Source organism: Vulpes lagopus, chromosome 7, assembly GCF_018345385.1.
Source record: "Vulpes lagopus strain Blue_001 chromosome 7, ASM1834538v1, whole genome shotgun sequence".
NCBI classification, from domain to species: Eukaryota; Metazoa; Chordata; class Mammalia; order Carnivora; family Canidae; genus Vulpes; species Vulpes lagopus.
The window spans coordinates 12,062,234-12,341,864 of NC_054830.1; the positions used below are offsets into that span (position 1 = coordinate 12,062,234).

The 279,631-nt window shown below is 48.1% G+C and overlaps 8 protein-coding genes and 1 long non-coding RNA gene across 17 annotated transcripts; 4 read left to right on the forward strand and 5 right to left on the reverse strand.

The window, feature by feature from the left end:
- Positions 1 to 3,194: 3,194 nt before the first annotated feature.
- CALR3 (calreticulin 3) lies at positions 3,195 to 24,497 on the reverse strand. Its single transcript, XM_041763851.1, has 9 exons — positions 24,407 to 24,497; positions 24,063 to 24,164; positions 21,434 to 21,637; positions 14,668 to 14,762; positions 11,698 to 11,886; positions 8,296 to 8,403; positions 8,079 to 8,210; positions 6,983 to 7,075; positions 3,195 to 3,590 (listed from the first exon to the last, which is right to left on the reverse strand). The coding sequence occupies exons 1-9, from the start codon at positions 24,495 to 24,497 to the stop codon at positions 3,447 to 3,449; spliced, it is 1,158 nt and encodes a 385-aa protein (XP_041619785.1). The 3' UTR covers positions 3,195 to 3,446.
- Positions 24,498 to 24,761: 264 nt separating this feature from the next.
- Positions 24,762 to 43,928, forward strand: C7H19orf44 (chromosome 7 C19orf44 homolog). 5 transcript variants are annotated; one of them, XM_041763634.1, is made up of 9 exons: positions 24,795 to 26,186; positions 29,219 to 29,984; positions 32,828 to 33,140; positions 36,423 to 36,496; positions 37,395 to 37,812; positions 39,456 to 39,551; positions 40,666 to 40,832; positions 42,683 to 42,762; positions 42,836 to 43,928. In XM_041763634.1, exons 2-9 carry the CDS (start codon positions 29,220 to 29,222, stop codon positions 42,837 to 42,839), a joined length of 1,917 nt encoding a protein of 638 aa, XP_041619568.1. In that variant the 5' UTR covers positions 24,795 to 26,186; position 29,219; the 3' UTR covers positions 42,840 to 43,928. The 5 variants fall into 5 exon arrangements, with proteins under 5 accessions (XP_041619565.1, XP_041619563.1, XP_041619566.1 ...); XM_041763631.1 differs by lacking the exons at positions 42,683 to 42,762; positions 42,836 to 43,928 and having other exon boundaries at positions 24,762 to 24,855; positions 25,989 to 26,186; positions 39,456 to 40,807; XM_041763629.1 differs by lacking the exons at positions 42,683 to 42,762; positions 42,836 to 43,928 and having other exon boundaries at positions 24,794 to 25,162; positions 25,989 to 26,186; positions 39,456 to 40,807.
- On the reverse strand, positions 43,234 to 61,881 carry LOC121495736 (calcium homeostasis endoplasmic reticulum protein). 2 transcript variants are annotated; one of them, XM_041763628.1, is made up of 17 exons: positions 61,736 to 61,881; positions 61,253 to 61,426; positions 57,616 to 57,800; positions 56,431 to 56,568; positions 55,951 to 56,102; positions 54,192 to 54,303; positions 54,009 to 54,098; positions 52,341 to 52,593; positions 51,366 to 51,541; positions 49,405 to 49,840; positions 47,951 to 48,189; positions 46,889 to 47,022; positions 46,064 to 46,150; positions 45,658 to 45,801; positions 45,449 to 45,565; positions 44,874 to 44,968; positions 43,234 to 44,600 (listed from the first exon to the last, which is right to left on the reverse strand). In XM_041763628.1, the coding sequence occupies exons 1-17, from the start codon at positions 61,758 to 61,760 to the stop codon at positions 44,407 to 44,409; spliced, it is 2,751 nt and encodes a 916-aa protein (XP_041619562.1). In that variant the 5' UTR covers positions 61,761 to 61,881; the 3' UTR covers positions 43,234 to 44,406. The 2 variants fall into 2 exon arrangements, with proteins under 2 accessions (XP_041619562.1, XP_041619561.1); XM_041763627.1 differs by having other exon boundaries at positions 54,192 to 54,336.
- A 70-nt stretch (positions 61,882 to 61,951) lies between these two features.
- LOC121495741 lies at positions 61,952 to 65,740 on the forward strand. The gene is made up of 2 exons (XR_005989041.1): positions 61,952 to 62,576; positions 64,527 to 65,740. It is a non-coding gene; the product is annotated as an uncharacterized LOC121495741 (long non-coding RNA).
- Positions 65,741 to 65,941: 201 nt separating this feature from the next.
- Positions 65,942 to 85,591, reverse strand: SLC35E1 (solute carrier family 35 member E1). The gene is made up of 6 exons (XM_041763637.1): positions 85,138 to 85,591; positions 84,690 to 84,760; positions 82,449 to 82,586; positions 81,122 to 81,247; positions 69,508 to 69,753; positions 65,942 to 69,063 (listed from the first exon to the last, which is right to left on the reverse strand). Exons 1-6 carry the CDS (start codon positions 85,556 to 85,558, stop codon positions 68,833 to 68,835), a joined length of 1,233 nt encoding a protein of 410 aa, XP_041619571.1. The 5' UTR covers positions 85,559 to 85,591; the 3' UTR covers positions 65,942 to 68,832.
- A 367-nt stretch (positions 85,592 to 85,958) lies between these two features.
- Positions 85,959 to 141,939, reverse strand: MED26 (mediator complex subunit 26). The gene is made up of 3 exons (XM_041763635.1): positions 141,586 to 141,939; positions 91,368 to 91,442; positions 85,959 to 90,543 (listed from the first exon to the last, which is right to left on the reverse strand). Exons 1-3 carry the CDS (start codon positions 141,655 to 141,657, stop codon positions 88,891 to 88,893), a joined length of 1,800 nt encoding a protein of 599 aa, XP_041619569.1. The 5' UTR covers positions 141,658 to 141,939; the 3' UTR covers positions 85,959 to 88,890.
- A 14,900-nt stretch (positions 141,940 to 156,839) lies between these two features.
- On the reverse strand, positions 156,840 to 169,439 carry SMIM7 (small integral membrane protein 7). Of its 2 annotated transcripts, XM_041762011.1 has the most exons (5): positions 169,305 to 169,408; positions 169,181 to 169,222; positions 168,477 to 168,529; positions 164,111 to 164,201; positions 156,840 to 157,957 (listed from the first exon to the last, which is right to left on the reverse strand). In XM_041762011.1, the coding sequence occupies exons 1-5, from the start codon at positions 169,328 to 169,330 to the stop codon at positions 157,942 to 157,944; spliced, it is 228 nt and encodes a 75-aa protein (XP_041617945.1). In that variant the 5' UTR covers positions 169,331 to 169,408; the 3' UTR covers positions 156,840 to 157,941. The 2 variants fall into 2 exon arrangements, with proteins under 2 accessions (XP_041617945.1, XP_041617944.1); XM_041762010.1 differs by lacking the exon at positions 164,111 to 164,201 and having other exon boundaries at positions 169,305 to 169,439.
- An 855-nt stretch (positions 169,440 to 170,294) lies between these two features.
- Positions 170,295 to 189,394, forward strand: TMEM38A (transmembrane protein 38A). Its single transcript, XM_041762009.1, has 6 exons — positions 170,295 to 170,527; positions 182,096 to 182,252; positions 182,516 to 182,700; positions 185,138 to 185,225; positions 186,874 to 186,991; positions 187,785 to 189,394. Exons 1-6 carry the CDS (start codon positions 170,404 to 170,406, stop codon positions 188,010 to 188,012), a joined length of 900 nt encoding a protein of 299 aa, XP_041617943.1. The 5' UTR covers positions 170,295 to 170,403; the 3' UTR covers positions 188,013 to 189,394.
- Positions 189,395 to 206,345: 16,951 nt separating this feature from the next.
- NWD1 (NACHT and WD repeat domain containing 1) lies at positions 206,346 to 271,755 on the forward strand. 3 transcript variants are annotated; one of them, XM_041760524.1, is made up of 20 exons: positions 206,346 to 206,827; positions 208,735 to 208,873; positions 212,604 to 212,689; positions 214,446 to 214,562; positions 219,527 to 219,824; positions 225,983 to 227,255; positions 233,432 to 233,635; positions 234,845 to 235,004; positions 235,604 to 235,721; positions 236,396 to 236,554; positions 241,760 to 241,957; positions 244,975 to 245,097; positions 251,364 to 251,572; positions 255,108 to 255,380; positions 256,824 to 256,914; positions 261,056 to 261,210; positions 262,730 to 263,006; positions 264,618 to 265,168; positions 268,227 to 268,332; positions 269,902 to 271,755. In XM_041760524.1, exons 3-20 carry the CDS (start codon positions 212,606 to 212,608, stop codon positions 270,201 to 270,203), a joined length of 4,698 nt encoding a protein of 1,565 aa, XP_041616458.1. In that variant the 5' UTR covers positions 206,346 to 206,827; positions 208,735 to 208,873; positions 212,604 to 212,605; the 3' UTR covers positions 270,204 to 271,755. The 3 variants fall into 3 exon arrangements, with proteins under 3 accessions (XP_041616458.1, XP_041616460.1, XP_041616459.1); XM_041760525.1 differs by lacking the exons at positions 206,346 to 206,827; positions 208,735 to 208,873 and adding an exon at positions 209,163 to 209,168; XM_041760526.1 differs by lacking the exons at positions 236,396 to 236,554; positions 241,760 to 241,957.
- The last annotated feature ends 7,876 nt before the right edge of the window (positions 271,756 to 279,631 follow it).

The following is a 279,631-nucleotide window of genomic DNA, read 5'->3' on the forward strand; positions in this document are numbered from 1 at the left end:
AGTGGAGGGGACATTTATTGCTTTAGATGTTTTGTCTTCTATTGCCTAGGGACACACACTCATCTGTGGCTAGTTTCCACCAACAGGGCAGCCAAGCAGCTGACCACAGCTGCCTAAGGCCCAAGGTTTCCTTAGGGCAGGTGGGCCTCCCTTGCCTGGCCTCCTGTGATGGTCTCACAGTAAACCTAGCCAGGCAACCGTGTCTTAGGCAGGCAAGCCAGGAGGCCATGTGATCGCAGGGGTGGGGCACAGGTTCCTGTCCACCTCCTCCATTTTGGAGTCAAGCTGCTGCTGGTCTTAATGAGACACCCATGAGCCAATAGCAATGAAATAAGACCATGTGTCATCTGATCCTCTCTTGAGACTGTTTTGCAGTCTTAGTTCCAAGTTTTCAAGCTTAGCATGCTCCTTCACCCTTCTGTTCCATGTATAAAGAGCAACAGGAAGCCACCAGAGGGTTTGAACACAATCAGATTTGTGTTCTAGAATGGTGACTCTCGATGCAGCAGGCAAAGTGGCCTGAGGCTGATGGATGGATGGATGGATGGATGGATGGATGGATGGATGGGGTGGGCCAGCTGAAAAGCCAGAGCAGTGGTCCAGGTGTGGTAATAGAGGCTTTTAGCTGTCTTGACTCCTTTATCAGTCTGTGTTCCATAAGGAAATGTCATGTCATTCTAGATATTTCAGGCAGAGGACCATTTAATATAGGAGAATGAGTGTAAAAGTGTGGGAAAAACAGAACAGGAATATAAGGTTACCTAAAGACTAGTAACTGCAGGAAACTGCTAGCCCTTCTAGGGCTAAAGGTCAAAAGGGAAAAAAGTGTTACCCAAAACCCATCATCACTGGGCCCTGAGCAGGAACCCAGCTACTGCTGTTTTGCCATTGCTAAAGTCACTGCTATTTTTTCTCACCACTGCCTAAGGTGCTGGCAGAAGCCTGAAAAAAGAAAAAAGAAAAAAAAGGCCTCTCCTCTCTGCCTGCCTTCCTGCTTCTTTGTGACAGAACATGACAGGAAACCAATGGGTAAGGGTGTCTGTGAAATGTCTGTCATATGCAGGCTTCCAGCCTTAGTGTCAGAACCTACAGAGGCAATGACCACAGAGACTCTCCTGCATCATCCATGCATGGAAACAGAAGCTTGATGCTATGAGTCCCACCCAGCTAGCGGCCTGTGATTCCCTTTTCCTCCTGTACCCACCGCACCGGGCAGTGAGCCACCATCCTGCAACCTTTCTCGTCAGAGTCCAGAGCTACACTGTCCAACATGGTGGCCATGTGTGTCCAAGTGGCAATTTGAATTAATTACAATTAAATAAGGTTAAAAACCCATTTCTCCATAGAATGTAGAACACCAGGAGTGAATCCTAATGTAAACTATGGACTCTGGGAGGTAATGATTGTGACAACTGTACCACCATGTTGTGAGATATTGATAGTGGGGGAGGATGTGTGGTATACGAGTGGGAGCATATGGGTACTCTTTGTGCTTTCTGCACAGTTTTGCAGTGAACCTAAAACTACTCTAAAAACAGTGTTTATTAATCTTTTTAAAAAATCATTCCTCAATCCCACTAGCCACATTTCAAGGGATCACGTGTGGCCAGTGGCCACCATACTGGCCAGTGCAAGTGGGGAACATCTCTATCTTCACAGAAAAGTTCCCCAGGATGGCACTGCTCCAGGAGATGAGCTCTGCAGGATCTGAGCTGGTCTGACCCAACTTCATACAACTATTTCCAGCATTTTCCCTCTAAACCTGTCTCTGCTTCTTTCCTCAGTTCTTTCCTCAGTAGCTTCTTACCTGGTTCAGAGATTAAAGAGGTAGACTGTTGAATTCCATACCTGTACTTCATGGAAGTGAGTCTTTCATTTCTGAGAGTGATAACCAACCCCCAAGAAACCATTAGCCATCAGTCAAAAAGTCCACATTTAGGGGAAGCTGGGTGGCTCACTCAGTTGGGCATCCAACTCCTGATTTTGGCTCAGGTCATGATCTCAGGGTTGGTGAGAGAGGCCCCTCATCAGGCTCTGTGCTGAGCGGGGGGCTTGCTTGAGATTCCCTCTGCCCCCCAACCCCCACCAACTCACATGCATGCGTGTGAGCATGCGCACATGCACACTCTCTCTCTAAAAATAATTTTTTTTTTAGTCCACATTTGAAGGTCTGCCAACTTCAGCCAAAGTGAGAACAAAACTTGCCAGAATTTCACTTCATAGGCAGATTTTCCACATTGATCATCCAGCAACGTGCCATATATAATTTCCAATGTATCCAGCTTATTTGTAATATCACTGGATTCCAAATTCCAGTGTCCAAATTTAGTGTCCTAAATTTTATTACTTCCAACACAGATTTCTGTATGAAAAAAGTTGCCTTCAAGTCAGAAGACTAGGGCGGCCTGGGTGGCTCAGCGGTTTAGCGCCACCTTCAGCCCAGGGCTTGATCCTGGAGACCCAGGATGGAGTCCCATGTCGGGCTTCCTGCATGGGGCCTGTTTCTCCCTCCGCCTGTGTCTCTACCTCTTTCTCTCTCTCTCTATGTGTCTTTCATGAATAAATAAATAAAATATTTTTTTAAAAATCAGAAGACTGTTATGCATGACTTTTAAAAAGCAAATTATTGGGCGGTCCCTGTGGCGCAGCGGTTTAGTGCCACCTGCAGCCCAGGATGTGATCCTGGGGACCCTGGATCAAGTCCCACGTCCGGTTGTCTGCATGATGCCTGCTTCTCCCTCTGCCTGTGTGTCTGCCTCTCTTTCTATGTGTCTCCATGAATGAATAAATAAAATCTTTAAAAATAATAATAATAATAATAAAAAACAAATTATTTGATCAAGGCAAAAAAATTGAAGTGAGAAGTAATTACTATTTTCACTTGAGAAAATGAATTTCATTCCTCTGTCTTACAGAGAACAAAAGGCCACAGAAGTGGGTCACAGAGGGAAAAGAAGCAGTGGCTTCTGTATGGCACGTCAAAGGTCTGTGCACACACATCCGGGTTTTCCAAAATAACCAGTGTACAGGTGAAGCCTGCAAAACCTTTCTACACTAATGACGTGTAAAGTTTTCATATTGGAAAAGGTTAGCATATGCTGTTGGTAATTTGCAGCCTGAAGAAATAAGGCATCATTTTTCCTTTTTAAAAATATGTTTTACCAACTTTTATTTATAAAACATTTTAGGGGCTCAGGAAAGAGCATCGTATCTTTGGCCAGACCCTTACCGGCCTCTGACTCCTAGCACTCAGGTTTGTCGAGAGACAACATCTTGGTACGCAGGGCTGAGGCTGACGGAACACCAGGCCAACCCCACTGAGAAGCATAGGAACGTTTTCAAAGAAAACTGGACAAATTACCACATATGTTGACATTTGCACTTTTACATGTCGATTAAAGTAAAAGCAAGGTTTTACCAGTCATCTTTATCTGAGGTGGGAATGACTAAAGTTCATCCCTCTTATGAAATCTCTGGAAAATGTTTTCTTGCCCACCAAACCTGCCCATCAGCAAGTCCTGCTCATCTTCCTCACGGGCCTTCTTCACTTCCTCCTTGGCCTGTATGGCATCCATCTCCCTTTCGGGGCCCTTGGAGAAAGAAACAGAGACATGAGACATTAGCTGCTGGGGGTTATGTTTCCAGGGAGTGGATTGGGTGTCCACATTCAGCCTGCCTCTGCCTTCTTGCAAGCCTCCACACTGCCCCAGGGGCAGCTTGGATGAACTGCACCCCCCTACCCTGAGGATGCCAGGCCCTAATCCCTAGACCTTCTCTGGGAAAGGGGTCTTTGCAAATATGATTAAGTTAAGCATGTTGAGATGGGAAGATTATCCCAAACCCTAACTTCCATCACCAGTGTCCTCATGGGATACAGGCAGAGAGAGACTTGATACATACAAAGATACAAGAGGAACAGACCAATGTGAAGACAGAGGCAGAAATTAGAGCCACGTGGCCACAAACCAAGGAGCATCAGGAGCCACCAGCGGCTGCAAGAAGCGAAAGAAGGATGCTCCCCTAGAGCCTTTGGTGGGAGCGTTGCCCTGCTAAGGCCTTGATTTTAGCCCAGTGATACTGGATTTTGGACTTCTGGCCTCCAGAACTGTGAGGTGATAAATTTGTGTTGTTTCAAGCCAGCCAGTTTGTGGTAATCTGTTGCAAGAGTCACAGGGAATAAATACACCCCCCTCCACTTCTTTCTATTCCCAGAGTATCTGGGCCCCCATCCTTCAATAAGCTGAGCAGTGGATAGGCAATGAAGGAGTCCTCTGAGCCTAAGTGAAAAAGTTCAGGCACATGGGACCAACAGAAGGGCTAGGGGTACAGGCACATCAAGAAGGTTTCCACAGTTGTTCTTGAAGAACTTGAGTAAAGCTTTGCAGCAGAAATCAGATTTGAGAATAAAATGGCTCACCATCAACAAAATGAAAAGGTAACCTACTGAATGGGAGAAAAATAGTTGCAAGTCATATCTGATAAGGGATTAATACCCAAGGTATAAGAACTTATACAACTTAATAGCAAAAAAAAGTCTGATTAAAAAATGGGCAGAGGATCTGAACGGACATTTTCCAAAAAATACATACAGAAGGCTGACAGGCACAGGAAAAGATGCTCAACAGCACTCATCGTCAGGGAAAGACATATTATTTTTGTAAAAGATTTTTATCTATTCATGAGAGACACAGAGAGAGAGAGAGACAGAGACATAGGTAGAGGGAGAAGCAGGCTCCATGCAGGGAGCCCAATGTGGGACTTGATCCTGGGACTGTAGGATCACATCCTGGGCTGAAGGCAGGCGCTAAACCGCTGAGCCACCCAAGCATCCCAGGGAAAGGCATATTAAAACCACAATGGGATATCAACTCATACCTGTTAGAGTGGCTAGTACCAAAAAGAAAATACTACATAAGCAGTGTTGGCCAAGGATGTAGGGAAGAGGGTTCCCTCCTACACTGTTGGTGAGAATGTATATTGGTACAATCACTACAGAAAACAATATGACGCCCTCTCCAAATTTAAAAATAGCAATACCATATAAGCCAGTAATTCTACTTCTGGCTATTTATCTGAAGAACATGAAAATACTATCTCAAAAAGACATCTGCACCCCCATGTTTATGGCAGTGTTATTTGCAATAGCCAAGACACGAGAGCTACCCAACTATCCATCGACAGATGAAGAAAATGTGATAAATATGTATGTGTACATGTGTGTCTACATACACACACAGTAGAATATTACTCAGCTATAAAAAAAGAATGAGATCTTGCCATTTGCAACACCATGAGAGCATTATGCTAAGTGAAATAAGTAAGACAAAGAAAAACAAATGCCATATGATCTCATTTATATGGATTGTTTTTTAAAAATGAACTTACAGAAACAGAGAACACATTGATGGTTGCCAGAGGCAGGGTTAGGAGGTGAGTGAAATGGGCGAAGGGGGGTCGAAAGGTATAAAGTTTCAGTTATAAAATAAGTCAGTCATGGGGATGTCATGTGGAGCATAGAGAATATAGTCAATGATATTGTAATAACTTTGTATGGTGACAGATGGTAGCGAGTTATGGTGGCAAGCATTTCATAATGTATATACATGTTGAATCACTATGTTGTACACCCGAAACTAATATAATATTGTACGCCAACTGTGCTTCAATTAAAACAATAAGTAAAACACAGGCATTTCACAAAAGAGGATGTCTGAATGGCCACAAAAGCCATAAAACAGTGCCAACCTTCATTTGTCATCAGGGTAACACAACTAAAGCGAAAACTGGAGCTACTACTACCTACCTAGAGACACTCCCACTCCCCAGCACCGGTGAGGATGGGAGACAGCACAGCGCCCCTGGGAACAGCCTGGCAGTTTCTTATGGGGTTAAATATCTATTGTCGGACTCAGCTCTTCCTGGCTATTTATCCCAAAGAACTAAAAGCACACACATACACACACACACACAAAATGTAAGCAAATATTTATTAGAGCTTCCTTCATCTGTCAAAGACTGGAAACAACCCAATTGTCTGCCAGCTGGTGAACAGATAAAAACCCCTCGGCAATACAAAGAAACTAACTACTGACTGCTACCCCATCAACATGGACGGATCCCAGACACATTACGTTTGAGAAGTAGGCTCAAAAAAGACCGCATGCTAGGTCCATCCATTTAAGGACACTCTGGAAAAGGTGAGACAATAGGGGCAGATACCAGATCAGTAGGGGCCTGGAGTGGGAGAGGGTCTGGCTACAAAGGGCCCAAGGAGAGTTTAAGGGTGATGACACTCTTCTGCATCTAGATTGGTGGTGGTGGTTTCACAACTGGATTCATTTGCCAAAACTCACAGGCCTCTCCACTAAAAAAGAGTGTCTTGCAGTATGTAAATTATACTTCAGAAATCTGACTCGTCAACAACTAACAATAGTACCAAGCAATAGCCAAAGATGTGGGTAAACTGAGACTCTCCCCTACCGCACAAGGAAGCAGAAAATAGGATGACACCTTGAAAACTGTTTGGCTGCGTGGGATCTTGTGACCCAGCCTGTCCTCTCCTGGGCATACACATGAATGATGGTAATGGCTTTATTCATGAGGCCACAAGCTGGAAGCAATCCAGAGCCACATCAACAGAGAATGGGTACCTACCTTCTGGAATATTCACACGCTAAAACTGAGCTACTGCCATATTTGACAATATGAATCTCACACCACTGCCCAGATCAGTAAATATCAGATGGCTCCATTTATACAAATTTCAAAAGGAAGTCAAATGGTTGTGTGGTGGTAGTTCCTTTGGGGATGGGTGGTAGTTGGGAGGGGATGCAAGGAGGTTCCCGGAACCCAGCTAATGTTCTGTATCTTGATCTGGGTGGGATGTTCACTATTGAAAAGTCATCAAGCCCTTTCCTGTATGTTAGACTCAAGTACAGACATAAATGAATAATGAACAAAAAGTTCATTGTGTGCACTGTACCTTTGTTTCCCCCCAAGTAGCCTTGCCAAAATTCTCAGCATATTCTTCGTCATCTGTGATTAGGAAGTTATCGAAGATGGTTCCTGATCTCACCTGTGGATGAAAATGAGGCCTTCCTTACTGATGGGAGGAATATGGCAGCGTTCCACCAAGAAACAGTTGTATTTGGCTCAGTGCTGTCACAGTGATTGACCCTTGACAGTAGCACCTGCTTAAACCCATTTCTAAAACGTCCTGTTCCCTCTCAGGCACTGGTTCTGAAACTTAGCTGCATATTGGGGCACTGGTTGCCTCAGTTGGTTAAGCATCTACCTTCAGCTCAGGTCACGATCCCAGAGTCCTGGGATCAAGCCCCACGGGCAGCTTTCTGCTTAGCTGGGAGCCTGCTTCTCCCTCTCCTTCTGCCTCCTCCTCCTGTTCATGCTTCTCTCTCTCTCTCTCAAATAAATAAATAAATAAATAAGTAAATAAAATCTTAAAAAAAAAAACTTAGCTGCATATTGGGATGGCCAACAACATTTTAGAAACTCCTGATGCCTGTCCTTACCCCTGGGCATGCTGATTTAACTGGTCCTCAGTGCTACTTGGGCATGGAGACTTGGAAGAGCACCCAAGTGACCCGAGCATTCCGCGATGGTTGCCAACTGCTGCCCAACAACCTTACTGGGCAAAGGAGGCCATGGCCAGCAGCAGCAGCACCACCCAAACAGAAGAGTGACGAATTCCCAGGGGGCAGGGAGGCAGCTAGGAAGTGCCCAGAGGGCAGAAAGGATGTCTGTTTTGTCTGCACTGTATGTCTCAGATCCAGGTATGGGCGCCAGGCACACAGTACCAGCTATATGAATGAAGGAGTTTAGGCCGATGCTCAGAGTTCTCAAACTACAGCAAACTTAAAACCACATGATCAGGGGTACCTGGCTGGCTCATTGGTTGAACATCTGCCTTTGGCTCAAGTCGTGTTCCCGGGGTCCTGGGATCGAGTCCCGCGTCAGACTCCGCAGGGAGCCTGCTTCTCCCTCTGCCTATGTCTCTGCCTCGGTCTGTCTCTCTCATGAATGAATAAATAAATAAATCTTAAAAAAAAAAAAAACATGACCTGCCAAAGCTCCAGTCCAATGGCACCAATGTTCTCAAATTCGGAGAGGTCATATTCCGTCAAATAGTTGGTGTTTTTCATCTTCTGGTGGAGCCAAATGTCTTTGTCTATACCCTCTGGTTTCAGGCCATCCTGCAACAACAAACTCTAAGTGGTGGCCCCAAGGGACGCAGGCCAAGGCCGGGGAGGGTCATCCCCGGGAGAAGGTGCCATGTACCTGGTATGGAGGCTTCTGTAGCATGGGTGCCTGCCAGTCCCCATCCAGCTCACTATTCCAGTCACTTGGCTTGCTTGCACTGGCGTCCAGAAAATGCTTCTCCCAGTCCTTAAATGTGTGTAAGAAAAAAAATTGATTCCCAGATTTGAGAAAAGAAATTCTTGCCTACCAAGAGTCAGGAGCGGGTCCATGGCACTGATCGCAATCAATTTGGTGGTTAAAGGGCCAAGTGTTCAGTTCCCAGTCCCACCGAGGGTCTCAGGGGGCCACACACTGCCAGCATTTTTCCCATAAGCCTTGGCATGATTACACTACCGTTCCCACGCTGGTGAGAGGAACAACAGTGGGCGAAACTCAAAATAGTGGCTGAAGTTAAAATGAGGGGACAAGGGGCGCCTGTGTGGCTCAGTCAGTTAAATGGCCGACTCCTGGCTTCAGCTCAGGTCATGATCTCAGGGTCCTGGGATTGAGCCCTGTGCCGGGCTCCCTGCTCAGCACAAAGTCTGCTTGTCTCCCTCTCTCTCTCTGCCCCTCCCTCCCACTTGCACAAATTCTCTCTAAAATAAGTAAACAAATCTAAAAAAAAAAAAAAAAAAAGATGGGCCAAAAAGGAATGAGAAGTGAGGGGCCACACAGTCACTACTGGTTAGGTGGTCTTTCTACATAGCACTCATACATGGAATGTTCCAGAGAAGCTGGACCACCAAGGAATGTTCCAAGACTTATTTATCTGGGGTAGCAGGAGAAAAGCAGTTATGTTATATAGACCTTCTCTCTATATACATTAACAGTCACACTATACACATATAGATACATATGTACACATATATGCACATATGCAGGCATATGATACACATGAACACATCTGTATACACATATATAATACACATGTATGGTACATGTACACATACACACGTGTAATACACATATATATACACATGTATATAACACATACACATCTCTATGTATATATGTGGCTTAGTAGGTACTGAACAAATATTTGAATAAATGGATGAAGAAAAGGTGCCATGGATTAATATGCAGATAACATAAACACATAAAAGTTGTATATAAAGATACTTTCTCTTTTAGAATAACTGAAAAACAGTAACATTTTGCATTTAGACTGTGGCTTTTCCATGATATGTAATACTTCTCAATGATTGGTACCCAGGATTTGGTCACCTCCCCTACTGCTTTTGGCCCCTACCCCAACTGGAAACAGATGAACCACTCTTGTGCTGGGACCAGGAAATGGTTACAATTCAATCTGAGTCGCTGGCTCCTTATGATTGCGGGCAATTAAATCATAATGTCATCGTGAACTAATTTGTTGAGGAACTCACACGGAACCAAACATATGGACGAAACACAGCCAGTCTGGAGGCCAGCTTTTGAAAGGTTGATTAGGCTCCACCAGGGATCCCGCTTGCGGACGTTCGGCCCTGAGACACATAGCCCTGCTAGCTGGCACTCAGGCATCCAGGACTTTCATCCCAAGACCTTGTCTTCTGCACACCCAGAGGGCTGCAGGTTCAGTTCCTTTGCCATTCTCTGCCTTGTTTAAAGTAAGTGCTCTTAAAAAATAAATAAATAAATAAATAAATAAATAAATAAATAAGTGCTCTTGGGGCATCTGAGTGGCTCAGTGGTTGAGCATCTGCCTTTGGCTCAGGTTGTGATCCCAGGGTCCTGGGATCGAGTCCCTCATCAGCTCCCCACAGGGAGCCTGCTTCTCCCTCTGCCTATATCTGTGTGTGTGTGTGTCTCTCATGAATAAATAAAATCTTTTAAAAAAATAAAGTAAGTGCTCTTTCCAGGTGAAAACTACTATTTTGGTCTGTTTTGACGGTAAGCAAGGGAGGGAGAAACTTTGTTCTTTTGCTTTACAGATTACATTGTCCATGATGGCATATTTGATCGTCAACAGTGCCACCGATCAGTTTTAAGTTGCCGAAATTAATTGTAAACACAGTCCAGTGGTGCCTGGGTGGCACAGTCTGTTAAGTGACTGACTCTTGGTTTTGGCTCAGGTCGTGATCTCAGGGTGGTGAGATGGAGCCCTGTGTCACGCTCTGCACTCAGCATGGGAGTCTGCCTCATATTCTCTCTCCCTCTTCCTCTTATGCTATCTCTCTCCGGCTCTCGCTATCACTCTTAAATCTTAAAAAAAAAAAAAAAAACACATAGTCCAGTACTTTTAGTTATGGCAAAGACAATTGTCTTAAGATAAATGGCTCATGGGTTTGGTGTGGTGTTTGATGTTCAAAATAAAATGTTGCAACAATAAACACAAACTGAAAACAAAAACAAAACAAGACAGAAGGTAGCTCGCAGTGGGTTGAGCGGTGGTTCCCAGGAATCGTTTGTCCACATCCTAAATCTAGAATCTTGGAATGCGAGCTTATAATGAGAAAAGGATCTCAAGGCAGGTCATTATGGATTATCCAGTGGGTTCTAAACCCAAGGGCAAACATCTTTATAAGAGACAGAAAGAACACAAGAAGAGAAGGCCATGAGGAGGCAGAGGCAGGGAATGATGTCTACCAGCCAAGAAACTCCTGGAGCCAACAGAAGCTGGAAGAAACAAGGACAGATTATCCCCTGGATCCTTTAGAAGGAGTGTGACCCTGCTGACCCCCAGATTTCTGCCTTCTGCCTTCAAGAACCGTTAGAAAATACACTTCTGCCATTTTAAGCCACCTACTTCATGGTACTTTGTTATGGTAGCCCTAGGAAACGAATGCGTAGCCATTATGGTAATGGATTCTTGGTTGTCAGTGACAAGTGTGATGCTCAAAAAATACTTTGTTCAAATTCAAAATTATAAAAAAATCATTTTTATAAAGGTTGCTGATGCATTTTCCTTTTTCTTTTTAGAAATAAATGGTTAAAAAATAAAATTTACTTGCTTTCATCTCAAATATTATAAAACTATTCTACATCACTGGGTGAAGCTTTGTGATCAGCAGCAGATGCTCTGGGGAAGACCCATTTTTTAAGAAAGATCGATTTTTAAAAGTTCTTATTATTTTTTTAACAGAGAAAGAGTGTGAGCTGGGAGCCAGGGTAGAGGAGCAGAGAGAGAGAGAGAGAGAGAGAGAGAGAGAGAGAGAATCTTTTTTTTTTTTTTGAGAGAGAGAGAGAGAATCTTAAGCAGGCTCCATGCCTAGCATAGAGCCCAACATGAGGCTCCATCTCACAAACATGAGCTCATGACCTGAGCTGAAATCAAGAGTTGGATGCTTAACTGACTGAGCCACCCAGGTGCCCCCAGAGAAGACATTTTGTGATAATGTTGACATCATGATTGATTACTAGCATCACAACAATCCCACAGGACCTGAGTACTTACAAACCTCACTGGCACACTCTCTAGAATTTTTTGGGAAAAATCCACACCTGGGATTTGCCATCTTCAACTTGCTCCCAATCCTTGGACTCTGCAGAGGTCTTCTCCATCTTCTTAAGTGATGTTAAGTTCCAGTCATACTCGATGCCACCGGATTCAATTGACTGACCATCAATCTTCACTTCATAAGTGAGGTCGGGTCTTAAAATCAGAGCATAGAGATGTGTAAAACCATCAACCTGCATGTTTTAAGGGGAGAAAGGATAACGATGAGATCTTGGCATTTCAGGGCAGGTCTACGTATGTGGTTTAAGTCTTCAAAGGCTTGTTACAAATAGCAAAGGAGAGTGGTTCTAGGGACAGGGTTGACTTGACTTAAAAAAATGCGTCCTACAGAAGAAATCACCCCTTTGTACCAAACTTCCTCACTGCCAAGCAGACTTGAGTGGATGATCTCCTTTGGTGTAGATGATGGCTCCTACCTAGCTAGACCCCCCACAGGTGGTTACGACAGGGTGGTGGGCATACGCCAAGGGACCACTGCTCTGATTTATGACAAGTTACGTGGAAAACAACTTCCTGTTCGGTACTCTGAAAGATACCAAATGAAGCCCAGTCGATTTCTCAATACAAGGAAGAACTTTCTAATGCTCTGAGCTGTCCAACAATTTAAGCTCTGCGAGGGCAGGCCCAGTGCCTGTCTTGGTCGTAAAGCCCCAGACCAGACCCAGGGGAAGCATTCAGCAGCAGAGGGGACTCCTGCATCATGCTCCAGCAGCGGCCAGTTCTCGAAGTGGGGCTGGGACAGCATGGGGGTCACTGGGGATGCCTGGGGAATGTCCGTCACCAGGTCAGCATGACCTGCTGTATCTGCCCTAGGGCGGACCCTCCAGTCTCTTTCACAGACCCTCCAGAGATGCTGATGCTGCTCAGGTTTGGGAGCCATGGCCTCAGCATCTTAAAGGTTCTGTCAGGATTATCCTCCCTCTGCTAAGAGCCAAAGGTCAAAGTTCCTGCAGTACGCCTCTGCTCTGCCTTGCGGGATAGGCCACTGCTGTCCACGCCATGGCCAAATGGCTCTGTCTGTTCTGTGTCCCTCTCAACCTCTGTAGTTCGCTGTGACAGCTGAGTACACACTTCTTCCAACGCTCACTCCCTGATCCCTGCCTGTCTTGGTCTCCACGCACCTTTCCTAATTTAGACTTTGGCCTCATTGGCCGGGTTGTTAGGACCTTCCAGGACTTAACCACAGAAATCCACAGGTGCAGAGCCTCCTGAGAGAGAACATCCACCCCTGCACATATACAACAGCTCCAAGCCAGGATCTTTAATCTCAACCATTGGCCTGAGCTTCAGACCACAGTTTCCAACAACTTACTGGACACCTCTACCGGGATGCCTGCCAGGATTTCACAACCAACAGTTCTAGACACAAATCCCTGTGTTCCCTGGCCCCCTTACTGGCCTTTGCTTTTCCGGCTGATTAGCAGCAATGCTGCTGAGACTTAATGTCCACATCCCCAGTACTCACATTGCAAACATTGTGAAGTCCTCTGGGTCCCACCCCTGAATTATCCGTCAAAACGTTCCCCTGTTCTGCATCCCACTGAAGCCTTGGCCTAACAATCTCACATTTCTCTCTGCCTACTGATCACCATGTTTCTCCGCCCCTTGTCCCCAGAACACCTGAGGTATTTTTCTAACATGCAGATCTGACCCTCTCCTTGAAGACCCTTGAGGGCTGACCTGCAGGGGAGATTCTCAGCCATTCCTTCATGGCATCACAGAATGAAAAGAAGCCCCTCCCCGGAGATAGCTGCTCCTTACTTGGGAAGACTCCCTGCTGTCAGTGCTCCTTCAATAAAAGTATTTTATTTTTCTAACAGGTTGCAGAAATAGCACACATCTGAGAGTGTCATCAGCCTGAGGGTGCCCTTCTGGGTGGTGAGGGCTATTGGTTGGCTGACCTGAGCTGATCAAGCTCTAACCTCCCCAGCGTGGTCCAGGCCGGACTGCACAGCCTCCATGGTATCACCCTTGCTTCCTCCCAAACACCTGATGCGCAACTAGACAATTTCTTGGGAATCAGTTGCAAAATGTACATGCTAAGACAGGGGAGAAAGACTTGGATTTTGAGCCCTCCCTCACACCTACAGGAGGGATGTCAGGCCTTCCCATGTAGAGGGGACCCAGTGATCTTTTGTAGCCATGAAGTCAGTGGGTGGAACCCCAAGAAGAACCATGCTGCTGATGGAGACTCACCTCCCCTCACACCCCCAGCTTGGGTCAGGACTGAATAAAGGGTGGTTATGGATACTTCCCCTTCATGCTGTCAACATGCTCTGGAATTGCACTTTGGCCTCCTGCCCAGAATTGCCCAGATCCATGGAGGCCTCCCATGTAGGAGCTCTGAGCACTGGGAGTGCCCCTGGGGACAGGTCCCTGCTTCCTGGCGGCCACAGTCAAGTAGAGAGGGTGCATCAGGAAGTGTATTTCCCTTCCATGGGCCCAGCGCCCAGGACCTGATGCAAGCTGCCTCTTTGGAGAAGCCCTGGCTGGGCCTCAAGGCATAAAGTGTTATTTTCACAGGATCCATGGGTAGAAGGTAAGAAAGTATGCTCTCATTTTTGAAACACTCCCATTTGTAAATGCTTTGGTATTTTGAAGATTAATTTCTCCAGTACATTTTTTTCCCATCCTGAATATTTCATTCCTTAGTGAGGATGGATAGAGCCAAAATGAGACTATACTGTTGTAACCCTTACAAGGCAAATCATAATACCGCTCACAGTAAAAAGTGAGTCTGCCCTCCTGATGGGCACAAACTTCAGAAAACAAGCCACCAAAGTATATATGCGTCTCCAAAGAGCCTGCTAAACTGGAAACCAGAGGCAAGGGGCGTGTTGCTAAGATCCATCCCTGGTTCAATTCAAATTATTTTAAGATCAAAACTATTTTCTCTAAATTATGTTATCATTAAGAGCTAACACAATTACAGATTTGGCTATGAGAGCGCTTACCTTACACCTGATTGATTTCTTGTTTGAGTGATACTGATTCTTGAAATGTAAAATAACATGAACTTTCCTGATATCAAATCCACAAATATCGGGTCCTACAAAAAAAAAAAAATACGAGCTGCTCTCAATTTCCTTCTCTAATGCATCACCACAGGAAACCTCCAACCGTTCCCCTGGAGTAACATCCCAGGACGGAAGCTTACGTGTGCAGGAATAATCAGACTTTGTCGTGGATACAGTGACTCCCTTCTCCATTCAGGTTACTTCTCAGGTCACTGCAGCTACTTTGGACTCAAGTGTAAGGCAGCACATGAGTAAGAAAAACATTTAACAGTCTAGGAAGCATCCCTGACATGCTGCCTGAGGCTTGGGCTGGTTCCAAAGCTCTGAGTGGTGTCCTGTGCCCGGGTGAGGGCTTCAGAGCCAGACTAGCTGGCTTGGATTCCAGCTCTCATTCATTGTGCTGAGACATATTTGCAACTATCCAGCTCCCGATGCCTGTGTCCTGTTTTCTAAAATGGGGATGTTAATCTTCCAAAGCTATTTTGCCAATTAAATGGGCTAATGTGTGTAAAGCATTTAATATGGCAAAGCTCACTATTTGTTATTATTTTGTCCCAAGACCACCCCCACCCCTCCAAACACACACACACACACACACACACACACACACACACACACATTCAGATTAAGGATTTCTGAATATACAAAACAAGGTTTGCAAGAGGGATCTGGAAAATTTGTCAGACCTTCCGAGGATGTTTGGAATTACCCCGCCGCTGCTTTATTGACTTTAAGCAATAGGAATGTACTAGAGCATCCGAGTGTCTTTCTGTTTCAAATCAAATTCCACCACAACTGACCCGTGCCAGCACTGGCCCCTGGGGATTCTGTGAGGCTGTGTAAACACAGGCAGATGACTGCGATTTTTTTTCTAGAACTTGCAGTGATGAACCTTCCGAATTAGAGAGATCCAGGCTGCACATAATTACTTAAAGGATATTATCAATTTGCCAGAGTGGATGTGACATTGAACTTGGAAGTAGCATCCTGAGGGACCGACAAAGAACACCATGTCTACCTCCCAGAACTCTCAGAGGATGCTTGTTTATGTAATTTCCTTTTTTTTTCTTATCACTGGAAAACATTCCAGTTCAATTTTTAAAACAAAAGCTATGGTATGTGAACTATTTGTATGAAAGTCTACTACCTGGGGATTAAACTATGAAATTTTTCCTGCAATATTGGTCAGAATTTCCCTATTTCTAAGCACCTACATGCTTTAAATATTAAATTAAGCTTCACAACATGTCCAGACATGACCAGAAAATCTGGACATTTTTTTGTTAACAGCGATCATCAAATATTTATGCACATCATGTATTTTTATGAGGAAATGGGGCAGACAGAAGGGCTCTAAACAGGCTGACCTGCCTTTGGGCAAGAAAGTTTAATCTTTGTGAGCCTCAGTTTTTTCTTTTGTTATTTGCAAAATAGAGCTGTGTTACCAGTTTCCTAGTTTTTTTTTTTTTTTAAGGTTTTATTTATTTATTCATGAGAGGCACAGAGAGGCAAGGCTCCCTGTGGGGACCCTGATATAGGACTCCATCCCAGGACCCAGGAATCTCGACATAAGCCAAAGGGAGCCGCTCAACCACTGAGCCACCCAGGTGCTCCTCCTAGGGTTTTAAACGTAATCTAAGATTGCATTTGTAAGGCCCATGGCAATGGCCCCATAAAATATACTCTCTTCCCCATCACAAGCCTCAGCAAGCTGCTCTCCTACCAAGGGGGAGAGCTGAGGCATCACAGGGAAGTGTTCTAACAGTGACACGGTGGGTTTAAGTTAAATGTAACTGAGTCAAGAGCAAATATAATACAGGTAATTCACTTTTTTTTCCCTCCAAAGTATGCGGTTTCACAATTCAGATGCAGCAAATATGCTATGTATATTTAAAAGATGGGGATTCTGGCTCATATTTGGTGATTTTGTTCACCAAACCTAACTAAATCAAATATTTGTGAAATCATCTCTGGTTCAACAGGTAATATATATATATATATATATTTTTTTTTTTTTTGCCAGATATATCTGTCATCCTATTTTAAGAGAATAATAACAACCCAAACCAAGTCATTTTAATTTCCTTTTTAATCAAACTAAAGACCTTTTCCATTCCACATTTTAAATTCAAGAGTAAAAGGGAGACAAGGGAGAGTAGAGAGAAGTGAGCAGGGCTCAGGAACTATGCAGTTGGCGGAAACTCTACACCTACGTAATGCGGTGGCCTTGGACAAGTCACCTCACCCTCCAAGACAGGGTAGGATTGTATCTAAGTCCAATAAATAATCTAATATCTTATTCTGTCTGCTTCTGTATAACACTATGACCAGCGGTGTATATAAACACAAGTACAGCATAATAGGTATCCGAAACCTGATGCTGATCATGATAAATTCAGAGGAAATTTCTTCAAGACATCCATATCATGAGAGAAAAGAATTAAAAAAAAAAAAAAAATTCCTCAAATTTAAATTGCCAATGGATATTTTAAAACTACATCTCCATTCTTAAAAGATTTTTTTTTTCACTTTTTAAATTGTGGTAAAATACTCATAACATTTACCACCTTAACCATTTTAAAGTGTACCTTTGGTTGTATCAAATACATTCACACTGTTGCACAACCATCACCAACATCCATCCCCTGACTCTTTTCACCTTATAAAACTGAAACTCTATACCCATAAAACTAACTTCTCATTCCCCCCGACCCCCAGCTCCTGGCAACCACCATGCTATGTTCGATGTCTGTAAATTTGACTACTCCACGGATCTAAAATAAGTACAGTTGTGTAGTATTTGTCTGTTTGTGTCTGGCTTATTTCACTTAGAATAATGTCGTCAAGTTTCATTCATGTTGTAACAGGTGTCAGTATTTGTCTCCTTTATGAAGGTGAAAGATAATCCCTTGTATGGACACTACACTACATTTGTTCATCCATTCATCCACTGATGGACACTTGAGTCCTCCAGCTTTCATCTTTTTTTTTTTTTTTTAAGATTCATTTGAGAGAGAAAGAGAGAGAGAATGCGTGTGTATGTGTAAGTGGGGGGAGGGGCAGAGGGCAAGGGAGGGGGAGAATCCCGAAGCAGACTCCTTGCCAAGTGCAGAGCCCAACATGGGGCTCAATCCCAGGACCCCGAGATCATGACCAGAGCTGAAATTAAGAGTCAGACACTCAACCTGAGCCTTCCAGGTGCCCCTTGGTCTTCCTTTTTGAGATTATTTTGGCTATTCAGACTCCCTTGAGATTTCATATGAATTTTAGAATGTGTATTTCCATTTCTGCAAAAAAAAAAAGTCACTGGAATTTTAATAGGAATTAGATTGAATCTGTATATTGCTTTAGAATCTGTAGATTGCTTTGGCTAATGTTAACATCTTAACATTATTAAGTCTTCCAATCCATGAACATGGGATATGTTTCCTTTCATTTACATCTTCTTTAATTTCCTTCAGCAATACTTTGTAGTTATCACAGTACAAGTCTTTCATCTCAATTCCTAAGTACTTTACTCTCTTGGATGCTATTATAAATGGAATTGTGTTTGCAATTTCCCTTTCAGATTGTTCATTGTTCATATACAGGAAATGCAACTGTTTTTTTTTTTTTTTTGTATGTGTGTGTGTGTTGACTTTGTATCCTGCTACTTCAGTAAATTCATTCATTAGTTCTAATAGTTTTTTGTGTGCAATCCCTATGGTCCTCTATGTATAAGATGTCATTTGCAAATAGAGATAATTTTATTTCTTCCTTTCCAATTTGGATGACTTTTATTTATTTTTTCTTGCCTAATTGGTCTGGCTAGGACTTCCAGTACTATGTTGAATAGAAGTGGTGAGAATGGGCATCCTTCCTTTGTTCCTGATCTTACAGAAAAAGCTTTGTCTTTCACCACTGAGTAGGTTTGCTGTGAGTTTTTCATAGATAGCTTTTATTATGTTGAAGTAGTTTCCTGCTATTCCTAGTGTGTCAGCTGTTTTTGAAATGGTAAAAATTTTAAATTTTTCAAATGCCTTTTCTGATTATTTATGATGATTATGTGTTTTTCTTTCATTTTGTTGATGTATCATATAATATTGACTGATTTTCATATTTCTTTTTTTTAAGATTTTATTCATTTATTCAAGATTTTATTCATTTATTCACACAGAGAGAGGCAGAGACATAGGCAGAGAGAGAAGCAGGGTCCTCGATCCTGTGATCACACGCTGAGCCAAAGGCAGACACTCAACCATTGAGCCACCCAGGTGCCCCAGATTTTCATATTTCAAATCATCCTTGCAGAAAAGGAAGAAATACTACTTGGTCATGGGGTACAATCCTTTTTAATATGCTGCTGAATTCTTCTTGCTAGCACTTTGTAGAGGATTTTTGCATCAATATTCACAAAGACATTGTTCTGTAGTTTTCTTGTAGCATCTGGCTTTGGTGTCAGGATAATGCTAGCTCATAGGATGAGTCAGGAAATACACGTTCCTTCCTCTTCATTTTTTTTGGTAAAGTTTGAAAAGGATTGGTATTGGTTCTTCTGTAAATATCTGGTAGAATTTGTGAGAGATCAACAGATTTAGGACTTTTCTTTGGAGAGTTCCGCTTACTGCTCTCTATTTATAGCTCTCTTCAGATTTTCTGTGTATTCATGATTGAGTCTTGGCGGGGTTTGTGTTTCTAGGAATTTGTCTATTTCATCAAGGTTATCCAATTTTGGAGTGTACAACTGTTCCTAGCACTGTCTTATAATTCTCTTTATTTCTGTAAAATTGGAAGTAATATCCCATTCCTGGTCTCAGTAATTTGAGTCTTCTTTGCCCATTTAGCTAAAGGTTTTGTCAATTTTGTTGATCTTTTTGGAGAATCAACTTTGATTTTTATGATTTTTATTGGTTTTCTCTGTTATTTTTCTATTCATGATTTCATTTATCTCTGCTCTAATATTTATCATCCCTATCCACTTCTCCCTTCAATTTTACCATTCTTTGTTTCATGTTTATGATGTTCATTAGATGTGTAAATGTTTATAATTGTTACATCTTCTTGCTATATTGACCTTTTTACTAATATATAATGTCCTTTGTCTCTTATAGCCTTTTTGATTTCTTTAAAGTCGATTTTGTCTGATATTAGTATAACCACCCTGCTCTCCTTTGGGTGCTATTTGCCTGGAATATCCTTTCACTTCCTTTCACTTTCAACACGTGTCTTTGGATCTCATATAAGTCTTTTGTAGATTAGCATATAGTGGATCATGTGTTTTTATCCGTTCTGCCAATCTTTGTCTTTTGACTGGAGTGTTTAATCCATTTACATTTAAAGCAATTACTGCTAAGAAGGGACTCACCTGTCACTCTATTTTCTATACGCCATACCGCTTTTTGTTCTTCATTTCTGCATTGCTGTCTTTTGCTTTTACTTGATTTTTTTTTCAGGGAAACGTTTAATTCCTTTTTAATGTCCTTTTGTGTATATTCTATGGATATTTTCTTTGTGGTCACCATGGGGATTACATTTAACATCCTAAAGTTATAATGCTCTAATTTGAATTTATACCATTTTAACTTCAATAACACACAAAACTCTGCTGTTCACCTCTTTGTCTGCACATCTGTGATCAGAAGCAGCAATCAGCAATCAGAACTCAGATTTTATATTTGGAGGACAGGGTCCTTTTTGTCCACCCTCTCTGTAAGCTGTGTGTACACTGCTCCAGGAGCACATGCACAGCTGCCTGCTGAGTGACTTGAAATGGAGGTTACATATTTACTGTGCTAAGAGCTAGCTAAAACTAACCTTTCCATTCTTCCCCTGGAAGATGCAATCCTTCCACAGACATCAGAGTTCCAAAACAGTTACATCAGATTCTGTTGTTAAATAGTTGTCTAGGTGGGAAGATGGATTCCTGGTGCTTCCTATTCCATTTTCCCCAAATCCTCTTCATTCTGAAAGCTTTTTGAATCCACATCCTTCAGTTATGTCTAGTTCCTGTGGCCCAACATGGTCCTGTCCCAATTCTAGCACAACTTTTAATCAATTACTCCTGTTATCAGGAGATATTTAAAGCATTCCAGAGCTCAGCAGGGGCTAGACAGGAAACATTTTGCCCTTCCTATCATTTTCATGTGTCAAAAATATTATCCTTCTTTCAATTATTTTTTCAATGATTAAAAATGTTAAAACCATTATCAGCTCATGGGGCATAACAAACACAGGCTGTGAGCTGATGTGGCCCATGGCCAAGGTCTGCTGACTCCTGATATATTCCAATACTTGAGGCTACATTAATGTTGAGTAACTTTCTTAAAGTACAATAGGGGGCACCTGGATGGCTCAGTTGGTTAAGCGGCCAACTCCTGATTTTGGCTCAGATCATGGTCTTAGGGTTACACATCCTGGGACCGAGTTACATATCCAGCTCTGCACTCAACAGGGAGTCTGCTTCAGGATTCCCTCTCTCCCTTTGCCCCTCTCCCCCACTCACTCTCTCTCTAATATATAAATATATATATATTTTATATATATAATATATATATTTTAAAGAAAGTACAAGAGAATGGCACAGGTGTCTTTTTATATTAGTTTAAAAACCTTTGGTTGGATATATCCGATACTACTACTTTGGTAAAGTCTTAGTCTGAGGATTCTATGAAGTGGAAGGATTCAAAGTCACCAGAAATGGTGGTTTTGTACTATCTAAACTCACCAAACATAATATAGTACTGGGATTTTCCATTAAGGTTCTTCTGATCCACATCTGCAGGGAAGAGCTTAATGTAGCCTCCTCCACAGTCCATCTTCTGCTCATGTTTCACCGTATACTGAATGACCAGAGTCTTCCCTTTATTGCTAAATGGTTTGAATCGTGCAGAGATGGCATAGAATCGGCCATTTTGAGTGGTTTGCAGACCTTTAAACAAAAAATACTCATGAAACATTAGGAATGACACTGTGCTCAGTTCTTTTTTTTAATATTTATTTATTTACTTATGATAGACATAGAGAGAGAGAGAGAGGCAGAGACACAAGAGGAGGGAGAAGCAGGCTCCATGCCAGGAGCCCGACGTGGGACTCGATCCCGGGACTCCAGGATCGCACCTGGGCCAAAGGCAGGCGCCAAACCTCTGAGCCACCCAGGGACCCTCTCACTGTGCTCAGGGAATTAAATGGTGGTCCTCCCATCCCCAATAATAATAATTTATGTCAATTCAGAGCCTAAAAACACATTTTTACAATAAAACATGATGGACATACCACTAACAGCCTCTCTGCTGCCACAGAACTTTCCACACACAGTTGTTTTTTTGCTTGGTATACCACTGTCATGTCTCAAATTACCAAAACACTTCAGCTTTAAATGATAAATATGCAACCTAATTATGGATAAGAAGTGAATTTTGTTTTGATTCATCTTCCAAAGGGAGGGAATATACATTAAGGCTTATGTAGCAACTCAATTAAGAAACAGAGCATCCTACATCTTTTCTTTAAATTGCATCTTGAAATAGTTGCTTCGGATATACCACAGTGAATGGAGGACAGAATGCTGACCTGCAAAAATGTACTTCACTGCACGGAATGCACTGGCCTGTAGCTGCCCTCTTTTTACAAAGATACCACCCTGTTGTCACATGAATCATCTCATATTTTATAAGTTAAGGTGTTCACTTCAAGACTAAACCCTCCTTTTTTCAGTAGCCACCAGGCTCTGTACCAAATCCTTATTTTAACTGGAGTAGAAGATAGACTTGAAAATAGAGCCAGTCTTACTAGAATCTAGTCTTCCTTGCTCCACATTCCTGCCCCCATACCTGCCAATGCTGAGATCCATCATAAATGCACTTGGTATTTTCATTTTCTATCAATATGTCCAAGCCTGAACTCATAGCTGACTACCCACTATTACACTCATCTCTCTCTCATTCTCCCCCTTCCATTCTTCCTTTCTCATATAATTCATAGGTTCACCCCCTTCTCTACCACCTTACCATCTAGGCAATTCCTAAGGCCAAGATTCACCACTTTCCTCTCTCTCACCACCCTCCTCAACCATCCCCAACATCTCTCACCACTTCCCATCTCTGTCGGAGTAAATTCTATTCATCTTTCCATCTACCACTTCTGTGTAATGGCCCTGGGAGACTACAATGAAAGGGGCCAAATTAATTGGTATCCCCAGTGTCTTGCCCTTGTGCTCTCTTAGTAGATGTGTGCTGGAGTGAATGAAACACAGAATCTCGGGATTCCAGATTGGAAGAAGAAAAAACATTGTGAGGGAAAACCCCAAATGACTAAGTGGAAACCCCATCCTTGGACAAGCTTGATGGAACAATCTGTTAATTTCACTCCATTTTTGTACTATGGGGTGAATTTTGACCAACTCTTTGGTCAACATGTAACTTAGAAAACAATGTACATTCAAAAGAAAACCGGAAGCTGCCATCAAGACAACCCTGGAGTAATAGCCAAGGTAGAGGCTGAGTGGGAGGTTGGTGAAAAGTGAAACTTTCCATCTAAATCAGGGGTCTGCAAACCTTTTTTGTAAAGTCAGAGAACAAATATTTTAGACTTTGTGGGCCATATGGTCTCTGTCCCAACTTGCTGCCTTGGGGCAGGAAAAAAAAACCCATAGCTCTATGTAAATAAATGGCCATGGCTGTGTTCCATTAAAACTTTGTTTATGGACCCTGAAATTTCATATATTTATTGAATTTTATGTAATTTCTGCATGTCATAAAATACTATCCCCCTTTTGACTTTCCCCCAACAATTAAAAAAATGTAAAAATCATTCTTATCTCACCAGCTCTGTGCGAGTAGGTGGCAAACGAGTTGCGCTTTGTCCACTTTTTACCATCAGGAATGAGAAGAAGACAGAAGTCATCCTTGGCACCGGGATGACTTGGGGAGACGGGGGTGTGTGCACAAGGGGGACGTCTGAAAATGTTCCCTATCTTGAGCCGAGTGTACATATATAAACCTTTCTGTACCCATAAGACCTATGTACCTTTTAACCACAATTTTATTCTTCGTAAAGTGAAAACAAAAATGAGAAGTATCCCCTGACCTTTTTCCCTTTGCAGGTCAAAGACCTGGGGTCTCTAAACTCATGCGACCAATTGGTATACAATGAACTGATGTTGGGCAAGTAAAGAAAGGAAAGAAGAAAAGTAATGCCAGACCCTATGCAAGCCTTAGTGTCCCCAGTGGTGAACGGGCTGTAAGAGGTGTTAGGAGTGTGCCACACCTACCTTGAAAGGTTGGTATAGTGGTGGTGTTGGTGGTGTGTGTGTGTGTGTGCACTTAGCTCGATTTTCTCACCATTCCTGCACTGACCTTTATCTTTCTCTTTATGACCATAAAATTTCCCGGACGAGAGTCTAAAATGACCAATTTTAGAGTCATTGGTGGACTGCACCCATCGGTTCCTCCAGTGCTCTATGGGGGAAAACAACACCGGTTAGGGCTGAGGCTCCTTATTGGAGTCAGGGAGGGTGTATGTGTTGGGGAGGGGAGGGGAGGGGAGAAGGAGGCTCGAGGCTTCGAACCTTCGAAGCTTCGAAGCTTCAAGGATTCGCCACCACGGACCTCGCGGTGGTGGATCGGAGCCAGTGGGGACTCGGGCTATGGGCTGGTGAGCTTACACCCCCACTCCACCACCAAGGGGGTCGCCTCTTCACCTCCGTCTAGAAATTCCTCTTGAAAGTAGACGGTGGCCAGGGCCACCCGCAGCATGCAGACCGCCCAAAGCGGAACGTGAACCAAAGCCATGGAAGGCACGTGGCACTTCTTCTCGTAACCGCCCCTTTGCTCCCAGCTGTCTCCCAGGCGTGCCCGGCCGTCCCAGAACTACAACTCCCGTCACGCCTCGCGATTGTGATCTGAGGCAAGCATTGGCCCCCCAGCGCGCAGTGCACGTCGGGTCGGCCCCGGTACTACAACTCCCATGATGCACCGCGATTATGACCTGGGGGCGGAGTGGTGGCGCCCATTGAGCCTCAGAGCGCAGCGCGCGCCGGGATATGTAGTCTCTTCCGCCCTGGCGCTGTTGCCCGGGGCAACAGTCCCATCTGGCCAGAGTGGCCGGAAACCCGGCGGCGGCCTCTGCGGATGGACGTCGTGGGAGGAGGTTGGAAGGGTTGGCTGGGCTGCTCGAGGCTTGGCGCCCAGAATCGGGAGAGGAGTTGCGGGAGAAGGGGAGCGTCCTGCAGCTGGGCCGGGAGGGAGGCTGCAGGGCGGCCCGGCGCCTCGCGCCTGTTTCCCCTCGCGGCCCGCCTGGCAGCGTGGTCGGGGGTGGGAGCTCCGGGAGCTGGGCAGGAGCCCGATGGTCGGAGGGGCGCCGGGGTTTCCAAAGTTGGCTGTATTTATTTTTTGCAACTTTATTGAGGATTCGTTGGCGTGCCGTGCAATTTACCCCGCTTAAGCATATAACTCAGGTACTCGTGTTGAGTAAGTTGGCCGAGTGGTGCGGCCGTCGCCGCGAGCCGGCTGTTGGGCTTTACCGCCGCCCCGCGGGTGTCCCTCCCTCCTGGCCCTTTGCGGTCCCTGCTCGCTCCCACCCCGCGCGACCCCCGCGGTGCCCTGCGGCCCTACAGATCTGCCTTCTCTGCTTGGGATCCTTGTGTGCTCTCTCTCTCTCTTTTTTTCTTTTTTGCATCTCCTCCTCTCCCTTAGCATGATGTGTCGTGTGAGACGCACGGATGCTGGTGTGTGTGTGTGTGTGTGCGCGCGCGCATTTGTTCTCTTTTGTTGCTGCCTGGTGTTTCGTATGGATGGACCTCAGCCCTCCTCCATTCACTAGTTAATGGACCTTTGCGCTGTTTCCACCTCCTGTCTACTACCAGTGCTGTTAGGAATATTGGCGTACATCTCCATCATCTTGGGAACCGGCTGACCGTTTTCCAAATTGGCCTGGGTACCGTTTTCCAATCCCCCGTGACAGTGTATGAGCCAATTTCTTCACATCCTCGCCCACGTTTGCTCTCTGTAGTTTGGATTATAGGCATTCCAGTGGCTGTGAAGGGAGACCTGGTGGTTTTCCATTTGCGTTTGCCCAGTGGCTAGTGACGTTGAATGTCTTTTGCATGTGTTTGTTGGCCATTCGTATGTTTGTTTGTTTTGTTCAGTATCTGTTCATATCATTTGCCCATTGGTTTATTTTTTAATTGGGTGTTTTAAAAATGTATCTGTTTTAGTTGAGGTAAAATGGACCAAATGCAAAATTTGCCATTTTAACCATTATTGATTTATTTTTAAACCTAGGGGAACTTTCAGAAGAACTAGATGCGGGGGAAACCCGGCCTGGTGATCAGGCTTTCCCTCTGACCCACAGGATGGCGGGGACCAAGTCCTCTCCTGAGCCTCAGTTACAAAAATATTAATAAAGGTAGCTGTCGATGTGCCAGTGGTCTCCACTTCCCCTTTACTGGGTGGTTCCAGCTCAAAGCTCAGTTAATGCAGGTATTCTAAACGTTACTTTGTAAATCTTACTATTTATTCCATGCCCTACAATGAACATAGGAATTCCATGAGGGTGATAGTTACTACCACCCTTTTACAGATGAGCAAGCTGAAGCACAGAGTGGTCAAGTAACTTGCCCAGTATCACTCAGGCTAGGAATTCTGCACTGTTTCTCTCGGGTATGGTTTTGTATTCACTGACCCCTGGGGTCAGGCCTGTGTTAAGCATTGTTAGTACCCTGGGCAGGCCTTAATACCCAAGTGATTAAGATGAGGATAAGCAGGCAAGCACACCACGCAGAGAAACAGAGGGAGAGAAAAACAATTCACTCTTTTTTTTTTTTTTTTTAAAGATTTTGTTTATTTATTCATGAAAGGCACAGAGAGAGAGAGGCAGAGACACAGGCAGAGGGAGAGGGAGAAGCAGGCTCCATGCAGGGAGCCCGATGTGGGACTTGATCTTGGGTCTCCAGGATCAGGCCCTGGGTGAAGGTGGCGTTAAACCACTGAGCCACCCGGGCTGCCCAAAATAATTCACTCTTATACAGAATCTTAGTGCTGGGCTAGATACTTTTCCTTGCACAAAACATTTGAGTTCAGCTTTGAAAGGTGCAGAAGACATAGGATTGCCAGATTTAACAAATAAAAATGTGGGACACCCAGTTGAGTTTGAATTTCTGATAAATAGCAAATAATTTTTTTAGTCTGAAAGTGTTTGGAACAGACTAGTGTTTAGTTTAAAAATGCCCGGGCCAGGGATGCCTGGGTGGCTCAATCGATTAAGCATCCAACTCTTGATCGGCTTAGGTCTCAGTCTTAGAGTTGTGAGTTCAGGCCCACACTGGGCTCTGCTGCTGGGCATGGAGCCTACTTAAAAAAAATTGGGGTCATACTTATATTTTAAAACTTATTTATTATTTATCATAAATTCATATCACAGGACACCCAGGTGGTTCAGCGGTTGTGCGCCTGCCTTTGGCTCACAGTGTGATCCTGGAGTCCCAGGATCGAGTCCCACATCAGGCTCCCTGCATGGAGCCTGCTTCTTTCTCTGCCTGTGTCCCTGCCTCTCTCTCTCTGTGTCTCATGAATAAATAAATAAAATATTTAAAAAAATAAAATAAAATAAATTCACATCGCTGGGGGTCCTGTATTTAATCAGGCAATCCCAGTAAGCCTGTTTTCCAAGTGGACAGGGATGGGAAAAAATGGCTTTTTCAGGTCTCATAGTGAATTAAAAAAAATAAGTAAAATAATGCATGGCCTTGCTAAAACACTCGAATGGTACGGAAACAAGCAATGGTTGGTACATCTTGTCTTTTCTGCCTCACATGTTATTATGCAAACAGCTCTCCCTCGTTCCTTTTAATGGCTACATCGTATTCCCTCATGCATGCACTCTTCTGGACTGCACCAGGTCTCTGGATGGGTTCAGATTTTTTTTTTTTTTATTTGGGTTCAGATTTTTGACGAGTACAAACAATGCTGCCGTGACACTCCTTGAACACTCATCCCTGTATGCATTTCCGAGTGTAACTGTAGGTAAATTCCCAGATGTGGAATTGCCAGGTCACAGGGTCTCTGCATCTCCCACTTTCATTGCAGCCACCGTGTTCCTTATGAAAGGGGTTGCAGCAAACGCACCCTCGCTTGTGCCAGATTTTTCCATCTGAAGATTTTAAACTTTTTGGAAACCTTTGTAAATCTCGTAGTGGGTTGTTTTTATTCTTTTAGGGGCTCATGGAAATTCAGGATATGATGAGAGCACTGACCCCTCTCCCCCAAAGAACATACACAAGCATGTGCACACAACATGCAGCTGGTATTTGGTGGTGAGGGGTGGGGGTGCTGTGTCTGTAGCCCCCCCACCCTTCAGAGCAGTGGTTTTCACAATTAAAGTGGAGTACAGGTTTTCTGGGGGGGGGGGGGCTCCTTAAATATACAGATTGTATTCAAGCGGTTGTTTGTGAGAGAGCTGAGGACACTTGGATAAAGGAAGAGCCCTGATTTGGGGAGTGAGTCGGGAGCAGGACTCTTGGAGTGGTGATGGTGTAACTGGGCAGGCAGTAAAGCATGGTGGGAAAGGGGGCCTTTGGAATAAGACTTGAGCTTTGAATTTGGCTCTACTGCTCACTAGCCAGGTGACCTCGACTGGTGACCTTGACCAATGACCTAACCTTTCAGGGTTTTATTAACCTTTTATTTTATTTTATTTTTATTTTATTTTTATTTTTAATTTTTTTTTCAATTATTAACCTTTTATTTAGGGACTATTTAACCTTTCATTTCCTTCACCTCCTCTGTTAAAGGGAGATAGGGTCACTGACTCAGGGTAGCATGAAACTTAAATGATATAATGCAGTTTGAGCAGAGTGTGGGCACACCACTGGAGCCTGAGAAGCACTGGCTCTTCTATTTAATGTTTAACATGTCTCATTGAAGACCTGACATAGAGCCATAATTCAGTTGGTGGTACTAGGTGTTGACATTTTCTTTTTCTTTTTTAAAATTTTATTTATTCACTCATGAGAGACACAGAGAGGCAGAGACAGATGCAGAGGGAGAAGCAGGCTCCCTGCAAAGACCCAGTGCGGGACTCGATCCCAGGACCCTGGGATCATGCCCTGAGCCAAAGACAGCCACTCAACTACTGAGCCACCCAGGTGCTCTTGGGTGTTGACATTTTCACTGTCATTGTGGGGCTTGAAGGGAAGGCTCTAGCCAGCCTGCGAAGAATTTGATCTCTCAAATGGGAGGCATTGAGAGATGTGAAGGCACGATATAAACATCAGGTATTCTTTTAAAAAAAATTATTTATTTATTTGAGAGAGATAGAGAGCACAAGTAGGGTGAGGAGGGGCAGAAAGAGAAACAGATTCCCTGCTGAGTAGGGAGTCTGATGTGGGGGCTCGATCCTGAGATTCGGGACTGTGACCTGAGCCAAAGGCAGACAGACACTCAACCGACTGAGCCACACAGGTGCCTCAAACACCAGGTATTCTTACTCTATGTTTTCTCTCTTTACTCCCTAGAATGGCTTACATAAGAAGAGCCGGCCATCCCATGCACAACATTTTTGGTGATTTTAGTGACATTTCCTTAGAAGATTCAAAAATGGAAGAAATCAGAAACTTGAAAATCAGTAGAAGTCTTACCAAAATAGCTCCTGGTCATAGCAGGTTTCTAAAAGGAAACCAAACCATGGGTGTAGGACACTCACTCCTGAAAGACAAGGCTGTTGTGGAGGGTTGGCGCAGCCTGTCCTCGGGCAGACCCCCGACCACTGCCTCGAAGCTCAGGGCCAGCGCTGCACTCACGAAGCTGGCTCAAATAGAAACCAAGATCATGAATCGGAAGGCGCAGATGGATTTGTCTGACACGGAATCTGACCTGAAGACCTCTGAGGACAGTCTTCCAAGGAGTGCAGACATGGTCCTTCCCAGGAGTACAGCCAAACTTTCTCCACCCAGCCTGGATAAAACCTCCCAGAAACAAGCCCAGGAAATTCCTGTGGCTGAGAGCAGCACTCGGACTGGGAAGGGCAGTAGATTTCTAAAGAGGAGGGAACCACGCATTGAAAGTATCATCCCTGAGGCACATTTTGGAAAGGAGAGGAATTTTCAAACACCCAAAGAGAAAAAACCTACCAGAAAACTAGATTCTCCAGACAGCGATGAGGAGGAAATGAAAAAGTTGCTGGGAAGCTTGATAGAATCTTCTAGAGAAAAAGAAACATACACGAATCAGCGTTTCATCAGCCCCAAAGTCCATGAGAAAGAACAGACTAAAGTACTCCCGGTAAGGTTTGCATATGCACTTTTTCTTTTCTTTTTTTTTTTTTTTTCCTAAGATTTACTTATTTATTTGATAGGGGAGGGGCAGACAGAGAAGGAAAGAGAATCTTCAAGCAGACTCCCTCCTGAGTGTGGAGCCTGACACAGGGCCGGATCCCACGACCCAGAGATCATGACGTGAGCCGAAACCAAGAGTCGGAGGCTTAACTAGCTAGGCCACCCAGGTTCCCCTGCATGTACTTTTTTATTTGTTTTTTCAAGATTTTATGTATTTATTTTAGAGAAAGAGAGAGCATGAGCAAGGGGAGGAGAGGAGAGGGAGAGAGAGCGAATCTTAAGCAGGCTCCATGCCCAGTGCAGAGCCCGATGTGGGCCTCGATCTCCCGACCCTGAGATGACCTGAAATCAAGAGTCGGATGCCTAACCAACTGAGCCACCCAGGTGCCCCATGTGTACTTATATTTAACAAAGCGTTGCCTCTGCTCTTTATGCCACGGCGCTAGAGACTCGACCACGGCTGTCTCCCAAGAACTACTGAGGAGCGGTTGGGCTCCAGCCAATCACGGCTACCTGGTTTGGGGTCTGCTCTGTGGGTGACGGGATTCGGGACATGTTAGGCAGTTCGCAATATCTGGAGGAAGTGTGTACACCTCGGGTCAGCACTTTTTGTGACTGCTCGCCAGTGGTGGTCCACACCTGCTTGTCGGTGGCACCACCCGGGAAACGTGCTGTAGCTGCACTTCCATTCCTTTACAGTTGAGATGAAATTCACAAAACGTAAAATTAACATTTTTTTTAAAGATTTATTTTTATTTATTTATGATAGAGAGAGAGAGAGAGAGAGGCAGAGACACAGGCAGAGGGAGAAGCAGGCTCCATGCTGGGAGCCCGACGCGGGACTCGATCCCGGAACCCCAGGATCACGCCCTGGGCCAAAGGCAGGCGCAAAACCGCTGAGCCACCCAGGGATCCCCAAAATTAACATTTTTAAGATGAACAATTCAGCGCCATCTAGTTCATTCATGATGCTGTGCAACCACCACCCTCTGTCTGGTTCCAGAACATTTCCATCAGCCCCAAAGGTGACCTGTTAAATAATCACTCCTTGTTTTCCCTTCCCCCAGCCCCTGGCAACTTCTTTTTTTTTTTTTTTTTTTTAATTTTTTATTTATTTATGATAGTCACATAGAGAGAGAGAGAGAGAGAGAGAGAGGCAGAGACATAGGCAGAGGGAGAAGCATGTGTCCATGCACTGGGAGCCCGACGTGGGATTCGATCCCGGGTCTCCAGGACCGCGCCCTGGGCCAAAGGCAGGCGCTAAACCGCTGCGCCACCCAGGGATCCCCCCCTGGCAACTTCTAATCGGCTTTATGTCTCTGTGGATTTGCCTGTTGGGGATGTTTCATGTACATGGAATCATCCAGTATGTGGCCTTCTGTGACTGGCTGCTTTTACTCAGCATAATGTTTTTTTTTTCTTTTTTTTTTTAAAGATTTTATTTATTTATTCATGAGAGACACACAGAGAGAGAGGCAGAGACACAGGCAGAGGGAGAAGCAGGCCCCATGGAGGGAGCCCGACCTGAGACTTGATCCCGGGCCTCCAGGATCACACTCTGGACTGAAGGCAGGCGCTTAACCGCTGAGCCACCCAGGGATCCCCAGCATAATGTTTTTGAGGTTCATCCACATTTGTTCATCCACATCCTGCATTTGTCAGGGCTTCATTCCTCTTTATGGCTGAGTAACACTCCATTGTGTGAATATACTACATCCTCTTCATCCACCATCCGTTGATGGGCACCTGGATCTTTTCTACCTTTTGGCTATTTGTGAATAGTGCTGTTATGAACGCGTGTGTACACATATCTGAGTCCCTGTTTTCAGTTCTTTGGGGTCTATCCGTATGAGTGGAATTACTGAGCCCTATAGGAATTCCACGTGTAACATACTGAAGCAACACCATGCTGTTTGCCACAGCAGCTGCTCCATTTCACGTTCCCACTGGCAGTGCACGGGCGTTCTCCTTTCCCTGCATCCTCACCAGCACTTGTGGTCAGAGCTAACACTGGTGACTTGAGGCGTCTTTGTGAGTGTGAAGTGATGGGAAGGCTGCATTTTAAGGGGGAAAAAAATCCGCACGTACATACTGATTCTGTTGAAGGTCCCAGCTGTCATGGATCATGTACTCAGGGGACTTCATTCATTCACTTATTTATTGTTTAAAAGATTTTATTTATTTGAGAGAGGGAGAAAGAGAGCATGAGATGGGGGAGGGGCAGAGGGAGAAGCAGACTCTCCACTGAGCAGGAATCCCCCATGTGGGGCTCGATCCCAGGACCCTGAGATCATGACCTGAGTTGAAGGCAGTTGCTTAACCGACTCAGCCACCCCAGATGCCCCACAGGGCCCTTAATTTAGAAAAGGTGTAATTAAAAAAATATATTTGAAAGCCAAGCGATATTTCTGATTATTTGTGGAGTATTTCTGGTCTAAATGTTGTAGCTTGATTTCCAGAAATGAGGAGAGAAAGAGAACTATTTGATGGCTGCTCCTTGGCCTCATGCCTTGACCCGGCCACGTCGTTCAGTGATAAGGACTTCATTGTCGGGCAGCTCGGGTGGCTCAGCGGTTTAGCGCCACCTTCGGCTCAGGGCATGATCCTGGAGACCCAGGATCTAGTCTCACGTCGGGCTCCCTGCATGGAGCCTGCTTCTCCCTCTGCCTGTGTCTCTGCCTCTCTCTCTCTCTGTCTCTCATGAGTAAATAAATAAAATCTTAAAAAAAAAAAAAAGGACTTCATTGTTACCTGTTTGGTAATTAATTTCATTTATTTCCGCCAAAGTAGGATCAGATCCTAACTCAGCCAAGAATCCTTTCACTACCCAGTGAGGAACTTTCCAGCCCAAAGTCCTTTCGGATATCACGTGTGCCAGCCTCACAGTCCACAGACAGGACCCTTCGCAGCACGCGCTCAAGAGCTCGCTCCCCACGGACTCACACTTCAGAGGATACAGCCGCCCGCACAGCGTCGCTTCCCGCCACTGGCACCTCTCCACAGTCAGCCTCAACGCGGCTTGGCAAGCTCTCCTCTCCCGGAAGGAGTGAGGCTGGGCCTCATGATGAGTCGCCCTCAGAAGCTGCCGATGACAGCCTGAACGGTAACCTGCAGCCCCGTGCCACGCGGTCACCCTGGGCAGGAAGGGCGAGACCACCTGGAGGGGCTCTGGGAGGGAGGATCCCTGGGTATTGCCATGAGGAGTGCATGGCTCACGCTACACCCTCTGCTTCCTGACCTTTCCTGGAGGAGGGGTCAAGTCAGAATTTTGTTCTATCTTTAATGTCTTCATCCAGTGACCCTGACCAATTATAGAACGATAACCCGAAAACAAAGTCCTAGAGCCATGTACAGTAGAAGGGCAACTCAGTGTTCCTTTTGGTGAAAGACAAATTTGCCTCAATTTTTAAATTCAGAAAAGGAAGTAAATCTAACCAGTCACAACTAGACATTTTTATCATTTCAACATTATTCAACATTGTTTTTATCTTTTTAAAAATTTTGTTTATTTGAGAGAGAGAGAAAGGAGTGAGCCCAAGCATGAACAGGGGGAGGGACAGAGGGAGAGTGAATCCCAAGCAGACACCCTGCTGAGCACAGAGCCCCACGCGGGGCTCAATCCCACAACCCTGAGATCATGACCTGAGCTGAACCAAGAGTTGGACGCTCAATCGACTGTGCCACCCAGGCACACCAACATTATTTTTATCTTAATATTACACATATTTAGGAGCACCTGGGTGGCTCAGCAGTTGAGCATCTGCCTTTGGACCCAGGGTCCTGGGATCGAGTCCAGTATCAGACTCCCCAGAGGAGCCTGCTTCTCCCTCTGCCTTTGTCTCTGCCTCTCTCTCTTTATCTCTCATGAATAAACAAGTCTTAAAAAAAATTACACATATTTAAAAAACAGGAAAAAATGTGCAGCCAACACTTCTGTCTTCTGTCTGGGCGCTTCATCATGAGATCCAAGTTAGACTGTGTCTTGACGGTCCACTGGGCACTGGCACTCGCCTAGTGTCGTGTTGGCAGGAGGATGATGGCAAACAGGCCCGTGAGCACCCTGCCGCCCGTGTGCTGGGTGACCCGAACTCCGTGACTCAGTGGTAGGGGAGGAAAAATCACTTTTTCCTTGTCTTTGCAACAAAAGATAGATTAACCGGAGAAAAGCATACAGATGTTAAATAAATATTAAATAAACATCCAATCTAAGTCTCACATGACATAGGAGCCTTCCTAAGGAAACGAAGACCCGAAGAATCAGTTGTATGTGAGCGCTTTTCTGCTAGGCTTGATGGGGAGTGGAAAGTCGTGGGAAAACGTGATTGCACAAAAGGGAAGGAGCTGAGGGTGGTCAATAGGCAAACCCAGTGAGGCCTGCTGGGATGCCTCCGAGCGTCTGTCCATCTTAGAAAGAGGAGGCTCCTCGCCTACATTAGAGGGAGGGCCCTTCTCACACGAGGGTCTTTGGAACTGCTTCATGTGAGAAGGGCCGAGAATACTCACAGCACCTGCCGTTGCTCAGGTTCTTTCAGCCTGAGCTAATCAGTATGCCAAGGTGCTGGGTTTCAGGGTGGCGTGTCCTGAACACTGTCACAGACTCTTGTGGGTGTGCAGGCCCTGGTAGGGCAGCAGCAGATCTGCCGAGGTGTGTGTGTGGGGTGTTGCCAACAAAGGTGGCCCCTTCCAGGGTCCCTCGATGGGATCAGGGATCGCAGGGGCATGGGCTCGGCTGCCCATGTGAGAAGCCTCTGTGGGCCCCCTTAGTGGCTGCCATCTACTGGATGCCACATGGCACCTTGCTCACTGGGGCTCTGATCCTGGGGGCCACAGGAGCTGGTAAGTGGGTGTCCTTGTCCCCCTGGTCCCACGTCACCTCGCTCAGCATGTGGATGGGAAGGTGGGCATAGGCTGGCGTGGCAGGCTACAGACCCACCTTCCTGCCCTTCTGCCATTTGTCCCTACTGCCAGTCCCGCTGCCTCTCTGTCCTCCCTGCCGGCCTGGAGGGGCCTCTCCTGGTGGCCAGCCACTGCCCCCCCATGTCCAGAGGTAGCCTCTGGGAGGGGGAGGCAGTTGGGAGTGGCAAACACAATCTGAGTTTGGGCTCTTGTGAGAGGGGGACCTTCTGGGGTGGACGTCCTTCCTCATCTGCGCAGTGGGGACCGAGCCACGCTAGTGAGCTAGTGCATGTGAAGCACCTCGGCTGGTCCTCCGCAGGTTGGCAGCGTGTAAGGGATGGCCGGCGTGACGATAACATTGTTCCTCAGCCAGTGCCAGGCCTGTTCCCGAGTGCTCGAGTCCCAGATCACCCTAGTGCCTTTGCTCTGGGCCAGCTGGGACGCCTTTTGGTTCAGAGGCCTTTCCAGGGATGCATCTTTGGACCTGCCGGCCCTATGAACTGTGGTGACTGTGAGAGTCCGGGAGCTCAGGGGAGGGGTGAGCCCCCCGGACTGGGTGATGAGGGGGATTCATTCTAGGGCTTAGGACGGGCAGGTGGCAGGGGCAGGCAGGGGGACCTCGCCCTCTCACCTCTAGCTCTGCTGACAGAGGGCCCTGCTCCCTCCTGTGCCCACCCCGCCCCCACCACCCGAGTGCGCTTCAGGGCCTGGGCTGCACCTGTTCATGTTGGTCCAGTGGTTCCTGCCCGCCTGCCTGGAGGCGCGGGTTCATCCTTTGGGTCCACAGGAATCAAGTCCCACATCCGGCTCCCTGCATGGAGCCTGCCTCTCCCTCTGCCTATGTCTCTGCCTGTCTCACTCTCTCTGTGTCTCATGAATAAATAAATAAAATCTTTAAAAGAAAGAAAGAAAGTAATCTGTGTGGAACACCAGAACTCCACAGGGGATTCTGGACTCCCAAGTCTCAGCACCCACGTGTTCAGGCGCTGGCGCCTGGCCATTTGACGTGCCCGGTGCTGGTTCAGTTTAGCCTCCTGTGCTCTTGCCTTGCTTTCAGTGGGAACCTAGGACCCTTTGGGTCTAGCCCTGTGTCTGATGAGTTGTCCCCCCACTCCCACCCCCTGTACCGTGAGCACGCTTGTCACCACGCATCCTTCACTGCATTGCCATCATCGACTCATCTGGCCCAGGGTCTGTTTTTATGAATAAAGTTTTATTGGAACACGGCCACATCCATTTGTTTACACATGGCCCATGGTGGCTCTGGCACCACAAGGACCAGGTTGAGTAACCGTGAGACGGTCTAGGATACAAAGTGGAAAACACTTAGACAAAAAGCGTGTAGATCCATGCGCTGGCTCATTAAGGACAGACCCGCACGCTTCCTGTGTTGCTGTCCTTCGCCTTCACCTGGTGCCTTGCACGTAATGGTAAACACGTCGGGGTAAATAAATGAGTAAACGTTGCCATGTTACGTTTTTGATTACAGATTTTAAAATCAATCTGTTGTCCCTTGATGACCTGGCTCCAGCTGTCAGCGAGAACTCAGACTTGGAACAGAAAGTGAGTACAGCCCGCCTCCCTCTCCCTGCAGGTTATGTGGAAAGGCTCGTGGCTGTTGTGCTTCATTCGGGCCCTCGGTCCTTAGCCCTCAGGGACATGCGGCGTTTGGAGAACACACTTGGTTATCATGACGGGGTGGAGGCTGCTCGTGGTATCTCATGGGTGGTGGCCGGGGATGCTGCTCAGTGGTCTGCGATGCACAGGATGGCCCCACTGCAAAGAATGTTTGGGTTTTTTTTTTTTTTTAAGATTTTATTTATTTATCCATAAGACAGAGAGAGAGAGAGAGAGGCAGAGGTACAGGCAGAGGGAGAAACAGGCTCCATGCAGGGAGCCCGATGTGGGACTTGATCCCGGGACCCCAGGATCACACCCTGGGCCGAAGGCAGGTGCTAAACCGCTGCACCACCGGGCTGCCCGAATGTTTGGGTTTTAAATGCCAAGAGTGCCCTGGGTCGGGGACCCTGATGTAGGTGATAACAGGATAAAGCTACTCCATGTAGCAGACCACTGAAGCAGCTCCCACTAAACCACCCTGTAGCGACACCCCATGACCTGTACCCATCCCGGGGCCTGGCTGTGATTCTTGTCGAGTTAGTAACCTCCTCCCTACCGAAAGCGTGTTGTCATGATACGTGCTGACATTTTAGCAGACTCATCCACAGGCCACCAGCACGTGCTCACCCCATCAGTGTTAAAGTGCAGCAGCCCCGAGCCGAAGCATTTAACGAGTTCTGCTCCCCACACTGGGCCCGCCCAAAGCTGCTGAACGACCAGTGTAGACGCTTACCTGCTGGGCCCCCTGGGTACCCTGTACCCCATTCCAGTGCAGGGGTATTTTGAGCGTATTGATCACGTAAAGCCACTTTCCAGTTACCTCTCTCATTCTTCGTTTTAGAAAGAAGGCCAGCTGGAAAAGGCCTTCAGCCAACGCCCCCAGGCAGGGGGTCCCCCCACTGGCAGTGAGGTCTCAGAGTGCGTGACTGAGCCATCCGCCGCCTCCGCCAGGCCTGACGGTGCTCCTAGCCCGAGGCCGACGTCCCAAGAGCCCATGGCGAGCACAGTGAGCTCGGCTTACTCGGAAGATTTTGAAACATCCCCAGATCCAACGGCGTCCGAGTCGACGGCCCATCCTGAGGAGTCTCCCGACAGGATGCTGGACACTTCGTCAGAATTCTCTGCAAGCCTGCACACAGACCTTCCCCTGCCGACCGTCAAGCCTTGGAAAAAGCAGGTCAGGGACGTTACCAGAGTTGTGGTGAGGGAGATGGCCGTGCAGACCCTCGATCCCGCCTTCACCTACCAGTGGGCAGAGGGTGAGCATGCGGGCCCCAGGAGGGAGGCGCGGGCTCTAGGTGTGTGCCACGGGCATCCTGGCAGTACGGTGGAGAGCTTCAGGTCGTCATCAGTACCCAGCTGGTGGGCCTCAGGGCCCCATTTCCTCTTCCAAGGATGAGGGCCAGCTGCCCTGGCGGTTTGCCACTGCCTGCGGAGCTCGGAAACATCCTGAAAGGTTTCAGGATCAGTGACCCAGGAGGTGCTTCTCATGGTAGTGATCCCGTCCCCAGGGGACTTCAAGGTTGGTGCCAGTTGTGGATGTCGCTACTGGGTGACAGTGGAGTGGGTAGAGGCCAGGGATGCTCCTCAGGGTCCTGTGGTGCCCAGAATGGCCCCACCAGACAGTGACCCAGCCCCAAACATTGGCACTGCCTAGGTGAGCCTGGGGACAGCACTGAGAGCAGAACCACCTTCTGGGACGGTGTGTCTTCAGGTGGCTTGGGAGTCCCTGCACGGGGGCTTCCAGGGCAGCTGGGTAGCCAGTCTAGCTGGTTGTCTGAACTCAGTGTGTTTGGTGGGTTCCCTCCCATGGTGCAGGGGACATTTCTCTTCACGCCCAGGCATGACTTCCAGACATTTCTCTTATCCCTAGCTTCAGTCTTGACCCATCTGAATGGAAAGGTCCCTTTCTTTTAAACATTCTTCACTCTCTTCTCATCTAGATGGACACCCATGGTGTCACCAGAGCTTTTTCCTGGACTGTGCAAGGGGGTGGAACTCTCACCTGTGTTCATTTTGATTTGGGGGGGCTTAGCCATAGATCAGCCTGGGCTACACCCCAGTGTAGGGCATGCCCATTCTCTCGATTCTCGGGCAGGAAAGTCAGATGCGCCGAGTCACATTGCTGGAAGGTGTTCAAGGGTACTGGAAGCCCGGTTCTGTGACTCAGAAACCTGTTTTCCTCTCCACAGCCTCCTGCTGCCCGACAGCATAGCGGTTGTCAAATGCAGACAAATGTGTGCATTTCTGTCTTATTTTGGAATTTATTTATTTTTAAAATTTTATTTATTTATTCATGAGAGAGAGAGAGAGAGAGAGAGAGAGAGAAAGGCAGAGACACAGACAGAGGGAGAAGCAGACTCCATGCAGGGAGCCTGACGCGAGATTCGATCCCGGGACTCCAGGATTACACCCTGGGCCAAAGGCAGGCGCTAAACCGCCGAGCCACCCAGGGATCCCCATTATTTTGGAATTTAAAGGGAGCTTTTGTAAAGTGCAGCTGATGCTGTTTTCCTAGACCAGGCCTGACATTGAGAGGAGAGGAAAACAGCCTAAATAAACGGGCTTATCCGAGTCTGGGGAACAGTCTGAAGCCTGCATGTGACCCTGTGGAAGGAAGGCCAAGGGTGGGGAGAGCGTGATGTCTGGGTTACCTGCCAGTGTGACTGCAGTGACTGCTTGAGCCAGCTCAACTGACTTGTACCTGGAGAATCTACCAGAAAGATGGAGGCAGGCCTGGGGAAATTGTACAGGGGTAGAGGTTAACCGAGCAAGAAGGGTGGCTGTCCTGTTGGGAGGAGAAAAGATCAGACTTGTGGAGCCTGTTTCACATCCATCCGCTGGTGAGCGGCGTCCCTCCGCCTCCTGCCCACTCATCCCCTCCCCTCTGTCCCTGGGACAGGGGCCGGCGTGGCGGCCATCGGGCCAGCCCTGGGAGGTGCCTACGTGGATCCTGTGCCCGTTGCCAGTCATGTCGTCAGTGCGGACTCGATAGAAGGTAAGAGCCCAGCCCGGCGGGGCCTGGCGGCGAAGTGGAGGCAGCTTAGCTACAGATCCGCGCTCACCGTGCGAGGGGCGGGCCCCACATTAGTGCTGGATTCGGGGAATCTGTTGGTGACATTGTTGCAGTCATGGGCAACTGCCATGGTTCCTGGGATCCTAGAACCTTCAGTCCGTGTTGCCAAAGGACACCCGTGTCAGGTAACACAGGGGAGTCACGGGCAGCACCCGTCTGCCCCTCCGCGCCTCCGCGCCAGCGGGGCAGTTGCTGTGGGTTCCCCTCCGAGCCGTTGTGTCCAGAATACAGAGTCTTTCCTCAGCCGGTCCTGAGTGGCGGCCACGGGCCTTGGCACCTTGGCGAGTGCGGGGAGTGGCGGGGTCCCAGGCGGCCCGGCCTGCGGCGGGGGAGGCCCCAGCAGCCACCATCGGGAGCCCAGGCTGCATTAGGTCCCTGTGGGGCCCCTGGCGGCCTGAGGGACACAGACTAGAGTCCGTCCAGTACCGGTTGTGGTTCTGCCCTCTTCGGTTTTTTTAAAGCCGAAGCTACTAAAACAGCGGTACAACGGGAGTGTTTCCTCCCTGCAAACAACCTGCAAACAAGTCTCCCGTTTAGCTTCCTCTTACCCCAGGGAGTGGCCCCGGGTGTCATGAGGCCTCCCAGTGAGCTTTCCAACGCGGGCGCACAACTTCCGGTTTCCGATGAATTTTGAATTTAATTAAAACTCTTATTTTTAATTGTATTTTTACTTTTAATTAGTTTTGTGTTTCCAAACACATAACATTTACCCCTTTAGCAATTTTTAAGTGCCGGGTGAGCGGCACCGAGAAGGTGCCCATGGTGCGGGTGCGGCCCTCGTGGTGCCACTTTACTGGGCTTGTTCCCGCGGGTTGGACGTTTGGTTAAGACTTTGGTTAAGACCCGCGGGCCTGCCTGGCCGCTGGCCTCCCACGTATGCAGCTCCTGAGAGTCCCTCGCAAGCCATCGGCAGGGACGGCCGGGCGCTCTGGTCCCTCTGGTGGCCGCATGGTGGCGCTGCCCAAAGCGGCTGACCTCGCCCTGCCCTGGGGGTCACGGGGAAGGGGGTGCCCCCGAGTGACCAGCGCCGGTGCAGCCCTGACAGCTTACAGCCCGGCCGTGTTGGCGCTCCACGACATGCTGAAGCAGCAGCTGAGCCTGACGCAGCAGTTCCTGGAGGCCAGCCGCCACCTGCACGGCTCCCTCGTGCGGTCCCTGGATCAGGACTCGTTCCACTACCACACCCTGGAGGAAACCAAGCAGGTGACTACGGCGCACACCCCTTCCCGGGGGGAGGGCGGGAGCCTCTGCGCCTCGGAGGGGGCCTCGGCGCCATTGTACACCCAAGTCACCTGCGGTCCCCCCAAAGGAGCCCTGCTCTGTCCTCGGAGCAGAGGCAGACCCTTCCCAAGCTCTGCCCGCGGGCTTCCTCCTCAGTCAGCTGAAACGCAGAGAATGGCACACTCACTTCTTTCTCCCCAAATCTAATTTTTGTCTGATTATTATTTTTTTAAAGATTTTATTTACTCATTCATAGAGACACAGAGGGAGACAGAGGCAGAGACAGGCAGAGGGAGAAGCAGGCTCCATTTACGGAGCCTGACGCGGGACTCGATCCAGGGTCTCCAGGATCATGCCCTGGGCTGCAGGCGGTGCTAAAAAGCTGAGCCACCTAGGCTGCCCTTTTTGTCTGATTATAAACAATCCGTTCTTTTCATAAAAATGTTAGAGATAGGGGATTTATAAAGCCCCCCATGACGTCAGAGGTGATTGTTACCACCTTGAGGTTCTTTAGGTCTTCCCCGTGTAAAACATGAACTACATTGTATATAAAATGTACAACATTGCATGTTACTGTATATTCTAAAATATACATTATGGGATGCCTGGGTGGCTCAGCAGTTGAGCATCTGCCTTTGGCTCAGGGCGTGATCCCGGGGTCCAAGATCGAGTCCCACATCAGGCTTCCTTTCCTGCTCTTTTTTTTTTTCTCCTTTTCTGCTCTTAAAAAAAAATAAAGAGAATATTTTACCTATTGGGTTGTAATATATGTTTTATTTTTTTAATTTTCATTTTTTAAAAAAGATTTATTTATTCATGAGAGACACACAGAGAGAGGCAGAGACATAGGCAGAGGGAGAAGCAGGGTCCCCCACAGGAAGCCCAATGTGGGATTCGATCCCAGGACCCTAGGATCACGCCCTGAGCCAAAGGCTGATGCTCAACCGCTGAGCACCCAGACGTCCGAAATGTTTTTAGTGTTGTTTCTTTATAGAGATGGCATCATGCTAGATGAGCTGCTCTGCATGGTGCTGTCCTCGTACCTATAAATACTTCAGTATATGGTTCTCAAAACAAAGGACTTTTGAAAAATATGGTCACGTTACCATTATAGTACCAAAGCCCAATGGGATTAATATCCAGTTTTAGATTTTCCCTTGTCTTATGAAAGTTGCATTTTGTTGCTTTCTCATCAGAACCCAAGATTCACACACCAAGATCATCTAGGGTCTTTTTAGACTCCTGGTCAGAGCTGTGGCCCTCGGCTCTGGGCAGCGTCAGAGCCGGGGCGCCTGTGGGCACCCGGGACCCACCGTGAGAGCCCATGCCCTGCAGGTTCCCCTGCTCCCGCCACCCACCCCCCCATGCTTCCTTGCACTTTATTTGTTCAAGGAAGCAGGTGGTTTGTTCAGCGGTTTCCCCCATTCTGGACTGTCCATGCACCCCTGCAGCCCCTGCAGAATCCTTTTACTTCGGTTGATGGGCTACAGCTGGAGGGCTGGAGCTGCCACCTGCCTGCAGCCCGCCATGGCTCGGCACAGCCTGCTCTGGGCCCACGTGCTGGGAGTGGCACCCAGGCTCCACGCTCTGAGGGAACCCATAGCCCCACTCCCAGCCACCGTCCTTCCTCCCTTTCAGGCCCAGTCAGGGCTCGCCCCTCGCAGGCTGCCTGCCTGGAGCCCATCTGCGTTCATTGCATTTCCACAGCACTGTCACGCCATTTTATTTTCTGTCCGCCTGGCCGGGACCAGTGGGGACAGGCGCTGCCTCTAAAGCCCGCGGCCTCGGTAGACCGAGGCTGCAGGGTGACATGTCTGTCCTGTGCCCCACAGTACCTCAGGCGGCATAGGCCTGCCCCGCTGTCCATGGAGGACGCCTTGGAGGAGGTGAAGAAGGAGCTGAGTACCACGAGGTGAGGCAGGATTTGTGGGTTTGAGCTAACACGCTGGCCGGGCACACCGGCTCTGACACGTGTTGTTTCCCAGGTGATGGTGGCAGGAGCAGGCGGCACCCAAGACTCCCTTGAGTGGCATCCCGGGTCCAGCCTTTCGGAGCTGAGTGGTTCTCCCCCAGCCCCCACCTCCTTGGTGTGCCCGGCGCCCCGCCCGAGGGGACACACAAACCAGCGGAAACGGAACCCCGGGTGGCGCTGTCACCAGCCACAGCAGGACGTAGGACGGCTGCCTGTGGAGCCCGGCGCAGCAGCCATGGGGGCCAGGTGCTGGCTTCCTGATGAGCTGAGGCAGACGGGAGGGCGAGAAGCCCCATCTGCTCCGCGGAGCCAGCGCCAGGTGTCCACACCAGGGACATGTGGGACGCCGGGACACGCCTCTTCCGGACCCTGCCTGAACACATTTCTAACTCCAACACACGGAGAAAGAGGTCTTTAAAAAAAGTTTTTATTTGAAGGCAAAACAGTAAAATCCACAAGAAATCGTTAACAGCACGTGTTTACGTTTTATCCTGAATCAGACACGTTTGAACAATTCACAGCTACAGGAAATCTAGAACAAAATCAAATATTTTATCACATCAGGTCGAAAAGTTGGAGAGGACTTTGCATCTTATTGAAAAGAATTTTTCAAAAATGTTTCTGTACAAAGAGACGGCGCCACACGAGCTGCCCACAGACGCCAGGCGCAGCCAGTCCCCACGCAGGCCCCGGCGGCATCTGCCCTCCTGGCCTGGCCTCCCTGGGTGCTGGGCTGGCCGAGGGAGAGCCGGGGGCGCCCTCCACACCCCGGTCTGTGTGGGCCGTCCACGTGAGCGCTGGTGTCGGGTTCCTCTAAGTGAAAAACAGGCAGAGACGCTAAGGGTGCGGGCTCTTGGAGGGCGTCGCTCCGTGACCTGAAGATGCCTCAGATCAGTTTCTTTAGAACCCGTTTCTGCAGGGACAGCCAACGGCTAACATTTGGGGAAAAAAATTTCAACTCAACTAAAGTAACTGAACTACGGGCTGGCAGGTCTTAGAGGAATCAGGTTGCAACTTCTCCCTGGGATCCTCTGAGATCAACATTCCCTTCTCTCAAACTAAACATCTGGAGTAAAAACGAAGGCCCTGTGTCACTCTGCCAACCAGAAAGGGTCTGTTTTTCTGTTTGTCACCAGTGCCTGGCTGAGCTGCCGGGGCGCTCGCCCAGGGCCTGTGCTCCACACGCTCCTACCGGTCTAAGCAAGGGCTCAGAGCGGCCTGCGGGGGTGCGCAACAGCCGTGCCTTCGGGTGGCAGGGATTCTCATCCAGGGGTGGAGGTGGAGGGTCTCGTGTCTCACTTCTGTCAGGGGAAGTAAGCTCGTGGCCGTGCTGGCCGGGGGCACCTTCTGGTGGGTTCTTGCTTCTACTTTAGAGCTGGTTTGCAGGCAGGGCCCGGGGCCTCCAATGCGGTGGCGCATGGCACTCCTCACTAGGCATGCTGTGGTCTTCCTTCTCTTCTGTCGCTCCCCGGAGGTGGAGACTGTGAGAACCGAGGTGTCCCTACTGTCTGTCACTGCCAAGAAGCCAGGAAGGTCCCACGGCCCGACGCGGTGGCTGAGGAGTGGCTCCTGCCCATGGAGTGCCTACTTGCACTCGTCCCTGGCCTTCATGCGGGCGATGAAGGAGTAGCTCTTGTTCCGGCGGTAGTTCTCGTACGGATCGTCCAGGGCCACGCCCACACCCTTGTACTGGTCCCACTTGTCTCGGACGTCCCCCCCCTTGATGGGGTCCTGGATCCCTTGCTCTTTCACACCGAGGCCACCAGATCCACTCCAGCCTTAGGAAGAAAGGGGGGAGGGTGGTTACAATGCACAAAAGTCAAAATCCGGCACATTTATCCACGAAGTTAAACCAGACCTCACGTGCAGAGTCAAGCGACACGCACGTGTGTGGCTTACAAACGTCAAACTGTTGTGGTGAGAGACAGCGCCCAGCGACAACTCTACAGGCTCGGCTCGGCCTTTCCAGTTCTGGCCACGAGCTGGAACCTTCCCTGGCTCCCCAGCCCCAAAAGCCCAAAGTGGTTGATGGTTCTTCCCATGAGCCTTACCCATTTTCACCAGCATCTGATGTCCTTTGTTTTCTTCCCCGAGCCTTGAATCAGGTATAGGAGGTGCTGAATTAGAACCCAGACCAGCCGAGGAACTAAAATTAAGACAGGTTACGTTTTTTAAAAAAAGAGTCGAGACATTTATTGGAATGAAAACGCTTAGAATATTACAGCATGTGGCGTATGTGAACATTCACCAGTGTTAGAGGGTCACACACACAGCCCGGGGCTCTAGCCTTCTTCTCGGTCATCTTCGCCAGCCAGGGAGGGGAGCTCCCCAAGGAGGCCCCAGCCCCACACCGTGCAGCCAGGGCAGGCCACGCGGAACCCCAGGACCGGTCACAGCCCAGCCGCTACGTCAGGTGTTACAACTCTACCGTAAAAAGGTTAAGAGCGTGGTGTGAGATGAGGAGGTGCCACTGTCACTGTGCTAGAACTCAGGGTCCCTGAGGCACCGCCTCAGCACGGGCCACCGTGAGCACATCTTCTAGCGACAGGTTTCAACATTCACAGCAAAGCATCAGAGGGTTCCGGAGCTACCGGCGATCACTGGACAGTTAAGACAGATATCTTACGGCGGGGTGGGACTCCTGGAGCGTGACCGACGTCTCCTTCCGGGGGAGTAGGACTTGGAGCGGGAGCGCGAGCGGGAGCGGGAGCGGCTTCGGGAGGAGCGGGAACGGCTGCGGCTCCTGAGAGAGGAAAGGACAGCCGGGTCAGCAGGTGGTAGGCATGGGTGCTGGTAGGGGGTGGGGGATAGGGGCCTCGGGGCACACCAGCTTACCTGGAGCGGGAACGGGAGTAGGAACGGGAGCAGGAGCGTGATCGGGACCTGGAGTATGAGCCCGACGACTTGGACGACCTCGAGTTGGAGCGGGAGGAAGAGCGCCCTCGGCTTTTGGACCGGCTCCGAGACCGCGAGGGCCCACTGCAGGGAGAGGCCAGGTGAGCAGCTGGTCCCGGATGTGCTGCCCACAGAGGGGCGTGCTCCCCAATGCTTTGGGCCTTGTGGGAAAACCCACCCCCCAACCTACACGGAGGCCGAGCTGACCCCCCACTGCCCTGGAGGGACGACAGGATGGCCCTGAGTGTGACTCCAAGGTGGGTCTGCCGCAGCATGTGACGGGCACAGGCCAGGACGCACTAGCTGGGAACCCAGGATGGCTGCATGCGGGCACCTCCACGCTCACCTGTTGCGCTTCTCCTGGCCCTTCCTCCGCCGTGCCCGCATTTTTGCTCGAAAGAACTCATAGAGACCATTCTGCTCCCAGCCTTCGCTGTAAGACACGGGCGTCCCCTGCGTGATTCTGCAGCCTCCTCCCGCAGGGAACTCACGCAAGTCGGCAGGAGTTGACCTGCCAGACACGCGTCCCGGCATGTGGCCCTTCCATCCCTCACCCACTCGGAGGCTGAGCAGGGCCCAGCACGACGGGCTGCCCTTCCCCGCACGAGGAAGCAGGCTGAGGTCGGGCGGCCCACTGGGAAGCAGAGAGGCCAGGCCGCATGCCTGGTTCCTGTGCCTTTCCACACTGATGTTTCCCGAAGTAACCCAGGTGGCTCTTCTTGCCTGTGATCTTCCTAACCGGGGACAAGGAGCTCTGACTCCTAGATGGACAGGCCTGTGACCCAGCACAGGGCAGGAGGTGGCTTTAACGAGACTAGAGATAAGGCCGTGGGAGGGGGGTCAGGAGAGGGGCTGCCTGCACCCAGCTGCCACCCGTCCCTGAAACACCCCACCCGAGATTACAACTTGCACTAAACAGCTCAACAAGAGGCCCTGCGGTGAGGGCCACTGTCAGTGTGACACATGTTACCCATGGCCAGTAGAGAGAGGGACCCTGACTCGGCCTAGCGTTTCACAGGACACCCCATTTCCTCACCGGGGCCTCACACCACCCTGGGTAGAAGGCATGGTCATTTTAGAGTCTCATGAAGCAATCTGAGGGGAAGTCAGGTTAAGAGACGGGACAGAGGCCTGCCCATCCCCCCACCGCCAGTCCCTCCAAGCGCCATACCTGTTCCTGGGCCTGTCATGGGACGGGGGGCTGTAAAAGGCCTCTACAGCGGCCAGCAACCTCTCACTGGGCGGCATGGGGGGCGGGAGGCGGATGTCTTTCGGGTCCAGAGGCTTGTACTCATGGTCTTCCAGCTGCAGTGGAGAACAGTTGTCATGCATGCCCTGCCAGAGGCCCCCTCAGGCCCACCCGGGGTGCTACAGCGACAGGGGGAGCAGGTCAGGGGACATAGGGCCCTGGTACAGTATCAGGGTTACCCTGGGCATCAGAGCTCCTCCTCCCGATTCCTGGGGGACCCATTAGGGCTGCAGCCACACCAATGATCCGATTCCTAAGTAAGGTGGTGGAGGACTTCTCTGGGGCCAGTGAGGGCCTGAAGTTTTCTCTCCAGAAAACATGTTCTCCAAGTAGGACTGATGGGAAAGACCCCTGGGTTCATTCAGATGCAATGTGGATCCCAGTGGATCCCAGATGCCACCACCTGCAGACTTCTGCCCTGTGTTCCCTACCCTGGGGCCCCTCCCGGGTCAGAACAGCCTCAGCCCCACCCAAAGAACCCCTTGCTGCCTGCAGCCTGAGGAGTATGGCCCTTCTCAACTTCCGGTCTGACAGGGCCTCAGAGGGGATGGGAAGCGACTCCTCCGTCAGCAAGTCTCTCAAGCTAGAGCTGCTCCCGACGACGCAGCCTCGCTCCCCTGGCCCCCAGCACTGCCCTCCCCATGCTCCCTGCAGGCCTTCCTCAGAGGCCGCCCCTTCTGAGAAATCCCTTCCCAGTCAGCTGCTGGACAAGGTGGCTGCCCAGGGCCAGGATGGAGGGAACCCACACTTCACACCCAGCCTGGCACGGCTCACTCCGGGTGGCCACAGAATGTCCAACACCAGGGGGGATACGCGGAAGGAGCAGAGGGGACCATGGGCCTCAGGAATTCAAGTGGAGGGAGAGGCACTGGCCAGGGCACGTTTGCAATGAATAGTCAGTCACGTTCACCAGGCAGAGGAAGGAGCATCTCACGTGGAGGCCCTGGAAGCGGCACACTAGGAGGCTCGCCATGGCGATGTTACCTTCACAAGGGGAGCCATCAGCCCGGCAGGCAGATCGAAGTAGGGCACGTTGGGAACCAGGCTGGGGTCATCATGGTTGATGTGGGGAGGGCCCTGTCGCCGCATGTGGGGGGGCTGCCCGTTGAAGCCGTGAGGAGGAGGGCCGAAGTCGGGGTGCTGGGGCCCACCCCAGGGTGGGTGCTCGTTGATCCCAGGATGAGGCATGCGGTGGCCAGGGTGGTGGTGAGGGGGTCCCATCTCTGTAAAACAGAAAGTCCTCTCAGGCCTACTGGAGAGCTGTGAGCTGGGTGCTGCCGATGACGCAGTCTTGATCTGCAAGGGGACCCGAGCCCGTGGAGAGGCTTCAGTGAGTGCCAGAGACACCAGCACCTGCTTCTGGGCAGCCCTGCCTGGCACCTCCTCTCCAGCTGCTTCCCGCTGCCCAGAGTGATGGCACTAGATGGCAAGGAGCCAGGTTCCGGGGGGGGGGGGGGGGGGACCTGTCCTGCACCCACAAGGGAAATCATAAAACATTAAAGCAGCATTATGGGCCGAATGGACAGGACTATATTTGGAGACAGGGCACTGGACAAGGTGACTGGCTTGAAGGGAGACCCCGAAGGCAGGCCCCACCCCAACACCACTGGCGTCCTGGTAAGGAGCACAGGACACAGATATGCACAGGGGGAGGATGGCGTGAAGATGAAGAGAAGGCCCTCCCCCCCCCCACCCCCGCCCGACATCCAGCCCCTCGAGCTGGGAGGAAGCAGCCCTACCGGGGAAGCCACCCCGAGGAAATGTGTACTGACGGTAAATGTGCTTGGTGGTCTTGGCTGGATTTATAGCCAAGAATAGATTTTCAAGTAAAAATAGAAGCAGCAGCAGAGTAGAAATAAGTTTTTGGTTTTGTTTTTTTTTTTTAAGAAGAAAAAAAAAATCTAAAGATTCTTTGAAACAAGACAATAAAAGAGAAAAGCTGGTGAAAAAAGCGAAGACAAGGAAGTGGGGAGGGCCCACAGGCACCATGGGTCCTGCACGCCCTGCCCTGGCCGGCCCCGTCTGCTGTGGGGCTCGCGAGTGACCCTCCTTCCATCAGGCTCTCGTCCCTCCTCCTCTGCAGCCAGACAGACACAGTGCCCAACTCGCAGGGTCCATAGGAAGCGGCAACAGGACTTCACTCTAGGCCAGGCTGGCGTGGGCTACATGCTGGGACCAGGGCCGCCAGTCTGTCTCCCCACCTTCCCAAGGGCTGAGACTGGGCTTCCACACTATCCCGTGACCCTTTCTGCTTGTCACCTCCACTCTGGGGGACCTGCCAGGTCCCGCAGCAATGACGTCAAGCAGCACCATCAGCCCACTAGGAGGGTAGCCCGTCAGGTGCCCCCCCGCAAGCAGCTGCTGTGACCATCTCAGGGCAGGAGAGGGAAGTGTTTTGGGATGGGGGCAGTCCCCGCAGAGGGCGCCCTGGCACTCACCGGCAGGGAAGTCCCCCTGGGGATAGTCGAAGCGGTGAGGATAGGGTGGCCGCTCGAAGGGGTGCCGCGGAGGGAAGTCATCCTGCATGAAGCGGGGCGGGAAGCGGTTGAAGTTGTGGGGGTGCGGCGGCTGGTTGAACTGCGGGTGCTGCTGGTGGGGCGGGAAGGGCCCTCGGAAGTGTGGCGGCCGCTGCATGCGGAAGGGGGGCTCGCGCTGGCCTCCACCCCACGGCGGCTGCTCGTGCTGGCTGTTCCAGGGGCCCTCGAACTGGCTGTTCCAGTTGGGGTCTGGCTGGCTGTTCCAGGGTGCGTCGCGCTGGCCATTCCAGCCAGGGTCCCCACGCTGCTCGCCCCACATGCCCTCGTGGCTGTTGTTCCAGGGTGGGCAGTGGGGCGGCCCACCCTGATGGTGTGGGTAGGGGGGCTGCTCGGGAGGCTGCAAGGCAAAGAGCAGATATGACCACCTCTGGCCAGTACCAGCCGCACATCCGCAGAGTTAGTTTCCAACCATGGAGGCGACCTGGCCCTGACCCGGTGCAGCGGAGGCTACCCCTGGGCTCAGATGCTCCGATAGGGCACTTGCCTCTCAGCTGAATTTCCTGTGCCCACATCGAGGCTGGGCAGGCCCCAAGTGCTGGGGATCTGTGCGTTCCCAGCACGGCTACCGGACACAGAAGCTGGCAGATGGGGCAGAGGTGTATCCCCCAGAGCCTGCAGAGTGCAGGGAGGGTCTAGGCCCCAGGGACACACGGCAGAAGCCTGTTCTGACGACTGCCCCTTCCCTGTCACTTCCCCTCTGCCCTACATGGTCTTCTGGGTACCTCCCATACTACCAGCCCTCAAATCCTGTCTCGGGGTCTGCTCTCAAGGGCCCAAACCAGGAAATGTCTACCAAAAAATAAATAATATATATATATATATATATTTTTTTTAAATGTGGGAGTTACTTCGAAATGTGTAAGATATCAAATGGGCAGGCCAGGCCAAGTGTACCTCTGTCCCCGGGCAGACCCTCAGGGAGGGGACCCTTATCGTCAGGAGCCCATCCCACTAGTCCCCAGAAAGGAGAATGATCCTGGAGATACCAAGGGCCCATTTCCACACCTACACAACAGGTATGAGTATGAGTAAACCCATACCCCACAGACGATAGCCATAAAATGCTCAACAGTACATGGCTCATAATTAGCAGAGGAAGGAGCTATCTTCACAGGAATGCCCAGTCTTTTGTGAAATTAAATCTCTTCTCCTGAAGCTGAGGTTGGTGGGGGAGGTGACTCAAAGCCACAAGCCCCACTTGTCGGTCTGGAGCTGCCTCCCTCCCATCCTCTCCACAGTCACCTGGCAGGGCTGCAGCCACTAGGCCCCATCAAGGGAAAGGTGGATGTCCAGGAATGGCCCAGGCTCTGCCCAAAGGCTCCGTCAGATTAGATCCAGTGGCCAGAGGCAAGTGGATGTTTCCAAGGTTCCCCAGTCATACTAAGCTGAGTCAGATGACCCTTGCCCTGGTCTAGAAGTTTCTGACCCCAAAGAACCAGAGGGAGTGACCAGCATCTCTGCACCAGAAAGCAGTGCCAGCCTTACATGTCTGACCTTCCCTTTCTTTATGCAAGCACGATGTTCTTTCCAGGGTGACAAAATGTTGGCACCACGCTAGCTAACCAATGTTTAACCAGTTAGAAAGGGGAGGGAAATCCCTCATCTTCCTGTACTTGACCACGTGACTCTCTCAGACAGTGAGTGACCTATATTCCTAAGAGGCCTGGATGGCCAGCAGCAGGGATGGGCATGAAGTCCTGACTGGAGACTGCACCCACCCCTCCACCCTCAGGAAGATGAGGCAGGTTGGTCCCCACCACCTGCCCACCCCAGGCCCCACTGCAAAAATCTGCTTCCCCAGCGAGCCACCATCAGCCTGCTGACCCACACAGGAGACGGCCCACCCAAGTTTGGGAAAATACCTGCTGTTGGCCCCAAGGAGCAACAGGATGAGGCTGGTCAAACCATGGGGGCTTGTTAGGTGGGATTTGATCGTGGGGCCCAGGTCCCCGGGGGCCAGCGGCAGCAGGATCCTGGACTCCTCCTGAGGCATCATACTCAGAGGAGCCGGGCATTTGGATGGGAGGCTTGCTGTCATCTAGTGCCAGACAGGAAGGTGGTCAGTGAAGCAAATGTCCATGGACGCTGAGTGAAATGATGTTTAGCAACAGCAGGAAACCACCCAGACTGGGCCTTTACTTCTCGGGAAACCCTTGCTGCGTGAGCCTGCCTGAAACTGATGGCCCCCAGGAAGCAAGTGACAATGGGGAGGCTGACCTGACACGGGGCACACTCCCTCCTTTGAAACCTTTACGATAAAGATCTTACCTTACCCTGCTGCACCTGTTCTAGTTCACTCAAAATCACTTACAGAATTGTACTTAAAAACCCTTTCTGCATTTACTTGAAAGATTGTTTCTTCCCCGCCTCATCTGTTGTTTGATGCAACTTCTAAGTGCTAAACCATCCTTACACATTCCTGGAGCAAATCCTATCTTATCATGGTGTTTTTTTGTTTGTTTGTTTGTTTTGTTTTGTTTTTAAATACTTTGCTGGATTTCAGGTGTGGCATATTTCTGCATCTTTGTTCGTAAGTGACACTGCCTGATATCCATGAAACTTTCTCTTTGTCTATCTGGTGTAAGTTACCCTGGTCTTGAAAAATGATTTGGGCAGCTTTCCTCTCTGTCTTCTCTGGGATAGTCTGTACAGCAATCACCCAAGCTGTAAGGGTTTGGTTGCATCTACCTGTGAAATCCCTGGGCCTGGTGTTTGCAAACAGGTCAGAATCCGGCCTTAGGATCTGGTCCACAGAACCAGAGCCCTTCTCTGGGGAACGAAGCTGCCTTCTTAGACCACCCCACCCCACGGAAGGGGTGCCGAAGGAGCCCCCATACCAGGCTGGGTGGTTGGCGGGATGGCAGGGGTGGGCGTGGGGGCCGGAGGCGGGGCGGGCGGCGGTGGGGTGGCCTTGACCTCGGTCTCCATTTGTGGCATTTGAATTTGTTGTTGTTGCTGCTGCTGTTGTTGCTGCTGCTGGGCCAGGCTGTTGACAAACTCCTCGTGCTGCGTCTTAAGGGTCTGGATCTGCTGCTGGAAGGCCAGCTGCACTGGCTGGACCACCGAGGAATACTCGTTGATGAGCGTAGCCTGGCAGAAAGAGGGGGGAGCAGCTGGCACTCAGGATGGAAGCCTGGGGATCACTTCAGGGCCCATCCCTTCAGGCAGAGCTCAGGGACAGGGCCAGGAAAGCCCCGGGAATTCAGGACAGGGCCTCAGGTGCTGAGGCGCAAGAGCCCGGAGCAGGTGGCCACGTGACTGTCATGTAAAACAATTAACATGGTCTTGACAAGCACAGAGTGTGTAAATCTTGCCAAAACCAGTGACCAGAGCGCTGGCTGCAGTGAGGTGTGTGATTCCCTAACAACAGGAAGGAGCAGCGAAGCCATGCCCTGTCCTATCACACGACTATCAGAGATACGACTCAGACAAATGGTCTAGGCCGCAGGCATGGGCCATGGTGCTCACTTGCTATAGGGTTCTGAGCAAGTCACAACCTCCCTGAGCCTCCGTTTCCTCCTCTGTAAAACAATAACAGGACCTCCCTTCAAGGATTTGGGGGGACAACCCAGTGAAACACCACATAAAGTGACTAGGGCGGCTGAGTAAACATGAGCTGCGGCCACCAGCTTCGGGAGGGACGGGAACAGCTAACGCCCCTGTGATAGGGTGTGATAAGCCTGCTCTAACAATGATAAAATGATAAAAAAATTCACAACTGGACATGCACGTTCCTCATATGCCTTTGTGGGAGTATGAAAGCTTCCCCCCCTGTGCGGGCAGCCTCCAGGCTGTCGCAGAGGAAATGGGCAGCACAGCTTCTGAAATTCAACCTCCTCTTTTCCAAAACCACAGCTTCCGGCTGTGAGAAGAGGGGGTGTGAGCTCTGCCTTTATTCCAGCAGCTGTAGACGGGGCAGCCAAGCCGGTGTCACAGCAGAAGTGACCAAGGAGACCTGGCTGGCCCTCCCTCTCTGCCCTGCGCCACCATCATCTGAGCAGATGCCTCCCCAAAGAGAAGACAAATGCACACAGAGGACGTGACTAATGCACAATGTGGCCATGACAGCCTAGGTGACGTCCAGGCTGCTTTATGCTTCCATCATGCAGAAGCAAGCCCAAAGGACCAGGGCCGACAGGCCAAAGCCACTGCCATGAGCAGGGCCTGAATAGGGCCACCTGACCACAAGAACACCAGGAAAATAGTCAGGCGGGCTCACCTGGAAGGGGCTCGCTGGTCACTGTGGAGAGAGCAGGAGCCCCACCCACAGGCTGCTGCTCAGACCCTAGCCTCCCGCTGCTCACCATCATTCCAGAGACACGTGTGGGAGTCCCATGTCCAAAATGCTACCTGGCTTCCAAAATCACCACCCCACCGGCAGGTGCCAGCCCAGGCAGGGGCTGTGGGCCACCTGACTTCTGGGAATGTGTTGGGATGCAACTGCCCCACCCTCTGGGGATAGCCCCCCACCTTCTCGGTGCTGTGTGGGTGGGGAAGGTACTCACCTGGTACTGGCCGAGCCCCAGGGCTGGGCTCTGCAGCTGCTGGATGATGGAGTCGTCGAAGTAGCCGTTTTTCTCCCAGAGCTGCAGGAGCTGGGTGGGGAGGAGGGAGAGGCCGTGTCAGAAGGAAAACCAGCAATCCCCACCCCCACTCTGCCCTCCATCTCTCCTGGCTGCCCCATGTACCCGTGCGATCTTTTGCTGCTTGTCCTCCTCCACGGCCAAGAAGCTGGTGCAATAGATGGGCACCACGACTTTCTGCAGGGCGGCCAGCAGCTCCCTGGCCTGCTTGCGCTGGCTGTGAGGGAGAGACCTTCCGCGCGTCAGGGCCCTGGGGCGGGACCCGGCCACGCGCCCGTTACCATTGCGGCTCCAGCCACAGCACCCTCTGCCTTCTCGGGACACGGGCCCCCAACCCGGCTGGGACGAGGGCTGGGCTCCCCACAAGACCTGTGCTGGCGCCTGGGCCCAAGTGACAGGTAGATAGCAGTGGGAGAAGGGAAAGAACAGCCTGGGGACCTTCAGAGAAAGGGCTGTCACCCTGGTCTTCTGATCCGTAAAATAACCCTTCCCTCCCGGGGTGGCACAAGGACGCACAGACCCAAGGCCTGAGGAGCCCCAGCTGTCCATGTGGCCTCACTCAGCCCTGTCACCCCCTATGCACAATGAAACCACAGCTCAATCCCGCCTTTCAGGAGGTGGGGGAGTGTGTGGGGCAAGCCAGGCGTCTAGGGACGTGAGGCAGCCTGCTCTCACATCCTCCCGGGGTGGCTGTGGTGTAAGGGGGTGCAGAGGCCGTGGCCCCCATGGCCGTGCAGTGGCCCCCATGGCCGTGCAGTAAGGCGGCAGAGCCCGACAGCAGATGTGCTGCCTCTGACAGGAGGGAGGCAGAGGGTGAGTAGCCTGAAGCCCTCCCAGCACCAAGTCCACCAGAGGGTGCTCAGAGACAGCAGTGAGTGCAAGGCTGGGAACCAGGACGGGGAGAGGAGGGGCCGAGCACAGGGTGAGCGGCACTGGGCTTCTGCACAGAGCCGAGCAAGAGGAGTGTGGCTGGACAAATGCCAGAAACGGGGCTGGGTCTCAGCAGAGTGGCTGGTGGCAGCAGGAGAGCAGAGAAGGTTCTGAGCAGCTGTCTATTTCCCAACAGCAGAAAAATAAGGGAGGGGCAGGGTGAGGAGCAGCCAAGTGACAAGGGAGCCACCTATGTGACACAGGGAAACAGAGAGCAGAGGGTGAGGACCCAGGCTGCACCTGTGCGTAGCAGGAGATGGGGCAAGATGGAGAAAGGGGCAGGGAAAAGGCAGAGTCACTTCCTGCTGCTCTCGGGGGAGCCATCCCCTTTGGGCAGGCCAAGCTCAAAGCCAAACTTGGCAGCCAGTCTAGATGGCTAAGCACTAGCTTCGCCAGCGACATGTGCTTCTGCCGGCCCCCTGCCAGACCTGCTCTGGCCCAGGTGTGTTTTTTTTTTTTTAAGTGAACCTTTATCATAAGGTACCTAAAAGGCTATGTGGAAACACACACTGGTCTGGCCTCAGGAAGGCTGGTCTCAGCAGGGTGGGACAGAGGGGAGAATGGGAGCCCACGGGGGAGCGGGGAGGGCCCGAAGCAGTCAGGTGACTGGGCTGTGTCTGCGTGTAGATCATAAAGAGAAGTCGGCAGCCGATACAGATGGGCGCAGAGACACCCAGAAGCTGGCAGCCCCAAGGAGGAGGAGTGAAGGGACGGATGGAGGCCCGGGTGCAGGGTCCAGGAAGGGGCCAAGATGCGAGGGGGGGGGCATGTCCTCCCAAAGGAGGGCTCATGGCTCAGACCAACCCTCCTCTGTGGTCTTGGACAAGTGAACCCCACATCCCAGGACAGGCCAGGCCAAGCTACTGAGTGCAGAAAAGCAGCCCAGCAGAGGGCGAGGAGTGAGAGGAGAGGCAGAGCCTGGCGGGGCCCTCACCAGTGGTGCAGGACATCGTTGATCAGGTAGATGAGGTGCAGCCGCAGCTCAAAGTGCGCCCCGTCGGCTGTGATGCGGTTCCGGAGGTGGCCCGCCATCAGCTCACAGTGAGGGGGGGACTTGGCATTGCTAAACATCCAGTTCTTCCCGGCCTGAAACAGCCAGGCTGATGGTGAGCAGGGACTGGCTCCCTGGGGCCACAGTGTGTGCAGGACCCGGGAGGCTGAGGGCACACCCCAAGGGTGTGGCGTCCCAGGGGCCAGCGGCACACCGAGGCTGCCTGCCTGCCTGCCAGCTCCCGCTCAGGTGGGAGCACACCTTGCCCATGTGCTGTCCTGCCCACGGTGGTCAAGAGGGAAGGGGAGGGACAGACGGGGCTTCCCTAGAGCAGTCCCAGCCTAGGCAGGCTGCAGCGGGCGCCCCCCTCATCAGGAGCACCGGGTCCTGGGAGCACCTCCCCCTGCCCCCACCTGCCCTCACCGAGATGGCATCTTTGGTACATGTGTCGATGATGGGTTGCAGCAGGTTGTCAAACTCATTCATGTCCAACTGGGTCTCCTCCAAGAGCTTCTGCATCTGCTGCTCCACAGCATGGGCCACAGCTGCGGTCACCTGTTCCTGGGAGGCCGAGCAGGAGGGAGACTGCGTGAGGGAAGAGACCTCAGCCTAGGACTAGCCTGTCTGGTAGTTCACCAGGAGATCACACCCAAAGCCTCAGCCAGGCATCTGGGACAGTCATAGTCACGGCTGTGATCACAGCAGGCAGCGGAGGTAGAGGATAATAAAGCAAGATAGGACGGAGCAGGAGACGACGACTGCCCCAAGGCGACAGATGGAAAAAATGAACACCCAGAAGAACGAGAAACCTCAGCAAGTCAGTTCAATGAAAACAGAATAAAAACAGAATGATGGGTGTGGCCAGACGACAGCACAGAGAGGACGTGCAAACCGTCGCCAGTCTAGGGAAAGGAGAACAAGCGCACGAGCAGTCAGGGAAACAGGAATTAAAATGGGATGCAGGGCCTCGCACTCTTGATCTGCGCAATGGAAAGCAACTGAGGCCCAGAGCTGCTGCAGGCGTGGGCCATCAGCTCAGGGCTGGTCGAGCTGGGCCACCCAGTTCCTGACCGTCTATCTCTGTGCGGAAACTGAGGAGCATTCTAGAGCTTTTGTTTTCAGCAAAATGACAGTAATTTTACATCTTTTATTTAGTTAATAAAAACGGGGTTGGTGTTTTAGAGGTCTTTGTTTTAATTTGCCTTGTTTTTCTGACAATTCGTCCTGTTGTACTCAACCAAAAAATCAGACAATGACAAATCAGGAGAAAAAGGTTCCTTTCCCATGACAGCCTGGGGCAATCTAGCTAGTAGGACCTGGAGCCAGTGGCACCAGAGGCTACCTGGCATTCACTGTTACACAGTTTTTAACGTACAGCCCGACCTGTGGGTGTCCATCCCAGCACAAAGGGAGACCGTGGGTCGAAGAGCTTGTGGGATGATTTCACCAAACAAGAAGCAACCTGTGTCTACCATCAGGGGTCGAGCTGAACACATCCCAGGTGGTGGCAGGCCTGCCCTCAGTGCTGACATGTAGTGATGCAGAGGGAAGGTGGGGAAGAAGGGAGAGGAGGAGGAGGAGGAGGAGGAGGAGGAGCAGGTCCCACACCTGTCTGAGGGCTAACAGGTGCTGCTCCTGCTGCTGCAAGTTCCACTGGCTCTGCTGGATGAGCTCGTCCATGGATGGGGCTCCCTGGGCCGGTGGGATCGGTGCTGCAGGGGCCAGCGGGGGCTGTGGCAGGGGCGGCAGGGCTGCGGCCGGCTCCAGCTCTGGGGCCTGCTGCTTGCAGATGACTAGTGGGAGAGAAGGAAAGGTGGCCCCTGTGAAGAGGTGGCCAGGGCTGAGGGTCCCCTTAGTTGCCTCTTGGGCAGCTCCAAGCCAGAGACCGCCCCTCCCTATACTTGTCACCCAGAAGAGGACTCCCGTGCTAGACTGCAGCCCCCTCACTCTGCACTTGGGCCCTCCTGACCTGCCTGCCAGGCCCACCCTGCTCTCCACTCACAGGACCTCAGCCCTGGACCCTTTGCTGCATGACGTCACCTTGCCCCTCTTCCAGCCGACCATCTGGCCTTGCCCAATGGCCTTTATGTGGAGACCCAGCCCCTTCCCGTCTGTCCCTCCCCCAGGCCTGAGCCTGTACTGAACCCAGACCATGGCTGCTGGCAGACAAAGAGCCCTCACCAGAGGTATGTCCGTTCATCCATATCCCCCACCCACCACCTCCTTATCCATCTTTAAAATCTCTCCCTTTGTTCCATGCCCCTCTGGCAACCATTTTATACCTGAGACTCATCTTCAATTCTTCAGCTTCCATTTACCTTGCCCCATGGCAGTCTAGCCCTGCACTCCCCCCCTTCCCCTCCTTCCACCCCGGGTTGCTGTGGACATCCTTCTCTAGCCCTGCAAGCCCTGTCTCTAGTACTTGTCTCACTTGGCTTGTGTGGCCGCCCCAAGGCCCCTGGGTCTTTCTCTGCCAGACTCCTGAATGCAGGGATGCCTGGTTATGCCCTCTCCTCTGGGCCAGCCCACAGAGCAGCAGGACATAGGGACTCCGGGGCTGCAAGCAACCACTCCTACCTCTACAATCGCCATCATGGATTCCTCCTGCTATAGATCTGATTACGGACCAAACAGCCCATTGGCTTTCAAAGACACCTCAAACAGGCCCATGTGTCCTCCTGCCACATGCTCTACCTCCCCACGGCCCCTCCCAGCCCCCAAGGTTGGCAAGGTTATGCCCACACCTGAAGCCCAGGAGGTCTGGGCACTTCTTTCTCCCTTGCACCTTGCATTAACAAGTCAGCTCGTGTAGTCAAGTCAGGCTCCAGCCTGTGTCCCTGCCGTCACTGCTGTGGCTCTGCTGTCACCTGCATCACCCTTGGAACTGATCTCCCTGTTTCTGGTCCTGCCCCCTGTACTTCTCAACAGCACAGCCAGAGTGTTCCTGTGTGACCTGAGGGCCAGCCCTGGGTGCAACCCGGACCAGACAAGTATAGAAGAAATGCCAAGGGATCATTCTGTCACACTTACAGCAACTCGATGTTTCACAGATCACACGTTATTGTATTTTGCAAAAGTGTACTATCCACAATCGGTTGGAAGTTTTACAAAATGAAAAAAGCTAGTCCTTTACCAGTTTGTGAAGTGCCAGTCTAGCACAGTGTTGAAGGTCAGTCTTCTCAAACTACCAAGGTGAAGGGCCAGGTACACAGGAGTTAAGCCTGCTCTACAACAGTCCTGAAATCCTCCAAGACCTCCCCAGAAGCTTCCAAGAAAATTCCTAAGTCCTTGGCCAGCCAGCCCTCCCTCCTCTGCACCCTGGCCTCTGTCCACTCCAACCGTCCCTCTTTCTCTGGATTTAAAACACTCTGAGCTATTGCCCCTTCCACTCCCAGCCACTCCCAAGGCTCCTTCCCCTACCTGAAGACTTTCCTCTCCTGTGTTTCCATCAGGCTAACTGACACATTCTTTAACCTTAGCTGAGACATTGTTACCTGCAGAAGGTATTTCCTGAGCCCCCATCTTCTCCTGTTAAAAGCACCCCATCCTTCCCCCCATTATAGTACCAAGCTCCTGATTTCTGACCCTCCAGGGAGGGAACAGGCTCCCCTTGCAGGGAAAAAAAGCATCTCAACTCATGGTCACATGAGCTAAAGCACTGATCTCCTCTGCCCGGTTATGCCACCCTCATCAATATCCAACTGGTGCCCCAGTTCACGGATTCTACCCCTTAAATCCCACCTGCCCCCATGCCCACTCCCTCTGACTCAACCGCTGATCTAATTTAGATTTTACCATCAACTGCCTTGTTCGTTCACCTGCAGACCTCCCTGGTCCCAGGCTCCACTCATGCTCCCTCCAGCCTGTCCTCTAATTTTTTTTTTTTTATTATTTATTTATGATAGTCATACAGAGAGAGAGAGAGAGGGGCAGAGACACAGGCAAAGGGAGAAGCAGGCTCCATGCACCGGGAGCCCGACGTGGGATTCGATCCCGGGTCTCCAGGATCGCGCCCTGGGCCAAAGGCAGGCGCCAAACCGCTGCGCCACCCAGGGATCCCCAGCCTGTCCTCTACATAGGCCACACAAACCCGACTCACTCTCCCTTCTTTCAAACTCTTCTGAGTTTCCACTGCCTACAGGAGGACTTTTCAAAACGATGTGCTGGGGCTAAGGAATGGTTGCTCCAAAAAACACTTAAGTGCATACAACAATTTGCCTACAATTTTAGGCAAATTTCCCCCATCCCATCTCAAACTTAACTGGGCACCAGATGAACCCCTAGACTGAGGGAGAAAATCTGAACTTCACTCCTGGCATTTACCACTCCAGATCAAACCCTTCCCTCCTCTACACACGTTCCACACGTTCCATGCTCCAGCCATGCTGGGCCTCTCATGATTTCTCTTAATGCTCCCTAAACACACTGTATTTATTCAAGCCACCACACCTTGCTGTTTCTCACAAACTTTTTATTGAACATCTAAGTACCACGTAGCATGGAACAACAATGACCCAAACAAGGTCTGGCTGACCTCAGGGACCTTGTAGTCTAGGAAACAATTCACCTGTCAATGCCCATCTACTTGGCAGCCCCCTACTCCTTCAAACAATATACCTAGAAATGCGGTATGGAACAAGACAGATGTGGGCTCTGCCCTAAGGGACGTTACCACCTGGTGCCTATTCATCATTCAAAGGCCAGCTGTGATCCCTAAACCCACCTTAAACTCCTTAAGGGCAGGGCTGGAATCCCGATACCAGCTCAGTGAACAATGATATAAAGAACGGCCAAAAACTAAACCAAAGAGCAAGTCTTTTGGATCTGGACTGCAAACACCTGAAATGCACAATAATCTCGTTAGACCCACAGACAGCTCGAAGAGAGTGCTGGACAATGCATGCCAGGAAGGTCCCGGTCCAGCTTCTATCACTTCCACCCTAGAAATCATTGAAACAGCTGCTCTACCTTTGCTAACCTAAGCCATCCCATCTGCAAAAACAATAGGGAAATCCCTGATGCGGAGCCCAGGAGGAGGGTAGATAACCTCGCTCCGTATTACACTCGGACCCAGCAGCCGCTCGGTGCAAGGCCCTGGGAACAGCGGAAGGGATCATGAAGGCCCAGCTGCCCCATTTTCAAAGTCCGAGCATGCGGCCCAAAAGGCGGTTTACGGCAGAGCCCGAACTGGAGTCAGAGAAAGGAATCGCTCCAAGGGGCGGCCTGAGAGCTGGAGAGAACTCACGCTGCTGCTGCTCCAGCGCCAGCTTGCACTTGTAGTAACTGTAGAACTCGCCTCCGAACAGAAACGAGAATTTCGGGTTGTCCTTCTGCTTCTCCATCGTCATCTTCTCAAACTCGGGCCCGTTGCGAGCCACGAACTGGGCCAGTTTGTCGATGACATTTCGAAGCTCCTGGTCTGGAAGACGAAGAAAAGGCCACGCGGGGCGTCAGCGAGGACCGCCCAAATCCGGGGTCCCTGGCGTCCCAGCCCCCGTCCGCCGGGCCGGGGTCCCTAGGGCTGGGCTCCGGAGGGGCCGCCCTTGTACGGGTCCCGATAGGGGCCACACGCGCGCCGGGGATGCGGGGACCCGCGGGAGAGGCCGCAGGCGAGCCCGGGAGGCCGAGCCCCGCCCCCTCCTAGGCCCGGAAACCCCGGAAGGCCGGGCGGGCCAAGAAGGGGTTCCAAGGAGAGAGAAATGGTCCCCGAGCCCAGGCTGGGCCTCACCGTCGGGCGGCAGCGGCATCTCCATGGCTCCGGCCGCAGGGAACGTCCTCCGGCGCCTCACGATCGCCCACCAGCCCCGTCTGCGGAAGCCGGCCGGAAGTGGCGCGAGGGAGCCGTTTACGGCTGGTCTCGCAGGCTGCTTCCGCCCTTCACTTACGGCCGTCGCCGGGAAACCGCGGAAGTGAGGGCAGAAGGCGGGCGGGAAGGAGCCGCGCGAGGTCGGGCGCGCGGTGGGGCCTAGCGATACGCACGCGCAGGGGCTTTCCCGCGCTTGCGCGGACTGGGCCGCTGTCGCGCTACGCCCCGGAACGGCTGGAACGACGCAGACTACCGTTAGCCACGGCCGTGGCGTCCTCCCGTGTCTGCGTCGCAGCCGGAGGGCCCGGAAGGCCGCGTTCTCCGCTGGACCGGGGCTGTGGGCGGTTCCTCCCCGCGGGGCTGCGGAGAGAAGACTACGAGGTGAGGTGCGTCTGGGAGGCCCCCGGGCCGCGACGCCGGGAAGCAGAACCGGGAAGCGACGGGTGTGGCGGGGATGGAACCGGGTTCGTTGAGGTTCACAGGACCCTCCCGCTCGACGCAGTGCTTTGGTAAGGAAGACTCTGGGGCGGGGGACCTCCCCACCCGCGCCGGCCTCGCCCTGCGGCCCCTTGGGGCTCGCCCGGCTTCCGGGCAGTCATTGGAGCGGCGCGGAAGGAGCGTCCCCGTCCTGCGGGTGCCCGGCGCCTTCCTCAAAGATGCAGTTACCTTGCTTCTCAAACGATGACGAAGTGAACGTGTGCCGATGGTTGGGGAAGAGACGGTGACCAGCAGCAGTAGACGTTGGCGTAGACTGGACGTCCCGGTAATCCGACCTTCTGGAGATTGCCCTTGTTAATTAACACTTGATTGTACCTCCCCGCCCCCCCCTTTTTATCCTACGCAAATAAATGTGCATGTTTTAGATACATTTCTTTTTTTTTGTTGTTACAAATGTATCATTTAGACGGTTAGGGATTGCCTCCGGTATGCGAGATCGTGGTCTAGGCCAGGAATTGCCAAATATATTGTATAAAGGACCAGAGAGCAAATATTTAGGTCGTGTGGGCCAAGAGGCAAAACTGAGATATCATGTAGGTACCTCCATAACCAAAGAGAGAAACAGCCCTGATATTTTTTTATTGGTGGCCTTCAAAATATAGTAAGTTTTTAAAATATGGATCTACTAAGGAGGAGAATGGAATGCGCTTTTCTGCGTTTCTAAGTAGGTTTTTCCTGCCACTAATTGATTTTGCAAATGTTCACTAGTAAAGACTACTCCTGGTTCACAAAAGAAGAGGCTGGATGGAATTGGGCCTGAACTCTGCTCTCCTGAGTGTGTAGTCTAGGAGGCATAAATCAGTAAACAAATACATCATTACAACGTTATTAAGAAAAAGAGCAGGATTTTTGATAAGGGAGGAGAGTGGGGCTTGCTTCTGGGTGGTGAGGTTTGTACTGAGATCCTAATCAGGAGCAAGCTACATGAATACTCCAGGCAAAGGGAACGTACGGGATTGGTCTGTTTAGTAAGAAGCTCAGTAATTTGGATAGTGTGGGTATTTTTTCATGCCAGTAAAGAACTACATCAGGGTTTTAATTTGTGATCTGCCTTGGGTGGAATTCAGAGATAGCTATATCTCTGTAGCTATATGTATTTTCATTAAGATAAACAGATAAACATTTTTCGGATTTCTAATAGCATCTGAGAGCCAAAACAGGTTAAGAATCTGTATGGTCATTTTTAATGACTGCATAGGACAGGGTGGTTTGGATGTACAGTAATTCATTGAAGCTAGACTCTATGGAGTTTCTGGGGTTAGTTCCATTTTTAGGCCAGTATTAAAAGTGTCTTAATGTAGGATGTACACATTTAATACTGATAATGCTCAGCTGTCCCTGCAAAAGATTGTAGCCCTGTGACCACTTTTATACATTTATCTCTTAATGTGTAAAGGGCTGTTTATCTGACACTGACCATTGAAGCATCATGTAGCCTCACCCAAGCTCATTTCATGGGCCAAATTAAAATCCACCAGTCCGAAGAAAGCAGAGTTGCCAAAAGTAGAGACAGCTGCACAGATGGTTTCCAAGAACCTGGAAACATAGGTCTTAAGGGAACAAGTAAAACGCACACTTCTGGGTGAGATGAACTTGCTGAAGGGACTTACCTAAAAAGCAAAGTGAAAGAAGTTTAAAGCCATGTGTACTTTGATCTCAAACATGCCTTGAGGAATTTATCCCAAATCAGAAGTATGGGCTACACTATGCACAATAATGTTATCTCATAAAATGGTGTTTAAGTGTGCAGTAATAGGGGTTGGTTAATTACAGCACATCCCTTTATAGAATCCTACGATATCATGTACACAGACACACAAAATCAAGAGAGAGTATTTAATAAGATGGGGAAATGTTTCTGGCACATTTTTTGAAGCAGATTATTAAAAAAAAATATGCATATATCCTCTCCAGAGGCAACTGCTGTGTCCAGTCTTCTGTCCTTTCAGAAATAAACTATGTACTCACAAGCACATTTATAGATCATTATTTTGGAAATTGTTCTCGCTATACATAGATCTATCTCATTCTTTCTGATGTCTGTAGAGTGTAGATATCTTTTAGCATTAACAGTTTTTTTCAAATTTAAATACATAGGCAATAGAAGTTGTTATTTAAAAAAAAGTAGTGGATGACTAAGGAACTCCAGGCCCATTCAGACCTGTATCTCAGTTAAGGCAAAGCTTGGGTGTGACTGTCACCTTGTTTCCTGCAGTAACTGAACTGCCTGTGGTCAACCAGCTGAAGGCATGGCAGGAAGAATGACGTGGGAACAGAGAAAGTCCTGTTCTGTCCTGGAGCAGGCAGCAGCATTCCTCGGGCCTGATCGCATCACCAAGCAAGCCTCTGGTCACAGAGAAGTTGCCCTGGGGAGACAAACTGGAGTATTTCCATCCTTGGAGAGCACACGCCCAGGTAGGAGTTCAGACTAGTGTCTGGACCATGGGGCCACATGCAGCACGAACTAGTCTCTGCGGAAACAGGCCCTGACTTGTTGGTGCTGCAGTGGCAGGCTACAAAGCCACTATGTGGCTCAGACTGGATGGCTCCTTCAAGGTCTTACTGTGGCAGTGTGGGCCAGACCACTGCAGTGAAAGGCTACACCTTGGATGGCACCAGCTCCTCTTAGGAATATATGACAAAGGTGAGGAAAAACAAAACAGCTCACTTTATTTTGGCTGCTCTGCAGGGCAAAGGGCCCTGGCTTGGAGTCATACACTCCTGGATTCCAGGCTTGTTCCCTGGGCCAAGCACAACTTTTGTTTCCACTTCCCTCTGAAATGGGGCTAATATTTACTTGGGTGCTGATGGTTAAATGAGATGTATGTAATACAAAATACGCAAATAAAATATCCTGAGAATCGTTAAGTGCAAGTCAAAACATTTCCATTCTGCTCCCCTCAAATTAATTTCCCTGTACTTTGCTTAGCATTTTTCACATACCTCCAATCTAGTGTAGCGCTTATATACCACTGACTTAGTTAAATAGGTCTATAAATTAAGTCAAGTGTGTTCTGAGGCTTGTATCTGTCTCAGTTTCCTATACATATTAAGTGTTCAGTAAATCACTGAACGAAAGGATTATGAACTGAAAGGATGTGGGCAGTGGTTTTAGCAGAAACTCCTACCCTTTAACTGAAGAAAATTCTGTTGGGAACTGGTTTCTGAGTAATGTGGGGGGGAAACAGGCCCTGGAGGCCGACTGACTGTGTGAGTACAAGTGACAACTCTTTGAGCCTCGAAAATAAGGTTAATAAAGCTTAACACAAAGGGCTTATAAGGATTGTGTGAAAAATCCACCAGTGTGTTAGGCACGTAGTAGGTCCTCAGTACTAGCTATTACTCCTCTGAAATATGCTTCATATGCACAGCTGCCACACCTTCTTGGGTTTTCTGTGTTCTGTTCAATAAAGGCATGTTAGTTGCCAAGCTGTGATTCTAATTTTATTCTACCATCTCATAAATTTACAGATCAGATGTCTTAATTTTTGGCTTGGGCAGGGGGAAGGTTGCAGTTTACTCTGATGGGAGAATCGAGTTGGTTTGTTCTTCCTATCTCATGTTTTGTTGGTGGGCACACTGAAGACAGGGTCACTCAGAAAGACCCTGACAAATTAAGACCAATCGTGATTCCCTGGAGACCATCTTTTATTTTTGGTAAATGCCATCAATGAATATAGACACAGTATCATTCCCACAGAAGTTTATAGCATTTAAGTCTTGAAAACAGGTGACAACTGAAAAAAGAATTCACAATTTTCAGTTCCTTTAATAATTTAATATTTTATCCCTTTAAGGCTGTGAGGCCTTAAGGTATCCAGGTCTGGTTATGTCCCAGCAATAATAAAGGGCCTGTTCTATGGTATATGCCAAATACACAGCAAAATTCAGAAATCCCAAGGGCTTCTTCACTTCAACATATTTGGCTTCTCTCCTTTGTAAAAAGGGTTTGATTTCCCTAGAACGAATGACTTAAAATAAGGTGCTCAAAAAGTCCACACCGAGTCTCAAAATAGTGAATGAACACTATTCAAAAATGCCCTCTGATCCTAAGCTTCCCCTTCTGTAAAATGAAGGAGTTGGGTTTAGTTAGTGTCTCAGGCAAGACCATACCATGGATGGGTAGACAAATTTGCTACCACAAACCCCAGCAGGGAGGAGGGTGAGGGGAACAGAGCTGCGAATGTGCATGTGGGAGTGGGGTGGGGTTGGTGGGCCAGGGCCAAAGTGGCTAGAAAGCTGGCCTTCAGGAGGTCAGTGTCAGCTCTGAACCTTCAAGTCTCAAAAAGTATGTCTTTGTTTTTTGATCTGATGATTTGGTCTAATATGATTGTCTCATTCATTCCAGTGTATGTACTTGGCTGTAGATTTATGTACAGAATTAAATACCCCATTTATTAATTTATAAACCGTAATAAAACGAGTCATTTTCCCTCACTAGCAGATCTTGCATGGGAAAAGGAAAACAAATGAATATACAAATTTTAGCAACATCAGGAATTTCATTAAACCTGAAAAGACATGTAGTTGATTTTTGGAGTTTGGTTATCTGTTCAAGGAGTCTGTTATTTTCATCATAAAGACAACCACTATAATATCTTTGTGCTGCAAAATTCTCCCCATTTGTTGCTATATTCCCCAGTGAGAAAAGTTCAGCTATAGACCGTAGTGCCTCTGGTGGAAGCACTCAGCAAGCTCTTTTCAAATACCTTCAGGATTTCTCCTTCCAGTTTTACACAGCAACTGTCTCAAAACTTGGGGCCAAAATAATAATAAAGCAAATGAACAACACGGGGACCTGAGGCCGGTGGTGCATAAACTCAAGCCAGAAGGGGACCAGGTGACCTCTCCAGGAACAGCCTGTTCATAAGCTGACAAAATAACCAAACCAAGAGTCAATCATATGCTATGGTACCTCCTCTGACAGGAAGATGTCTCTCCCCAGGAGGTAAAGGGTGACCCACTATCCCATCTGCTGCTTGCTCCCAGGTGCCTATTCGACAAGTTAGGCACAGTGCTGAAGGAGGAAGGCAGACATCACCAAAGACCCACCAGTCAAGCCAGAAGTCCTCTCTGAGGGCAGGGTCCTCTTGTGATGCTGGGAAAGACGGAGAGCCTCACCTGAATCTCGGCACACAAGCTATCTGCTGGGGCCATATCATTTTCCTGATCTGTGATTTAGCCAAACCCAAATCGTAGCTTGGTGCTTGCCCCTTCTCCCCTTCACCAGGACATGATTCAGATCCTAATACAAACACTGCCAGATCAGGGCATGGAATCAAAAGTGCCGTGGTCTTGTCTGTTACACAAACTACTGAGATGATGTTCTTGATTCATTCCGCTTTCAGCAGCTAGGGCCATTAGAGAGGAGCTTGTAAACACTTCATCACCTCCTACTAATGCTGAAATGTATCAAGACAGGCATTGCCAGTAGGAGCTTTTCTTGTTTTTAAACATTTAAGAACAAAAGGGTTTTCAGTCCAGAAGCCAGTCCTCCCTCATGCGTCCCCCCACCCCCGCCACAGGGAACCAAGGCATAAATATACACAACTACAAAATATTCCCTAGAAAAATGCAAGATCCTCATGAAATTAACATCTCCCCACCAAATATCCTACTAAGTCCTCATAGCAGTGGTGGAAGACTCATCAGAAAAGACACAACAAGTATTACAGAAATAGAGTTTGAAACACTGACATGATTTCCTAATGCTCCTTCTGACAGCCCCGCAGTCACTTCCTCCTCCCTATCCCCAGAGAGGAGAGATACCCTGCTCTGGCAAGGGAAGCGAGTGCACAGGAGACGCAGCTGCCCTCCCTCTGGATCTGGACACAACACCGGCTCTGATGTGCAGGTCAAAGAATTAGGCTTCAGGTATTCAAGGCTTAATTGCAGCTTTTTTTCTCTTTGGGACATTTGCCAGTAGCTGCAAACAGCTATGGGGTAGACCGGAAACTGGGTCTGTCTTTGTTTCTGGAGATGCTTTTAATAAACTCTGGCACTCCTCTGCTCAATGCCTGCCTCAGCCCTTCAGCTATCTGAGCAGCAGAATGGAAGCGGCTAGTTTGTCGCTCTCAAGCACTTTTCCTTACATCCTTTCCTTGGCCCCCAGGAAACCCTCTTGCCTGCTTGGAGGTCTGTATCCACAGCGATCTCGCCCTTCCGGAGAGTTATTTGGAAATATTATCTGGAAAGCAGAACAAGAACTCTCAAATACATGACTCGGGGAATAAGTCCACAAAGAAAGGTTAAAAACCTGGCTAAGATCTCCATACCAACACAGCCCTCAGATGATAGACTCCAGGAAGAAAGGGCCTGGAACACTGGAGCTTGAGGGCAGTGGTCCTTCCTGCAGGGGCAGCGTCCTGCTACCCCAAGGGTGCAGGGAAGCCCAGGGTCTGCTGATGGTTATGCACCGTCCCCTCGGCTGGGTTGTACATTCACTGGTTGTCAGAAGTTTCTGGTACTGCTAGGGAGTGGGGGGAGGAGTCACACAATGGTACCGCCCTGCCCTCTAGACTCTACACGTCATAACGGTTCAAACTGTAGGAGTTTGGGTAGCTCTGCCGGCTGTACTGGAAGTGGTCTGTTAAGATGTTGTTGCGGCCATACTGATAGTCCCCATGCTGGGGGAAGAGGATGCCATTGTGGGGTTTTTCCAGGGGGTTCCGATGATGCTCCTTACTGCTCAGGTCCCCTGTTGTGACAGGGAGGAGGTGCTTCCGGGCTTGCTGATTGGCATCGTACTTGGTCTGCAAGGTCAAGAGAGCAATGAGACAGTTGGCTCCTTCCCTAGGGCATGCTCACAGGACAGAAGGGAGCAAGTGGCATCTAAGCAGCCCTTCACAGCTCAGTGAAGCACTGACCCAAGCAGGCCTCAGGCATGGCCGGCCCTCCCTCTTAGCCATCCAGGTTTTTACACTGGACTAAACAGGGCCTTCTCGAGGAGACAATGAAATCCCTGACAAAGCCTCTGTAGACCCAAGAGCCACGGCTGGAGTTGCACAGACCTAGAATCATCTACATGGGTAAAGGAAGACCGAGCCAGGTAGGGCCACACCACCATAAACCAGTCAGTGGCAGGGCTGAAGCCAGAGCCCCAGCCTCTTAGCTCCTGGTAAGGTCCCTTTCCTTCCCCCTCCACCAACTTTTGGTGCCTCCCTAGGCATCAAGGGCGGCCCCCACCCCAGACTCACTTTGTTGTATAGAAAGACCCCCAGGATAGCTGTCATCATGCCCAGGACGTTGGTGCTGGTGACTGGGTTTTGCAGCATGATCAGGGACACTGTGATGACCATGATTCTCTTGGTGGCATTGGCGACAGAGTAGCTCAGAGGGCTGATGAGGTTGAGGATGCTGAAGGCGATGACATTCTGGGCAAAGTTACAGAAGCCACTGACAGCCAGGAGCAGGAGCGTCCAGGGCCACTGGGACACATAGGTCTATAGAGATAGGAAGCAAGAACAGCACTGGGTTCATATGTTGGTCCTGGCAGAAGTGGGGGGAGGGACGCAGAGTGGCCAACTAGGGTCAGTGTTGGCGGGCAGCAGACCCAGTTGTGTGGTATGTAGTAACATGTGCTTCATATGCACCTCTGACAGGACACTCTGCATGCACAACACAACGACAAATAATTAGTTTCATTCCTACTGAGGATGGAGAGGCTCCCAAGACACCAAGCCAGGTGCCCAAAGGGTGTAGAGCATGATGGGAATTGAAGCTTCCCTCGTCCCTGACAGTGAACAGTGGGAGCCCTGCGATTACCAGAGCAAGATCTTACTGGACACTGTCTCAGTCCAATCAAACTGCTATAACAAAATACCACAGACTGGGGTGGGGGATGCTTATAACAATAGATATTTATTTCTCACAGTTCTGGAAGCTGGGAAATCCAAGATCAAGGAGACTCAGTGTCTGGTGTGAGCTTCCCGGTTCATAGAGGGTCTGCTCAATGTGCCCTCATGTGGTGGGAGGAGTGAGAGAGCTCGCTGGGGTCTCATTTTATAAGGACACCAGTCTTCTTATACAAGGGCTCCACCGATAGGGCCTCCCAAAGGACCCCCCCCCCTTTTTAAAAAAGATTATTTATTCATTCATGAGACAGAGAGAGAGAAGCAGAGACACAGGCAGAAAGAGAAGCACGATCCCGGCAGGGAGCCTGATGCGAGACTTGATCCCAGGACCCCAGGATCATGACCTGAGCCAGAGGCAGACACTCAACCACTGAGCCACCCAGGTGCCCCACCTCCTAATACCATCATCTTGGCGGGGGGGGGGGGGGGGGGGGGGGGGAGAGGGTTTCAACAGAAATTTGGGCAGAGGGAACACAAACATTCAGACTGTAGCAGACACAATGCATTCTATAGGATGGGGAGGCCCTGGGAAGGCAGCCCTGGAGAAAGCAAAGAACCTAGCAATACAAGAACCCCAGGCTAGGAGCCAGAAGCCCTGGGTCTGCCCTGTCCTTGGGAGATTCCCTACCCAGTCCACTTGACCCTTTAAGTCACACTCTCTTCCTCTGTGCAACAGAAGAGACTGATCCTTGTGAGCCCACACAATGCTGCTGCTGTGAAGATCAAAGGGATCACGCTGTGAAAGTGCTTTAAAACAACCCCAAGCCAAAAACAAGTTATCAGAAATTTGGTAACCATCTGACCCTCACCAGAATGAGGCACTCTGATTAAGGGGGCCGAGAAGCTAAGAACCCACAACTAGCAGACATCTGGACCACAGAACCACCCACTCTCTGCCCCACCTTCGAGAGTCTGGGCTGATCCCAGAACAGGCAGCAGGCAACAATCAGGTGGCTGCTGCCCTGGCCAGAGGGCTGGGGATGCCCAGCACTGAACATTTATGGACATCTATTCAGGGCTGCAGCCACACTCCCATGCCTCCCCACCTCCCCCAGGCCCACCTCGGTACCAGTCCTGGGGAACCAGAGGGAACCAAGAGGCTGTTTCAGGGCAGAGCTGCCAGGACAGTGGAATGATCTCAGGAGACAGTACTCTGGACATGGACATCTGAGCATACAGCAGTCTCAACACCCAGTGTGGCTCAGTCAAAGGAGCAAAGCCACAGCTGCTTGGCAGCACCTGCTCTCTGCATCCCAATTCTCAGGCTGCATTGGCACTGGTCACAGGACACAGCTGGGTCCCCCAGGAATGGTGGCATTTAGTGGCCCTGCCAGGATGGGAGCTGAAAGTCTTCGAATGGCTGCCTGATTTCATCTCCACCACCCTCTGAGAGGGAGGGATCATGAGGTCCTCTCAAAGGAGAGCAGGATACACTTAGATGACCTGCTCAAGGTCACCCCGACTTTTGCCTCTAGTTGGTATAACAGCCTCTGTAAGGCATGTAAGCCCACCAGCATGCTTTTGTGGCGAGCTGGCGTGTTCTTTCAGGAGTCCTTCCCTGAGGTCACCAATAGGGACTCAGGAGCTATTTTTACAAGCCAGCCAGCTTGCATAGATACCTTTCAAGAAAAAAACTCAGCAAATCCAGCTTTTTAAAAAAATTTACTTACAATGAAGTCAGCTGACATGCAATAAAGTCAAATGTGTCTTCCTCACAGTGCACAGTTCCATGTGTTTTAACACCTGCACCAACATGTAGCCAACACCACAATCAGGATTCAGAACCGCTCCATCACCCCAAAACACTCTCCTAGACTTCTTTGTATGAATCCCCTCCCCTAATCCAGGCAACTACTGTTCTCCTTCACTCTAGATTTGTCTTTTTTTTTTTTTTTTTTTTTAATTTTAAGTAGGTTCCACGCCCAGTGTGGAGCCCAGCATGAAGCCTGAACTCATGACCCAGAGACCAAGAACTGAGCTGAGATCAAGAAACGCTTAACCAACTGAGCCACCCAGGTGCTCCTAGGTTTGTCTTTTAGAGTTTGTCCTATAGGCGGAATGATACAGAATGGAAACTTCTCAGACAGGCTTCACTCAGCAATGCCGCTGCCATCCATCCAAGTTGTCCTAAGGAAAAGTTGGTGATGTTTTTTATTGCCAAGTAATGTTTCATTTTATGAATGTACCAAAGTTCTGGGTTTTTTTAGTCCACTCACTTGTTAAAGGATACTTGGGTTGTGTCCAATTTTTGGTGGTCATGAGGTCATGAGTGGAGCTGCTATGAACATTTGTGTGCAGGCTTTTGTGGGAACCTGAGTTTCATTTCTCTAAAATTAACACACATGGGATGCCTGGGTGGCTCAGCGGTTGAGCGTCTGCCTTTGGCTCAGGGCGTGATCCCGGAGTCCCGGGATTGAATCCCACATCGGGCTCTCTGCATGGAGCCTGCATCTCCCTCTGCCTATGTCTCTGCCTCTCCTGTGAATAAATAAAATATTTAAAAAAAAATTAACACAGAAGTGAGATTGCTGGGTTATATGGTGAGTGTTGTTTAACTTCAGAAGAAACTCCCAAATGTTTTCTAGGTTGGTTGTACCATTTTGTGTTCCCTCCAACAATACATAAGAATTCTAGCTATGCTGTATCCTTGACGTAGTATTTTTTTTTATTGTAGCTATTTTAATAAGTATGAAATGGTATCTTATCATGCTTTTGTTTCTCTCTAGTGACTAATGATGTTGAACTTACCTTACCTGCCTATTTATATGCCATCTTGACATCCTCAATGGGAAACAGTCTGTTCAAATCTTTTGCCTATTTTTAAGCAAGTTGTTTTCTTAACTCTCGAGTTTTAAGGGTTCTTTATGTATTCAGAACACAAGGCCTCTATTGTTTGCAAGCATTTTCTCCCAGTTGGTAACCTGTCTTTCCCTTCATTTAATAGTGTCTTGGGGATCCCTGGGTGGCTCAGCGGTTTAGCACCTGCCTTTGGCCCAGGGCATGATCCTGGAGTCCCGGGATGGAGTCCCACATCAGGCTCCCCGCATGGAGCCTGCTTCTGCCTCTCTCTCTCTCTCTCTCTCTCTCTCTGTATGTCTATCATGAATAAATAAAATCTTTAAAAAAAAAGTGTCCTCACAGAAAAAAAGTTTTAAATTTTGATGAAACTCAATTTACCAATTTTTTCTATATGGACTTCACTTTTGGTGTAATGTCTAAGAACTAATTCCAAGTCATGAAGTTTTTTCTCTGGTTTTCTTCCCTAAAGGTTATCATTTTAGTTTGTCTTTTTTCTTAAGACACACCAGACACACCTCCACACCAGTGTGGGGCCCAATGTGAGTCTTGAACTTACCACCCTGAGATCAAGACCTGAGCTGAGATCCAGAGTTGGGACGCTCAACCTACTGAGCCACCCAAGAGCCCCTATCATTTTTGCTCTTACATTTAAGTGTAGAATGCATTATGAGTTATGAGTTAACTTTTGTATAATGTGTGAAGTCTAAGTCAAGGCTGAGATTTTTACACATTGATGTCTAATTGTTCCAACACCATTTGTTACAGAGACTTCACTTTTCCCTTTTATTCTCTATCAAAAGTCAATTACTCAAATTTGTGTGTTTAGTTTCACACTATTCTGCTCCACTGATTCATGTCTCTTTGCCTTCACCAGTATGTTCCTTTATACAAAGTCTTAAAATAAAGTAAGATGATTCCTCCTAGTTTATTCTTTCCCAGACTAATTTTGACTACTGTAGTTCTTTTATCTAAGTAAATTTCCCAATCAGCTTTTCTGTGTTAAAAAAAAAAAAGTAGTATCTATCTGTCTATCTACACACACACACACACACACACACACACACACACACACACACACAGATATAAGGCAGACCTTGGTGATATTGCAGGTTTGGTCCCAGACCACTGCAATAAAGGAAATATTGCAATAAAGCAAGTCAAGTGAATTTTTTTCTCAGTGCATGTATGGGTTATGTTTACACTATACCACTGTCTATTAAATGCACAATAGCATCTGGTCTTAAAAAATATGTGTGCCTGGGCAGCCCTGGTGGCTCGGCGATTTAGCGCCGCCTTCAGCCCGGGGCATGATCCTAGAGACCCCGATCGAGAGTCCCACGCTGGGCTCCCTTCATGGAGCCTGCTTCTTCCTCTGCCTGTGTCTCTGCCCCTCTCTCTCTGTCTGTCATGAATAAATAAATAAATAATCTTTAAAAAAAAGTGTGCGTGCCTGAAATGTACAAAACTTTAATACTTAAAATGCTAACCATCATCGGAGCTTTCAGTGAGTCATAATCACTGATCACAGATCGCCATAACAAATATAATAATTTAAAAGTTTGACAGATTACAAGTATTACTAAAATGAAACACAGACACACAGTGAGCAAATGCTGTTTGGAAAATGGCACCAATAGACTTCCCTGATGCAGGGTTGACACAGACCTTCAATTTGTAAGAAATGTATTATCTGTGAAGTGTGATAAAGCTAAGCACAATAAAACAAGGTATGCCTGTATAGATTAATGTACCTCAATTTTTTTTCATCATCACCTTTTCCAAGGGGAAAAATTTTCAAGTTAAAATTCAAGCAATTATTTATAATTAAGAATAAGATCTTGTGGGACACCCAGGTGGCTCAGTGGTTGAGCACCTGCCTTTGGCCCAGGGCGTGATCCTGGAGTCGCAGGATCGAGTCTGGCATCGGGCTCCCAGCATGGAGCCTGCTTCTCCCTCTGCCTGTGTCTCTGCCTCTCTCTCTGTGTCTTTCATGAATAAATAAATAAAATCTTAAAAAAAATAGAAGAGTAAGATCTTGTTGGTTAGAATTTTATTTCATTTCAAATCTATTTCATTTCTTTTTCTTGTCCTATGGCACTGGCCAGGATATCAAGTATGATGTGGAATAGGCATGTTGAGAGTGAACATCCTGAACTTATTCCTGAATTTAGCAGGAATACCTTTGATCAGGCTGAGGGAGCTTCCTTCTATTTCCAGTTTGTTGACTTTGTTTTTTTCATGAATGGTGTTGGATTTTGTCAAATGCCTTTCCTTGTCAGTTGATATGAATGCGATTTTTCTTTGTTAGACTGTTATAGATTACATTACATTGATTTTCAAATATTGAATGTCTTGCATTCTTAATTTAAATCCCGTTTTGTCATAGTGATGTTTTTTATATATTGCTAGTATTTTGTTAACAACTTTTGCATAATTGTCCACGATGCAACCATACTGGTTTTGTTATATGTCCCAAAGTGTTCACTTGTCTTCTGTTTTCTAGAGGAGACTGTATAGAATTGGTATTTATTTTTCCTTAAGTGTTTGGTAGAATCTGCCAGTGAAATCATCTGGACCTGATGATTTCTATTAGAAGGTTTTAAACTATGAATTCAATTTCCTTAATAGCTATGGGACTATTTAGATTATCTATTTCATCTTGGGTGGGTGAGTTTTTGTAGTTTACGGTTTATGAAGAATTGGTCTTTTCATCTATGTTGATGAATTTATGTATATAGAGTTGTCAGTATTATTCTTACTACTTTAGTATCTGCGAGGTCTATAGTGATACCCCCCCCGCCATTCCTGATATTTGTGATGTCATCTTTTTTTCTTCTGTCAGTTTTGCTTCAGTCGAAAATATTTTCTATTTCCTTTGAGGCTTCCTCTTTGGCCCATGGATTATTTAGAAATATGTTGTTTAATTTCTAAATGTTTGGAGATTTTCCTATTACCTCTCAGTTACTGTGGTCAGAGAATACTCTTAGTATGTTTTCAGATCTTTTATTAAACTTTGTTTTTATGGCACAGAATATGGTCTATCTTGGTGAATGTTCCATGAATACCTGAAAAGAATGACTATTATGCTTATTGTTGGTAGGATGGTCTATAAATGTCAATGAAATAGATATCCAGCTGGTTGACGATATTATTCAGTTCTTTATTCTTGCTAATTTTTTATAGTTCTATTGGTTCTGGAGATTCTGTATTTGCTAGATATAAAATTATGTGTTGATAGTTTCAGTATTCTAAAAATGTTATTTCACCTCTTTCTGGTATTCATGATTTCTTTCTTTCCTTTTTTTTTTTTTTAAGATTTTATTTATTTATTCATGAGAGAGAGAGAGAGAGAGAGAGAGAGGCAGAGACACAGGCAGAGGGAGAAGCAGGCTCCAAGCAGGGAGCCTGATGTGGGACTCGATCCCAGGTCTCCAGGATCACGCCCTAGGCTGAAGGCAGTGCTAAACCGCTGAGCCACCCGAGCTGCCCTCTTTCTTTCCTTTTAAAGATTTATTCATTTATTGCAGAGAGAGAGAGAGAAAGAGAGCGAGAGTGTGCAAAGGCGGCAAGGGGCAGGGGGAGAAACGGAGGGAGAATCCTGAAATGGACTCCCCGCTGAGTGCAGAGCCCAACACAGGGCTCAATCCCAGGACCCTGAGATCACGTGAGTTCAGGTGAGATCACGACCTGAGCTGAGGCCAAGAGTTGGCCACCCAACCAACTGCACCACCCAGGTGCTCCTGGTGTTCATGGTTTCTAATGAGAAATCCAGTCACTCAAATTGCTGTTCCATAATTACTGCACATTTTTCTCTGGCTACGTCTAGATTTTTTGCTTGTTTGTGTTTTAATATTTTTTCTCTCTGTGGGTCAAAGAGGATAATTTTTCTTTATCTATTTTCAAGTTATTGACTCTTTCCTCCGTCATCTCCATTCTACTATTGAGTCCATCTGGTGAGTTTTTAAGTTGCTGTTTCTAAATTTCCAAAATTTTCATTTGTTTCTCCTATCTTCCATTCTTCCCATTTGTTTCAGGAGTATTTACCCTTACTTCCTGGGACATGATTATAATCGTTGCTTTGAAGTCTTTGCTCAAGGGGCACCTACCTGGGTGGCTCAGTTGGTTAAGCATCTGCCTTTGGCTCAGGTCTTGATCTCAGGGTCCTGGGCAATCTGCTCAGCAGGGAGCCTGCTTCTCTCTCTTCGTCTGCCCCTACCCACTGCTCCTGCTCTCTCTCAAATGAATAAATAAAATCTTTTAAAAAGGTAAAGTCTTTGTTCAATAATTCCAACATCTGTGTCATGTAAGTGTTGGCATCTGTTAACTATCTTTTCCTATAAGACTTAAAATTTCGTGGTTCTTCATATGCCAAGTAATTTTGGATTATACCATGGACATTTAGAATATTATAAGACCATAAGTTTTATTTAAATCCTATACGGAATGTTGATATTTTGTTTTAGCAGATTTGGTTGGGTTTAGGCTACAAGCTTGACCAGCCTTCTGTGGGCTGTGGTTCCAATGTGAGTCTGTTTTCAAAGCCTTTCCAGTGGTATGTGGCTCCATCCTGAGTGTGCACTACCGAGTGGTCAGTCTGGGATCGGGGCAGTAGTCTATCCCATAGTTCAGTTTCTAAGTCTTTGCTATGCTATTAGGATCAGATCCTTACATGTGCAGCTCAGGGGTGAGCCTAGGATTTCATGGTATTTTATGAGGTCACTTTCCCAAGTTCTTCCCTCTCCATGAACTCCTTGGTACTTGTTATTTCCTAGGGTTCCCCTTTTCAGTCCTCTAATCAGAGAGCTGGGGCTTAATGACCTCACTCTGCTTTGTTTCTTTTGGCAACTGCACCTCCACTTGGGACCAAGCAGTGGGCAGATAAAAAGAGAAAAATTTACACAATGACAGTTAATCCTACTCTGACTGCAGAGGGTGGTTGCCCTCGTGTGGGACTCTGCTGCCACTACCACCACGGATTGGCAGGGGCCTGAGACCCAAGAGAACCAAAAAACAAAAATAATAGAAATCCCCAGCAGGGAATTTCCCTCTGAGCATCAGGAATCCCCTTTCCCATTCCATGATCCAGAAGGAGAGGGCTTCTTGCTCTGTTCTTACCCAGTGCCTACTTCTGCATTTTGGGCTGCCTCAAGCCCAGGCTATAGATACAGGTGGCAAAAGAGAGGCAAACTGACTGCTGACTAAGCAGTAGACTGAAATCTGGTCTTCAACCCCAGCCTGTCCACTGCCCTTTACTTTCCAGTTCTCAAACAGCTGCTTCATTCATCCTGTCCAAACTTTACAATGGGGCAGCCTGCTTCAGAGTCTGGTGATCCCCACCTGGCTTCAGCCAGGCTGTCAGCAGTGGGGCTGCCCATATGCAGGAACTACCCATTGTAGCCTTTGGTTCTTGGTAATGTGGTAAGTGGCAGACTCCAGGGCATGTTCTCCAATCTGATCCTTCTTCCTACCACTATAAACCACAGGACTGGGACAGAACTAAATCACCTGACATCTATGGGAGACATAGGGCAGAGAGGAGGAGCCCAGATAGGTGGGAACACTGCCTTCAGACTGCAGCACTGTCAAATACTGTGTGCTGCTAGAGCAACTACTAGAGCATACAAGGTACCCCATCAAGGTAAAAAATACATATGGCCTCAAGAAGGGAAACAGGGGATGCCTGGGTGGCTCAGTGGTTGAGTGTCTTTGGCTCAGGTCATGATCCTGGGATCCTGGGATCAAGTCCTGCATCAGGCTCCCCAAGGGGCCCTGCCTCTCTCTGTGTCTCTCATGAATAAATTAAAATCTTAAGAAAAAAAAAAAAGAAAAGAAAAAAAGAAACAGGTAATTAAAGGTATTCCAAAAAAGGTAATCACTAGAATAAAACTAAAAGTCCCTGAACACAAATAAAAACAAAGTAACCAGAGCAAAACCTATAAGTACATATTTGTATGCATGTATTCATATAGACACCAAAGAGTTGTAACATAGGCCAGAATAAGAGAATTGACACCAAACCTATCAGCAATATTTTGCAGCCAATAAAAAGAATGAGAAAGACCTAAATATGTCAGTAGTAAGTGATTCCCCAGAACATATCATTGAGTGAAAATAGCAAGGTGCTCTTTTCTATCTATAAAGTCACTTTCTGTGTAAGGAGGAGAAAGGTAGGTATACAGATTTGCTTATATTTGTCAAAAGCAACACTGAAAAGGTAAACCAACTGCATAAAAATAACTAACAACCTGTGGGGGAAGGACAAGAATGGGGGGGAGGTGACGGACTGAAATCAGATTTGGAATAAACTTTCTCATATCATCTGACTTTGGAAATACAAAAGTCTGACAAATTCAGTGTGGAAAAAGAAAAGCAATGCCTAAAAATGGAAAACAAATGGAAGCAGATGAACCCAACTGGGCAAGCTAATGATACAAGCACATTGTAAAAATTACTTCTGTTGCTCTTAGAACACAACATTCCATAGGTGCCTTGGGGGCACAGTTAAGCATCTGACTCTGGGTTTCAGCTTAGGTCATGATCTCAGGGTCCCGGGACTGTGCTCCATGTCAGGTTGTGTGTTCAGTGTAGAGTCTACTTGGGATTCTCCCTCTCTCCCTGCCCCTCTTCCTGCTTCTGCTCTCTCCAAAATTAAAAAAAATAAAAAAAAAAAGAACACAGCATTCCAATTGTACATCTTTAATGGAACGTGTCCTACGGACAAACAGAGCAGCAAAGAAAGCTTAAACTTCTCTCAGTATTCTACCTGCAGTTGTTCTGTGGGGATTCTCGCTCTGCAGCGATAATGTGTGTGTAGTAGAGTCTCATACATGAATAACTGGGGTGCGATAAGCAAAGAACAAACATTGCAAGGAACCAAGTGTACCAGAAAAGATATAAATTTAAAAATCACAGCACTTATAAATTCCATAATGTTAAATCAGAATTGCAGTAAGTTGGTATGAACCCTCCCCTCTGCCCCAAGAGGACCTTCCTAACTTGTCACCGCAAAGACTCAAAAGCAAAGACAACCTCACGGTGGTGAGCACACACAGCACTCAGACTGTGTCTCTAAACCGCACTCTCTATTACAAGCAACCCAGGTTCCTGAAGGAGTGGCTGACTGCAGGCCAGGGACAGGAGACGTGCAAGAGGAGAAAAACATACATTCTGCTGGGCCCAAAAGCTGCTGAAGGCTGACCTGTGCTGTCGGAAGGACAGGGAGCCCATGGGAAGGACTCCGTTGCCCTGGACAGGATAATCTGATTATGAAGAGGAAGTGTGCAACTGACATAGGAGTCCACAATGATATTGAAAAAAAAAAAAAGAAGGCCCTTCCTTCACTACCCCAACCCTACCCCCTGCCAACTCACTGGTTAACATTTGCAGTAAGCTAGAACTCTTCTCTGAAAATTGCTAATTGAAAAAAAAAGGAGAAGCACTGACCATTTGTGTACTTCAAGGTAACAACTATTCCTGGTCGATGATGGAATGCTCTTTGCAGAAAAATTACAGCTAATCAATATGGACAGGAAGTTAGAATAGAGCCAGTCTCCTCAGCTAGAGACTGAAGATAATGGGCACTATGTCTACAGGTAACGATAACGATTAAAGACCAATGTCAAGAACCTCATCACACCTCATTAAGTCCTAATACACATTTGCTCCTCTAACTCACGCTTGGAAAAACCACGCCCACCTTTTCCTTATCACTGTCACCTGTGTGTCTAGTGCATTGTCTGGAGGCTGGCCCTGCAGGTGGTGGGCAGATTCTCTTTACTGTGCTCAGAGAGCTATGGGTGCCTCCACAGTACATGGGAATATGGACAGAAATGACACTGACAAAGGAATCCAGCAATGCAAGTGTAGTTTTAACAAGTCAGAGATCTGAACCAGGCTGTCGAGACAAGAGAGTAGCCCATGCTGGCACTTTTTTCTTCCTGATGCCACTGGCTCAAATGCAGCAGCTGTTGACACCTGAGATCTAGCCCGCTGGAGGAGGAAATGCAAAGGAAGCCAACTTCCTCGACTACACAAAAAATGAGTCATGACAAAGCTGAATGTTAAGAGGGCTGGCTGTCAGGGGCCCCAAATGTCAACAAAGCAACTACTCTGGAACTATTCAAGAAAAGGGTGTTGTTCACTGCACTGGCCAACTCACCAGGTCACTGCTGACCAGGAAAGCTGAAAGGTCCACCAGAACCCACGTGGGAATCATAAAGAAGACAGCATGACAGCCCAAGATGTTCAGCAACCGGAGATGGTGGATCCGTGAATCTCTCAAAACCTAAAGAGAGAAAAACCTTTTAAAAAGCCAAATTAAAAAAAAAAAAAAAGCCAAATGAGGGGATCCCTGGGTGGCTCAGCGGTTTAGCGCCTGCCTTTGGCCCAGGGCGTGATCCTGGAGTCCCGGGATCGAGTCCCAAGTCAGGCTCCCGGCATGGAGCCTGCTTCTCCCTCCTCCTGTGTCTCTGCCTCTCTCTCTCTATGTCTATCATAAAATAAATAAATAAAACTTAAAAAAAAAAAAAAAAAGCCAAATGAAACTCTAAGTGGCAAGAAGGGCTCCGGTTACCCAGGTCCCAAACACAGTGACTGTACATTAGCCCCTGACATCTGACCTTGACCACCAAACCTATGAGTGCACCTGCAATGAGACAAAAATGCCCCCAAATAAATATGAAGGACTGAGAAATAGGAAAACAAAACAAAACAAAAACCCAACAACACTCAGTACTGGTGAAGCTGCAGTGAAACACGCACTCTGAAATCTTGCTGGTTTATGTCTAAATTGGCATACAGTGGTTCTAGAATACAACCAGGCAAAGTATACCAGGAGCCATAAATATCTCATATACTCTGACCCAAGAATGGTAAGCCTTTGTAAGGAAATAACTTGCAGACAGAATAATGTTATGCACAGAGATGTTCATTACTGTGTTACTTATGATGAAGAGTTGGAAATAGCCTGCATTTGCAGTAGGGAAATTGACTACATGAACTGTGGTGCCAGAAAAGAGTATATTACAGGATTTATAGCAATATTTTTTAATGATATGGGAGAATGTTATAATAAATGAGCAAAGCAAAAATTTGAAATGAATCTATAATATTGCAATTCTAAAAACTGTACAGAAAAGCCCCCTAGCATTAATAGTTCTCTTCAGGAACAGTACTGTGACTTTTTCTCAGAGTGGAAACCCCCCAGACAGGGGGCAGTTCTTTACTGATTACTCATCTCCAGCACCCACTAAGTTTTCTGAGTTTTGGCAGGGCAGGGGGGGCTTTTCTATTGTTTTCACATTGAGCATATGCTAATTTTATTATAGGTAACAAACTCTTCAAGAAAAAATGAAACAAATACAAAACCAGTAGAAGGGCAACAGGATTTTTTTCTTGTTCCAACACCACAGAAATCCCTACTTGACCACTTTTTTACCTGTACCACCCCCAAATCATCAGGCATATCCCAGATGGTGCCCAAATACCTTTTTGGAGAAAATATTCTGAAGCGAGAAGCACAGTGTGGCAGCAAGGGCACTGATGAGCCCCCACATGTCGAATGACAACTCGGTGACGGTGGCCAGCAGAACGCCGCTGATGATGGGGATGAGTGACAAGTATACCTGCAGGAGGAGGGCAGGAAGGGCTGATGGCCAGAGTTGAGCTAGGCTGCCCAATACAGATGCCTGGAGGAAAGCCTCAGCTGCTCTCCCCTCCCTCAGCAAAGGGACTCCACCTACCCCCTGGGCATCAGCATTAGCTATGGCAGTGATGCTGGAGGGGCGAGGAGAGGTATATGGGGCAGAGTACCTGGGCCAGGGCTGTGTCACTGTGTGCAGTTCCAATCTCTATATCATCACTTCTATCAAGAACTGGGGCTGGCCCTACCAGCTCTAACCAGCTGCCACTGCCAACATACCAAGGTGTAAAACCCCAATCCTCCAAAGGCTGGCCAGGTATCTCTGATTTTAGTCTTTTCCAACATGCAGCAGTTACCCTTGGCTGGGACACTCCCTCTACACCTTTTCTGTCTAGAGACCTCCTTCCCCCTCAGGTCTCAGTTCACAGACCAGGAGAACTTTCCCCAGCGCACCTCCCCGCTCCCCGCAAGACCGTCAGGTTCCCGGGTGCCTGGGGCTTTCTCCGCCCACTGAAAGGGCCCATCAGCATCCTTGTGCTCTTTTAGGGCAAGTCCTTGTTCACTGCTCTGTCCTGATGCCCAACGCATAGCAGGCATCCAATAAGTGCTGGCTGAGTGAAGAAAGAGTGCTGTGGCATGAGGCTTTCTAGAAGGTCCAGGCTTTCCAAGGCCTAGTGTATGTAATTGTTCTGAGCTCTGGTGGCTAAATGGCTCCAAACTTCCAGGGAAATGGGATCCATTTTTGATATCTAGTTTTTCTGACTCCCAGCTCACCCTCCTCCTACAAAGGACACTGAAGCACTGCAGAAATTTTCGGAGGGAGGGATGTGGGTTTCTTCTACATCCCTGGAGGATAGAGCAAAGGCTCTGGACTATGGGGCCTGAATTCCGGCTCAGCTACTATTGGCTGTGGGCCTCAGGCACTTGACTCACCCCTTTACATCCCATTTCTTCCCATGTGATCAAGAATGACAATAACCTGCCTTATCTGTCTCCTAGGCTGGGTCCATACATATTGCCTTTATCATTAGTCTTTGCCTAGGCCATTCCTCAGTCCCTCCTCACTGGGTAAGGTGCTGGCTCCTTGCCCAAGCTGGGTACAATGTCCTGTACAACATGGAAACCTGATAAACATGATGTGATACCGAGTGATGAAGCTGCACACCTCCCGGGCAACTCCGACCTGGGGAAAAAAGTCACACCTGACATCACCCTGGGGGCAGGCTACAGAGCACACCCGGGTCCTTGCAGAGAGAAAGCTGGGCTGAACCAAAAAATCAACCAGAGGTGGCCCAATTTCCATAAGCCAATCCAGGGCACAGCCACTCTGGGTTACATAAAATACTGGATGCCAGAAACCAACCATCTAGAAAAGAAGTGCTCTGTCCAGCATGAAATGGATTCCAGCTGGGACAACAGGAGTCCCACTTCCACTTAAGGAACAAGGCTGTCTCTGGCTGAAGCCACAGCTTCTCTCGCCCCAAGCCAGGAAATACCCTGGCTTGGCATCTTGAACAGACTCTGGATTGTGCCCAAAGCATCCTCCTTATGCAGTCCTAGGCTCTGCATGTTGCTTTCACTTCCCTTCCCAGACACTCACAATTCCTGGTTGTTTTTATTTCGAAGACACTGCTGGATTTTGCCCAAATCAGACTATTTTGACTGGCATCTCACTTCTGACCCCATAAGTCCCTAACCTGACTACTGTCACTTGCCAAGAAGGGAGACTTCATCAGTTTCAAAAAGGCGTCAGATGTTCTATCCCTGGTCCCCCTGGAGGGGCATGTGATGGCTGGCCATGATGGGACCAAGTCATTGCCTACCAGCAACCACACGTCGGGAATCAAGACATAAGGGAAGCTGGACCCAAGAGGGGCATCCCCGAGACCACAGAGCAGAGGTAACTCAGGGACGTACATCACTGCCTCCAAAGCAATTACAGAACATTTGCAGTAAAGGGCCACCAGAAGCCTCCAAGCTGACTTCCTGATTTGAGGGGAAGCCAGGAGCCTGGACCACGTCACCAGCTGGGCACCAGCCAGGAAGCCCTTGGGGCCCCCACCTGCCCAGAACCCTCCTGGGTTACCTTGGTGCTCTGCTTCTCCTTCATGATGATCCGGGACAGGAGAACCACCCAGATGGGCATGGTGGCCTTGACTGCAAAGAGAGGCAAGGGGCTCTCAGGGAGCCGCCCCAGTCCCAGAACCCACCCTGGGACCCTGCCCCAACTCCACGAGTGCAACGGGAGGGCTTGGCAGCTCTTCCAACCCCGGCCAGCCTACCTGGGGAGGGGCTGTGGGATTGTGATTTGCCCTGCTCAGCTCCCAGGTCTCTCCTCGGCCACTTCCTTCCCCAAAACCCTTGTGCGAGTCCCTCCCCTGCGAAAAGCCTTGCTGGCTCTCAGCCTTCCTGACACAAGCGGACTTCTCTCTCAGGCCGTCGGGCCACAGCCCGGCCAGCGCACTCCTAGCCAAGCGCCGAGATCCCGGGGGCGCGTCCCGGCCGCCGCCCCCCGGGCCGGCCGCGGCACCCACCGGTGTGCGCGTAGGACACTGGCACCTTCCAAATGCTGACGTGCGCTGACACGGACGCGAAGTATTTGCCGAAGGCGAGCGGCAGCACGTAGCGCGGGTAGAAGCGCGGCGGCAGCAGCGGGCCGGGAGACGGATGTGGGCCGGGCCCGGGGCCCGAGACGGGCGGCGCGGGGGGCACGCGCCAGGCGCGCAGCAGCGGCGGGAGCCCCGCGCACAGCGCCAGGATGTGGCACAGCGACACGGTCACGGGGAACGGGAAGGCGCTGAGGATCACCTTGTTGACCACGTTACCGCCCGCGCTCAGCGCGTACCACAGGAGGCACAGCGCCGCCACCCGCGCGCCCTCGCGCGCCCCGCCGCCGCCGCCGCCCGCCGCTCCCGGGCCCCCCGCGCCCGCGCCCACCGCCGCCGCCGCCGCCATCCTGCCCGAGCGGCCACCTCTTCCCGCCTGTCCGACGGCCCGACGCCGGGCGGGGGCGGGGCCGGGGAGGGGCGGGCGCGCCGGCCAACGCCGCTCCCCATTGGCCGCCGCTGCCTCGCGTCACCGCCTCGCGCCGGCCGACGCGCCGGCCACCACGTAGCGGGCGCAGGCCCCGCCCCTCTGGTGGGCTTCCGGCGGGGGCGGTGCCTGTCGCGGAAGCGGAAGGTGGGGACATGGATCCGATCCTAGCCGGGTTGAGCCGGCGGTGGGTTGGCCCAGGAGACCCTGGAGCCCCGGCTCCAGCTGAGTGTGCCGGCGTGCGAGCGGGCCATTGAGCTCGGGGTCAAACCTCGATGCCCGCGCTACGTCGGCGTCCTCCAACCAGATTCCTGACGAGCGCGCAGCGGGGACACCAAGGAAGAAGGATCAGCCCTTTCTGGAAAAGAAACCAAATTGTGGAAAGCTTCCCATAGGCTCATTTCTTTTCTGCAAAAACAGGGGAGCGACTTCCGTGGCCGACTTCAACAGAAGGGCTAGCCCGGAGCGCCCGGTCTCCGGGAGTGCGTTCTGGGAACCACCACTGCGACGTGTGCTCTGCGGTAGGTATTACCATCTCCATTTCACGGACGGACAGACCGAAGCCCAGAGAAGGGAGGCGACTTGGCCAACTGGGGAGCCGTGGCCATGGTAGCCTGCTCCGGCACCGGTCTCTGGAGCTCTCTGCAGGAGGGAGGAGTGCTTGATGACCAAGGGCAGGGCCGAGCAGCCCCGGACCCAAGTGGAGGAAAACATGGTGTTTTCAGCAAGAGAGTCTTATACGAAAGGACTATTTGTTCCAAAAATTATGTACGACAACTTTTTTGGGGGGGTAGGGGTGGGGGTAGAGGTTTAATGCCCCTTTACAGTGTCCTTACTTGGTAAATTAGAAAGTGGCAACCCACTGATGTCCAAAATGTGAAAAAGGGAAATCTTAACTTTGTGTTCTCAAAAGCAGGCAGCATGTTTATCTGGATATTCAGACACAGACATGGACCCTGCAGGTGGGGGCAGAGAGCAGGGACCTGTCCTAAAGTCCAGGTCTGAGAAAAGGAGGTGCTCCTAAGATGCCAGACTGTACCCTAGGGTCTTCCAGCTATGCTTATGACCCTTTGTCACAGAGTAAGTCACTTATTGGAGACACTCACAGCAGCAGGGCTGGCCCACATTACAGGCACAGTAACTTAGGAAAGTAGTTACTCCATAGCACAAAGGGTTCTACTGACATGCGCCCCCTGACACCCCCCCCCAAACTCTTTTAACTTATCCTAACAGCTTCCCGGTAAGCACTTTCATCTTCCAGATAGACATGTGTACAGGAGTGAAGTGATAGTTAGGGCCACACAAACTGATAGATGGCAGGTCCAGAGTTCAACCTCAGCCTGTCCTCAAAGCCACTTCATCCACTGCCCTGATCTAAGGGTGGGTGGGTCCCTGCACTCAGGACAGGTCAGATATTCCTGCTGCTTCTGAAATTGTGGTTCTGTGTTGACTCACTGCTCCTGGACCCCTTGGTTTGCTCTAGGGGACTGTACCTAAGGGGCAGCTGCTTCCTCATCTGTGAAATAAAGTAGTACATCCAGCATGACCTATTCTGGAGTGAAAAAGTTTGAAAACCAAATTCTTAGCTTATGGTTTGAGGGATAGAGGGAGAAGGAAATATTATCACCTTTATAGTCAAGGCAGGAAAGTTATTTTTAAAATATAGCACCTGCCAGTTACTAAGACAGTCCCAGGCCTTCATGGGGACCTAGCAGCCTTGCGGCAGAGCCAAGGGGTACACTGCCAGAAATAGCTCTGGGCCATACCCCGTAAGAGCCTGATATTTTGTGGGGTAAAACAAGGTTACCGAGACCTGGGACGTGGAACTTCCTTGGAGGGCTTCTTTCTCTGGGGCAGGTGAGGTCCAGATGGAGACAGGGTAACATTCCTTCATATGGACTTTCAGTCTCTGTCAATCAAAGCTAACAGGTGACCCCTGAGGTGGGAGAGGCAACCTGGACCCGAATGAGGGAAAGGCCGGCAGAGATCAGTTTTCATGCAGAAGAATAATAGGGCAGGCTTGGCCACCCTGCCCTGTCCACCTCCCTGCAGTCTGGCTATGCAGCCCAAACCTCGGACACGAGGTCCCAGTCTTAGCAAATCCAGAAAGGTTGATTTGACTGTAAAGGACCAGATTAGTAACGATTCTGAGACTGGTTTGTGCAAATGGTTTTTTTTTTTTTTTATTTCCACATTTATATCACAAGGTGTCCACTTACTGGACCAAATAGCAAAGTTGCTCCCTTCTGTGTCCTGAGAACACAGAAGTCTAGGTACTGTACATTCACTAAGGCTCCTTGTTTTTGCAAATCGCTTTTATGACAAATAACCATAAGGCAAACGAATCTAAAGGAATGGTTATGAGTGTTTCCAGCGTACAGACAGGTCTCCTCTTGCCCAACAATACAGCATACACACCAATAGCACCCGCGGTTACTTTTGTATTTTTTTGGGAGGGGACTCTAGAAAGGTGAAATTCTTGAGATATGTGCAGGAAGGGGAAACTGAAAAAGGAGAAAGAGGAAAATTATTTGGCTGGTGGTCAGATGGAAGAGGGGGATAAAATAAACTCCTAGGAAACTTAAATTTTTGCAGCATTTTTTTCAAAACGGGGTTTGAACCGAAACCAGATGAAAATGTGTGGATGCCCATGGAGTGTAGGTCGTATTGGCTGGCCAGCTGGCCCAACTGCTGCCAGCAGCTTGCTGCAGCTGACAAGCTTCTCGTGTCAGGACTGAAGCACTGGCCAGGTGGGGTGCAAACAGAGGCCATGGTGTAGGTCCACCCACTGCCTCAGACACTCAGGGCCAAATTTAAAAAAGGAAAATGCAAATAGATGAGATGCGTGCTTCTGTTGCTGTGTTTAAAGGTAACCTCTCCCCTAGGTTTTCTGTGCCTGCCTGCAACTGAGGTCCCAGCTCACAGGTGCTGGGAAGTGTCCACACCTCTTCCGGGGTGGGGAACTAACGCTTTTTATAGCTGGTTTGCTATAGAGTTCTGAACTCACTTTGCCGGCCTTCCTTCCACACACGGTCCTTCCTTTGCAATTTTGTTAGTAAACTGGTAGCAGCATTTCACAAAAGAAGGAGAATTTTGAGGAAAGAGCACGGAGAGACCTCGAGACTCCCGCCCCCTCCCTCCCGCCCCGGGGCCGGACTCCCCGGATTCCCAACCACTGGAGGCAGCCAGGCCCCGGCTGCCCGCCTGCCATGCTAACTGCAAGGTGGGAATGCACTTAGAGGCCGACAGGCTGGTCAGTCCAAGCAGACATAAGGCAGAATGTTCAACCGCCCGTCGTCGCCGTGCGGGTCGAGCGATATGCACTGCGTCCAGTCATACCAGTTACCCTGTGTGTCCTGACACCCGTTCACCCCCGGCCACTGGTGGGCCTGGATTCTGTCCAGATCGTCCTGTGTAACCTCTCGATTCAGGCCTGGGAGGTCCGTGGGCGCGCTGTGAGGCACCAGCACATGCGGCTTCCGGGCCCCACGCCTGGTGCTCTCCTCCTGCTTCAGGTACTCAGACATGAAGTGGTGAGCCCCAGGGGTCTGTGCGCCGGACGATGAGAGCAGGCTGCTCTGCCGGCTCAGGTAGGACTGGATGATCTCATTGCGCGACAGCTCCTTCCAGTTCGTCTGTTCAAAAGGGCTCTGGAGGCTGGCCTTGGCCTCGGGCTTGTCCAGCTCTGTCCTGGGCTGCTCTGTGTGCACAGGGCTGTCAGCCCGCACTGGCTCTTTCTGGGTCAGAGGTTTGATCTGTCTGGTCATGGGGTCAAAGGTGAGCTTCCGCTCTTTTAACCGAACAGGCTTGACACCCGCCTCAGCCACCTGCCCATCCAAGTTCACTGTGTAGTCACGAGGCCGGTACCTCTTCTTCTTTTTGCTGTCCGAGCCACCAGATGAGGCAGCATCGCTGTCTGCCTTGGAGGAGTCCGGAGAAAAGCCCGCCCGGGGAAGGATGGGCTCAGCTGGGGGCAGCCCCACCTTGCAACCCTGCCCTGCCAGCCGCTGGTGGCCCTCGGGCTGCTCCAGCCAGCGCACCGGGCTCTCTGCACTGGGTAGCAGCTCGAGCCGCCTCACAGGTGGTGTGGACGGCTGGGCCAGTGGAATCGGTGATGGCACCTGTGTGGCATCAAGCGACTGGGGCCGTGGAGAGGGGCTGGCCATGGAGCCCTTGGGTGTGTATGGGCTCCGCTGCCGGGCAAAGGAGCCCTCGTGCCGTGAGTTCCGGGGACTGAAAGAGCAGCGAGGCGGCCCCTTGGGATGGGGAGGGCCTGGAGTCTCATCCACCCGGTCCAGCTGCTGCAGCACTGCAGCCTTTGTCTGCAAGCAGGGGCCGGGTGGCTTGCCTAGGCCCGGGGAGCTGGTGTGCGGCCGCACGGCATTGACCGGAATCTTGCCGCTGTGCTTGTCGCTCTCGCCGTGCTCCAGGCGGCCGCGCTCAGGGCCCGAGTGCCCACTGCCGTCCAGGGTACCAGGGAAGCCCTCGGGGCTCCCACCGATCCCGTTGGTAGGGAGAGGGGACGAATTGGGTACCAGGGAGTCATGACTGGCTTTGGAGACCTTAGGAGGTGGCCCAGGGTGGCCGAGGTCACGCTGATCTCCGCGGCGCTTGCGGCTGCCCAGCCTGTCCAGCCGCTGCCCAGGCAGCCTCTGGATGTCGTTGCGGTTCTTCAGGTCATGGATGCTCTTAGGCGTGCCAGCCGCCCCCGCCTCCGGCCTGCAGTTATGAGCACCCCCGTTGGCAGAGCCGGTGCCGCCCCCCAGCCCTCGCAGCGCCGCCTCATTCTGGTGCACGGGCTCGATGAGCTTCTGCCAGCTCCGCAGCAGCTTTTTGGCCCGCTTGGCGAGCTCCTCGTTCTTGGTTTTCTTGCGGACGTCGTTGATGAGCTTCCCAAGTCGAGTCTCCTACAACCGGAGAGACAATGACATGTTTTTGGGAAAGAAGTCCCCCATGAAAAGGGAGCTGAGCCAGAAACGGTGGGAAGGGCCCCTAGTCTTTGATTAATCCCACTGACCCTTAAACCACAGAGTTCCTGGATACAAAACCCATAAGGATTTGGGGTCCTTTGTGACATCTAACTTCCTGAATCTAGTCCTTAAACTTTAGGGTCTCAGGGCCACAGGAGGCATCTTCAAAAGTACCATCCCGGGATCCCTGGGTGGCTCAGTGGTTTGGCACCTGCCTTCAGCTCAGGGCATGATCTTGAGTCCCGCATCAGGTTTCCTGCATGAAGCCTGCTTCTCCCTCTGCCTGCCCCTCTCTTTCTCTCTCTCTCTCTCTCTCTCTCTGTGTCTCTCATGAATAAATAAATAAAATCTTAAAAAAAAAAAAAAAAAAAGCACCATCCCACAGGCTTCTGACCTGGAGGCTGTGGACCATCAAAGCCAGTGCAATGACACTATGCCAAGGAAGCTCTTTGGGAGAAACGCTATGGCAAAGGCAACAGCAAACGGAGGGCCTGAGCCAGCATTACTCACTGGAGCTTAACCCCTCAGGCATGCCTCCCAGGCCTGGGACTAAAGCCACCCGATTCGTGCAGTACCTATAGGAAGATGTTGCTCCTGGCACAGCAAAGGCCAGGAGAGTATGCACCCCCCTCACTCAGCACTACTAAGTCCTCATCTGGCCAGTGAGAGCACAAGGCTCCAAGAAGCCACGAAGGAATTGGGCTGGGGGAGGCCAAGCTCTGCCCACCCTGCTCCCAATATTGGGTCCTGGGGACACTCACCTCCAGTGCCTCTTTGGTAATGGGGTATTTCTCCAGGCTGGAGATGACTTCCAGCACCGCCACCATGTTCCGGATCTGTAAAACAAGAGCCACTTGTCAAACCTCTGCCCTTCTCCCTGTTCTAGCCCATTCTGGCCTCTCTCCCCAAGGGCCAGTGGAGTCAGCAACACCAGAGTTCTCACCCCATGCAGCCTCCTCCTCCTACCTGCTCCCAGAGCCAACAAGGTACCCAGTGCTCATGAGCCCGTCCATGGACATGCCTGCCTGCCCAAGTGGTTGTCACATGGCTGAAACCCATGACATTCATGAAGTAAGATCTGCTCTTGATATGGCAGAGGTGTTCTACTCTACCATCTCATGGGGGGGGGGGGGGTGCTGAAGATTTATCAAATAAAACACCCAAGTTTAAAAGAACAATAAAGGCATACTTCCTTTTGTTGTTCGTAGCTTTAATACACTTCACAGATACTGTGTTTTTTACCAAATGAAGGTCTGTAGCAACACTGCATTGAGCAAGTCTGTTGGTGGCATTTTTCCAACAGCATTTGCTCACTTTGTGTCTCTGTGTCACATTTTAGTAATTCTGATCATATTTCAGATTTTTCCATTGTTATATTTGTTATAGTGATCTGTGTGATCAGTGATTCTTGATGTTACTATTGGTGATTGTTTTGGGGTGCCACAAACTGCACCCATACAAGATGGCAAACTTGATTCATACTGTGTGTGTTCTGACTGCTCCGCTGCCCAGCCATTCCTCTGTCTCCTCTCCTTGGGTCTCCCTATTCCCTGAGACACAATATTGAAATTAGGCCAACCCATAAGCCTACAAAATGGCCTCAAAGTGTTCAAGTGACGAAGAGTCACACATCTCTCACTTTAAATCAAAAGCTAGAAATGGGGGGCATCTGGGTGGCTCAGTCTGTTAAGCATCTGCCTTTGGCTCAGGTCATGATACTGGGACTGAGCCCCACGTCAGGCTCCCTCCTCTACAGAGAGTCTGCTTCTCCCTCTCCTCCCCACTTGTGCTCTCTCTCGCTACCCCTGTCTCTCTCAAATAAATAAAACCTTTTAATAATAATTTTAAAAGGCTAGAAATGAGTACACTTAGTGAGAGGAAGGCCTGCCCCAAGCCCCAAACCAAGAAAGGCCTCTTGTGCCAAACAGTTAGCCAAGCTGTGAAAGCAAAGAAAGTTCTTGAGGGAAATTAAAATGCTATTCCAGTGAACAAGCAGAAGATAAGAAAGCAAAATTGCCTTACTGCTGATGTGGACCAAGTTTGAGTAGTCTGGATATAAGATCAAACACCATAACATTCCTTTAAGCCAAAGCCTAGTCTAGAACAAGGCTCTACCTCTCTTCAATTCATTGAAAACTGGAAGAGGTGAGGAAGCTGCAGAAGCAAAGTCTGAAGCCAGTGGAGGTTGGTTCATGAGGTTTAAGGAAAAGCCAACTTCGTAACCTAAAAGTGCAAGGTGAAGCAGAAAGTGCTGATGTAGAAGCCAAAGCAAGGGATCCAGAAGAAGAAGCTGAGATAATTGATAAAGGTGGCTACATCCAACAACAGATTTTCAATGTAGACCAAACAGCTTTCTATTGGGAAAAGATGCTGGCCTTTCATAGCTAGAGAGGAGAAGTCAATGTCTGGCTTCAAAGCTTCAGAGGACAAGCTGACTCTTATTGGGGGCTCATGCAGCTGGTGACTAAGTTGAAGCCGATGCTCATTTACCATTTGGAAAATCCTAGGGCCCCAAAAGAATTATGCCAAATCGACTGCATGAGCTCTAGAAATGGAACAACAAAGCCTCATGACAGCACATCAATTTGCCACATGGTTTACAGACTATTTTAAGCCTACTCTTGAGACATACCGCGTTTAGGAAAAAAGATTCCTTTCAAAATACTACCACTTATTGACAATGTACATGGTACCCAAGAGCTTTGATGGCGACGAACAATGAAATTAATGTTCTCATGCCTGCTGACACAACACCCATTCTGCAGTCCATGGATCAAGGAATAATTTCAACTTTCAAGTCTCATTATTTAAGAAGTATGTTTTATAAGGCTATAGCTGCCATAGATAGGGATTCCTCTGATGGATCTGGACAAAGTAAATTGAAAAACTTCTGGAAAGGGTATACCATTCTAGATGCTATTAAGAACATCTGTGACTCATGGGAAGAAGCCAAAATATCAACATGAACAGGAATCTGAAGGAGTGGATTCCAACCCTCATGGATGACTTTGAGGGTTTAAGACTTCCATAGAGGAAGTAACCACAGGTGTGATGCAAACAGCAAGAGAGCTAGAATCAGAAGTGAAACGTGAGTATGGGACTGGATTGCTCCAATTTCATGCTAAAACTTGAACAGATGAGGAGTTACTTCTAATGGATTAACAAAACATGGTTTCTTGAGATGGAACCTACTCCTGGTGAAGCTGCTATGAAGATTGTTGAAATGACAAAGGATTTAGAATATAGAAGCTGGGTTGATAAAGCAGTAGTAGTATTTGAGAGGACTAAGTCCAATTTTGAAAGAAGTCCTACTGGGCAGCCTAGGTGGCTCGGCAGTTTAGTGCTGTCTTCAGCCCAGGGCCTGATCCTGGGGACCCAGGATCGAGTCCCACGTCGGGAGCCTGCTTCTCCCTCTGCCTGTGTCCCTGCGCGCCTCTCTCTCTGTCTCTCTCATAAATAAATAAATAAATTAATTAATTAATTAATTTTTTAAAAAGTCCTACTGCGGGTAAAATGTTATCAAACAGCATCGCATGCTATAGAGAAATTGGGCATGAAAGGAAGAGACCCATCAATGTATTAAACTTCATTGTCTTGATTTTAAGAAACTGGTGCAGCTACCCCAGCCGTCAGCGACTACCACCTCGATCGGTCAGCAGCCATCACCACAGAGGCAGGACACTCCGTCAGCAAAAAGATTACGATTTGCTAAAAATGAGATAATGGTTAGTATTTTTTTTAGTAATGAAGCTGGGGGCGGGGGGTTGTTTTTTGTTTTAGAAATTAGGGGAGGGAAAGGGAGAGAAAGAATCCTAAGTAGGCTCCACAACCAGTGTGGAACCCAACTCAGGGCTTGATCTCATGACTCAGAGCATGACCTCAGCTGAAATCAAGAGTTGGACGCTTAACTGCACCACCTAGGCGCCCCCAGTAATAAAGTATTTTAGTTAAGGTATATACCTTGTTTTTTTTAGACTTACTACTATTCTACACTTAGCAGACTATGGTATAGTGTAAACACCACTTTTATATGCACTGGGAAACAAAAAACTTCATTTGCCTTGGTTTACTGGGGCCATCACTTTATTTTGGGGGTCTGAAGCCTAATCTGCAGTATCTCCTGAGGAATGAATGCCTGCACACAGTAATCCAATCAATCTGGCTATATTAACCAGATCTTTAGAGTTCATCCAAAGTCACCACAAAGTCACAAACTTGGAGAAGACAGATACCACTCAGCCCTGAGGATCTGTATCTGGAACACAGAAACCTCAGGCCAGCAGACAGTAACAGGCACTGGGCAAAACAGAAGATGGCATCCCCAGTGCTCAGCTCTCACAGGCATTAGGGATGGAAGCCAGGAGCGGTTGCCCTACAGACATGCTGGCCAACCAGCAGAAGTGGAATCTGACAATACCCGGTAGTTCTGGGGCGCAGCCAAGTCTGGGGAGCAATGGCCTTTGGTAGTCTCACGTGTGCAGACCTTCTGACCAAGCCATCCCATCACTTGTATGCTGCCTGCTGTGGGCCAGGCCCTACCCTCATACCATGTGTGTCCATACAGCACCACTCTGGAGCTGCGACAACCCTAAGGAGAAGGCCCCGTTATCATCACATTTTACAGATAGGAGACGGCATACAAAGGTGTAGGTCACGCAACACCAGTGCCTTCCAAGAGTCAAAGTAACAGAATGAAAAATTCAAGAGCAACAGAAGTAAGCCAACAGTAGCCTCAGTGCACCAACAATACGAAGCTCAGATCACAGAGGGTAGAGTCACAGAAAACACAGACTGCATGATTCTGTTTACACCAAACATCAGAGCATGCTCAAAAATTAATTTAAAATCAGTCACGAACTTGGCTCAGTCAGTAGAGCATGTGTGAGTTTAAACCCCATGTTGGGCATAGAGCTTTCTTAAAAATTATATATAATATGTATATATTAGCTCCTAAAATCAATCACAGACCTAAATATGAATGCAAAAACTCTTAAGTCTTCTAGGAGACACAGCAAAGTATCTTTGCAACCTTGGGGTAGACAAAGATTTCTTAGGACCTCCAAAGCAGTCACTGTCTAAGAAAAAATACTGACAAACTAGGCTTCACGATTCAGAACTTCTGTTTACTACAAGAAGCAAACCTCAGCCTGGGAGCACGTGCTGACAAAGCATGCCCAGTGAAGGGCTCGACTACAGAAGAGATAAAGAGCTCCTGCTCAGCAGCTGCTGGTTTCAGTGGGCTGGCGGGACAGGGGAGCCCACAGAGTAGGGGGAAGCCCCCCTCCCCCACAAGATCACACAGTAAGCACATCACACACCCACACACACTAGAACTGAGCTACGCAGGCACGCAAAAGGGCACAAGGAAAGGTACATCTCCTAGCCAGCCACTGCAGTGTTTCCTTGTATCTTTTCCAAAAACACTCCTTGCATACAGAAGCTTGTGTATACACTTACTGCACATTTAAAAAAAAAAAAAAAGCAAAGTATGATTCCATGCCTTGCTTCTTCTAACATGCGAAACCCCCAGCATCACAGACCCGGCTTTGCTCTTCCTTCCAGCTGGGGGCAGGGGCACTTGAACAGTGCTGTATCCCTCCTTTCTCACTTACTGCTACAGACAAAGCTACAATCTCCACCTTTACTAGAGGGCTAACACAAGCTGCTTGAGGGGTTGTTGGCACCAAGGTCATCAATGATTGTAATTAGCTGCTGGGGAGGCTGCTCCCACTCCATGTCCACTGTAGGAGAGGAAGGTGGGGAAGCCTAGTTCTTGCATGCTCGCCAGCACTGTGCTGTACTGTTGGGTACAGTTTCCTGTTGCTGCCAAAATGATCATACAGGATCACAAATTGAGTGGCTGAAATACCATGCATGTATCATGTCAGGTTGTGGAGGGCGTGGTTCAGGTGTGTGGTTCAGGTCCCCCTGGGCTGAGATCCAGGTGTAGGCAAGCCACCTTCTCTGGGAAGCTCTCAAGGGCCGTTTCCTATTCCTTCAAGTGTTGATAGAATTACTCCTCCTAGCCGTAGGATTGAGGGGCCCCTTTTCTTGCTGGCTATCATCTGAGGGCCATTTCCAGCTTCTGGAGGGCACTGCGTTCCCCAGCTCATGGCACCTCAGTTCAGCTCCCAAGTCAGTAACAGGGCTAAGTCCTCATACTGTATCCCTGGCCTGGCCAGGAAAGAGTCTCCAGTTCTAATGATTTGATTAGGCTGGGCCCACCCAGACAATCCAGGTCTATACCCTTAGTCACACGTGCATAGTCCCTTCTGCCATGTAAGGTACCACATGCCCAGGTTCCAGGGACTAGGATGTAGACATCCTTGATGGCTGGTACCTTGCTGGTCATGTGTATTCCCAGCTTATCTGCCTTATTTCCAGCTGAAGGCAGCTGTCACCTCCAACTGCCACCTCCGGTTCCATGTGTCTTTTCTGCTTGTAAATTGCAGTAACCACAGAGCAACAACAGTTGCCTTGACTCTGCCTGACAGCTCTCACACAGCTGCCCCTTTGCCAGGGGGCCCCAAAAACCTACTCCAAGTTGCACTGAGGGAATAGGTCTGAGAGGAGACACATTCTATCCTTTACATATCCTTGACGTGCCAGGGACAGGGATTCAGCGAAAGAGGAGACTGGGTAGTGAGGAGGCCAGTACCACAGGGACAGCGAGGCCACCCACTTCCTGTCCCCAGCCCTGGGATTCCAGCCCCAATGGGGTCTTGGGCTTGCCACATGGCCTATCTCCACCGCAGTGACCTCACCCTGATATATTTAGAGCCCTGGGTCCCCACATATTCCTGAACCACAGTCCCTGGAGAGCAAGCTCGGCAGCACAGACTGTCCTTGTCCTTGAGGCAGACACTGTCCTGCTGCCAGATAAGAGGGGGGAGGCACAACACCTGGGCAACTCGGGAGGCTGGAAGCAAGCAGGTACCATAGGGCTCATGCAGCTGGAGCCCCTCTTGGAAGCTGTGCAGGAGTGGGACAGGGTGAAGTCTACAGGCCATACTGACATTGCTGAGCAGCTCCTACACTTAGGTGCATGTCAGAGTTTGGCTTTGAGCAGGCTCTCCAGCTCTCAACCTTGTGGAAGATGCTACCCCCGCCCACCTCTTTCTGCCCTGGCTGCCTAGAAGTTCAGGACCATCCTGGGGGCTCATTCCTCTGGCTCTGCCCCACCCCAAAGTCATGATGGTGAGGGCACTGAGCACTGTGTGGGAGGTGCCACCTGGGCATTCCAAGTGCAGTCAGTCCCCTGAGGACCAGGAAGCAGACCCAGATAATGCTACAAGGAGTATGGCCCCGAGCCCTGACGCTCACCACACCCAACAGGCAGGAGTCTGTGCAGTGCCTGGCCAGGCTTGGGCCTCAGACCCAGTAAGCAGTGTCACCCCAGCCAACCCATGTCTCTGCCTCGGCTGGGCATACCAAGATGGAAGACTATTGAACCAGCCTTACCAACCCACCCACTCACCCACATAGGAGTGGCAGACCTCTCACTCTTGATGAGAGGGCCCTATGATTAGCAGAGACGGGATGAGATGTGGCCACTGGGAAGCTCCTAACCGGTTCCAGGCCTGCAAAGCTCAGCACAGGGCCCTCAGGCCTGGGAGGTCAGTGTGAAGTGTAAGGCACACCAGGCATACATATGGAGAGGTCAGCACCTGAGTGGGGCCTCCCAGGGTAGACAGCAGAGGTCCTAGCACCTAAGGAGATGGTGACATGGCACCAAAACCCTGGAGAGGGGAGGGAGGACCAGTGTGAAGACAGTGGCATGAGCCAGGATGCCAGGAGGAAGAAGAGACGGTGGGGAAGTGAGCTGGCTCCTACACAACCTGCCTCTCAACTTTAGCCACTGTGGGAGCTAAACTGCTGCCCTGACACCAAAAGACCATTTGTCTTTGCCCCATTCTGGGTCCTTCCTGGCACCTGTCTGTAGGAAAATATACTCACCATTCATAATCACAGCACAGATACTGTTCCATTCCTGTATGAGGAAGAAGCCTCTGGGCAGCTCCTGGGCACTGCCCTCAAGTGGGGCTTTGGGCGCTTCTGCAGGCCAGAGTCCCAGCGCCATGTGCAAACCTCTTGCTGTCAGGAATAGCCTGGTGCATTGGTGGCCCTTTCCTCCTCTGGCTATCCCTTGATATTTGTTCTCAAAAAACAAAAACAAAAACAAAAACACCTCTCAAAACCACCTGCCAAAGGGCTTTCCCAAAAGGGGCAGGATTCACACTGAAGGATGTCTGAGTGCCCAAAGTCTCATTTTCTCCTTAGGGCTCCTTCAGCAGATGCAACTTAATTTGTATACTCTTAACAATTAAAAAAGCCAAGTATCACCTCCGCTTTCTACCAATGAGGACCTCCCATGTGAATGAACTGCTCACCATCTTAGCCCACTTATTATTTGAACGCCCTCTTCATTGGAAGTAATTAATCACCTAGCCAAGGAGCCCACAGGTTGGTAGTGTTTTGCCCTACCCTGTGCCCATGGTAGTTGGGCAAGTAAAGTGTCAGAACAGGAGGGCTACTCTGGAAGTGCAGGAAGCAGGCAGGGCAGGCCGGGCAGTGAGGCGGGGGGCACACAGAGAAGACCCCAAGGTCTGCTCCAAAGGAAGGGCAGGAAGCCAGTAGGTGACTACTGGTGGAAGTGATTCCTTAACTACCTCACTGAGTGCTTTCAGATCCTAGACTGGAGGTTCATGGGGGCACAATCATGTATATACTCTGTAAGACAGGAAAGTCAGCGTCACACAGGCAGCTCAATCAGCCAGTGTCTGCAGCACTGGATACACAGGCACCCCTAAACAAGGTACCCCCCAGCTCTGGCATGGGGAGAGAGAAAGCACATCCTCACTCACATCTACGGGACACCCCAGGGACACATGCTCCCTACTACCAACCCAGTTCCCAGGGCTTTTATGGGGGAGGGAGTGTCTTCCCACCACATGAGAACCAAGAGCAGGCACAGAGGAAGCAGAAAGGCCTTTGTTCCTGGGGAGACCCTCAGAGCATGCTAAGTCACCACTCCCGCCAGGCTAACCAGTTGTATTTGCTGCTTGGCTCACAGAGCACAGGAGGAAGGGGGGCTGGATGCACACAGGTGACAGCACAAAGGAGAGGACAGCACCCCATAGAAGCAGCCTGGGCACAATTCTGGGCCAAGGAACACAGGATGCTACCACTTTGTGCCCAAGGCTGGTGACATCCCTGTTCCCCCACCCCTTGGGGCCAAGTGGGGGCAGCGAGGAGCCTGCGTGGTGCTCCATGGCACGCTGAGCTCTGTGGGAACCGCTAAAGGTACACGCTCACCCCCAGCTTTTAATGACACAGTTCAGAATGTTTACTGGAGAAATGATGCACTTGGGTGTGGGTGGCAGAGAGGGAATGGATGAAGTGATGCTGATTGGCTGTAAACTGATTTTTACTGAAGCCAGGGCACAGTTACATTATTCTACTTTTATGTTTGAAATTAGCCACAAATCTAAATGGCTACAAAATTCACCCATTTCCTCACATGTGGATGGGAGGGGTTACTGGATATGGAATGAGACGGCAGTTGGCAGACACACCAACGCATGGAAGTGAAGTGAGCAAATACCTGTTTTCCAATTGCACATGGTAGCTTCTCACTGTCTCATCTGGTACCTGTGTGGGGAGTGAGGCCAAGGGCTGGTGGGATGCCGTCTCCCTCCACGGTGAGCCTGCTTTCAGCCCCCACTACCTCTGAGTCAAACTACAGGGCATATTCTATCTGGTGGGACCTTTGGACATTCTCACTAAGCCCCCTGCAGGCAACTGAGCTGCTACTCAACAGACTCTGTAAAGACTGCCTGCATCCCTGGTGTGGAACAAGGTCTGGGGTCTTTTCTCCGAGGCAGGTCCACGACTCCCTGCAAAGAGCCCACAGAGAACTGGAAACCGGGCATGTCTGATTCTTCATGCTTCCAAAGCTGCTCCCTGCCCTCAGATAGGGAGGATGCCACAGGGTCCAGGGGGGCACCCAACCAGACATGGGCCACACAGCTTCTTGAGGGGCTCTCCAGAGAGCTGGGGATGGCTACACCCAGAGAGAGAGCAGGTTCTGTGGCTGGGCTGCCAGACTGCTAAGGCCAGGGAGGGAGGAGTCAGCACCTTAGGCTTCTGACAAGACTGCAAGCCCCAAGCCACACCAAAGTACTTGCCCATCTGCAGAGGCTAGCATGTGTGTGTTCACACATACATGAGGTCAGAAGCTAGGGGAAGGGCAAAGTCTGGGGACATCTCACAGTGGGGCCCAGGTCAGGTCGGGTGACCAGAGAAGGTGGAAACATGGTAAAGAGTGAAGAGGGAAGGGACAGCCAGCCAATGCTGCCCTGTGGCAGCTCTCTGAAACCCAGTGTCATCACTGGCTCCTCCAGAGTCCAGGACGCCAACCAGATTGGCTTCAGAAACCTGCCTGTAACAAGGTACATGGAATCATCTTTAAAACAAAACCCCACTGGAAAAAATATTTTAACTGGCCCTCATCACATGTCTGAAAGTTGCTCTGTGAATCAGATCATTGGTCTGATCCTGGATTCGTGTGCAGAGCTGGGGCCAGTGCAGTGGGGTGAACCTGCCACTGACCAGCCTCCTCCTCCCCTATTTCAGGGGCTATGTAGGTAAACCCCAGACCCTGAGTAATTACCACCCCATGGGGGATTTCCAAAGTCATGTGAAACAAGGAACCGAGACACTGAGCTTCAGAGTCTGGGAGGCCTGTTGCTCACCCTTCTTTTCTCCATGCATCAAGGGTTTCCGTCCTGCCCCAAACCCCCATTCTCTTAGAAATTAAGCTGGATGTGTGCAGCCATGGTGGCAAAGAGGAAACCTTGTGCTCCTTGAGGTCTGAGCACTGATGGGGCCCACGATTAGTGAGCTGTGAGCGGCCCACCTCAGCCTGATTCTCAGAGGACCACCATTTGTTGGGTTCCTCCAGGAGCTAAGCTCTCTAGCTTTTCATCCTTGCAATCCCACTTTACAGATAAGGCAACTGGGAGTCTGGAAAGGTAATGGAGATCCAGGGCTCACTACTCAGCCAGAAGGTGGCAGAGTATAGTCTTATATTAGCCAGGCATATGCTCTGCCTATCACAGACAGCCCCGCTGGTGCTTTACTAGGTGGGATGAGGGAGGGCACCAAGATGCCACCAGGCTGGTGGTGTCGGCATCTCGCCCACATATTTTCTCCCTGACCTGCCACAGCAGGTAAACACACAGGTTACAGAGTTCCTTGAAGCCACACAGAGCCACTGGCTTTGTGCCTAGCAGATCTCTGGGCTGCCTCTGCCTTCCCTCCAAGGCAGCCTAGAGCCAGGGAGATCCATACACTTACCCACAACAGGGGCTTCAGCCCACCCAGTGCACCCTAAGCAGCAGGTCTCTTAGTAGACAACAAGAGCACTGTAGGCCCCGGCAATGGCACACAGCATAAGTCTTCCTGCTTCTGATGAACTGCACACACATCCCAGGTGGGTGCCATTCTTTCTGTGGTTCAAACTGCCTCCGCTACAAGTTGGTGTAAGAGGTGGCAACACCTACATCCCCCAGAGATCCTGGCTGAACACAGCGCATGTCCCACCCCATCTCCCCGAGTAAGGAAAAGGCATCAGTGTGGCATGACCCTCCCTCTTGGCTCTGGAAGGTGCATCCTCCTGGCCTTGCTCTGCCTGGTTCCACAGCCAGGCAGGAGCAAGAGGAACCTCCCTCAGGTCATCTGCACTTCGCCTGGTCAAGGTACTGTTCTCTTCCAGGACCCCAGTGGGAGCCTAACACCCACAGGGTAAAGTCTCTTTCATTCATGGCTTCTTAGAAGAAGAATGACATGGCTGGGCCGGGGGAAGGGGGCAGCGGTGCTGTGTCCCAGCTGTAGCCGCCAAGCTCACTACTTACAAAAAAAGCACTTCCTCATCAGAGGGGCCCATATGCTCCCCAGGAGAGTCCACAGCTGGAACATAGCTACTGCCTGCATGGCCCTGACCATCACACAGCCCACAGAACACCCGCGGCCGGTTGGAGCATGTAATTGCAGCTGCAAGTCAGCCCAGGGGATAGAAACCAACCCCAGCCTGGGCCAACCAGGGACCAGGCAGAGCAGCGCCCATGAGCAGCATAGCACAGGAAGAAGAAGGCCAGGGCAGCAGCTGGAGCTCCTCATCAGCATACATGAGCAGCATGAGCAACTGCCATCCTTGGTCACCAAGAGGCTACCAGATGGGAAGGGGGATGTGGGGAGGGGAGGAGAGGTAGCACTCTCCCTGCAGCCCCAGCACCCAAACTGTCTCTCTCTCCCTACTACTATTTATCTCAGTAGCTCTTTCCGACAAAACTATGTACTTAAACTTTCCTGATCTCTGAATCAGGTCCACAGGACACACACAATTCTCTTTATGATCCAGCCCCCTCTGAGAGCACAAGAGCTCTCAATATGTAATCTGTGAACTGGTTCATTCCTGCACTGACACAACTACAAGTCAGAAAGCCAGGCAGAGCATTTCCTTTCTGCCATACACGCTCACAGAAGGGTCTCGCCAGCAGAGCATCTGATGACAGCACTCATTGTCAGGTGAGGACTTCCCTCTCCCATCCTCGCAGTAAAAATACAGAGACAGAAGGGCCCAATGCCCACGAGAGGGGCACAGACAATGCTTGACCCACATGCATGCAGAATATAAGCAATCCAAAGTGAGAACCAGCCAGCTTTTTAGGAACTGATAGGGGCCAACCTCCAAAAGACTGTGAAGTAAAACATCAAGGTGACAACAGTGAGCTCCTGTGCTGCCAAATGAAACACCCAGTGGTGGGGCTGGGTAGAGAAGGGCCAGGCAATAGAGCTGTACAAAGATACAGTGGAGCTGAACCTAGCCTCTAATGCTGCCCAACTCGGACTTAAGCAAGACCAACCACCAATCAGTCCAGCTCCTCCTCCATCAACAGGGAAGCCTGAGCGGAATGTTGGAAAAACCACAGATCATTTCTGTAGAATCCAAATGGCATTCTGCCCACCATCTTGAGAGACTCTGCCTATGGGGCCAGGTCAGGTGGGCTCTGCAAGTTCACTAACAGTCTGCTCTGTGGTCTCTAAGATCCCTTCAGGCAGCACAGTGCCCAGCATGGTACCAGGCTACCAGTCTACCAACCTGGGCTGCTGAAAGATCCTGGGAGCCAAAGGTATTCCAGAATTCCCCTTGACAAGTCACCAAATGCTTTCTGAACAACTACTGCAGGCCTAGAGTATGCAGGAAGGCATGTATAGCCCAGTCCTGAGGGATGGCCAGAGGCAAGGACAGACACAATAGGGGGAACACCATGACTGAGGCTCAGTTAAGCTGCCAGGAGCCCGGGTGCAAGGAGCCCAGAACCGCAGCAACATCCAGCAAGCTCTTTTAGAAGAGAAGGATTACACAGTAGAGAACCAAGACATACCCTCTCAGAGGGACTCAAGCCCAGAACTAGCCCCAGAACTTGAAGCTGCCATGGGACGCTGGGTAAAAGTGACCATACCATAAATGAAGTCCAGGATGCCCCACGTAAGCAGTAAAAGTGTTACTGACATATAAATGACATGCAGGGTCTGGTAGCTCTCCTTTTCCTGAGCACTCCCACGGGGTCACCATGTCCCTTCTGAGCTGAGCGGACAGGAAAAGAGCAACAGGAACTGCCAGAATCTGGGTTGGGGCCACAATGGGTAAATCATTTGGCAAGTCTCAGGTTAAATATCAAGGAGCTCTTGTCTCCTTTTAAATAGGAATCTGAAAGATCCGCAAACTCACCGCAAACATAATTAAGGGTGGGTGTGCCTGTCCTACACAGGGTGGTGGCCATCGGCTAAGGCCATAAACTCTATACTGAGTGCTCCAGGGCATAAAGCACCAGAGATCAGTAGATGGCTCTGATCCCACCCACCCATTCAGCCCACTCAGCTGTTCCCTCAGCCACTAAGTAGGAGGATGACAGAGGCTTCCTACAGGCTCCTGGAAGGGGAACAAGAGACACACATGGACACGCAGGATGCTGCCTGGCACACCTATCAGCACTCAGAAAGAAGTCAACTTGGCAGGGATCAATCCCAAGGCCACTCCTCCCCCTACCTGCTGCCCTGCAACTCAAGGGCTCCATGTGGAGCTAGAGGAACCACTGGGCACAGGGACTTTTCTCAGCGGGCATTCCTGCAACAGGGGCTGCCATGGAGAGAACCAAGAACAGAGTCACTCATGAAACAGGAAGGTGAGTTGTACATTCTGTGTCAAACATCGTATAAGGATAGATATTCATACCCTGAGACCCAACAATTTTACTCTGAGGCACATACCAACAGAAACGTGAACACCCATGCATGGAGAACATATTCAGAACAGCCCTAACTAAAAACCACCTGAATGGCCATCACTGGCATCATGAGTGACTAAATCATGGTCGATCCATTCAGCGCAGAATGAACAAACTATGCTACACACATCAGAGATAAATCTCAAAACAGTGTCCAGTAAAAAAGCCAGGCACAAAAGAAAACATTCTGTATTGGATTGAAAGCTCCCAAGCAGGCAAGACTAAGGCCAGGGAAAACGGGTGGGGAGTTGCTGGGAAAGGGAACAAGAGTAGCTTCTCGGGAAACGCTCTATTCTTTGCTCTGGGTGGCAGGTTACTCAGGTGAGTTCACTTCATAAGCATTCAATTAAATGTAAAGCTAACAACTTGTACGCTTTTCTGGATGAGGCCATCCTGACCTAGAAACAGATGCCAGAGAACTGCTGGGGCTGAAGAGGAGGAGACATTGGTGAGTCAGCCCCCTTGGTCCCCCACAGTGGCACAGACACTCTCAGGGTCCCACAGAGAGGGCTGCACAAGCCCAGGCTATCTCTGAGACACGCAGCATGCACTATGTTTCAAAGCTCAGAGAAACATGTCCATACACTCTTGCCCTGGGCAGGGTTCAGTTCTGAGCAGGACAAGGGTTCTGTAGGTTCCAGGGAAGAAGCACTCAACAGCTCAGTGTCCTCAAGAAGAAGTAAGCTCTAAACTTACTGGATAAGCAGGCAGGCAGCACCCACTGCCTAGGTATTGCTGGCCAGCGCTGTGCTGGGCATCTGTCTCTTGCCATACCATGGTCTCTTCTGAAACTACAGACCCCTAAAGTAGGTATTATGCTGTTTCCCCAGGATGGAAGCCAGGGCACCTATTAAACATCTGGCCACAGGTTCATTACTGATCTAAGCTGCTAATCCTATGCAGTTAGCCCATGTCTGACTCCATGCAATAGGCCATTAACAAGTCATGCTGGTAACCTGGGCAGAAATAGACAGCTGGCTTGAAGGAGGGCAATGGAACAATGAGGATAAGGAAACTCTTCATGCCTAACCCAAGAAAAAGCTATCAAAGTAAGGGAGACTAGAAATTAAAGTGAGGGAGGCAGATAACATCTGAAAATCAATGTAATCTGTCATATTAAGAGGCCAAAAATGAAAAGGCCTTAGCTTATTTCAAAAGATATGGAAAAAAGGTTTAACAGAATTGGACATTTCTTCCTGATAAAAAACTTTCAGCAGACTAGGAATAGAAGAGAAACCTTTTTGGCCTGATAAGTGCTTCAACAATTCCCAGAGCTAACATCACACTTGATGGTGAATGACTCTATGTCCCCCCGCTCACAGGTGCAAGACAAGGATATGTGGTCACCACTTCTATTCAGTCTTGTGGAGAGATTCTAGCCAATGTAATAAAGCAAGAAAAGAGTGGGGGAGGGGGAGACATCAAGATTCGAAAGAAGAAGTAAAACTGTTTATTCACAAATAACAGAATAGTCCATATGGAAAATCTTATAGCATCTACAAAAAAGTTACCAGAATAAGTGAGTTTATTAGTAAGATGGCAGGATACAAGTTCAATAGCAAATCTGACTGTATTTTTATATGCAGACAACAAACATTCAGAAAAATGAAATCTCAAAAAACCAATTCCATTTATAATAGCAATTAAAAAATATGAAGTACTTAGGAATACATTTGACAAAAGACATGAACGAGTTCAACACCAAAAAGTGCAACATTGAAAAGTGCAAAACATGGCTGAGAAAAATTAAAGAAAAATTAAAGAATTAATTGATGAATTAATGGAGAGATATACTGAGTAAACGGATTGAAAGAGTCAAGAGTGTTAAGATGTCATTTCTTCCCCAAACTGATCTATATAGCTTCGATGCAATTGCAATCAAAATTCCAGCAGGGTCTTTGAGTGAAACTGACAAGTTGATTTAAAATCTATATGGAATCACACAGAAGACCTAGAATAGCCAACACATTTGGAAAAAAAGAAAACCAGAAGATTATAATCAAGACAATGTGGTATTAAAGACAGATAAACAGATCAATGAAATAGAACAGAGTCCATTTACAGACCCATTCATGGTCAACTGATCCTTAACAAAAAAGTGTTAAGATAATTCAGTGAATGATCTTTCAACAAATAGCGCTAGAATAATTGGACAGCCATATGCAAACAACAACAACAAATAAAAAACAAAATCCTCAATCTCTACCTTATAAGATATACAAATATTAACACCAAATGCATTACAAACATAAACATAAAAGTTAATTAAAACTATAGACCATCTAAGAAGAAAACATAGGAGGAAAATCTTAGTGACCTTGGGTTTGGGAAAGACTAAAAGTACAACAGAAAAGGCACAAAATTTAGAGAAAACATAAATTGGATTTCATCAAAATTGAAAATCTTTGCTCTTTAAAACACGACACTTAAATTTTTTTTTTTAAAAGGCAAGCCACAGATAGGAAATGTATAAATGAATCATATATCTAAGAATGGACATGGATCTAGAATACATTAAAAAAAAAAACAAAAACTCTTTCAACTCCGTGATTAGGCAAAGAACCCAAGGGGAAAAAAAGGGAAAAATGGTTTGAATGAATATTCAAGGGCAGCCTGGGTGGCTCAGTTTAGCACTGCCTTCAGCCCAGGGCCTGATCCTAGAGACCCGTGATCGAGTCCCATTGTCGGGCTCCCTGCATGGAGCCTGCTTCTCCCTCTGCCTGTGTCTCTTCCTCTCTCTGTCTCTCATGAACAAATAAATAAAATCTTTAAAAAAAAAAAAAAAAAAACAAAGAATATTCAAGTCTTTCAACAAAGAAGAGAGATGCATGGCAAATAAACACATGAAGAGATGCACATCAATATTAGTCACTAGAAAAATGCTTAAAATCACCGTAAGATATCACTACATACCTATTAGAATGACTAAAATGAAAAAGACTGACCATACCAAATGCTGGCCAAGATGTGGAGCTAATGGCATTCTCATACACTGCTGGTGGGAGTGTAACATCATACAACCACCTTGGAAGTCCTTCAGGCAGAGATTCTTAACCCAAAAGTCCATCAACACATGGGTAGATAAATGAATTGTAGTATACCCATAAAATGAACTAATACTCAGCAACAAAAAAGAATGAGCTATTGATATATACAACATGCATGAATCTGAAAATAAATATGCAGAATGAAAAAGGCCAGACCAAAATAAAATAGTACATAGTGCATGATTTCACAAAATCTAGAAAAGGCAAGTAAATTCTACAGTGACAGAAAGCATATGAGCAGTTGCATGGGGACTAGGGTGGGCTGGATGGAAGATTACAAAGGGGCAAAAAGAAACCTCTGGAAATGATGGATATGTTATTACCCTGATTGGATGGTTTTTCAGATGTATATAGGTCAAAATATATCAAATTGCACACCTTTAATGTACACAGTTTACTGTATGTCAATTATACTTCAGTAAAGCTGTAAATAACTGTGGAAGCAAATGATACATGTAACAAGAGCCCAGAAAAAGAAGGGGTGGTGGTAGGCAGAGAGCAGAAACACTTCTTTGTTGCAGGGGAGGCATTAAGACCCCCAAACCTGGGCTCAGCCCTCCCTGGGGCTGGAGGATGGGGCCGAACCTTCTCCCCTCAGTAAAATGAAGAGGACTATCATGCCTGGGCAACCAAGGGATATAAGGATTGAACAACAAACTCAATGTTGCATATAACAGCTCCAGCAGGCACCACTAAATATCAAGCTTTTCTTTCTAGGACATTCTACATGCTCCTGCAAACACCTGCACATCCAACAGACTGTGTATCAGAACTATGGCTTAGAACAGGTGATCTGTGGCTTAGAGCTGGGCCCCAGCCCTCAGGAGGACAGACTATGGCTGAAGTTGGATAACACTGTCTCAAAGGTTGTGAAAAAAAAGGCTCATCAGCCATCAAAGGCTGAACTTAAGGACATGTGCCTTCCTCATCCTGCCCTCAAAGTTTTGTCATACTTTTACTGGAGACCCAAGAGAGGGAGCCAATTTCCCATGCTCAAATGAGAGAAAGGCCAGTGGCCACAAACATCTACAGAATATCTTAGGCATACATACATATGAAAGAAAAGGAAAAAGAAAAAGAGAAAAAGAGAAAAAAAGAAAGAGAGGAAGAGAGGAAGAGAAAACGAGAGAAAGAAAGAAAGAAAGAAAGAAAGAAAGAAAGAAAGAAAGAAAGAAAGAAAGAAAGAAAGAAGAAAGAAAGAAAGAAAGAAAGATGGGATCCCTGGGTGGCGCAGCGGTTTGGCGCCTGCCTTTGGCCCAGGGCGCGATCCTGGAGACCCGGGATCGAATCCCACGTCAGGCTCCCGGTGCATGGAGCCTGCTTCTCCCTCTGCCTGTATCTCTGCCTCTCTCTCTCTCTCTGTGACTATCATAAATAAATAAAATAAAAAAAAAAAAAAGAAAGAAAGAAAGAAAGAAAGAAAGAAAGAAAGAAAGAAAGAAAGAAAGAAAGAAAGAGAAATGAATCAATCAATCTTAGGCAAATGACAATCTGTTCTTCCCCAAAACAGTGGTGTGAGGAATAACCTGTATCCATCCTCCTGACATGAAAATACCTTCCATGCATCTATCTAATTGCTTCTTTTCCCTCCTAGCTCTGCATGATTTTCTCCAAATGGGAATTAGCCTCCTGTAACTGAATTTGTCTGAAATCCTGACTTTCCCTCCAGACAGGTGAGCTAGACCCTTACTATTTTCAAGTGTGACCTGGGGCTCAGTAGCACCAGTGTCACCCAGAGCTGCTTGGACAGGCACAATCTTGGCTCCAGTCCAGACCTCCCAGATCAGAGATGCATTTGAATAAGCCTGTGAGAAAATTCACAAACAGAGAGATGGTGGACAGAACCACCCTTCCCAAGGCAGAAGGTTCTGTCTGGCACCTTGTGCCCAGCCCAGCCCATTCAGATACTCCCCAGCAGTAATGCCACCAGCAGCAGCATCCTGTTTTCCAGAGCACAGGGTTCCTCCAATCCTGAGGACAAACCTAAATCTGGACAAGGATGTGATATCCTCAAGTTCACACATCCACAGGCCAGGCAGGTCATTGTACTGCCCCACCAGTGGCGGGCTGCAGAATCTGTGCATACATCCATACCCCACAGAGCCCAATGGGCCCAGCTGTGGGACCCTGTCCATCTCATGACAACCCCCAGGGAAAGCCTTGCCCAGATGTGGTGTGACAGGGTCCAGATGAACCATCACAGAATGGAAGGATGGTTGACGGCCAGGTTAAGGGGAGGAGAGGGGTGTGCTGCCACCAGCCAGCAGTGGTGCCCATTGTCAGAAACCACAACACATGGCAAACGCAGGCTGCAGGGCTGAAGAGCCCTGTGCGCAGGCAGTCCCCCTCAGCGGACAAGAGCAAATCATACTACACATGTCCCTTCCAAACAGGAGCCCAAGAGCAGCAAACTTTACCCACTCACCCCATATGACACGTGGAACCTGTCACCACCAGCTCTATAACCTGGGCACCCTCCACCATGCCCCAGGGCTGCCAGGGCCCAGGCCTCATCCACTCCCAGAGCTCCTGCCCCAAAATGCATCTCCCCTCTTCCAAACCACAAAGCCAGCGTTTCTGGAATAATTTTGCTTCAGCTCCAACAAGGACCAAGTAGCTTCTGTGGGCTGGGCTGATGACCAATTACAACATTGGTGACATTCTCTAAATAAGGGGAGAAGAACTTTCCACGTTCCAGTCAACTACTTACATACCCTGCCTTGGAGGAATATACATGTTTCAAAAGGTAGCAGCTGTTAAGAACATCGCCAAACTCAGTTTTGAAAGCACAAGTCAACTAAAGTAACTCACACACGTCACACTCACAGCTGAACCCCTCACAGGACTTGACCAGCTGGTGTTGCCTCTGCCAGATTCCTACCCATCCAAACTCTACCTACTGCCAGGTTCCATGACCTGCAGGGAGAAAAGCACAAGTCCCCAAATAGGAAAGGACTTCAACAACCCTCAGCAATATCTCACGGATCCAAGGACCTGGTGCCAAGGAACCTACCTGGAAGGCATGGTGAAACTCACGGGCACCCCTCCCGCAGCTGCTACCGCAGAAAGTAAGGCCAACCCACCATCTTAACCTTGGGTTTTTCTGGGAGGGTGGATGGGCAGGGGAGAGTGAGCTGAGAGAGGCCCACATGCCTGCTCTCTCTTTCCTAGCCCTCATTCCCCCCACACACAACATTCCAGCCTGTTGTGTACTGTCCTACTTGTTGTCTGCAGGTATGCTCCATAAGAGCAGGGACCTTGGTCTTGTTTACTGTTGCTTCCTCAGTGCCTAGAGTAGCGCCTGGCACATAACAGGAACTGGAAAAGTGAGTGAATAAATGAATGAATGAACAAATAAACAAAGGGATAGATGAATGAGGGCCCCACTTTACTTTCCTCCGTTGATAGGTATCATGTTTATTCCAATATCGCAAATATCTCAAAGGTCTCCCTCTGTGGCAAGTCAGAATCTGCTGCCGCCAAGTTGGTGTCCAGAAACTAAACATACCTTGTCCCATTTCTAGCTGACCACCCACCTCCCGAGGGTCAAGGGAACAGGGAGGTGACTCTTCAGTGGTCTTCAAGCATCCCTAGGAAGAACAAGGCAAAAGGCACCATTGTCTGGGGATGGGGTGGAGGGTAGGGGGGACAGGCAGAGGGAAAGCCAAGGCAAGAACAGGAGGAAGCCAGCTGTTCCTGTCTCCTGAGGCTGTGGCTGGGATGGCACAGACTTTGTTACTCCTCCAGACAAATATATCTGCTCAGCAGGACTCAGTGGCTTTGGGGAGAGTCTTTCATTTTCAATACAGTGGCCTGGAAGTTACTATAACCACAAATATTTTCTCCAACTTACCTTCTTGGCAACCCTGAAATTATTCCAAGGGGTTACATAAGGAGGGAGAAGAGAAACCATGTGAGGTTTTTGCAAAGCCAGACATAAAAGGAACATGGAAACCAAACATCACAGCCACAGTGGTAACTCGGGGACAGCAGTGACAGCATCATCTGCAAGGTGGTGGCACTGCTTGGCATGGCAGACGAGTGGATGGTTGCTGGGAGAAGATGAGGGCACAATGGAGAGTCACCACAGCTCCCGAGGCTACTTGCCACCAGGAGGTGGCAACTGCTTCCTACCAACCTTCTCTGCTGGAGGCCTAAAAGGGGAGAAAGCCTGACAGCCCAACAGCAGCTCACTGGGCTGGAGTGGACTCCTGTGGCACTCCCTGTCTTGACCCAAATTACCTGTCTCTCACAGAAAGGAAAGTGGCAGCAAAACTGATCCTGAGACCAGGAGCCCGCCTGTGGCTGAGTGTCACAGGACAAAATCCTGCAGGGAGCCTCAAGGTCCCCTTTACCAAGGTTCAAGGAAGGCAGGGTCTCAGCTGGGCTCCAGGAGAAGCACTACTGCAGCTTTTCCTTGTCTTAAATGCAGGCAGGCAAAGAAGGCTAAGCAGCACTGGGAACAGAGAGGATTTCACTTTTCACTGTATTTTCTTCTACATATCATTTGCTAACATAACTTCCTCAATATTTTAAACCTATTTCTAATGTGTTTTAAGTCTGTTTTTCCCCTTTTCATCCCCACTGTAAAGTTGAGTAACCAAACACAGTCGGCCACAGCAAGAAAAAATGCTGTAGTACAACTAGAGGAGGAAACAGAAGGCAAGATTTTACTATAACCTACAGTAAACCATTAAAAAGGATCTCTACCTGTCACCGTACCAAAACGGCTCTGCCCGGGCAACCTGTCACCAAAAACTGGGGAGCTGTCAGCCCTGCCTCCTCTCATCTCTCACAGCAGTCCTTCCAGGCAGCCCCTCTGCAGCCTCATCTCCTTCCACCCAGTGCTCCTTGAGCCCCAGCCCCACACCCTTTCCTTCTGTCCCCACTTCTCAGGCATTCCTGGACAGTCCCACCTCAGGCAACTCCAAATCTGCACTGCAAGTCCATGTGCCACATACAGATCCCCCACCCACCCACACCTGGCAGCTCTTTTTCCACATCTCAAAGGCACCCTCAAAGGGTGTCCACAGGCCACTGGCCAACTCCCCGACCCCACGATGGACCCTGCTCCTGCAAGGCCTGTGTGCCTGGAGGAACAGCATGGGTGGGGCAGGCGAGCCTGAAGCCCACTAGCCAGCTCCCTTTTCCCTTCCCTGTGGCAGGCACTGCACCTCCAAACAAACCCACCCACACTAAACCCTAAGTATGCCTTCTTCACACTCTCATTGTAACCCCCTGATATGGTGGGCCTGAGCCAACTGTGACAGGTGCTTTGTCTGAGCATGCCTACTTCATATGGCTCCATAACTTTCCAAACCGAGTCTCTTAATCCCCTTTGGTTTTCCTCTCCTCTGAAAGCATCTTCTGAGCCCCCAACTTTGTCACGTGTTTCTCCAAACTCCCGATAGCCCAAGAGGTAGATACTGACATGGCTCAGTCCAACCCCAAAGGCCAAACTCTGTGGCACTGTCTCCCCTGAGCCCCTTGCAATTCCACTGACCTGAGCCATGGCAATGTTTCTGTGGGTGACTTTCCCGTACTTGTCCTGAGCAAGCCAAAAATGATGCAGTTGAAACTGTATTATATATGCTATTTTCTCTTTTCATTTAACCCTTCTTTTCTCCTGTTGCCATATAATCTTCATAATAATCATGTTTAACAGCTCAATGTTTCATCGATGAATTTCCTTCACTGTCTCCAACTGCTGGACATTCCAAATCCTTCCATGTTCTCCTATTCCAACCAATATCGAAATGAAGGTCTTCACACACGCAACTTCTCTCTCTCTCTCTCTCTCTCTCGCTTTTTGCCTTAGGAATAACTCCCAGGTATTAAAATTTGCTAGCAACTGATACTGCCCCAAATACTTTTGACTCTCAGTTTACACAATGCAGTGATCCCATTGCCAAGGGGAGTAAGAAAGCAAAACCTCCCAGAGAGGTGGGCTCACCTGCCTCACCTGCCTGGCAAAACCGCACACAGGCTTCACGGCTGTTAGCCTGCTCATTTCATCTATCCATCAACTCTGCAAGAGTATGGCAGTGTGTCTCCAGATGTGACTGCCAGAAGGCAAAGGAAAGAGGACCCAGTGCAAGTGATCCTACAGGTCTGGCACTGAAGCCACCTGCCAGCACAGACATACAGAGAGAACTGGACTCCCACCACCCAGCTGTTGGGGAGACAGGCAATTATCAATGAGACTGTCACTCTACTCAGGAGGGCAATGACATACCCACATGAACACGATGGCACAGGGCTGGGGACATTCCTGGGAATCTGGGCAGGCCAGGAGGCTTGAAGCAGAAGTAACAGGAGATATAGCCCTACCTTGACATCACTCTCTTCTACCCCTTCAAAAAAGAATGGGGCAACAGGACTTGGGATGGGATTTCTAGAGACTCCTCTGGGTGTCTTGGGCAAAGTGAGGCTCTGAACAGGGTATGACTTGTTGTCCCTTCCTGTTGGCCCCAATTCTCAGCCCGTGACCCTTGTGTGGCACACCATGCTACAACCCCAAACCTGAAAACAACTAGCCATGAACTGGGCCAGCCTGAGGCAATGCAGACTCAAACCCACAAGAGGACGGAAACCCCACCGTGAGGTCTACATCCTGCACACTGTCCATCAAGAAGCTGGTCCTTTTGTGCCCATGTGATAGAGAATGTCAGAGTTAACAAGTACCCTCAGGCCCATGAAGAGAGCAAGCATGAGCCCTTGAGCATGTCCACCATACATCACCTAGATGGTGGCAGTGTCTGGCTCTTTCTCCAGAAGCTCTGGGTACTTTTAGGATCTGTACGGTAGGTGAGCCACAGCCTGAGATGACAACCCCAGCCACCATTCCAGTCTATGTCCCCAGCACTACAGGCTGATGATCACAATCTCTATTCAGAGCAGCTTCGAAGGCAAGTTTAATTCTCATTTCACAGGGGTGTCTGAGTGGCTCAGGCCACAGAACATCTGCCTTCTGCTCAGGTCATGGATCCCAGGGTTCTGGGATGGAACCCCATGTTGCTCCCTGATCATGTTGCTCCCGAGGAGTCTGCTTCTCCTTCTCCCTATGCCCCTCCCCTAGCTTGTGCTCTCTCACTCATTCTCTCTCCAAAAAAATTTTTTTTAAGATTTGATTTATTTATTCATGGGAGACAGAGAGAGGCAGAGACATAGGCAGAGGGAGAAGCAAGCTCCTGCAGGGAGCCTGATGCAGGACTCCATCCCAGAACCCCAGGATCATGATGTGAGCCAAAGACAGATGCTCAACCGCTGAGCCACACAGGTGCACTCAAATAAAATCTTAAAACTTAAAATAATAAAAACTAAAATTCTCATTTCACAGATGAGGACACAGAGGCTTACAAAAGTAGAAGGACTTGCCCAAGGCCAGACGAGCTAAACCAAGATCTGAACTCACACCCACCTGACTCCAAATCCAAGGGCTCTGGTGCTTCTACCCTATATATTGTATCCTGCAATAACAAATTCTCTAATGTTTCTACTTTTTAAAGTCTATTTTGGCAATCTCTTTCTTTGGAAGTAAGAAGTCAACTTCCCACTGTTGTTTAATATCCATATGTTTAAGATTAGAAACTGGAAGCAATGAATTAAGACAATCACGCATAGGCAAGCATTAAGACAAGTTCATTCTCAAAAACTGACACTGGAAAACCCTGGAGAAACCACACTGAAACCACCTTCCCAGAGTCTGCCCTCTCCAGTTCCTACTGGCACACAGAAGTGCCCCTGACTGCGTGGGCTACCTGGAGGCCTCAACCATCAGCTGTCCCATAGTCCTGCAGCGTCACCACATGGCCACTTTCTGAGGCTGTTTTCAAGTTGCCTCCTTGATGCTCCCAGAGCCCAGGCTGGTCCCATAGCCCCAGGCCAATCCAAACACTAACTATCTCTCTGATCCAGATCCCATGTGGGTTCTGGGAACACAATGGTGAATGGGCCCAGCCTGCCTCCTAGTCTTCACACTAGAATCCTGTTTTTCTCTCTCCCAACACAGCAAATAAAATTTGTGAAATTTGTTACCCACTGAGAAGTCACAACTACAATCTGCATCCTCTGCACACCCTCTGACAGCTGAACTGTGCAAGCTGCATGGCACTAGACAACAGTCCCAGTCTCTTGGGCTGTTCCAGAGCTAAGGCCCCTAGCCTGATGCCCTGAGACCCCATAGGTCCACAGCTCCGAGGCCACCTGCGACACAAATGATAAACGATGAAGATGACCTCACTTCTGACACTAGCATTATCAGGCCTGCCAAGCTTTGTTGATCACCTGTAAAAAAGCAGTAAGACTAACCGTAAGAGGGGAAATGTGCTAAGATGACAAACATATCAGATAGAACAGACACCACTGATGAACAGAAATCTAACAACTGCAATAAACAAATCCAAAGTAATAAAAAAAAAATACAGTACATCAACTGTAAAAACAACTGATACCAAATCCTGGGTCCCACTCAAACTTCCTGAGCCCCACAAATATTCCCAAGAAGCCCCTGGAAGGGGTCCATGCTCCCTTGTGACCTGAAGCAGAAGAAGCCTCAAAAAGAGATTGCTAGTCAGTTCAGGGTTCCAAGTGCCACCTGATGGCTTGCCCTTTACATTTTTCCCACTTCACTCTTTTTCTAAGCAATGCCTGGGCTCTGGGAAGCAGGTTGTATTTTTTCTAGTACCATTACAATAAATGCACAGCTATCAAAATAAAATATATTTACCTCCAACAAACCTATAAAGCCCTTCTGTATGGCAGGCAATACTGATCGATCCCCCAGCCCACAGCCTTTATTTACTGGTGGTCTCTGGAACTCACAGATGAGCTTGAGTCTCTGCTCCTCCAAAACAGATTCCATGCATCTCACAAAAAGAGATTGTAAATATGACATAAAGTATCTCCAGGCCCTGCAGGAAGCAGAAGAATGGGACTGCAGCAGCAACTAGAGGGAAGGGCAGGACCGTGCTTCTACTCAACACTTTTTCTGGCCCTGAACCCCACAGTAAGGTGGGGGGGGGGGGGGCCAGAGAAGAACCACTCAAACACTGCTGCATTTTTGCTTCTGCCAAACTCCTGACGAGGGGATCTTCTCACTCCTCCCTGTTTCTCTAGGACTTTGGTTGGCACCCCCTGAGGGTGGCAGACATTCATCTGATCCTATGTGCCAGATTCTGTGTGGGGGTAGGGTAGGGGATTATTCTCAAGCCCTGGCTCATAGAAACCCATATTCTGGTGGTGGAGACAAGTGAGTGCACCAAGCAGGGCTCCAGGGAAGGCACTGCAGAGTGGCCTTCATGAGCATGAGGCTCAGGAGGGAAAAACGGGGGGGGGGGGGGGGTGCGCAGAGCCCCAAGCATCCATAGACACAAAACAGGGGGAGGTAAGGGGAACTGTGAGGCCAGGAGAAAGAAGTAGGCAGGGGCCTGCTGTGCCAGACACTGATTTGGGAACTCCAAGCTTGGCTTGGTCCATAGATGTTGGGGTGCCCCAAGGGTATGCAGTGGAGGGGACGGAGTTGAGCTGCAGTTCCCATCACACCTGAAGAAGTGTCCTGAGCCCATCTGAGTCCCTTGGCCAAAGTCCTTACTGTCCATCTGTCCATGTGCCCAGAGCCCTTCCACATGTTGCTGGCACTGTTTCCCTCAGCCTTGGGCTGGAACTGGGGCTCTGCTGTAGCATTCTGCCATTGGGCAGGGTCAGCTGTTTCAGGCTTCATCTGTGCCTTGAGGGGACAGCACCATCCAGCTCATAAGTGTTCTGAGGACTGGAATGTGTACAAAACCCACACCCTGGGGCCCTATATGTAGCTCTACCAAAGGGCACTACCCACCACTTGCCATAGGGGCACCAGCTTTGCTTCTGCCTCCCTCTTGGTGTTAACACTGGGTTCCCACCAGGCTGACTGAAGGAACGGCAGATATACCCTGCCTCCCCTTCACTGATCATTGACCAGGGCCCTTTGCTCCTGAAACTGGATCTGGCCTCAGAATCTTCTTTAACCCAGAGCTTAAGGGTGCAGGGGTAGCCTGGCCTATCCTCTTCAGTTAAATCCAGCAATCTCCCCCTCCCCTAACCTGGATTCCTTTAACTGCACGTCTGCCAATAACACCTAAACGGGGGCCCCTGCATCTGAGTGCCTGACCAAGACTCTGAAACAAACAAACACACACACACACACACACACACACACACGCACACACGCACACACCACCAGACCCCAGAGGCCCTGTCAGGAAGTCTTGGCCCTGCTCCTAAGCCCCGACCAGCTCCCCAGGTTCCTTGCTTCCAAGGCTTCCTTTCACTGCAACTCTGATAGTGCTTTCCCACCAAGCATGAGGAGGTCCCTGGGTACCCCTCTCCCCAGTCTGTCATTACTAGTGATAAGCCTGCAGGCGCTGCTCCTTGTGGGAGCTCTGCCTGGAAGATGCGCTATAAAGAGCCTCGGTAAGGCCAATTAGGCACTACTTGATGAAGAAATTCTTACTACAGGGGGATCCCTGGGTGGCGCAGCGGTTTGGCGCCTGCCTTTGGCCCAGGGCGCAATCCTGGAGACCCGGGATCGACTCCCACGTCGGGCTCCCGGTGCATGGAGCCTGCTTCTCCCTCTGCCTGTGTCTCTGCCCCCCCCTCTCTCTCTCTATCATAAATAAATAAATTAATTTTAAAAAAAAAAAAGAAAAGAAATTCTTACTACACACAAAAAAATAAACAGAAAAAAGAAAAGAAATTCTTACACATAGCTCTACAAATTATTGTCCAAAGGGGTCAGGCTCTGTCAGCCCCTTTCTACAGGAAGGAAGTTAAGGCACAATGAGGTCACTTATTCTGTCTGAGGTCACACAGCTGGGTTTGGAGCTCTGGCAGCTTGGCAACCAAAACCTGGCTCTTCACCACATGCTCCACTGCCTCTCGCAGAAATACACAGATACAGCACAGCGTGGCCTTGAAGGCACTCCCAGTGTGGCTGGGCAAGCAGGCAGGGCTCTGGGATATTCAGAGTATTCTGAGGCCTCTAAGGAGCAGGATGGAGTCTGTCTCTGGAGGAGGCCTGAAGAGTGCACAGCAGTCTGTAGGCCAGACCAGGAGCACACAGCAGCACAATTACAGAGAATACCAGGTAAGAGTAAGAGGGGGGCCACGCCATGCTCAGAGCAAGGAGTGACACAGTCAGATCAAACTACAGTTTTAAATAGCTGGATCCAGGGATCCCTGGGTGGCGCAGCGGTTTGGTGCCTGCCTTTGGCCTAGGGCGCGATCCTGGAGACCCAGGATCGAATCCCACGTCGGGCTCCCGGTGCATGGAGCCTGCTTTTCCCTCTGCCTATGTCTCTGCCTCTCTCTCTCTCTGTGACTATCATAAATAAATAAAATTTAAAAAAATAAAAAATAAAAAATAAATAAATAGCTGGATCCAGCTACCTGGTGGAGAACTCACAGCTGAAGCAGAGAGAAAATCTGCAGATGCTAGCCAGCCCCACAGAGATGATGACAGGCAAGATAGGGTGGATGTGAGATAAGGGGGGGGCCCTGAGGCAGGACTCAGGGGCTCAGGGCCTGCCTGAGGAGAGGGACAGGGCAAGAAGGGAGGCCCTGCAGCTGGATGCAAGGGAACCACTGTGGCAATGTCCCAGTGACACTTGCTAACTTCCCAAGGTTTTGAGCACAGACTGCTTGTGGATCATCCTGTTTCACTTACCCTGAGATGCGCCACTCTGTCACCAATCATGAGACAAATGGGGCCAAGACATGGCCTGGCCCCAGAAACTCTAAAATGTGACTGAAAGGGACACACCTCATTCCTCACAGTCCTCATACCCTGAGTGCACAAAGGTGGGCAGAAAACATGGTCTCCCTCACATCCAACACACCACCTGGGACCAGATACTGTCCCCAACCATCTCCTCCCCTCAACCATGTCTGAACAGATTCTAAGGCTGGCATACAGCTTCTCTCCTCCCACCGGGGCCAGGGTAGCGGTTGCCATACCTAAATGCCACGTCTCCCAGCCCAATCCGCCCACAGCTCCACCAGCAACCTTTCCACACTCCATTCAAAAACAGCTTTGGGGCCCTAGTGAAAGAAGCCTCAGCACGCCTGAGCTCCTGGGAGGTCCTTTCTGCTTGGACTGCCCTCCCTCAAGTCCTCTCCTCTGGCTAGCCCCATCCACCTCATCCACTGTCATTCCTCTGCTCCTCTTCTGCCCTACACCCTGTCACCCTGTTGATGCTCACACAGCACTGTGGCTGACAAGCGCTGCATATGCAACTGGATGGGGCAGCCAAAAGAGCAAAGAGGTGGGGCATAGAACCCAGAGCCTTCTACTGTAAGGTCATCAGCTTCTGTGTCTCGGGGGGTGGGGGGATCACCCTCCCATGGGATTGTCTGAGAATCTGCCTGGCACATGGTCAAGTGCTGGCCAGCTGAGGGTCCCAATCTGTGCAACGGGAATCACTGCAATCATCACCTCTCTGGGCTACTGATAAACCAGATGTGCTCCTGAGTGCTTGAGGGCTTTTCTGAATGCTTAAGTCACATCTGACAGGAGCCACAGAAGATCCAGGCAACAGACTTCAGCAGTCTCCCCGGGGAAAAATAGCAAGGCCCTAACACTAGCAGCTTCTGTGTGTCAGGGACAGACATGCCCTTGCGCTCAGCCAGGCCTGCCTCCTGGAGCCAATGCCAGCTCCACCTGCACCTGCCCTCTCACACCTAACTCCAACTTTTGAGAAAGAGAATAGGAGGGAGGGGTTCAGGGAAGGTCTCCGGCCCAGTGAGGCTCCAGGCAGTGCTCACAGGGCCCTGTGGTGGCAGCTGCCTGCTCTGCCCTGCCCTGCCCGGAGAGGGCACCCACAGAAGTTGCCCCACCATATCTGCCACTGTGAAACCCAGCACTCTACACTTTTACTGTAGATAGACTCAGTGGAAACATGCACACAAATATTCAAATAGCACTGTTTTATTAATTAACTCTGGAAGCCAGTTCCATGACAATGAAACAGATACTATCAGAATATTATGCTGCAGTTAAAGGAATGAATTATACTCACATGTAACAAAGAGCCAAGACATGCTGAGGGAAATGAGCTGCCTTCAAAATGACAGACTTGTGTGCCAGCATTTATTTAAAAACCATGCATGGTGTTCTAGGATGTATCTCTACACACAAAGACGTACTCTAGACTCACGACAGTGGTTCCCCTCCAGAGCGACAGAAGAAACTGCATCAGTGACAGAGGCCAAAGAGGCCAAAGCTGTAGCTTAAACACATTAAAAAAAAAAAAGTACTTATTGCTTGTGTACAAACAGATTAGTGAAAAGGAAAGAAAACACAACATTTTAGGCAGAGGATAGGGCGAAGGAAAGCACAAGAGGACAGGCTACACCTGGATGTGCAGGCTGGGGAGGTCGCCAAGATTCTGGAGGGCTGTGATTCACCAGAGTTGGTTCTGCAGAGGGGACATTCTGAATTTGCAGGAACTGCACATAGGGACATCAGCTTTCAAACAGAGACAGTGAGGTGTGGAAGGTGACCCTAGACCTGGTTTGCCAGAATACACATTTACACCTGTTGCCCAGTGTAACTTTTAATAGTGCCTTGTTCACTCTAAAAACGTCCTGGTATGGAGGATAAGAAATATAGTCTCCCTGTTTAATATAGTCTCCCTGTTTATGGGGTCAGGGCAGGAATCATAGCTAGGCCTCACGTACACCACCACCTCCTATGTTTACTGTAGGCTATACACTGTGCCACTACTGTAAGGGCATTATCTCACAAGTCCCAGAGCTGCACTGACATAGTGCATTTTTACAGATTCAGAAACGGAGACTCAGAAACGAGATTCCTGCCCAAAGTGAGGCAGCTCACACAGAGTTTAAGACACCAGCATGGGCAGGACTTGGGTGAGGCCCTAGGGTCCTCAGACTGAGATGTAGTCTGAAGGCCACATGACCAAGTGAATAAAAAAGAAGAAATGGATGTAAAAAAGAGGGAGGGCAGCCCGGGTGGCTCAGCGGTTTAGCGCCACCTTCACCCCAGGGACCGATCCTGGAGACCCAGGATGGAGTCCCATATCCAGCTCCCTGCATGGAGCTTGCTTCTCCCTCTGCCTCTGTCTCTGCCTCTCTCTGTGTGTGTCTCTCACGCATAAGCAAAATATTAAAAAAAAAAAAAAATAAAGGGGGACCCAGGGGCCTGCCTCCACAGGAAACTCCACTGGCCTTTGCCAGCACCCACCTGCAATCCATCTCCACACATCTCTCCCAACACAGCGAGAGCAGCCGCAGGAGGGACTGGCACGGGGCACCCTGCCAACAGGTGGCACCTCCAAAATGCTGAGGCACTCTAGGAGTAGAGTCTCCAGCTGGTGCTGGTTGGCACTAACAGAAAGGCGAGAGGCCCAGCGGAGCGGTGGGCAGGGAGACATCGGAAGCAGTGACAGAGGAAGGAGTGAGGTGGAAGATGCCCAGGGAAAAGAGCACTAGCCCACCTCCCACAGTGCTGGGAAGGATGGAGATACAGGGCCCACCCTGCAAATGAAAGCCCCTCCAAAAGCAACAGCTGAAGGCTGCATGGGGCTCCTAGCAATAAAGCACCCTTGCACATTTGTCTTCTTACCCAACTCTGAGTAAATCTGTCATTCAGTGGGGTCAGCTTTCCTCCTTCCTCACTCACCTAACTCACACACTTCTTCATTTCCACCTCCTTGTAAAGGGATGAGTATCAGATCACTAACCTACCAGGCAGCTTGAAAGAGCACACAGGAGGCTTTACTTCATCCTTACTGGATGTAGTAGGGCTCTACAGGCCTGGGCCCACCTGGAGGCTGCAATGGATTGGTTTCTCAGGGGCGGCTACCTCCCTCCTCCCTACAAGACCAGGGATGTGATGGCTTTGAGGCTGGGTCCCCAAAAGTACAAACACTTCCACTGTATCCAGGAATGACACAGGTTTCCAAGCTGGGCCAGTCCTTCTACCTCACTGACCTGGCAGTGTGACTCTCCATAAAGCAGGAATGCTGGGCCCCTCTGGCCAGCAGAGGAGAAACCACTGAGCCTCTGGACTCTCCAAAGCTGTCTCGCCCTGTAAACAAGGCCCACACCAGCACATGGCAGTGTCAAGATGCACTGGGCTTGGGTTTCATTCTTTCCTTTTTTGAGGGAGCGGAAACAAATATAGCATTAGCCATGCTGAAACCTAGAGCAACTTTTATGGCCCACAGGTAAGGTTAACAGTGATACCTTGATCTGGGAGGAGAAAGCAGCCAGAACATGGAGCTGCTTTTTCCCAGTGGGGAGGGCACCCTGTACACACTCAGAAGGAATGCCTGTCTCTAACATCAGGAAAACCTTGGACGTGGGAGCCCAAGCCCATCTGGACTGCACACTGCCAACTGCTGCAGCCAGCAGAGAACAGACACGAGCTTTCATTCAGCAGCTATCTATTTACGGGGAAAATAAAAATGTATTGTGCACGTGGTGAAGAGGAAGTCAGGAAGCAGACAGAGCTTGTGAGACTTCCACACGTGTTGGGGAAGGCGGGCAACAGACAGGCTAACAGGACAATGTGAGTGTACCAAAAGCTATAATCATGTGCCATGTTACAGGAATGCTTCCTCTGACAGCTGGGCCAGGAGAGATGGGAACCTCCGTCCCAGGGGCCACAAAGAACCAGAATGGCACAGGATCTGGAGCAGAGTTTTGGCCCTGCCCTACCTTCAGGGCAGCTGGCTAACCACATGCCCCTGATGGGATCTGAGCACAGCCTCTGAACCAAGAGAACAACCCCAACAGCCAGCTGAAAAGGAAGTGATGCCATCTTGGACAAAAAGCCTGTGGCCTAGAGCCCATATCTCCATTTGCACACATACCAATACTTCTGCTCTTCCTGGACTGCTTTGCCCTGCAGCCAGGGTCCACACTGGCTAGGTGGAAGGACTCTATCCAGGACTGTGCTGGAGCCAGCTCACACCAACTCATGAAAGCCTGGGATGAAACTTTCAGGAATCTTGGGAACCAGCTATTAAACACAACACAGTGAAAAATGCAATGATAGAGACTCATAACAAGTTGTACTGAAAACAAAGGTGATGGGGTGTCTAGGTGGCTCAGTTGGTTAAGCATCTGCCTTCAGCTCAGGTCATGACCCCAGTGGCCTGGGATTGAGCCCTGCATCAGGCTCCCTGCTGAATAGAGTGCTTGCTTCTCCCTCTCCCTGTGCTGTTCCCCTTGCTTGTGCTCTCCCTCTAGCTCTCTGTCAAATAAGTAAATAAAATATTAAAAAGAAAAAAAAGGTGATAAAATACAACTCATCACTTCCTACTTATTTTGCCACATTACTATTATCTAGATTTTTTTTAGTTTATTTATGATTACTGTTATCTGCAGGGAGAAGATGTGCTACTGAAGCATCTCTTTCCAACTCCATGTGTGGTGACATCATGTTAGTGTCTGGAAATCAGCCACAGTGGAAGTATTTACACCATGGAAATTGGCAAACACTACAAATCAGGGTTTCATTCACTCCTGGGCCATATCTAGTCCAATGTCTGTTTTTGTAAATAAAGGATTTTTTTTTCATTTTATATACTTTTTATCACAATGAAATTAAAGTAACATGAATATAGCCATATAAAGTTTTATCAGAACGCAGTTTAACCATCCATTCCCATACTGCCTATGGCTGCTTCTATGCTATAAATAAAGGCAGAGTTGTGACAGACTATGGCTCAAAATATTTACCATCTGGCCCTTTACAGAAATAGTTTGCCAACCCCTGGAGTTTAGATTTAAGAAAGTGATGGAGAAAATGTTAATAATACAGATTAAATTTAAGTGTGTCATGCCTATAGCCACTACATTAGGAACAGCACAAACCAGGGGTGCCTGGGTGGCTCAGTTGGTTAAGTGTCTGCCTTCAGCTCAGATCATGATCTCAGAGTCCTGGGACGGAGCCCCGTGTCAGGCTCCATGCTCAGCAAGGAGTTTCTCCCTCTCTTCTTCCCCCTCTGAGCACACCCTTGTGTGCACGTTCTCTCTCTCAAATAAGTAAAATCTGTTAAAAATTGTTTTAAAAAAAGGGGGAATAGCACAAACAAGAACATATCCTTCCAGTACCTGAAAATTATCTGATTCAGCATTAACATAAACAAAACTACTGGGACAGCCAATTTTTAGTAAACATTCAGTAATTGACAAGGGTTGCTATATCTATGAATCCAGGTTCTTCCTTCTTTTCAATTTGTATATAATGTTGAAATACAGTAATTATGCAAATGGATTTTTGTTTCCTTCAAACTTTATTTCAGGTTCTTTGAAGTAATGTACTCTAATTTACCCTGTGGTGTGCCAGTAAACGTTTGGCAATTGGCTTTTCTGGGGAAAAAGAAAAGTATTCATATACATACACAGGTTGGTTTATACATTTTACTGATATTCAGGATAGGTAGCCTGCAGTTTACAAATAGTAAAATACATAGCCTGGGTGGCTCAGTAGTTGAGTGTCATGCTCAGGGATCAAGTCTAGGATTGAGTCTGGGATCGAGTCCCACATCGGGCTCCCTGCAGCGAGCCTTGTTTCTCCCCCTGCCTATGTCTCTGCCTCTGTGTGTGTGTCTCTCCTGAAAATAAATAAAATCTTAAAATAATAAAAATAAACAAAACTATCAACTGACATCCATATCAGAACTACACTCAGAAGCTGACTACAGATACAAAAGTTCAGCAAAAATCAAAGAAAGCAATCTGCGAAACAACTGGTACAGAGAATGGATAAGAAAGAGGGCTGTGTAATTTACTATTTACTATTTTACATGAAGAACAGGACTAGTGGCCCTGACCAGAGCAAAGCATTGCACGCCATTGCTCTAAACCTCCTGGATATGCATGAGTAATAACTATCCTCTCCACTGGTTGCAGTACACCAGCCCCATGCCCACTCCATATCTGATTGCTCTCAATAGTTCTCAAGTGCTCTTCAGACTAAGGCAGTCTACTTTTTATTTTCATTTTTTTACTGTTTAATTAAAAAGACAATAGAGCATAGGAAAAACAAAAACAAAGAGTGTTCCTACTGCCCCAACACAAGTGGTTCTCATTTTATCCAAAGCTCTAGTTTTTATGCCTTCCTAAGTAAGCTGTGTTTGGCTGACAAAAATACTCCTTCATCATGGCAAGACTTGTCCATTTTTCCAGAGAGCTTCTTTTTTTTTAAATTAATTAATTAATTAATTAATTAATTAATTTATTTATTTATGATAGGCACACAGTGAGAGAGAGAGAGAGAGAGAGAGAGAGGCAGAGACACAGGCAGAGGGAGAAGCAGTCTCCATGCACCGGGAGCCCAATGTGGGACTCGATCCCAGGTCTCCAGGATCGCGCCCTGGGCCAAAGGCAGGCGCTAAACCGCTGAGCCACCCAGGGATCCCCCAGAGAGCTTTAAGGTCAGTTCTTCACAGCTCTATGCTACCTGACTCTGTACATGCACCGTGTTTCCTAAGCTTCTCCCATGCCGTTAAATTAATAACATCAACAATCATTATTATGTGAATGTATCTATTAACATTGTCATTAAAATTATCATGTACCTGTTAATAGATTCCTAGGAGTACAATGACTAGATCAAAGGACACCAACGTGGCTATGCCTCTCCCTATATAAAAATTTTTCAAAAGAGTTAAGTATGAAACAGCTCCTGGATCCCCTGTTCCTGCAGCAGGGTGGTGTGGGATGAGGTGGGCAGGGTGGGAGAAGGACTCAGAGATGTAAAATAGCAACAGGGTAGCTTTGATTAGAGTCTTGATTTCCTGCCAATGCCATTCTTCCCACACATCTGAGTACAAGGTATATTTTCTGATTATTAACCACATCAACATTTCTCTGTCTGGTAATGTCTCTGAGATCTTGAGACTGTTAGTTGTGAATACCCTCTCCATTCAGAAAGGACACTGTTTCCTAAAGGCTATTTCACTCACAAATGCACATTTTGACCACTCCCATCTATTAATGCAATACAAAGGGATTCAGAAAAGTTCAGACAGGTTTTAATTCTGACTGGGAGTTCCAACCAAAGCACCTCTTCCAAAGAAGTGCATCGTGCATTCTACAAGACTCAGATTTTATTCTACAACCTATTTCTTCCTGTTTCCCACCCCCAGGGAGCTTTTAGAAATGTGTAAAATTATGCAATGTTGTCTGGTAACTGCTCACACTAAAGGGAAGACTATCTTTGAGAAAGAACAGCATCTGTGAAAACCAAAGTTAAATATCTACAAACTCATCCAGGGGAATAACCGTTCCTGCTCCCATTCCCAGAAAGGTGGGGAGGGGTACATGGTTCAGTGTCTAGGATGTACCCTTTACTAAGGCAAGACTTGTTTTGTTCTCATTTTATAGACATCAAATTTGAGATTGAGAGCAAATATGTGATGTGACTGTCCCATGACAAACATCTGAGACAGGAGCAGTAGAGATTTGAACCCCGAGTCTAACTCCAAAACCCCTGCATATTAAGTACTTTCTTTTTATCTTTCTGTCCATCTCTCTCCCTCTCTCTCTCTCTCTCTCTCTCTTTTTAAGGAAAGAGGCTCAAAGGATTTCTATTTGATTGTTAACTGCATTCATCAACCCAAACCTAAGAAATGAGAAGGGGCTTTCTTCTCCTTAAGACAAGACCTCATGAATGGAGCTGATATGACTCAGAGACATTGGAGAAACCAGAGCTGTCTAGCTGGAGAGGGGCTGAGACAAGTGTGTGGCCAGAAAGGGACAGCAGCCCCATTCTACACCTCTCTGCTAGGCCAGGTACAACCTACTCCCCCACTTCCCATGTGGAAAAAGATAACAGACCCAAGCTCTTAACCGAAGCACAAGTAATCTGAGGCCCCAGAAATTCGCTGTCCAATTCAGGTAGTCATTAAATTAAATAGAAATTTAGATGTCAATTCCTTGGTCTTACCAGCCACACATTAGGTACTCGCCATCCATGTGTGGCTCAGAGCCACTACACTGGACAGTGTGTATGATCACCACACTGATCATCTCCATCAGCATGCAGTGCTCTGGAAGGAAGGAAAGACCTCAACAGGGATTCTTACACCCCTCTCCCGCTCTGCAGGCTTGCAGTGTTATCTCATGATGAAAGCAAATGCTCTGAGTTCAGCTACGCAGCGGCCAGGTGACTAGCTACTTCAACCTGCTAATAAGCTTCCGCCACCTCTATGGGAGGAGAAATGGGATAATACCTAGCAGAGAGCAAGGACACCTTAAGAGCTGCTGCTTTGGTCCTCCTATTTTTTCTATTAAGGCCTCAAAATTTAAAAATAACCTTTATGAACTCCATCTGCAGGTCTCTGGTCACTGATAGGATTATTCTCCCCTCTCTGCATGCCCTCCGGCAAGGACAACCTCCCTCCCTCTTTTGTTCACCTATCACACGGATAGTACCTGTTCCCTCATGGTCAGTGACTCAACAGAAGCTGGGCACTGTACCAGACATGCTTAGCCTCTCAGGACACCACTACCAGGTGATGGCTCCAATAGCCCCGAGCCACAAATAAAGAGACTGAGCCTCAGAAACAGGAAGTGATTTGCCTCAAGGCCATGCAGACAGAAGCAAAAGAAGGACTGAAGCTGCTGCTCTCACAGCACAGTAGGTGCTCAGGGTTCAGAACCCCCTGCAGTGGGGAGGGGTCATCCTGGCTGGAGACTCACTCATGAGATGGAGGCAGGCAGCCTGTGCTCTCCTGCAAGGCTGGGTCTGAAGGGCTCACTGCCCACTTAAGAGGCTAGACAAGTGTGGCGACACCTAGAGCGCCCTCCCCCTTCCCTGGGTCCTGTCACTCTCTGCCAGGATCCCCAGGCTCCCTAGAACTATGGGGCACACACGGGACAGGCCCAGTGCCCGAGTGCTAACTATGCCACTACAGTTCCAAGAGAACTCACATACTACAGGAGGACCCAAAAAGGCTAAGGTCTGGAGAGGGCCACGTAGTCCTAATAGGAACAAAGAGTCCTCCAGGGACCCAGCCATCCCAGTTGCCCTGCCCAGGCCCCATCAAACCTGAACTCTTATCCTCAACCCAATTTGACCCTCCCCAGTTAGGCACTGCTTGTGTTCGTCTATAGTTTGAAATCAGACATGGACCCACATCAGTTCATAAACTGGTCACTGACCCTAATAGAATGAACGGGCTCACTATGCACCAGCAAAACAATCAATGTGCGTGTGTGGGAGGAAGGGGGTGCAATAAGGCATGTCAGACAGGTTGAAGGTGCTGTGGGAAAGATCAGACCAGGATGCCAGAAAAGTCAGAAGACAGTGCTCCTGAGATAGCTGGCACTGTCCTTCCTGGGGGAGGTGCCCTGGGCCCAGAGCCCAGAGAGGCAGGTAAGAAGTGAGGAGGGAGGGAGGAAAAAAGGGAGGGAGAGCTATCCAGGTGTGGGTACAGTAGCAGCTCAAGAGCTGCCTGATGAGCAACGGAGCACGGCTGGAGCAGTGGGAGAGGATGCCTAAGCCAGAGACTGGAGCATACTGTTGTTGACGGATTCTGTCTAGACTCTTGATTGCAAGTAACAGAAAAGCCATCTCAAATAGGCCTCATTCAGAAAAGAAGCCACTGGCTCGCTTAACTGAAAAGTTCGGACAGGGCTCACCTTGGACCAGTCATGCCGTGGTGACTTAATCCTCCCTTCAACTCTCTGGGCTGGTCTCACTCCTGGGCAGGCTGTCCCAAGTAGGAGACCCTAGCAGCAACTGCTCATATCCTCTCCCATTCATGTCTCCCCCCTACTACCCCAGCAAAGTATTAAAACTTTCACAGGCTTTGATTGGGTCACAGGTCCATTCTCAAACCGATCACTGGCCAAGAAGAGGCAACCCAATGACTGGCTAGTTCCCAGTCATGAATCCAACAGGCATGGATCAGAGGGGAAGGACAGGAACTGGCAGCTACATGGCTGCCCACTATCAAGCCATGCCATGTATGTCAGCACCCAGGGCACTTTGGGATTGGGGCCACATCCCATCCTCAAGAGCCTTCCTAAACAGCATATGTATATCCTCTTGAGAAAATGAAGGCTGAAAACCTGACCTCATCCAAGGCTGCAAGGTGAAGAGGAAAATCAAGATTCCAACTTGGTTTTGCCTAATGACAAAGCCCAAGTTTTTCATCCAGAGAAAGACTGTCTTCTTCACTCACTATATGCTACCTAAAAAACTCACATTATCCAGTCAGCCACACAGCCCCAAAAGAGGGGATGAAACGTCCGTGTTTTGGGACATTCACTCTTCAGCTGGTGTGGAGAGGACAGCAGGAGGCAGACCAGCTGCTAAGCAGCTGTACTACACCTCTCAGGAGATCCCAATTTGCAGGAAAAGGGCTGCCACGGGAGGGGGACACCAGGAAAGTTCTGAGGTAGCCTGCAGAGCGGTGGCACCGCCAACCACCACAGGGCAGCATACCAAAGGCAGGAGGGAAGAAGGTGCCTCCACTCTGGAATGGGCTGCTGTACATCCAGGACAACAGTCAGCTGGAGAGACAGGGTTCAGGCACTGCTGGAAACCATGGCTCTAAGAGTACCTGGAGTAAGCCTTAAAGACAGGGCCTTGGGTAGTGCTGGACAAAGCCAAAATGCTCGGGGATAAGGAGGGACCATGGCAGAGGCAGAGGGTTTGGAGACAATGGAATAGCCAACACAGCAACGTGCAAGGGGAACAGGGCACACTGATCAGTTTTAGGCCTCAGGCCTCATTCACTCCTGCACAGGTGCACTCAGCACCAACCCTATAGTAAGGAACTGAAGACAGTTATGATGACCCAAGAAGACAGCCTGGAGTACAAACACAAGTACATTCCTGTGCCCAGGTCAGCTCATCTCACAAAGCAGATGAGGCCACTTCCTATTTCCCAACTTGGAAGAGCCCACCCCCTACCAGATAGAAAATCACATTCACTGTAATCCTAACAGGAGTATCATTCCTGTGATGACAAGCAGGCGCCCACTCCCCTCTAAGGAGAACTGACAGGCAGGTTGACCAGAAACCCCAAGATAGGCTTACCCCCACTCTGGACCAGTGTCCTTACTGTTCCTGTTCTGTCACACAGTAGAAGGAAAGCAGGCTGGGGACACCTATTGTTTTTGTCTGAACAGCAGACCCTGCTTCTGTATGCTCCTCCCTGACTTCCTGTGGGCACTGCTATTTTCTTACAAGGCCTCCTTCACCCCCAAACCAAGCCAGGGTGATTCTCCAGGAGTTTTCAAACTGGAAGCAAGAGAGTAAATCCCCTCTTCTTCAATGGCCTACCTTTCAAGAAGTCAAACTCTGGAGCTGCTACATTTCCCACTATGTGGAAGAAGTCTGTCCACAAGACAGACAGACACACACACACACACACACACACGCACACACTCACAAATGCCACTTTAACTCAGTGATGGGTGTGATGGGCATTACAAGCAAAGGCAGGACAAGTTCATATAACACCTGGTAGGGTGATGTTTCTGCCCTTTGGTGAGAAGTTAAGCTCCTGCACTCAGTGGCGGCATTGCCTTGTCACCAACCACCAACCTTGTCACCAATTTTAAATGCTTGAGAAGCTCCTTTAAAATAGAAGTGAAAGTGAAATACCCATTCACAAACCTTTCTTCCCATGACCATGCCTAAAACCTAACATGTGGACCACTTCTCTTACTGCTAGGCTTCCAGAATCCAGCAAAGGGGGAGCAGACATCACCAACTTTAGGTGCTTGCTGAGAGCCGCCCCTTCCCCCAAAACAAAGGGAGGGAAAAATAGAGAAGGCTGTGAAAGATCACCTGACCCTACCCTTCTCAGTTTAACCTAAGGGGAAGAAGCCAGGCCGGGAAGTACAGGTACCAGTTTCCGGTTACCCAGGTTAACCAAGGGCAAGAGGAAATGGGCTGGACAATCAGATCTGAACAGACCATCCAGTGCCCATCCATGCCTCTGAGAAGTCTGGAGAACTCAGCTCTTGCCTGCTTCTAGGTGCTGCCTCATGGCGACAAGAGGCCTCCTGGACTGAAGCACATCCCTATGCCTGAGCTGGATGCAGCACCAGGAGAAATGATGGGGACTAGGGATCAAGCAGCACTGTGGCAGGTTCTCCTAGACTACTGAAGTGCTCCTCAGCCCAGAACGGAGTCAGAAGCTGCAACCCAGCACCAGCACAGATACACACAAGGTAACAGCAAAGTACCCAAGTGTGACTACAGGCAAATCAGAGTCTGCAGATTCAACCAGGAGTGGGTACTCAGAACCCCATGCCGTGACCTCATATCATCCAAACCACTCCACTGCTTACTCCAGACCTTACGTTTCAGTCACATTCATTTTGTGTCTGGACTCAAGTCTCCCAGGCCAGCACAATACCCAACTCTTTAATGGTATCATCACGTCAAAGAGGTGATTAAACCAGCATGCACTCAGGGTACATTGTCAGCTCATTCCCCACCCCACAATCCCCTCCCTCCCAGCAACAGGACCCTGATGCTTCTTGGGGGGATCCCCTCTATTCTGGAAGGAACTAATACCATGCTCAGACTCTGGAGTAAATCAATCAACAGAGCCTACTAATTCTACCAAAGCCCAGAAAAGCACCAAGAAACGTCTGCTGAAACTTGTGGAAAAGCATTTCCTTCTCTTCCTTCTGGATGATGATCAAAGAAGGTGAATCTCCAACTGGGGGAGCTGGAAGACACCTCACTGTGTGAACGGAATGCTACAAAAGAGATGGAGCAAAGCCAGGTCCTCACCTGAGAACAGAATCACCTTTAAGCCTTTGACTGGCACAAGCCAATCAGCCCTTTTGCATTTAAGCTCCTGTCATAAGCAAAGTACAACCCTCCCTCTGGAGGTAGCTGGCCAATAAAATTAGTAAAAGTAGAAGACAAATGCTCTGCTGGCATCTATCTAACTGAACACTTGAAAGAAATAAAGTGAAACAATTGGCAAAAAGAGTAAACTGTTCCTATTTTAACTACACATCATAGTCGCTCATCCCCCATAGACAGCACTCAAAAGCCAGCGTGCCAACTGCTTGCTTGGCAAAGATGCAAGATGCATGGGGTAAATAAAATTGAGAAGTATCTACCTGAAGTAGCTTCCAGAAGGGCTGGCCTTAAGAAGAGGAGGGCAGGTAGCTACCTTGGAAGTCAGCTGGGGAAATAGAACATGGCCACCCCTCATACTCCAATCTGAGCTGGGCCAGGGACCTGACAACAAGAGGGATCAAGAGAGCTAATGGAACTGGAGGGAGGACAAAAAGAACCCAGTCCCCATGTGTGCAAGCAGTCAGCTTAGTGGATCAGATGGCTACCCAGAGCCAAGTGTGACCATAGGTGAGGGCAGCGGGTGGAGCCAAAGGTACAGGTATGGGCAGGGCAGTGGGGCTACCAGTGCCTCAAAGAAGGCTGCCAGGCCACCTACTAAGCTGCAGTCACATATACATGAATCTTCTAGAAAGAACCACAGAACTACTGCCTCGGCCCCCCACCCTGCCACCACCAGAGAGTCAAGGCCAGCCACAGCCAGCCACCTAAGAAATCACTCTATACACAGTAAATAGGTGACCAGGATCTCCCCAGTAGTCCTGAGGCTGACCCACCACAGGGTATGGCCTAGAGGAAGCATCACCCACTTTCTGGCCTTGATGAAACCCAGCGGGGAGGGGTGTCTAGGAAAGGTCTGGTTTGTCACGTGACCAAAGGGGTCCCAAGCCAGCATTTGAACAGCATCTCCAGGGCCCATAGAGAGGCAGGGATCTAAGATTAAGAGTCGTCTTTTCTATGTTGGGGTGAAAAATGCCAGACAAAAAACAAAAAGGAAAAAAAAACGCCTCATGCCTTTTCCTCAGTCAGTTCAAGAGAAAGCACAAGCATTTCAGGTACAACTTTCCTCCCAGCCTGGCAGAAAAACATACTACAGAAACCCAGCATGAGGATCCAGACTTGGGGCAGGAGAGTGGAATGCTACCTTGTACCTACTATGCTCTCTCGGGTGACATGGGAGGCGGCAGCACATGGGTGAGGACTGATGGTGGGGGGGACTGGTGGGGGGTGTGGTTCCCAATCCCAGTGTGGTCCCTTCTAACTGTGCATCTGTAGAGCCTCAGTTTATGCAATAGTACCTCCCTCCCTGTGTTGCTGTACAGATTAAATGTATTGAGAAGTGCTGAAAAGTAGTGGCTCCTACTACCTGCTCAGTAAGTACTGACAGCCAGCTCCCAAGATTGGCCTTTTTCACAGGAAGATCAACAACCTTCTGAGCACTGGCCTGCTATGGAAGTCCTAGAAACATGGGGATTAACTCATGCTCCACTACCAAAGACTTGCAAGCCCATGGAAAATGTAATCAACAAGACCTGTTATCAGCAGGAATGTAGGGTTTTTAAGTTATGCAGAGGGCCTGAGGGCAACTGTCTGGGATGAAAGCAGGTAAAGTTCCTGGAAAAGGAGAGTAGCAGGGATTCTAGAAGGCCACAAATGTGAGGTACAGAGGGTCCCATCCTATGTGTCACACACAAACAAGTAAGGTTAGCTTAGAGATTTAAGTAGATGTTGTTCTGACGATAAGACACGACGTCATTTCAAAGCATGACTAGATTAGGAGTAGGTTCTTTCCTTGAATTTTCTCAAAAACAGCTACTCAAAGCACACCTGTCATTATGTGGAAGCTCCTGAATATTTCTGATCATAGAAATGGATCCTGACAGGCAAAAAGATTAGGAAACACTAGGCTAGAAGATTTCAAAGTGGGAAAGACTGTGGGAACTGTGAAGGAAATGGAAACACAAAACTTAGCATTTAAAAACACTTTGTATTTATGAGGTTAAACCTCAGAAGACACAGTGGAGTCCAAATTCCCTGCTGGGCAATGCTTATGTGGGAGGCATGAGACTGTCATTAAGCCCACCACTTTTAAGCCTACCCGCAACCAGGTTTAGGCCCATGGCATCCTCTGCAACACTGGAGAGGTCATTAATCTCTGCTCTCCCCTAAAATGAAAACGGAGCATCTACCTCCAGGACTAGTTCAGAGAGCAAGCCATGATGCAAAGTACTTCACTCTGTACCTGGCACATAGTAGGTGCTCTGTAGGCTACAGCTGTCCATTTTACAGCCTCCAGCAGGTAGAGACAGAAAACTTCATTCCGGTCCCAGGAGCATTCAAAGGCTTTCAACCTTACTTGCCTGGCAGTGGCACATCACCTGATGTGACCCTTCACCTTTTTAGTGAGCTTCTCACACAATCACAGAACCTCTAGGAACTCTTGGGCAGGAGTCTGGGGGTCCAGAAAGAGACATGCCCAGGCATGTCTGCAAACCCACTTGGCACAGAGGTTTTGGATTGTCTCGAGCCAGCTCTGGCAATAAGCAAGAGCTCCCCCAAGTGCAGCAGGGCCTGCCTCCCAGGAACTCCTGCCTTCCCCTTCTGGGTTTGCCTTGGAAAGCCACACAGAGCTAACCTAACCCGAGGGTACACAGCTCTTCAAATACTTGAAAGCAGACCCCAGGACCTTACAGAGCCTGATACTTGCCCCCTTCCCATCCCACTACTGAGAAGGCAAACTGTTAGAGAATTTGCCAGCTATCCCTCCAAATTCTGTTTCCCTTGGGTCAGAGACCAACCAAGAACTGACTTCCTGCATCTGACTCTAAAACTTTTCATTCAACTCAAATTATAAAGCATTCTAAAGAAGTCATTTCATCCTCTTCGAATAAGGGGATATCTATATCCTCTATATCTATATCTGAATAAGACACACAAAGAACTTTTCCATTTGAACCTAAGAGCTATAGCCCTGTAAGACTACCCCTGCCCCCTCAACGTCACACCCCACCCCAGACTGCCCATTTGCAAATTCTCTTCCTGTTCCAGGTCCCTCTAGGGCAGGAGCTGGGCACCTACAGGTCTGAATCTCACATCCCAACACCATAAGCAATTGCTAGAAATGTTTATTCAACTGCTGAGCCACCTTTTTCAGTTTTACCATATTTTGCCATAAACAGTGTAATCAGCTGGCAACTGAGATGTTAAGTGTATGGCCTCCCCAGACCTGGAATTCAGAGACCACTCTTAAACACCGCATGCAGAATATTGGTTATGTCTTCCTTATGTAGGAAATATCCTCCAGTTCACAGAATCACCCCCCCATGTCATACTTGTTCAGTTCTACATGCAGGCCCTGAGAGAGTGAATGAAGAGAAGGAGTTTCAGATGGGGGCTCCAAGTGTGGGCATTAGAAAGGCCAGGTTGAAAATGCACTGCCTATGCAGTCACTCATCAAACCACAAACTCAGTCACCCATCCCAACAACCAGCTGAGGGGTTCTTCAGGACAGCACCATGGCAGGGGGGCTGTGGGGGGGGGGGGGGAGGCACAACTTCCACGAAGAGACAAAGCCCCCAGCTTCCAGATGGCAATTTAGAGTGGGGACCGGGCAGGACCTGCAGTCACCTAGGGACTGGACTGAATTCTGGTTCTGGTTTAAGTGGAGCTCTAAGAAGATGCTGACTTAGACACCAAAACCGAGGTGCAGGTGAACACAGCTCCTCTCCTTCACCTAACCCCAAGGCACACTCTTGAGGTGCATGTCCTTCCACACGCAGCTATATCTTGAGCCCAGGAGCCCATGGAGAGCCTTTTTACATCTGTATCAAGACAGAAGCCCCTTCCCAGAAACTGACTGTGGACAGTCCTCCAGGCCTCTGTGACCTTCCAACCAGGACAATGTACTCTAACTTCAACTCAAGTCACTTTTGAGGACCACTAGGAGACGTCTCTGAAGAAAGAAAGTAAAATCCACCTTCTTCTGAAGGAGAGAGAAAGAACAAGGACTTACACTGATTTCAAAAGTGACACTTGTTACCCACCTGTTTCCCAAAGTCATAAAATGCCACACTGTTCTCTTCCATACATTCTGGCCATATCTAAAGACCAAAGATGAGAATGCCACTGCATTTGGGCAACCAGAGTAATCAGAGAGAATCCACATGTTTAGATTTTAACATGCTGAAGAGAATCAGAACCAATAGTCTTCTCTTTTATAATTTTTAACAGCCCTCCTTTCTGCAGAATCAACAGCATTTTAAGCTAATATCATAAGTGCTATAATCTTGAAGCAGAAAATCAAGCTGGCACACAAGACTTATGAAAAGCTCCCTATCAGTTGGCAGTTGCCATACATCACAGCATGGTCTGGCCTAGGACTCTGTCCCTGACAGAAACCTCAAGATGTTTCCAGGACAGGCTAATATCATCAGCCTGTTAGATCAATCACAGGTAAATCTAAACCAATTTGTAATCTCCTATAAACTTATGTGGGACAGAAGAGGCTCCCCACATCTTTTCTTACCAGCTCAGAACACTGCCCTCTCAGGCCTCTTCTGAAGTCATCTTTCCACCTTTGAGAGCAGTGTGTAGTGGCATTGTGAGTTTAAAAGTGCTGTCACTCAGGGGCACCTGGGCGGCTCAGTGGTTGAGTGTCTGCCTTTGGCTCAGGTTGTGATCCCGGGGTCCTGGGATCGAGTCCTACCTCGGGCTCCCTGCGGGGAAGCCCACACCTCCCTCTGTGTCTCTGCCTCTGTGTGTGTGTCTCTCATGAATAAAAAAAAAAAAAAAAAAAAGAAGTAGAAACAGCACCATCACTTAAACTCTGGGTAAGTCCCTAATCTTAGGGCAGTCGCCTCAAATGAAGTCAGTAGAAACAAAAACATCTTGTCCTCTCCTGGCCACAGAAGGCGCCCACTAAACAGCACCTACTATCATAATGCTGTTGGCTTCTGCCCTGCAGGAAGGGGAGATGGGCTACTTGCTCCACCTCCCTTACCAAGCTGCTGGAGGGAAGCAGGAGACCCTGGTGAAATACTGCAAAGTCAGGTAAAGTATATATCTTTCTGTCGAGTTCTGTCAGAATTTTATTATTTTAAGAAGTTCACACAACACATCTTGCATTAAAAGAAAAAGCTTTTAGGACAATTCATGTTAGAATCTGAACCCCGGATCTGGAAGGAGCTTTATGGGTGTATACATGGTTCCCAGTCTCACTTTGTAGACAAGGACCCTGCAGCCCAGAGAAGCTAAGTGACATCTTAATCTTCAAATTCCTAGGTGGGAAAATTACTGTGTGTGTGCCTCTCTGTAGAGGCCCCTTGGTCTCTGACCATCTCCCCTTGGCGCCTGATGTCTGCATAACTGTGAGAAAGAGTTTCCGAAGTTTCCTGCTGGAAAGCCTGACCACCGGGAGGCCTTTACACAGATGCCTTGGGCAAGTTCAAGTCCCTTTCCCACCCCCCCAGCCCCGCCCAGTGCCCTCTCTGGCCTCTCTCTGCTCTGATTACAGAGATGCTCACCTGCTTTGAGCAAGGCCTGCCTTGTGTCATTATTCACCTTGTTATGGTGATACAGTACCCACTCTACTGTCTATCAGACCTATTCTCAGATGCTGGACTAACATCTGTGTTCTTCACGGTTCTAGAGAGTTCTGAATTAGAATATTCAGCACAGACTGAACTTCAGCGCATATAGCAGTCACACAGGCTTCACAGGCCCAAGAAGGATTCTAGGGTTCAGTCAGTTTAACCAGACTCTAAAGTACCTAATGCTTCTGCTCTAGAAAAAGAAACAAACCATACTCACTGAAGCCCACATTCTGGTCAGGAAGACTCCTATATGACGAGTGTTCTACAGATACAGACGAGAACCTAATCACCTGCTGAAGAGACCGTGTTTAGGTGGACAGACTCCAATCTCTAGGCAGAAGGAAGATACAGCCCCCAACTCTGTGCACCAAGATTAAGCTGGGACAAACGCGCACACTGCACTTCAGAGATTTTCAACACCCTGGCTGACATATGCCACAAGGAGAGCAAGGCTTAGGTTGTTCTGAAAAAACTGTTAGTTGCTTTTTGAAACAGAGTATAGAGGATATGCTTTATTACTGAGTTGACAAAATTATTAACTCAGAGCCTGTTGTTGTAGAAATTCAAATACTCCAGAGGCTAGAATTGAGAACATAAAGACAACTTTCCTCTTAAGGACTCATCTGTCAAGGAGATGGTCAGTTACTTTGTTACTTCACTAACTTCTCAGATACTTGTGGGTATTAGGTCAGCTGCCTGACATTGATTTTTTAAGCAAAAGCTAAGTTTGTTAACCGTAATTGCATGCCCATAAAGGTAAGCATTATATGACACAATTCTTTGTCGCTTCTCTCAGAAGAGGTTTAATTTTAGTGTTGGCTCTTCAACACTGTCCCCATTTTTTTTTTCCATGAGTATCTTAAATATGTGTCAACTAACTATCCCAAAGTGGAGTTCATAATTGGGCAAGGTAGAGAAAAGCAGCTGTGCGCCAGCAATGCTTTCTTTTAGTTACCTCACTCTCACCTGAGCCCAGGTCAATCCAGAGAAACTGCAAAATTATGGTCGCACCATCTCTGCCGGTAACCTATTCTGCCACGGCTCCAGTTTCTCAGTGGAGTTTGCTCAAAGCCACACTCCTGTCAAAAGGTTCTGACGAGGCTCATGGATGGTCACTAGCAATGGCAGCATTTAAAGAGGCACTTTCCTCATCGCTCATATTCAGAGACATGTTTCCCAATTCCACTCACCACACTTTTATTAGCAGAACTCTATGCACACCCATCGGTAGAGTCCCTCAAAACAAACCATATGAAATGTGAACTACATGCCATTAAAACCATGGGCTTCTATGAATGTATCATCTCTGCACTCACTAAAATACAAAAAAACTGAGATTTGTTTTCTTCTCTCTCTTCTGGCTAACCTTCCTTCCTCCTCTCTCCCTAGGAACCTTTTAGATTACAGCCTTACAGAACACTGGAACCCCTGAGGTCACTGCTCCACCTAATCTACAACATCGTGACCGCCTGTCAAAGCGCCTCCTGATCCCAAAGCTCTCCTAGGTGGCATTAAGGATCAGTGCTAATATCTCAGCAACCTCTCAGACTCTCCTGAAGGCAAACAAGCACATGGAATTCAAGAAATTACACTCTGGATAAAAGATGCAAAAAGTCACCAAGGTTACGTTTCTCGTGTCACTTGTTTTGTCCTCTAATATTTCAATCTTGGAAACTGCAGCAGCACCAGGTACTGCAAAAAATTCTAGAAGGTTTTATATAGCTTGCGCCTACTCCACCCCCAAAGTCATAACAAAAATGTATACGACATTTGTTAAAGACAATTACCACCAAGTTGATCTTATTGGGGCCTGAAGAGGATTACTTATGATACAAAAACCAGCGTCTTAAGAAGATCATAACTTCTCAATTTTTACCAAAATTATACAAGCCAAGGCGAATAACTCTAAAAATACCAACCTAAAACATAGTGTTAAGAGTAATTAGTCAAACTCATGTAAGGAAAAACAAAAACCCTACAGAAAGAGAAACCTGAGTTACCTAGCCCAAGATAATATTTTTTCCTTCGATCTCCAGCATATTAAAAAGTGATCTTAATGGCCACTTCCTGGTCTCCCAGCAAATGCAGGGGCTCGCTTCATACCTGGATACCACAACATCTTCCTATTGCTCAACCTGCTCCTGCCACAGGGGAAAATAACCCCTACTGCCAACAATCCTTTGGAGAAAATATGAGAACACTATGAGTCTTCCCCTACACACACGAAGGGGGGCAGAGGAGATCCCTTTGCAAACAGTAGCCTCGGTGGACCTCCGTCTGAGAAAGCCACACTCTGGGGTTAATTAACCCTGACCGTCTAGGTGACAAACCACCAAGTTGGAACACTCAGGTGAGGGGAAGGGATAGACGAAGGAGGGCTCTTGAACAAACAGGAAAGAAAATAATCACCTCTAATTCACACCAAGAAGCGGGGCTCTGGCTCGGTTATAGACGCAATGGGCATTTAGGCCCAGAAAGGAATTAGAAGAATCCCACCGTCCCCGAGATCATCTACCGTCAGCAGCGTTCCCAGGAGGGATCGGGCAAAGGTATGTCCACCGGCAGAACCAAGGGGGGACTCTCCACGCGCCCTGGGCAACCGGCTAAGGGCAAAGTAGGCTGGGGGTTCCCTCTGAAGCCAGGAAGGTGCTTCCAGCCGGGAGAAGAGGGAAGGAGGACTTCCCTGGTCACCCAAAAGGCCGAGACACAGGCGGCATAGGCTCCCGAGTCATACCCCGGACACCAGTTGCTCCACAGCCTTTCTCCTTCCCCTCCCCCCACGCCGGGAGGACTTCCCGGGGGTCGCGGGCCCCCGGGGAAGGGCGAGGTGGGTGAGCTCCGTCAGGAGCAGCAGGGGTCGTAGAGCTGGAGCGAGAAAGAAGGGAAAGCTCTGGCCTCAGCTCCCGTCTGCTCCGTCCGCCCAGGCCGCACGGAAGCCTCGGCCTCACGTACCGAGCGCCGCCAGACTGCCCGACCTGCCCCCGGCTCGGGCCCGTGGGGCGAGAGGCCGGGATGGCAGCGGCCCTCGGGGGTAGGTGGGCGTCGGGCGGGTTCCCCGGAGCCCAGCGGGCGAGGGGCACTGGGGAGGGGGAGGGTCCCGGGCCCACGCGGCCTCCGTCCCGGCCCGCGCAGCGGGTACTTACGTTGCTCTGGGGGTCGATGGCCTGCAGCAGCCGGTCCCTGATCTGCTGCGGAGACGCCGGAGCCGCTGTCATTGCCTGGGCGAGGCGGGGGGGAGCGGCCGGGCCAGCGGGCGGGCGGGCTGAGGCGGGGGACGGGGGTCACTCACTCGCCGGCCTCCGGGAGCGGAGCCTCATGTTCCCCGCGGCGCCGGGGGAGGAGGGGGCGCGCGGGGTGGCGGAGAGGGGAGCCGGGGCTCGGGCCCGGGGCGCCACCGCCACCAGAGGAGGAGGAGGAGCCACCGGAGCCGCCGCCGCTGCTGCCGCCGCCTCGAGAACCAAACTCCAGTGAGCTGCCCCCGCGCGGAGCACTCTGGGTAACCCGCGCCGCACGCAGCGTCGGCGCCACGCTGAGGAGGTTGGGAGATAGGGCGGGCGGAGACGCCGGGCCTGGGCGGGGCTGCGCGCGAGCCCCGCCCCGGGCCCACACGCATGCGCGCGCAGGCGCACTGGACCGCCGCCCCGCCCCGCCCACCGCCCGGCCGAGGGAGCCGTTGGGAGGCGGTTGGGCGGGGCAACGGCCGCCGCCTGGAGGCTCCGCCCCCGGCCGGGCCGTGGGGAACTGAGGTTTCCGACGGAAACGCGCGGAGCGCGCCGAGTCCTTGAACCTGGGCGCCCCGGGCGGCCGCCTCAGAGGGGGGCAGCGGAAGGACTCATAGGCGAGAAAAGCTTTCCCCACCGACGGAGGTGACGGGCGCCGCGGGCGGGGGAGGCTGCCATGTTTTCCGAGCCGGGGGTCCTCGGCCCCGAGGGCGAGGGCGACAGGTCCACGTTGTGATAGCGCGCGCGGCAGGGTCATCGGGGGCGCCCCCCCCCCGAGGGCGGAGGTCTGCGGCGCTGGGCGTGCTGGGATCACGGAAACGGGCCGCCCAGCGCCTCCGGGGGGAGGCGGAGCCGTCACGCCAGCTCGGGAAACCCCGCGGCCAGCCCAGGAACCCACCGACCCCGAGGTTGCAAACCCGAGTCTCGGCCAGGGTTGCTCATCCCGGGCACCGGTGCCGTGGGTGGGCGGACCCCGGCCGCAGGGGCCGTCCTGCGCATTTTAGGGTACTCCGCATCCTGGGGCTCTACCCATTCAACGCCGGTAGCGCTCTCCGGTCAGGTCAACCAGAAATGTCTAGTCATCGCCAGACGTCCCCTGGCCGGCAGCGCGGCCCCGGCGGAGAACCCTGCTGGCGCGGAGGGTGCTGAGAAACGGAAACCCTCATTCTCTGAACAAAACATTTCACAAGGGAGGAAACTGAGGCCCAAGGTCACCCAGAGTTCTAGGTCAAACCCAGAATTGTTCAATGTCAAGTCTAAGTAGAGTCTCCTTCCCCACCCCCACCTCGCTGCCTTCTTGCACTGCGCCGTGCTCGCTCCCTGGAAGCGCCGATACTGTTACGGGGCAAGAAGGCAGGCTGAGTGGGTTATTAGCCGCAGCCTCCCGAGAGAGAACTTTTTTGTTGTTGTTACAGGAAGACCTAGATTTAAAACAGGAGAGGCAGCTGATGAGAACCACACGCGCGCCTCGGATCTGCGCTACACCTGTTAGTCTTGCATTTGTCATGCTTCTGGGAAGCATTTTTATTTGCAAAAACGGCTGTTTCTGCACGTGGTTGTGGCTGCTTCCTTCTGCACATGTGAAAAGTTTTACATCACACTTGTAGAAGAAAATAAACACGGGCAAAATACTTCCCTTTAATTTCCTCTCCCTCGTAGAAATGAGGTGATCTGTGTACATGGTCCAGGTTGGAAACCAGCCCATTTGGAGATACTCTCTATCTCACTTAAGATAAGCAAAATCAACAAGCTCTTCCCCCAAGCATATTCTGGTTCTGCCTTTCTTTTAATTTCTAACTCAGACGTACAAGATCTTTTTTTTTTTTTAATTAAGGATCACATAGAAGCAATTTGTTCTGCATGGCTCATGTTATTTAAGAAAAATGTGGAAAGCACTCAACTTACCTGCTTTTTTTAAACATTAAGATGACTGAGTTCTGCATGGCCAACTCTAAACACACACCAAGACATAGGTATACAGTTCAGCTCCACAGATGTGGCATATAGAGGGGCTCCATAAATATTTAACAAATGAATGCAGTATTAAATACTGTACATATTAGGATGCACAGACACACATATATATGTATATAGTTTTATTCCACATTGAACACAGATGTAGTGGTTAAAAATCAGATCACCACTCAATGCAAGTCTTGAAAATGTTAGCTTCTCGGGGACCCCTGGGTGGCTCAGCAGTTTAGCGTCTGCCTTCGGCCCAGGGCGTGATCCTGGAGTCCTGGGATCGAGTCCTGCATCGGGCTACCTGCATGGAGCCTGCTTCTCCCTCTGCCTGTGTCTCTGCCTCTCTTTCCCTATCTCTCATGAATAAACAAAATATTTTAAAAAAGAAAATGTTAGCTTCTCTTAGGTCCAGGACAGATACTGCAGTTCACCTAGCAAGACTTCCTGCTTCAAGGAAGAGATACTTGAAATGACTTCTTTTACACAAAGGTGGGGCTAGGGACGCTTGCCTTCAGCCCAGGGTGTGATCCTGCAGTCCCAGCATCGAGTCCCATACCGGGCTCCCTGCATGGAGCCTGCTTCTCCTCCCTCTGCCTGTGTCTCTGCCTCTTTCTCTCTGTCTCTCTCATAAAATCTTAAAAAAAAAAAAAAAAAAAAAAGGTGGGGCTCAAGGTAAATCCTCTTGTAATGGTTCTTCCATTACAACAGTGTGGTCCAGAGAACATCTATCCTGCCCCCATCCTGAGAAGACAAGATATTTTGTGCTTATGATGCCCCTGAAAAGGAGCATCACACCTGCTAGTGAGGTGGCCCACAAAAAGGTAAGAGGCTCTGAGTCCATGACTTGGCTTTTGCCATGGGAAGTGGCAGGAAGGTGGTTTTAGGAGCCTGGGTGCAGAGCATCCTTTTAGCCAAGCTTGGCAGTAAGGGAGCCAGCTCCTTCTCCCTCAGTGAACTTCAGTGGCTCAAGCCAGATGGACAGGCAAGGACATCAAAGAAGGAAGCTGTGAGCAGGTCAGCTCCCACAACTGCTCAGGACCAGTCTTCAACAGTGACACCACATGGTGGCAGGGACTCGCCAGGTGGACTCATTCATTCAGAAAGGAAAGGCAACTGTGCCCCCTTAGACACCTACACTCTCGGGAGTTGGGCAATTCAAAGGTGAGGTGATTGGACTTATCCCAATAAAGTATGTGAGGGCTTTGATGATTAATAGGAAAAATGAATACGCGCAAACCACTACCCCACTTTGACCAATTTGTTTACTCTGAATTTAACATCTGGTGGGAAATTTTTGAAAACACTCATATATTAACTCATTCAACCTTTTCGATGATCTCAGAAGTACCGAGAGATGGGCTTCAGAGTCCTGCTTGGCTTTGCAGCAAGTCCTATTTTTTCTAAAAGTGAAAAAAATTTCAATTGGTTTTGAATAGTCCCCATATCACTGCTTTTAGGAACAGCTCCAAAGACAGACCAGAGAACTTCAAATAATTTTACTGTGTCTTCAAGTAGGGGATAGGACACAAAGGCATATTAAGAGGCACAAAGCCTGCTCCTGAGAATCTAGTTTTGAAGCCAAGCACTGGAAATAGGTTGGGGGCCCAGTATATTGTTTGAGCAGGACCGGAACACCACAGAGGACAAAGCCACTCTGGAGACAGAAGGACTAAGAAAGATGTTTGACAGCATTTTGACTGACATCATTTCCATATGTTCATACCCTTTGCCCCAGTATTTCACAACTTCTAGAAATGTATCCAAAGCAAGCAATCAGATCCAGACAAATGTGTGCATACGGGCAAGTTGACGGCATCATTTACAAGGGCAAACGATTGGAAACAACCCGAGTGTTCAGTAAAAGGTGAGGATGTAAATAAATTAGGGGTCGACTCATACAAACAGGAAGGTTATGGACAGGAAGGGACCACAGGATTCTGTAATTCCACCTGGGTAGTGGTCTTATCTTATGGGTGTATGCAACATGTAGAAATTCACAAAGCTGGACATTATACTTCAAAAATACGTAAATAAAAGATTTAGACAGCCAGATGACAGATAATCTCAGGCACTGAAATCAGTAAACATCAGTAACAACATGGAATGCTCCCAACTTCATATTACATGTTAAAATGCAGTATATAATCCATATATACATTACAATCTTAATTTTGGTTTTATTAAATCTATACTTCACCCAATGCACAGAAAAAATACTGGAAGGAAAGAAGCCAAAATTTTTATAGTAGTTATCTCTGACAGGCAGGATAACAGGTGATTTTTCTTCTGATACTTGTCCCTGAAGTTTCACATTTTCTAGAATGAACATGGAGTGCCTCCTCCTCACCTCATCCAGTGCTTGGGTTATTCTGACCTCTAGTAGCCTTTAGTTATCATCTTCTGATTTGGATACTGCTAATCTGAAGCGTGCCCATAATCTCCAAAATCCTGAACATGGATTTGCCTATGATGTCCATCTAAATCCTAATAGTCTATGTTTTGCCTACTGCCCTGGTTTTGTATTATGCTTAGTAAAAAAGGAAATAACATTGAGTACCTACCATGTGTCAGGTTGCACACTGAGGGCTTTACCTGACGACCAAGATGAACCCCATTGGGCAGTCAGGCCCTTGTGTCAGCCTCTCCCCTTGACTCTGGGGGAAGGGGCCTACAATTTGCTTTAGAGGATGCAGGAGAACCATGCCCTACCTGGTCCAGGTTGAAGCTTTAAGAAGGCCTAGCAGTTAACACCCAACCCAGCAAATCCACCCCTATCAATCTCGCCAAGAAAACAAAACCTACACTCATAGATTTGTACAGGTTTAAGTCCCCAGCAGGACTATTGATAGGTGCAAAGTACAAACACCAAATGTCCATCAACTGGTGAACAGATTGATGAAATGTATGTCCATAAGCTAGAATAGTAGCCATAAAAAGGCACGAGAGGAAATGAAAAAGAGGCAGCAGCAGCTGGGTGGCATCCACCTTTGCAGATCTGGGAACACGGAGCTGCCACGTCAGAATATAGGGACTCAACCAGAGGTAGTGGCCCAAGGCCTCTGTGAAGAACAAGGTTCCCAGTGAGAGACAACACTGATGCCCACATGCCTAATCCTAGCAGGCTGGGACACCCTAGGCGAGGTGCCAGGCGTGTGATCTGAGAAACCCTCAGAGCCCAGAGCCAGCCCCACTGTGCCCCATCCTATTTCCTGCCCACAGAACTGTGACTCAATAATAGAGGGTTTAAGCCACTGAGTACTGGGGTCATTTGTTACTCAGTGCTAGCTAACAGAGACACAGTTGCTAATGGAATCCTCAAGTGACACGCAAGGAAGGAAGACTCTGAGGTCAGCAGTGAAGAGACACACAGTCATGACCCCTTCACCCCAAACGGTGCAGCTGGGATTTCAGGCTGGATCTTTCTAATGCCAAACCATGCCCTCCGGCCCTCATGGCTCCTTAACTCCCAGGCACCTTCCGCCTGTTTATCTTTGGCCACGTGTCTCCTGTTTCTGTCCTCTCCTGAACCTGTGCCCTGTCCCAATCTTCTTGCCTGCTGACAGTTCTCTCCTCTGATCTGCAGCACACACATGTCCAGGCAGCTTATTTTCTTTTTAAGCTTTAATTATCTCCTTTATTATGCTGACCTTCAGCTAAGTACAGGGTAAAGAATAATCATACGTAAAAACAACACAGCGCACATCATCTTAACACACACACGTACACACAAAGAGAATAAAGGATCACTCTCTTTCTCTTTTGATTCCACTTTTCCACTGCTGCCCATGCCTTTTTATTTTTCTTTTTTTTTTTTTTTTTGGTGAATGCCCATGCTTTTTTTTCTGGTAGCTACAGGTATACTCCTATGGATCTCTTTCATTTGCACTTAATTCTTAAGAAGACACACAAGGTAATATGCTTGAGAGACTGTAAAACCGATTTTGTCTGGTTTTGGTTTGTAATCATAAAATTCTTCTTCTTGCCTTTTTTTTTTAAAAAAGACCTCCAAAAAAACTTGCTAAAATGGTGCCTTTGAAGTGCTCAAATAATCTAATCACTTGATAAAGTGATCTAAATCACTGCTGGAGTAGAGGCTGTCATTTTGCTTAATGCAGTTTTATGTTCTCGCAGTGACTCTTATTAAGCAAAGAAATAAAATCAGGGACTGTTTTAATTCTCTAGTGAATGATTTTGATAAACATTTTATTGAAGCGTCCACAGAAATAAGATCATCTTTTTTTCCTCAGTAAAGGAATCGCAGGATAAAGTACCAATCTGCTGTAGCTTTTTTATGCTCCAGACAGCTCTGGATGACAAAGGGTTTTGATCTTCTTGTCTTCTGCTTTAAAACTTAGGGGACTCCCACTTCATCTCATGTAAGCCCTTGTCCTTGTGAGGCCCCCTTGCCACACACTGCACGTCACACATATCACCCACTGGAACATGCCACATTTATACACTGTCCGGGTTCCTGGTCAGCCTTATTCGTCACCATCCCTAAGAGTGGGTTTTCTCCCCTCCTATCACACTGGTCACCTAACTATCCAACCAGGTACCCTGGTCCATGTTCCTCAGAGGAGTGGCCTAAAGTCATGTGACTGGATTTTGGACAAGATGATGACCCTACCCCAGAACTCTGGGTGCAAAGGCCAGTAGAGAAACAATGAACCAAATCAGGTACAAGCCATTTCCCTGAGGAGCAGTAAGAACCAAGGGAATGATGTCAAAAAGCAACCAGGAGCAGACAGAAGCCACAGTAAAAGGTCCCAAACTGACCAACAGAATGTCCTAGAAACAAAAGCTCAGTGTTGCGCTTTGACATTGAAAGCAACATGATGAGAGGTTATATGATCTAGAAAGTATTTCCTACAAACACTACAAGCTACACAGAGAGGAAGAGTGTCAAGTCCTGGCAACACTAGGTCCTGAGCCATCGGTGTCACAGACAGAGAAACTGACACACAAAGAGGAGTGATGACCTGTCCCCAAATCACTGGTAAGTAAGGGACAAGGTAGGGACTCACAGTGCAGGCCCATGACCCCCTCTCCATTGTTCCCAAACTCCACTGCTCAAAAAGCCCAAAGAATTTCTTTAACTTTGCATGACACCCATTTGGTTGGCAAAGCTTGTCCAAGGCTATTTGGTCTTTGCTGGGCCAGGTCTGTGTGAATGTTAGGCTGTTTTGCTACAGAAATACTACTCTTCAATGAGAGAGCGCTAGCGCAGATGCCTCAGGGGGGTCGTGGCATATATGCAGCATGCTGCTAGAAAGCAAGAGAGGTTCTGACTTTGGAATTGGCTCTGGTATCCCAGGCTTCTGGACAGGTCTCACAGGTAAGGAGCTACTGTGTGCTGGCACGAGCCACGTGCTTTCCTAATCCATGCCAGCAAGCAGGTGGTAGAGCCCAAATAAAGTATTCTGGTGAGAGTGCAGCAGGAAGAGAGAAGGGTCAGGGGACCACGCTTCATGTCAGGTCTGCTAATAACCTCAGGGACTTTGGGCAAGTCATTCCCTGGACTGACTTCAATTTCCTCATTAGGAAACATGGGATGACAGTGATACTTTGGCCACCACTTGTTGTGCCAAGGCATAAAGGTTATGTGTATAAAGCCTCGGCATGATTACTTTGACTTCTGTCCATGTAGTAAGAGAAAAAGTGCAGTTCAAGAAAGAACCCTAGGGGGGCCTGGGTGGCTCAGTCTGCTAAGCATCTGCCTTCAGCTCAGGTCAGGATCCCAGGGTCCTGGGAGAGAGCCCTACACCAGGCTCTGGGTTCAACGGAAAGCCTCCTTCTCCCTCTCCCTCTGACATTCTCTCTGCTTGTGCTCTTCCAAATTGTGTTCTGTCAAATAAATAATCTTAAAAAAAAAAAAAAAAAACCCAATCCCATCTCTAATGGTGCATGTAACACACAAATACAGACATCACATGCCAGCTCCACCCCACACACCTCTCACACACATATCACACGCAGCACACGTAGCACAAAATGCACTGCACATGGGCGCATTCCACACCTCCTTCATCTCACAATCTCACACCACACCTGCCCCCCCACACACATACTACAACTCCCAGAACACATCACATGCGTGCTACACACACATCATGTATCACACACATTGACAGGCCACAAACTCACATGACACATACCATACGCATACCTCACATGTCACACGTACTTGTCCATATACGCCTCTCTCCCTCTTACACACACACAAACACATATGCACAAGACCAAGCCATTTATCAAAATTCCTCCTGGCCTCTCCCAAACCTGCAGTGTGCTTTCCAAGGTTGCTGAGGCCCACAGACTCCCAAGAAGGAGTAAAATTTTGATGCAAAGTGGTCAAACCAGGGAACTGTATGTCCCCCAACTGCAACGCCCCCCACCTCACCCCCAAAGCCCGCCATGGCTAAGGTTCCCTCCTCCCATCGTCCCTGCAACTCCACAGTTCATTTGTCTTAAAATGAAACTCAGAGCTGGATGATTGCACCAAACTTGGATGAGATTTCCTTCTCTCACTCAGTAAAACATCACAAAGAGAATTCAGGAAACAGGAGCAAGCAGATGTCCCACTTGAAAAGGGTCTAACCCATAGCCCATCTAACAGGAGCTGACGCTTGCCCTGAGAACATCTCGAGCTCGGCCCCATTCCAGGCTTGTGGAAGAGGAGTACGGAGAAGGATAAATGTTCCATAAGCTCTATCTGTGTCTTTTTCTTTTTAACCTCAAAATGTGGTGGTGATGGCGGTTTTCCTCACGTTTCCTAGATGCTCTGATGCTGACATCTTTGTGTGTGTTTCTTCTTTCCTGACTACAAGGGTAACAGATGTTTGGTGCAGACAATCAGTCAAGTACAACAAAGAATAAGATTCAAAACCCACCGCCTGATAGGTACGCAGGAAATCACAGCACTGGTCTACCTTTTTGCGTGTTCATAGTTTTCCATAAGAAAGTTAAAGATGCAAAAAGAAGTCATACAGCCTGCAAGGCCTGGTCAGATGTGTGCTGCCTCTGGCTGTTTTCATGCTATGACAGCATAGTTGCACAGCTAAGCAAGAGACTGTGTGGTCCACAAAGCCAAAAGTATTTACTGTCTGGCCCTGTGTGAGGCCGAATAACGTCACCCCACCCCCAAAGATGTCCCAGTCCTAATCCTTGGAACCTGTAAATAAATGATGATACATGGCAAGAGAGAATTAAGGTTGCAGACAGAAGTAAGGGTGCTAATCAGCTGACCTTAAGATAGATTATTCTGGATGATCCCAGTTGGTGGGCCCAATGTAATCACAAGGGTCCTTAAGTGAGGAGGAAGGAACCAGAAGCAGAATCAGATATCAGGACAAAGACCTGAACAACCATTGCTGGCTTGGAAGGTGGAGGGAAGGGCCGCAGACTCAGAATGTGGACAGCCTCTAGAAATGGCAAAAAGCAAGGAAACAGATTATCCTCTAGAGCCTCCAGAAGAAACCAGCTCTGCCAGCACCTTGATTTTAGCCCAGTGAGACCCATTTTGGACTTCTGACCTCCAGAACCGTAAGGTCATCAATCTGTGTTATTCTAAGCCATGAAGTGTGGCCATTTGTCACAGCAGCCACTGGGCAACTCTTGCAGGTCCCTGACAAAGAAAGCCTTTTACACTCTCTTTTTTAGAGGCAGTGTTGCCCAATTAGAGGTTTCTGCCATGAAATGCACTTGAAATGTACTTGGGACTCAAGGGTTGGGGTCACAACAGCCCCACATGGGACTAGTGGCTACTGAACAGACAGCATCGTTAATCAAAGTGTGGTCCGGGGATCAGAAACATGGGCATCACCTGGGAGCTGACTGAAATGCAATATCGCAGCCTGTCCCCTTCCCCCCATCCCCCCACCCCCACCTGTTATGTCAAATTCACACTTTGCCAAGACCCCTCAGGGATTCATGAGGACACCAAAGCCTGAGACACTATGATCGAAGCCATCACTCCATTTCCACACAAATACTACACTAGGGAACATCAGGAGGCAAATCCCTCTGTATCAGTCATCAGGGTCAGCGTTCCTGGGCCACAGGGAGTTCTTCGAAGTTCTTAATGCCTTGAAACATATTATTAGCAAAAGACACGAACTCACAGCTACTGAATTTCTACTATAGGCAAACCTTTGACCATATGTCATGGACTGAACTGTGTCCCCTAAAATTCATGTTAAAGCTTTAATTCCCAAAGTGACCATATATGGATTTAAGGCCTTTAAGGAGGTAACTCGGGTTAACTGAGGTCATAGGGTGGGCCCTTGATCCAATACTATACAAAGGAAAGTTCATGCAAGCACACAGCAAGAAGGCAGCAGTCTGCAAGCCAAAGAGGAAGGCCTCACTAGGAACCAGACCTGCTGGAACCTTGATTGGACTCCCAGCCCCCAGAAACATAAGAAAATAAATGTCTGTTGTCCAAATCTCCCAGTCTGTGGCATTTGGTTATAATGATCCAAGCAGACTAAGGCACTATCTCATTTAAGCTTCACAAAACCCATCAAGGAGGTCTTTTAACAAAAGAAATGACAGCAACGAAAATACTACCATTTATTGAGTGTCCACCAAGTGTGAGGCAGGTTATAGGTACACATTAAAGCTCTCTCTCTCTCACTGTCCTCATATCATAGATGACGACATGGGGGTACAAAGATGCTACTTCACTGCCCCACATGACACTCTGTAAGGGACAGAGCCTGGGTCCGGCCCAGACCTCTACCTTGCTTTCTACCATAACCATCCTTTCCGTGTTTTCCTCTGATTCACAGAATAAACTCTAATTAAATGCACTAAAGCTCTATTCCCCTTAAAAGAATTTCTACAACTCCCCCTAGCATACTCCATGCCTTGTGGCCCACATTTATCACTAACAGCTGTAACAATAATGTGAACTAAACACAGATGAACAGGATCCACCTATGTCTTTACAATAAAACAAAATAAAATAAAATGAAATACAATACAATACAATACTGGGGCACCTGGGTGGCTCAGTGGTTGAGTGTCTGCATTTAGCTCAGGGTGTGATCCCAGGATCCTGGGATCGAGTCCCACATCAGGCTCCCTGCGGGAAGCCTGCTTCTCCCTCTGCCTACATCTCTGCCTCTCTGTCTCTCTCATGAATAAATAAATAAAATCTTAAAAAAAAAAAAAAAAAAAGAAAGAAAAATGTGGACTTTGAATTTCTAACTTGCTCTAGACCCCTCTGTTCAATTTCTCATGCAGGAATGCTCACTATTACCAAACTCTCATTTCCAGCAACTCTCAAGTGCCAGAGGGGCTCAAAGCGGATCAAGTACTTTTCTCTGTGCAATAATGGAAATCAAGAGAATGATGAAAACAAACCCCCAAGAAGAATTTATATCTTCCTTTAAAAAAGACCAGGCCTTTTGCTTTATACACAAACAGCGTACGTCTTTCATCAACATGGGAAAACATCGGGAGGCTTGTCAAATATTTCATAAACACAAATGTGGTTAAGGAGGAGATAATGAAACAGTTGAAATGAAAAGAAAATGCCTCACTAATGACAGCCTCGATGGCTTTTCAAATCTAACCACTTCAGAGGAGAGCCGATCTCATTATCACATTGTATGGCTGGCACGGAGGAGCTCTCACTCGGGAGAATCACAGGGAGCCCATAAGAGATCTCTCCCCTAACTATCAAGAGAAATAAAATTATGTTTTGGTCTATTAAGCATACGCTTGAAAATGGCTGGCTCAATTTTCAGCAAATTCAAATATGTTTATTAAAATCTAGACCACAAAGTATGTCGATAACTCCACTTGAGTGGCTCTGGGGGGAAAGGGCACCTCGAGATTCTCTATTGTCCCCTAGCTCAGAGGTCAGCAAATGTATCACATAAATGGGCCAGGAAGACAGTATTTTCAGCTCCATCGGCCAGATGGTCTCTGTCACAACTCTGCCATTATATCAAGAAGGAACTAAAGCAGCCTTAGACAACACATTCGAAGGAGTGTGGCTGGGTGCCAATAAAACTTTATTTACAAAAACAGGTGGCTGGCCAGGCTCTGCATGGGAACCATAGTTTCTGACTTCTGCTCTAGAACAACTGAAAGTGAAGTGCAATGAGAAACCCACCAAAGAAAGGACATGTTCCACCTCTCAAGATGCCAAAGTGGAAGAAATGAAAGGGGGTTTCCAACATGAATCCCAAAGGAAAGGTGTGGCCAACTGCGGCCTTGTTTTCATTCTCAACATGTAGCTTCTCACTTGGCCATGACTCCATGTAACATGCTCCTGGGCAAGTAGCAGTGGGTATTTATTACATAGATGGTGGTTAAGGTCCCTAATAAAGACCAAGGTGGAAAGCCAACTGGTGTGATATCAACTGCAGTCGCTTGCACAAAGAAAGTTATCTGGATGAAGCCTGAAAAATCGCGTCCTTATTAACAGGTTAAAACCAACTGAAGTAGCCTAATACCACTCCCAGTCAAAGCTGATGGGGATTTAGAACCCAGTTCTTATATATATATGAAGGTACATATGTATGAACAAATGAACAAGGAAGATGCAAAGCGTCCAAGATGCATTTTTCTTTGGAGTTCTTAACCCAAAGCTGTCAAGACAGATCTCTTTTTAAAAGTGACCTTAAGGGTCAATTAAGGGGTGCCTGGATGGCTCAATAAGCACCCGACTTCAGCTCAAGTGGCAATCTTGGGGCCCTGTGATCAAGCCCCACATCGGGCTCCAACCTCAGTGGGGAGTCTGTTTCTCCCTCTCCTTCTGCTATGCACACACTCTAATAAATAAATAAAATCTTAAAAAAAAAAAGGTGACCCCCCAGAATTCATTCAGGATGATACTGAGATGGTCATCACAGTGTTATTTATAATAGATAAAAACTTGAGACAACTCAAGTAAGTCTCCATTGGCTGGGACAAGTTAAAGCAATTATGTCACATCATTATAAAGACTTATTTGCAGTTATTAAGAACGGTAATTGTAGGAAAAAATATAGAAATGTATTCTCAGGTGACAAAAGCAGCTAAAGATACAAAGATACAATTTATGTAACAAAAATGTGTGCACCATACCCAAGGCACATGCAGAGAGAAAGAGCCAGAAGGATGTGTACCTTGAGTGATGAGGGAAGGTGGGGAAGGTGATTATCGGTGGTTTTATTCCTTAGAGGAAGGCTGTATTTTACAATTGTGTCTACAACGAACATGCATTGATAGTAAGTAAGAAACCTGAACATAACACAAAACAGAAGTCACTGAAGCTCCAGTGGTGGAACACAATGGTGTGGCCTCCCTAGGTTCTGCAGAAGCACCAGTGAAGGGAGCCAACAAAGATCACAATAATAATCACAATGGCATTTATAACAGTGGGCAAAGTACAAGTTCAAAGCACATACAAGAGGACAGGCAAGAGGGCCAAGGTCAAAGAGAGATTTACTGACACCGTGAGGTAATTAAAACCCAGCACCATGAAGCCTGTCTGGCAGCCCAGAAAATATGAAGGAAATGACGCTGAAATGAACACAGTAGACCCTACACCACCTTATCTCCTATCAAGCCACGCCGTACCCAGGCATACCTCACTTCATTGCACTTCACAGACACTGTGTTTTCTACAACCTGAAGGTTTGGTGTCACCGGTCTCTTGGCCCCATATTTCCAGCAGCATCTGGTCGCTTTGTGTCCGTGTCACATTTTGCTAATTCTCACAACATTCCAAACTTTTTCATCATTACCGTATTTGCTTTGGTGATCCATGATCACTGATTACAACGCACGGAAAGCTCAGATAGCAATTAGCATTTTTTGGCAATAAAATATTTTTTAATTGAGGTAAGCACGCTGGTTTTTTGGATGTGATGCTACAGCACACTTAAGAGGCCACAGTGTAGTGTAAACATAAACGTGTCGACATTTTATATGCACCGGGAAGCCAAAAAACTCATTTAACTTGCTTTATTGCAATTATTCGCTATATTGGGGCAGTCTGGAACTGAACCTGCAATATCTCCAAGGTATGCCTGAATATCGATACATGTAATGAAAATGCTAGAAAGGAAACAGGAAGACAGGAGAAGGTTTTCCATGCTGGAAAGCTGTTTCTAATGCTTTTAAACGATGTCACATCCCTTTGACGGTGTGTGTGCAGACTGCATGCACGAATGCAGGTGAGAGTACAGAAGATGCTGGCAGTGAGGACACCCAGGTTTTGAGTTGCTTTCTGGGTGCCAGGTGCTCAATCAGTCGGCCCACTTCTGAGGTGCTGACCCTTACAACGACCCCTGGCAGATGGGACTTCCAGACCCATTTCGGAAACTGAAAACTGAGGCAGGGATTGGGGAAGCAAGCAGCCAAGGTCCCACTGGCAAGGAGCAGAGATGGGACTTGAACCCAGGTCTAACTGGCCCAGAACGTGAGCACTTAAATGTTGGGCAACAGTACGCACCCAAAACTCAAACTTTGATAACCTTCAATGTGAACCAGGGTTCTTAAAAAGCTTCCTAAAGATGAACATCCAGGAGATGCAACTTTTAAAATGGACAGCAGCCTCCAAAGCTACACTGCTTGCAGTAGCTTAACAACGAGGTAACAGTTCTCTGGGAAAAAATACAACTATTGAAACAAAATCTCAATGACAGCATTCTCTTCTCAGAGCATGATTCATCCCCATAACTACAAATGCCTCGCCTCATTGAAACCTCAGCAGCAGTCTGAATAAGGCAGCGAGGTTTCCTCGGTTTCCTCGCACCATTGACACAGCTGGAGGGATGACCAGCCCAGATCTCGGCACGCCTGTTCTTGCTGACAAGGACACAGGCCCAGATGAAGCTCGATTCAACAGCTACGTTCCCTGATACTGACAAACTGTAGGCCAGGGTTTGACAAGGGAATTAAATTATAGGAGCACTGGAGCAGAATAATGTCAGCTAAGCAGCAGTAAAAGTGGATTTGACCCTGGTCTAGCAAAACCCTACTGTTCTCATTGGCTCTTTCAGTACTTCTAAAAGCACATTTGCCCAATTCTGGCCTGACATTTTTTAAGGAAAATCCAAAAGGGGGAAATCTAACAGTGCCTCTTTTCTCACTTTTTTGACAGCCTCCAAAATGATTCCTCAGCGTTTCCCAAAGGGTAATTCAAAACAACTCCAGTTGGAAGTCAACTAACTTCTTGGTTAAAAAAAAAAAAAAAAAGTATAAACAAAAGATCCTTTTTAGAAATGAGTTTTATTTTCAATGCTGAGTTCTGAAAGTCTGTAGATTTACTTCTTCCTCCCACCAGGTTTACCTACAAATCAGGATTTCAAAAACCACAACAAACAAATGAAACACTGTAGGGTCTGGATGTCGACCACCAGCTTTTCATTTTGGCGCTAAAGGACCTGCCTTTCAAAGAAGCTTCTGTCCAAAATGCTGTATTTCCTCGAATGAGGCTCACTGCTCTTCAATCTTGAAATCACTCACTTGAAAAGAAGACCCCAAGTTTCAAGCTTTCAGAACTGGGTCCCAGTATTACCACGTATGTCACTCTCATTCCAGAAACTATACAATTAGCGGCCCCAAGAGTTACTTTAACAGAAGGGCTTTAAGGCAAGGCAAAGTTTCTCCTAAAACCCACATCTGTGCCTGCCAACTATTCTGTACCTCTCTTCCATGGGAATCAGTAATACTTTACCCTTTAAGTCCTGGGGATGACCTCAGTGACACTCAGTGGCCGAGCAGAGCCCACTGAGACAGGAAAGGAATCTGGACATAGGCCCAGAAACAATGAACCCGCTTGTTATTCCTAAACATAGTCCAATAAAGAGGCTGCATCAATCTTAAAAGCCAACCTTTCTGTTTCAGATCCCTGGATAAAAATTATTTTGAAAAATCTGTATAACTGGAACCAAAAAGGATGGTTATTAAAAATAAAGCAAGAAACATCCAGAAATGAGTTTCTCGTAGAAGGCTGGTAGAAGAGGAATTTCAATCTAAAAAAACAATCAAGACACGTTCTTTTGTCTGTGGGGAATGCAATGTTATCACATCCCCTTCCATAAGCCCTCCTAAAACTCCTTAAGTAGACAGCATTTCAACGCAGAGACCAAAGTGAAAATATCTTTGAAAAGAAAACAATGACGTGGCTGGGAAGCCGTGTGCAGCTTGGCAAACATTTTTCCACCCACCAAGAACTTGGGCTTTCTGGGAAGTTCGCTGGTTTTCCGGTCAAAACCATTCTTGAAGTCGTCAGGAACGGAGGAAGGGAGATTCAGCATCTGGGAAGGTGGTTCCTGGTTCCTGGTTCCCAGGAAGGTGTGTATCTGGGGCTCAGGAGCCAAACAGCCTGGAAAAGTCAGAGGGCAGAAATGGCCATGAGGATGGAAAGGATGGAAAGCTCTAGCTAGGAAAACACTTTCAGAAAATATTTTATGTCACTATTTTTAAGATTATTTTATATTGTTTATTGATTTTATAAGTAAATTTTCTGTTACACAACATGAATATACTTAACTCTACCAAAAAGTATATTTTATTTTATTTTAACTAGGCTCCACACCCAGCATGGAGACCAACACAGGGCTTGAACTCACAACCCTGAGATCAAGACCTGAGCTGATATTAAGTGTCAGGGCTGAACTGACTGAGCCACCCAGGCATCCCAACATGGTACGTTTTAAAAAGAAAAAAGCTATTTAAGAAAGTATCTCCTTCATCAGGATCTATAACATTTTATTTTAGCCCATTCTTTATTACTGTAAGTCAGTGATGACTTTCATAAATTGAAAAAAAAAAAGTATTTTTGAGTAAACAGGTGATTACAGTTAACTCTATTCAGTGAAGAAAATCTGAATAGGAAAGGCCTGGAGAGGGGTGTGTGTGTGAAGATAACAGAGTTCCTACATATATATATATTTGAAACATTTCTTTAAATCTAAACTCTTTCCAAGATAAAAAGGCCTTTTGAAAAAAGAACAACAGATGGTACAGGATCACCACATCAAAAGAATGAAGTTGGATCCCTACCTCACACCATATGTAAAAAATTACCTCAAAGTATATTATAGACCTAACGAGTAAAATTAAAAGTATAAAACTTTTTTTTAAAGATTTTATTTATTTATTCAAGAGACACAGAGAGAGAGAGAGAGGCAGACACATAGGCAGAGGGAGAAGCAGGCTCCATGTAGGGAGCCCGATGTGGGACTCGATCCCCTGACCCCAGGATCACGACCTGAGTTGAAGGCTCAACCACTGAGCCACCCAGGGATCCCAAAATAATAAAACTCTTAAAACAAAACTTAGTCCTATATCTTCATGACCTTGGTTTGGGCAACGATTTTTAGCTACAACACAAAAAGCACAAATGATGAAATGACAGAAATAGATTAGAATTTATTAAAATTAAGTATTTTTGCACTTCAAAGGACATCATCGAGAAAGTAAAAGAGACAACCCAGAGAATGGGAGAAAATACTTGCAAATCATGTATCTGGTAAGGAACTGGTTTCTAGACTATATAAAAAAAAAAACTTATAAGTCAGTTATAACCCAATTTAAAAATGTACAAAGGACTTATATGACATTTTTCCGAAGAAGATATAGAAATGACCAATATAAACACATGAAGAATGAAAAAAATAAAAAATAAAAAAATAAACACATGAAGAGAGGCTCGATGTCATTAGCCATTGGGGAAATGCTAATCAACCTTCACATCCACTAGGATGGCTCTAATCAAAAATAATGACAATAATGACAATAGGGGATCCCTGGATGGCTCAGCGGTTTAGTGCCTGCCTTCAGCCCAGGGCGTGATCCTGGGGTCCCTGGATTGAGTCCCACATCGGGTTCCCTGCATGAAGCCTGCTTCTCCCTCTGCCTGTGTCTCTGCCTCTCTGTCTCTCATGAATAAATAAATAAAATCCTTAAAAAAAAAATATTGACAATAACAAGCGTTGGCAAGGACGTGGGGGAAATTGGAACCATCATACACTACTGGTGGGAAGGCAAATTGCTGCAGCTACTTTTAAAAACTACTCTGGCAGAACCTCAAAAGGACAAATACAGAGTTACCATATGACCCAGCAATTTCACTCCTGGGTATAGAGCAAAGAAAACTGAAACCTTAAGTTTGCACTAAAACTTGTACACAAGTATTTGTATCAGCAATGCTCATAAACAGCCAAAAAAATGGAAACATCCCAGATATCCATCAACTGATGAGAGGATAAACAAGCTGTGGCACAGACATACAATGGACTATTCTTCAGCCACAGAAAGGAATGCAGTGCTGACACACGCTACAACACGCTGGAACCTTTAAGACATCACACTGCATGAGAGAAGCCAGACACAAAAGGGACCATATATCGTTACAATTCCATTTACATGAAATACCCAGAACTAGCAAATCCAAAAGGACAGAAAGTAGATTAAGTGATTACCAGGAACTGGAGGGAAGAACGGGCAGTTACTGCTTAATGGGTCTGAGGTTTCCCTTTGGGGTGATGAAAATGTCTAGAACTGGATTATGCCAGGGGTTTCAAAACCCCATGAATATACTACAAAACTCTGAACTGTAAAGACTGACTTCCACTTTTTACTTATTAATCATTCTCCGTGGTTTGACACACTCATTTTTCTCCCTGTCTTCCCACCCAGCATTTTATCATGAAGATTTTAACATATGGAAGAGTTAAAAGAATAGTTCAGTGAACACTCGCATATATACCACCTCAATTCTACAATCAACACTGCTTTACTGGAGCACCTGGGTGGGTTAGTTAGTTGAGCCTCTGACTTGATTTCGGCTCAGGCCATGACCTCGGAGTCATAAGATGGAGCCGCACGTCAAGCTCCAGGCTCAGCAGGGAGTTGGCTTGGGGTTCTCTCTCTTGAATTAAAAAACAGCAACAAAAAAAACTTTCCTTGGGGTGCCTGGGTGGCTCAGTCAGTTAAATATCTGCCTTTGGCTTGGGTCATGATTTCAGGGTGCTTGGATCGAGTCCCATGTCAAGCTCCCTGCTCAGCGGGGAGTCTGCTTCTCCCTCTACTCCTCCTCCGGCCCATGCTCTCATTCTCTCAAATAAATAAATTCAAATAAATAAAAAATAATTCTGCTTTACAGCATACCTATTCATTTATCTACCTTATTTTTGATGCATTTCATACTTAAGTTGCAGATATCAATATTCTCAGTTCCTAAGCACTCAGGCACGGTTCTCTCCAAATTTCATGTTTTTCAAGACTTTTAAAAATTTCCAAAGTGGATGGAACTGGAGGGTATTATGCTGAGTGAAATAAGTCAATCGGAGAAGGACAAACAGTGTATGTTCTCATTCATTTGGGGAATATGAATAATAGTGAAAGGGAATATAAAGGAAGGGAAAAGAAATATTGGGAAATATCAGGAAGGGAGACAGAACATAAAGACTCCTAACTCGGGGAAACGAACTAGGGGTGGTGGAAGGGGAGGAGGGCGGGTGTTGGAGGGGAATGGGTGACGGGCACTGAGGTGGACACTTGACGGGATGAGCACTGGGTGTTTTTCTGTATGTTGGTAAATTGAACACCAATAAAAGTTAATTAAAAAAAAAAAAATTTCCAAAGTAGCTCAGCTCAAACAATATAAAAGTGGGGGCAGGGAACCACGAACCATCCTCTCAGGCCCTGTTAATCTCTTCTCCAATCTGAGCACAGTCATTTCTGTGGACAGCCTGGAGTAGATGCTTCCAACTCCCTGGCTGGAAGGGTTTTCTCCACAGACTTCAGGCATGTATTCAATGTTTGCTATATGCAAATCACAACTGAGCTCAGAGTGTGCATATAAGTGACAGGCAGCCTTCTTTGCCTGCAAAACATTGCCCCCCATGTAGACAGAACTTTCAGCACATCATCAGTGATAGTGCCGTGACAGCTGCTTGGATGGGCATCCTTTTGAGTTACCTGACTCTTCCCGCGTTCTTGGACATTTAGGTGATTTCCAGGTTTTTTTTTTTTTTTAAGATTTCATTTATTTATTCATGAGAGACACAGAAAGAGAGAGAGAGAGACAGAGAGAGAGAGACAGAGACATAGGCAGAAGGAGAAGCAGGCTCCATGCAGGGAGCCTGATGCAGGACTGGATCCCAGGACTCCAGGATCACGACCTGGGCTGAAGGCAGGCGCTCAACTCCTGAGCCACCTAGGTGTCCCCGGTGATTTCCAGTTTTCTAATATCCTGGGAAAGTTACTCACTGCCTCCCTGACAGACCTTTTTCTGAAGAGGATCTTCCCTCACTTGTGGCCCCTACTGAAAGAGGTGGCCTAGGTCAGGGGTCGGCAAAAAGCCACAGGATGAGGAGTTTGGGCTTTGTAGGCCTAGCAGTTTCTGTCACATGGCTTCAAACCCCTCTGCTGTAGTGTGCAAGCAGTCACAGAAATAGGTGTGGCTGTATGACAATAAAACTTCATTCATGAAAACAGGAAACAGACTAGATATGGCCCATGGGCTGTGGTTTGCTGACTTGACCTAAGTGATTATGCTGGAATCAGGATAACCCCAATCTAACTGGACCTGAGTCACACCTAGCTAGGTCAATCAGGCTCTGCTCCCAGGAAGCAAAATCAGGACACCGGGCTGCAGACAAAGATAGCCTTGGGCTGAGCTCGGAGGTCACAGAGCCTAAGGTGACCATCTTGGTCACAGGCCAGCAAATGAACAGTAAAGGGAGCTAGCTGGGCGAGAGGATGATGAAGCTGATGGACAGAAAAGAATGATGAAAACACGGTGTTCTTCTCTGCCCCCAGGACCTTTGCACATGCTATCATGCCTCTCTGGCTCTGCAAATGGCAAGGCTTTTACATGTTCTTTAGGTTTTGATTGATTAATTGATTGAAAGATTTTATTTATTTACTCATGAGAGACAGAGAGAGAGGCAGAGACACAGGCAGAGGGAGAAAGAGGCTCCATGCAGGGAGCCTGACATGGGACTCAATCCCAGGCCCCCAGGATCACGGCCTGGGCTGAAGGCAGCGCTAAACCGCTGAGCCACCCAGGCTGCCCAGGTTTCTATCTAAATAGCACTTCTCTGTGAGCCTCTTCCTGACCATCTCCTAAATTGAGAACCTCCCATTCACCTCATTAGTGATTTTTTCCCTATTTATTTTTCTGTCCCTGTCCCATCTATTATACTGTGCATTCGCTGATGGCAGGAACTATGCCTATCTTGGTCTCAGCTATAAGCCCAAGGCACAGCCCACGCTGAATAGTTGTAAATAAATGAAGGGAGGAAAGCACAGGTGGGAACCTGGAAAGACCAAAGCTGGAAGAGCACCACCTGACACTGTCCTACTTCCTGTGAATCCTTTTTTTTTTTTTTTTTTCCTTCTTCCTGTGAATCCTAATGATACTCCCTATCATGTGCAAATTCCCTGATTTCTTCACAAGTCCTCTTTGTACCCGGGCAGGCCTCATATGAGCTCCCGAAAAGGGCTTCTCTGGGCATACATCACGGTCCTCATTCTGGGCTGTAAAACACTTTCCGTAGCCCAGTGAAACCCCTAAGTCCTGGGACACCTGGGTGGCTAAGTGACTGAACATCTGCCTTAAGCTCAGGGTGTGATCCCGGGTCCAGGGATGGAGTCCCACATCAAGCTCCCTGCATGGAGCCTGTTTCTCCCTCTGCCTATGTCTCTGTCTCTCTCTCTGTGTCTCATGAATAAATAAATGACATCTTTAAAAAAAAAAAAAATCTCCCAAGTCCAGGAATCATCTCAAACAGCCACTGGGCTGGCACAAGGATCACCCAGCAACCCCAAATTCAGCATCTCAATTACTCGGGAGAGCTGACTTTTCATTCTCTTCCTCTTTATGACAAGAATGGGACCAGCCCAACATGATTAGCCCAAGTGATTGCCAGATTCTCCTACTGTTTTTCCCCTGAGTCTGCTTAACACTACTGTGTCTCACAATTCGTTATCAGCAGCATTAAAATTAAGGCTCTGACTGTGGAAGGAAAACCAATCCAATTCGATTTTTTTAAGCCTAATGAGGAAATGGAAAATGGGCATGAAAACAGATTTAAAAAAGTCTGAATAAATACACTTCTGCTGGCTACTGGCAGGGTAGAAGCAGGACCCAGCAGCACAGTGGCCATTAAGCCACATTTTCCACCTTGGCAGATACCAAGTATAGGCTAAACACAGCAGAGCTGGCAAGAGGTGGACAGGGCCATGGGCTCAAGGGAAGGCATCTCTTGGCAGCCTCTGCTAGGTGCCAGGAACAGCCAGGACTCAGAGAACACCGTGTTCCAATCAAAGCTCCAGCCTAGACCACAGTGACACGGTTTAACCTTTGCAGACCCTGCTCCCCTCTCTAGCTCGGAGAGTTCTTATTTTGAAAGCAGAAAGCGTGACTCCAAAATGAAGACAGGCCAGAGAACGACCAGGTAGTGGGTCACCCTGGAGGACAACACGGAGGGTTGGGACACAAAGGGGACAGGTAGGCTGGACTTACACGATCATGCAGAACATCATGAAGACATTCCACAGGGCGATGAAGATTCGGAAGTATCTGAGGCTCAGTAAGAATTCCCGGATGTTGTCACCTGGAAAGTCAGAACGCGTTTTTACAAGCCCTGCTGACATTTCTGCTGAGATGGCTGCAGTGTGTTTCTGCAGTGTCTGCCTGCCCTGATCCCACTGACCCACATTCTGGGGGCAGCATAGCTTTTCCTGTGGGTCACCTCTGCTCCCCAAACCTTGGCCCTTTGGCAGGAGCTGCCACTAACCAGCCCCTGAGAGCCCCCAGCCTCTGACTGCCTCAGGGAGGAGCATGTCTGCCCAATAAGAGTCAATCCTAGGACTTTTGTCTCAACTACTGGGAAAGAGGAACTTGCTTTCTATCACCCTTTCTGGGCTAGGAAGATGTAAGCCCAGTCTTTTCGGGCAGAGGTTGGCAAACAATGGCCTGTGAGCCAAAGCCTGCCCTTACCACCTACTTCTGTATGGCCCATTAGCTAAGAACGTTTTTAACACTTTTTAACGGTTAAAAAGAAAACCAACACAGTATCTTGTGAGACACAGAAATTACATGAAATTCATATTTCAGTGTCTACTAATAAAGCTTTATCAAAATACATCTATGCCTGCTTACTTTTATACAGGTATACCTCGGAGATACTGTGGGTTCAGTTCCAGAACACTGCAATAAAGCAAGTCAAATGAATTTTCTTGTTTCCCAGTGCATATAAAGGTTATGTTTACATGTTTACACTACACTATAGTCTATTAAGTGTGCGGTAGCATCATGTCTAAAAAATAACATAGATACGTTAATTACAAAAATACCACTAACAAATGCTAACCATCATCTGAGCTTTCAGCAAGTCGTAGTCACTGATCACAGATTACCATAACAAATACAATGATAATGAAAAAGTTTGAAAAAATTGCGAGAATTACCGAAATGTGACAAATGGGTACACGAAGTGGGCAAATGCTATTGGAAAAATTGTGCCAACAGACCTGCTCACAGGGTGGCCACAAACCTTCAGTTTGTAAAACTACAGTATCTGCAAAACATGATAAAGAAACACAATAAGGGGCACCTGGGTGGCTCAGCGGTTGAGCATCTGCCTTTGGCTCAGGGCGTGATCCTGGGATCCAGGATCGAGTCCCACATTGGGCTCCTTGCAGGAGGCCTGCTTCTCCCTCTGCCTATGTCTCTGTCTGTCTCTCTCATGAATAAATAAAATATTTTCTTGAAAAAAGAAACAAACACAATAAAATAAGGTATGCCTCTCTTTCGCATGACTGCTTTCAAGGAACAGAGTTGAAATGCTGCACCAAGAATGTGTGACCCACAAAGCCTAAAATGTTTACGATCTGAGACCTTAACAGAAAATTGTGCCCAGGGCAGCCCAGGTGGCTCAGCAGTTTAGCGCCGCCTTAGCCAGGGCGTGATCCTGGAGACCCAGAATCGAGTCCTGCATCGGGCTCCCCGCATGGAGCCTGCTTCTCTCTGCATCTCTCTCTCTCTGTCATAAATAAATAAAATCTATAAATAAAATAAATAAAATAAATAAATAAATAAATAAAATAAAATAAAAAGAAAAGAAAAGAGAAGAAAAGAAAAAGAAAAGAAAAGAAAATTGTGCCAAGCCCTGCTCTAGGGTCATCTTTTGTCAACACAAGCCAGACTGATAGTAAAATCAACCCAGAAGGAAAGAGAGAGCTGGAGAGGGTCATGCAGGAGAGCTGATTTAAGGCCTCAGTCTGGGTGGTGCCTGAAAACAGTTCTACCCTTGGAGGTTTCAATTTTCTTCAACCACTTTGGGCTGGGTTTTTGGTGTTGGCACTGAAAAAGCATACTAATTCAGGCAAGTAAAAGCGGAGTTCTGCTTTGATGATGACTTACACTAGTCCCCCCATTGCCACAGAACAGAACCCATTCCAAGGGGAAGCAGTTTAGTACGTTAAGATTCTAGAGGCGTGGGTTCCAGAACCTTCCTCCAGGGTTTTAAGTCAATCATCCTCCCTCTCTAATCCTCCAGAATGAAATAAATGGGTCCAGGTGGGGTAACCCACAAGGGTGCCACCCAAAGCATCATCTATAGACCAGGGCTGCCCAGTAAGTACAGAATACCAGGCAGGAGCTCAGAAATTTACACAGCCACCTGGCACCGCAGCACCATCCAATACACGATGAGCAAACAGTTTAGACGAGTCCGGTATTATTCAACCCACTGGGATTGCCACATGCAGCCCAGCCCAAACTGCAAATGTCAAACACAGGTCCATCCCCAGGATGTCTGAGAGGCACTGCTTGCAAGGCCCTTCTCTGGGCCCAGCATCAAAAAAACAGGCTCTCCTGCCATCAACAGATGCTAATTGAAGGCCACTTGTTCTGGGCAATAGCCAACCTCAGGGGACACAGGGAGGAACAAAGGAAAAAGATAGGTATCCTTGCCCTAAGAAGATCACACGCAGGAAAAATGCTAAACAAGAAATCACACACCTGATTATTCACCATAGCAGGTGCCATGGGAGCATACAATGGCAGGGGAGGGGGCATTCCAACCTAACCTATGTCGGGGAGCGAGGGTCAGAAAACTTCGACGAAGCGCATAAGCTCCAGCCTTAAACACTGGCAGGAGTTTCCTGCCCTCCCACACAGGTGGCCTTGCTCAGTCCTTAGCCTATAACATACACCAGCCTCCTCCTGTGTAAATGGAGGTGACAAGCCACTAGGAATCACGGTGCCTAGCACACAGACGGCTCTCAACAAATGTAGCCACTACGACATCAGGGGTGAGGCAGGCACAGGGAGAGGCACATCCTCCACAGTGGCAGCAGCAAGCACAGAGGACTGGCTGGAAGGAACATGCAGAGAGCCCCTGATCAGAGAGAAGTCACTGTTGTGACCATCCTGATCACTGACATTCTCACCACCATCAGGTCCTTCTACTTTCCCACCCACCCCAGCTCCACTTTAGATCTCTAGACCACCACCCCAGGAGTTGGTACAATACCTTCCACACAATGGGCAACCAACATATACACCTGCTGAATGAAACACATGAACCAAAGAATGAATGGATGGATGGTCTAGTGACTGAGACCACCTCTGGGGGCAGAAAAACCCAGGTTGAAGCACGACACAGTCACTGATTTCCTACATGGCCACAAGCAAGTCAAGCCACAACCCTGAACCTCAGTTTCCTATCTAAAAGGGATAGAGGTGGAGTGACACACCCACAGGAAGCACCTGGCAAGGCAGCCACCACCAACTAGGCACCCAATGAAAGGGAGTGGTCAGATCGTCATCAAATTCACTGCGCCTTTGGGTTCCTATCGCGTTCATGAAACACTCCATCATGGCACCCATGGCTGCAATGCCACCCCCCTCAGGGGGACTTCCCTCCACACACCGCAGCTGGAGCAGCAATCCCAACACTATGCTCACCTAACATCACCTCCATCACCATTGGTTCCTTGTTTAGGAACTGCATGTCCCACCCCAGAGTAGTATAACCCACAAGGCAGGAATTTCATCTGTCTTATTCTCTGCCGTGTTCCCAGCATCCAGCACAGTGGCCAGCATGTGGCAAGTATTCAGTAAATGCTTGGTGAATGAATAAATGCATGAACACAAGAGTCATGTGCAGGTCCCACTAGGTTTCAAAGAGTTACATGAATAAATTCGGCAGAAAGTGTAAATTTCAGGGCCTCCAGGACAGGTGAAATGATATAAAGATGAGGGGGTTGGGGCTGGGAGGAAGTAGAGGCCACAGACCCTGCCTCACTGGGGTCCTGTTTTTCTCAACTTGATCCAAGGGTGCCAAGAGGTTGCTTGAACCCTGAGCTACTAGGATGTTCAGATTTTTCTTGATAAATCAGACATCTGAATCCTTACATGACATCTGATTTATCTGGAAGCTAATGTTGGCACCTAATTTAAAAAGAACAGGTCTGCAGCACTCTGAAAGAACAGGTACCTGCTCATTCATTCATTCATGCTGGAGGATAGGCACCTCAAGGACACAGGAATGGGCCAAAGCAAGCAAGATCAAGTGTGAGGGGCAAATACAGCATACGTAAAGGAAAATCACAACTGCAGATGATAGCATGTGTAAAAGAAAATTATAACTGCAAGAAGTTAGAGGAGCTACCCAGGGAGCTCTGATAGGAGAAAGAAGAGGGTGATAGAAGTGAACAGAAGGAACAGCACATCATTAGGCCCATCTCGCTCTCTCTCCCTCTCACAAACGCACACACATACACACAGACACAACTGAAAAGAAAACTAAGGTAGGGCTTGGTGAGAAAAAATTGTCCTCTCTCCAATGGAACAATGTCAGAGTCCAGAAAGGAGGCCTTACCTGTGCTGGGCTCCCTTGACTCCTCCCCAAAGCCCTGCGTGTCCTTCTTTTTCCTACAAAGAGGAACAGACAGTGTCCACTTTCGGTGGGACATAAAGTCCACTCAGTCCCCTAGCCCTGAAGGCCTCAAACACTCAATTGCAGCTCTAGCCCTGCAGCTGACTTGCTCTGTGACCTCGGGTGGTTCAATGCCCCTTTCTGGGCCATCAACTACCCATCAATCACAGGGCTGCAGCCACCAGGGTCGAGAGGTTGGTCCGTGGGTACAGAGTAGGGCTAAGAAATTGGGGGGGAGGGCAGCCCGGATGGCTCAGCGGTTTAGCGCTGCCTTCAGTCCAGGGCGTGATCCTGGAGACCGGGGATCGAGTCCCATGTCGGGCTCCCTGCGTGGAGCCTGCTTCTCCCTCTGCCTGTGTCTCTGCCTCTCTCTCTGTGTCTCTCATGAGTAAATAAATAAAATCTTAAAAAAAAAAAAAAAGAAAGAAATTGAGGGGGAGAGAGAGGAAGGGCCAGAGGCTCTCCAGGATGCGGGAAGAGAGATCCCCGAGAAACTGGAGCCTTGCTTTCAAGTCACCATGGAGCAAAAGGTCACAGGAGGACCAGGCTGGGGGCGTGGCCTGCAGCGCGGGGCGGGCTCACGCTCGCGGGGGGGGCGGGGCCACGGGGCCCCTGGGTGGAGCCGCGATCCAAAGCGGCCTACTCACAGCTTAAAGTTGAGCACCGCCCCTGCGTTCATCAGCAGCGTCCTGCAAAGGGAGAATGAGGTTACCTGGACCGCCCCTCGTCCCTCTCACCCTTCTTACCCCAGCCTCTGGCCCCCCTAATTACCCGAACAGCAGGATGTCCCCGATCATCGTTACGGCCGAAGCGTCCGTCAGAACCGGAAGCGGAAGTCCCGGAGGGGGCGGAGAGAAAGGCAAGAGCCGACCAATCTCGAAGCCGCGCTGGCGAGGACTGGTCCAATCGAAGGCCAAGGCAGGCAGGGTCCCGCCCCCCGCAGGCCCAGGCCGCTTTAGGAAAGAACGAGCGCCCCTGCTCGCTGGGGAGGCCTCGAGGGTAGCGAAGAAGGGGCGGGGCGGGAGCGTGACGTCACCCGGGAGCGTTGGTCATCCGGGGCGGGATTGGGTTACGCGCTGGAGGCGTGCCGCGCAGGCGCGTGGCCCCGGCGCGCTGGAGAATTAGCACCGTAACTATTCCTTCTGGGCTGGGGTCTCCGGCTCGGCTTCCGGAGGAACCCGGCCTCCTGACCGCTGAGCGGCACTGGGGAATGAATGGGTCCTGATGCAGGGGGCTGCCCGGGCAGGATTCCCGCGGGGGGAGCTTCCTCCTGGGCCCGGGGGGAGGCAGGGATCCCCACTAGGCTGGAGCTACTGGGGGCGGAGGTCCGACCGAGCTGTCCCTTCGGAGAATCGGGATCCCGGTGGGGAATGGAGGTCATGACTTACGGAGCCCCACAGAGGACTAGCGTCATGACAGCTCCGTAAAGGACGGGGGTCTTGACCCTCTAGGGCACGGGAAGATGGGGTTCGCAACTGGCCGGGACCCACAGAGGATGCAGGTCGCGATCCAAGGGCTCCTAAGCAGTCCTGACTGATCCATCCCTCCTGCGTGGGCTCCATGAGGGCAGGACCCCCCAATGGGCAGCCAGCCTGTCCAGATCACACCATGGGGACCCCTACACCCTGCCTTGCTGGGCTGACGAGGGTCGTGATGGCCCGAGGGACGGAGTCTGGGACACCGACTGGGCTTTTGGGGACACGACGGCCCCACCACCCGCCCCGGGGCGACCCGCCTCCTCTCCCACGGGGGCCGGGTTGGGGGCGGTGCCTGGCGGGCGGGGGCGGGTCCAGCGGCGGGGGCGCAGTCGCCGGGCCGCGGGCTGCGGGACGTACTGGGCCGGGGGCCGGGGTGGGACCCGGCGGGCGCCATGGAGCTGCTCTCGGCGCTGAGCCTAGGCGAGCTGGCGCTCAGCTTCTCGCGGGTGCCGCTCTTCCCCGTCTTCGACCTCAGCTACTTCATCGTCTCCATTCTCTACCTCAAGTATGAGCCAGGTGAGCCAGGGCGAGGAGCCCGTGGGGGCCGGCATCGCGGGGCGGGGGTAAACCTGCGGGTGGCGAGGGGCGGGAAGCCCCCGATCTTGGCGGGGCACAGCCCCCGGGGCTGGATCCGGGGAGCAGCAGGTGCCGGGATCGTGCGGATCCTCCGCATGGAGAGGGCAGGAGGAGGGAGAAGACCAGAGGGAGGGCAAGGAGAGAAGCCCCCGGGATGGTGGGGCCGGGGTGGGGGAGGGCTGGTGGGGAATGCGGCTGCACCGAGCGGAGGGAACAGGTGCTGGGAGGGGGCTAGGAGAGAAGGTCAGGGGTCCCGGCAGGGTCGCGTGGACTTGAGGAAGCGGCATCGGTCGAGGTGAGGGCGCAGGCGGGGGTCGGCGCTGCTGGCCTGTCCCGATGTCCTGGCCGCCTGCAGCCGTGACCTCCCTCCTTGCCCTTGGCGCGCAGAGCCCGAGCGGCTGTTGAGTGTCTATATAAGGGCCGGCAGTGCTGGGGGCAGTAATCCGGTTCGCAGAAAGTGACACCGGTGCCCCCGCTCCGCTGCGGCCCTGGGGCGATCTCCCCTCCTCCTCGGGCCGAGCGGAGCTGGGTCTCCTGCTCCCGGCGGGAATGTTTCCAGCCGTGGCGCGGATCCTTTCTACTTACTGAGCAGAATCGGCCGTAGGGCAGGGTGACTTGGGGTTAGCGTACGGCCGCCAGCTCCAGACCCTCGCGGAGAATCGCAGAAGGAAAAAGAGACTCTGGTTCTTGGGTGGTTGTTTTTTTTTTTTTTTTTTTAGCGTTTTTTCTTTGTTTTTGTTGTTTTTTTTTTTTTTAGATAATGGTGAATAGCCTCCTTAGAATGTGTTCTATTTTTAGATAAGGCTCACTGAATGTTTCTTGTTCATCTCCCAGCGTTTTAACAAGTATAGCACACCAGCAAACGAAACGGACTAGAGAATTTAGCTTTAGAAAAGGGATCTGTCATCCCGAAACTTAGTGACCCTTTCTCCCACTTAGATGTAAATTACCCCTGTATTCTCCTCTCCGGAATGGAATACCTTTTTTTTTTTTTTTTTTCAGATTATAAAAATGGGTGCTTCTGTGTATTTAAAAATCAAGTTGAGAAACGCAAAAGAGATCATTACAGTTGAGGTATTGCCCATCCTTCCAGACCTCTCTTCTGTGCCTTTATAACCCTGTACTTAGAGATGGTAAAGCACGATTTTATGCAAATAGGATCATACTCTGCTTGCCAAGTATTTTTGTTCCATTTTATTTTTGCCCGTTCACAAGCCAGAGCCTATTCTTTAAAAGCTATTCTGCAGATCAGTTACTTTGCAAAGCAAAATAAGCTTTGTATGTCTTAGCATGAACACAGGACTGCATTTCCTTGTCCAAGATGAATTTTTGGTGGCTCTGGCCAGTCCCTTGGGCAAGTACAGAACCTAGCACACCTTGGGAAATCTGTAACTGTAGAGGGCTGGAGCCCTGTAAGGATGTAGGACACAAGTGTCTAGAGGAAAGAGGTCCTCACTGGCTGGGAGCATGCGAGGGGAGGGAGGGAGTCTAGATATTTCTGCCAGAGTAAATAAATCATCTGAACTAGAGGTACTGGAGCCTGAAGGTTCCTGAAGGTAGGGAAGATTCAGTGGTTCCTAACTCTAGCTGCTTATTACAGTCTCCTGGGGGCTCTTAACCCCCCATCTCATCTCCACTCCAGAAAAATTGAATCAGAATATCTGGGATAGGGCCCCGCATGCCCATGTTTCAAGCTCCCCTCCCCAGTGATTACTGCATGCTGTCAAGATTCAGAAACCCTTGCCCAATTCAAACCCCCTCTGTTTGTACCTGGGGAAATAGGAAATAGTGGCTAAGCTAATTTACATATGCAACGAACCTGTGGTCCCACAGTTGGTAGATGACAGCCTTGGGACGCAAACCCAGGTCTGCCAGACCCCAAGACTCACTGCAATTTCCCTGGGGTACTTGCTTCCCCTTAGAAAAGGGAAGTGTTGGACCTAGCTGTTAGCCCCCTGTTTGATGTTCCTGCTGAGCCTCTATAAAGGTTTCTTCCCAGAATCTCTGTGCCAGATTGCAGAACCAGCTACAGAATCTACAGGGCCCCTCACTCAGAAATTCAGAATTTCAAGATGGGGACAACAGAGCACTAAGCTGAATGTGGGACCCTTCCAAACGCAGGGTCTTGGGCAACTGCAAAGGTAGCACACCTGTGAAGCTGACAGCCAAGCTGGCTTTTAGGAAAAAATCTCTGAATTAAGAGTCAGATGTTTTACTCTACCACTGACTAAATATCAGGCTGGTTACTGCACCTCCGTGAGCTTTAGCCTATGAAATAGGCTCGTCAGAACATAATCCTGAACTCTTCTGCCTGGCTATTGTGAAGATGTATTGAGAGCTTTGTCGGTAGTAGGGTCTAAAGCACTTTTTACAATTATTTGTAAGGCCGTGGGAGGATGTGTTTCCTGGGATGCGGGCATTTTCTGGGTCAGGCTTTCATGAGAATCCTGAATGAGGACAGAGCTCGGAGTGTGGTCCTCAGGTGAACAGCATCTATGGCCCCTGGGAGCTGGTTAAGAAATGCAGAATGCCAGGCCCTCCCCCACCCAGACCTGCTGAACCAGAATCTGCATAACATTTAAGAAGTGATGGATGAAAAGAGGCAGGAGCTCCTTCCTAGACCTGGAGCTCCTTAACAGGGCAGAGAGGACCAGGTCTGGCTCAGCTCCACGACCCCTAGCTCTCTGCAAGAAGAGAACAGGAAGCAGTGGATGTCGGCTGCATGATTGAATGAATGAATGATAGTCCTGGATACTTTTAAGCCTCAGCCTAACCAAAGAACCTTCCAGACCAGTGGTTCTCAAATATGCCTCCACATTCAACTCACCTGAATCTGAATTTTCTGATTCTGAATTTTCAGAATCCTCTTGTTCCGACAGCACTCCTCCATTTGAATCAGAAGCACTATGCACGGTACCAGTGTCAGTATTTTTTTTAAGTTCCCCAGCTAAGAATCAACTCTGTACACCAGTGTTGCCCAACGTCTGCCTAAGTGACAGTGAGGGCCAGATCGTTCTCTGTAGGTGGAGGCTATTACAGACATTTCAGGATATTTCACAGCATCTCTGGCTCAACCCACTAGATGCTGGTAGCACACCCAGTTGTGACAACTGGAAACGTCCCCAGATGTAACTGCCCCCAGTTGAGAACCAATAATCTAGACTGAGTCTCAAACTCCAATGCTTTCAAGGGCCAGGCAGGTGATATATGGGAAGCAGTAAGCCAGCCAGGTGGGAGTGTCCCCAGGTGAGATCCAGACATCCAGAAGTGATTTTTCAAGGGAAGCTGGAAAGTGATTAGCTGGAAATGTGATTTTCAGTTCCCTATGTTTATGGATTGGCTGCTCAAACATTTTTTTTTTTGTTTTAAAAAAAATTGTAAAAATAAATTTAAAAAATTTTAAAATAAGAATAACATTTTTCCTTTAAAAAATTAATAAAAAATTAATAGGCTGTTTTCTAGAGCAGCCTTAGATCCACAGCAGAATTAAGCTGAAAGTACAGTTTTCATGTACTCTCTGACCTCCCCACCATCAACATTCTGCACTGAGGGGTACATTTGTTATAATCAATGAGCCTACATCATTATTATTATATTATCACTACCACATATTATCAACAAAAGTCTAGAATTTATATTAGGGTTACTTTGTGTTGTACATTTTGTGGACTTTGACAAATATATAACATGTATCCACCATATCAGTATCATACAGTAGTTTCACTAACCTAAAAATCCCCCAAGCTGCACATAATCATCCTGCCCCCTCCGCCAAGCCTCTGACAACTATCAATCTTTTTACTGTCTCCATGGTTTTATCTTTTGCAGTATATCATAGAATTGGAACCATACAGTGTGTAGCCTTTTCAGACTGGCCTCTTTCACTTAGTAATAGGCATTTAAGCTTCTTCCATGTCTTTTTGTGGCTTGAGAATTCATTTCTTTTCATCACTGAGTAATATCCCATAGTATATATGCATCATAGTTGCATCATAGTTTCATCTACTGAATAGACATCTTGGTTGCAGTTTGAACGTCTTCTAAAATAAATACTGTGGGGCTAAGGAGACAGCTCCTTGAACCCTGTTTTGAAACATCTTGCATGAACTGTAAGCTTTTTGAGGGTGGGGGGTTGACTATCCTCCAGCCTTGCAAGGCAGGGGCTGCCATCTCTTACAGGGGAAGAAACCAAGGCAGACACCCGAGCTTGAAGGCTCAGGAGAAGACTTGCCTTCAAGTCATTGAGAAGCTCTGTAAACACACTTCCCATGTTTAGACCTCAGATTAAATAGCACAGAGCCACTGCAGAGCCCTGGGAACCTTCTAGTGCTTCCCTGCCATCCATGGACAAGACACTGACCCCCAGAGAAGGACTGTTATAGTACCTATCTCAGGCCAGAACTAGGGACGCAGTCACGGCTTCCTCCTCCCTCCTAAGGCAGAGCTGATTTTTAGAAATCCATCAGCTAAAATTTCCACCCACAGGTACTTTCCATTTCAGTTCCATGCTAAGAATCACTTGTGCATAATTGCTAAGCACTAAGCAATTTCTTTTTGTCTCACTGGTGCCCTTTGAAAGGAATAATAGCACTGGGGTGATCACCTCGCCCAGGTTCCATTAGAACAAGCACCAAAAGTCCCACATCCCTGAAACCCCTTGGTCAGGCCAACTGGGATGGTGGGTCACTAGACAGCACCCTCGTGATACACAAATACGCTGGTTGAGGCCCAGAGACAGGAGTCAAAAGCTTCCCCCAGTGAGAGGGGGAGTGCTTTAGTGGCCAACCTGGGATTGCAATCCACATTCTCTTGGTTCCTGGTGCTGCCCCAAAACCCAGCAAGAGAACTCAGGAAGGAGTATGGCAAAGGGAAAGAGCTAGAGGGAAGGTTCTCAGCATCACCTTGCTATGGATCTTCAGGGCAGGCTCATTCCCCATCAGCCTCCGTCTTGGCCTCTGTGGCAATGGGGAGGCTGACCTTGCTCTTTTTGGAGTTGCTGAGATAAAAAGGTTTGATAATTCTAAGAAGCATATTGACAATCATACACACCCCATTGAATCATCGATGATACAACTTGGCAGGGGGTGCTCTCATGTTCTTCTTTTGAAAGCAGAGGAAGCTGAGGCTGGTGGAGACCATTTATTTGCTCAAGGCCACACCAGAGTTAGCAGCAGAGCCGAACGTGAGTCAGTGACTTTTCTACCAGGACTCACCCATGGTGCAAACACGGTAGCCTGCTTTACTCCCACAAACTACCCCCACCCCGGGCTCCCTGGCCTCAGTCCCTGGGATGGTCCCAGAGGGCACAAGAATGACCCTGGAAAGAATTCAACCCCTATGGGTTATTTTTAGATGCAGAGGTATCCATTTCTGCAAAACATGGGTGCCTCACCTGACCCAGCCCTTGCAGGACCCACCAGCTGCTCCAAAGGATTAACTCTCAGCTGGCAGCATTTTAAATAGACACCCCAGAGAAGAGAAGAGAACATTCTGCTTCATACTGTAGGACCTTTGTAAATGCTGAGACTTAGGTCAACTTCGAGGGCAGGGAGAAGATGCACTCTGGGCTTGTAACTCCAGGGTGAGATTGAAGAGGGAAATTTCAATTCCAGCCCTTGTTAGGAGCTAGGAAAAGAAGGGATTGGGGTTCACACCTGACAGAAGGAGCAGGACACAGAAGAAAAATGATTTGTCCAAGGTCACATGGTTAATTGGGGGTGGCGAAGAGAAAGGGGATTGTGTTTATGACTTTCTGTCAAACAACTCTTATTAGGCATGTTTCCTGATTATAATGTACTTTGCATAAGAGAATGGATAGATAACTTGTGATCTATTCCTAAGATGGACTATCTTACAGCAGAGAAAAATGAAAATTGTCCTTAAAATACTGTGCTCAGGCAGCCCTGGTGGCGCAGTGGTTTAGCGCTGCCTGCAGCCTGGGCTGTGGTCCTGGAGACCTGGGATCAAGTCCCACGTTGGACTCCCTGCATGGAGCCTGCTTCTCCCTCTGCCTGTGTCTCTGCCTCTGTCTCTCTCTCTCTCTCTCTCTCTCAATAAATAAATAAATAATCTTTTTAAAAAATCTTAAAAGATATGTAACTTAAAGCAAAAAAATGTTTTTAAAAAAATACTGTGCTCAGTGAAAGAGCCAGAGGCAAAAGGCTATATGATTCTACCTCTATGAAATATGTAGGTTCAGAACATTTTCCTCACCCCAAAAGGAAACCCCACCCTCATGAGCAGCCACTCCCCATCCCCCCAGGCCCCGGCCCCTGGCAGCCACTTATCTGCTTTCTGTTTCTATGAATTTACTTGTTCTGGACATTTAATATAGATGACATCATACACTATGTGACCTTTTGTGTCTGGCTTGTTTTCAAGATTTGTCCATGTTGTAGTGTATGCTAGGACTTCATTCCTCTTTAAAACTAAATAATATTCCATTGTGTGAGTCTACCACATTTTGTTTATCCATTCATCTGTTGGTGGACACTTGGGTTGTTTCTACCCTTTAGCAATTGTGAATAGTGCTGCTTGTGAACATGATTTTTTGAGAGTCTTCCAGAACGTTTTGCTGGGTTCTTCCAGTAGCATATAGCACAGTTCCCCCCTGTCCACCTCCTATTCCTGGACCTCTGATCATGGCCATCAGAGAGGGGTCAGGTAGTTAGGGTCTGATGAGGGAGCCTGTGGAGCCCGGTATGATGAAACAGATGAGCACCCCATGTCTCTCCTGCTTACCAGCTTTCCAGGTGACTCTTGTTTTTGCTAGTTCAGGTGATTAAATATTCCATACACACAGAACATGTATCACAGACACCTCTTTCCCCTCCACACAGACTTAACAGATGTGAACATAGATTTGCTTCAGATTTTTTAAAAAGATGTTATTTATTTATTTATTTATTTATTTATTTATTTATTTACTCACTCATTTATTTGAGAGAGAATATGCAAGTTGAGGGGAAGGGCAGAGGGAGAGGGAAAGAATCTCAAGTGGACTCCAAGTCGAACGTGCAGCCCAGCTCAGGGTTTGATCCCACAACCCTGAGATCATGACCTGAGCCAAAACTAAGATTCGATCACTTAACCAACTGTGCCACCCACTTGCCCCACTTCAGATGATTTTTAATAAATAGATTGAGAGACACAACCAACCTCATCCCTTCTCCCTCCTCCCTCTCTAGATGTGACCACCACCCTAAAATCCCCATGTATTGTTTCATGCCTGTAATTACACTTTCTCACTATATACGTGTCTGTGAACTACTCAGAGTGTGTTGTGTTTTAAATATATACATAAAATATACGTAAATATATCAGTTTGCAACTTAACCTTATTACTCCGTAATAACCGCTAAGGATTTATCCATGTTGATTTATCTCCAGAAGAGATTTTGTCCCCAGGGATATTTGGCAATATCTTGAGGCAGTTCTGGCTGTCACAACCAGGGTAGGAACATGCCCTTGCTATCTAGTGGGTGGAAGCCAGGGATGCTGCTCTTCATCCCAAGAGCACAGGACAGCCCCTACAGCAGCAGGAAATGATCCAGCCCCATAGGAAAGCAGTGACACATGCGGTTGAGCCTGGATGTAGATCCAGTTCACTTTTAAATACTGACTCTGTGTGTGACTCTCCACCCCATCACTGAAAGATAGAGACTTTACTTTTCCACTGTGACAATGTGGCAGTGAAATCCTTTCCACATCTCCTTTGCTGGGTTCTTTTGGGTCAGTAGCGAGGAACAGAATTGCTAAGACACAAGCAATGCACAGCCTCAGATTTGCTCAGTATTAGCAAATTGCCTCCAAGGTGGTTATGCCTGTAGATCCTCCCAATTCCCAATGTGTGTGTAGAGGAAAACTTGGGCTTTTTCCCCTCTGGAGGAGGGGCAGATATTTCCACCACCCACCCCTACTTCTCTGTGAGGTTGACCAAGCTAAGAAGGCAGCTCCTTCTACAGAAGGGAGTGAGCTTCATGTTTCTTGGAATGAAAGACCTTACAATGACTCTGTTCCAAATAAGATCACGTTCTAAAGTTCTGGTAGATGTGAATTCTGGGCAGGGGGACACTGGCCCCCCACATAACTCACTGCAAGTGGGGATATTGATCCTCATATTATGTGTGGTTAAAAGCTCTCAAGGGCAGAGTGAAAGCATATAGTTGCCTGGGACAAAATAGTAACTCCACAAATACGTGAAACAGGGGAGGTTTTGTTATAGTGCGACCCACAGTACCCAACACAACCTCAATGCCTAGGAGGTGTTTGTCCACATTTAGGATGTAAGTTCCATGAGGGCAGGAGTTCATTCACTAACAACTATTTTTTGGGCAGCTACTATGTGTCACAACACCATGTGCTGGGGGTGCAGCTGCAGGTAAGACTGATGAGGTCACCAAAGGATTAAGATCATATCAATTTGTTAAGTAAATCAACAGTATGTATAGGTATTTATGTCAGTAGCTTCATCCATGGTGCATGTCATGGAGAGGCTAAGTGTTCAGATTTGACAGCTTAGAGACAAAAGGCATCCAATTTCTAGAAACAACGTGACTTTTTAAAAAAACAAACAAAAAAAGGATGACTTATTTGAGAGAGAGAGCATAGAGGGAGGGGAAGAAGCAGACTCCCTGCTGAGCAGAGCCTGCCCCATGGCCAGATCCCAGGACTCCAAGATCATGACCTGAGCTAAAGACAGATACCCAACCAACTGAGTCACCCAGATGCCCCCAAAGTGACATTTTCAAACAAAAAACAGGGACTCTGGGTGGTTCAGTCAGTTAAGCATCCGACTCTTGATTTCAGCTCAGGATATGATCTTGGGGGTCATAAGATCAAGTCCTGCATGGGGCGGGGTGGGGGGGTCCATGCTCAGCAGGGAGTCTGCTTGAGAGTCTCTCTCCCTCTCCTCCTTCCCTTCCCCCACCTGAGTTCCACTAGTGCATGCACTCTCTCTAAAATAAATAAATAAATCTAAAAAAAAAAACAAACAAACCTGAACAGATCATATCTTTTGATTAGTTTTTGATTAATATATCACATGTAACCTTGTCACCTCACGCCCACACTGAATGGAATTGTCATTAGATTCAAGTGAATTGCTTAAGGAGAGTTATTGGTACCAGCCCTGGCCTTGAGAGCTAAATAGCTGTGCCTGACAACTTAATCCTAAAGGCATTCTCTGGAAAGTGAAACTAGTTAGGGAGGGGAGGAATCTAGATGACACAGTTGTCACACCAGGAGACACCCAGGGCGCAACTTGGGGGTGTGGCCATAGGGAGATATGACCACATTAACATAAAGATAGGGGGTGCCTGGCTGACTCAGTCAATACAATGTATGACTCTTGATCTCCGGGTCATGAGTTCAAGTCCCAGGGTTCCTATGAACACAGTTTGGAAACCTTTGTCCTTGAGAGCCTATCCTCTTAGCCACAGATAGATGATCTTGGGTTATCAGGGCTGCAGGACATCAGCCAGCTCATTCTTCTATCTCTGTGTGGTGTTCAACATTGCTGCCCATCAAGATCACCAGGGACACTAAAAAGTCCATAAGCTCAGCCATACCCCAGACTGACCAACTGAGATGCTCTGGGATGGAGCTCCGATATCTGGTTTGTGAGGTCCCCAGGTAATGCTGATATACAGCCAAATTGGAGGCCAGTGCACTGAGCCATCTTCTTGATGGATTGGATTCCTATTTCTCTTTGCTAAGCGAGACCATTCTTTTTTGTATTTTGTTGCCCTGAGTTTATACAAAGACTCAGTTTACTATCATTTAGGAGTGTGTATCCTCAGTTACAGAAACTGAAATAAGTCACCTTTTTTCTGTTGTCCTTATTTTATAACAGCTTTATTGAGCCATAATTCACATACCACCCAATTCACCCACTGAATGCATCCCATTCGGGGCACCTGGGTGGCTCACCTGGTTAAGCATCTGCCTTTGGCTCAGGTCATGATCCCAGGGTCCTGGGATCAAGCCCCATATCTGGCCCCCTGCTTAGCAGGGAGTCTGCTTCTCCATCTCCCTCTACCACTCCCCCTGCTTATGCTCTCTTGCTCTCTCATATAAATTAAATATTTTTTAAAAATAAAAATTATAAAGCATCCCATTCATTGGTTCTTAGTATATTCACAGAATTGTGTACCCATCAACTCCAGAAACAAATCTGTATCCTTTAGCTGTCACCCTCCCATCTCCCCTATTCCCTCCAGCCCTGAGCAATCTCTAATCTACCTTCTCTTAGTGTTAAAAATTAAATAAAATACTGAGACCCATAATAGGATGAAGTCCACAGGGTCATGGGAGCCCAGAGGCAGGAGTGACTGACCTAGCAGAGCAAGGAAGCCTTCCCAGAGGATGTGGCATTTGTGCTTGGCCATTTCTGCTTTTGTGTCTTTGCTCCTTGTATGCCACTAGCTTGTAACAGAAGACAACAAATGTTGGGGAGGATGCAGAGAAGTTGGAACCCTTGTGAACCACTGGTAGGAATGCAGAACAGTACAGCCGCAGTGGAAAACAATATGACAGTTCCTCAGAAAAATTAAAATTTGATCCATCAATTCTACTTCTGGGTATATCCCCAAAAGAGATGAAAGCCAGAACTCAAACAGACATTGGTACACTTATGTTCTTAGCAGCATTATTCACAATAGCCAAAAGGTGAGAAAAACTCCAATGTCCATTGATGGATGAGTGAATAAACAAAATGTGGAATATCCATACAATGGAATATTGTTTAGCCCTAGAAAAGAAGGAATTCGACACCTGCCACAGCGTGAGTGAACCTTGACATTATCCTGAGTGAAATAAGCCAGACACAAATGGACAAATACTATGTGATTCCACTCACCTGAGGTCCCTAGAGCAGTCAGATTCACAGAGACAAAGTAGATGGTGGGAGCCAGGGGCTGGGGGAGGGAATAGGGAGTCAGTGTTTAATGGGGACAGAGTTTCGGTGGAGAACAATGAAAAAGTCCTAAAGATGGATGGTGGTGAGGGTCACATGACAATATGAATGTGCTTAATGCCCACTGAGCTGGGCACTTAAAAATGGTTAAAGTAGCACATTTCATGTATATTTTACCACAATAAAAGAATTTAAAAAGAGGGAGAGACCAAGAGGGCAGGCATGAGCCTGTAGGGATCTTGGCATCAGCCCAAGGCAGGAGAAGCCGCATGGAAGTGTTCCCATCTGTACATTGCTCTGTGTCCACGCCTCCCTCTCTTATAGGGATAACGAGAGTGATCCCTTGGCTGTGATTATCAATGAGGATTTAACGAGTCCTTCATATAAAAGTAAACCCAGCGTCTGAGACCTGGAAGTGCTTGCTAAATGTAAGCTGGCAGTACCATCATTGTCCCCTCTCTGAGCCTGAGTTCTTCCCCTGAAGTGGGCAAGCTGCAAGGCAGTTGAATTAGGATGGGCTGACCAGAGGGTATGGGGACAAAGCAGACCCTTGGCACCCTGGTGACAGTGGGGGATACCCCCATGCCCCCCAGGAGCAGTCGAGCTTTCCCGACGCCATCCCATGGCATCCTGGCTGTGCGCCATGCTGCACTGCTTCGGGAGTTACATCTTGGCTGATCTTCTCCTTGGGGAGCCCCTGATCGACTACTTCAGCAACAATTCCAGCGTCCTGCTGGCCTCAGCTGTCTGGTAAGCACTGTCAGGCTGGTGGGGTGTGGGAGAGCAGAGTTGGGGGCAGGGGTGATCCAGCCACCTGGGAAGTGGGAGGCAGGAGGTTGGAGGAAACAGGACCCATCACACAACCTCCACGGTGGACCTGAATGCACTGCTGTCTACTGCCCAGCTCTCTCCTGAGCCCGGCAAGTTGGGGACGGGGATCTGGGCACCATCTCATCTCCCAGGGAACCCCAACAGTCTGTTTCCCCCTGACATTCCATGCTCTCTCCCCAAAGGTACTTGATTTTCTTCTGCCCTCTGGACCTTTTCTACAAGTGTGTCTGCTTCCTGCCTGTGAAACTTATATTCGTGGCCATGAAGGAGGTAGTGAGAGTCCGGAAGATCGCCGTGGGCATCCATCACGCCCATCACCACTACCACCACGGGTGGTTCGTCATGATTGCCACTGGCTGGGTCAAAGGTAAACAGGAGGGATCCCTGGGTGGCGCAGTGGTTTGGCGCCTGCCTTTGGCCCAGGGCGCGATCCTGGAGACCCGGGATCGAATCCCACGTCAGGCTCCCGGTGCATGGAGCCTGCTTCTCCCTCTGCCTGTGTCTCTGCCTCTCTCTTTCTCTCTGTATGACTATCATAAAAAAAAAAAAAAAAAAGGTAAACAGGACCATGATTATAAGGAAAGTCACCTCCGTTGAGAACCCCTGCTCAGTGGTACATGTCAGGCCAGACATTACTCCAGGCTCAGAGGACTGTTGTGGGAGTCCAACCTCATTAGCCAACAGCTTTAAAGTTAGTGGGAAGGTTCTTCCAGAATTTAACTGTCAGAGATAAATAGGACAACGAGACAATGACACCTGTCTCTCAAGCAGGTTTTCTCAACTGCAACACTACTGATGTTTGGTGTCAGATCATCCTCGTGGTGGGTGCTGTCTTGTGCTTTGTAACATATTGAACAGCATCCCTGGCCACCTCCCACCAGATGTCAGTAGCACCCACCTGTGTGGGTGCTGTGTGACAACCAGAAATGTCTCTAGATGTTGCCATATGCCTCCTGGAGAAGAAACCACACCCCTATAACTACAGTGGTCCTTAACCTTTGTGGGCCATGGTCCTCTTTGAGCCCAGTAAAGCCTTTTATGTTTCTAAGCGCATAAGATAAAATATACAGGATGATAAAAGAGGTCCATTATTTTAAAATAGTTATCAAAAATTTTTTAATAAAATAGTTACCAAAAAGTTTTAATATGATACAGTACTTTTATACATCTTTACCAATGCATTAAGTAAAAGACCATTCATTTAGCAAATAGGTATTTCTGAACTTTTGAAGTGTTGTCGAGCACAAATGATATTATGAAACCATCTCCAACAATGGGATTGTGAAAAAGGAAAAAAATCCATGAATTCCATTGGTGTTGGAGTCACAGCCTTGCAAATCCTTATCAGCTTACTGCCTTCCTTCACAATGGAAGGAAAGGCTGTATTTCAGTGAGGCACATGAAAATGAAGAAGTAGGTCTGTTTCCTGTGTGGGTTCATGGACCCCAAGTTAAGACTTTATGACTCAGGGCAGACTTGAGTTGAGGCCTTTACACAGCTTAATCTCATTTGATTCTTAAGACTTTGCTTCGGGAGAAGTCTAACATCACCCCCTATTTACCGAGGAAGGAAATGAAATGACTTCCACATGGTCACACAGCTAAGGGGGTGCAGCTAGGTTTGACTCCAGGCCCTCTGAATTCAGCATCCACATTCCTACTACTTTGAAGTCCTCCTTTTCCTTCTCCTCTAGCTGTGCTAAGAGGCAGACCAAGATAGACTTTAAAACGAAAAATGTTACTGAAAATAAAGAGGAGCACTTTACAGTGATGGGTCAACCCATTGGGAAGATATAACAATTATACACATATAGGCACCTAAAAACAGCACCAAAATATATAAAGCAAAAACTGAAAGAAGTTAAAGGAGAAATAGACAATCCAACAATAATTGTAGAAGTGCAGCAAGAGTAACAGAAAGACAGGGAAAGGAGGCTCAAGCAGGTACTAATACCACTAGGCACCTCATCCCTGCTCCCTTATACCAAAGTGGGTACTGCCAAAATGCCAGGGCTTAAAAGTACCCTCCACTGAGCCACAGTGTACTCAGCACCATTGACACATGGGGCTGGATCATGCCCTGTGGTGGAGGCAGTCTTTTGCATTGTAGGATGTTGAGCAGCATTCCTGGCCTTAACCCACCAGTAGTAGCCTCGCCCCAGTTGCAACAACCAAAAATGTCTCCAGATATTTCCAAATGCCTCCTTGGGGGCAAAATCATTCCAGATATGAACTACTGGTCCAGTGGTACATACCAGGGACCTCAATGTGGCCATTCCTTGAGTAGGTGTCCAAGCCTCTTTGACCAGTACATTTGGGGTAAATGGAAAGGTTCTTTTAGAATTCAGCCATTATGTCCCATATGGGTCTCCTTATTTGCTCTCCAGGAAGCCTGTGCCAAATTTCCTAGGGGTATAGCATGCCTCCCAGAGGGCAAATGGCTTGAGAAGGACTGAAAGTTCAGAGCCCTAAGGAGGAGAGAGCCTAGTATGGGGAGCCTTCCAAAAGCCTCATGCACGGCTCAGGGTCCTGGACTAGGAGGATCAGGGCAGACAACCCTGTTGTTCAAAACATACCTTGCAGATGGGATATGATCTCAATTCCTTCATGCGGGTTTTGTTCCAAGTATGCCATGTAATCCTCCTGAGCCTCAGTTTCCCCACTGCAACTGATTATCATACACCCAGGCTCAGTGTCCCTCTGGAAAAAACTCTAGGAGCAGAGAAACTGCTTCCTTGGGAACTCAGCCAAGAAGAATGGGGAGCTGAAGGTGGCAGGCTCATTCAGGAGCACCCTGTCTTGTAGGCTCTGGTGTCGCCCTCATGTCCAACTTTGAGCAGCTGCTCCGAGGGGTCTGGAAGCCAGAGACCAATGAGATCCTGCACATGTCCTTGTGAGTATCCTATCCATCCCCATCCTTCCTGTACGTATAGGTGCCTCTGGGGCCCGACCCTGGGTTGGATACCCTGGTAACTTAGAAGCCTGATTCTGTCTTTCAGAAGCTTCCAGAGGTCATGGAGCAGAAGGGGAGTCATGGTTCTGCCTAGAGGAAAGGGACAGGCAGAGCAGCAGGGAGTTGATTTGGGTTGATTTGGGTTTTGAAGAGTGAGTAGGAGTTTTCTGGCAAAGGAGGAGCCTCCAGACAGAGGCGAGCACCTCTGCCAATGTCAAGTCAGAAAAGAGCAATGATTCTGCCCAGTTCCGCAGGGTCAGGGAACAGAATATGGGTGGGGATGAGGAGTACAGAGCATGGGATACAGGGCATTGGTGGGGAGTGTGGCTAGGACTATGTGGGCAGGACCTTGTGGCAGCATCCAGAACCCGACCTAGGGCTCCATGCTACATTTAGCCTATAGAGTTTTTATTTTTATTTATTTATTTTTAAAGATTTTATTTATTCATGAGAGACACAGAGAGAGAGAGAGAGAGAGAGGCAGAGACACAGGCAGAGGGAGAAGCAGGCTCAATGCAGGGAGCCTGACGTGGGACTCGATCCTGGGTCTCCAGGATCACGCCCTGGGCTGAAGGCGGCACTAAACCACTGAGCCACCTGGGCTGCCCAGCCTATAGATTTTTAAAAACCTAATTGGTTTGGACTAGTTAAATTTTCTCCCAATCTACAATAAATAAAGTGGTAGCCATTAAAATATGACAGAAATTTTTTTAAAGATTCACCTATATACCAATGAAAATTCCCATTCCACCCTTCAAAAAAAAAGAACATTATCTCATTTTGTCCCTGCCAAAAATCTACTCCCACCCTCAGTTCACCGACAAGGAAATGGGCCCCCAGAATGTTGTGTTGCCTGCCACTGAGTAGGCAAGTGGTTTCCTTTCTTGGATTCTATTTCCGCCTCATCAGCTGAGTGTGAGGGCTCCGTGGAATCACACTCATAAACCCCCTGGCCCTGGCACCTGGTGAGTGCTTTGGAAATATCCGGAAGAATTATCATCATTAAGGACAGCAGTGAACAACAGACATTGGAAACAGAAGTCACGGGTCTCTCTTTCATAACAAGTTAAAATATTGAAAACCTATCCTGTAAGAAAGGAAGGGAAGGTTAAGAAGAACCATGTGTTGTGACCCCACCTCCGGGGGCACTGTGCTGGTGTCCGGTGTTTTACTGGGGTTTGGTCACACAGACATAGCTGACCGCCTGCATGCCTGACCTGTCTCCAGCCCCTCCAGAGGTCGAGCTGATGCCACGTGGCCCAAGACCCCACCTTAAATCACGTCGTTATTAACTGGTATGACCCAAAGTCTCCAAGTAAACAAAGACGCTCCTATCAGGCAAAGCATGTCCAGGGCTTAGCGGATACCTCCCAGGAACTGGGGGGAAAGCCATATCTCTCTTTGGGCCAAGTTAACCCTTGACCGTGCAAGGAGACACCACCTTATCCCTGGCAAGCAGACATCGTCCCGCTTCACACTCAGGAGAAGCTGGGGTGGCAATGGGCAGGCAGAGTAGAGGGTCTGGGCCAGAGGGAAAAAGATCTGAGCTACATGGCACCCCGCAATAACAGAGGCTGCCCCCCTCCAGCCCCACAAAGGCCAGCTTGTATGGAGCCATACTCTTCACCCTCCAGCAGACCCGCTGGCTCCCGGTGTCCAAAGCCAGCCTTATCTTCATCTTCACCATGTTCATGGTGTCCTGCAAGGTAAGCCCTCCTGCCCTGACCCATACCAACCCACAGATTCCAGCCTGGGAGCTCAGATTTCCAGTTTCAGGTCCCAGAAAGGGCAACCCTAAGGCACTAGGTCTGTGCATTGGAGGAAGGTCTGATAAGAGAAGTGTCCAGCAGGTGGGGACAAGGTAAGGAGAATAAGGCCTTCTGAGCAGGGGAGACCCTTCTGAGGGTCCAGCCTGAGCAAAGGCTAGAGAGTGGGGCAGGGGCGCATAGAGTCTGGACAATCAGGACCTCATGCTTGGGTGATGGAGAGCTGAGGGACCAGACCCTGGAAGGTACGCTCAGGACACCAAGGACCCAGGCTAGACAAGGAATGGTCCTGGTCTGATCCTGAGGCTTTGAGCTGGGCTTAGCTCACCCAGGAGGGGCCTTGGGGGACTGCACAGTCCTCCCCATGGATCTGAGAGGGGACCCATAGGCCACTGAAAAGGGGAAGGGAGTGAGCAGCCACAGGCCAAGCATTGTTCCTCTCTGAGCCCAAGGGTTGGGGGACCCCTAAGGGGAGGGGGGAGGTCAACTGTCCCCAGGTGCCCAATACTGTCTGGGTTTCAGCACCAGAAGTCCTGCATCCTGGGAAGCCTAGGATAGTTGGTCACCCTCCTGGGGGTGCATAAAGCCAGAGGGATGGGTCTGGGCTACCTCTGACCTTGACGTAGTTGACCTTTTCTCCCCTCTTCTCTCCTCTCCCCTCCCCCCACTTTGCTTTCCGCTTCCATCTCTCTTTGTCTTGCTGTCTCCCTGTCCTTCTGCTACCCAACCTCAGGTGTTCCTGACGGCCACTCACTCCCACAGCTCCCCATTTGATGTCCTGGAAGGCTATATCTGCCCTGTGCTGTTTGGGACTTCCTGGGGGGGCGACCATCACCATGACAACCATGGCGGGTCCCATGGTGGCGGTGGGCCTGGCTCGCCACACTCAGCCCTGCCTGCTAAGTCCAAAGAGGAGCTGAGTGAGGGCTCCAGGAAGAAGAAGACCAAGAAGGCAGATTAGTGGGTGGCGCAGAGGCCTTGAGGGATGCCAGGGAGAGAACCCTGACCCAAGACCCTCAGAGCCAGTGCGGGGGCATCCTGGACTCAGCTCTCCCCTCTCCGGGCCTCTACTTCCCAGTCTGCAAACTGGGGCCATTTGACAGTCCACCCTCCAGGGCTGATGTCGGGGGGTTAAGTGAGATATGGGGGTGAGGGGCATTTGTAGGAATGGAGGGGTCCCTCTCTCTTTCTGCCAGGCCACCATAGCAACACAGCTTTATTTGAGGGGAGGCCCACAGCATCCGGGCAGTGGCCCCAGCCAGAAACCCTAGCAGTTATATTCTTGGTTCTATTATTTCCTCTCTAAAATTACATCTTGACTCTGAAAGAACTTCAAGTCAGGTTGAGACTCATGAATTTGATAGACAATTCCTAAGTGTCTGCTGTGAGGCAGCTGTTGTGACTTCTGTCTCTTCTTACCCACTCCTCCTGGACAACATTGGGCAAGCTGCCCCCTCCGAGCCTTGCATTCCCCTTCTGTATAGTGGAGAGCCCAGCCCTCCTCTGTGTGGAAGTGCTGGTGTGTGCCTGGATGTGAACCAGCCTTATAAACTCCTAAGCACCGTGCAGTCCGGTGGGGAGGCCTTGATGGATGTTCCTCGTGCTTCAGAACGGCTTTGCATTTTAGACTATTTGTGTTTGTGGATCAGAGAACATCCCCCGCCCCCCCCCCCAACAAGTTACCTGGCACAGAGGAGGCCTTCAGTAGACACATCTAGGCCAGTCTTGAGAGCTCGGAGGGTGAGGAAGGCTTGTTCTGATCTTTGGCTTCAGGCCACCCCTAAACCAAAGAAATGCAGCTGGCTGGGCAGGGGCCCCAAGATCCAGGTCTGTAAAGGGGTTCTGAGTACTTGTCGGGCCCTAGACACATTGGGCCTCCCCCATGCTAGTGGCCTCCAGGGCTCCTTTAATCACCCAGAGGAGTTGGCTTGCTCTATGGGGGGCCTTGTGCTGCTGCTGGGCCCTGGGAACATGCTTCGGGGTGAGTGAGGGGAATGGTAGCTGAGTGGCACTCCACCACCATCACCCCTCCATCTCAGCCTGTTATCAGGACACCCTTGAGGATGGGTAGATTAGGTGTGGCCAGTCTCCGGCAGTGTTTTGGCCCAGACGGGGCCAGCTTAGAGCTGTCATCCGCACAGGGGTGCTCAGGGCAGCAGCCTACAGCTGCAAAAAACATAAGCACGGGGGCAGCAGGGTCCCAGGTATTGTCCAGCTGTTGGGAAAGTGCCTTGATTGGTGACACCTGGGAGCCGGATGGGTCCTGAGGCTCCGAATTCATCATCTTGCATGTTTATCAAGGCTCGGCATGAAGGTTCAGCAAATAAATCTGTTGTGGAAGAAGCACATTGCCTTGGCTCTTTCATTACTGCTTTCGGCCTCAGGACACAGTAGAGTTCTGTGTCCTTAGAGATACTCAGAGTTTGCAGGGAGATGAGGCTCATGACAGCCCCCAATCACCAAGAAGGGATGGACCCAGTGGGTAGAGTCTGAGTTTGGGGTTCAAATATTCACTGTGCCACCAACAGATCATGAGGCCTCCCCTTCTCCAAGCCTATTTGCTTCTTGGGGACCAGGGGATAATGATTATCACTGCCCTTTGTAGATAGATGGGTGAATTAATGGGGCAATCAAGGTTTGCAGTTAAGAGTCCATACAGGGCCCTGTTAAGAGAACAACTTGGCAATCACACATGTGATAAAGGAATTGTATCCAGGGTAACCGGGTGGCTCAGTCAGTAAGCATCTACCTTAGGCTCAGGTCATGATCCCAGGGTCCTGGGATGGAGGCCAGGCTCACTGCTCAGTAGGGAATCTGTTTCTCCCTCTCTCTCTGCCCTTGCCCCAGCTCATGATCTCTCTCTCTCAAATAAATAGAATCTTAAAAAAAAAAAAAAAAAGAATCATATCCAGAATATATAAAGAAGTCTCAAAACTCAATAATAAACAGCCCAAATAAAAATAAACAAATGATTTGAATAGACAATAAAATGGTGCAGTTGCTTTGGAAGACAGTGGCAGTTTCTTTAAAAAAATCATATGTTCATTTATCATATAACTCAGCTATTCTACTCAGGTACTCGCCCAAGAGCAATGAAAATATGTGTCCCTGCAAAGACATGGACACCCATGCGCATAGGTGCTTTGTGATAGCCCCAAACTGGAAACAACAAATGTCCATCAAAAGGTGAGGGGATGAATAACTGCTCCATCCAGCGGAATTGTGCTCACCGATTCCATTAGCCAAAAGAGCCAGCAGTGACAACAGGAGTGAGCTTCAATTGCATTACAATTGAAGGGTGGGGGAGACCGCGTAAAAAGGGATATATACTCCTCCAGCCCCTGTATATATAATTCTGGAAAAGGCAAATAAATATATGGTAATGGGCTGATCAATGGATGCTTGGGCCGGTGCGGGGGAGGGTGGGGGGGTGGCCAAAAAGGCACATGGAAACTGGGTGATGGAAATCTTAACTATCCTGATCGCAGTTAAGGATAACTGATTTCACAGGTCTTATGTGCACATCACAACCTATCAAATTATATACTTCAAATGTGCACAGTTTAGGGACGCCTGGCTGGTTCAGTCGGTAGACCACAGGACTGGTAACCTCAGGGTTGTAAGTTCAAGCCCCACGTTGGTTGTGGAGCCTACTTGAAAAAAAAAAAAAAGTATGGTTGATTGTATGTCAATTGTATCTCAATAAAAATGTAAAAAAAATTTTCACTTAAGAAAGAAAAAACTCCATAAAAAACTATGCAAAAGATTTGAACAGGGGCGCCTGAGTGGCTCAGTCAGTTAAGGGTGAGCCTTTGGCTCAGGTCATGAGCCTTTGGCTCAGGTCCTGGGATCTGGCCCTATGTCTCAGGCTCCCTGCTCAGCAAGGAATCTGCTTCTCCTTGTCTGTCCCTCTCCCTGCTTGTGCCCTCTCTCACTATCTCTCTCTCCCTATCTCCCTCAAATAAATAAATAAAATCTGTTTTTTTTAAAAAGATTTGAACAGACAGTTCACCAAAGAGAATACATGGATGGCATGTAATCCCATGAAATAAATACATGTGAAAACTATAACAAAATGCCGGGCATATCTGTTAGGGGCTGACTTGTGTCCCCTCAAAATTCACAGGTTGAACTCCCAATCCCCAATACTTCAGAAGGTAACCATATTTGGAAGGGGTCTTTAAAGAGGTGATTAAGTGAAAATGAGCTCTTTGGGTGGGCCCTACTGCAGTCTGACTGGGGTCCACATAAGAAGAGGAGATTAGGACACAGACTTGAGCAGAGCAAAGCCGATCTGAGGGCTCAGGGAGAAGATGGCCATCTACAAGCGATGGGAGGCCTCAGAAGAAAACACTTGTGCTGTCAGTGCCTTCATCTTGGACTCCTAGCTGCCAGAACTGTAAGAAAATAAATTTCTAAAAAAAAAAAAAAGAAAAGAAATTTCTTTTTTTTTTTTTTTTAAGATTTTATTTACTTATTCATAAGAGACACAGAGAGAGAGGCAGAGACACAGGCAGAGGGAGAAGCAGGCTCCATGCAGGGAGCCTGATGCGGGACTTGATCCCTGGATCACTGGGTCACACGCTGAGCCGAAGGCAGATGCTCAACCACTAAGCCACCCAGGCATCCCCAAGAAAATCAATTTCTACTAAAAAGCTGCTCAGTCTGTCGTTAGGGCCACCATAGCAAGTTAATATGATACTGCCTAGAATGTTTAAAATAAGAATAGAGGGATGCCTGGGTGGCTCAGAGGTTTAGCGCGGGCCTTCAGCCCGTGATCCTGGAGTCCCAGGGAGTCCCACATCAGGCTCCCTGCAGGGAGCCTGCTTCTCCCTCTGCCTGTGTCTCTGCCTCTCTCTCTCTGTGTCTCTCATGAATAAATAAATAAAATCTTAAATTAAAAAAATAAAATAAAATAAAATAAAATAAGAATAGGTAACAATGCTGGTGTTGGTAAGGACTCAGAGCAACTGGGATGCTCACAGAGTGCTGGTAGAAAACAACTGGGTGGTCTCTCTCAAAATGAAACATTGTTTTCCATATAACCCAGCAATCCCATTTCTGAATGAAACAGAGACTGGTGTTCATGCAAGAAATGTTCAAAGCAGCTGTTTGGGGAAATCACCAAAAAAATGGAGGCATCCTAAATGTACAGCAGTTGGTGAGTGGATGAACCTCATCCCATGGTCTCATCACACTAAGAAATAGTACTCAGTGATGAAAAGGAACGAGCTGCAGATACAGCAACACGGATGCGTCTCAGAGGCATTTGCCCAGCAAATGCATCCAGACTCAGACTATAGCTGAGTCTATGAGAGCTGTGTGCTCTCATTAGAGGATATTTTAGGAAGAGCAAAATTATAGGGACAGGAAACAGATCCATGGTTGCCAGGCCTGAGGAGTGGGGGGAGAGACTGCCTCAAAGGGGCCAGCAGAACAGGGTGGGGGGATAGAACGGTGCTGTATTTTGATTATGGTGGGGAATCCACAACTGTGTGTCTTTGCCAAAGCCTCCAGATATGTATGCTGAGAATTCCACCTTCATCTAAAAAAAGAGAGGAACAGGGCACCTGGGGGGCTCCGTGGTTGAGCGTCTGCCTTTGGCTCAGGTCATGATCCCAGGGTCCTAGGATCGAGTCCCATATCAGGCTCCCTGCAGGCTGCCTCTGTGTGTGTGTGTGTGTCTCTCATGAATAAATGGATAAAATCTTAAAAAAAAAAAAAAAAAAAAAAAAGGAGAGGAAAAACAGAATAGGTTGCAAAACTTCTCAGACCTGTTCACATCCTGGCTTTTTGTCTGCAAGGTGCCTGGCATTGGGGGAGTAACTCCCCTTCTCTGAGGCTCAATTTCCTCTCAGGATGACTAGCGGGAGTGCCTGGAGCCCGATTCCCAAGACCAGATCTGTAATTCCCCGGAGCACTTCTGTTGAGGCGCATCTAACACCTGGTGGGTGTGGGTGATAAGCCGCTCTCCTCCTGGAAGCAGCAATGGATGTTCTGGGATCTCATTTTATGAGAGAACAGATTGTACCAAAATAGCCTCCCAGCCTATTTTGGGAAGGAGGTGGGTAGGCCACTGTCTGGCTGGAGGATGATTGGCGGGACAGGCTGACCCTGCCAGCCCCTGTAGGTGTAAGAACTCTGAAGACCAGGCTCTCAAGTCCAGCCTAATTATAGCTGCAGGAGTCATGCTCAGTAGCTTCCTCCGTCTTGGGTTGAAAGAAATGTTCTTTTATCATCATCATCATCATCATTATCATTATTACTATTATTATGGTAAAATGCACAACATAAAATTTTCCATCTTAACCATGTTTCTATGCATGGTTCAGTGGCATTAAATACAGTTGCATTGTGACACCTGGATGGCTCAATGGTTGAGCGTCTGCCTTCGGCTCAGGTTGTGATCCCAGGGTCCTGGGATGGAGCCCCCGCGGCAGTTTCCCTGCAGGGAGCCTGATTCTCCCTCTGCCTCTGTCAATTTTAGCATAATGCCTCCCAGGTTCATCCATGCTATAGCCTGGGTCAGGATTTCCTTCCTTTTTAAGAATAAATACTATTCCAGTATAGCTATGCCACATTTTTGCTCATCCACTCATCAATAGACACTTGGGTTTTTTCTACCTTTTGGCTAATATGAAAAATGCTGCTGTAACCATGAGTGTGCAAATATCTCTTGAAGACTCTGCCTTCTATTGAGAGGAAGGTTATTGAAGCAGGAAAGATGAGGAAGCAGAGCCTCTGGATCCCAAAGGTCAGAGCTTTGAAATATATGTACGAATATGATACACACATATCTGTATTCAGTCATCTATGCCCATCATCAGCCATGAGTTTGCCTAGAAACCTCCAATTCCAGCTCAACAATGCAGGGTATATTGTAGTCTTCCTCCGTAGAGAGAAATCTGTGAAGTCTTCTTTTAACTATTAAGTGATGCCTTTCTGCCCTCCCTACCAAAGAAAGGGAAGGAGGAATCAAAATAATATTTACCAAGCAAACTGCACCTTGGCTATTTGTACCTCTTACAGATCTTAACCGCAGGAGGCCACAGAGCTGGGGGTATGGGCAGGGTCTCGGGCTCATGTAAGCCCACTAAAAGTGTGACCCGGTGCAGGTGACTTTACATCTTAAAATTCAAGCATCGTCTCTATGTTGGGTCATTGTAAGGATTAACTAAGAGTGAAGAGGTCTCATCCTGAGAAGGATCCTGCTCACATGATTGCTGGCAGAATTTTGTTTCTTATGGCATGTTGCATTGAGAGCCTCAGTTTTTCACCAGCTTTCAGCAGGAAGTTGCCCTTAATCCCCCACCACAGGGGCCTTTCCAACCTGACAACTTCCTTTATCGTAGCCAACAAGAAGTTTCTTCCCTGTTAGCAAAACAGAAGTCATAGAGGGGTTTTCTTTTTTAAGTACAGTGAAATTTATGTCACATAAAACTAACCATTTTGAAGTGAACAATTCAGTGGCATTTAGTGCATTCACAATGTTGTATAACCATCACTTCTACTTGGTTCCAAGATATTTCCATCACCCCAAAAGTAATCCTGTACCCATAGCAGTCACTTCCCATCTCCCAGCCCCAGTCCCTGGCAACCACAATCTGCTTTCTGTGTCTCTGGATTTTACGTGTTGTAAATATTTCATATACATGGTATCACACACCATAGACCTTGGTGTCTGGCTTCTTTCACTCAGCATAGTGTCATTGAGTTTCCTCCACATTGTCGCATATGTTGGAACTCCATTCCTTCTTATGGCTGAATAATATTCCATTATATGCATATACAGTATGTTGTTTATCCTTTTATTCATTGTTGGAGATTTGGGTTATTTCCACTTTTTGGCCATTGAGACACTGCTGCTATAAACATTTGTTTGAATGCCTGTTTTCAGTTCTTTGGGTTATACAGTTCAGAGTAGAATTTCTAGGTCATAGATTTCTACAACCTAATCTTGAAAGTGTCATTCCGTCATCCTCACCCTCCCTCCACCCCCCCATGCCATTTATCCAATTTTGACAAATGTAGGCACCCATGTAATCACCACCATCATCAAGATAAGGAACACTTCTATCATCTAGAAAGTTTCCTTGTGTATTCTTTTGGATATATACTGAGATCTATACCAGGAAGTGGAAATTTCTGGATCATATGGGGTGACTGTATATTTAATTGTCCAAGGAGTCACATACTAACCCTTTTTTCATATTCTGTTCATTAAAAGCCAATACCAAGTCCTATACTCTCAAGGGTAGGGCTTATACAAAAGTACCAGGAGTGAGGGATCCACAGGGACCACCCTAGAAGCCGCCCACTCTGTTGTAAGCAAATCCCGGCCATGACCATACCTAGGAATTCCTATTAAGTGCTCACAACATGCCAAGCACAAAAGCAGGTATTTTACAAGTGGTTTGGCTTTGACGTGGGTTGTTCCTCCCATGTTATAGGACAACTTTTAGGCCCAGTGGCAAAGTAGCCTGCCAGCAGTCACGCAGAGCTCACAGTGAAGCAGAATTAGGACCCAGTTCTAACTCATTTCAAAACCTATGCTTTTCCATTTACACTTCATCTCTTTGAGTCTCTTTAGGGAAGCATGAGATACATGTGTGGGAAGATCGTAGCAGAGTCTCTGCCTCTGGGAAGGTAAGGCAACCATCCAGCTACCACAGACACAGGTGGTTAGAAGTGTATTTACATTGCCCTTTCTGGTTGGTACTTGCCCAGAGGCATCTGGGAAAAGTCTCAGTTCAATTAGCGTAGGAAATGAGAGTTGAACTGAGTTCATAGAAGCCAATCAAGAGATCAAAGTGAAGGTGTAAAGATAGGGTGTTGGCAGGCCTGAGAGTAAGTTCTGGTTTTGCTCCCAACTTCCCACGTGACCCTGGGCAAACCCCTCCCTAGTTAAATGAAAATGTTGGATTAGGTCAAAGGTAGGTAAACTATGGCCTACAGGCCAAATCTGGCCCACTGCCTGTGCTTACAAATACGGTTTTATTGGCACACAGACACCCTCATTTGTTTATATACTGCCAATGGCCTCTCTTGAACTACAACAGCAGAGTTGAGTCATTACAACAGAGACCACCTGGCCCCCACAGCTGAAAATACTGACTATTCTGATTCTTTGCAGAAAAAGTTTGCCAACCTCTGGACTAGATGATTTTTAAAACTCTAACTCTAAAAATCTGGTAATTCATAGAAGAAATGAACAATACAGTTAACTAGGTAAAGCCAACAGCTGTATCGAACTCTGTGCCACACCATAAATAGACTTCTTACCATCCCCCAAGTGTCAACATTTTCTCAGTAAAAGCAGACCATAAACAAGTGTCTTCGTTCATGCCACTATAACAAATTACCAAAGGCCAGAGGGCCTAAATGACAGATGTTGCTCATAGTTCTGGAAGCAGGGAAGTTCAAGGTGCTGAGAGATCTGGTGTCAGGTGAGGGCTCTCTTCCTCATTTGTGGACACCCACTTTCTCCTTGGATCCTCACATGGTGGGGAGCTGAGAGAATGAGAGCCTGTGTCTTCCTCTCTTTGTATAAGGGCATCAATCCCAACACGAGGGCTCTACTCTCATGGTCTAATCTAACCTTAATCACCTCCTAAAGGCCCTGCCTCCAAATACCATCACGTAGGGAGTTAGGATTTCAACATATGTATTTTGGGGGGTGGGGCACAAAAATGGAGTCTATAACATCAGAGTAGGCATGAATTCATTCAACAAACACTCGCCAATGCTCAGTATGCCTGTCCCTGTGCCATACCTCAGGGTCACAGAGATGCAAAGGCGCGAGCCTTGCTCTCAAGGAGTTCCCTGAGACACAGAAGGAAATGCCATGGGGGATTCAGAGGGGTTATAGAGGGTTGATGAGGACTTCCTGGAGGAGAGTGGTTTGCCTGGGGTCTTAAAATACACAGGGAATATTAAAAGATGTTGGGAAAAATGTTCCAGACAGAGACCAGAGCATGGATATAGGCTGGGATGTGAGAATGTTAGGAAAACACCCAAAGAATCTCTGGCTAGACTGGTTAAGAAGACATACATCTGCAGCTGCTCCCCACGTCCTGGCTGGCCAATCCCTCACTGGGATTTGTGGTCTAGAACCTCACCTTTATCATCCCTTCTGTGGGTTGCACTAGAGTCTTCTAGGGTGTCCTCTGCTGCTGAAAACGGTAGGAAATAGTTATTAAAGACTCTTTGTGGGAATAAGGTAGACAGACTCAGATTGGGAAAAGCAGGGCATCCTAAATGGTCTAGACAAGGAGCTGAAAGGTTTGAGTTCTGTATCAGTTAGCTGTTGCTGCGTAATGAAACATCCCAAATTGTAGCCACTTAAAACCACAAACACTTCTTATCTCACATGGTTTCTGAACATCAGGAACCCCAGAGTGGCTCACCTGCACAGTTCTGGTTCAGTCTCTCTCAGAGAAGCAGTCACTGGAAAACCTAACTACAGTTGGAGAATGGACCTCCAAGACCTGTTTCTCCATGTGTGCACCCATCTGATCCACAATCAATTGCTTCTTATTATAACTGAGGCCTGCCTGACAAATAGCTGGGGTGGGGGGTGAGGCAGTTCCTTTTCTAACCCATCAGTCTGACCACCTCCAACTTTGACCCAAATTCCTCCAGAATGTTCCAGAAAATTCTAATGAAAAAACACTAGAAACACAGGCAAATGTCCATCAACAGGAGATGAACAAATTGCTTTACATATAACAGAATACCATGCAGCAGTAAAAATGAGCAAATCTCATTTGTCCAGAGCATGGACAAATCTCAAAAACATGTTGAGTGTAAAAAGCAAGTTGTATCAGAATACCTACAGCATTGTTCCCCTTTGTATGAAAGCCGAAAACATACAAACCTAATGATACATTATTTCAGGATACATATTTATATGGTAAAACTATCATATAAGCTAAGAGATTGTGAACACAAGATACAAGGTCAAGGCTGCCCTTTGTCGGGAGAGGGAGACAAACAACAAGGAAGGGTGCAGGGAGCTTTCAAATATTGGAAATACTCTATTTCTTCAGCTAGATCAAGGTGGACTGATTTTGTATGACCCTCGAGCTAAGAATGGATTCACATTTTTTTAATAGCTGGAGGGGGAAAAAAAAGACTATTTCACGGTATGTGAAAATTACATGAAATGCAAATTTCAATGTCCAGAAATAAAGTCTTACTGGCACACATTTGTGCCCATTTGTTTGATATCATCTATGGCTGCTTTCGAGTTACAATGACAGAGCTGAATAGCAGAGCCAGAATCTGTCTGAATTGCAAAGCTGAAAATATTTATTATTTGGCCCTTTATAGAAAAAGTTTACTAGGTGGTGGGCACATGGGTATCCATCTTGTTATTTCTTGTAATTTATATCTAAATTCGCTATATTTAATATTGAGTCTCACAGAACTATTTGCAATTCCTAGAATACAGCATGTGCTCTCACCCCTGGGGCATTTGCACATGCCAACCTCTCTAGAAGGATCCTTCTTCACTTCTTCCACCTTCTGGTGGTTCCATCACTCCAATCTTTGCCTTCACTGTCCTGTCCCATAGCTTTCTGCTCCTCTCTGTTCATGCCTTCTTCTTTTCTGACTCTTATATGGACACTTGTCATTCCAGAACAATCTCATCTTGAGATCCTTAACTTAATCATATATGCAAAGACTCTTTTTCAGATAAGATCACACTTGCATGGGGTACCTGGGTGGCTCAGGTGATTGGGTGTCTGCCTTCTTCTCAGGTCCTGATCTCTGAGTCCTAGGCTTGAGCCCCACATCGCGCTCCAAGCTCAGTGGGGAGTCTGCTTCTCCCTCTTCCTCTGTTTTTCCCCCTCCTTGTGCTCTCTCTGTCTCTCTCTCTTTCGCTCTCAAATGAATACATTTTTAAAAAATCTGTTTAAAAAGAGATCACACTTGCAGTTTCTAGGGGTTAGGACCTGAATATATATCTTTTTGGCAGCCACCATGAACCCCCGACACTTGGTTACATTAAAAGCTGCTAGCCATCTGTCTTGCACTCTGAATGGATCTCCTATGTTGATTATAACACCATGCATTGGTCATTTGGAAAACATTAGTTCACTGGTGATACAGAGGTTGTCACACTTCATTTTTTAATATCAGAGAGTCCCAGCCATTAAAATCATTGCCCATATTATCAGAAAAGCCTTTCTTTGAATATCAGAAAGTACTCAAGCTCACAGCAACAGATGCAAGTTTTCCAAAATTCTTTTTTTTTCCCTTGAAAGCTTGAATTTTATCATTGGCAACAGAACTGAGTTGTTTTCCTTGGAGTGACAGGCTCATTTTGTTCATTTTTGAGAAAATGTCTACCAAACAGCCAAGTCTGAATCACGGTTGGTCAGACATTTCAAATGAAAATTATGTTCCCTGAAAAAAGACTCCAATCTTCATTCAAATGCTTCTCCTGAAGATAGCCACTGAACTTAACTCTCAGTAGAATGGCTTCATATGTACTTACCATTTTGTCACACAAAATATCTGCTCCTATGGAGTGAATTGTGTCATCCTAAAAGGGATGTTGAAGTCCCAATCTCCAGCACTTACAAATCCAATGTTATTTAGAGATAGAGTCTTGGCAGGTGTCATCAGGTTAGAGTGAGACCCCAGGCTGGGCCTTAATCCAATAGCACTAGTGTCTTTATAGGAAGAGAAAAAGTTGAATTCAGATATAAGAAAGAGAAGACCATGTGACAACAGAGCTAAGGAATGCCAAGGATTGACATCCAGCACCAGAACCTGGAAGAGTCATGGAAGGATCTTCCCCTAGAGACTTTGAAGGGGTGCAGCTCTACTGACAACTTGATTTCACCCTCTGACTTCCAGAACTGTGAGAGAATCCATTTCTGTTGTTTTAAGCCTCTTCTTTCATGGAACTGTGTTATGACATCCACCAGGCCCTGTCTGGGCCCAGCCATGATGTGACCTGGTATGCAGCAAGCTCCTTGTCTCAGTCTGCTCCGGCTGCTATAACAGAATACCAAAGGCTGGGAGGCTGAAACAATAGATATTTATTTCTTGCAGCATGGAGGCTGGAAGTCCCAGATCAAAGTGTCAGCACATTTGATGTCTTGTCAGGGCCCAACTCTGGGTGTACAGACAGCCGCTTTCCTGCTATTTCCTCACATGGCTTCTCCTTTCTGTCCTCATCTTCTTTTTTTTTTTATTATTATTATCTGTCCTCATCTTCTTATAAGGATGCTAATCTTAACTGGACGGCCCCACTGTCTTGTCCTAATAATTTAAAACTAATCACCTTCCAAAGGCCCTATTTCCAAATGCCATCACTGTGATGGTTAATTTTAGGTGTCATCTTGACTGGGCTAAGGGATGCCTAGAGACCTGGTCAAATATGATTTCTGGATGTGTCTGAGATGGTGTCTAATGCTAAGAGATGAGCATCTGAATTGGTGAACTGAGTGAAGCAGATGGCCCTCCATTCCACTGCCCATGGTGTGCCAGTGGGCATCATCCAACTCGTCGAGGGCCCAAATAGAACAACAACAACAAAAAAAGGAAGGACAAATTCCACCTCTCTGCTTGAGCTGGGACATTCACCTTCTCCTGCCCTTGGACATCGACACTCCTAGTTCTCAGGCTTTTGGACTCAGATCTATACTTGCTTCTTGAGCGCCCTGATTCTCAGGCCTCGGGACTCAAACAGAATAAATTGGATAAATGAATTACAGCCCATCCACTCAATACAATTCTATGCAGTCACTAAAATGAATGAACTAGGTATGCCTGGGCGGCTCAGTGGTTGAGCATCTGCCTTTGGCTCAGGGCATGTTCCCGGGGCCCTAGGATCAAGTCCCAGATCAGGCTCCCTACAGGGAGCCTGCTTCTCCCTCTGCCTATGTCTCTACCTCTCTCTGTGTGTCTCTCATGAGTAAATACATAGAGTCTGAAAAAAAATTTTAATTAAATGAATGAACTAGATATCTCCAGGAGACCACCGTGAAGAAAAGGTATCCATGTTATATTATTATGTGACAAAAGCAAGGTGCCAAAGGGAGCGTGTGGTATGATTCCATTTTGGTCCAAACACAAAATGTGTTTATATGTGCATAGAATACAAGGACTGTTCAACAGTGGTTATCTCTTGGAAGGATCTCTGGGTTTCCATAGAGATGGCATATCTCCCTTACTGGCAATCCTAGATCAGGGAGGATAAGGTGGGCAGGGGTGAAGGTTTTGTTTACTGACATGGTGGCCATAAATAAACCCCAACATGAGCCATGAGGCTCATCCTCAACTTCATACTTTAACAACCATGTGTGAATAAAACACCCACTGTTCTGGGTTGAGCTGTGTTCTCCCAAAATTCATAGGATGAACTCCCAGCCCTTGGTCCTGTAGAATGTGACCTTATTTGGAGAGAGGACCTTTAAAGAGGTGATCAAGTTCAAATGATGTCATTAGGGTTGGCTCTAACGCAATACAATGGTTGTCTCTGTAAGAAGAGGAGACACAGGGGGAAGACAGCTTGCTGCATGCCCAGGAGAGAGGCCTGGAACAGATCCCCCCTCACAGCCCTCAGAGAGAACCAACCATGCTGCCACCTTGGTGTCAGACTTCTGCTCTCTAGATCTGTGAGCCAATCCATTTCTCTTGTTCAAGCGCCCCCAACCAAGTCTGTGGTACTTTGTTACGGCGGCTTCAGCAAACAGATATACCCATAGACAAAACGCCCAGAGGAACCTCTCCCCAACCATGAACCTGTTGGAACAAAATTGCAGCTGGGTAAGTGAGTGAAGAGCCTGTTCTGTCTGGATGCACAGATGGGCACGTGCTATTGGATTGTCGCATAAATGTCCTGGCTGAACAGCCTAGACTGTCTCCTGAAGAAACACACTGCTCCCCACGCCCTGTAAAGGCAAAGACTTTGTGAATCTTTCAGATTTTTTTAAATTGTAAAAATAATATAATCTGGTTATTAAAAATGTAGACTACAGAGAAGTACATAAAGAGAAAGAGAGAGACTTACCTCCTCTCACCTACAATCCATCATCCCAGATGCAAGAAGGATGAACAGTCCTTTTATTCTGCACATATAAACACTCAGGAAGTGACAGCTGTGCTTAGCATCTGTCTCTTCTGCATGCAGGTAAGTGTCTCTTTAGTAACAAATTATGCCTTTGGGTCTTCCTTAAATGATTGAATCTCAGCATTTTTGTCTGACTTTGAGCTTCTTAACCAGAACTTCACTGGTCGGGCTCCGATCAAGGACAGGAGGAATTAGAGGGTCCATAGACTCTGGGACTGTGAGCAAAACTGCATGTATGTCATTGTCCAGGAGAGGGTCCAGAGCTTTTATTGAGGATGTTAAAGTGTGGTCTGGAAGCCCAAAGAACTGGACGTTTCATATAAATGGAATCGTACACTCTATGGGCCTTTGTGACTGGCTTCTTTCACTTAGCATGATGTCTTCTAGGTTCTTTCCACATTGTAGCATGTGTCTTGCTTCCTTCCTTTCTGTGGGTGGGTAATATTTCGTTGCATGGATTGATCACATTTTGTGTATCCATTTACCTTTCTTTTTTTTTAAACTGTTATTTTTTTTAAAGATTTATTTATTTATTTATGATAGACATAGAGAGAGAGAGAGGCAGAGACATAGGAGGAGGGAGAAGCAGGCTCCATGCCGGGAGCCCGACGCGGGACCCGGGACTCCAGGATCGTGCCCTGGGCCAAAGGCAGGCACCAAACCGCTGAGCCACCCAGGGATCTCCTGTGTATCCATTTACCAATTGATGGACATTTGAGTTGTTTCCATGTGTGTCTATTTTGATTAGTGGCATTCTGAGCATTCTTGAATAGGAATCTGTTTGAACGTTTGTTTTCAGTTCTCTTGGGTATATACCTAGTAATGGAGTTGCCAGATTATATGGTAATTCTTTTTTTTTTTTTAAGATTTATTTATTTGAGAGAGAAAGAGACAGAGCATGAGTGGGGGGAGAAGGCAGAGAGAGAAGGAGAAGCAGACTCTCTGCTGAGCAGGGAGCCCGATGCGGGCTCGATCCTAGGACCTCAAGACCATGAGCTGAGCTGAAGACAGATGCTTAACCAACTGAGCCACTCGGCACCCCTTGTATGGTAATTCTATGCTTAACTTTCCAAGGAACTGCCACGTTGTTTTCCATAGCAGGTGCATCACTTTACATTCCTACCAGCAGTGCACAAAGGGTTCCAATTCCTCCACATACTTGCCAATACTTATTTTCTACTTTTTTGATCATAGGTGTCCTACTAGGTGTGAGATGTTATCGCATTGTGGTTTTGATTTAGAGATAAATGATATTTTAAAGTCATATTTTATAAAAATCAAACTCCATACAAAAACTCTGTGCCCGAACCAAACAACGAAACCTTAATGAAGGGACGCCTGGGTGGCTCAGTGGTTCAGCATCTGCCTTTGGCTCAGGGCATGATCCTGTGGTCCTGGAATCAAGTCCCGCCTAGGCCCCCCTGCAGGGAGCCTAAGCCTACTTCTCCCTCTGCCTATGTCTCTGCCTGTCTCTGTGTCTCTCATGAATAAATAAATAAAATCTTTTTAAAAATATTAATGAAGGGCAGCCCCCGTGGCCCAGCGGTTTAGCATCGCCTTCAGCCCGAGGTGTGATCCTGAGACCCGGGATCGAGTCCCTCGTCGGGCTCCTTGCATGGAGCCTGCTTCTCCCTCTGCCTGTGTGTGTGTGTGTGTCTGTCTGTCTGTCTGTCGTGAATAAATAAATAAATTTTAAAAATAAAAATAAAAATAAAATATTAATGAAAACAGAATCCAAGCCTGCATTTATATACTCACCTCACTATATTTAAAATTGTGACAGTTCATTCATTGTGGATTTTTCTGCACTAATTTTTCTAAACATTGTTTAAAATATCACACTTTTATCACCACAAAAAAATGAAAAACTTATTTATTATTATTTATCTTTATTGCTGGGGTTTTGTATGTGCCCTCCCCGCAGAGTGTGGCCCCCCAGGCCAGGCAGCACCTCTCCTGCGTCCCCCTCCTGCTCTGCCCTGCGCTCAAGCGGCTTCGCCCATTCACGCGGCAGCTCCTGCGCTGACCTCCAGGGGGCGCCGCTTCCCCGCTCATCCTCCTTCCAGCCCAGGCACCTCCTTCCAGGCTGACTGATTTGGGTTATTAACATCTCTCTGCGGGGATTCCTCTCTTCCAAGGGGGTTGGGGGGAGGAGAGTTAGGCAGAAAAGGTGTGGAAATCCCCTTCGCCTAGGGCTCAGCCTCTACCCAACACATAATGATCATTATAACTATTCCCAAGAGCGGGGATGGAAGAGTACGTTGCACTTTCACTGCAGAGAGTTGCAAACACCACAGTAAGCAGAATGGTAAAAAGAACCGCCAGCTCCAGGTCCCACTGCTATCAACCCCTGGCCAACCCCACCGTATCCACCTTGACATCTGGGATTATTATTTCAAAGCAAGTCCCAGTCATTCCAGAAATCTTATTATTCTATAAATATTTTATTATGCATCTCTACAAGATAAACACGCTCTTAAAAAAAAAAAAAAAAACCTACCACGATACCATCTTCACACTTTGAAAACTTTGCCAAGAATTCTTTAATCCCTGCAGATTCCTACGTAGCTGACAAATGTTGGGTTTTGAGGCTCAGCCCTGTCGTTTCCTTGCCAAGGGAGTTTGGGCAAATTGCTGAACTTCTCTGAAGCTTATTTTCCTTCTCTCTTTTCTCATTTTTTAAAAAAGATTTTATTTATTTCTTCATGAGAGACACACAGAGAGGCAGAGACATTGGTGGAGGGAGAAGCAGGTTCTTCAAAGGGGCCTGATATGTGACTCGATCCCATGACCTCAGGATCACGGCCTGAGCCAAAGGCAGATACTCAACCACTGAGCCACCCAGGTGCCACTATTTTTTTCATTTTTAAGCAATCTCTACACCCAACATGGGACTCAAAGTCACAACCCTGAGATCAAGAGTCACACGCTCTACTGCCTGAGCCAACCAGGTGCCCCTCAGAAGCTTATTTTCATCTTTGGTAAATCAGGGTAGCAAAATGAAGTTCCCAGTCATGGGGAGAATTAGAGACAGCAGGTTATATTAGCATCTGAAGCTAAGAGTTCCTCATGATATAATGACATGATGATGGTAACATGAAAATGCCAACTTGTTAGAGAAGTGGTTCTCAACCAGAGGGTGGGGGTGGGGATTCTGTTCCCCAGGGGACACTTGGCAATGTCAGGAGACATTTTGGTTGTCGTGACTGGGAGAGGTGATGCTACTTGCATCTAGTTGGTGGAGACCAGGAATGCTGCTCAACATCCTAATGTTTTTGCTACCTCCAAGGGAGCTTCCCATGTGCAATCTGAAACCAGCCCCTGTACTTGGAGGGCAGGGCAAGACCAGAGAAAGTCAGGCCATTTCAGATTGGTAGGTGGCAGGTTTGATAAGCAGGAGAACTTACTTACCAGGCTTGTCTCGAGTGGCTGCAGACAAGTAGATCTTCACACCATAGCAGCCAGAATCTTAAAAATGTATATAAAGGCCTTAACTGGGTTCAGTCCCATACACCATCCAGATGGTCTTAACACCACATCACTATCTCAAGGCTGTGTCCTTGGGAGAGCATCTCGTGCAGGGAGGCCCAGGGGAGTGAACACTCCAAGGACAGGGGAGGGGGAGCCTCTCGCCCACCTGGTGGGTCAAATCTGCAGTTACATGTTCTTGATGACCTCCCCCAACATGCGCACCCCACTGCAAAGAGTGCTCTGGCCCCAAATGTTAAGCAGTGCTGAGATCGAGAAACCCTGCTCTAGAAACTTAGATTGCATTTAACGCTTATGGGGACGTCAACGTTGGATGCTTTGATTCCTGATTGTGCCACTTGTTGGCTGAGCCTGGAAATAATAGGAAAAATCATGGCCTACATTTCATGTGCCCTTCACATGCCCCAAGCATGATGTTAGGCTCATCTTATAAGCAAATTTCATTGTCTCCCTGACTCTGGAGATCATAAAGCAAACTTAAGCCCGGAGAAGCCAAGTGGCCCATGCAAGGGGCTTCATCTATCTGGATCTCGTTTTTTTCATCAGTGGGGGAGAATCATAATACCCGCCTCTTGGGCACACTGCCCATGTGGAATGCCAACCAGCTGGCACCTCATGGGCCCTTAACAAATGGCCTCTTCTGTGATGAGCATATTAGCCCGACACACAACGGTTAACCATCAAGTCTGGCTAAGTGCCCAGCTAATAAGCCAGGGCCTGAGAGCCACACAATTTCTTTCATTATCCCAGTTGCTGGGTGAATTGGCAGGGAGAGACCTGGGAAGTACCTAAGACAAAAGTTACTAGGATTGCCGGGGGCCTGGCTTCCGGGCAGTGCTGCGGCCAGAAAACTTTCTTCTCCAGCCTACTTCCCCAGAGGATTTTAAGTTGGCTCTTCCACCACCAGCAGGAGTGAGATTGAGGCCAGAGCTCCCAAGGAAAACCAGAAGGCAAGCACTGCAAGGGACTTCTGTCCTTCCTGGGGAAATCCAGTCTTGCTCAGTTGCCTGTAGTGATAAATAGGAGTCAAGGAAGATGGACAGTTGTGGTTGAGCCCACTGATGTGACAGTTATTTAGTGAGCACCTACTATGTGCCAAGCATGCTGACCTTGGTGGACAGAGTCCTTGCACTCACGGAACTCACGTTCTTGTGGTGAGACAAGCAGTAAAGAAGCAAGAAGAAACATACCAGCTGGTGGTGAGTACCATGCAGAGAATTAAAATAGGGTGATAGCATTGGGAGGGACTGGGGGAGTGGTCACTGAGCAATGGGGTGGTCAGGGAGAGCCTCTGAGGAAGTGGCATTTAAGCTGAGATGTGGATGACATGAATGGATTCAGGATGGGGAATTCAGGTGCAGCATGAGGCCCTGAAGCTGTAATTAGCTAGTTGTCTTAGGCCAGGGTTCTCAACCAAGCGTGATTGTGCCCCTAGTAGACACTGGCAATGTCCAGAGATTTTTTTTTAAAGACTTTATTTATTTCTTTGACATACAGAGAGAGAGCACAAGCAGGGGGAGTGGGAGAGGGAGGAGCAGGCTCTCTGCTGAGCAGGGAGCCCGATGCAGGGCTTGATTCCAGGACCCCAGGATCAAGGCCTGAGCTGAAGGCAGATGCTTAACTGACTAAGCCACCCAGACACCCCTTGGAGATATTTTTAATCGTCACAGCTTTGGTGGAGGTGGGGAGCCCTGCTACTGGCATCCAGTGAGTCCAGGCCAGATGCTCCTCAACATCCTACAATGCACAAGATGGCCCCCACTGCAAAGAATGACCTGGCCCCAGATGCCAGTAGTGCTGATACTGGAAAAGTCTGGGTTACATGAATAGAAAGAAAGCCTAGTGTGAGCATCAAGGTCAAAGTTTTCCCATCCTCCCATGAAGTCAAGAGGTGGTAAGCAAGGGAACATGACCATGTGCCGGAGTTGGGTAGAGTCCAACAGGCCTGTTTGGAACTGAGATAAATGGAGAAAGAAATAGAGATTTGAGGGGAGACCAATTCAAGGTCATGAGATTGGTGAAGAGGTGATAGGGAAAGGCCTAGATTGACTGTGGAGTCCAGAGCTGGGGCCTAGGTGAGGTTACAAGGTGCAGCTAAATCAGAGGGTCTGGGTGAATCATGGGCAGGTGGCTGGATGAGCAAGCTGGCTCGAGGGGAGGGGATGTCCCCTGTGGGAGAAGGGGCCAGACCAGCACTCACTCCACAACCCTACCCTTCAAGGCGAATGAAAAGGTTCTCACTCTGATCCTCAGTTTTCCTCATCTGTAAAACGGTGACAGTCAATTCTGTTACGATATTTTTCAGGTCTGTGCAGGAAAGGTTAATTTAGCAGGCCTAGGTTGTCCCCACCCTGCACATGAAAGGTTTGGCCCTTGACTGGCTCCTAGGATGTGCCCTCTGAGGTCTTGGAATGTCTTGTCTGATAAGAGTGTGTGTACCTAGTGGCCTTGGAAAATGCCCCAAGAGTCTATGCTAACAATGTGATTTCTGGTGGGGACCTTGGGCCATGTGGTATCAACTCTAGAGAGGCTGGACTCTGAAGTCAGCCACGTATGTCTGTGTGACCAATGCCCAGGAAATACTTGGATGCCAAGGCTCGAGTGAGCTTCCCCGGTTGGCAATCCTCCAAGCAGGTTGTCACACATTGTTGCCGTGAAAATTCAGGGCTGCTCGCACGACTCCATTGGGAAGGGACAATCGGCAGCCTAAGCCCCGTGTCTCCTGGACACTGCTCTGCACGTTGCTGTCCTTGGCTGACCTTCATCCACGTCCTTTCACTGTAATGAACTATAACCATGAAAATAGCTTTTCCGAATTCTGTGACCTGGGGGCGATCTTGAGGACCCCTGTGAGGCAGACTCTTTTCCTGGGTGGACAAGGCAGGGAAGGAAAAGGTGTAAGAAAAGCTCCGGCTCTTTGATTGAACTGATATCACCATTTCTCAAGTGCCTGTATATAAAGTGGGGACGTGACACGCCAGCTCCCAAATGGCTTGCTCACACTGGGTTCACTGTGGGTATGTTTGGCATCCATTCTGGTTTTCGGGCACATCGTGCTTCCTTATGTGCTGATCCTGAGGGATGTGCCTTTCTCTCCTGGTCCTAGCCCACCCTTGAGTGAGTGGTTCTTACTAGCGTATCTCACAGATGATGTGACTCATGTCCCAGGAGAGAGGCCACTTGCTTAACTCCTTCAGGACAGCAATGGACAAGCCAGCGCTCCAACCAGGCCCATGGACACCCAGGTATGCTTTCCTTCTGTCTGCGGTTTGTTACTACTGCGAGGTGGGTGGGCAGGACCCAGATCACCAGGGCATGTTCAGTAATGTCAAATAATGAGAAGGTCTTCCCTGGTCATAGAGGCCGTGTTTTGGGTTAATTTTTCTCCCCTCACTCTACTGACGGATAATCGGCGTACAACGTTGTGTGTTTAAGGTACGCAACACGTCGATTTGATGCATTTCTATCTTGCACGGTGGTTACTGCGGTGGCGTTAGCTGACACCTCCAACACGCATATAATCACTATTTCTTTTTCGTGGTGAGAGAACCTTTAAGATCCGAAAAGCTAGCAACTTTCAAATATATAATACAGTATTATTAACTCTGATCCCCAGGCTGTGCATTAAATCCCTATGCCGGTCTCATTCATCTTTTAACTGGAAGCTTGTAACCTCTGACTAACATCTCCCCAGCTCCCAACCCCCATTTCCCAGTAACCATCACTCTACTTTCTGTTTCTGTGAGTTTGGCTTTTTTTAGCTTCCACGTATAAATAAGATCTTACAGTATTTGTCTTTCTCCACCTGGATTATTTCACCTAGCATAATGCCCTCCAGGTCTTTTCATGTTGTTGCAAGTGGTGTTTTTTGATTATTTCAAAAAGCACAGCTCAGTTTGATATGGGTAGGTCCTGAACTGCCCCTGGAGATTTGCTAATCTCCCTTCTTATCCAGGGAGCTGGCCTCAGGCTCCATGCCTCCTGCAGGCAAGGAGATCTGACTAGAGTGGATTTAAAGCTGGTTTCTCAGTTTCTCAGCACTGCTGACATTTGGGGACGGATAATTCTCTCTGGCCGGGCTGTCCTGTGCGTCGCAGGGTGTTGAGCAGCATCCCTGAGCTCTACCCACTAGATGCCAGCAGCTCTCCCTCCCCCAGTCGTGACAACCAAAATGTCTCCAGACGTTGCAAGGGTCCCCTGGGAAACAGAATATTCCCCCAGTTGAGAGCTGCTGGTTCGTACTGTGCATCCAGTGCCTAGATCTCTTTGGAGGGGGCAGTGAGCGCAGCACGAGGTGGGGATTCCACTAAGTGTTTCTGGCCTGCCCTGCTAGGACTGGCACAACTCCCAGCATCTGACAGCTTCCCTCTGCACACCTGGGCCCCAGCTCGGCTTTCACAGATCCCCAGGGGACCTAGGTGTTCCAGAGGCTGGCTGGTCCCCAGGCCCCAAAGCTGGGCTCCAGGAAACCATAGTTGCCGTGGTGACTGCTGAGCTCTTGGGGTGAGGAGCTGGCTGGTTGAGGGGCAAAAGGCTCCAGTGCCTGGAAGAACCAACATCCAGGGGCCTTGGCTGGGAGGCTGCTGTCCAAAGTCCTCCCATTAGTGCTTGCAGACCACGCAGAGCAGCGCTCCCCAGGGGCGCTGGAGGAGGCGGAGACTGCAGGGCACTGCGGGGGTGAGATGGACACCCCACTCCGGAAGGCTCTGCCTCGCTGCCCTCCCAGGAAGGCCACCTGTGCTCTGACCTGAGGTCTCTGAGTCCCAGGCCCCATCCTGGGGAAGGGTCATCCGGGTGGACAGGCAGCATGAGTGTGGGCCCCCTCAGCCCGGGCACCCGCCGGCGGCTTCTCCAGGGTCAGACAGGCCCCCTCCCAGCGCCTCTGTCCAGAAGTGTGGCCATCTTCATCAGCTCCACGGTCTCGGGTAAGGGGCAGGGTAGGGCTGGGGGGTCAGAGGCAAGCAGGTACTCTCGGGGAGGGGTGAGGTGGCCAGGGCATGGCTCATAGGGTCCCCTAGGAGACCTGGATAAGAATGCAGCCTGGCCAGTGGGAACTGGTGAAGGGGAGCCTCCCAGACCCTGTGTTTCCTCCTCCATAAGCCAGTCTGAAAGCCGTGAGTGGCAAATCATATAGCAACTAACATTTATGATGAATGCACTACACTACAGGCTTAAAAAGTATGAGAACCATTTCCCCCTTGCTCCCCCCACCCAGCCACCAGCCCTTGCATGACCTGACCCTCTTCACCTTGCATCTTGATCTCATAAGGTCCTCCCCTCACTCCCATGTTGTAGTCACACTGGGCTCCAGCAGGTCGTGGGACCCTTGAAACCCCAGGCCCCATAAACGGTAGGCGTTTATATATTTACTCAATGTCTGGTTCTTCTGAGCAGGCTGCAAGCCCTGTGGGGGCAAGGATCATGTATACAGTAGAGTACTGGCAAATGTTTAACAGCTCACTCCCCCCAAATCCAAATGAAACAAAACAAAACAAAAAAAAACCAAACACCTGATCCGTACCACCTGCCAATTTCTGTGGTGTAAATCCCTCCGCCAGGGTCAATTTCGAGCTGCCGATCTGACTTTTCTGACTTCGGAGGCAGGCAGAGATGTATGGTAATTCAACTGTCTCTAGTATTTCCCTGATACAAAATCAGCAGCCAGGACCGAACTGCAGAACAGAGCTCACAGTCAAATGCCATAAAATAATTAGGAAGTGATGCGTTCTGAGTATTTGCCATCTTTGCCTTTTCCATTGTAAGTTCAGATCATTTCATTGTTCATCATGGCTATGTTAACAACTGGCTCACAAAATTCCTGACGATTGAGAGCTCGGCTCTCCCAAGCCAGTAGGGGCCAGCTCCAGCACACTGTGTCATCTACATTATGTCTTGTTGGCCTCTGTGCCCCCGATGGTTAGCAGGGTTCTGAGCATAAAGCAACTTTCTAATAAATACTTTATAGGCGGATGTAAATGACCCTTGGAATGCATTAGATGGGAATGGGAAGGGCATGGGATAGAAGGCAGATCCAAGTTTGGCACCCAGGTCAGCTCCCATCCCAGGGCTGGGGTGGCTTCTTCATGCCAACAGCTTTGGGATTCCCTCCCTGAACATTCTGATGACCTCCCCCTCACCAGGTGCAGAAGACAAACGTTTCTTCTACATCTGTCTCACCCTAGGTGCTTTTACTTGTAAGATTCAGTGGCTCAACCAATGCATATTGAGCACTTGTGTTGAGTGCTGAGAAATTAGCCATGACCAAGGCAAGCAGAGGCAATTGACTTTGGGGTGTTGCAGCCCTGCAAAGTAGAAGTATCACCCCCATTTTACAGAGGGGGAAACCAACGATAGCTTGGCACTTGGCACTAGGCCACTGCAGTGAAGTCAGTGCTACAGAAGGTCTTAGAGCCCTGGGTCGGGCTGCCAGATTTAGCAAAAGCAAAGAACTGGAACAGCAAAACCAGGACACCAGTTAAATTTGCATTTCAGATAAACAATGAATAATCCTTTAGTATAGGTATTTCCCAAATAGTACCTGACATGGGATATACTCACCCTAACAGATTATTTGTTGTTTATCTGAAATGCGATCCAGCTGGGCTGATCAGATGTGCACATGCGTCCAAATGGTGCTTGGGACAGGACACACTTATGCTATCAAGTTTTTCATTGCTTCTCTGAAGTGCAAATTCAGCTGGGCATCCTGCACTTTATGTGGCAACCCTAAGCTAGGGTGACCAACCATGCTGGTTAGCTTGGACTGAGGGATTTCCTGGGATGTGGGAGTTTCAGCACTAACAACAGGAAAGTCCCTCTCTAGTTTACTTCATGTTTTTTGGATCTTTTCATTTGCCCCTGCAGGGCCCCAGCCTTAGTGAGGACAAAAGAGGCTAAAAGCAGAGCTGGGGGGCGGGGGGGGGGGGAAGAGTTCTAGGTTCTTCCAGCTAACATCCTCTGTGCTCATACTTGCAGATATGGATGCAGAGAGAGAAGCTTTGCAGAGCACTGCCTTCCCCGAAGTGCAGACCTTCTGCCAAAAGAACGGCCTGATGTTTGAGGTAATAGCTTCCTCCCTGGTTCATTGTCCACTGCCCCGAAATTAGGGACCAAGGGTGTGCCACCCCCGCTGTCACATAGGACCCTTTGCTCCAAGAGGCTCTGCACTAGTGACATGCCGGTGGAGATGAAAGTCCTCTAAAAAGACAGGGGGAGGGATGATGACCATGGCCACCGCTGTTAGCCCAGGAGGTGTGGCAGTGCTACGGGTGGCTGCCTGGGGACCCTGCTCCTTGGGCATGTCACTTTCCTGCCTTGTGTTGTTGGTTTGTCCTGCCCACCAGGCCCTCCCTGCACAGGGGCAGCTTCAGGGGGAGTCTAGGAGGACTATGGGGGTGTTTGAGGTGTATATGAAGGGAGATGTGCCTTTTTCGGGAGCACTAATGGTGTACCTGCCGGGCACAGTCACTGCAGTCCCCAGTCAGAGTCCCCTATGAATCGAGTGTGGGGTAGGGTGTTGCTCCCTGCATGTTCTGATGCGGAAACCAACGAAGCATCTTTGGACTGTTGGCTTCAACTGACCCTGACTCCTTGACATTTATGACAGCGATCCGCCCCATCAAAGGCTCCCTTGATGCTAAGATGCACAATGGTTTCTATATTACTAAGAAAGAAGCAGTTCTGGGAATTCGACTCTGCCTGCCATTGATCACGAGACACGGCTCAGTGGCAGAGGTGCTAAAAAGGAAAACATACGTGCTGAGAAGTGATGCTTGTGCTTTTAATGTCCACACAGGTGCAATGCGGCAAACACCGCCAACATCCTCCATCCGCAGATCGGAGGCAGCGGCCCGCAGAGCCAAAGCTCTTGACTGAGCCCAGTGGCTGACCCTTTCTCCCTCTCCATTCAGCCACACTCAGTAGTAGGGTGCTTTTATCCCCATGTTCCACCTCATTAGGAATTTCTGTGTCTTTCCCTCTGAGCAAAAGAATTGAGGGAGAGAGGGACATTCCGAGTCCCATCCGAGGCTCCCCTGCCTGCCTCCTTTTCCCAGCCTTTTGCCCGGTCAGCTTTGCTACCTGAATCGAGCCATTCTGCTGGCCCCCCTCAGGCAAGCAGGCAAAAGTGGACCGCAAGCGTGCGGTTGCCAAGGAGACTGCCAAGTGTGATTTTGGCCAAACTAAACACCCTCCTTTGCAAAAGAAAGCTCTGAGAACAAGTGTGGACATGTCCTCACTTAGAAAGAAGCAGTTCGAAAATGGGCAAGTTTTAAAAAAAATTTTTTTTGATATGTTGTTTTTAAGTTAACTTTTTATTTTGGATTTAGGTTTACGTAGAAGTGGCCTACAGTCCAGAGTTCTCATACGCCTGCACCCACTTTCCCCCAATTATGAACATCTTACATCATCAGGACACATTTGTCATAACTAAGAAATGGGCATTGGTACAATGCTATGAACCAGCCTCCTGGTGTCATTCAGATGTCACCAGTTCTCCCATATGTGTCCTCTCTCTGGTCGAGGACCCTATCCAGGTGACCCGGTGGGGCCCCTCTGGTCTGAGACAGTCTTTCCTTATTGCTCATGACCTTAGCAGTCTTGGAGAGGACTGAGTGGCCATCGTGCAGGATGCCCCTGACCTGGGTCTGTCTGATATTTTTCTCATGTCTATCCTGGGGATATGGGCTTCATTCCCCCCTTTGGGAAGAGACTGTCAAAAATTACTGAAGGAAACTTTATGCCTTTGTCAAAGGGAATTGAAAAAAAAAAACACCCATTGTGCCACCTCCCTCACAAATCCACGCTTGTAATCTCCAGGTTGTTGACCTGAGGTGGGGTATTCGGAACACTGAGGCCACTGACCACATGACCACAGAACTCTGCTTGGAGGAGCTCGACCGGTGTCGGAAAACATCCATAGGGCCAGCTTTTGTTGTGAGTCTCTTGAGAGGGATGGGTTGGTGTTTACTTCTCATTCCAGCCCATATATGGCTCCTACTCACTAGCCAAACCCATCAGTGGAGGGATGTGGGAGGCATTGCTGCTAGTACCTACTCTCCATTGTCTGCCCATGGCAGACATTGCTAATCGATCACAGTACTCATTTTCTACTGAGCTAGCTGGGATCCAGACATTAGTAGCCAAATGAGAGTAGCAGGTGAGCTGGGGAACAGAGCATAGAAGCCCAAGGGAATCTTAAAGTTTGCTCTGGACCTTCCCCTAGCTTCTCCATCTCATCTACTTCAAAAGGGTGGAATCTGGGGACCCTGAAAAAGCATAGAGAGGATAGAAGCCCACAAGATGTTGGGGATTTTTTTTCCTCTAGTGTGTCTCATGGTGTTGGGAGCAGCCTCTGTGGCACAGTCTAGAGCCTGCCTCGGGGCAAACCTCCTCTGACGCTAGGTGGGACCAGTTTTTCCATGTTTCTGGGTATTCTTTCCTCCCACCTCCGAAGCACCCTCTCTGTCCCCAAAATAACCCCAAGCTCACAATTAGTAGTTTGGCCTACAATTGGCAAGTGTAATTCCACATTCCTGATTTACTACAACACCAAGTTTCAGATACAACCAAAAACTATGACATTTTAGCTCATAAATCCTAGAGCAACGATCAGCAAACTATAGCCTATGGGGCAAATCTGGCCCATTGCCTGTTTTTGTATATAAAGCTTTATTGAGGGCAGCCCGGGTGGCTCAGCAGTTTAGCGCCTGCCTTCAGCTCAGGGTGTGATCCTGGAGTCCTGGGATCGAGTCCCACATCGGGCTCCCTGCATGGAGCCTGCTTCTCCCTCTGCCTGTGTCTCTGTCTCTCTCTGTCTCTGTGTCTGTTGAATAAATAAATAAAATCTTAAAAAAAAAAAAAAGCTTTATTGGCACTCAACCACATATCCTCCGTGGTTGTTTTTCAGCTACATCCACAGAGCTGAATAGTTGTGACAGAGACCACCCGGTCTGCAAAGCTGAAAAGATTGGCTATCTGACCCTCTACAGGAAAAGTTTGCTGACCTCTGTCCAAAAATGTAAAGAGGAGGAAAGTCAAGAAAGTATCTTTGCCTGAGACACCTTAGTCACAAAGAAGCTTTGAGCGGTTCCAGATAAAAAGAAAAATCTCCTGGAACGTCTCCTGGAGATTAAGTAGAATGTAGAAGAGGGTGGTCACCATTATAAAAGCTGTTTTCTGGGCAAACAAAGACAAATATTTGAGGGCTGCGCTGCTTGGCTTTAGAATCACAGTGTCTAGTGCAGTAGCCACAAAGCACATGTGGCAAATTTAAAGGTAAATAAAATAGAGTAGGATTAAAATTTCAGTTCCTCGGTCCCACCAGCCACATTGCAATGGCTTAGTAGCCCCTAATACGTAATAAAGAAACCTTCCCACACATGTTGGCCAGGTCTTAATTTCTTTCAGGGAGATCTAATCTCTGGGGCAGCCCTAGAACCTTCTGCAGTGCTGAAAGTGTGCTCATCTGTGTTGTCCAATGCTGTGGCCAGGCGCCACATGTGGCTACTTGGACAACACAGATGAGCACACTTTCAGCACTGCAGAAGATTCTAGAGCTGCCCTAGAGATTAGATCTCCCTGAAAGAAACTAAGACCTGGCCAACATGTGTGGGAAGCTTTCTTTATTACGTATTAAGTTGTATCTATATAGTTAGGCTTGTGTTTTCAGTCTTTTGCTCTGTATTTTTCTTTGTCTGTTGGCACTGGTTGTTTTTTCTTCTCCTGGTTTTACGGAGATGTTTTTGCCATCCAGCACTGTGTAAGCTTCAAATGTGCAACGTTAAGGATTTTACTTACATGTTTTATGAAATGATGACCGCGGAGAGATTATCTCATATAGGTACAAAAAAAGAGAAAGGAAAAATGTGGTCTTTTTCCTTGCGATGAGAACTCTCAGGATCTACTCCCTCAGCAATTTTCAAATACATGTGCAGCAGTGTCAACTAAGGTCCTCATGTCGTGCATCACATCCCTATATTTGTTTATTTTATAACAAGGATTTTGTGCCCTTTGAACCCCTCTAGGTCAATTATTATTGCTTTAAAATGCATCCTAGTGTTTGGAGGGCTCTACCCTTCTGCTTGCAAATCTCCCTCATACATGCCCCCCACCCCCGCCCCAATCTTCCAATTTAGTTTTCCAAATGAGCCTGACAATTGATCATTTTGTGGAGTTTCAAAAAAAAAAAAAGGAATTTTCTAAAGAAAAGCAGGTAATGGAGAGAAAAGGAACTCCAGGAGGGATTTGATTTTGCAACCCAAATTGCAAGCAGTGAAAAGCACAACGCTGCTTCCAGGTGGCATGGGGGACAGGATGATGATCTCTGGGCTTCCCCCAGGCCCAACCGGCCCGGGGGGCCTTGCTTGTCCTTCCAGAAGGGCTCCTTGGGCGGCCAGCTGATCTCTACCCACATCCCGCTCTCCTCTCGAACCAGGCATCTGTCCTCTGTCACCCGAGAGTCACGGCATCCTTCTCCTTCAGCGGCTCTGAATGGGGGTCTTCCCATGGAGCTGGGAGCTGTGCTGGTGGCCCTTGGAGAAGCGTCTCTCTGGTAAATAAGTCATTAGGCAGCGCGAGTAGCAGGGGACAGCTCCCCACGGTACTTCTTTAGAGGCTCTGGCTCTCCTGGGCCACCGGCAGCTTCAGCGTCCCCAGAGAGTTGCTCCTGGTGGCTCCTGACCTTTTTCTTTCAAGCTCTTCCTGTTGTTGCTCTGGTCCCTCAGGCAGGAGCATTTTCCACCTTCCATCTCCTTGCTGAGATCTGTGGTTCGTGGTTGGCTGGATTCTCCAGCTCCTCTCACTGCTCTGAGACTGACGCTGTGGGAAAGGCCCCCAGAGAGTGAGGTCCTGTTCAAACTCCCATCATCACAGGCTCCACTTCTCTGGGTCCCTGGGTGCACACCCCTGGAATATTCTGGTACAACCCAATGAAGAGGGGTGGGTTGACTGCTTCCATTTCATGATGCGGAAACTCAAGACTTCAGCCTCCGTGTCCTGGACCTCCTCTAGCCTAATTCTCTAGCATTCTGGTTTGCACCTTCTGTTGGGGCAGAGAGAGGGTGAACTAGGATTCTTGGCATTAAGACCAAGGTCTTAGGGCCTCACCGCTCTGCCGCAAAATCTTACCCATGGGGATAGCCTTCTGTTTCATTCCAATTTTAGTATATGTGTTGCTGAAGTGAGCACAGGGATGGCCTTATGTGTCACCACTGCCCCCCTCCTCATTGGTATTTCAACCACCTCCCCAACCTCGGCTTTCCTGCTCTGGCTCTTTGGAGCCATTGCCTGCCACAGGGCCTTTGCACGTGCTGTCCCCATGGTTTGCAATGCCCTCTGCCCAGCGCACCCCTTCTCATGTCTTATTCTTTAGCTCGATCTAAATAAAGACAGAATCCACCCCGTACCTTTGATACTCACCTGCCCCCAGGACCATGTCATAGCATGAAATTTGGGCAGGGCCAATGGAGTCCTTATCTCTTGCCACAGCTCCATGTCTGGAGTAAGCTGATACCTACATATAAGAAGCTGTAGTCTTCTCTCCCTCTGCCTGTCTCTTATTAAGGACTCTTGGGATTGCATTTAGGGCCAAGGTAATCCAGGATAATCTCCCCAGCTCAAAATCCTTCACTTAATCACATCTGCAAACACCTTTGTGCTAGTCATGGTTCTCCAGAGAAATAGAACCAATGGATAGAGAGAGAGATACATAAGAGGAGATTTATTACAGGAATTAGCTTACACTGTGATGGAGGCCAAGAAGTCCCCCCTCTGCTGTCTATACACCAGAGAACCAGGAAAGTGGGTGGTGTAATTCAGCTGTAGGCCTGAGGCCTGAAAATCAGGGGACTGAAGATGCAAGTCCTGATCTGAGTCCCAAAGCCTGAGAACCAGGAACGCCGATGTCCAAGGGCAGGAAAAGGGTGGCTCAGCTCAAGCAGAGAAAGACAGTTTACCTTTCCTAGTGTTTGGTTTTGTTTTTTCCTAATTTCTTTGGTGTTGGGGTTTTCTGGTCCTATTTGGGCCCCTGGTGGATTGGACGATGCCCACCAGCATTGGGGAGGGCTGTCTGCTTCACTCAGTTTACCACTTCGATCCCTTCCAGAGACACTGTCATAGGCATACTCAGAAATCATATTCCAGGGGCACCTGGGTGGCTCAGTGGTTGAGCGTCTGCTTTTGGCTCAATTCATGATCCTGGAGTCCGGGGATCAAGTCCTGCATCGGACTCCCCACGGAGAGCCTGCTTCTCCCTCTGCCTATGTCCCTCTGCCTCTGTTTCTCATGAGTAAATAAGTTAAAAATTTTTTTAAATTAAAAAAAAAAAAAGAAATCGTATTCCACCCACTATCTGGGCATCCCTTAGCCCAATCAAACTGACACCTAAAAATAACCATCACAACCCTTTCCCATGTAAGGTGTGTTTACAGGGTCCAGGGATTAGGGTTGGCTCTCTTTGGGGACCATTATTCACCTTCCACAAAGGGTTTTCCCAGCGAAAGATCCCTTAATGTTTGGAACCTGATCAGATTCAAAATTTACCTGTCTGATGTCCCCTACTCTTAGATACCTTCACATGCAGATGCTCTAAGGCTCTAGCCTACACTTCTTAGTGTAATTACCACCCTGGCACCACAGCCAGGCCCATTTTGGGGAGTTCAGTGTGTCTCACCAAGGGTCACAGAACTAAGCGCCCAAGCCAATTTTTTTTTTTAAGATTTTATTTATTTATTCATGAGAGACACAGAGAGAGGCAGAGGCAGGCTCCGTGAAGAGCCCGATGAGGGACTCAATCCCGGGTCTCCAGGATCACGCTCTGGGCCCAAGGCAGATGCTCAATCACTGAGCCACCAGGCGTCCCACCCCAAGCCGATTTAAACCCATGCCCCTCTCTCTGCCAGGCCCTCTTAGGTGACCAGTACGGCCCCTGTCCAGTCCCTACACTGATCGAGGAGAAGGAGTGGGAGGCCCTGAGATCCCAGCTGGCCTCCAAGCCACGCGACCTGGAGCTGGTGGCTCGACGCTTCCGGAGGGATGAGAATGCCGTGCCCCCCACCTACCTGCTTCAGGCCCTAGGCACTGCGGAGACCCAGGGGCCCGAAGAGGCCACCCTGACCTCTGTGCTGCGCTCCGGAGCCCAGGAGGCCCGGAGGCTGGGCCTCATCACCCAGGAGCAGTGGCACCGCTACCACTGGTCAGGTGAGGCTGCCAAGACCCACCCCTCTCAGGGTCCACAGGAAATGCCCCACGTTCAAATACACCCATCGAATATTGTCCAAATGCCACAGCCTGCGTGTGTGTAAAGGCCAGATCAGCCTAGCTCTTGGATCCCTGGTTCTGCGAAAGGTTATTTTACTGATCCAAGAGTTCAGCCACGTCCAATTCTCTGTCTCTTAGGACCCTCCTTTCCTCTCCCCCTCCAACTCCCTCTTCCCATCTCCCAGGGAAGCTCCTGGCTCTGGGGGAAGGCTTCTTCTTTTTTTTTTTAAGATTTATTTATTTATTCATGAGAGATACAGAGAGAGAGGCAGAGATGCAGGCAGAGGGAGAAGCAGGCTCCATGCAGGGAGCCCAACGTGGGACTTGATCCAGGGTCTCCAAGATCACGCCCTAGGCTGCAGGCGGCGCTAAACAGCTGAACCACCGGGCTGCCCTGGGGGAAGGCTTCTAAGATGACCACTATCCTGGTTTGTCTAGGACTTTTAGGGCTGCACCCAGAGAGTCCTGGAAAAACTGGAGCAGTGGGTCACCTGATGTTAGCCGGAGAGCCAGCCCTGCTGGGGAGACTGAGTCCTCCAGCCTCCCTGCACCTGCCTCAGGGGTGGAAACTGAGGTACAGAAGGGGGTCTCCATCACCTAAGGTGAGGAATAGAGGTTTGACCAGAGTCCATCACCCACTCCCAGCCGGCCCCTGAACCTTCCACCTCTAGCCTCAACCTCTGGCTCTTCCATCCTCCACACTGGTTACCAGAAAGATTTTTCTAAAAATGCAGTGTTGTTGGGGTGCCTGGATGGGCTCAGTCAGTTAAGCCTCTGACTCTTGGTTTAGGCTGGGGTCACGATTTCAGGGTCGTGAGATCGAGCCCCATGTCTGGCTCTGCACTGAGCATGGGACCTGCTTGGGATTCTCTCTCTCCCTCTGCCCTTCCCCCTGCTCTCATTACCTTTCTCTCTAAAATAAATAAATAAATCTTTTAAAAAAATGGGAGTGTTGCCAAGCCATTTCCCCACTGCTTGCTGCCAGCAAGAAACAGATCTTATCATTGTTCACAGGTTTAGTAATATGTCAGATATGGCCATTTATATCACCCAAACTATTAAGTATATGAATTTCTCTTACTAAAAATATTAAAAACATGAACTCATTCTATCCACATATTAAATATATGGATTTATATTATGAACATATTAAATACATTGATTTATTTAAAGATTTTTGAATAGCAATTTATGTCAATAGCATTTTCATTGTACTAAAATATATCACCATCTATTATATATATTAATTCTAGTAATGAGATATCAATTTTTTAAAATAAGCTTTTTATTTGAAGATAATTTTGCTTTTTTATTTGTTATTTTATATTTTATTTATTTATTTGAAAGAGAGCATGAGCAAGGGGAAGGACAGAGGGTGAGGGAGAAGCAGACTCCTCGCTGAGCAGGGAGCCGGACGTGGGACTCGATCGCAAGACCCTGAGATCATGAACTGAGCCAAAGGCAGACGCTTAACAAACTGAGCCACCCAGGTGCCCCTATTTGGGGATAACTTTAGATTTGCAGAAAAATGACAATGTTATAAAGCTACAAAGATATACAGAGTCTGGGGCAACCCGGATGGCTCAGCGGTTTAGCACCGCTGTTGGCCCAGGGTGTGATCCTGGAGACCCAGGATCGAGTCCCACATCGGGCTCCTGGTGCATGGAGCCTGCTTCTCCCTCTGCCTGTGTCTCTGCCTCTCTCTCTCTCTCTCTCTGTCTCTCATGAATAAATAAATAAAATCTAAAAAAAAAAAAAAGATATACAGAGTCTCTGTGTGTTATTCACACAGAGAAATTAACCTCTATGTGACCACTGTACATTTGCCAGAAGTAATAACATCAGTACGTGACAATTAAGTAGACTCCAGACTATTAGAGTTCATCGGTTTTGCCATTAATGTTTTTCTGTTCCATGATCCTGTCCAGGTTCCCACATTGCATTTAGTTGTCACATCTCAGGTCCCCGTGGACCTGTCTCAACCTTTCCCTATTTTTCATGACTTTGACCATTTTGAGGAGCGCTGGCCACGCACGTCTTTTGTGGAATGTCCCTCAATCTGGGCTTGTCTGGTGTTTTCTCATGGTTGGATGGGGGTTATAGGTTTCTGAGAGGAACACCACAGAGGTGAAGTTCCTTCCCTTTCTCATCATATCAGGGGTACCTGATGCACACCTGTCATCACAGGTGAAGCTAACTCGATACTTTGGTTAAGATTAGGAATGAGGTACCATTTTTTAATTCAGCGCCTATATGAATAACAATGTTAATGGCTACTGTTTATTAAGCGCTTACCACGTTGCTATTGCTCGCTCTATGACATGAATCCAAATGTGCTAATTGCTTTCATAGAGATTAACTGCCACTGGGACTATAATCAGCCCCCGGGGTCTGAGCTTTGGGATGGGCCTGGACTTGCAGCCTTGCCCTTTCTCAGCTGTACTGACCCCTGGCAGGTTGAGAGCCCCAGTTTCCTCATCTATAAAATTGAATTAGTTAGAGTCACTGTGGGGATCTTGCCCCATAGTCTCTTCCCAACCATGATCTCTTTTGATCAAATCCAGCCCATTAAGAATTCCCACTCAAAAGAGTGCCTGGGTGGCACAGTCGGTTAAGCGTCTGACTTGTGATTTTGGCTCAGGTCATGACCTCAGGGTCGTGAGATCAAACCCTGCATCAGCTCCACTCTCAGCAGGGAGTCTGCTTGAGATTCTCTCTCCCTCCCCCTCTGCCCCTCCCCCTGCTCTCTCTGTTAACTAAGTAAACAATTAAAAAAAAAAAAAGATTCCCTGCTTGAAAGAACAAACAGAAACTCCTGGAAAGTAGCAGAAAGTATAAACGCATGCTAGCGACAGTGTCTTCAGAGCACATTTCCAGGGCCCTTGCTCAGTTGTCTTCTTTTCAGCCTTTTTATTTTGAAATGGAGAGTCACAGGAAGTAAAAAAAAAAAAAAAAGTAGGAAGTCGTCCCATGTATCCTCCACTCAGTTTCCCCCAAAGGTAGCATCTTGCAAAACTGAAGTACAGTATTACAACCAAGAAGTTGACGTTGTGACCACCAGACAAAGCATCACTTTCACGGACGTGTGTGTGCATGTGTACGGTACACGTGCGCACAGATATTTCATGCTAGGAAATTTTAACACCTGTGTAGCTACGAATAACTGCCACAGTCCATATGAGGGACTATTTCCTCACTGCAGAGGTCCCTCCCACTACCTTTTTAGAGTCACACTGGGCCCCCCACCCAGGCCTCAACCCCCAGCAACCAGTAATCCATTCCTTTTTTTAAAAAATTTTATTTATTTATTCATGAGAGACACAGAGCATGAGAGGGAGAGCAGAGACACAGGCAGAGGGAGAAGCAGGCTCCATGCAGGGAGCCAGACGTGGGACTCGATCCCGGGTCTCCAGGATCACGCCCTGGGCCGAAGGCAGCACTAAACTGCTGAGCCACCCGGGCTGCCCCAGTCATCCATTCCTATAATTGGTTATTTCAACAATTATAGAATGGGGTCACACAGTCTACGACATTGTGAGACGTGCTCTGCTCCTTCAGCATAACGAGCTCAGCTTTTCACAAATGTTGTTTCATAGAAGATCCTGCCAGCAGCCCCACGGAGGTTAAACTAGTCCACCCATGTTCCGGGAGAGGAAACAGACTCAGAGAGACACAGTGATTTGACCAAGGTCACGAAGCCCGCAGGTGGCAGAGCAGATGGTCTTGGATTGATTCGTGCTGAAATGTGTCCCAGAAGGATCCCATTTCAGGATTGTCAGTTGCCTTGATCCCTGACTTCCATTCTTGGGGCCGAGAGGGGAGTGGTGACACTCCGAGGAGGGCATCTGAGTGGCTCTTATCCTGGCTCTGAGACCGAGTTCTGTCTCCAAGGGCCTGACTCACTCAGCTCCAGAGACCCGGGAGCCTCTGCTGAGCCCAGGGTGGCTTAAAAAATAACTCCTCCGGTCTGACTGCTCTTTCAAAACAATGGCCTCGGAGGGGAAATCAGTGTCTGCTCTTGGCTCTGGAAAATATGGGTCCTCGGGGCAGCTTCTGTATGCTCTGGGACAGGGGTCAGCCAACTGTGGCCCAAAGGCAAAATTCAGCCCACTGCTTGTTTCTGTAAATAAAGTTTTATTAGCACACACTCAACGTATTGGTTTGCATGTTGTCTATGGCTGCTTTCACTCTATGACAGCAGAGTAGAATAGTCGGTGGGGTCTTTTTTAAAAGATTTTTAAAATTTATTTATTCATGACAGACACAGAGAGAGAGAGGCAGAGACACAGGCCGAGGGAGAGGCAGGCTCCCTGCAGGGACCCTGATGTGGGACTCGATCCCAGGACCCCATGATCACAACCTGAGCCGAAGGCAGACACTCCACCACTGAGCTACCCAGGCATCCCCAGAGTTAAATAGTTGTAAAGAGACCATTTGACCTGTGAAGCCTAAAATATTTCCTATCTGACCCTTTAGAGAAAAGCATGCTGACCCATGCTCTCAGCCTCTAGGCTCATTAAAAACTTTTCTCCCCAGCCACCATGCCTTTGCAGCAGTTTTCTGTGGCTTCAAATGCCCTGTCTGTCCTTCTCTGCCCAGGATAGACAGATGTCCTCATCTACCTGTCTGTCCATGTCTGTGTCCATTTCTTCACTAAGACTGCAATAACCACTCCACAAAGGCAACAGGGACCTTTGTACATTTTTCTCTCTGCTAGACGCCACAGTGTGGAGAGCAGAGGCTGGCCCAAGTGGGAGATCAACAAATGTTTGTTGAATTAATGTGTCACATCGGAGGCACCCAAAACTGACAACAATGGATTTTCTTCCCATTGAAGTGACATTCGCATAGCATGAAATTAACTGCTTTAAAGTGAAGAATTCAGTGACAGTTAGTGCATTCACAATGTTGTGCAATCATGACTTCTATCTAGTTCCAGAACATTTCCATCACCCCCAAAGAAACTCCATACTCATTAACAGTCACTCCCTATCCCCTTCCCCCAGCCCCTGGCAACTACCAATTGGCTTTCTGCCTCTATGGATTTGCCTGTTCTAAACATTTTGTGTACATGGAATCAGACGGTGTGTGGCCTTTTAGGACTGGCTTCTTTCACTCGGCCCAGTATTTTCAAGGTTCATCCGTGCCGTAGCATGAAGCAGAGCTTCATCCCTTTTTATGGCTGAAGAATATTCGATCGTATGGATGGATTACATTGTGTTTATCCATTCATCACTTGATGGACCCTTGGGCTGTTTCCACCTTTTCGCTACTGGGGATAATACTGCTGGGAACTTGGGTCACAGGTATCTGTTGGTCTATGTTTTCAGCTCTTTGGGGTCCATACCTAGAAGTGGAATTCCTATAGAAATTCCATATTTAACTCTTTATGTTTGATGGTATTTTTTTATAATGGGGCTACTTCTCACATACAACCTCTGTGCTGCCTATACCAAGGCTTCTTTGATTAATAATGACCGAATTAGTGCTCTTCTTGGCTTGGCCCCTGGACCAGCAGTCTCCGCATCACCTGGGAGCTTTTTGGAAATACAAACCCATGGGCCCCGCCCAGACCTGATGAATCAGAACTCCTGGCGGCAGAGCCCAGCCATATGGGTTTTTTTTTTTTTTAAGATTTATTTTTATTTTTATTTATTTATGATAGACCTAGAGAGAGAGAGAGAGAGAGAGGCAGAGACACAGGCAGAGGGAGAAGCAGGTTCCATTCTGGGAGCCAGACTTGGGACTCGATCTCGGGACTCCAGATTGCGCTCTGGGCCAAAAGCAGGCGCGAAACCGCTGAGCCACACAGGGATCCCCAATACAGGTTTTTTGAGCCCCCAAGTGACTCTGGCAAACCATAGTCCTCTGGCCAAATTGGGCCCACTGCTTTTTTTTTGTAAATAAAGTTTTATTGGAACACACTTGAGTGCATCAGTTTGCACATTGTCTATGGTAATGCCAGGTGACTCCAGCACACATTAAGTGTGAGAACCAAAGTCCTTACCTCCCAAATATGTCTCTCAAGCGTCACTACTTGGGCCAACTTATCACACAATGATGACCACACTCTGTTCCCATTTTCCCCACTTTTTTAGTCATTGAGTGGGAGATAGACCGGGGCCTGCTGAGCTTGACAGACGGAGACCAGGGGGCGACTGTCTTCTTGAGAGAGATCCAAGACCTCAACAAACACATCCTGGAAGACTGCGCCCTCAAGATGGTGGACCGGCTCGCAGATGGCTGCCTGGACACAGATGCCCAGAACCTTCTCAGTGGCCTCAAGGGACGCATTGCCGACACACAACCTGGAGTCCTCAAGGCCCACCACCTGCCATGGAGCCGAGACCTGGTGAACCCCAAAAACAAGGCTCATGCTCGGTACCTGAAAGAGCTGGGGGAGCAGTTTGTGGCCAGGGCTAACTACCAGGTCCTTGAGCACCTCCGGGAGCAGGAGGCAGGCAGGCAGGAGTTGGCATGGCTCTACCAGGAGATCCGCCACCACCTGGGGCTGAGCACCGAGGCCACCTGGACCTTTTGTGGCCGCCAGGAGCTCCTGGCCCAGCTGGGACAGCGGCTCCGGCAGAGCGATGGCCATCCCCACTCACCCCTGGTGCTTTTTGGACCTCCAGGCATCGGAAAGACAGCACTGATGTGCAAGTTGGCAGAACAAATGCCGGGACTGCTTGGCCGCAAGACAGTGACCGTCCTGCGGCTTCTGGGGATGTCACAGATGAGCTCCAACGCCCGAGGCCTGCTCCAGAGCATCTGCTTCCAGGTGTGCCTGGCCTACGGGCTGCCCCTGCCTCCTGCCCAGGTCCTGGAGGCCCATGCCAGGGTGGTCCAGTTTTTCCACACCCTCCTCCACACTGTCTCCTGCCGAAACTTCGAGTCACTTGTGATCCTGTTGGACTCCATGGATGATGTGGATTCCATCTGCCGCGCCCGGAGGGTCCCCTGGCTGCCTCCCCAGTGCCCCCCGAGGATCCACCTTATCCTCTCAGCCTGCTCGGGGAAGCCGGGGATTCTAGACATCATGAGACAGACGCTGATGGACCCAGAGGCCTACTGGGAGGTGAAACCCCTCTCCGGAAACCAAGGGCAGGAGATGATCCAGCTCCTGCTGGCCGCCTCGCGGAGGACGCTGAGCCCAGGGCAGAGGGAGCTGCTCTGGGCCAGCCTCCCAGAGTGTGGGCACCCAGGACGGCTGAGGCTGGCCTTTGAGGAGGCCCGGAAGTGGGCCTCCTTCACCATACCTGCCCCTCTGGCCTCCACTGCTAAGGAAGCGATCCATCAGCTGTGTGCCCGCCTGGAGCAGACACACGGGCAGCTCCTGGTGGCCCACGTGCTGGGCTACATCGTGTCCTCCCGGTAAGTGTCTGTCGTTTACACCCTCTTCGTAAATGAGAATGATGCGTTCACGCCTCATGGCTCTGAACGGATATTTATTCTTTCACTGTTCTGGAGGCCGCAGTCTGAAGTCAAGGCATCGACAGGGCCGTGCTCCCTCCGGAGGCGCCAGGGGAGAATCTGTTCTAGGCTTTTCTCTTCATTTCTAGTGTGGCCAGCAACCTTTGGCCTGTAGACTGCCATCTCACAGCCTCCTCCCTGTGTGCCTTCCTGTCTGAATTTCCCTCTTCTTGTAAGGACGCCGCTCACTGGCTCAGGGCCTGCTCTGATCTAGTGTGACCTCCACGTACGCGGACTGCTTCTCTAGAGACAGGCTTCGCAGGCTTCCGGTGGGCACGCACGTTGGGGATGCTGTTCAACTCAACACAATTCATGTGTCATAAAGTGCCCTCTTTGAAAGCCCGCGATGACCCAGTGGCATTTAGGACGCTCACAGTCTTGTACGATCACTATCCATTTCTAGAACATTCCCATTACTGCAAAGGGAAACCCCATCCCCATTAGCGGCCACTCCCCACCCCCAGCCCCGAGCGGCCCCAACCTGCTTCCTGCATCTATGGACCTGCTGGTGGTATTTCTTTTGTACGGTTTTTACTTTGAAATACTTTGAAATCATAGACTAGTGGAGGAATTCCCATAGTATTAAACTAGTGCAAAGAATGGCCCATATATCACAGTTTCTCAGCCCTACTGATATTGGGGCTGCATCATCAGTATGTGGGGGCTGTCCTATGCACTATAGGATGTTGAGCAGCATTCTTGGCCTCGACTCTGGCTACTGGTAGTACCCTGAGTGGTGGCAACCAAAAATGTCTCAGAATATCACCAAGAGGCCCTAGTCAAGAACTACAGTTCTATGCCCTTCTTCTGGGATCACTGATGTGCTGCATTAGCTTTCTCTCCCTAACCCCCTCTTTCTTTTTTCTTTCTTCCTTTCTTTCTTTCTTCCTTCCTTTCTTTCTTTCTTTCTTTTCTTTCTTTTCTTTCCTTTCTTTCCTTTCTTTCTTTCTTTCTTTCTTTCTTTCTTTCTTTCTTTCTTTCTTTCTTTCTTTCTTTCTTTCTTCTTTCTTTCTTTTGAGGATTCATTACAGGCATTATTCCCCTTTACCCTTAAATGCTTCACATATTTCCTAAGAACAAGGTCAATCAGAACCCCCATGTCACCACAGAACAATTTAAAAATTCAGGAATCAATCAGAACCCCCATGTCACCACAGAACAATTTAAAAATTCAGGAAATACATCACAGATCCAATAATACTATCTAAGACACAGTTTACAGTAAAAGTTTGCCACTTATCTCAAAAACGTTCTTTATAGCCTCCCCCCTCTTTGCCTCCAAGCCACTATCCAAACCGGGATCACATGTCACATTTAGTTGTCAAGTTTCTTTGGTCTCCTTTAATTTGAAACATTCCACCATCTGTTTTTGTTCTTTTGGAGAGTCCAGGCCAGTGATTTTGTAGATCAGTGCTTCTCGACCCTCAATGCAGATAACATCTCAGGTCTTGTTTTTGAATAAAGAATCTGTTTCAGCAGGTCTGGGGTGGGACAAGGAATCCCGTGTTTCTCACTGCCTGATGCTGATTGCTGCTGGTCTGGGGACCGCATCTGGGCTGGGGCGGGGGGCGGTAGTTTGCAGAGTGTCCCTGCATCTGGGTTGGTCTGAGGTTTCCTCGTGATCACATTCAAGTTGAACTTGAGTGATGCTCAGCCCTTCTTAGACATGGATTTTTTTCCCTTTGTAAATTTGCAAGTTCCCCTCTATTTAATAGGCAATATTATGGGGAGATTTCAGAAAAACCTTTTTAAAACCAAGTGCTAAAAACAAACAAACAAACAAACAAACAAACAAACAAGTGCTGTGAAGGATTGACCACCAGCATGCATCTACACTGCATCCCAAGCTTGTTGAGTGGGAATCAGCGAAAAGGAAATAGGAAAATCCAATTTCAATGTGTTTCTAGAGCTTGAAGGACTGAATGCTTACATCCAGCTGCTCAGCCCAGAGAAAGTCTCAGGGCTGCATACTGCGACCTCATGATGGTCAGGAGCTCAGGGATGCCGGGTAGGGACAGAGGTGAGTCGGAAATAAGGAGCAGGAGAGAGGAATGTGTCCACACACCCAGATTCTGGCCCCCAAGGGGGGGGGTGGCGGAAGCCAGTTAGCAGACACATGCCAGCAAAGCTGTCTTTTTTCTTTTTAAAAAGACTTTACTTTTTATTTATTCATGAGAGACACAGAGAGAGATGCAGAGACATGGGCATCAGGGAGCCTGATGCGGGACTTGATCTCAGGACCCCAGGATGATGACCTGAGCCAAAGACAGATGCTCAACCACTGAGCCACCCAGGCGTCCCCAAAGCTCTGCCACGATGCAAATAGCCATCAGAAAACACTCAAGCCCGCCATCAGAAATTATTGGACAAGGTGGTTTTGCCTCTTTTCAATATAACAGGCAGGCTTTTCTTCCTTTGTCCTTTGTCGCAAACCACTCAAGATGGCAGTGATCAGACCAGTGAGCGTAACTGTTCGTTTGTTTGTCTGCTTGTTTGCCAGGCACAGAATCCCACTCACGCTAGTGTGTAAGAAGTAAGGGCTTTATGACAAGGCCGTGGGAAGAGCTCAAGGGATCCAGGGCCACCCACCCAATTGCCGACTCCAAGGGGGCATACCCCAGATCTCATGTCATCCCCCAGATTTTGTGATAGATGCCCTCCCAGAGTGGGGACTGGGCCTGGGTTCTATAAGAGGATGAAGACAGACAGGAATGTTCCAGGGTAAAGGGGTGAGCCATGAGGCCAACCTGATGCAGCCTACATGGAGGAGGTGGGGTTGTCATGGGAACCAGAAAGCCATGAGAATCAGAGCAGTTTCTCATCCCCTCGCCCTCTGGGTCCTCTCTGCCCATTGGCTTCTGTCCTGGACTCTTCCTTTGTCCCCCCGGGAACATCTACTTGCCTCGAGCTTCTACTGGCATCATTAACTCCCATTTCAGAGAACTGGCACCATCCTACTGGCTCTTTCTCGGGTCCTGATTCCAAAATCTAGGGAGACAAAAATAATTGGCCTGCTTGGCCCCACGTCTGGTCCAATTAGTAAAGCAGAGGGCCTCACTGGGTGCAGGGCCGGCCGTCCCAGGGCCTGGTGGGGTAGGTGGTTTATAGAGGGTGCCTGCAGGGCTGGTGATTTCAGTACCTCTTGTTCTACAAAAGCACATCATGCTTCCACACACACGGTGTGCTGTGAAGGTGAGAGCCCGGCTCCCAGAGCAGATATGGGTCCTTCTAGGCCAGTGGTTCTTGCCTGGGGAGATCCTGCCCCCAGGGAACACTTAGTCATGTCCAGGGACATTTTTGGTTGTCACAGCTTGGGGGGTAGGGCTGGGCTGCTGGCATCTAGTGAGTGGAGACCAGGGTATAGGGCCGGCCGTCCCAGGGTGGGCAGGTGGTTTATAGAGGGTGCTGCTAAAAGTCCTCCAATGCACAGAACAGTCCCCACTACAAAGAGCGATCCGACTCCACATGTCAGCAGTGTGAGGCTGAGTCATGCTGGGAGGAGCACTCCTTACTCCTTACGCCTTCCCGGCTTCTGCGGGGAAGCACAGTGAACACCAGGCAACCATTAATCTACCTTGTGGCTTTCCGGATCCTGCTCAGAACATTCCAAGCACATGGAATCATGCAATACGTGGTCTCCTGTGACGCATTTCTTTCACTTAGCATACTGTTTCCTGTATCTGTGTAGAGTGCGTCAGTACTTTGTTTCTTCATATGGCCGAAGAATATTCCATTGTATGGACACACCACTGCCTTAGTCCATTTGAGCTGCTGTAACAAAAACACCATAGAGTGGGTAGCTTATAAACAATTTATTTCTCACGGTTCTGGGAGGCTGGGGAGTTCAAGGTGAAGGTCCTAGCAGATGCACTGTCTGGTAAGAGCTCTCTCCCTTGTTCCTAAATGGCCCTCTTTTTGCTGTGTCCTCACGTGACAGAAGGGGTAAGGGAGTTCTCTGCGGTACTAACCCCACTCATGGGGCTCCACCTTCATGACCTAACTGCCTCCCAAAGGCCCAACTCCGAATACCATCACCTTGGGGATTAGGATGTCAATGTATGGATTAGGGGGAGACACATACTCAGACCATAGCAACCACAGTTTGTTTATCCGCTTGTCCATACCTGGACATTTGGACGGTTCTCACTTCCGGCTACTGCAAATAATGCTGCTCTGAACGTGCGTGTACAAGTTGTGGTTTGAATAGCCTGTCTGGGGTAAGATTTTATATTATTTTTTAAGATTTTATTTATTTATTAATGAGAGACACAGAAAGAGGCAAAGATATAGGCAGAGGGAGAAACAGGTTCCCCACGGGGAGCCCAATGCAGGACTCGATCCCAGGACCCCAGGATCACGATCTGAGCCGAAGGCAGATGCTCAACCACTGAGCCACCCAGGTGTCCCTGGAGTAAGATTTTAAAATTATAAATCAGATTCAGTTCCTGCCCTGATTAACCCTTCCAGTGACTTCCCATCACTTTGAGAATCGGATCCAGCCTCCTTACCAAGACTGACTGGTCCTGGCTGCCTTCCACCCCATGCCTGGAGCACCCTGGCCCTCAATCTCATGCAGACCCCTTCCCTCCCACCCAATCCCAGATCTGGTGGCATCTTCTCAGAGGGACCCACCTGCTCTAACCCACCTCTCCTGCCCCCTCTAACCTTGTCACTCTTTATCACGTGACATGGGTTATCTTCTCCCTGGTAATTGGTGTTATCCAATTTCTTTCTGCTCTTTTTCTGTTATTTCCTCCCTGGCTCTGTGCATGAGAAGACAAGCTTGCCCCTAGCTCTCTGCCCTGTAGGAGTCAGCATGGTGCCTTGCACAGAGACAACACTCACTCTATGAATAATGGTTAACAAACGTGCTCATGGCTTATTGATGAGCCATTGACTGCCCAGGATGTGATGTCTGCTTCTCTGAGAATGGATGGACTGACTGGCCTGCCCCCTCTCCGCAGAGGGCCCTGTATAAATACATGATGCCAGGGAATTATGGGGCTGCAGCTTCCTCGATAGCCACTCTTTGAGCCTGCCCAGTTGTTCTGTCCTGATCAGGTGGGATGAGCCATCAAACCTGAGCCTGAAAGGACGGGATCCAAGCTTGATTTGCACTGAGGGTGCATCAGAGAGTAAGAAAGAAGCTTCTATCCTGAAGGAGGGGGTTTCTGAGGAGGCACAGGGCCACACAGGGATGCTGACAAGTGGACCCCCAAGGCGGGGCTCCCAGGAATCCTGGCTTGGAGAAAACTGTCTAAAGGAGAAAATCAGGTTGGGGAGATGGCGTGGCTACCCCACTGGGACAAGTGTGGAAGATGAGCCCCGATGAGATTACAGCAGGGATGGTCCAAGGTGATCGATCTCACAGAAGAGGCCCCAGAGGACACCCACTGTGTTGTACACTAAGTGAGCAGGTGTTCTCTATATATGGCAGGTGTTCTGATCAAAATGAAGCCTTTGATCCACATTGGGGAGTTACACACACACACACACACACACACACACACGCAGGTCGCACACAGAAGGCAGCCTCCCTCTTCCCGTTGCTCTGAAGGCGGCTCTGGCTGCCGTCCATCCCAGCTGAAATGTGCAGGCAAAATTGATTTTTCCAGTCTGATGCTCTCAGGTATTAGGAAGTCCACTGCGGTCCAGCAATGAAACTTCATCGCTCATCTGCTTTAGAGCCACTTCGGTTCTCTCGCTCTGTCCTTTCTGGGGCCTGGAAACCATGAGTGAGGCCAGGGTGGGCACAGTTGGTTTCTGCATTATTTTTCTGAATTACCTCCTGTCTCCCTTCCCATGCTGCCTGACTCTTGTGAGGCTGGGGAGAGGCTGGTTCACGGCTCTGTAGGTGTGTGTGCAGAAGGAAAGATCAGGAAGGTTCTACAGGATGGCATGGCTGTAATGGGGCATGGGCACCTGCTGGGTACCGTCCAAATGCCGACCCTCGGGTGGACACCTCGGTGACGGGCGGGATGCTGTGCAGCTGGCCATGTCTCTCCCTCCCTGGGTGTCTGCACCCCCCGACCGCAGGAGTCACAGTATGTTCCAGTGTCCGTCTCTCCTCCCCGCAGGCATGGGCTCTCAGAGGCAGAGCTGAAGGACGTCCTGTCCTTGGACGACGAGGTCCTGGAGGCGGTGTACCAGGACTGGACTCCGCCCAGCAAGGAGCTGTTGCGCTTCCCCCCGTTGCTGTGGGTGAGGCTCCGTCGGGATCTTGGCCACTGCTTGGCCCGGCGGCCGGTGGACGGCTTCACGCTCCTGGCCATCGCCCACAGGTGGGTCCAGCAGGGTGGTAATGCTGTCTGGGTGCCTGAGAGCGAGGGCTCACCCATCAGGCTCCTCCTTGTTCCAGATCCTTCCTTTATCCCCGTTCCCAGAGGAACAAGTACACTTAGCACGGCATTCAAGGGCTTCCACACCACTGACTCTGACACAACGAACTTGTTTTTCAAAATGAGGATAAATTCACATGACATAAAACTCATCAATTTAAAGGGTCCAATTCAGTAACATTTGTGCATGCACAATATTGTGTGATCATCACCTCTAAATCATTCCAGAGCAATTCCATTCCCCAATGGGGCACCTGGTCCCCATCAGCAGTCACTCCGCATCCCCCCACCTCTCTGCCCCCAGCCCCTGGCACCTACTAATGCACTCTCTCTCTCTGTGGTTTTGCCTCTTCTGGAAGTTTCACATACATAGAACCACACAACATGTGGCCTTTCGCATCTGGCTGCTTTTCTCAGCATAAAGTTGCACGTGTCATCTGTGTTGTAGCATGAATCAGGGCTTTGTTCCTTTTCATGGCTGAGTAATACCCCATGGCATGGATGGATCACATTTTGTTCATCTTTTTAACCACTGACGGACCCTTGGGTCCTTTCTCGAGATTGTGGTCAGTGGTGCCGTGAACACGGGAGCCCAAGTATTTGTTTGAACACCTGTTTTTGTTCTGTTTTGTTTTTTTAAATTCTTTTGGGTCTTACCCAGGAGTGGAATTGCCGGGTCCTACAGTACCTTTATTTTAAATTTAACTTATTGAAGAACCCAAATGTTCCTTTTGAAAGTAAACATATTTAAGGAGAAAAAAGAAAGATGGGCCAATTTATAGATTAATGTTAGGTAACAAGTAGGACAGGTGATCAGCAAGCCAGCAAACATCCGACGGGTGGCTTAGGAGGGACCTGCATTTGGGAGCAGCCTCCTGGAAGGTGGGTGGCCCCCTCTGAGCTCACCTAGTCCCCCAGGTCCACGAGCTGATGTCCCCTCTCTTTTTTTCTTTAAAGATTTTATTTATTTATTCAGAGAGAGAGAGAGAGAGAGAGAGAGAGAGGCAGAGACACAGGCAGAGGGAGAAGCAGGCTCCATGCAGGGAACCCGACATGGGACTCAACCCCGGGTCTCCAGGATCACACCCCAGGCTGCAGGCAGCGCTAAACCGCTGCGCCACTGGGGCTGCCTTCCCTGTCCCCTCTCTGCAGGCAGCTGACTGAGGTGATCCAAGAGCGCTACCTGTCCGGGCCCGAGAGAGCCAAGAGGCACGGAGTCTTGGCTGACTTCTTCTCAGGGGCCTGGAGCCAGGGCACAAAGAAACTCATCACCCTGCCACTCGTGGGGAAGCCCCTGAACCTGGACCGCAAGGTGAAGTGTCTGTCTGGGACCCCTGCCCTCTACCTACAGGCTCCACTCTGCTGTACAGACAAGGCCAAGGCTGCCCAGAGAGGACCACCCCCGCTCCTCCCTTCTTTTCCACCCAGAATGCCCTCCTGACTTTCTTCCCTTCTCTTTCCACTGAAAGCAGAATGTTCCCTTAGCCTCTGAGCATGATGAGGGGGACAGAGAGCAGCAGATGAGGAGTATGCCCCCCCACCCCCAACATTCCAGAAGGGGCAGAAAGAATCACAACATTCAGGAGCGTACCAGAACCTTCCTGAACTCCTGACATCTCCCACCCCCGGGCCTTTGCACATGCTCTTCCCTTGCCCGGAATGTCATTGTTTTCCAATATGGTTCACCAGACAGACTCCTACCTAAACTCTGAGACCCAGCTCCGATGACCCTAGCTCCTCCCTCTGCCTCCACCCTGCCCGTAGTAAGTTGTGAGGTGTCTCTGCCTGGAATTGTGTCCCCGTCCCATCCAGTCTCACCTGTGCGTGGCTGCGCGGCTCGTGTTTGTGGAATGAATGGATGAGCTTGTGTCACCGCGGCCTGGCTGCCAGCCCCTTCCTCCTCCTCCGCAGGTGGCGCCTCAGCCCCTGTGGTTCTCAGACACAGTTGCAAATCTGCGGAAGCTGAAGGAGTTGCCCCATCACCTGGTCCACTCAGGCCGCTTCGAAGAGCTGAAGCAGGAGGTTCTGGGTAAGGGTTGCACCCATTTCCAGGGACGGTGAGTGGTCTCAACCTTCTGCTATGCTCCTGCCTCCCGGAGCTTGGGAAGGATAAAGGGCAAAAGCCAGAATCCTTGGCTCCTCTTAAGACAGTGGTTCTCATCAGGGATCATGCTGTGTTCACCCCCCACACACCAGCAGGGGACACTTGGCAATGTCTGGGGACATTTTGGATGTCACAGCTGAGGGAGGGGGTACTACTGGCATCTAGTGCTAGTTGATAGTGCAGAGGTGAGAAATGTGGTCTTAGATTCAGTCCCTGTCAGTCTCTCTATCATTTCCATCATCTTTCATCTTTATGTCTAACCATCTATCATCACCTATGTACCCATCCATTTATCCATCCATCTTTCTACTCGTCTATCTGTCCATCTGTTCATCTCTGTGATTCTCAACCAGGGGTGATTCTCCCCCAAGGGACTCTTGGCAATGTTCATATTTTTGATGATCATGACTGGGGAGGTGCTACTGGCATCTGGTGGATGGAGGTCAGGGGTGCCACTCCGCATCCTACAGTGCACGGCCCCAAACACACTCAGTGCTGAGGCTGAGAACCCCCAGAGAAACAGAGAAGTGTGAGAACCCGCCTCCCAGTATGAACTAGAGGGAGGCATGTGCCCCCACAATGTCTCTTCCCCACCACAGGCAGCATGAACTGGATTTCCTGCCGGGGCGTCTCTGGAGGCATCGAGGGGCTGTTGGAGGACTTTGACCTGTATGGCCCTCACCTGGACTGTCCCGAGGTCGGCCTGGTCCGGGACGCCCTGCAGCTGTGCCGCCCCGCCCTGGAGCTCCGAGGCATGGGTGAGTTGGCCTGGATGGCAGAGGGCGTGGGTTTCACTCTGCACGGACTTCTAGAAGTCCATTCTCCTCACTGAACCCCCAACTGGATTTTCATTAGCCCGCACACCTTTCCTGTCTACACGTGTAGGGTTTCCAGAATTTTGAATTGAACCTGGAAGAGCTCTGGAATGAAAACTACCAAAGCAGTGTCCACCCCCTTCCCTGGCCTGGCCCCCCTTTTCCAGAAAGGGCCAGAGAGGAAAAATCTCAGGCAAAAATTGAGGAAATTGTGTTAGTACTTAAGATAATAAGAGAGAAAACACGTTCCCACAATTTGTTTTACTGATAACATTCAAAATACAATCACCATAATTGAACGTGACTTTTTGTAACACAAGTCTACTCAGGAGAAAGAAGGGGGCAGTCCTTGCTCTGGGGGAAAGCATTTTGCTTCATTGGTGTTCAAAGTCGGTGTTTCCTGCCATCCCATGGATTGTCCTTAGCTCCTGGGATAAGCCATCGGGCTAGGTTTGGCCCACCCTCTGTCCTAGAGCGTGAAAAATCTCTAATGTTCTGCCCAGGATGGTGTTTTTTTGGTCCGTTTTATCTTTTTTTTTTTTTTTTAAGATTTATTTATTTATTTATTCAGAGAGAGAGAGAGAGAGAGGGAGGGAGAGGCAAAGACACAGGCAGAGGGAGAAGCAGGCTCCATGCAGGGAGCCCAACGCGGGACCCGATCCCGGGTCTCCAGGATCACACCGTGGACCGAAGGCGGTGCTAAACCGCTGAGCCACTCGGGCTGCCCTTATCTTTGTTTTTCAATTGTGGAAAAATACACAGAATATAAAACTCACCATTGTAACCATTTTTAAGTGTACAGCTTGGTGGCCTGAAGCACATGGCGCGGTGTTGTGCAAACATCACCACCGTCTATTCCCAGAACTCTTCCATCTTCCCAAACCAAGACTGTCCCCATGGAACACCAGCTCACCACCCCCTTCCCTAGTCTCTGGTGCCCACCATCCTACTCTCTTTCTTTGTGAATCTGACCACTGTAGGGACCTCCTATAAGTGGAATCATAGGGTATTTGTCCTTCTGTCCTTCTGAAAGAAGCCAGAAAGACTGGCTTCTCTCACTCACCATGATGTCCTCAAGGTTCATCCGTGTTGTATTTCCCTTATTTGTAAGGCCAAATAGCGTTGCATTGTATGGATGGACCACATTTTGTTTATCCATTCATCCCTTGATGGACACTTGGGCTGTTTCTACCTTTTGCCTGTTGTGAGTCATGCTGCTGTGAACACGAGTACACAAATATCTTTTCAAGACCTTGCTTTCAATTCTTTGGCGTACACACCCAGAAATGCAATTGCTGGATCAAATGGTAATTCTATGTTTATTTTATTTATTTATTTATTTTTTTTTTTTGAGGAATCGCTGTACCGTGTTCCACAGTGGCCGCACCATTTCACATTCCCATAAGCAGAGCACAAGGGTTCCAATTTCTCTACAACCTCACCAATACTTTGAATTTTCTGATTTTTAAAAAGATTTTGTAAAACGTGCTTATTTGAGGGAGAGAAAAAGAGAGAGAGCTGGGGGAGGAGCAGAGAAAGAATCTCAAGCAGACTCCACATTGAGTGTGGAACCCCATTCAGGGCTCGATCTCACGACCATGACCATGAGATCACAACTTGAGCTGAAACCAAAAGTCCGACACTTAACCAAGGAGCCACCCAGGCGTCCCAATTTCCTGATTTTTAAAAAAGTATAGTGTTATCCTAATGAGTATGAGGTGGCCAGGATGGGTTGTTTTTTTTTAAGATTTTATTTATTTATTGGAGAGAGAGAGAGGGAGAGAGAGCACAAGCCTGGGTGGGGGCAGATAGAGAGGGAGAAGCAGACTTCCCACTGAGTAGGGATCCCCCACTTGGGGCTTGATCCCAGGACCCCAAAATCATGACTGAGCCAAAAGCAGACGCTTAGACGATTGAGCCACCCAGGTGCCCCCATAATGGTTTTTATTATACAATTCCCACCTGGTTTTCATTTGAGGGAATTATAAGGAGTTTTATAAAGATGTTTAAGTCCCTATATGCCTTCTGGGGCTCCCTTGGAGCTTAACCAAATGCTTCTCCGGGAGAAGCCTGTCCAGCTACCACTAAACCTGGACACCCCCTGGATGCCCAATCCCTGCATTCTCCAGCCCTATACCCTTTTTCCACCTGTCTTAGCTCTTAATTATTATTTCTGCCAATTTTCTTTTGTGTCACCTGTGGGCCCCACGGGACTTGAGCTCTGTGAGGGTAGGGGCATCATACACTTGCTCCCTACCAAATTGCCGACCCTACCACATAGACCAGTCCTGGCCAAGAACACAGGTCTGAGCCCCACTCAGTGTCCGTTCAAATCTGGGCTTTGCCACTTACTGGTGGTGTGACCTTGCAAGTTCCTTATGCTCCATCCCACCCTCTACCTTGATGTCCTCAATCTTTCCATCTGCAAAATGGGGATGCTAGTCAACCTTCCTACCTAGAGCTTTGAGGAAAGATATACAAGTCAATTCATGCAGAGCCTGCCCTCATGGTGCATCCAAGGGTCCTGTTTCTGTCACATGATAGCATCAATACTGTTGATGTGAATGGCCTTGGAGGACCCATTTCTTTTGTTGTTGTCATTTGTTTGTTTCCTTCTTCCTTTGATTTTTTTCTCGGACGAGTCACTTCTGCATGGAGCCTCAGCTTCTATCATCTGTGAAATAAGATTAAGCTAAAGCATGTCCCAAGTGGAAGATGCTGGTGCCCACCATCAGTCTGGCCTTTCTTGTGCATTCACGTTCAACAGTTGTAAACCTCACAAGGGAGTGATTTACGAAAACAGCCTTGGGAACAATTGCCCAGTTTGAGGGAAGATTTAAGAGCTGGAATCACAGCATGTTCTCAACAATCCTTGATTGACAATCTTTGGCTTGCCCGGCCTGAGCAGGTGTAGGGATGAATGTCGCCACCAGAGGGCACAGCTGCCCAACCTTGAGCTCCAGCACATTCCAGGACTTTGAGCCTGTTTCTCCAAGCCCACCTCATTTCTCCTAGTGCCTCAGGGCTGCAGGATAATTCGATGTGGTACTGTTTCTGACCTTATTTTTATATTAAAGGCCAATATTTTGTTCATCATGGGTTGGGGGAGGGCATTCATTTCTGTTTTTAAAAATGTTGCATTAAATAGTATTTATCTGGGTGGTTGAGTTTGGTGGTGCCACCTTAAATGTTGCATCCATAGTGAGTGGGGCTCTTGCCCCTGGTCCTGAACTTGCCTCATTTTACCCACCAGCAAACCAAGGCACAGGGCATTGTCACCATTGCCCCAAGCCCCACAATCAGGACAAGACAACAACAGAGAAAATGAACTGCTTCCTTCGGCATCCCTGGTCTTCACTCAAGGTTGGAATAAAACTCTTGGGGTCAGATTCCTGCCTCTTACTGGCTGTGTGACCTTGTACAAGTTGCGTAACCTCTCTGAGCCTCCATTTCCCCCTTTATGACCTTGGCATAATAATGATGATACCTCTGTTGTGGTAGGCAGAAAACACTGCCCCCTCCAAAGATTCATTCACTTCCTGATCCCTAGGACTTGTGACTCTTGTCTTACACGGCAAATGATGTGGTTAAATGGAGGAACTTGAGATGGAGAGTTTATCCTGGATGGTCCAGGTGGGTTCTAAATGCAATCTTAGGTGTCCTTATAAAAGAGAAACAAACAAACAAAAAAACACACACACACACAAAAAAATAAAATAAAATAAAAAATAAAAGAGAAACAGAGGGAGATTTGAAAGAGAAAAGAAGACCCAGAGGCACACGGAGAAGGCCACGCGAACACTAAGGCAGAGACTGGCAGGATGGGGGCCACAAGCCAAAGCAGCCTGGGGTCCTGAGAAGCTGGAAGAGGCCAGGAAGGATCCCCCCCTCGAACCTCTGGAGGGGACAAAGTTCTGCTGACACCTCGACTTCAGACTTTGCACTTTCAGACTTTGCACTTCAGACTTTGAACTGCGAGAGAATTGATTTCTGTTGTTTGAAGCTACACAGGCCGTTAGATTACCTCGGGACATTAATGCACAGCTGGTGTGCTGGGGGAGTGATTGTTGTTTATCTGATGAACACGGGGCCATGTGGCGCCTCTACAGATGGGGGGGGGGGGCCCAAATGCGGAGTGATAATCTGGTGGAAGCTGGAGGCTCCAGCCCCTGGGCAGTGAAAGAATCCATCCTAAGCAGAACAAAGGAGATAGAAGTTCCTGAATACACCGCAAGGTTGCTCTGGGCAGGTGTCCGCCCTGAGGCAGTGGGTGGGGGTGCCTGGGTGGCTCTGTCAGGACTGCCTGCCTTCCTCTGGGGTCCTGAGATCCAACCCCACATCACATGGGGAGGGGGTGTCCTTGCTCAGTGGGGATCCTGCTTCTCCCTCTCCCTCTGCCCCCTCCCCACCCCCTCATGCTCTCTCATTCACTTTCTCTCTCAAATAAAATCTTTTTAAAAGTGAGGGGGAGGTAAGGAGGTACAAGGACTTATGGAAATTTCCTTCTCTAGTACCTGTGTCTGGTTGTCAGTAGCCCGTTGGTCAGCTAGGGCTTCTGGGTATTTTGAGGTGGGTCGCCTGCTGGGCCTGTCTGTCTTCAGCCCAGGGGTGGTTGTGGGCCCCTTTGCCTTGCTCTGCAGGCCATTGTTGCCTAAAAGCAGCCTTGACAATTTATTGGGTGTTTGTGATGTTCTAGGCGCCAAGAATGCCATGAGCAAGACAGACGTCATCCTTGTTCTGGGGGGGAACACAGGATCTAGGGTAGTGAGGGGAGGCCAGGCTGGGGAGTCAACACACAAAGAAACGTCAGTTGTAGCCTTGATGTGCCCAACCTGGGGGGTGGGGAGGGTTGATGGGAGGACTGGGCTGCTGAAGGCTTTTTAAAAAAGTAACCTGGGAGCTAAATTGAGGAGATAGTTAGCATGAAAAAGGGGGAGAGGAGGAGGAGGAGGAGGAGGAAGTATTCCAGGCAGAGGAATAGGCCTGGCCAAAGGCCTGGCCCTAGAAGTAGAGGCAAGTGTTTTTGTTTTTGTTTTTGTTTTTGTTTTGGGGGGGCAAGTGTTTTTGAAAAGGAGGCAGAGTAGATGGTGGCTGGCCGGCCGTGCCCTTCCCCTTAACCTGACCCTCAGCTCTGACCCTTTGTTGCAGAGAGGAGCATCCTCTACACTGAACTCCTGGCCAGACTCCATTTCTTCGCCACCTCACATCCAGCGCTGGTGGGACAGCTGTGCCAACAGGCCCAGAGCTGGTTCCGGCTGTGCCCCAACCCTGTGCTGGTACCTCTCGGGGGCTTCCTCCAGCCCCCCGGGGGACCCCTCCGGGCAACCCTCACTGGCTGTCACAAGGGTGAGTCTCCCCAGCAAGGCAAAAATCCTGCCAGGCCCCATCATGCCTGCAGGCGGCAGAGGAGAGGTGTTTCCTGGGGATGCTCCCTGGGGCTCCCCTCTGTGGGTAGGGAGGCCCCCAGGGTCCCCTGAGGACATGCCCTTGCTGCCTCATGCTGACTCGTCCGTCTCCGTCCCCCAGGGATTGTAGATTAGTAGTGTAACTACTGCTGCCCCTGAGCCCAGACTAAGGGGATGCTGACTGCCTCTAAGAATCGAGCGTCCATCTTGCAGATAGTTCCCGTGGCTTACTGGCTCATGCTAGTAAGTCCAAAAGCTCAGGACTGATGCCTGACTGGCTCCCAAGAGCTGCTGGAACTTGTAGATTCCCCCCGGGACACTAGAACATCAGCGAGACAGGAGGACTTCATTCCCTCCATTTGTTTATTTTCCTTCCTCTCTCCTTCCCTCCCTCCCTTTCTCCCCCCTTTCTTCTCCTTCTTTCTGTCTGCCCTTCTGCCCATCCATCCATCATCCATCCATCCATCCTTCCATCCACCCATCCTCCCATCATCCATCCCATCCATCAACCTATACTCCCATCATCCATCCCATCCATCAACCCATTCATCCATCATCCATCCATCCATCAGTCATCCATGCTTCCATTAGTTATATTCTTTCCACCCCTCTATCCACAGTACTTATCTTTCCATTTCCCTCTTCTGGACATCTTCCATCCACTCACCCTTTCACCCATCTCTCCACCCAGCCATTCATCTACTCGCCCACCCATCTATCAGTTGATTTATCCATCTACTTATCTCACACCCATCCATCCACTCACCCACTTATCCAGCCAGCCATCTAGTTCCACTCATGCCCCAGTCTACCTCCACTCATCCATCCTTTAATCTGCCCACCCATAATCTCTTGCATTAATTATAAGGCCACAAAATATACAACTAACTTGTAGTTCAAATGTCAGCTATTGCAACTCGGGCTATTTCTGTGCCACATGGCCTTGTAGGGAAAGCTACATTCCCAAGGCAGAGTGCTTCCAAAATAGAAATTCTAAGAGACTAAGTATGATGCATGGCAGCATTGGTTTTGGGACAGCTGCTAGAATGTTGTGTTAAGAAGGGTTCTGAGACCAAATCTAGTATAATGGTAGTATAATGGTATATTTATTAGGTTACAGGTTCAAATGCTGTAACAAAGGACAAAATAGCAGTGACTTAAATAAAATAGTCCATTTCCCCCTCACATCCAGGGTCAAGTAAAGGTAAAACTCCAAGTCTCCAAGGTATTAGGGACATAGACTCTTTCAATCTTGTTGTGCTGCCATTTTCAATGTGAAATTTCCATTTGATGGTTCAGATCGGCTGTTCCCACTCTGATCAATGCCATGGCATTCCAGCCGGTGGGAAGTGGGAAGGGGAGGTGGACCATCCCTTCCCTTTGGGGGCATGGTCTAGAAGCAGAATTTATCACCTCTGTGATGGGTGTCTCATTGGCAAGAACTTGGCCATCTCCAGCTGCAAGGGAGCCTGGGAAATCTGGTCTCTGGATGAGTGCGGACTCTGCTAACACCTGTGGGCCTTTGTTACAAAAGGATGGCTCCTGGGGACAAATCACAGGTAGTGCAGTGGCTCATTAGTGGCATGTCCTGTGGCCTAGGCTTAGGAAGTTATAGTCAGGGCGAAGTTTTGTTTTTGCCATCCCTAGGTTGGGGAGATGTTCTGTGTTTCAGACCCACTGTTCCTCTCGTACAAGCCCTAGTCATGTCGAAGCTGAGAAAGTTTCTACCCATTCTAGGCTTCAGTTTGGTCATTTCTTTTTTTTTTTTTTTTTAAATTTTTATTTATTTATGATAGTCACACAGAGAGCGAGAGAGAGGCAGAGACACAGGCAGAGGGAGAAGCAGGCTCCATGCACCGGGAGCCTGATGTGGGATTCGATCCTGGGTCTCCAGGATCGCGCCCTGGGCCAAAGGCAGGCGCCAAACCGCTGCGCCACCCAGGGATCCCTAGTTTGGTCATTTCTTAAATGAGAAGTTTGAGTTCACATTTCCAAGGTCATGCCGTGAGTAACCAGAAAAAGAAAGAAAAGAAAGAAAATAAAAACAAATCCCATGTCCTCACTCCCCATCCCAGTGAGGTAGGAACAAAATCTGGGCTTCTCTGACTTGGACTGGCTCCAATTTCAACACTTTCCCCTGACCATTTTACATCTGGAGAAACTGAGGCACAGAGCAGGGGAAGGGATCACCCAAGGGCATTCAGGAAGTCTGGTCTCCAGCAACCTGAGCCAGTGTTTCTCTCCCGTATAACTCGGTACCTCTCTCTCCTCAGTGATGTTTCAATCAGGACCCGGCAGAGAGCCCTGGGCTGTGTTTGCCCAAATTATTGGCAAATATTTTTTCCCCTGGAGCACCAGCCTTAATTTTTCCAGACACATTGAACTCAAAGAGAAGTCAGAAGCAGAGTTCTCATTCTCAGTCGATATAATTCCATTTCTGCATCTTGTCCATCTAGGGCAGGGTTTCTCAGCCATGCATTATTGACATTTGGGAGGGGGTCACCCTCTGCAGGATTGAGGGGAGGCACCCTCTGGACCACGGCGGGGTCAGCAGCACTACTGGCCTCCACCCATCAGATGGCAGTAGCGCCCCAGGTCCCAGTTGTGACAACCAAAAATATCTTCAGACATTGCCCAGTGTCAGTGTCCCCAGGCTCCAGACATTCCCCAGGACCAGGATCACCCCTGAGTGAGAACCACCGAACTTAGCAGACACTTAAGATCTCCATGTGGTTTGGTCCCGAAGAGCAATGTGAACACAATAACCATGATCTGGATCTGGCCTCCGACAGTGCTGGCTTCAAAATCCTAGCTCTGCCACTTTCAGGTGTAGAGCTCTGGACAAGGGAGCGGATCTGTGCCTCAGTTTCCCCATCTGTGAAGTAGAGGCCCATCAGAGGACCCCATGGCTGAGCCATGGGAACTGATGTGGTTGCTGTTGTCTCTGTGTGGCCGCAGGCATCACTGCCATGGGCTGGAGCCTGGAAGAGAAGCTGCTGGTAGTTGGCACCCAGGATGGCCTCATGGCTGTGTGGGACATGGAAGAGCAGCAGGTGATCCACATCCTAACTGGACACACAGGTGAGGCTTGGGAAGTGGGGCTCGTCAACCTAGTTATCAAGGTAAATAATATTACGGGGCGCCTGGGTGGCTCAATCGGTTGAGCATCTCACTTTGGTTCAGGTCGTGATCTCAGGATCCTGGGATGGAGCCCCCTGCTCAGCGAGGAGTCTGCTTGTCCGGCTCCCCCTGCCCCTCCCCCCACGCATGCGCACACACTCTCCAATAAAATAGTCTTTAAAAAGAGATAAGTGATATTTCAATGCAATGTTTTAAAAAAAATCAAAATTAATGCAGGAAATCCACCATGAATAAATATCAAGCTGTCTTAAAGAGAGGATCAGCGAGAGTGCTGTGCCAAGCCATATGGGAGCCAGAGGCAAAAGGGAAACTCGGGAATCTGGCACCTCCTTACATTTGGCACCCGAGATGAGTGCCTCAGTCGCCTTACCCTAGTCCTAGTCCAAGTCAGACTCAAGTATTTGGGAAGGCAAAATATAGTTACGGATTGTAATGAGGACAACAGGGTGGTGGCATCAGCAACTGTAACCAAAGTGACCCACATAGGGCAGTTAGGTAAGGCATTTCTTCTAGCAGGGACCATTCAGCCAAGACACAAAGGTTGCGAAGAGGTGGGAAGAGGGGTAGGAAGAAGAAGTGCATCCCAGGAGTAGGAAACAGCCAGGACAAAGGCCCTGACAGGCGCAAGGAGGCTGGTGTGTTTACAGAACAGCAAGGAAGCCTTGAGGCTGGAGCTTGAGACATTATATCAGATGAAAGAAGCCAGTCACAAAAGCCCACATCATGTGTGATTCATTTATACAAAATGTCCAGAACAGGCAGATCCAGAGAGACACAAAGCAGATTAGTGGTTACTAGTTGGGGAGGTAGGGATGGGAAGGGATTGCTCATGGGGACGGAGTTTCCTTTTGGGGCGATGGAAATGTTTCAGAATCAGATAAAGGTGATGGTTGCACAACATTGTGAATTATTATGTCACTGATTCCACACCTCCAAGTGGTTTATATGGTAAGGAGAGAAAGGGGAGGGAATGCAGCTTTTGAAAATATTCTAAATTTAGACCGTGATGATGGTTGCACAGCTCTGTGACTATACAAAGACTGATGAAGTGTACCATTGTCCACGGAAAGGGTGCATTTTATGCTAGTGCATTATATCTCAATAAAGGTGTTTTTTCTAAAAGATTTTACTTATTTATTTGAGAGAGAGAGCAAAAAAGAGAGGGAGACTGTGAGGGGAGAGGAGGAGGCAGAGGGAGGAGCAGACTCTCCACTAGGCAGGAAGCTCAGACATGGACCTCGATCCCAGGACCCTGGGATCCTGACCTGAGCCAAAGGCAGATGCTTAACTGACGGAGCCACCAAAGCACCCCTCAATAAAGGTGTTAAAATATTGTGTCATTGTGAACCAAGTATTTACACTGTTCCATATTTTTTCCTCAACATTTTCCATAAGTGTTGTTTCGTTTCCATTGAATCATTTTAAAACAACTTTATTGAGGTGTGACTGACATACCATTCCACCTGTTTTAAGTGTAGGATGCAACAATTTTCAGATTTACTGGGTTGCATAACCATCACCTAGAACTTTCTATCATCCCAAGGCATTCTCTTTGTATTACCTGCCTACTTCATAGTGCATTTCCACCCTGACCCTCAGCCCCATGGTAACCAACAATGTGCCTCCAGAGTCTATCAACTCTCCTTTTCTGGACATTGTGTGCAAATGGAATCGCACACAATGTGATCTTTTTGTACACCGCCTGATGTGTGTGACGCTTATCCTTGCTGTTGCATGTGACAATAATTTGTCCTCTGCATTGCTGAGCCCGTCCATTGTGTGGAAGGGACAGTGTGTGTTTATCAGTTGATCACATCAATTGAAGGACATTGACTCGATTTCCAGTATGAGGCTGGGATGAGCCACACTGCTATAATCCGTCAAATGTCATATTTATCGTGTTGAAATACAGCCAAAATATTTCTTTCTGCTCAACAGATTATGTTCCAGAATGTATTAAATGATTTTTTGTGATTTGTTTTATTCCATTTCTTTTTTTCTTATTTTTGCTATTTTAGACTATTTCTAGTTGTCTGTTATTGTGGATAACACTGCAACGAATCTTTTTACGCTCATCAACATTTTTTCCTTCTGTTGAATATTTTCAGTGAGTAGGAGTCTTGAATTAAGGATGTGAGCATTTCAATGGGTTTTGAGAAGTGGCATCTTACTGCTTTCCAAACAGGCTGTATGTATGTAACAGAATAACCGCCCCCCCCCCCAACCCCAAAGCTGCCAGCATCAGATGTTCTTAACCTATTCTTTTTTTTCCCCCAAGGACTAGGAGTGAGGTGGGTACTAATAGAATGTCTGTTAAATAAATTCCGTTCATTTTATTATCATCAAGATGGTTATTTTTGTATAGGGCTATTCAACACTTGTATTTTTGTGTGTGTGAGCCATCTGTTCAAGACCTGAACCCATTTATTTACCAATGGGCCTTGATTCATTTTTTTAAACATTGTATGTATTTATTCATGAGGGACACACACAGAGAGAGGCAGAGACATAGGCAGAGCGAGAAGCAGGCTTCCTGCAAGGAACCGGATGTGGGACTTGATCCCGGACCTCAGGATTAAGTCCTGAGCCTAAGGTGGGTGCTCAACAGCTGAGCCACCAGGCATCCCCTTGATTCATTTCTTAAAAAGCCATTAAACTTTGTGATTAGGAAAACTCAGTAATCAGTTTATTGGCAAAACAGAGACTATTTTAAGCATATGTACCAAGGAAAGTAAAAGTTTCCTATCACATGCTAGCGAGCTGGAAGTCATTTGTTCGGGCTTGTGAGAGCTGATGGTGAAGTTTTAGAGAATGTGGTAAGACAGTTGTCAAATACAGCCGGTATTTTTTTTTTTAAGATTTTATTTATTTATTTGAGAAAGAGAGACAGAGACAGAGAGACAGAGAGAGGGAGAGAGGAAGGGAGGGACAAGCAGACTCTGTGCTGAAAGCAGAGCCAAATGCAGGGCTTGATCCCACAACTCTGAGATCGTGACCTGAGCCAAAATCAGGAATTGGAGGCTCAAGCAACTGAGCCACCCCGGCACCCCAAATGCAGCCATTATAAATATTAAATTATAGAAGCTTGCAGCTAAATCAATTCTATTAAAACAAGGTAATACATATTCAAAACTCAGCACTTTCTAAGTATTATACCACACTCAATTCCCTGTGCTCTTGGCTACTATACCCATACGGTAGAAATGGGTGCTACACCTTTCTCTTTACAACGCCACGTTCAATGACATCATGTTAGTGGCTTGAAATCAACCAGGGGCAGGAACATTTACACCAAGGAAATTGGCAAATGCCACAAATCTGGGCTTCCCCCAACCTCCTTGCAGAGCAAGATGTTAAGCATTTACCAGCACAATGCTGTCCTGGTCCCTTCCCCCAGGGGGTGTTTGGATATACATAAATATATATGGTTTTATATAGTCACAGAAGCTTTTGCTTGTATAAACTGTTTTTCAGCTAACATCACATATTTTGCCTCTTTCCATGTAATGTATACATCTCTAATTCATTTTAACTGTGGTATATTGTTCTACATACAGGGATATTTTTTAAAAAATATTTATTTATCTATCTATTTATTTATTTATTTATTTATTTATTTATTTATTTATGATAGACATAGAGAGAGAGAGAGAGAGAGAGAGAGGCAGAGACACAGGAGGAGGTAGAAGCAGGCTCCATGCCGAGAGCCCAACACGGGACTCGATCCCAGGACTCCAGGATTGCATCCTAGCCAAAAACAGGCACTAAACCCCTGAGCCACCCGGGGATCCCCTACAGGGATATTTTGTAATGCATTACTATTTATACAAATTTTGGTTGAAAAATACCCAAATCGCAATAAATAAGAAATTACCCACTATCCTACTGTCATTTGAATTAGAAAGAAATAAAACTCCCTCTCCCACCCATCAGTCTCCGTGGAAGTGATCAGTACTCACAGTTTGTTATATCCATAAGCAATTTTTTTTTCCAGGCTTGTACAGACATAGCTCTATATGGGCTCAAGTACTCTGAGTTTTTGTCAAAAGCAGATGGTGCTATTTTATACACTGGGCTGTAACTTGTTTTTGTTACAACATATTATAACGATACTTTGCAGTGGCTGAAGGCTTGGGTTCTGGGCTGGATCCTAGCCCCCCTACTTATTAACCATGTGGTTTTGGATAAATTACTGTACTCAGCTGTGCCTCTGTTTCCATATCTCTACAATAGGATAATAATAGTACCTCACAGAATGTTTATGAGATTAAAGGAGTTTAATTTATGTAAACTACTGAGGACTACACTTGGCACATAGAAAGCCCTCAGCAAGTGTTGGTAGTTGTAATAATTTATTATGGTTAGGTGTCTATGTGTAGATCTCTTATTAATTTTAATGGCTGCATAACATCCTTTATAAGGATGTACCGTATTATTTAACAACTCCCTTTTCATACACAGGTTGTTTGCAATTTTATTTTTATAAGGTAACACTGCAACTAACATCCTATATCTTTACACACTTACGCCATTATTTCAGCAAGACACATTCCTAGAAGTGGGATTTCTGAGTCACGTTGCATGCACATTTGTTCTTTTCCCCTCTTTTTCTGAGAATTATATTTTGAAATAATTCTAGACTCACAAGAAGTTGCTAAAATAGTGCAGAGAAATCCCTCATACCCTTTATCCACTTTCCCAGAATGGCAACATCTTACATAACTATAGTATATTAACAAAACCAAGAGACTACCCATTTTAACTTTTAACAAATATTATCAAAATACCCTTTACAAATTTATATCAATTTATACTTCCATCAGCAAAGTATGAAAGTAACTTATTTCTTGTATCTTTGCCAGTAGTCCAGTGATCAATCTTTAAAATTTTTGCCAGAGGCACCTGGGTATCTCAGTACGTTAAATGTCTGACTCTTGATTTCAGCTCAGGTCATGGTCTCAGGGTCATGGAATCAAGCTCCATGTAGGGCTTCACTCTGAGCGTGGAGCCTGCTCAAGATTCTCCCTCTCAGAAAAAATGAGTGAGAAATATCAGAGAGGGAGACAGAACATGAGAGACTCCTAACTCTGGGAAACGAAAAAGGGGTGGTGGAAAGGGAGGTGGGCGGGGGTTGGGGGTGACTGGGTGATGGGAACTGAGGGGGGCATTTGATGGGATGAGCACTGGGTGTTATGCTATATGTTGGCAAATTGAACTCCAAAAAAAAAAAAAAAAAGATTCTCCCTCTCCCTCTGCCTTTGCTTCCCCCACTGCCTCTTCTGCATGGGCACATGTGCTCACTTTCACTCTAAAAAAAATTGCCAATATTTTTCCTGATAATGACATATTGGTATTTCATCTTGCATTTTTGTGATTACTAGTAAGGTTATGCATCACTTTCTAATGCTTATTGTCTACTTGCACTATTTTTTTACTTGTACTATTTTTTAAATGTCCTGTTTATATTCTTTGTCCAATTTGTGAGTAGATTATTTGCATCTTCCTACTTATTTGTAAGAACTCTTTATTAAGGAAAATGTCTATTTGTCTCCTTTTTAAAAAAATTTTACTTATTCATGAGAGAGGCAGAGACATAGGCAGAGGGAGAAGCAGGCTCCCCATAGGGAGCCCGATGCGGGATCTGATCCCAGGATCCTGGGATCATGCCCTGAACTGAAGGCAGACGCTCAACCACTGAGCCACCCAGGTGTCCCTCCATTTATCACTTATATATTATAAATATTTTCTCTTAACCTGTCATATGACTTTCAATTACATTTTATCTTCCTGAAATTTTACATTTTTATGTAATCTAATTGGTCGATTTTTCCTCTTTATGTCTTCCAGATTTTGTATTTTGCTTAGAAAACATCTTCCAGATTGTAAAACCTTCTCTATAACCTTACCTTGTTTGTTTTTACGTATTTATTAATTTTAAACACCCCCTAGAGGATGCCGTACTTGTATAAGTCTTTATGATCTCTGTTTATTACATATTCACATTTGGGCAGTTGATTTAATCACAGCCATTTGTTGCACTCTTAATTTAGGTTTGCGACATTCCATAATTTGTAATTTGGTTATGTTTGAATCCATCATCTTTTCTTTGGTAGACCAGAGAATTTCCAAACCAGTAGGCATTTTGGTAGTTGGAAAGTCAAAATGTTTTCAGCTAATATATTCTCTCTGACCCTGGTCTACTGCAGGAGAGGTGAGGTCTGTGAAAGTGTTTGGCAAGGGGACACTCGTCCTCTCTGCCTCAAAGGACCACACACTGCGTTTGTGGAACTTACTCTCTGGCCAGCAGAAATTCACCATTTGGGATGGAGGCTCAAAAGATCCCACTGACCCTGAGATCTGGAGTCTTCATGTGGATGAAGCAAAGAAGGTTGTGTATTTGGCATCTGGCTCAAAGGTAACAAACACCTGCCCTGTTTGCAAAGAAAAGCTGTGACCAGAGCATTCCAAGACAGCATATGGTGTTTCTATGAGGTGGGGCTGATAGGGGGTGGGTGTAAACAAGGGTACACAACCACTTGATGTGATGCTATAAAAAGGTTTCTTTCTTTCTTTTTTAAAAGATTTTATTTATTTTAAAAGATTTTATTTATTTATTCATGAGAGACACAGGGAGAGAGGCAGAGATATAAGCAGAGGAAGAAGCAGGCTCCCCGATGGAAGCTTGATGTGGGATTCGATCCAAGGACCCCAGGATCACGACCTGAGCTGAAGGCAGACCCTCTACCACTGAGCCACCCAGGTGCCCCTATAAAGGGGTTTCAAACTTCATAGTTGGATTAAATGGTCTTGATAGTTATTTCTGAGTTAAGACCTTTCATATTTTTAATTTTTAAAAAAGATTTATTTGTTGGGGTGCTTGGGTGGTTCAGTAGGTTGAGTCTCTGACTCTTGATTTCAGCTCAGGTCATGATCTCAAGGTTGTGACATCAAGCTCCTCGTTGGGCTCCAGGCTCAACAAGGGGTCTGCTTGAGATTCTCTCTCCCTCTGCCCCTCCCCCCACACGTGCTCACTCACTCTCTCTCACACTCAAAAGAATGAAGAAATAAATCTTTAAAGTTTTATATACATCTTTATTTAAAGATTTATTTATTTATTTGAGAGAAAGGGGAAAGGAAGAGAGAGACAATCTTTGAGCAGACTTCCCACTCAGTGGGTAGCCAAACGTGGGGCTGGATCTCACCACCCAAGAGATCATGACTTGAGCCAAAATCAAGAGTTGGAGGCTTAAAAAAAAAAAAAAGAGTTGGAGGCTTAACTGACTGAGTCACCCAGGCACCCCTAATCTGTTTTAATTTGGTCATTTTAGTGCTATTAATTTCCCTCTGAATACAGCTTTACTTGAATCCCACAAACCTTGCTACCTCACATCACCATTTACATTCAGTTTAAAATACTTTCAGATTTTCCCTTCGATTTGCTCTTTACTCCATGGGCTATTTAGAAGTGTGCTGTTCATTTCCAGATATTTGAAAGGGTTCCAGATAGCTTACCTTTTTTTCCCCCTAACTTAATTTCATTTGTATGATTAATTCTTTCAAATGCATTGAGACTCATTTTATGATCTCTCTCAGTAGATGTTCCACATACATCTGAAAACAACATGCACTCTGCTGTGTTATTCCTTTATGTCAGTGATGACCCTCTGATCTAATTGGTGAATAGAGACACAGTAGAACAGTGGGTGAAAACTTAGTAACTAAAGGCATGGGGAAAAATTTGTACCTAACTCCCAATTGACTTCTTTGCAAGCTGAGTGATCTTGATCGTGTCACCTTATCTCCCTGCCTCGGTTCTTCATCTACCTGATGAGATAATGACTAAAACCCCTGAGATAGTGCTTGGTGCATAGTAAGTGCCAAATAATAACTATTAATTATTATATTTTATTAATAATTGGCAGCTGTTAACATAAGTGATATTGGTAGCTTATAAGCCGTGCTGTCCAATATGGGGAGTCACCAGCCAGATGTGGCTACTGAGCACTTGAAATGTGCCTATTCTGAATTGAGATGTGTGCCATAAGTACAAAACACACACTGGATTTCAAAGCCTTTAGTATCATAGAAATAATGTAAAAGGTTTCAATAATAATTTTATATTGATTGCATGTTGAAATGATGACATTTGACATAAGGTTAAACCAAATACATTATTTAAATCAATTTCACCTGTTTCTTCTTACTTTAAAGTGACTAATACAAAATTTAAAATCACATGCAACTTGCATTATACTGTTACTGACTATGCAGGCTTAAATATTAGTGAGGTATTGCTTGATCTCAAAACTGGTTAAAGAAATCTTTTTTTTTTCCAGCAGAAGTTTGGAAAACATAGTAAAGAAATAAGAGATACCTGGGTGGCTCAGCTGTTGGGCCTCTGCCTTCAGTTCAGGGCGTCATGATCCCAGGTCCAGGGATCGAGTCCTGTGTTGGGCTCCCTACATGGAACCCATGTCTCCCTCTGTGTATGTCTCTGCCTCTCTCTGTGTCTGAAAGAAAGAAAGAAAGAAAGAAAGAAAGAAAGAAAGAAAGAAAGAAAGAAAGAAAGAAAGAAAGAAAAGGGACATCTGGGTGGTTCAGTTGGTTGAGCGTCCAACTCTTGGTTTTGGCTCAGGTCATGATCTTGGGGTCTTGAGATTGAGCACTGCACATCAGGCTCTGTGTTCAACAGGGAGTCTACTTGAGATTCACTTCCTCTGCCTCTCCTCCCACTCACTAGCCCTCTCTCTCTAAAATAAATAAATCTTTAAAAAAGAAGAAGAAATAATAATAAATAATCCCGAAGACAACCACTCTTAACATTTACATGAGTTTGTTTTATGTGATGTGTGGGTGTGCATGTACAGTGCCCGCGTGTGTATGTATAACACAAAATGGGGATAAAACCATATATAACGCTATCTATGTACTTTTATAAATCTATTTTTATTTGCCCATAACCTCAAACATTCCTCAGAAACAGCAGATTTAGTGATTTCAGGAGATGTCCTCGCATTGACCCCACTGTAGTTTATTAAACTGATCCCTTCCTACTGGACGTATAGGTTGCTTCCAGTTCTTTGTACTTTCAAATAAAAGTAAAATGGATGCCACCCACCCAGACACCCCCTCCTTATTGCTGTAGAGTAAACCCCAAAAGTAGAATTAGTGGGCAAATATTTACTATTTAATGGTTACTGTTGATTTTAAAAAGGTACGTTTTTTGGTGAGGTTAAATATGAAACCTGTAGTAATCAGCAATTACTTGTAGTAATTTGTATCTGTGAATGCATATGATATGGCTGACTTTTTCTTTTTTAAAGATTGTTATTTTGGAGAAATTTTAGGTTCATGGAGAAGTTATAAAGCTGTTATAAAGAGTTCCCATATGCCCTTCTATCCAGTCTCTGTCGTGTTGACATCTTACATAACCAGGGTACATCTGTCACAGCTAAGACATTAATATGGGTAAAATTTCTATCAACCTAACTCAGACTTTATTTGGATTTCATCAATTTTTCCACAAATGTCCTTTTGCTGTTCTAGGATTTAATCCAGGATATTTCTCCCCTCTGCCTTTTTTGGGAACTAGCAGTGTTGAAAATAATGCATGCACTATGAAAAAGCATGCATTTTGCGGGGAGCCTGGGTGGCTCAGTTGGTTAAGTGTCTGTCTTCGGCTCAGGTCATGATCCTGGGGTCCTGGGATCGAGCCCCCAGTCAGACTTCCTGCTCAATAGGGCATCTGCTGCTTCTCCCTCTCCCTCTGCTGCTCCCCCAGGTTGTGTGCTCTTGCTCTCTCTCTGTCAAGTAAATAAATAAATAAAATCTCAGAAAGAAAGAAAGAAGGATAGAAAGAAGAAAAAGCATGGGTTTTGCATTTGACTCTGGGAAAACTTGCAACCTAGTTCTCTTGCTGACATTTCTCTTCCTTTCTATGATTCCATTAGATCAGTGCTTGGAATCTGGAAACTGCAGAGCTGGTTTTCCATATCCTGGGAGATGCCTCCGACTGCTGGATGTGCACAGCGGCGCTGGCTTCCCGGGCCACGCTGCTGACCGTGTCTGAGGGCGGCGTGGTCAGTCTGTGGAGCTCAGGCACAGGGAAACTGCAGGGGAGGCACCATTTATCCAGCATCAAAGAAGAAATACCTACCTGTGGGGTCTCGGTCCAGAAGCAAGGAAAGATGGTGACTGGGTTCAGCAAAGGCTCCATCTCTTTGGTAAGCCCTTCTCCTGAATGTGGTGCCTGCACTGCTCGGCTCTGAAGCCCTCAGATGTCCCAGAAGTTGGGAGAAACCACTTCACCTTTGCTCTTTTAATAAGTGGCATTTGGTTTTTTTAATTTAGGGATTTGCAACTCATAGCAGTTCAGGAAACATCTTTTGGTATCTCCTGGGGGCTCGCTAATTGTTGGCACTCAGTCCTGACAGAAATCTCTCTAGGCATTGCCAACTGGCCTTGGCTGGCGGGGGTGGCACAAAACTGCCCTCCCCACCCCTTGAGAACCACTGCCCCAGACACATGAAGTGAAAAAAGCAAACTTACAGAACAGGGTCTATGATGGATTGTGCAAAAAAGAATGGTCGTGCAAATGCTCGTCTATGCAAACAGATGCTCAGAAAAGCAGACAATGGTCCCTTCTAGGAAAAACAGAGAATGACAGGAAAAGTGAAGAGATGTTCATGGTGTGTTCGGGATGCTTCTTCTTCTTTTTTTCCATCTCATACAGTATTGTTGTTTAATTTTTTAAGTTTTTTTAAGATTTTATTTATTTATTCATAAGAGACACACAGAGAGAGACAGAGACGCAGGCAGAGGGAGAAGCAGGCTCCCTGCAGCCCCATTCAGGACTCGATCTCAGGACCCTGGGATCCCAACCTGAGCCAAAGGCAGAGGCTTAACCACTGAGCCACCCAGGCACCCATTTTTTTTTAAGTTTTCAAAGAAATGTGTTTTTTTAATTTTTAATTTTTTTTAAGAAATGTGTTTTTTAAGAAAAATCAGTAACACCTATGAGGAAATTCACTTTGTCCCACCCCTGCTAAATAAAGGTAAACAAATATTTCTTTAAAATATGGCTTGGATTGGTGCAAACGACTCTTTTTTCTTGGTGCCCCCCATGTGTCCCATCTGTGCCGCTCACCAAGATTATGAGCATAAAGTTTTTGGTTCACAGACTGGTGGAGGTCAGATGCTCAAAAATCACTAGCTGAACTGGAGCTGTAGGAATGAGGAATGAACCATCCTCTTAGGTCCGAACAAAATAAGTTCTGCAGCTCGGGAATGGGGAGAAACCAGTGCGTGGATCTTATCTGAGATCTCCGGAGTTCCCCCCTCTGGAGGCAGAAAACAAGTGCTGGAATGTTCTGCAGGTCCCTGAGTTGATGACAAAAACAACATCAACAGCCATGGTACTAACTGCCACATTGAGAGAGCTGATTGTGTATGGGGTAAGGGGGACCATTCTAGGTACTCCTCAGCCCACGATGGCCCTGGGCAGTGGTCCTGTCCTATCGCCCATTTAACAGATGAGGAAACTAAGGCACCCAGGGCTAAGGCATTTGCTTAGAAACTGGTGAGTGGCAAAGTCTTGCCTCCAAGCTCCTGACCCTGGACCCTTAACCCAGTGGAAATGCTTGATGGGCATCCTTGACTTTGCACAGGTTTCCCCCGAAGGAGATAGCCTGCTGGAGAAGCTTCCAGAAGCCGTGAGGTTCCTGGTAGTCTCTGAAGATGAGTCCCTTCTCGCTGCAGGTATCGTCTAGCTCTTACTTGGAGCTGTGAGGAGGCAACCCCGGATTTGGTTGGAAGTGCAGAAGAGGGGCTTGGGGCAAGGGGGAGGGCAGTCCTAGACCAGCGGCTGGTAAACCTTTTCTGCAGAGGGCCACTCAGTGCACACTTGTGACTGCAGACCCAGTGATCTCTGTCGCCACAAATCAAGCCTGCCCCTGTAATGTGAAAGCTGCCACAGATGATACCTCAAGTGGGTGTGCCAATCACACTTGGTTTATGGAGGCCAGAATTTGGATCTCATATCATGTTCACATGTCACAAAACAAGAATCTTATTTCTATTTTTTTCAACTATTTAAAAATGGTAAAACTCTTCTGACCTCACTGGTCATACAAAAATAGATGGCAGGCCAGTTTCGGCCCATGGGCTGTAGCTTGCCAACCCCTATTCTGGGCAAATCTCCTAACCTTTCTGGGCTTCCAGTTCATTGGAAGGTGATGAGAGTGATTTCCCCTGCCAGACAGTTACAGGGATTGAGGGGTGCATGTGAGAGGATGCGGTGCACCCAGGGGCAAGCCAGCCCACACAATCCCTGCTTTCGGGGGCTTCTAGGCTAGCAGACGATAAAGTAGCCACAAGGAAGAGTGGTTGGTGCTATGACCAGACAAGAATCAGGGGTTATGGAAGGGTGTGACAGGGTTCTCCTCTTTATTCTGAAGCAGTTAGGGAAGGCTTCCTAGGAGGTGACCAAGAGTTACTTCACAGCTTGTTTTCTTTTTAAAGACTATTTTTTAAAGATCAGTTTTTCAGGGCACCTGGCTGATTTGATCAGAGTAGTGTGTGACTCGATCTCAGGATTGTAAGTTTGAGCCCCGCCTTGGGTGTAGAAATTACTTAATTTTTTTTTAAAAGATCACAGCCAAATTGAGCAGAAAGTACAGAGATTTCCCATATACCTCCTCCCCGCTACACTCACAGCCTCCTTCAATATCAACACCTCCCACCAGGGTGGTCGTTTGCTATAAATGATGAACCTGCATCCACATGTCATCACCCAGAGTCCATAGCTTACCTTATAGTTCACTCTGTGGGTTTGGGTAGATGTTTAATGACATATATCCACCACTATAATCTCAGATAGGGTATTTTCACTGCCCTAAAAATCAGCCTGATTTTTATAAAGCCATTTCAAGGGATCAAGTGCTGGCCAGTAGGGCAAACTGCAAACACAAATGTGAGCCACGTTTATAACTAAACGTTCTCATGACCCTGTTTTAAAAGACAAAAAGACATCAGGTGTCATTCGTGTTAATATATCTTGTTTAATCCAATACATCCAAAAATTCAGCATGGAATCTATATAAAATTATTAATGGTATACTTCACATTTTGGAAAATTCTTGTGCGGAGGATATGAAATTTGGCACGTGTTTTACACCAACCACTCATTTCAAATTGGCCCAACAACACTAAGAGCCACATGTGGCTCATGGTGACCATACCTGCATGGGGAGCACAGGTCTAATAAATAACACTTACCTTTCAATGACTTATCAATAATGCATCTTCCATCCTGTTTCCAAAAGAATTTCAGGTGGCAGAAGTATGTGTGAAAGGTAGCGTGGGAAATAGGAATGAGAGAAGAGAGAAACAAAGGGTAGGGGCACAACCTAGAGTCAGGACCAAGGCCAAAGGCACGGAGGACCTCAGTGACCTAGAACCTTATCACGGTGGGTCTCAGGTGTGGCTATGTCCAGCATCCAGTGAGGAGGAGCCTGAACAGGTTCCCCATCCACATTTTTGGGAACCCACCCATTGCTCGGGAGGTGGACCCAGATCCCGACTTAGCTAAGATCAGGCAGGGATTTTTTTCAAGTGTCATAAACGGAATTGTGTCTCAAGGGTCCCCAAGATTGCCATCAGGTTTGATGATTTGCCAGGGCTCAAAGAGCTCAGGCGCATGCTCACAGTTTACCATAGCAAAAGGATACAGATGAAGATCAGTGAGGTGTAGAGAAGCATGGGGCTGAGTCCAGGTGACACCAGGCATGAGCTTCCAGGTGGCCCCTCCCTGTGGAGCCACATGGACAGCGTTTCTTTCAGCAACAGTTCATGTGACGACAATCATCTGCCAACCAGGGGAGCTCACCCAGCCTTGGTGTCCAGGATTTTTACTGGGGGTTGGTTGTGTGGACACAGCTGACCACCTGCACAGCTGACCTCAGTCCCCAACGCCCCCTGAGGCCAAGCCTACACTGAGTGTGGTCCCAAAGCTCCCACCCTAAATCGTATGTGAGCAGAGGCCAACCCATGTGGCCCTAGGCCTCAGGAAACCAGGACACTTTGATCAACCAAGACATTCCAGGGGCTTAGACAACACCTCTCAAGAGCCAGGCCAGGGCCAAACCATTCATGTGCAGGACGTGGACAACTCAGGCCTGCTGAGTTAAGCCCTTACCGCACAAGAACGGAATGCAGATATCCTGATGGACTTGATCCATTGCTTGTAACATCCTTCTACGTGAGCCTCAGGCTCAAGGGGGGTTCGGTAAAATAATTCCATGGAGGAGGGCCTGGAGAGGCAAAAAGATGGACTCTCAGCCCCAGCTTCTACTGCACTGACTTGATTCAGGGGTTTCCAGAAAACTGAGCTGAGATGGTGCAGGGCAGGTACATGGCACAGAGTCCCGCACCATCACCCCCAGGACGAGCTGCATAATCTGCACTTTCCTGCACTGCCAGGGTCCTCTTAACAAAGCATTCACCCAGCCCATATTTGGAACACAAATGAGCAAGTTGCCTCGGGTGGGGTGCCAGGGAAAATACAGAAGGCCCAGTTAAATTTCAGAGAAACAACAGATCAACTTTTCAGTATAAATATATCCCATGCTATATTTGGGATATACTTATACTAATAACAATTTTCCTGTTCATCTGAAATTCAAATTTAATTGAATTGTCCTGTTGGTTTTTTTGTTTCGTTTTGTTTGTTTTGTTGCTAAATCAAGGCCTCCGCCCTCCCGACTCTTGTCTCTGGCTCCTTCATTCCGCTCCAGCCACATTGTCCTCTGTGTAGCTCCTGAGATGTATACAGGCTTTTCCTACCTCCTGGTCATCCCATGCTGTTCTTACTCTCCAGGGCCTGCCCTCCTCTCAAATGTCTGCTCAAATGTCCTGTGGTTGCTGTAACAAACAACCACACAAATGTGGTGGCTCTAACACAATAGAACAATAGAAATCTCTTCTCTCACAGTTCTAGAGGCCAGAAGTCCAAAACCAAGATGTGGTCATGCTTTCTCTAAAGACTCTAGGGAAGAATCCTTTTTTTTTTTTTTTTTTTTTTTTAGGGAGAGAGGGCACACATATGCACACACGAGCCAGCAGAGGCTGGGGTCAGAGGGAGAGGAAGAGAGAATCTTAAACAGCTTCCACACCCAGCATGGAACCCAATGCAGGGCTCTATCTCACGACCCTGAGATCATGAGTTGAAATCAAGAGTAGGACATTTAATCAACCGAGCCATACAGACACCCCAAGAAGAATCCCTTTTTTCCTCTTGGCACCCAGTTCTCTGACTTCATTGTCCTTATCACAGATTGCAACTGCTTTCTTTTGCTTCCTATCTGCCTCCCTCCCGTCCTCCCTCCCTCCCATCCTTCCTTCCATCTTCAAAATATATCTACCTTATGTACAGCTTTGTGATGGGTTCTGGGATGCCATGAGCAGCTCAAACAGGCAGTCCAGCCCTCTGGAAACTAAGTCTTTAAAAAAAAAAGATTTTATTTATTTATTCATAAAAGACACAGAGAGAGGCAGAGATACAAGCAGAGGGAGAAGCAGGAGCCTGATGCAGGACTCGATCCCAGGACCCCAGAATCATGCCCTGAGCCAAAGGCAGATGCTCAACCACCCATTTCCCCCCTGGAAACTAATAGTCTTGTGATAATAAACAACTTTGCTGTTTTCTTTGAGATTATTAATCACGTGTGGTCAGTTGCTCCCTCCCTGCAACTATAGGGTGGTGAGGATGTCTCTCTTGTTCGCCACTGTATTCCTTCTACCTCCACGTAGAAGGTGCTCAAAAAAATCTTTGTTGACTAAACTGAATTACCCTCAAGCTCCTCCAAGAATGAAAGGGATAATCCCATCCCTTCCATTTCAGGGTTTGGCAGATCAGTGCGGATATTCTTGGCAGACTCGCAGGGGTTTCATCGATTCATGGCCGCTGACCTTGAACATGAGGACACCGTGGAGATAGCTGGTTTTGGTCCTGAGAACAATCTGATTGTCACTGCGTCCCGCGATGCACTCATCCAGGTGAGGAGTCATTCTCACCTCTGGAATAGAAAGTATGATTCTTTAGGGGGCTTTTGGCTTTGAAATCTAAAGACTCACAAAAAATGAGTGCAGCAAAACAAGGCTGGTCATTGGGAGGATGTGGGGGAGGGGTCTCCTGAGAGCCAGCGACAGATGTGGTGGGGGAGCGGGAGGGACGGGAATTACCAAAATGTCCAACAAAGGATGTAGCATTCCCACTGAACCTGAAAAACTGGGAGGATCTTGGCCTTCAGAGTGGGGCAGAGCTAGGGGGAAGTGGAGGAAAGATTCCCACTGAGCTCAAAGTTTTCACACTGGTGAGAGAAGCACATAATAAAATAAAATAGTGGTTCTTAGAGCGCTTGGGTGGCTCAGTCAGTTAAGCATCTGACTTCTCATTTCAGCTCAGGTCATGATCTCGGGGTCTTGAGATCAAACCCCATGTGGGGCTCTATATTCAGCAGGGAGTTTGCTTGAGGATTCTCTCTCTTCCCTTGCCCCTCCCCACCACCTCGTACTCGCATGCAAGTGCACACTTGCTCTTCTTCTTTCACTCTCTCTCTCAAAAAAAAAAAAAAAAAAGTGATTTTCCAGCATTCTGACCTTAGGACCTCTGTATATTCTTAAAGATTATTGAGGATCCCAATGAGCTTTCATTTATATCGGTTATATCAATTTGATTTACATATTTTTAACAAATGATTTATCTTGGAATAGTTTTCAGATTTACAAAAGAGTTGCCAAAGAAGCACAGAGAACCTGCATATATATCCATTCTTCACTTAGCTTGCTCAATACTAACATCTTATGTCACCAGAACTCTTTATCCAAACTAAAAAATTTATGTGAGGACAATACTATTAACTGATCTGCAGACTCTGTTCTCATTTCACCAGCTGTCCCATCAATGTCTTTTTTTTTTCTTTATTCCAGGATCTAATCTAGGACCCCATGTTGCAGTTACTCTCTATTGGTAATTACCATATTAAAAATTAGAAATGAGGAAATCTAAAAATACAGATAACAGACTTCTATGAAAATAGCTATAGTTTCCAATACAGACAAACAAAGAAAAAACTCATGAAAAGAGTGTCACTGTTGCACATTTGGACAAACCTCTTTCATGTCTGGCTTAATAGAAGATAATTGGCTTCTCATATTCAATTCTGCATTCTCCTACCTGTTGTGATATCACATATCCTGTAGCTTCCGGAAAACCTCAGTGCTCACTCATGAGAGGAAAGGAGTAGAAAAGGCAAATAACTTCTTGAATTATTATGAAAACAGTTTTGCCTTTGCATGCCTTCCTGAAAATACCCTCCAGGGGTTCCCTGGATCACACTTTGAGAATTGGGGTGGTAGTGGCTTGGTGAGGTGTGGGGAAGTTTCAGGGGCCCGTGAAAGCCCTTAAACTGCAGCCTGAGAATCCACCTAAGGTGGACAAATAGTCTATGCATATTTCTGAGCTATGACAGTGTAAGAAAGAAGTCAGCTCCGGCCCTCTGCTGTCCATCCTCAGGTGTGGAGCCTGTCGGAGCAGGGGACCCTGCTGGACATCCTGGAAGGTGTCGGAGCCCCCGTGAGCCTGCTGGCCTGGGCTGGGGCCCTGGTGGCATCTGCTTCTCAGCAGTCCTCATCTTTGAAAGTCTGGGATCTCACTTACATTCAGAAGCCGAGGGCCTGCACCCCATTTCTGGATCGTACTGGCCTCACTGCCGTGTCACACAATGGAAGCTACGTTTACTTCCCCAAAATCGGAGACAAGAACAAAGTTACCATTTGGGACTCTGCAGAAGGTCTGTAAGACAGAAGCATGGTCGTTTGTGTGCGTAAGAGCCAAAGCCCATGTCTTGGTCTGCATGGGCTGCTATAAGCAAACACCGTAGGCCGGGTGGTTTCAACAATAGGGATTTATTTCTTACGGTTCTAGAGGCTGGGAAGGCCAAGGCCGAGGCACCAGCAGACCGGTGTCTCGTGACAGCTGGCTTCCCGGTTGCAGATGGTCACTTTCTCATCACGTCCTTGCAGGAGCACAGAGAAGGAAGCAAGCTCCCCTGCCCCTTGCATAAGGGCACTAATCCCATTGTGGGGGCTCTGCCCTCACGACCCAATCACCTCCCAACACCATCAGGATAGGGGGTTAGGATTTCGACATGTGAATTTAGGGGGACACATTCAGTCCATAACACCCCCATAACTCGGGTCAGGTTGAAACTGACTAATAGACATCAGGACTTGATTTTATAAATTTCCAGCATGTGGGTCACTGACCAGCTGGTTGTTAATCCCTGTTTTAGGGCAGGTTTCCTGGAAGCAGGGCATGTGTCCGGGCTATTTGCACAAGGGGTGGGTTGAGGGGAGCTCCTGCAGAAACCGAAGAGGGAGTGAGGGAAGCAGGCAGGGGCAGGAGAGGACTGAAGCAGTGAAGAGGTGGGCTCAGCCTGGCCCCACGGGGGCCCTGGAGGACAGATTGCACCTCAGAGCTCCATGCTGAAGCGAGAGGGCCAGTCTTTTATATTCCCATTATCGGGCAGTCACCGGCTGCAGGCCATTCTGGGTGGTGGGCACAGCCCCAGCATTTTGAGATGAGGGGTTCCCTTCACCTGAGGGCAGTGGGCACCCTTGAGGCTGGGCGCCCTGGCTGGTAAAGGGGATCTGGGCACATCTCCAACTGTGTTTGCTGTAATCTCTGTGGGGCAAATGGAGGAACAGAAATTCCTTGTTTTTTGTTTTTTGTTTTTTGGTTTATTTTTTATTTTATTTTATTTTTTTTTAATTCCTTGTTACTGATAAAATAATATGAGAAAAGAGATTCACTGTCAAGTCCCTGCATTCATGGACTTGGCACCTGTTTGGTTAGTGTCGGCTGCAAGATGGGTGAGGTTACAATGTTTGAGGTGCTTGCCTGCTAGATGGGGGGCAAAGCCAGGCACAAAGATACAGGGGATGGAGGGGAATGAGCTAGAAGCCCACCAACGAAAGCCACCAACTAAAGCCGACCAGATTTGGCACACCTATTTGTTTACTGTCTGTGGCAGGGTTGGGACGGGGGGTGGGGGCACAACCATGCAGCAAAAGCTTGCAGCGGGGAGCATATAGCCTGCAAGGCAGAGATACTTACTCTCTGACCCTTGACCGACGTTTGCAAAGCAAAGGTCTGGGATGAGAGGTCATGCATGTGCGTTTGTCCATTTGTGTCGATGGGGAGTGAGAAGTCATTGGAAGGTGTGAGGCAGGGAGGTGGAAGGTGTGAAGATGGGAGGGCAGGTGTGCAAGCAGGGGAACTTGCAGTGAACTGGCTGGGGAGTATGGATGATGAAAGTGGTTTTTAAAATCCTTAAAACTAGGAAAACTGTGGCACAAGCATTCCTCTGAGCTGTTCTTGATTGGTCTTCTCTCCGTGGCAGGTGAGGAACAAGATGCCCTGGACACCTCCAATGAGGTCAGGTGTCTGGAGGTTGCCCAGCAGGCCAATCTCCTTTTCACCGGCCTCGTTTCAGGGGTTGTCCTGGTGTTCCCCCTGAATTCCAGACAGGATGTGATGTGCATCCCCCCTCCCGAGGCCCGGAAAGCCATCAACTGCATGGCCCTCAGTAAAGGCGAGGAGCGCCTGGCCATCGCCTATGACAGCATTGTCCTGGTGTTGGACATCAGCCCCGGGGATCCCTGTCCGGTTATCGATGGGCCAACATACACCTTCTATACCCAGCTGCCTGAGGCCATCTCCAGTGTGGCCGTTCTGGCTGACTACCGCGTGATCTACGGCATGACCAACAGTGACCTCTTTCTTTACGAGTGTGCGAATTCCAAAGTGTTCCATCTGGAGGCCCACGGGAGCCAGGTCACCTGCATGCAGGTCAGCCACAAGGAGCAGCTGGCTGTCAGCGGGTCCGAGGAAGCCCTGCTGTGTCTCTGGGACCTGCAGGCCTGCAAGTGGAGGTTCCAGATGAGCTACACGGTGCGTGGCCCACATACCACCTGATGCCAGGTCCTGGCGTTAGAAAGCTGATGACAAATGTCCTGTGTTAAGTGCACAACATGTGCCATTGCCAGGGTTGAGAGTGGGGTGAGGCCAGTAAGAGACACTTGCCTTGGGAGCAAAGTTTAAGGGGCAGCCAAAAAACTCAGCAATCAAGGGAGATGCTATTTTATTATTTTTTAAAAAGACTTTTATTTATTAGAAAGAAAGCATGAGCACAAAGTGTGTGTGTGGGGGCTCAGGGAGAGGGAGAAGCAGGCTCCCCATCGAGCAGGGAGCTCCATGTGGGCTCCATCCCGGGATCCCGAGATCACGACCCAAGCTGAAGGCAGGCACCCAACCAAGTGAGTCACCCAGGTGCCCAGGAGACGCTATTTTAATGCAATGTTTACAAAAATTGAAACAAATGCAAAAAAATCCACAAAGAACAAAATATCATTTTTATAAAAGATTTTATTTATTTATTTGAGAGAGAGAGAGAGTGAGCAGGGAGGAGGGGCAGAGAGAAAAAGAGAAGCAGACTCCCTGCTGAGCAGGGAGTCCAACAACAGCAGGTTCAATCCCGGGACCCTGAGATCATGACCAGATGCCCAACCAACTGAGCCACCCAGGTGCCCCCAGAATATCATATTAAATAAAGACAGGATCAAATCCTGCATTGGCACGCCCCTGTCTCACCCTTCTTACCCTAATCCTGATGGCTGTTCTTGTGCCCAACAGTTTTGATTGCCTAGTGTGTGCCAGGCCCCTTTCTAGCTGTGGTCAGGGCACACGCTGCCCCACCTCTTAGAGCCACGTTCTCAGAAGAAACACAGTGTGAGCTCTGTGTGGGCAGGATCTTTCTGTGTTTTGCTTACTGAGGTGGCCCCCATCCCTAAGAGAGCTCCTGACATGTCCTCAGGGCTCAATAAATATTTGTAGAATAAAATGAAACAGCAGGGCGCCTGGGTGGCTCAGTCCCTTAAGCATCTGCCTTTGGCTTAGGCCATGATCCCAGGGTCTTGGGATCAAGCCCCACATCGGGCTCCCTGCTCAGTGGTGGAGTCTGCTTCTCCCTCTGCCCCTCCTCTCTGCTCATGCTCTCTCTCTCTCTCAAATAAGTAAATAAAATCTTTTTAAAATTAAATTTAATTTAAAAACTAAAAACAAAGCAGCAAATATATGATGGGCTGTGGAGCAACAAGAGCTTTGAGAAAAGATAGGGCAAGGGAAATGGGGTAGAGTGGCAAGGGCTGCCATTTAGGAAGGTCAAATAAGTCTGGGGGTGCCCAGCTGGCTGAGTCAGAAGAGCATGCAACTCTTGATCTCGGGGTTGTTAGTTCAAGCCCCATGTTGGGTGTAGAGGTTATAAGTAAATAAGCTTTAAAAAAAGGTCAAATAAGTCTGGTGGAAGAGAATTCTAGGCAGAAGGAACAGTAGCTATGAAGTTTCTGAAGATGGAAACTGGCAACGGACTCCTTAACATAAGAAGTGGCTCTGGGTCCACACTGCCCATCTCATAAGGAGCTGTTAAGGGTTTTTTTGTATCAGTATAATTAAGGGCTGTGATAAATATATTCATATATTCATATTATGTATTATATTAAGATGCATATTAAAACACCATTCTATAGTTTAATCCTCACAACTGCCTTGTAAAGTTGGTGTTGTTATTCCAGTTTTTCAAATGGGGAACAAAGGCCATACTTTCGGTTGCAAGATGTAAAAATCATTCATAAACATAGGGAGATGATCTTGTAATTAAGAGAGTATGTGTGGTTTGACCTTAAAAGGCCTTTGTACCATCTGACTTTTATGAAGCTACTATAATAAGGCTGGACTGTCAGTAATCTTTTGGCATGTTGAGATGGGAAATGTCACCATAGCAGTTAAACATATCTAGCTTTTTTTCTTTCTTTCTTTCTTTCTTTCTTTCTTTCTTTCTTTCTTTCTTTCTTTTCTTCTTTCTTCCTTCCTTCCTTCCTTCCTTCCTTCCTTCCTTCCCTCCCTCCCGCCCTCTCCCTCCCTCCCTCCCTCCCTCCCTCCTTTCTTTCTTTCTTTCTTTCTTTCTTTCTTTCTTTCTTTCTTTTTCTTTCTTTCTTTCTTTCTTTGTTTCTTTCTTTCTTTCTTTCTTTCTTTCTTTCTTTCTTTCTTAGTAGGCTCCACACCCAGCATGGAGACCAAGGTGGGGCTCAAACTCAAGACCGTGAGATCAAGACCTGAGCTGAAATCAAGAGTCAGACACTTAACTGACTGAACCACCCAGGCGCCCCCCTCACTTTTATATTTTTTTAAGATTTTATTTATTTATTCATGATAGACATAGAGAGAGAGAGAAAGAGAGAGAGAGAGGCAGAGACACAGGCAGAGGGAGAAGCAGGCTCCATGCAGGGAGTCTGACGTGGGACTCGATCCCAGGTCTCCAGGATCACACCACGGGCTGCAGGCGGCACTAAACCGCTGCGCCACCGGGGCTGCCCCCCTCACTTTTATTTTTAAATAAACTTAATTTTTTAATTATTTTAGATCTACAGAGAAGTCATGAAGATAGTACAAAGGTTCTCCTCTACCTCTTCCTCATCCAGCTTCCCCGATGTTAATATCTTATGTAACTAGAGTACATTTTTCAAGACTAAGAAATTACCACTTGGACAGTATTGTTAACTAAGCTACCAGCTTCATTGGGGTCATAGTCTTACAATGAATTTCCTTTTCCTGGTCTAGGATCCCATCTAGGATGCCATACTGCATTTAGCATATAGCCTTTAATTAAAGACCATGATAGCTAATGCTTGTAGCATCTTAAGGTCACTTAAGAAATTAAATCCAATAATTCTTGCTCTCCAATGCAAACTGTCTGCAAACCTCTAAGTCCAATCCCTATGAAAATGTATTTTGGTCCTGGGAATATTGGTGACGGAATATACCCATTTCTCCAGGGTTTTGTTGGAGCCATCCCCATGGGGGCTTACCTGCCTGGCTTCCAAAACAAATGTCTTACTATGGGTCTCCTGGGTGTCTCGGTTTGAACTCCAGATCACTTTGTCTTTTTCTACAGAATTCTTACTGTAGAGGAGTCCAGTGTGTCTGCTTCTCCAAGGATGACAAGTATGTGTATGCGGGCTTGAAGGATCGCTCCATCATTGTCTGGAGTGTGCTGGATGGTGAGTCATTTTGCTTTGAGGGCAATATTGAGCTTAGATCTGGAAAAGAAGGCCTGGTGCCAGACTCTGGGTGTCAGAGGGCCCTGCTCGGGTCTCCCCTTGCTGGGTCCCTCTGCTTAGAGAGGTGTCTGCAGGTCAAGGGGATAGGCTCCCCCCCTCTCCCTGCTGGAGCTACATCTCCTCTTCTAGACCCATTTTATGGATACCCAGAACTCCAAAACATTCTCCCCACCTGGGATGGTGCCTTCTTTTAGGGCCTGAGCAGGCCTCTTCCCCAGGCCCATCCTTCTATGGGTGGACTGTGCCCCCTAGTGTGAGCTCCTCTAGACTTAGGGGGTGGCCATGGGGTGATAAGCATGGAGTCTGGTTTCATGAGCTGGGTAGGCTCATGTTTGCATGTATATGCATGAGTCCTTAGGAGTGCAGAACGGAGCTGGGTGTGGGAAGAGAAGGAGGCCAAGCTGCAAAGAGCTGGGGACTGGCTCTCCCATCCCATTACATTCCATAATGGAACTAAGAAGCCTGACAATTCTCCACCCAAACAGGACTTTCCGGGTGGTTCCAAAGGTACATCCATCAGTGTAGGAGGATATAGCATATTTCATTTATTAGCTAGATTTGCAATTAGCTAGATTTGCAATATTTACATATTTTGCCTTATAGGACATGGGCCTTGATTCTTTCTCTTGGCCCAGGCCCTGTAAATGCAAGAGCAGCTTGCTTAAGACCAACTGTTTTGAAAATGCCACATCTCTTGGTCTGTTTAGGACTACCCTAAAAGCATATTAATGACAGTGAATATTTCTTATGTACCAGGTACTGTCATTGAGCTATTTCTCTTGACAGCCACCTCATTTTACAGAGCACAGATTGGAGCTTTGAGGATGGGGTGATTTGCCCAAGGTCACACAATGAGTAACTGGTAGGCAGTGGTTTGCAGCTGGTCCACCTGGTCCCCATCATCACCTTTGTCATCCTCCTATATAGTCTACTAAAGAGAAAGGAACCCTTATAACACTGGTAGGGGGTAGGTGCCAAAATGAAGAAGCTGAAGTCCAGGGAGGTTAAGAGATTTGTCTAAGGTCACATAGCAAGTGAGTGAATGGAGACCACATAGATATGAATGCACTGTAATCAAACCCAATGCAATCAAATATATTGTAGTCTAATACTTTGTGGCAAAGACGCCTGACATAAAGTCACAGATGGCTCAGAAACAGATTTGTGGACTGTGGCCTTAAAAGCCCATCCTAGGCAGGTTCACAACCTCTCTTCCTCTTTCTCCTGCACTGATAATATTTACTGAGCTCACACTGGGCTGAAACAGATATTAAAGCACCTAACATATGTGACCCCTTCAAATCTTAGAATTCCTCTCCGCAACTGGGTTCAGTTATCATTCTCATACTGCTGATGAAGAAGAGGGACTCCAAGACCTTAGTTGTTGTGCCTAAGCTAGTAAGGAACACAGCAAGAATCTGACCCCATGCAGCCAACTCTCAAGTGGGTGAGATTGGATCCCTGTGGTTCCCACTTTCTCATTTGTGCCCTGCCTTCCACCCCTGAAAGGCACCCTGCTGGCTGTCCAGTTTGTCCATGCTGTGGTGAACAGGATCATCCCAACTTCCAATGGCTTCATCGCCCCCACTAGACATGGCTATCTGATCCGTGAGCGTTTCCAGTGCCCTTCATCGAGAGTCTCACAGCAAGATCCTCTCAAGAACTTCAAGAAGGCAGTGTGGAAGGTCAAATCCAGGCAGAGAGAAGAGCTGGCAGCAGCTGCAGGAGCACTCCAGGACTCGAGATCAGCAAGTGCCCAGGGAAATGAACGCAAATCGAACAAACGCTCACAAGTCTGCCTGCTAGTGTAGAACCCTCCAGTAGGGGCATGGGACTCCAGTGAGTTAGCCCCCCCATTCAATCTAGCTGAAGCAAAGAGAGTGTATGTGTTGATGTGCTTCTGGACCCCAAAGCCTCAGATTATATGACTCAGACCCTATTTCTCACCACTTTTCCATTCTTCTCTCCTTGTTGGGTGCCGTCAAAGACTGGCTACCCCCAGGTTAGCAACATGACAGCCAAGTTCAGTAGAAAAGAGACTTTCCCCCTTGTCAACAGACTGAACCAAAGGGCTGGCCCTGGTTCCAGTGGGCTCATACACTTGTCTCTGGGCAAATGCTTTGATTGTCCAGCCTGACCCAGTACCCACCAGGACTGAGGATGGAGTCAATGCCACCCACCCATGTTGCTGAGAATGGGAGAGGCTAATCTCAGGAGGGGAACTGGGGTGCTGGAATAAGGCAAAGGGAGGATGGAGGAATGTGAAACTGACCAAACCACAGAGCTTTGTCATTTATAAAGCATCAGGTGCTATTCTCTGATCCTTATCACAGCCCATACTTCAGGGAGGGCAAGAGTTTCTGCATCCATTTTACAGACAAGGAAACCGAGGCTTGGTAGGTAGCTGTGATTTGCTCAAGCTTACAAGCCTGAGGTGCAAGAGCCCCTGGAAAAAAGAGCCAGGAGACACCCTGTCCCAATCCTGTCAGATCACCTCCCTCCAAATTTTAGTCTCAGAAACATGACCATTTGTTCCACAGGTGACACACTCAAATGCCCACAGGGGCCAATGAGTAATCTAGATGATTGCCATGCACACTTGGGTGAGCAGCAGAGAATGATGGAGATGATGGGTCATGTGAAGCATGCATGCTCTGCTTTGGGTGGTTACAGGCAACCTGATGCTACCCCAGAATGGCCATGGGGAAAGCAGCTCACTGGTGCCAGAGCTTCCTGTTTTTATAAGCAATGGATCTTGCTTCTATGCAGCCTTTCAAAAGCCTCACTTGCTTCTGGGGCTTTTGCTATAAAGATAGAAAATTCCAAACTTTAAGGTGCTAATCCCTCTCCCCTCTGTTGGATTCCAGGCAGTTTCCAAAAAAACAACCTTAGGAACAGAGGCTTTTAAGCTAGATGTGACCCTATTGACTGTCTTACACCAGTCATTTCCCAAACTAGGGTTCCAAGGAGGGCTTCAGCAGTTTTGCAGATGTTAGCATCAAATTCCATTTTGAAAAAATATTTTAAACTGTCATTTTAAGGTGCATGCTCAGCTGGGTTAGGCAGCAGGTTTTAAGGTGTTGAAGGTAACTAACTTAGGATTCTCCTGCCATCTCTGTTTAACTAAGATTTTAATGGGAGCCCTTGAAGAAAGCTACTCTTTGCCACCACTTATCTGTGAACCAGAGGTTTTACCCAATGCAGAAATAAAGTGGATGTTGTGACAGAGTATGATTTCAGCTACAACTTTGGGTTTAAAATGTGTATGTCCATCTCAACAGCCTCAGTGAGAATCCATTGCTTTTATGTAAATAATACTTTAAATGTAGGAGAGAAATTTTACTAATAAAATGCTACTCTAAATTGTTGTTATATTGGGGTTTTTGCAGTGAAATTTCATTTGAGAAAGAGTCTGATTGCTATGAATGTTTGACAAGCACTGGACTTTAAGGAAGTGTGACTTATCAGAGGTCCTCCAGCCATGGTGGAGCCAGGATGAAAGCAAGGCTACTGCAATCCCCACCTTGCTCTCTTATGCTAAGCAGGACCACATAACATAGCATCCAAACTGGGACACTTTTGAGAGATAAAGGCGTTACTTTAAAAGATTACTCCTGGGGCAGCCCGGGTGGCTCAGCGGTTTAGCTTGGCCATCTTTGGTCCAAGGTGTGATCCTGGAGATCCAGGATCGAGTCCCACATCGGGCTCCCTGCATAGAGCCTGCTTCTCCCTCTGCCTGTGTCTCTGTCTCTCTCTCTCTCTCTCTCTGTGTGTCTCTCATGAATGAATAAACAAAATATTTTTAAAAATAAAAATAAAAGAAAAGATTACTCCTGGACAACTAAAAAAACTGGAATGTCCCAAGATGATTGGAATATACATATTTCTAGTCGCAGCAGGAATTAATTTCTATGAAATTCCAGAGATTTTTAAAAATTGAGATATAGTAGTTTCTGGTATATGATGTAATAATTTGAAATTTGCATATTTAGCAAAATGATCACCACAATAAATCTAGTTAACATCCAACACCACACAGTTACACATTTTTTTCTTGTGATATGAACTTTTTATTTTTATTTATTTATTTTTCAACATGATATGAACTTTTTAAAAAAGATTTTGTTTATTTCAGGGCAGCTGGATGGTTCAGGCAGTTAAGCATCTGCCTTCGGCTCAGATCAAGATCTCTAGGTCCTGAGATTGAGCCTCACGTGGGGCTCCCTGCTCAGCGGGGAGTCGCTTCTCTCTCTCTCCCTCTGCCTCTTTCCACTGCTCATTCCCTCCCTCTCTCTCAAAATACAATCTTTTTTTAAAAAACGGTTCTATTTTTTTAAAGATTTATTTATTTAAGTAATATTTACATACAGGGTGGGGCTTGAACTCATGAGCCCAAGATCGAGAGTCACATGCTCCACCAACTGAGCCAGGCAGGTGCCCCTTGTCATGAGAACTTTTAAGATCTATTCTCTTAGCCAGTTTCAAATATAACCATACAGTATTATTAATCACAGTCACCATGCTGGACACGGCATGTCCAAGACTTATTTATCTCGTAAATTTCATCCACCTTCACCCATTTTCCCACTGTCCCTATCCCCTGCCTCTGGTAACCACCAATCTGTTTTCTGCATCTATAAGCTTTGGGGGGTTTTAAATTTATTTTTGTTGAATTTTACTTCATTTTAAAAGTCTACAGACTTTTTATTTATTCACTTATCCCAACGTGAAAATGTCCAAATTTATAGCCAACTTGCAATATGAGGACAAGGAATATGACTTTTCCCGCCATCAAGATTGAACAATTGCCCTATCACTGTCAATCTTGGGCTAAAACATTTCAAAGTGAGGGCCAGGACTGGGGTGAGGATACTGAAGCACTCATCTCAGGCACAAGGATTTTTTTTTTTTCTTTTGAGTGAGAGAGAGAGAGAGTGTGTATGTGTGTGTGTGTGTGTGTGTGTGCACAGGGGTTGGGGAAGGAGCAGTGGGAGAGATATAAACCCAGGCAGGCTCCACTCTGAGAATGGAGCCTGACACAGGTATTGATCCCTGAGCCTGAGATCATGACCTGAGCCAAAATCAGGAGTTGGACATTTGACTGAGCCACCCAGGTGCCCCTCAGGTACAAGGTTTAAGGGTGCACCAAAAAATTCAGCAATCAAAGTAATATTTTATTACATTTTAAAAAATCCAAATGGATAAAAAATACACAATGAACAAAATATCAACATATTAAAGTTGGGATCTGACCCTGCACTTGAGTGAACTTGCCTCACTTGCCTCTCACCCTCATTTTGGCTCTGGTGACATCAAGACACCTCACCATCTAACTACATCAGGAGACATCTTTTCAGGAATAAAGTCATTCTTGTAAATAACCAAATACTTATGAAAACTAACAATTGAAAAAAAAAAGAAAACTAACAATTGTTATTCAATATTTAATATCTTTTAGTAGGCATCCCTAATTTTCCTAATTAGCTCCTATTTATCCCTAGAACATCTTTTATAGTTGTTTTTTTTTCAAACTAGGACTCAATCAAGATTTGTTCACATGTTGCACGTGGTTGTTTTGTCTTTAGTATCTTATATTCCAGAGCAGGAGTTGGCAAATCACAGCCTGCAGGCTTGCCACCTGTTTTTGTAAATAAATTTTTGTTGAAATATGGCCACGCCCATTCATTTACATATCACCTGTGGCAGCTTTTATTAGTGACAGAGAATGTATGGTTCCAACAGCCAATCTGGCCGTTTACAGCAAAGTGTGCTGTTGTTGTTGTTGAGATTTTATTTATTTATTTGACAGAGAGAGAGCAAGAGCACAAGCAGAGTGCGCTCCAGGCAGAGGCAGAGGGAGAAGCAGGCTCAAGTGAAGCTGGAAGCCCCATCCCAGGACCCTAGGATCATGACCTTAGCTCAATGCAAGTGCTTAACTGACTGAGCCACCTAGATGCCCCCATGCTGATCCTGGTCTTACTTAAGCCTTGATTAGATTCAAGGAAAAAAAAAATTAACAGATTTTTTTCTTAAAGATTTTTATCTATTTGAGAGAGAGAACATGTGCACATGCACGCACAAGTGGGGGGAGGGGCAAAGGGAAAGGGATAAGCAGACTCCTCGCTGAGCAAGGGGGTGGGGGGCTCAATCTCAGGACCCCAAGATCATGACTTGAGCCAAAGTGAGATACCTAACTGACTGAGCCATCCACACTCCCCTAACAGACTTTTTTTTTTTTAAGATTTTATTTATTTATTCATGAGAGACAGAGAGAGAGGGAGAGGCAGAGACACAAACAGAGGGAGAAGTAGGCTCCATGCAGGAAGCCCGACATGGGACTTGATCCCGGGACTCCAGGATCACACCCTGGGCTGAAGGTGGTGCTAAACCGCTGAGCCACCTGGGCTGCCCCCTAACAGACTTTTTTTTTTTAATTTTTATTTATTTATGATAGTCACACAGAGAGAGAGAGAGGGGTAGAGACATAGGCAAAGAGAGAAGCAGGCTCCATGCACTGGGAGCCCGACGTGGGATTCAATCCCGGGTCTCCAGGATCGCGCCCCGGGCCAAAGGCAGGCGCTAAACCGCTGTGCCACCCAGGGATCCCTAACAGACTTTTTAAAGCAGTTTTAGTTTCACAGCAAAATTGGGTGGAAAGTACAGAGACTTCCCATATACCCCATGCCCCAACACATGTACAGCCTCCCCTTTATCAAGTGGTACCTTAGTTACACTTGATAAAAACACATTGATACATCTGTTAAAAAAGGAACAACAGGGGCCCCTGGGTGGCTCAGTCAGTGAAGCACCTGCTTTTGGCTCAGGCCATGATCCCAGGGTCCTGGGATTGAGCCCCACATTGGGCTCCCCACTCAGTGGGGAGCCTGCTTCTCCCTCTCCATCTGCCTGCTGCTCCCTCTGCTTGTGTGCTCTCTCTCGCTGTCAAATAAATAACATTTAAAAAAATAATAAAATAAAAAAGAAACAACAGGTCTGAAAGAGTCACTTGTGCTAAGTTCCACATCAGCAAACCAACACTTAATACCAAATTTAATGGTACTTTCAGCCCTTCCCAGGACTGTAATCTTAACCAGTCGGCCTGGAATTTCCTGGTCAGCACCAGTAAGATAATCCACCTGAAGGATCCCCTCCATCCGCTAAAGAAAGGTAAGATAATCTGTCTTTTTTTGCCCCCTTCTGTCTCTAAAATCCTTCCATTTTGGGCAGCCCAGGTGGCTCAGCAGTTTGGCGCTGCCTTCGGCCCAGGGCCTGATCCTGGAGACCCGGGACTGAGTCCCATGTCGGGCTCCCTGCATGGAGCCTGCTTCTCCCTTTGCCTGTATCTCTGTGTGTCTTTCATGAATGGGTAAATAAAATCTTTAAAAAGAAAAAATCCTTCCATTTTTTTGGAAGCAGCTCCTCGGCGCTCTTGTCTGTTGGCTAGACGGGATACAGCCCAATTCATGAATCATTGAATAAAGTCAGTTTGATCTTTACATTTACTCAGTTGAATTTTGTTTTTTAACACATCATAATCACAAGGTAAATATTTTTCGCAAGACAACTTCATAAAGTATTAGTTATATATTGGTGCATAACAAAGTATCACAAACTTAGCAGCTGCATTACAATAGCCATGAATCATCTCACAGTTTCTGTGGGTTGTGAGTCCAGGCTCCCTGTGGCTGGGTTCTTTGTTCAGGGTCTCACGAGCCAGGCTGGGATCTCAGTGAAAGGCTCACAGCCCTCCTCCACACTCATTCAGGTTTTTGGCAGAACTGAGCAAATCTTTGCTGTAGGACTGTGGACCTCAGCTCCTAAAGGCTGCCTCTGTCCACAGGCATTCACGACATAGCTGGTTTCTCTTTTAAGGCAGGTAGGATCGCACCTCTCTGTTGTTTTGAGGCACTGCCCTCCACATTGTCTTTCAAAAGATGTCCCTGATTAGGTCAGACCCACCCCAAACAATCTCCCTTCTGGTGAACTCAAAATCAGCTCAAGGGGACCTTAAGCCCACTTGCAAAATCCCTTCACCTTTGCCATGTGGTGTAACCTAGTTGCGAAAGTGACATCCATGATGCTAACAGGTCCTGCTCACACTCCAGGATGGTGGGATACACATACCAGGGGTGAGAATCTTGGGGCCCGCAGGTAGAATGGCAGGTAGAATCCTGCCACAATATGTGATTCTGGACTTTGGAGATTTGGGTCATGAAGTTTTCCATCTGGAAAGACTCAGATTAGTTCAAAGTAGAATCTTTTGATCTTGTCTTTTTCACCTTGCCAAAATACTGTCCAAAGAAAGACCTACCTATGAATCTTACCATAATGCTATTAAGTTTGTGAAATGGTGGGAAAAATGTGTGTTGTCCTATCTAAACTGTCAACTTTAAGGTTTTTAATTTAATCTGTAGTGATGAAAACAGTAAAGAAAAAAAACTTAGCATTTTTTATGCTTTATGAAAATAAGAATGAAAGATGTTTGTGTACTATTGTCCACAAACGCATGCCTGCACGCACACACACACACACACACACACACACGTGTGTACACACCCAAGAACCCAAGGTGGAACTGGCTTGTGGTTTCCTGTTCTCCAGATGAGTGAGGGCTTCCTTGGATCACACGAGATCTGTAAAAAGAATGGAAAACTAAAAGTGATTCTTGAAATGTGAATAGAATTGTACTCCTTGGAGGCTAGGAGGCATTGAGTGAGGACCCTGTGGCATGTCAAAAGCCCACACATGCAGTGGGTCCTCCTGGACGGTGACTAATAGATTGCCAGGAGGCGTTGGTGTGAGAATGACTATCCAGACATCTGGTGGCCTCAGAGGGTTCGGGTCACCTCAGCTGATGTTCTTATAGGAATTCGCTGAAACTGAGCTGAATCCCTTTCTGGGCTGGGAGCCATGACTCCTCGAGGCTTTCTTCCTCCTCACCCCCTACATCTACCCAGCACCACATTCTCTCTGCTTCACCTTCTGAATACCGCTCGCTTCCATCTCCTTCTCTCTACCTCCACTGCACCCTTCCTGATCTAAGCCACCACCATCCTTCTAAATGATGAAACAGCCTCCCTGCACTCCCCCCTGGCTTCCCTCCAATCACTTCCCTGCAGAGCAGCCAGGGCATTTGCTTCCAAATTCAAAGCTGCTCAAGCAGCTCCTCGCATAAAACCCAAGCGCGATTTCTATCAGTGCTAAATGCCAAGACCAAAATTTTTAACTGATCCCATAAGGATGATAGGTCTGCCTCTTCTGGCCTCGGCACACTTACCCTGCACCTCCCCGTGCCGCGCCCCCCGCCAGTCTTCTTGAGTCTTCTGCCGTCCTGCAACACTGGTGTTTCTGTCTCTGTCTCTCTAAGTTTAAATGCACCACATCGCTTCCAATCACAGGGCCCTTGCACAGCTGTTTCTTCTGACTTTCATGGTGAATGCCTACACACATTTTAGAACTCATCTAGAATGCCACCTCCTCCAGGAAGCCTTCCTCATCCCCTGCTAGACTGGGTTAAATCTCTGGGGTGGCAGGTGGTATTTTCCAAAAATGGTCGTGGCAATATTTCCTGTCCCCTATGCTATTCTAGAACTCAGCCACTCCCCAAGTTCTGGAGTCTGTTTGCCTCCCTTTTGAATTTGGGAGGGACTTTTTTTTTTTTAAGATTTATTAAAATCTTAAAAAGAGAGAGAGAGAGAGCAAGCACGAGCAGGAGGTGCAGGGAGAGGGAGAGAGAATCTCAAGCAAACTGCATGCTGAGTGTGGAGCCCAATGTGGGGCTCCATCTCACGACCCTGAGATCACGACCTGAGCTAAAATCAGGAGTCGGACCCCTGACTGACTGTGCCACCCAGATGCCCTGAATTTTGGGGTGGGGGACTTTGTAATAGCCACTGTGGAAAGACTACAATGGAAATGATTCTGTGTGACTTCTGAGGCTGGATCAGAAACTGTGATATGGCTTCCACCTGGCTTGCTCACTCCTCTCAGGACAATCATTCTTAGATCCCAGCTGCCATGACACTCAGGGTGAATTGGGAAAAGATGGGACTTTAGGTAGGGAAAAAATAGGGGTCCCAAAAAGGCTCTAAGGGTATTTCAGGTATCCTATTTTAGGACAGAACAAAAATAGAGATAAGGAAGAAAAATAAGAACCCCTGTCCCAACTGCTAGGGCTAAAATGTTTTTCTTTCTTTTTTTTTTTTTTCTAAAATGTTTTTCTAATAACTACACTCTAGCCACAGAAAATAGGAAGTAACCACAAAAAATAATCAGGCCTCAAAGGAGAAGTTAACTATAAAGATTAACCAGACCTAGCAAAACATATCTATAGATCACAGACGTCACAAGAAACAAAAGACTCTCACATGATGTGTAAGCATCATGTCTAGTTCCAGACCACTGACCTAACCACTGGCAAGTTTCCTGGTAAAGTCCTAATAAAAAGATAGAGATGAAAAGCCCTCACTGGCAACCCTATTGGGACCCCTCTCACTCCTGAAAGCTTTTCCTGTATCTTTGCTTAATAAAACTCCATCGCTTTGCTCACTTTCCTTTGTCCAAGAGATTCATTCTTCAATGCCGTGAGACAAGAACCTCACACTCCTGCTTCAAGGCTGCGTGCAGAGACCACAGGTAGATGCTTCTGGGCACAGCCATGGCATGAGTTTCAACCTACAGCCAGTAGCAACTGCCAGACATGTAAGTGAGTAAACCCTCAGAAGATTCCAGCCCCAGCCTTCCAACCACCCAGTAGACACTGAAGGGCCAGCGATGAGCTTTCCCTGCCCAGCTGTCCAAATTGCAGACTGGAAAGCAAATAAATGTCATTTTAATCCTCTAAATCTTGGGATGGTTTGGTACTCAGCCACAGTAACTGGAACATAGTAAGTATTAACCTCGTACCTTTTCTTTGAAGTATCTGTTCCAGTTCAAACTACATTTTATGTGTGTGATTATTTGATTCCTATCTTTCTGCAAACACTGAAGCCTCTTTGAGGGCAAAAGCCTTTCCTGTTTTGTTCATCATTCTAATCCTGACACGTAGCCCAGCAAATGATGGACTCCCTGGCAGCGTATTCTTAGCTTTCCCACACTTCCTCATTTGGTCATTGGCTGAATGTTCATTCATTTGATACATGTTCACTGATGTGACTCTAGGTCAGGGATTTGTGTTAGAGATGAAGCACAAAAAGGTGATGTATGGGGGATGGTGGGAAGGCTGAGAAAGGGTCAGTTA

Coding starts and splice junctions, on each gene's coding strand:
- TMEM38A (XM_041762009.1), top strand. CDS start 170,404: ATGGAGCTGCTCTCGGCGCTGAGCCTAGGCGAGCTGGCGCTCAGCTTC. Junction 170,528..182,095: donor CTACCTCAAGTATGAGCCAG/GTGAGCCAGGGC, acceptor CATGCCCCCCAG/GAGCAGTCGAGCTTTCCCGA. Junction 185,226..186,873: donor GAGATCCTGCACATGTCCTT/GTGAGTATCCTA, acceptor GCCCCCCTCCAG/CCCCACAAAGGCCAGCTTGT.
- SMIM7 (XM_041762010.1), bottom strand. CDS start 169,330: ATGATCGGGGACATCCTGCTGTTCGG. Junction 169,223..169,304: donor GGGGACATCCTGCTGTTCGG/GTAATTAGGGGG, acceptor CTCCCTTTGCAG/GACGCTGCTGATGAACGCAG. Junction 168,530..169,180: donor GCGGTGCTCAACTTTAAGCT/GTGAGTAGGCCG, acceptor TCCTCTTTGTAG/GAAAAAGAAGGACACGCAGG.
- SLC35E1 (XM_041763637.1), bottom strand. CDS start 85,558: ATGGCGGCGGCGGCGGCGGTGGGCGCGGGCGCGGGGGGCCCGGGAGCG. Junction 82,587..84,689: donor AGGAGAAGCAGAGCACCAAG/GTAACCCAGGAG, acceptor CTCCTCCTGCAG/GTATACTTGTCACTCATCCC. Junction 81,248..82,448: donor AGAATATTTTCTCCAAAAAG/GTATTTGGGCAC, acceptor TTCTCTCTTTAG/GTTTTGAGAGATTCACGGAT.
- CALR3 (XM_041763851.1), bottom strand. CDS start 24,497: ATGGCTTTGGTTCACGTTCCGCTTTGGGCGGTCTGCATGCTGCGGGTG. Junction 24,165..24,406: donor AGAGGAATTTCTAGACGGAG/GTGAAGAGGCGA, acceptor TTTCCCCCATAG/AGCACTGGAGGAACCGATGG. Junction 14,763..21,433: donor CCAGTACTATATTATGTTTG/GTGAGTTTAGAT, acceptor TTTTTTTTGTAG/GACCCGATATTTGTGGATTT.
- NWD1 (XM_041760524.1), top strand. CDS start 212,606: ATGGATGCAGAGAGAGAAGCTTTGCAGAGCACTGCCTTCCCCGAAGTG. Junction 236,555..241,759: donor CCTGGAGCTCCGAGGCATGG/GTGAGTTGGCCT, acceptor CCTTTGTTGCAG/AGAGGAGCATCCTCTACACT. Junction 241,958..244,974: donor CCTCACTGGCTGTCACAAGG/GTGAGTCTCCCC, acceptor GTGTGGCCGCAG/GCATCACTGCCATGGGCTGG.
- LOC121495736 (XM_041763627.1), bottom strand. CDS start 61,760: ATGGAGATGCCGCTGCCGCCCGACG. Junction 52,594..54,008: donor TGGGGCTCGGCCAGTACCAG/GTGAGTACCTTC, acceptor TCTTTCTGCCAG/GCTACGCTCATCAACGAGTA. Junction 44,969..45,448: donor TCCAGGAGTCCCACCCCGCC/GTAAGATATCTG, acceptor TCTTAATTTTAG/TTCCTCGGCTGGTCTGGGTT.
- C7H19orf44 (XM_041763631.1), top strand. CDS start 29,220: ATGGCTTACATAAGAAGAGCCGGCCATCCCATGCACAACATTTTTGGT. Junction 33,141..36,422: donor TGCCGATGACAGCCTGAACG/GTAACCTGCAGC, acceptor TTTTGATTACAG/ATTTTAAAATCAATCTGTTG. Junction 36,497..37,394: donor ACTCAGACTTGGAACAGAAA/GTGAGTACAGCC, acceptor TCTTCGTTTTAG/AAAGAAGGCCAGCTGGAAAA.
- MED26 (XM_041763635.1), bottom strand. CDS start 141,657: ATGACAGCGGCTCCGGCGTCTCCGCAGCAGATCAGGGACCGGCTGCTG. Junction 91,443..141,585: donor CCATCGACCCCCAGAGCAAC/GTAAGTACCCGC, acceptor CTTGTTTTACAG/ATCCGGAACATGGTGGCGGT. Junction 90,544..91,367: donor TTACCAAAGAGGCACTGGAG/GTGAGTGTCCCC, acceptor CTCCGGTTGTAG/GAGACTCGACTTGGGAAGCT.